This window comes from Giraffa tippelskirchi, chromosome 2, assembly GCF_054371585.1.
Source record: "Giraffa tippelskirchi isolate mGirTip1 chromosome 2, T2T-mGirTip1v1.2.pri, whole genome shotgun sequence".
NCBI classification, from domain to species: domain Eukaryota; kingdom Metazoa; phylum Chordata; class Mammalia; order Artiodactyla; family Giraffidae; genus Giraffa; species Giraffa tippelskirchi.
Window position 1 is genome coordinate 1128281 of NC_137276.1, and position 270597 is coordinate 1398877.

Consider the following 270597-nt stretch of genomic DNA (forward strand, 5'->3'; position numbering starts at 1 on the left):
CCTGGGGGGCCCACGGCCCCTCCCCCAGGCCTGGAGGCCCTCCCGTGGCCGGCAGGGACCCCAGGACCCCAGGGGAGCAACTGCACACCCAGGCCTGTGTCCTGTGCTGCCTACGCCCACCTGGGGAGGCCGTGCGGAGGGGCGGGGCCTGGGCCTCGAATCACAGGCCTGAGTTTCCTCTGGAACAAAATAATTACCACCTTCGCAGACAACCTGGGCTCCCTGAAAGCCAGGCGGAAGTCAGCTGAGAAGTGGAGGCACGTTTTTATTCAGAGCTGGGAGAGAGCCACGCCTCTCCTGGAGTTGGTGAGGGACAGGGAGGCCTGGCGTGCTGCAGGCCGTGGGGTCGCAGAGTCGGACGCGACTGAGTGACTGGACTGAACTGAACTGAAAGCCTGCCTGGGACGCCAGGCCCACGGATACAGCTCTGGAAGGGAGAAGCCCCCGAGGAAGTCGGAGCCTGGGGACAGGATCTGGCCACCTCCGCCCGCGTGACCTGGCACGCGTCACGACTTCCCAGCGGGGCGAGGCGGGGTGGCCGCCAGGAGCCAGGCTGCAGGGTTTCCGGGCTGGCTTCCCGGGTCGCTGTTTTCATTTCCCAGGAGAGTCACCTCGTGAGGCTGAAAGTGCTGCAGGGGCACCGGCCGTGTGCGCAGGCTCCCTGCATGGCAGGGCGCTCTCCTCACCCCGGACCCCCAGCCCAGCCAGATGGCACACGAGCTGCGCCCACACCCACGGGGGCTGCCAAGTGGACAGAGGACGCGGTGGGCGATGGGCCCCCCCTTGGAGTCGTGGGAAAGGCGTGACGGGGGTGATGAGAGGAGGGCTCTGAAAGAGCGGATGAGGCTGGAGAACACCTTCCGGGGCCTCGTGGGGAGAGGCAGACGCGGCTTCCACACGGAGGGGGCCCCAACAACGAGGCTGCTGGCGCGGCCACGAGCCCGGGGCGCCCTAGCCCCCAGCAGCTGGGGGAAGTTGGAGGACCCTCCCCAGAACCCCAGGGAGAGAACCTGGGTCTCGCGCTCTGGCTCCAGAGATTCCTGCATTTCCCGCTGGCCTGAGACAGGTCATCTGGGACAGCAGCCTCGGGAAACCACAGGGGCCCAGGCTTGCCCCAGGGTGCCCTCCGCTCAGTAAAACCAGGAGCTGCCCAGGGAAGCGCAGCTGAGAGACCCCGAAAGCTCCGGCCTGCCGGGAAGTGGGGAGCCTGTGAATTTCCCACTGGGCTGAGAGGCAGGGACCCTCACCCCAGGGAGGCGCACGACTCCCGCGGGGCCTTGGGACAGCGCTGCAGAGCTCCCAGGACACCCAGGCGCCACTCCCACACCCCTGATGGCCTGGCCCCCACAGTGCGCTCTCAGGGACCCCTCATCCAGTAGAGGCTCCATCAGCGCTCGCCCTGGGTGGGGCCTGTGGGCCAGGCGTGGCCCCCATCCCATCTGGGCTTGCCTGCCACCTCCCCGGGGGTCCTAGGTCCACCTGCCTCTCCACTGGCCCCCTTCCTGGGCTCCCAGGGACCTCATGCCTCTGGTCACCACTGTCTGCCTCTCCACCGCTCTGAGCCCCCCCATGCCACGGGGTCCTCTCCCCACACGCCCTGCCCCTGGCAGCCCTGAACCATCACTCGGCCCCAACCCTCCTCTGAGGCTAGACCCCAAGCCGCCTCCGCACTCAGACCCAGGCACGCAGACGACGCCGAGGTGCTGAGGCTGGCGAGAGCGCAGGGGTCCCGGAGCTCTAGGTGTGCCCAGCAGCTCCGGCCCACCCCCTGGGCCTCTGCCCCTGCTCCCCATGGCCCTCTGAGTCCCCCCCCGCTCCCCATGGCCCTCTGAGTCCCCCCCCCGCTCCCCATGGCCCTCTGAGTCCCCGTCCTGGTCTCAGCTGCCGTCCTACGGCACAGCCTTCCTCCCATCACACCGCTGCCCACAGCTGGGGGATCTTTCCAACACAGGACCGTCCTGCCACGGTGCCCCTTCTCTGAGGGCAAGGCCACAGCTGGGGCCTCAGCCCGCCAGGCCCACGCTGGTGGTCTGTCCCTGCCCCCAGGGACAGGCTCCGCTCCCTCCTGCCTCCGATGCCCATCGTCACCATATTAGCTCCCTGTTCTAATCTCGGCTGTACGTCACCTCCTCCAGGAAGCCCCCCCAGAGCCCCAGTCCCAATCAGCTTCCTCACCAGACATTCAGCTGGGAGGCCCTTGTCCCCTTCTCAGCACACTCCTGTGTGTGATCACACACGAATCTGGGGAGGTGAGTCACAGCCCTCCCCCCGCCCACCAGGTGAGGGCCGTGGTGACTGCACACTTCCGTCTGCATCCAGCAGAGCATCTGGTCCTAGGCGAGTTGGTGGGTGTGCGGGTGGGGAGGGAAGATGTGACCACGGGGTCTGAGGGGAAGAGGCAGGGGGGCTCACGCCACGCCTGGCAGGTGGGGGGGCTCACCCTGCCCTTGGGGCACTCCCGCCAGTCACAGCTGGGGGGCCCTCGCCCCTGACCAGTGGGCACGAGGAGCTGCCCGGCCCGTCCGGTGAGGAGCACAGCCGTGCCCCACCGGGGGACGTGGAGGAGCCCCGAGTACAGAGCCAGACAGGTGCCTCTGTCAGACGGGAAGCTGGGGCTCAGACGGGGTGGGGCGGGGCCAGGGGCCGTGTCCACTCCTGCTGGGTGCCCATTCTCCGCCATGGCACACGGGGCTGGGGGCAGGACCTGCCGGCCTCCCCAGTGCCCTGGCCGCCGGGCCCAGGCCAGCTGGGCAGCTCTCGGGATGCTCACTTGGGCGCCCACTTCCCGCGGAGCCTCCAGCAGTCCTGAGGCGCGGGGCGTCTCAGGGTAGAGGTGCTGGGCACGTGTCCCCCTCTCTGCAGGGCTCTCTGAGTCCAAATCCCACGTTCCCAGCATGGCCTCCATCGGCCCCCAGGGACGGCAGGGCCCTGGGCTGGGCTGGGGAGCCGGGGGACTGCCTTTCCTAGCAGGAGGCCGAGCTCCCAGCCCTGGGCCCGCTTCCTGGCACTCAGGCCCTGCCCTCAGCACCGCCGCAGGGCACCCTACCCGCATCTCACACAGGTTCTGCAGGGACCTCCCTGGGCCAGCTCCAGCGCCCTCAGCTCACCCGGGGAGCCCACCTTCCCCAGCGAAGGCTGCTCCCCGTTTCCCCTTCAGACAGCAGGCCGGATAGGCTGCCCTCCAGACACTTGACCCTTGAAAGCAAATGTGTCCACCGGAAGACCACTGATCCCACCCGAGTGTGAGACCTCGTCCGGCTGACGCCAGCAGACCAACCACCTGGTTGGCACAAACCTCAGCGCAGTCTTTAATCCTCAAGAAACAAAACCCAAAAGCCCATCAAGCAAAACCACTTTATGCTTTGGCGCCGAAAGGATTCAGCAGTCCCCCCCGCCCCCCAAGCTCCCAGAGCCCCAGAACCCAGGCCCCCGCAGCAGGCAAACCTGTCTGGTGAGATTCCTCCCTGTCTCTTGATAAACAGAGCGAGCTGTGAACCTGTGCGGCTGCCTTCTCTCTCACAGGGTGTGTGGGCAAGCTGCCCACCGCCCCAGGCCAGAGACAGGGTGGGCCGGGCTGGGAGCAGCAGGGCACCGAGAGACAGGACCCCAGAGTGGTCCCCCAGCCAGCAGGAGGCGGCCGCAACAGAGAGATGCTGGGGCAACAGGATGCCAGGCACCTGGGCCTTCTCTGGGCCCTTGCCCGCGGGGTGCCCTGCACTGGCTTGATGCCCCCCACCCCAGGGCAGTGCCACGCCCACACCCCACACAAAGGCCAGAACCTATGGGAGATGTGCCTGGTTCCTGGAAGGAGTTTGTGCCTGAGTCCTGGGAGCACTCAGGAGGCACAGGGAAGGGGGAGGGGAACGAGGCCTCAAGAATCCCAGCAGGGACCCCAGCCCAGACGCGCCCCTCATCCCTGCTTCTTCAGTCCCGGGAGCCCGCTGCAGCCGGCCCAGCAGAGGCAGCACCAAGCTCTCCACAAACCCCTCCCGGGCCACCGGCCGACCCGCCCTGAAGGCTGGCGTTGCCCGGGGAGTCAGCACAGACAGGTGGACGGGCAGGAGAGCCAGGCCAAACGAGGTCACCTGAAGGTCCGGAGACGAGGGCAGAGGCCCAGACGAAGGACAGACCCCAACTGCTTCAGAGGCGCCGGCCCGAGGCCACGGGGCCAGGAAGGGGCCACGAGCTGCCCCCCACTGGGGACCCTGACATGCCCACCGTGGTCCACCCAGGCGGCCTGGAACCAGCAGAGGAAGGGGCCGGCCCTTGGACTGGCTGACCAGGGCCAGGGCTGGGCAGCATCAGACGCTAGCACAGCCCCACCTCCCTGAGTCTCAGGCCCCGGGAGGGCTCACAGCATATGGCTCGGCCCCTGGCTGTTTCCCGACAGCCCACGAGGGGACCAGACAGGCCACACAGTGACCCACCCCACCTGGTGACACGCAACTGCACCCATGGGGTCACCCCCACTCCACAGAGGCTCAGGTGGGGCCACGGCTGGGGGTCCCACAGAGTCCTCCTGGGGGTGGAGACGGAGGCGCAGCACTGGCCTGGGCAGATCCCAGACGCCCTCTAGGAGCCGAGAGCCCCAAGCCCGGGCACCACACACCGGCCGATGAAGGGGAGCCCTCCTGGCACCAGGAGAGGGGCGCTGGGCCACAGGCACCACCTCTGGGGGAAGGCAGCTGAGCGACCTTCCTCCTTCCTACGAAGTCGGACCCTTGGATGCACCTGCCAGCCTGCCGCAGGGGAAGGGCAGGAGGGAGACCACCCCATTCGTCAGGGAGAGAGGGAGAGACAGCAAGCCCCTCCTGCTCCCACCCATCACCCGCTCCCCTTTCTCCAAAAGGCGAACGGAAGAGCAAGCAGATCGTTCACGGCCTTTGAAAAATGGCCACAAAACATAAACTAGCTCTGTCCTCCGCCAGGTGGCTGACGACTCGCCTGCTCTTAAGGCACCTCTTCCGTGATCCGAAAGGTTGGGGGGACGTTGCCAGTGAGCAGGACGATCTTCCAGACCACCTGTTTCGGAGCGGCGAGCCAGACGGCAAGGGCATCCCTCACCCCCGGCTCACCGAGGCCCAGGCTGGAGGCGCAGCGCAGCCTCGGACTGAGGCTCAGGATGGCTGGAGAGAGGCAGCCCCCCGTGCAGACACTCACCTGGCTGGGAACCCGGGCTATGTTTCGAACTGGGTTAAGAGCTCCCTTATTTCTGGGGCCACGTGCTGGGCGGCATTGGCAGCCTCTGTGATAGCTTTCCGATACATCCCCTTCTTCTTACGGTTAAATCTCAGTTTGAAAAATTCAGAGAAAGGGGAGAGTTTTGAGATAGACAAAAACGACGTAGTTGGAGAACCAAACCACGAGACTTTCGCTTCTTGCCAGGAGGGCTCCCCATCCTCCTTCTGGCTAAGACTAATGTCCAGGACACGTGCCGGCCACCAAGGGAAGCCATGAACCTTACCCCACACGATGTCCCCTACGGCCACGGTCCTCCCGTCCTCTGTAACGCACTTGGAGACGCTCTGTGTGTGCAGCCTGACCGTCAGGGGCGGGACCGTGGGCCTCGCGCCCTTGGAGGAAGAGGGCGTGGACACGCCATCGCCGGGCGAGAGGTCGCAGGCGTCTGGTGACGTCACGTCCGAGCCGGATGACTTGGACTCATCCGGGCTGTCGCTCCACGCCAGCTCGCCGGCACAGCCGCTCCTCCCGGGGCAGGTGGCAAGGAAAGCCAGGCCGTCGGCGTCGGGGCCATGGGCACCCCGGGGACACCCCTTGCAGTCATCGTCCTCACCGGAGCTCGCAGAGGATGAGTCTGCCAGCCTGCTGCGGGCAGCGCCATCGGCTGGGGGCCCTCGGCCCTTGAGTTCCTGCACCAGCTCGGCCCTGTAAACGGGCTCCTGCTCGCCGGCCCCCAGGCGGCGGGGCTTCAGGCGGATCTTAGGGGGCGGCGGGGCGGCCCCAGGGGGCAGGGGCCGCGTCAACTTCAGCTTGGGGATGGAGGCAGGGGCGCCCGCGGCCGGCCGGTCCCTGGGAGCCTCGGGGTCCGGGCCTCCAGGCGAGGCGGGGGGCGGACAGAAGGGCTGCAGGGAGCCGTGCACGCGAGGGGGGATCTCCACCACCTCCCCGGTGCCCTGGGGCGTGCTGTAGGAGATCTTGATGGCGGGGCTCCGAGGGACCCCCGCCCGCGCCTCCTCGCGCCGCGCCCGCCTGCTCCTCTTGGCGGCCGCGGCCCCGTCGCCTCCTCCGTCGGGGTCCTCGGGCTTGCGGGGCTCCCTGCGCGGCCGAGGCGCGGCGGGGGGCCCGGGGCTGGCCTCCGGGGGGCTCTGGGTGCGCTTGCACTTCTCACAGAGCACCTGGCGCGGCCGCAGGCGGATGGGGCTCAGGGCCAGGCGGCCGGGGTCGCGGTTGCGGGACAGGCGCCGGCGGGTCCTCTTGACGCCCCGGGGGGGCGGCTGCGGCACCCACTGCCGGTAGGTGTTCCTCAGCCAGAGCGGGGGCGGGAAGGGTGCGCCTTCGAAGTAGGGCGGGAACGGGGGCAGGCTTCCAGGGGGCAGTGGGGGCAGCGGGGGCGGCTCAGGGCTGGCGGTCTCGGGGGGCCGGTCCCCGCGGGCGGGCGCCGGGGGGCCTGTCCCCAGCGGCATGGTCTCTGCGTCTCCCTCCGCGGGGGACGGGCCGTGGCAGCCGTTGACAGGGGCGTCCTGGGCCTGGGTCAGCGGAGCCAACGGGGGCAGGCCGAAGAGGCCGGACCTGGTCGTGGGGAGACAGAGAGGGGCGGTCAGCACAGGAAGGACCCCGCCGCGCCCCCCCCACGCGGTGGGGAGGCGGCCCCGCAGGATCTCCCGGCTTTAATGGAGGCACGCCCCCCGGCGCACGCCCCGGGGCAGCCCAGGTGCAGGCTGCGTGCTCTAAAATCAGGCGATCACCCTCAAGCCCACGGCCCGACAGGCACTGACATCCACGCCTCCGTTCCTGGAATGAGGGGAACCCACAGCTGCAGACCTGGAGGCCCAGGGAGCCGGCGAATGGGGCCTCCGTGCTGGGACAGGCCTGGCCCAGCCTGTGGGGAACCGGCTGCTGTGTGGTCAGCGGCCCCTGCCCACAGGCCTCATCCGCTCACCCCTCCTCCCTGAGGACAGCACCCCCAGAAGGAAGACCTGACTGTGTCCCTAGGGGGACCTTCAGCCCCAGGGGAGCCCACAGGACCAGGTTCCCAGGTGCTGACGTGTGTCTGGGGGCGGGGGCCACTCACGGCCAGGCCCAGCAAGCCCCCGGCCTGAGAGTCAGCCCGCTCCCCCTTGAATGCTGCTTTCAGACGAGGGCACACCCCCAGGTCGCCCGCGCCCACCATGACCTGGAAGGACCACCCCTCCTGCCTCGCACCCCCGGCCCCTCCCCTCCATCCTGAAGGTCCAGAGGAGGCAGGAGGCCCCCCTCCTGCAGGGACCCACGGCTGAGGCCAAGCATGTGGCCAGCACCCCAGAGCTGCCCAGAATGCCCGCGCTTGCTTCGAATGGCTTCAGGGCAGCACCCTCCCAGAGCGCTGGCCGGCCGGCCTGCGTGCTGGGGACATCTGAAGTCACATCTCATGAGCGAGCCGCTCCGGAAGCAGCAGCTACACCTCCCCCGGCCGTGACACACAACTTGTAAGGCTGCTGAAGCTAAAAGCTGTTAGTTTTCATTTTCAAGCACAGAACAGGCTTTTAGACGAGAGTTCAGACCGACGCACCTCCGTCCCTCCCTCCCTTGTGTTAACTCAATCACAGCAGAAAAGATAAGCGAGCTTTGCTGTTTCACAGTTTCTAAGCGACTTCTGCTTCTACCGCTCCCCAGAAGAACCAAGGCTGCTAAGACCGACCGACTGGGCATGGCAGCTCCGTCCGCAGCCAGGTGGCCCCGGGGAACTGTGGCCGGAAGGCCCCTCCCCTGCCCCTCCAGCGGGACACAGGGAGGCTGGGAGCCGGGCACAGGCTACTTGAGAGGCGTGGACCGCAGAGGCGGGCAAGAGGGCTGCGTGCAACAGGGCTGAGGGCAGCGGCCAAAGGCCCATGTCCTCCCTGACAGCCCATCACAGGAGGGCACGTCTGCCGTGGGAATGCTGTCCAACTTCTGTTTAATTCAAGATCACCGGTAAAAGCCCAGTACTGTGCGCTGTGCTAAGCTGCTTTGGTCATGTTCAACTCTTCGCAACCCTGTGGACCATAACCCACCAGGCTTCTCTGTCCATGGGATTCTCCAGGCTTGATTACTGGAGTGGGTTGCCATTCCCGATGCCAGGGGATCTTCCCCACTCAGGGACTGAACCTGAGTCTCTTACATCTCCTGCATTGGCAGGTGGGTTCTTTACTGCTAGCACCACCCAGGAATTACATCGAACTTTATCAAGTCTGAAAGTGAAGTCGCTCAGTCATGTCTGACTCTTTGTGACCCTAAAGGCTGTAGCCTGACAGGCTTTTCCGTCCATAGGATTCTCCAGGATAGATTACTGGAGTGGGTTGCCATTTCCTCCTCCAGGGGATCTTCCCGACCTGGGGATTGAACTCCGGTCTCCTGTAGTACGGACAGACTCTTTACCGTCTGAGCCACCAGGGAGTCCCAGTTTAAGGCTATTAAGGGAACCCTATGTAAGGCCATCTCCCATGAATCTAGTGTTTGTGGGCGGAGCTGCTGGAGGGGGTAGAAGGTTCACACTTCAATGCTCAGAAGGTCCAGCGAACCAGAGCCATGACCTCCCGTCCTCTGCTTGGCCATGAGGATGCAGCTCATTCAGCTGGCTCATGGGTGGCCTGTGACCTGTGAATGTGACTGAGGGAGGAGGGGGTGAGGGGTACAGAGAGAGAAAGGTGGGGAGACGGGGGCAGCAGGGCTAGCCGGGCACAGCATCCAGCCAGGGGCCAGCAGTGGGGACCTGGCCCCTCTGAGGCGGATTCTGCTCGGGGTGGTGGGCAGCCGTGACAATCTGCAGTCGACTCCCGCCCCTGGCCCCTCAGCCCCAGCAAATCAAACCAGGAGGCAGAGGAGGTCGTGAGCCCCGCCCTGGGGTGCAGGCCTCCCTGAGCACGAGGCTGCGGCCCGAAGGTGGTGCTTCCTTCCAGACGGCGGGTGGCCGGGGACCAAGGCCATGGCCGGCATGGCAGTACCCGTGACTGGGGCACTTCCTTCCTGGAGCGGCCGCCCTGCCCCGGCCACACCCACGCCTGCGGGTGGGTAAACAGGGCCCTGTCTACAGCCCCGTGAGGTGCCCTGGTCACCAGCCCAGCTCTCGGCTGGGACAGGCTGGGGGGGGCGGGGTCTGTGCCCGCCACCCAGCTCAGCTGCCCCAGGGCACAGAGACGGCTCCAGCCCAAGCCGCTCTCTCAGGGAAGGACCTCAGCAGCCTGCCCCCACAGGGCACCGCCTGGACCCCCGGGCACAAGGTGTGGCACCACTGAGGTTTGTGCGTGACCGTGGGGCCGGGCCCCCGGCGAGGCCGGGCTCCACCCACGTGGGCCTGGCGGCAGAAGGTGGGGGGGTCCTGGGGCCAGAGACACGGTCTGCCAGGCCCCATGGCCTGCCATCTGCTGGGCTGAGGGTCGGAGCTGCCCCCAGGTGGAGAAAAGGAGCCGGGACCAGGGCCTGGGGGCTGGGGAGACTCACGGGCGGAGCAGGGCCCGCGTGGCTTTGACCAGGAAGCCCGAGGGGGCCTGGGGGACGCCTGGAGCAAACCGCAGCCCCGTGTCCTCAGGGAGCTGTGGGAGGGACAGGAGGGGTGGGGGAGACAGAGCCAGGATGAGAAAGGGGGAAGTTCGCACAGGCAGCTTCGGCCATGAGGCTGACTGGGGGTCAGATCCCAAAGCAGAATAGTTCTGCCCCCGAGGGGACAGGAGACAAAGCGCCCAGGGTCTCCCGCTGCTCCGTCCAGGTGGGGTCACGGCCACCCGCAGGGACACGGGGGCCTGGCCTGCCGTCCTCGCTGCCACAGCAGTGGCCAGGCCTCCGCTCACCCTCGTCCTGGGGTTCGTGTGTGCCTCTGGCCAAGCACCCCCCAGAGCAGCCCTGCGGGCCCATAGCCAGGAGGAGCTGGCTGGGCCGCCTGCCAGAGTGCGAAACCCCCCACACGCCCACCGCGGCCGCCCCTCTGCAGGCCTGCGGCCCAGCAGCAGCCTCTGAGCCCAGCCTGGTTCCCACATGCCTCGGTCCTTCCTGCCTCGTCCTCCCACGGAGAGAGGCCACCCTGGCGTCCCGTGGAGATGAGAAGACCGGGCTCTTGGAACAGAAGCGCCCCGGGGGCCCACCCCCGGGCCAGGCGTCCAGGGAAGCCTCCTGCAGTGGACACCCTGCAGTGGACGCCCGTGTGGGCAGAGCCCACAGCCCCGCGTCCCTAGGCGAGGCCCACCCTGCGGCCGGCTGAGTGCCCCAGTGCAGGTTTACAAAACACACGGCAGCTTCTCTCTCCCACAGCCCTGCCAGACAGACGGCAGGCCAGACAGATGGCTGGCCACAGGGCGGGAGCCTGGGGCACGGAGGGACGGGCGGGCGGGCGCCAAGCTGCCCTGAGGTCCACCTCTGCTCAGGGAGCGGGGAGACAGGAAGTGCGGCCTGGACTCCAGAGGGGCCCTCCCCAGGGCCACACAGGAGACCCTGTCCCCCTCCCCCAGGGACACACGGGGGACCCTGCCCCCCTCCCCCAGGGTCACACGGGAGACCCGGTCCCCCCTCCCCCAGGGTCACACGGGGAACTCTGCCCCTCTCTGAGGATAGCAACCTAGGATCTCTGCCCCAGCTGCTCCCAAGGTCTTACATCCAGGGTTTTAGAACCATCAGCATCGTCCCAGTGTGACTCAACTGACTGTGTCCCTCTCACCTCTCCGAGGGTGCCCCCAGAAGCCCAAGGCCAACCCACCCCCCCACCCCCCCGCCTTGGAGCGGCTCCAGAGATCAGCCATGCCGGCCTGGTCCCCTGGTGAGGCGTCTGCCCGTGGCCTGCAGGCCAGGCCCTGTGGTGCACTGGGGACCCCCCCCCTCCAGCTCCCCAAGGGTGGGGGGATGAGCCCGTGGGGCCTGGGTGGGTGTGCCCAGGATGGAGCAGGGGCGCCCCCTGCCCAGGGACCAGTCAGGGCTGGGGTTCTTGGCTGGTCTCCAGAGACTGAGTCTCCAGAAGCCTCGGTCGCCACCCCTGAGTGACTGAGTCAGCGAGTGATAGTCGCTCAGTCATGTCCGGCTCTTTGCGACCCCGTGGACTAGAGCCCACCAGGCTCGTCTGTCCATGGAATTCTCCAGACAAAAGTACTGGAGTGGGCTGCCATTTCCTTCTCCACCCCACCCCCCTGGGCAGGTCACAAAGGCCCGAACCCAACCTTTCCAGCAGAGGGGCCCGGCAGTCTGCGTGGGGATGGCCGGGGGATTTACACTGGGAAGTTTAAGAAACCCCAGCTCAGAGGTCAAGGCTGGAGGTGCCGGGTTGGCCAGGCCTGACAGGCAGCTGGCCCTCACGCCCCCTATCTGGGGACCCCCTCTTCATCTTTCGGAGCCTCCGCTGCCTTTGGGCCGCCTACCTGAGGTCCCTGCGCAGAGGCACACCTGCAAGTCGCCCATGAAACAACGCCCACATCCGCTTGGACCCCGGCGGAGACAGGAGCCACGGCGGGCAGCGCGGCAGGCCGGGCCGTCTGCATCACCGTGCGTCAGGACGGCCACTGCCCGGCAGAGATGAGGGGAACAAGCCTGAGACTCAGGCCATCTCTCGCGCGCACCAACTGGGTGTGGACGCGAGAGTCCTCAGAGATCTGGCCTCAGCCCACACGGCAGCCGGGCAGCAGGTTCAGGGCTGGAGGGAGGGGGCACCGGGCAGCAAGGACACACGTGTGTTCGGCTCAAGGCCCGCGACGAGGGGCACTGCCTCCCGGGTGCCCTCACATTAACACTGGCAGCTGGGCCCCCTGTGAGAACTGCCTGTCCCGGAGGACGCCCCCGGCTCTGCCCGCGCTCCAGCAATGCTAACACCCGGTGGTGACGGGCCCGCGCCCCACGGGCGCACTGCGGGCGCAGTGGCCCGCTGCCCCGGCCTGACCCCTCACCAGCCCGCTGTTCGGGGACCCGCAGGCCCGAGAGGGGGGCGGGTGCCTGCAATCCGAGCCTCCAGCTGCTCTCTCTGCCCGTCAGTGCCCACGCCCAGGAAGGGGCCCGGCCGGCTGGCCCTCCCCCCCGTGGGGGTGGGGGAAGGGGGAGTGCTCCAGGGAAAGCAAGTGGGTGCTGGGGACCCTGAGGCCTGAGGCCAGTCCCCCTCTGCCAGGGACACCCAGCCCAGGCCTCTGGACCCTATCTGACAAGCTGGCAGTAAACTTGAGCAACTCATAATATGATGGGAGAAAACTGGGATCAGGGTGAAACTGAAGGTGACTGCAGAGGAGAAGGTGGGTCGGCAGGGGCTTCGGGGCCAGGCTTCAGACAACCGGGGGGCTGGGAGAGGCCAGGTTAAGCCTCGGACTCTGCGGGGACTGGGGGGCCCACTCAAGTCAGAAAGGGGCGCTGCCCAGATGAGCTGTGCCCACGGAGGCCCGGCCCCTGGCTCCGTGGGCGGCTCCGGTTACAGCCTCATGTGGCCGTGGCAGGGCGGACGCCCACACGCCCTACAGCTGCCGGTTCCCATGCTGGGATCCCAGCAGAGCCTGCTTCCTCCACAAGGGGGTGGGGGGCCATGCAGATCTCTGAAGCAGGGCATCCACAGGCCGCAGGGCCCAGAGCCCTGGCTGGAGGCAGAGAGCAAGGGCAGCGAGCCTGCAGCCTCCGCAGACACCCCCAGCCATGAGTCTACCCTGCAGCCTCCTTTGTCCTGAGTCGGGGAGCCCAGAAAATGGGGGTGGGGAGGCGCTCCTGCAAGTGCCCGCTGCCAGAGAGGAAAGGCCCGACAGGGCTGTGCAGAAAGGCTGGAGTGCGGCCTGCCTGACGGGGAAGTGCTGGCCACCGGCGGCAGGGGACCTCGGTCACCCCAGGGCGCGGGCTTGGCCCTCCCGAGGGACTGTGTTGCAGCCTACGGGGGTCACCGGGTCCCACCAAGCGTTCTCTGCAGTAGCTGGCTCCAAGCAGGGCGACAAGTCACCTGGGAGGCCATATGTTAAATCACATGACTTGTACATAAATGGCTCTGGCACATCTAATGGGAAGATAATGCCAGCAGGGTGACTGTTGAGAGGTGACAGTCCTCCCACCACATCCACGCCACGGGCACAAACCCGGCCTGCACCGGGGGGGGGGGGGGGCGCAAAGGTGGGCCTCTGCAGGGAGTAGGTGGTTTAGGATAAGGCCCAGCCTGAGCCTCGAGACATTAGCGCCTGATTAATGCCTAATCATTTATCTGCGCGACAGCTCGCTACCATGTGACACTGTATCCAGGAGACTCTTTCCCGCTGCAGAGCTCCCTGCCGCTGGCGCACAGGTGCCTCTCCGCGTGGACTTGCCCCAGGCCTGCCCAGGGACCCCTCCACCAGGGACGCCCGGCTCCCGCGGGGCGCCCCCGCGCAGCTCCGCAACTTGTCTCTTTTCATCCCTGCTCCGCCTGGGGGCTCCTCAACCCCAAACAGTGTTCTCAAATCCCGCCGCCGGACACAACTGCTTGTCCTCTCTCCTAACCTCAGCCCTGACTGCGCCCAGGAGCCGGAAGAGGGCATTTCAGGGCCGGCGGAACCCCCTCTTGTGAGTAACCCCCAGGCAAGCGCGGCAGCGCACCGGAGCCCACCCCGCCCCCCCCCAACGGATGACAATTCTGAACAGAGCCGAATTCAACAGTGCGTCTGAACAAAGAAAAGTGCGTTAATTATGGCAGACGTGCGGAGTTAGGAGCCCGGCATCGCGGCGGCGGGCGCTGGGGCTCGGGACCCACGCGCCGCGCCCGGGCTCCAGCCCGCCGCCCCCCGCCCAGCCGCGCGATCCCCCGCCCGAAAAGTCGCGACGACTTTGAGAACCACTTTTGCCCCCCGAGCGGCGGCCGCGCTCGCGCACCCCGAAACTGGGCTGGGGAAACCGAAAGCGGCCGCGGGCGCCACGCCGCCCCGCCCCGGAGCGGGTCCCGGCCTCGGGCCAGCGCGGGGGGGAGGGGGGAGGTGTCCCGAGGGGAATCCGGGGGCGTCCCGGGCCCGCGCCCCCGCCCCCGCTCACTTTTTTGTGCAGTCCAGCAAGATCCCGGCGAAGCCGCGCTCGCCGCAGCTCGCGGTGACCAGCAGCGCGCCGTTGACGACCTGCTCCACCCGCACGGGCAGCCGGCAGCCGGCCCGCGGCTCCATGCTCCGCGTCCCGGCCCGGCCCCCGCCCCGCGCCGGGTCAGCCCCGCGCGTGACGCCGCCCGCCGGCCGCCTGACGTCACAAAGCTCCGCTCGGGGCGGCCTCCGCGAGCGGGCCGGGGGCGCGGGGCGGGGCGCGCGGGGCACCGGCGCCCTCAGACGCGCGCCGGGCCGTGCGGCCTCCACACCCGGCGCGGAGACGCAGTGCGGAGCCCCGCCGAGGGGGCAGGATGGGCCGGGATGGGGCAGGGCCGCGCTCCGCCCCCGGCGACGCCGGCCGCGAGCGCCCGCCGAGAGGACCTGAGAGCCGGCGCCGGGAGAACGCCCGGGCCCCGGCCCCAGGGACCCCTCCTCGCCGGCCGGGATCGACCAGGGGCGCCTGCCCCTCTCGGCCCCATGGTGTCTCCCCCTCTCCTCGCCGCGGCCCTCGCTTCTCGAGTCCCCGGGTTCCCCGCCTTCGGGTCTGGCGCTCGGGTAGCCACCCGGGCACTGCGGGGAGGAAGTCCCGGCGGCGCGAGCAGGAAGCCCGGCGGGCCGGCGCGAGGAGGCGCGGGGCACCGAGGGGACACGGCGGGTCGCCGCCGCCGCCGCCAGGGGAGCACTTGACGACCCCCGTGTGCTCGGCGCCTCCCCGGGTGATGGGAGGGCGCGCGCTCGGCCCCGGGTTGCCTGCGGCGGGCTGAGGGAGGGTGATCTGCCCTCAAGTCTAAGTCGCATGGCCTCGGGGAGCGGGTTCTGTGCGACCCCCGGTGCGGCCAGGGCGCCACGCGGCCAGGTCACAATCGGAAGGACTGCCTTCCCGAGCGAGAATGGGGCTCGCCGGCTCGCCAGCTCGGCCGCGGGTGGGGGGAATGGGAGGGGAGGCTCGGAGTGGACACGGGACCCTCGCCCCGGGCCCGCTCCGGCGAGCCTTCAGCCTGGTGCCCGTTCTCTACTTTGCCGAGCACTCGATCGTCCAGCACGCGGCTAGGGCCCCAGGGCCGCCCCCAGGGCCCGGACTGTTGCAGTGACCTTGCCCCGAGCGCGGCCCGGCCCGGTCCCCTAAGCCGGGATCGCGGCGCTCCACTGGGCCCCGAAGACCCGTGGGCGGCCGGTTGTCCTGACGACCCGGACGCCGCCTCTGGCCGGCTCCGCCCCTCCGAGGCGGCCAGGGCCCGCCAGGCTCGGACCTGTGCCGGGGCTGCCACCCCCGGCGCCGCCGCGGACAGTGGGGCCGCCGCGGCGCCGCTCGGCTTCGCCCTCGGGCGGCCTCGCTGCGCGGGGAGCCGGCTGGGAGGAGCTCGACCTCGCAGCGCCACACCACCCTGCGTTGTACGGGCTGGGGATCGAGGCCCGGGAGCTAGAGTCCGGCCCCAAGCTCCCTCGGGGAGGTCTGGGGCTTGGGTTCCCGGAGATGCCCGCCTGCCCCCTCCTCGCCCAGGAGGCCTCGGGCAGCGCCCGCCGCGGCCCCCTCTGCAGGTCGTCCCCCCCCGCCCCCGACTGCTCTCCGCACCCCCGGCTTCTGGAGCCTGCTCTCTTCAGAGCTGGTCATGGCTGCTTTGGAGCAGAAAGGCCAGGGAACAGGGACCCCTGCTGGCCCTGGGAGGGGGCCTGGCCAGAGGCTGCCCGCCGGCTGCTCAGCACAGGCGCCAGAGTGCTGGAGATGCCTGCTGGGCGTTGCCCTTCCCGGGCACTAGGGACACAGCACCAGGAACTGGGCAGCGCTGGTGTGAGTCAGCTCCGAGCTGGCGCGGGCACCCCCGATGGGGGCGTGCCAGTGTGTGCACAGGGGAGTGTGTGCAGATGGGGGTGTCCAGAGATAGTGCGGCCAGCAGGCCTCCCCCGATGGAGAAGGGGCCCCACAAGTCTGTTGCAGGGCTAGAGCGCTGGGTGTGGGGGTGCACAGCCTCTGAAAGGGGCCTGGGGTTGGAGTGAGGAAGGGAGCTTCTGGGGTAACTCCCAGGTGTCAGCACGAGCAGCCGTGTGGGGTGGAGAGGCAGGTACACGCGAGGATGAGCTGGGCTTTGGGGGCAGCGATGGGGCAGTGCTGTGTGTTGGGGGCAGGGGGCACCAGCGGGGGAGGTGGGGGCCCAAGGACCACGCCGGAGCTCCCAGTTTCGAGGGGGCGGTGTCGTGGAGCTGAGAGGGGACACGACCTGTGAGAAGGGTGGTGGCCCGCCCTGCTTCCTCTCGGCCTGGGACCCAACCTGTCCGCATGCCAGATATTTTTCAGTGAGCATGGAAGCCATTTTTAAAAACCCTGTCTCCACAAGGTAGAATAGTGAAAGGAGAGTCAGCTGACTGGCAAATCGATTTGCATTTTAAAAGGTGGCTGTTCAGGACCTCATGGGCAGACCCGCCCCGCCCGCCAGCTCCCTGCAGGCTCCCCGCCTGCTTCCTGGTTTCTGGAAGGCCTGGGGAATTTCCTGACACCCTGGCTAAAATGCAGAGTCCTTCAGAGCGGGCTGATCAACCCCGGGGTCCCCAGGCCACCTCCTCCTCCTCACCCGGCATCCCCTCCTCCAGGCCCCCTCCCGGACTGCCCGGTGCTGAAGGCCTCTTGGGGCTGGGAGGAGCTTCCGAGTGTCTCTGACCGAGGGAAGCTTGGCCAGGAGCCTCTCCCTAGGTCTCCGGACTTTGGCCCTAAAGCTGTCACTCCTTGGTTGTGGGCACACAGCCACTTACAGGCCTGCACGGCACCCGGCCTTTGGCCTGGTCTGCCCGGGCTGCCAAGAGAATGACCCAGCCTGGCCAGATGGGCAGGGAGGCAGCTTGCAGGGGGGCAGGAGACGGTCCGGCGCCCACTGGGGTGGAGTCAGGTGACCACAGGCTGGCAGGAGGCCCGCAGAGGCGCTCCAGGCAGTGGCTGACTCGGTGTCGGCCTTCCCCCAAGGTCCTGTGCTGGTCCTTGGAAGAGCTCAGGACCCAGCGAGTGGCAGCCTGGCCCCTCACTCCCTGACCACCTGCCAGTGACCCCATCTCTCGGGTGACCCTCCAGCCTTCACCCACAGGAGAGCCCCTGTGCCCTGTGGGACATAACTGCGCCTTTGTCGTCCTGTCTCTCCCGTGAGGTGGAAGACTCCCCGAGGCCTCCCTGTGCCAGAAGGGATGGCCTGTTGTGGGTTTGCCGGGCCAGGTGGCTGGTGCCCTGCCCTGCCCCTCCCTACCCCACCTCATGCCCAGGCCTCCTCCCACTTCCTTACTGAAGCTCCCCTGGGCCGCCTGGCAGGCGGGCCTCCTGCAGCCCAGCCCAGTCCTCCCAAAGCCAAGTGCTTCTGAGGCGGAGCCAGGGTGCCTGGTCACAGGAGGGCCTCAGGCCAGAGCCATGGGTCAGCGGTCACGGTTTCTCCAGAGCCAGTGCCCAGAGCACCAGGCTGTGAGAACCGGGAGGGGCCCGGACACTCCCGGTGCGACTCAGTCCTGGCAGTTAGTGGCTGGGAGGAGAAGACTAGGGCCTGAGTGAGGGTGCTGGTTTCACTGAGCGCCCGCTGACCGCCACCTGCCTAGGGCCAGGGCCAGAACACAGCCTCGTGGCTGTCATTGTCATCATCTCCTCCCCTGTAGGTCACAAAACCCGTTGGAAACTTGTCCAGTTCTGTTCCAACCTGGAAGCTCTAGGTCTGTAAGACTGATTTCTTCCCATCTGACCAGCCCGGAGGGTCCGGTCTAGAGACTCCAGCCCACTCTGTGGATGATCAAGGTGATCATCGTCTCACAGGCCTGGCTGCAAACAAAGCTGCCAGAACTCCATTGGAGGTTCTACAGAGTTGGTTAGGAGCATGGACTTGGGCCCGATGGCTGGGATCCTGCTGTGCAACCTTGGGGAGTATGCCTAAACCCGTGTGCCTCAGTGTCTTCATCTGGAATGTGGGAGCCCTACAAGATGGGCTTGCTGTGGAGATTAAATGAGTTATTATTATACATGATGTACTCAGCACAGCACCAGCCCCTAGTAATGAGTCTATAAGAGTTATCTGCTATCATCCTCTTCACCATCACCGCTGTTGTAACCACAGTCACCACCATCATCACCACCATTGCCATCACCATCACCATCGTCATCACCATCGTCATCACCATCACCATCTCCACCATCACTGACACCAGCAGCACGTTCTCCCTATAGCTGGATCGTCTCCTGTGCATCATCCACCCCATCACTGGTACTGAGCCTGGTCCGGTGGAGATGCTGAAGGGCCCTGGCAGGGGGGTCCAGTCCCACCTAGAGGCCTTTCCTGTAACCCACCTGCCCTATGACCTGGCCCCTCTACACCCATGCTCAGGTGCCTGCAGAGGCCTGAGAACCCAGTGCCCCCGGCCCCCTGACCCCAACCCAGCACACGGCTGGGGGCACAGAGGGGCAGGGGAGGGGGCCCAGGATGTGGGGCCCAGGGTGGGGGTGGGGCAGAGTTTGGAAAGACCCAGAGTTGCTTTCCACTGCTGGGCGCTCAGCCCTCCCAGAAAAGGAATGGAGGCTGATGGTTTTGTGCAGGATGGGAAGGGAACACCGCCCTGGGATATGCAGGCAGGAAACAGCAACAGCAGCCCCCCAAGGCCAAGGACTGCTCATCCCTCCAGAGCGGGGCTCCCTGCGCCGCAGGGACGGCCGACACACGAGGCTGGGGGGGCGGGCTGCACCGCTAGGGCCTGAGGACCCTCCGCCTCCGCCCTTAGGCCAGAGGAGGCCCCCAACAGGCACGGCGTCCCGGAGCCACATGTGTGTCCACCTTGGGCCCGCACCCCACCTCGGGACGCCGGTGAGCACCTGGGACTTCCCCTGCGCTCACAGGGCCCAGGAGCGCAGGTCCCGGCCACAGCCGCACACCACGGCCTTCCGAGCGGGGCCGCGGGATGACGCCCCCGGGCCGGCGGGTGGACAGAGCAAGGCGAGCGAAGGGCGCGTCCGCGGGCTTGACCAGGCTCCGGGGGAGAGGAAGGGGCCAGAGCCGCCCCTTTCAGAAAGGCCCTGCACTCAGGCGTCGCAGCTCGTCGACTGTGTACCAGCGGGGATGCGGGGGGTCTCGTGGCGGTGGGAGGCGCCCTGCTCTTGTGGCCCCGCCCCGGCCGGCGGCTGCGTTCTGGGCGAGGCAGGACTCCGCTGGCCTGCGGCTCTGGGGCCGGGCCCGCGTCCTATCCGCGGCGCCACCTGCAGGGGACCTCGCAGTAGGCCGGGGCCAGGCCGCCGCGGCTCGGATCGCCCCCCGGGCGCCCCGAGCGCCCGCGGCGGACACACCCGGCCAGCCCCGCCCCGCCCCCTGCGCCCCGCGTTCCGCTTTCCCCGCGGGACGCTCCTCCCCGCACCTGCCCGGGCCGGCCAGCGCGAGACACGGGCGGTCAGGCCTGCCGGGGGTGCGCTGCGGGCGCCGAATGAGCGGACACAGCCCGGGGCGGGGGGGCAAGGGCGTGGGGACAGAGGGCGTCCCCCACCTGACACCCCGAAGACACGGCGGGTGGGCCCCCCGCAGCCCGGCCCCTTCCGGGCGGTGAGTGCTGCCTACTCTGGTAGAAGCAGGACTGAAGACGGGCCGTGGGGCGCCTGGGGAGGGGGCCTCCCCCCGGCGCCCAGCCTCGTGCCAGGCCAGCCTGCCTGCCTGAGTCAGACGCCGACCGGCTCCCCGCCGCCCTCCTTCGCCACCCCCCTGCCCCCCCACCCCGCGCCTCGAGGGCCACGGTGAGGGGGACACCCGCCAGGGTCTGGGGGCCGCTGCGCATGCCCCGGGGGTGGGCCTGGTCTACCCCTGCCCCCCTCCCACCGAGAGGCCTAGCCGGAACGGAGAAGGCCACCGGAAGTGCCAGGTAATGGGGCGGGGCTGCAGGAGGGGAGGGGGCCAGCCTGGGTCCACAGCGCCGCCCCAAAGTCATCAGGGGCGCCAGACCTGCCACACCTCAGGGAGCAGCTTCTGGCCAACTGACGCAGGAGCCCGTTCCAGGGAGGCCGCCGCAGGAGGAGGTGGCCTAGCACAGTTTCCTCCATCAGTCCTTCAGGGCTGGACAGTGAAGGATGCCCCACGTGGGGAGTATCAGTCAGTGACCAGCAGGGAGGACATGGTGCTGAGATGCAACTTACAAACGTCTCCCTGCAGTGAGCACAGAGTCAGCAACGGAGAGGCCACAGCCGGGGGCAGAATCCACGGGCAGCAAGGGCTGCGGAGACAGACCGGCCAGGGGGAGGGGCAAATGCCAGTGCGGCTCTGGGGAGACTGGCACCCACGGCCCGGGAACCCCCGGCTCCAGGCAGGGCTGGTGATGTAGCCTCCGGAGAAGACAGACCCACGCCGGACCCGGTGGACACAGGCTTTGCTTCTGGAGACGGGGCCAGAGGTCAGCTCAGTGCACCGACATCCAGTGCAGAAGCAGCCCCCACAAGCGGCCATCGCCTGCCCAGGGCGGAGGGCGGGCTCAGAGGGGACGTGCCCACCTGCCCCACAAGAGCAGAGGCGGGAAGAAGGCCACCAACAGGTGCGGGAGGGGCTGGAACTGAGAGCCGGAGGTGAGGCAGACATGACAGGGAGCCCTGGGCCCGTCTGGACTGTGTGTCCACGCAAATGTCTGCCAGCTGGGCTGTGGCCCTGACACGCCAGAGGCCCTCCTGCACTGGCCTTTCCTGGGCGATGCCCAGAGGTGTGCAGAAGGGGAGCGCGGGTACCTGCACAGCAGAGGGCTGGGCAGCCTGCGATGGAGTCTACGCAGGGCACACGAGGACGCGTGCTGTGCTGGTTCGTGGTCCAAGCCTCAGGGACGCCTGGGGGCCTCCGCTCTGCCCCTGCGAGCTCTGGGAAACCTGAAGAGGGCCAGGCACCTGCCACAGAGGCCACGTGGGGGGACCACGAACCGCAGAGCGCACTGGGGAGATGGGCAGTGACGAGAGAACCGGCCCGAGGAGGCCCGGTGACCCAGGAGCGGCCACACACGCTTGCCATTCAGCAGACAGTGAGCTGCCTGCCCCCCGCCACCATCTGTGGCCTCTGTAATCTGCACTGGGGTCTCCCCGCCGCGGCAGCACCAGATCATCTAGTGCCACCTGGAACTCCCCACATCTCAACCTTCGTAAAAAAATCACTCTGCTCTAAGAATGACCTAGAAACAGCGTAAAAGTCAAAGGCTGTCAGAGGGTGGGTTGTTTTTTAAATAACAGAACAACTCAGCGTGAGCAAGTCCAACATAATCATATAGTATTATTTACCTGTGGAATTAGAAAAATAATGCAGATGAACTTATTTGCAAAGCAGAAATAGACACAGACATAGAGAAAAAACATGCAGATGGCAAGGGAGAAGGGGGGTGGCAGGATGGACTGGGAAACTGAGACTGACATACAGACACTACTAAGTATAAAATACATCTGATGCTGAAGCTCTAATACTTCGGTTAGAACCGGACATGGAACAACAGACTGGCTCCAAATAGGGAAAGGAGTATGTCAAGGCTGTATATTGTCACCCTGCTTATTTAACTTATATGCAGAGCACATCATGAGAAACGCTGGGCTGGAAGAAACACAAGCTGGAATCAACATTGCCGGGAGAAATATCAATAACCTCAGATACGCAGATGACACCACCCTTATGGCAGAAAGTGAAGAACTAAAGAGCCTCTTGATGAAAGTGAAAGAGGAGAGTGAAAAAGCTGGCTTAAGGCTTAACATTCAAAAAACTAAGATCATGGCATCTGATCCCATCACTTCATGGCAAATAGATGAGGAAACAATGGAAACAGAGGCTATTTTTTTGGGCTCCAAAATCCCTGCAGATGGTGACTGCAGCCATGAAATTAAAAAACGCTTGCTCCTTGGAAGAAAAACTTGACCAACCTAGACAGCTTATTAAAAAGCAAAGACATTACTTTGCTGACAAAGTCCGTCTAGTCAAAGCTATGGTTTTTCCAGTGGTCATGTATGGATGTGAGAGTTGGTCTATAAAGAAAGCTGAGCGCTGAAGAACTGATGCTTTTGAACTGTGGTGTTGGAGAAGACTCTTGAGAGTCCCTTGGACTGCAAGAAGATCCAACCAGTCCATCCTAAACGAAATCAGCCCTGAATATTCATTGGAAGAACTGATGCTGAAGCTGCAACTCCAATACTTTGACCACGTGATGCAAAGAACTGACTCATCTGAAAAGACCCTGATGCTGGGAAAGATTGAAGGCAGGAGGAGAAGGGGACGACAGATGGTTGGATGGCATCACCGACTCAGTGGACATGAGTTGGAGTAAGCTCCAGGAGATAGTGAAGGACAGGGAAGCCTGGCCTGCTGCAGTCCGTGGGGTTGCAGAGCCGAACACAGCTTAGCAGCTGAACAACAGTGAGAACCTACCGTAGAGCACAGGGAGCTCGACTCAGTGTCCTGGGGTGACCTACATGGGAAGGAAATCCAAAGAAGAGTGGATATATATGCACATATAGCTGATTCACTTTGCCGTACATCAGAAATCAACACAACATTGCAAAACAACTATAGCCCAATAAAATTAATTAAAAAAATAAACTGTGATGCTGATGCCCCCCCAAAAGTTCAGCGTGCTGGCTGATACGCTTCCGGCTTTCCACCTGTCTGTTCTGCTGGTCGGCGATCCCTCCGCCCTTCTCGCTGCTCATCTGAGGCTCCCTGTGCTCTGTGTCCTGTTAAAGAGGTACCGATCCTTCACCTTCTCTCATTTTGGAAAATCAGACGTGTGTTTTCTTCCCTGTGTCGCCCGACCCCACAGTTTCCTTCCCTTCCCTCTCTGCTTCCCCAGATAAAACTTTTAAAACAATTAAACAAACATTGTTTTAGGGATTTCCCTGGTAGTCCAGCGGTTCAGAATTCGCCTTGCAAAGGAGGGGGTGCGGGTTCGATCCCTGGTCAAAGAGCTAAGATCTCACATGCTTCTGGGGCCAAAAAAATCAAAACATAAGTCAGAAGCAACATTGTAACAAACATTCAATAAAGACTAAAAAAATGGTCCACATCAAAAAATATTTTTTTAAAAAATTGGTTTAAAAACTTGTTTTATTGATGCTCTGTTTTCTACTTCATGAAGTTTTGCTTCCTTTTTTGTATGACCTGTACTTTTTATAGTTTTTCTTTAGTTCCTTTTGGCTGTGTGGGTTTTCTCTAGCTGTGAGGCCGGGGCTCCTCGTCCCGGGGCTCAGCTCTGGGGCCACCGGCTCGGCAGTTCAGGCTCCATAGCTGCTGCCCGTGCGGTCAGTTGCTCTGACGCGGAGAGAATCTTCCCGGACCAAGGATGGCACTCATGTCTCCTGCACTGGCAGGCAGATTCTTTCCCACTGAGCCACTAGGGAAGCCCCCAAATAATTTTAAATTAAAAATTTTTTTAACATCAGAGAACAGCAAAGGAAGAATAAAGGAACAAAAACATGAGACTCATAAAACAAATAGTAACATGTTGCTGTTCAGTCGCTCAGTCGTGTCCGACTCTTTGTGACCCCACGGACTGCAGCACGCCAGGCCTCCCTGTCCATCACCAACTCCTGGAGTTTACCCAAACTCACGTCCATTGAGTCGGTGACGCCATCCAACCATCTCATCCTCTGTCATCCCCTTCTCCTCCCCGCTTCAATCTTTCCCAGCATCAGGGTCTTTTCCAATGAGTCAGCTCTTTGCATCAGGTGGCCAAAGTATTAAGAGCTTCAGCTTCAGCATCAGTTCTTCCAATGAATATCAACATGGGAGACTTAAAATCACCTAGATGACCGTTAGGGATCAAACACTCTAATTAGAGGATAGATTGTCAGGCTGGAGAAACAAAGCTTTCTTTGTTTTCTTTTCTTTGTTTTCTTTTCACCCCAACACAAGATATTCACCTGAGACGTTCTCTACATACAAAGACACAGAAAGACTGGGTGAAGGGATATAAACACTAACCAGCACTGTGGTGGTCCCTGCATTAATAACAGGCACAAGGGACCTTAAGGCAGGAAGTGTGAAACAACAAATTAAGACATCTTTCATATTGATGAAAAGTTTAATTCAACAGGAAGACAAAACAATCCTAAATGGGCAGGCATCTAATAGCATAGCTCCAGACTACACACAGCAGCAGCTGACCCAGCTAAAGAGAGATACATACAAGTCCACCGCCGTGGCTGGACGTGGTGCCCAGCAGACAGGGCGAGGTGAACAGAGCCTGAAGATGCAGGGGACGACGTCACACGCACACACCACATCCAACAGCCGCCAAGCGTATTCTTATTGAGTCACACGGAACATTGCCCAACAGAAGTTATGTGGCAGCTGTAAAGCCCATCTTCATACACGTCACGGGACTGGGCTCACAGCAGGCTAGACCCTCCAGCCCAGCCTTCAGACCCCACGGGCCCTCCCAGGGCCTGAGTGAACCAGAAACAGCAGCCCAGCTGCTCCCAACCCCGACCCTCAGAACCTGGGAGAGATAATAGACGTTTATTATCATTACATGACATGAATATAATAATGTGTTACATTTGTGGTTGTTCAGTCTTTGGGACCCTGCAGTATACCAGGCTTCCCTGTCCTTCACTGTCTCCCAGTTTGCTCAAACTCAAGTCCATTGAGTCGGTGATGCCATCCAACCATCTCATCCTCTGTCGTCCCCTTCTCCTCCCTGCTTCAATCTTTCCCAGCATCAGGGTCTTTTCCAATGAGTTGGCTCTTTACATCAGGTGACCAAAGTATTGGAGCTTCAGCATCAGTTCCTCCAATGAATTTCATTCAGGGTTGATTTCCTTTAGGACTGATTGGTTTGATCTCCTTGCAGTCCAAGGGACCTCAGGAGTCTTCTCAGATGTTACAGACTATACACCACACACGATAATTATTTATTAGGATTTACCTACTTTTCCAGCTGCTTTGTCTTGCAGTAGCCTGTTACATAGCAGCAAGTAACTGACACTTCTAGCTTCTTGAGCTGGGCGCCCAGGGTATGGACTTGACATGTTTCTTCCTTTCTGACACATGCATTGAAAGGGGGAAAGTTTCCTCCAAGCACGAAGCAAACCCAAAGAAAGCAGAGGAAAGGAGAACAGGAACCAGTGATACAGAAAACACAGGAGCAGCTCAACAAAGCCAAACAGTGGTTGTTAAAGGACTAGCAGAAGTGACGAATCCCTAGCGAGAGTAAGGAGGACGGAGTCACATCAACAATGAGAGGGGACACATTACAAGGCCTCAGCGACTGAGAAAACGCGGAAAGAGATGACAAAGCATTTTATGCCGATAAGCCAGACAACTTGGATGCAATGAAAAAAGTCACTGAGAAACAGATCTACCAAAATTGACACAAAAAGAAACTGAGAATCTGAGTCATCCTGTATCTGTTAATTCGAATCAAAGGTGTTTTCCAGATCAAGCCCTCATCTCATGTCATCACATGTTCAGCGCAAGAGGCTAAGTCACGTTACTCTGAGTGACCGGCCCCCCCGTGGGTCTGGGACGGGTCTGGGGGGCAGGGGGCAGGGGGCAGCCCCTGGGGGGAGGGGCAACACAGCCAGACAGGAGGGCACTGCAGTCAGTCAGTCATGGAATCTCCAGGCCTGCTGTGAGCAGGGTGCAGGGGCCCCAGAGGAGTGGGGGACCCCGAGGGGAGGGTGGGGGGCTGAAGGGAGGTGGGGTCCCCAGGGGAGGTGGGAGGGGCCCCAGAGGGGAGCAGGCGCAGGTGCCTACACCGCCTTCCGCCCGACCTGCCGCGATGGAAACGGAGCTGCGTGCCTGTGCCTGTCACCACGTTCTCCTTTAATGCAGCTCAGACCCCCTCGGGCTCAGAACGTGCGGATGGAGGGATGGAGACACAGACCAGGCTCTGCGCAAGGGGACGCCCCTGGGAGGGTGCGAGCCACGGGCCGGGCCGTCTTCCAGGTGAGAAGATGCTGTCTGTAGTGTCTGCAAACGTGTTCAGATTCTTAGTACTTTGGGTTAAAAAATATATTCTGAGACTGGGACGCAGCCGGCCCGAGCGACAGGCTCCCGGGCAGAGCAGCACAGCGGTGGTTTCTGTTCAAGGCTGACCTCAGTTTCAGCTTCAGGACTTCATCATGCAGCCTCCGGGCCTGGGGACAGAGCGGGGGTCAGGTCAGCCCGGACGCAGCTCAGCCGGCACCGTGTGGGCGGAGCCTGTGCCCCAGGCCTGGAGCCGCCCCCCCCCAGCGGTGGGCCCCCATGCCCCGGAAGCCTCAGCCCCCTCTGCTGGGGGTCTCCCTTACCCCCTCCCGCCCCCACCCCCACCCCACAAGCCTCAGCCCCCTCTGCTGGGGGTCTCTCTTCCCCCCTCCCGCCCCCACCCCGCAAGCCTCAGCCCCCTCTGCTGGGGGTCTCCCTTCCCCCCTCCCACCCCCACCCCCACCCCCACCCCCACCCCCACCCCCACCCCGCAAGCCTCAGCCCCCTCTGCTGGGGGTCTCCCTTCCCCCCTCCCGCCCCCACCCCGCAAACCTCAGCCCCCTCTGCTGGGGGTCTCCCTTCCCCCATCCCACCCCCACCCCCACCCCTCCGGGTTTCAGTGGAAGCGCTGGTTCCTCTTTGGAGCTGACAGACACTCACCATCTCCACGTCCCGGGCGGCCCTCCGGACGTCCTCGAGGGGCGCCAGCCCCTGGAACCTGCTCCTCCGTGCGCACAGCTGCGGGGCCTGCGGCTTCAGCGTCTCCTCCAGAATTGCCCCTCGGAGGCCGCTGCGGGGACAGGACGCGGGGACACCAAGCTGCCCACCCGCCCACCCCGGAGCGCCTTCTGTTCCCCCGGCCGGGAGGGACAGCGCCCCCGCCTCGGGCGCCCACCCACTGGGAACAGGCTGCCTCCCGCGCCCCCTCCTGCTGGACCTGCTTTGCTTGAAACCCTCAGGTTTACGGGAGACATTTCACACCGAGGACACTGCACTCAGCGCCTCGTGAAGCAGAAGGTGTCTGCTTCCAGCGGGAACACAGCACGGCCTCAGGGGTGACGCTGGACGGGTCTGCTCAGCGGGGCCCGGGGCAGCGTCCCCCACAGGACGTCGGGAGCGTGATGGGGAGGGTGGCCCCTGCCAGGGCTCTGAGACACCCCCCGGCACAGAGGCCGCCTGGGTCCTCTGGGCAGACCCCATGGCGAGGGGCCTGACTGCCCTCATCTCAGACCCCAGCTCCTGGGAAGTCCTGCCCACGGGGCGGGGTGTCTGTGCACAGACGTGGTGGGCCGTGGGCTTGCTAAGGGGCCACGGGGGCGACGTGGGATCCCAGATGTGCGAGCACACCCCACCAACTCCTCAGCTGCAGGTCAGACCCCCACGTGGCTGCCTTAACCCCACCGACAGACCCGTGACACTTTCCCAATTTCCAGGATGGGGGCGGAACAAGCCCTCTGCCACCCACAGGTCACAGCACAACCACCTTCCTGCAGAGCCCTCGGCCCAGCGCCATGGAGGGGGCAGGGCCGGGCCGGCAGCAGGTGCGGCCCCCCAGCCAGGCCGGGGGGGCCCAGGGACCGCGGGGTCAGGGCGGGCGGCGGGGGCGTGTCTAGGGGACGGAGTCACGCCCGGTCACCAACCTCGTTTCCTGACTTGCTTGCGGTGGTTTCTCTTTGCTTTCTTGCACTTTTCCAGGCGAATTCTTCGGTATTTTCTCGTTCTCTCTCGGGTCCAAGGCAAAGGAAATCTTTGCCGCCCCCTGGAAGACGCAGCAAGATCCTTTCAGGAAAACAGCCGCTGATGCCAAGGTAGCCACCGGGCACAGCACGCTCCTGCCCCACACGCTGGGGTCCCAACCCTCGGCGGGGGGGGGGGGGGGCCGAGGCCACAGCGCAGGACACGGGCGAGCAGACGGCTCCTTGGCGGCCCGGCCCAGGCACGGGCCCAACATACCTAACAGTGTTCGATCACTAAAGTGTGGGCTCACGCCTGACGAATAAAGCGGGGAAAGCAGAAGAAGCCTTGCAGTCAGAAAACCTGCATTACAGATTCATCGGCTTGGATCAGTGACGCGACGAACGGGCACAGACGGACTCTGAAGACGTGCCAGAAGCAGCAGAGCCAGCTCTCCCGACACAGACAGACCCTGTGGCTCCACGTGAGCTCACGGCCCCCACGCGTGTGCAGGGGCAGCTGGGGCTTAGGGGTGCCCCGAACTAGCCCCCTGCCGCCCGAGCCACGGCCAGTGAGCCCCGACTGCTCTCAGAGACCCCACAAGCTCCAACGGTGACCATCCAGCGTCTCAGCAGGACATCTCCGCCCTCCCTGGAAGCAGCTGCGACGCGTTCTTCTGGGCGGAGGGGCCCCGTGCGGGGGCCAGGAAGGCAGGATAAAGGCTGCGTGGTTCTGTAAGGATTCACAGACTTCTTAGGCCTTCCCTGGTGGGACAGCGGATAGGCGTTCACCGGCCAGTGCAGGGGACATGGGTTTGATCCCTGGGCCGGGGGGAGTCCACATGCCACGGGGCAGCTTAGCCCATGTGCCACAACTGCTGAGGCCTACATGCTGAAAGGCCGGAGAGCCACCGCTCATGAAGCCTCACAGCCAGAGCCCGGGCTCCACGACAAGAGAAACGGCCGCAGTGAGAAGCCCGTGCGCCGTGGAGTGTGGCCCTGCTCACGGCAACTAGAGAAAGCCTGCACCCAGCAATGGAGATCCAGCGCAGCCGAAAATAAACAAGAAAAGAATTCCCAGAGCACTGAAATTCATCTTGAAAACAACAAATTCCTTAAAACGTCTAGGTTAGAGCATTCCACAAAGCGACTGCTAGAGACTCATCAGCTCTAGGGCCTGAGGACGTCTCCCCTACATTTCTGGTCACGTGGGCCTGGTGTGTTTCACCTGAATTTGCTCCTCCGCCTCCCCACAGGGGCCGTCCCGCATCCTGCCTGATTCCTGTTCCCTGTCTACTGGGTTTGCCGTTTCAGAACTTTGCTTTCCCTCCTCCTCGCGCTGGCCACACCTGGACGCCTGGGTGGAGTCCTCCTGTGCCCTGACCTCGGCTCCCACGCGGACACCCAGTGCTCTGGGCTTTACACAGACCCTGTGCTCCTGGAGGTGCCCGGCCCCTGCTGTTGGGGTGCGTTCTCGCTGCTCTGCTGGGGTGCCCTGGGCTCCCACAGAACCTCTGATCCCGCGCCTCCCACCCCAGCCATTCTGCAGTGGTTTCCTCCTGAAGGGGACCTGAAAGATTTCTGCCGTCAGGGCTACAAGCTGGGGGCCCTGAAGCCCTGTAACCGGGATGCGAGTGGCAACACGGCAGAGCTGTCGCCCGGCGCTGCCTGCAGCTGCCCCCGCCCCTCCTGGACCCCTGGGAACCAGACCGACCCCCCAGCCCAGGGAGCTTAGACTTGTGCTTCTGAAGTATGCGAGTGCGTCTGTATGTGAAGTGTGTGAGTGTGTCTGTGTGTGAAGTGTGTATGTCTATGCATCAGGGTGCACAGCTGCTGCAGAGACTGTGTGTCTGTGTGAAGTGTGCGTGTGTGTCTGTGTGCATCGGGGTGCACAGCTGCTGCAGAGACTGTGGCTTTGTGTGTGTGAAGTGTGCGAGTGTGTCTGTCGGGGTGCACAGCTGCTGCAAGGACTGTGTGAGTGCATCTATGTGAAGTGTGCAAGGGCGTCTGTGTGAAGTGTGAGTTCATGTGTGTGCGTCAGGGTGCACAGCTGCTGCAGGGACTGTGTGTCTCTGTGAAGTGTGCAAGTGTGTGTGTGAAGTGTGTGAGCGCATGTGTGTGAGTTGGTGCACAGCTGCTGCAGAGACTGTGGGTGTGTCTGTGTGTGTGAAGTGTGCGAGTGTCTGTGTGCATGTCGGGGCACACAGCTGCTGCAGGGACTGGGTGAGTGTCAGATGGGAGAAGGCTGGGGCAGTGCCGGGGCGGCAGGGGGGGTCACGGAGGGCTAATCTGCTAGGTCACCTCTAAGTGGGTCACCAGGCCGGCAGGCCACCTGCGTCACCAGCTCCAGCCCAGCAGCACCAGACTGACTTCAGAAGGAGCCTAAGGCCGGGGGAGGCTGGGGGGCGGGGGGAGCAGGAGCCGGCCTGCTTGTCCCCTTTCCCCCTCCCCGCCCCCGCTGGGACAGCTGCCGCGCAGACCAGCGGACTCAGAACCTCCTGCTCCCTCCTGCCCAGGGCACAGGGTGGGGGAGGGAGGCCGTGCTGCACACGTGGGGTTGCGGTCAGGCCCGCCTGCCGCGGCCCCCGAGCAAGCGCTGGGTCCAGTGGGCGTCTCTTAGACGCGCCGGGTCCAGTGGGCGTCTCTTACACGCACCGGGTCCAGTGGGAGTCTCTTACACGCGGACGCCTACTTCTGCCTTTGAGACACGAAGGGTGTGATTCCGGCCGCACCCCTAGCCCCGTGTCACTGTTATCGGAGCCCAGCACATGGACTCCAAGGTCACTGACAAGCCGCTGGGTTCAGAGCATCATGAAAAACAGGACACCACGCTTTCAAAAGAGTGGGTGGTGAGTCACGCGGCTCGGGCCCCTGCCTGGGCCAGAGGAAGCTTCCTGACCGGTGCAGGGGGTGGACAGGACGTCGGCGACTCCTGCAGAGCCCACAGCCAGGCCCTGGGAGGCCTGGCGCCCCTGTGTCCACGTGGGCCAGCCTGGCCCGGCCCTTCCGCCAAGCTCGCGGGACGGGGGATGTGGTGGACGGAGCCCCCCGCCATGCCTGTGTTGTCCCCTGCAGATGACGCTGAGGGCCGCTTACGTGCGTCCCACCTACAGGCCGCCACACGATTGCTTTTCCTTCTCTGAGAGAGGCCCCCAGAAGTATCCCAAGAATTTAGTGACTTTAACTCTCCTGGACATGCTCCTGGAAGCGGACGGCCTGCAGCGGGCCCTCCACGGCCCCGTCGCTTTAGGCTGCCCCGAGTGCCTGCTGGCCGCTGTTCACAGCTGGAGCGCCGAGAACCCTGGCTTCTCCTCTGGATTTCCTGCCACCTGGGCTTCGTCTGCAACCTGCCTGTCCTACCCTTTGCTCGTTTGTCTACTGCACTCTTTAAAAAGCCTATTTGTGGTTTTCCTTTATATATTATATTATTCTTTTGTTACAAATATATGTCACAAATAACCTCCCCATCCTTTGACTTTGATTATAGTATTTTAGACCATGAAAGTACTTCCGCTTTTAGTTCGCTATTTTTAGTTTCAGAATTGTTACATTTAACTTAGGAGGGGAACTGCTACCCCAGGTTTACAGACACTCTTCAGTTCCTATGCTATGAATGCTAGTAACAAAGTGACGAGATGCCCTATTTCTCTGTAACTACAAGATATACAGAACGGCACAAGCTTCTTCTTGCACAGCATCACGGAAGTCACTTCCAGCTGGAGGGCAGCACGCAAAAAGGCGTGCAAATACCGCGCCCTGGGCCACCGCCGCCCCGTGGCAGCAGCGCCTCAGTGCCCGTGGTTGGATGGAGAGAGAAGCAAAGTGCAGTCCACACACGGAACGCCACTCGGCCCCGAAGAGGAAGGGATTTCAACACAGGCCACAATGCCGACGAGCCTTGAGGACGCGATGCTCTGTGACATGACCGTCGTGGCGCACACGCAGGGTGCCCTCACTCACGGGGGTCCCAGGAGTCAGACACAGAGGGTGGGGAGGGGGAGGGGGAGGGGAGCCAGTGCCCCACGGGCACAGAGCTGTAGTTTGGGAAGACAGGAAGGCCCTGCAGATGGATGAGGTGGTGCTTGTAGAGCGCCGGGACTGCGTGAAGTGCCCCTGAACCGCGCGCTTAACCCCGGTCCAGACAGCACGTGGTCTGTTACGGGCACTTAGGCACAAGTGGCTCGTGGAGGCTCCCCGATGGGCACCATGGCCACGATGACGCGTAAACCCAGCCCTGCAGCAGGGCCCTGGCCTCTAGGGGTCACCTTGACGATCCCCTCTGTGCTCCGGGGAGGAGGAGGTGCCCTCATCGCCACGAAGAGGCTGCGGGGGGCGGGGGGTGCAGGTGGAGGGAAAATCGGCCTCTTGGGCACGGGGGGAGGGGAAGAGGTCTGCTGCCCGTCTCGTGGCCTGTGGCCTAGACTGTGGACCAGAGTCCGGTTTGGGGGCCCCGGGGCCGCCATCGTGAGCCCTTCCGCTGCCTGATCAGCACCCAGGTGGGCTGAGTGCCTGCAGAAGGGAGCAGGGGAGCCCAAGGGACTCCAGAGGGACAACAGGCCAGCACATCTCCGCACGGCCGGCCCAGGCTGTCTGCTGGGGCAGGGCACCTTCACAGTCCAGCCAGCGGCTGCCTGGAGCCAGGAGCCAGGAGCCTGTGCAGGTTGAGGTGGACGGTCACCAGCCCCACCCCGGCTGTGCAGACACACTGGGGGGGGCTGGGCCCTGGGCAGAGCGGACGGGCTGCAGGGGTCCCTGGGGCCCTGGGCAGGGGCAGAGTGACTTCATTACTGGGGTCTCCCGAGCAGGGGTGGGGGAATACAGACACAAGGCTGCCCTGAGCAGAGCAGGTGATGAGGCCTGGATGCCAGGACAGAGCCGCTTGGGGAGCACGAGAGAGGACTGGCCGGGCTCGGGATGGCCCTTGGGAGGGATGGGGAGGCCGGGGGGCGAGGACAGCCAGCCTCTCACTGGACCTCAGAATGAGCAGGCCGGTGGGGGGGGGTCCCCAGGACGGCACAGCCCCCCAGAGGAGGGTGCGGGGCAGTGATGCCCGCTCTGGGAGGACCCAGGCCTGAGCTGCAGGTAGGAGTGAGGGGTGAGCTGTGGGGGAAGGGGTCTGAGCGCCCACAGGGAGCTCCTGGGAGGCCAGGCAGCGGGGCTGCAGAGGGGTGGCCGGGGGAGGCCGGGACAGGGTGGACGAGCTGGTGGTCTCTGTTTTCTGCGTGAGGTCACCGCTGGCAGAGGGACAGGACGGCGAGCTGACGGGCTTTGCAAGGCAGGCCGCCTTCGCGCAGGTACCTGAATAGCCCGGCCCCCTCCCCACCGCCTACCCGGCTCCGGGCTCCTCCGCGGACGCCCCCTCCCGCCCCCTCCCGCCCCCTCCCGCCCCCTCCCGCCCCCACAACGTACTGGGTTCCTTCGCGGGGGCGGGGCTGGCAGGCGCCCGGGCTCCTCCTCCGGCCTTCGCCTCGGCACCTGGGCGCGCTCCCTCCACTCCTGCAGCGCTCGCTTGTCTCTGTGGGGGGCGGGGGGGGACAGCAGAACGTGAGAGCTGTGGGTAAAGCGGATCTCAGCTCACCAGAGTTTCTACGGTCACTTCTAGAGCTTCACAGAAAAGCCCGTCAGTCCGGGCCCCCCGCCCAGAGGGCAGACGCAGGCCCGACACCCGGGCCTCCCGGCAGCGCTTGGCGCCTCCGAGTCTGTCTGGACCTCCCGGCAGGGACCAGCCCGGCCCTGGCCAGCCCCTGCCCGCTGAGGCACCAGGGCCCTTGCCAGGAAGGCCCAGCTGGGGCCGCGAGCTCCACAGCCAGGGCCTCAGGCATTCACGGGTCTGCACGCGGCCCGGGGTGGGGAGTGGGGGGCGCACGCCGACCCGCCCGCTCGCTCTCCGCCGACTCTTGAGCCTCATCAGGAGCCTGAGCCCCGCCTCTGCCGCTCGGCGCCTGCGGCTGGGCTGTTGGCAGCGTATCACCCGCTGCACCACAAACCCCGGATGATGCCCGGGGGCTCGCTGCCTCCACGGTGCTGGGCACGACGCCCGGGAGGTCCCCGGCTGAACAGAGCCCAGCCCCGCCTGGGTAGCAGGGCGGCGCTGGGACGGCGGGCCCAGGGCTTCACCCACTGAGCTCCAGGTCTCTCCAGCCCAGGCGGCGGCCACTCGCCTGTTTGAACCAAGTCCTGAATCTTCCCAGTGCCGGTCCTCGGGGCGAACCCTTCCGGCCACCAGTCCTGGCTCTCCGTTTCCTCTCCCGGCAGAGCCTCCCAGACTCACCCGCCCCACCCCACCACCTGGGCCCCCGCCCGGAGGCGCCAGATTCCCTCCGTCCTCAGGGTCACGGGTGCTGGGCCCTCCTGGGCTCCTGGCAGTCGCCCTTCAAGGGCCTCTGTCCTAGGTTCCAGCACAGGCTTTGGTGCTCCAAGCAGAGCACTTCGCCCCCTGCAGCCCCGCTGCGTGGCCTGCCAGGAGTTCCCTGTGGGCGCTCAGACCCCTTTCCTGCAGCTCACCCCTCACTCCTGCAGCTCAGGCCTGGGTCCTCCCGGAGCGGGCGTCACTGCCCCGCACCCTCCTTGGGGGGCTGTGCTGTCCTGGGACCCCCCACTGGCCTGCTCATTACAGGTCCAGTGAGAGGCTGGCTGTCCTCGGCCCCCACCCCCTCTGGCCTCCCGGGAGGGCCAGGCGCCCCCTTTGCACTGGCACAGAGCCCTCCTCACCTGCAGGGCTGCCCACCCCCAGCCCCACGCCGCTGCCCACAGGAAGCTGGGACTCTGCGACCGCAGGCGCCTCTGTCACCTCTGTGTGACACCTCACAGGGGGTCTCGGTCGCCTCTCAGGAAATGGGCTGGAAGGGACCCGCTCCTTAAGAGGCACAGACTGAGGTCCTGGGGAGCCGCAGGAGCACAAACAGCCGGGGGCCGTGCGGAGGCTCGGCTGCTGGACAGCCCCACGCTGGGGCCAGGGGCACCGACTGTGGTCTCAGGCCCAAGGCAGAGAACCAGGAGGGAGCTGCCACCTACCCTCTGACTCCAGAGCTGCTCAGAGAGGGCAGGCAGCACGCTGGGCCTCCCGGAGCCTGACCGGGAGCGGGGGGCTTGTCTGCCCTGCCTCTTGGGTCCCCAGCCCGGCGCCCAGCTGAGCCGGAGAGTGGGAACAGCGGCTGCAGGGCCGTGAATGACAGAGGCAGAGGTGCTCGGGAGGGGCGGTGGGCAGCCACCCCTGCAGACCTGCCTGGATGGGGAGGGGTGGTGGGGACCTTAGGGGGGCACAGTGGGGGCACAGCGGGCTCCATGTGGCATGCAGGGGGACAGACACCCTGGGGGGACGGAAGGGCGGCCAGGGGGAGCCCAGGCCACACAGTTTTGCTCAGCCGCGCCATCAGTCACGGGGTGCAGGGCCCTGGGGTGGGGACACTGTGTTCCCTGCCCCGGTTTGAGCGCCCTGCCCCGCTGACCTCCTGCCGGACCGCCCACCGGCCAAACCCAACCAGAGGGTGGGGGCATCGGGCACGCTGGAGGCAGTCTGTCAGGGCGAAGTGGAGACGGGCAGTTGGAGGGGCTGGAGGGCAGAGGGCGGACAGTGAGACCGGGACCAAGGTGACCCCCCTCGAGGCCGACCCTGGGGTAGGGGCAGGATGAGTCCACGGGCAGCGTGCTACTGTAAGCAGCTTCCCTTCAAAAAGGCCTGTGAGCTCATGATGAACAGGAGAGGACGGACTCGGGGAGGAATGGGGATGATAAGGAAGCAGAGGAGGGCACAGGCCGGCGGTGGACAAGGGGCCCGTGCCCAGCCACGGGGACAGCGCGGCGGCTTCCGGCGTGGCCAAGACCCCTCGGTGCCCCGATCCCGACTCTGGGGCCCCCCGACCCCAGGGCCCCCCAACCCTGACCCCGGGGCAACCCTGACCCTGACCCCAGGGCCCCCCCCGACCCTGACCCCGGGGCAACCCCGACCCCGGGGCCCCCCCGACCCCAGGGCCCCCCCCCGACCCCGACCCCGACCCCAGGGCCCCCCCAACCCCAGGGCCCCCCCGACCCCAGGGCCCCCCCGGCCCTCGGCACGCCCCCCGACCCCGACCCTGGGGCCCCCCCCGACCCCCAGCACCCCCCCCAACCTCACCTCCTGCTCCGCTCCTGAGCCTGCCTCTCCCGCAGCTCCCGGAGGGCTAGGCCCCTGCTCTCCCGCAGCTGGCTGGCACGGACCAAGGCCTGCTTGGCGGACCAGGGCAGGACGCCCTGGAAAGAAGGCATCTTCATCCTACGACGACACGAGGTTGTCAGCTGAGCACGTCATGCAACCCGAGACGGGCCCTGGGGGTGAGCGCGGGGTGCGGGCGGCTGCCTGCAGAAGGGTCATGGTCGGTAGGCAGGGCCTCCACCCCGTCCCCAGGCCAGGTCGCCACTGGATGACATCTGAGACCAGGTGAGACTGGGCCGCTGCGGGAAAAGGTTGGCGTGGACCTAGATGAACGAGGTCATCGGGGCCTCTGCGGGGGAGCCCTGTGCTGTGAGCCCAGGGCCACAGCCAGGTAGTGACCCTCCCCACGGCGATGGCCCTCCAACGATGCTTTCCTTTGAAAAATTCTCAAACCTACAGAATGGGTGAAGCGACGACGCAGTGAACACGTGCACCCTTTTCTTGTGGATCTAAGCTCTTCTGTTTTCCAAGGCTAGCGCCCAGCGTAGCCTTGTCAGCTCGGATGGGCCCGTGCTCAGTGTCACAGGCTTTCACCACAGACTCGCTGGGCACGTGTCCACACAGCCCGCGGGGCTGCAGACGGGTGACCGCTGACCACGTTCTGTGCCCTGGACGTGACGTCACCGCTTGTGCCGACGTATGAGCTGTGTTCGCCAGTGTTACTGGGTCAGGTTCTCTCTGCACACACACACATCCACACACGTGTGCACACCACGCGCACACATACCACGCACACACCACGCACACACAGACACCATGCACACACACACCACACACACACACACCATGTACACACACCACGCACACACACACACCATGCACACACACACACAGCACGCGCACACACACACACCACGCACACACACACACCACGCACACACACCACGCACACACACACACCATGCGCACACACACACACACCATGCACACAGACACCACGCGCACACACACACACCATGCGCGCGCACTCACACACACCATGCACACAGACACCACGCACACACACAGACACCACGCACACACACACACCAAGAACGCACACACACCAAGCACACACACAGACACCACGCACACACACACACCACGCACACACACACACCATGCGCACACACTCACACACACCATGCACACAGACACCACGCACACACACAGACACCACGCACACACACACACCAAGAACGCACACACACCAAGCACACACACACACACACCTCGCGCACAGACACCACGCGCGCACACACCACGCACACACACACACCACGCACACACACAGACACCATGCACATGGCGTCTGCATTTTTCTTTTACGTAACCTCTTGCTCTGAGCCTGTTTCCCCGCCCCGCCCTGGTCTGGGTGACTGGAACCCTAAACCGGGGCTGGCACTTGCCACGTCTTGAGATGGCGATGTGGGCACACATCCACCTGACATTGTAACAGGGCCTCGCAGAACAACGAGACTGCCTGCGGGAACCAAGTCCAGCCTCGCCTTCCGCCATCACCTGAAGAGGGGCCTCGGGTTGGGGAGTAGCTTCCCCTTGGAGCTCAGCGCGGCCCTGAGGTTGGGGGGCAGCTCCGCCGGCAGGAGCTGGTTCCCCAGCGCCCCCGCCTGCTCATTCTCCACGATCTCCTGCCGCAGCTTCCAGAACCGCCGGATCTCCTCCTCGCTCGGCCAGTCCTCCGGGGGCTCGTGCAGGCCTAGTGTTTCAGCAGGCGGCAAACAGTCCACCTTTTCTGTGACCATTCTTCCCTTTGGCTCCTGACAACGAATGGTTTCTTTGTTAGGCACGCGCTCTTCGGGTGAGTCTGACAGGGGCTGTGGCAGATCACTTATGGTCATCTTCTTAACTGGGGAAATGGAGAGTGAACACAAGGACGTTTTAGTAGATTGCACCTCCACCGCCCGAGACGCACCCAGCCTGGAGCCCTCTCCCTGCAGAGAGAGGGCTGGGGGCGGTCCCTGCACAGAGAGGGCTGGGGGGATCCCTGCACAGAGAGGGCTGGGGGCTCCCTGCGTAGAGAGGGCTGGGGGCTCCCTGCGTAGAAAGGGCTGGGGGCTCCCTGCGTAGAGAGGGCTGGGGGCTCCCTGCACAGAGAGGGCTGGGGGGCTCCCTGCACAGAGAGGGCTGGGGGGCTCCCTGTGTAGAGAGGGCTGGGGGGCTCCCTGCATGGAGAGGGCTGGGGGGCTCCCTGCACGGAGAGGGCTGGGGGCTCCCTGTGTAGAGAGGGCTGGGGGGCGGTCCCTGCACGGAGAGGGCTGGGGGCTCCCTGTGTAGAGAGGGCTGGGGGCGGTCCCTGCACAGAGAGGGCTGGGGGCTCCCTGTGTAGAGAGGGTTGGGAGGCTCCCTGCACAGAGAGGGCTGGGGGGCGGTCCCTGCATGGAGAGGGCTGGGGGGCGGTCCCTGCACGGAGAGGGCTGGGGGGCTCCCTGTGTAGAGTGGGCTGGGGGGCTCCCTGTGTAGAGAGGGCTGGGGGGCTCCCTGCACGGAGAGGGCTGGGGGCTCCCTGTGTAGAGAGGGTTGGGAGGCTCCCTGCACGGAGAGGGCTGGGGGGCTCCCTGTGCGCCAGGCCCTCACGCTCCACATAAGTCCGTATAAATGAAGGTATCTTCCCCATCGAGATCTCCTAGTACCTGCTTCTAATTGATGCTCAGCCCCACACACCTGTCATTATTTTATTACCGCGCTTTTGCTGAGTTGAGACACTTTGATCTCTAGGAAAGTCAAGTGAGAAAACTGGCCCCAAACATATCCATCCCGATGTGCACCAGATCCCTCATTGGTCGTTAGGGCCACAGCACCCCGCAGATGGGGTCATCGGCCTCACACGGCCTCTGTTCTGGCAGGACCCGCATGTGCTGACTGACAGACAGACAGGGCCCGGGCCTGCTGCGGACTAGGAGCAGGGGCTCGCCCACCAAGCCTGGCCTCAGCCTGGGCACACGCCCCAGACCCAGTGGCCCCTGGTGTTCTTCAACACATGGAGACAGCTTTGCCCGTCCAAGTCACCTTCTGGTGCAAAGCAAATTCATCTTCAGCTTTTCAGCCTAATTGATTTACTATTTTCTACGCTTTTCCCCGGTTGATCATGTATCTATTATGTTAGAACCAATACAGCCCTCTTTGTAAAAATACAAATAAAAAATACAATGGGACTGAAAGATGATGAGTTTTAACTACACAATAAAATGTTAAATTCTAAACAATATGTTCAGTGTCACTAGTTACAACTTTGTTTCTTGAAGCAGAGGCCGCTCCATGTTCCGGGGAGACCGTGGACTGTGGGCGGGTGAACACCTGGACTCACAGGCTGGCAGGACAGCATCTGCCCTTCGGAGCCCTGGCCTGGGTCTCCTCCCGCGGGAACCCGGGGGCGGCCCAGCGGGGTGCAGCTCATGTGAGCCCAGGTCGGCCTGGTCCTGACCACCACGTGCTGGGGGCCGGTGTTTTTTTTTTTTTTAAAGAAAAATAGTTTTCAAAATGGGCAAAGACATGCTTTAAAAAGTCTTAAGAAGTGACAAGAAACGAGCGTGTGTCCAATTTGCTTGTGGACAATTGACTCAGCGTCAGAGACAGACGGGAACAACAGCGAACGGAGGAGGAGTGATGCCAGCAGAGAGAGTTCTTACAGTCAAGCAAAAGGGCAAAATGCAAACACGGTACACAAATGCTGAGTATCACCCCATGCGCCACGAAAACAACTAATGCCTGAAAATGGAGACCACTGTTTTGACTTGGCATTTGGTGTTTTTCTAGGTGACTCCTGGGGTGGTCACCTCGTGGGGGACTGCAGGTGAGGATGGCTTCGTTTGAACCACCCCCGCGAGCTTTTACCCAAACCCACCCTCGACAAGCTCAGTGACGGGCACCGAGGATGCAAACCCGTGCACACGGAAGCAGGAAGACGCGCGGCTCTGAGTGAGCCCAGTGGGGCCGCGCCGGGCGCCCTTACCCCTCGTGCCTCCCCGGGGCCCCGGTGTTACAGTGCGTCCTAACAAGCGCGCCACCCACCTTGACGGGAGCCGTCTCGGGGGGCCGCGTGCTCGGCCGCGCAGATCTGCAGGAAGGTCAGGATGGCCACCAGCCCCTTCTGGACCACAAGCGGAGGCGGGAACTCCAGGGGGCAGTGGCGCAGGCTCAGGGCCTTCAGGGTGGTCACGCTGCCTGCGGGAGAGCAGACCTGTCAGCGGCGCCGCCTGGCCTGGCAGGAACCGGCCCCCAACACCAGGGACAGAAAGCCGGCCGAGGATCTGGGGCGAAAGGTCACAACAGATGCCTGAGATCTGCCTCCAAAAAAAAAGAAAATCTCTGCAGGGGAGATGGGTTCTGCGGATGAAGATCATGGTGGTTATAAAATTAAATATGTAAACAGAAGCGGCAACCGCAGCCCTCAGGTGAAAACCAAAATACAAAGATGCTGTCATATGCTGTCTCAAAGACCTGTTTAAAACAACAACAGAAAAACTACAGGTCATACAGAAAAGGAGGAGGAGGAGGAGAATGGGATGTATTCTCAGGAAACACACCCTTTGCAGAAACTGTCTCCCAGTTGGTCCAGGTGCTGGATTTAGCACACAGAAGCTTCAAAACAGTCATTTTAAATGTGCTCAAAGAAATGAAAAAAATAAAAAAACCCGTGTTTAAATGATTAAAGGAAAATGTAGTGAAATGACTCAACAAATGTCAATAAAAAAGTAGAAACTACACAAAAGAAGCAAGTGGAAGTTCTGGAGTTAAAATTACGAAGACTGAGATGAAAATTGACCGGAGGGGCTCACAGCAGATGTGAGATGGAGAGGAAACAGCAAGGGAACTTGAAGATGGAGGAGTAGAATATCCATCCGAAGATCACAGAGGAGAAAGGGCTAAAACCAGAGCAGAACCTCCGGAGACGACGGAACAACGGCAGGTGTGTAAACGTGTGTAAGGAGAGCAAAGATGCAGAAAGGCGCAGAAGAGTCACCCGAGGAGACCGCAGCCGAAGAGGCCCCAGAGGCGACGGCAGACACGCAGCTGCGCTCTCAGGATCCTCAGAGGGGTTCACACTGAGAACGTCGTGGCGCAACTGCTAAAAGACCAAGAAAATAACCCTGGAAACAAGTCATTACGTAAAGGGACCAGCCACAAGGTCTAGTTTTCCCAGTGGTCATGTATGGATGTGAGAGTTGGACCATAAAGAGGGCTGAGAACCAAAGAACTGATGCTTTCAAACCGTGGTGCTGAAGAAGACTCTTGAGAGTCCCTTGGACTGCAAGGAAATCCAACCAGTCCATCCTAAAGGAGATCAGTCCTGGGTGTTCATTGGAAGGACTCATGTTGAAGCTGAAACTCCAATACTTTGGCCACCTGATGTGAAGAGCTGACTCATTGGAAAAGACCCTGATTCTGGGAAAGATTGGGGACAGGAGGAGAAGGGGACGACAGAGGATGAGATGGTTGGATGGCCTCACCGACTCGATGGACATGGGTTTGGGTAGACTCCGGGAGTTGGTGATGGACAGGGAGGCCTGGCGTGCTGCAGTCCATGGGGTCGCAAAGAGTCGGACACAACTGAGCGGCTGAACAACAAGACGTCGATGGCTGAGTTCTGTCAAGAGCAATGGTGGCGGAGGACGGTGAGCATCGGGCTCAGGGTGCTGGAGAAAACCTGCCGATCAAGCATCTGAGTCCACCCAAACTGTCCTTCAAGACCCCAGATAAAAGGAAGGCCTTCCGGAATGGACTCACATAGAAACAGAGAATACGAACTGGCCTGTAATCATTTAAAACATGAACTGGTAATTATCGCCCCCCCCAGCCCCACCCCACACACAATCTCAAGTACAGGTGAAAACCACTGAACAAAACGGACGAGCTTAACAGTAAACTGGACACAGCAGAAGACAGAACCGATGATCTCAAAGGCAGGTCAACAGAGAATCCACGACGGTGGGATGCAGAGGGGAGACAGAAGCCGGGAAAAGGAGCACTCAAGGCATCTGAAACAGAACCACACGTACCCGTCAGGAGCGCCAGATGCGAGGAAAAGGCATGTGGGAGACACGACACCCAGAGAATCGACGTCGGCCCCAGGGTTCCCCAAACCCGAGAAAGGCATCAACAAGCACCTTCAAGCAGCTCAGTGAACCCTGAGCAATGAAGCACAAAGAAAACCACGCCCAGGCGCACCGCAGGCAGACGGCTGAAGGTCAAACGAAAAGACGACTTTGAAAGCAGCCAGAGGAAAAAAGACGTTACCTCTATCAAAACTGCTGACTTCTGAACAGATGATGGAATCCACACAACAACACAGACATCTCCAAAGTACTCAGTCCCTACAATCTGGCTTCCCACACACTCAGCTAAAACATCCTTCAACAACAAAGGGAAAATAAAGATGACCTTTAAGAAAACCTGGGGCAGCAGGGGATGAGATGGTTGGATGGCATCACCCACTCACGGACGTGGATCTGAGCAAACTCCAGGAGACAGTGGAGGACAGAGGAGCCTGGCATGCTGCAGCCCACGGGGTTGCAAAGAGCCGGACACGACTTAGCGACTGAGCAGTAACAATAATTCTTTACCGTAAGATTCAGGGTAACACAAAAGAAGATGTTCCCACCAACAAAGTTGTCCCGGATGGAAGACGAAGCTTCAAGAAGGGAAGAGCAGCAGAGGGTGACCACGTGAGACATGCAAACAAGACAGACTGCCCACGGGATCCGGCCCCGCCTGAAAGCAAAATGCGCAAAGACAACAGCACCCAAGGCAGGAACCCGGGCAGGAGGAAGCCAGGAACCCGGGCAGGAGGAAGCCAGGAACCCGGGCAGGAGGAAGAGCCCTTCACAGGGAAAGTGAGCAGAGATGAGCACACTCCAGGCACCCACACCCACGTGGATGAACCTCTGGGGCACCTCGCGGAGCCTGACGCCAGATCACCCAGAGTACCCACGGGACGAGGCAAGTGCAGAAGCTTAGCGGGAGTCAGGAAGGAAGGCCCTTTAAACACATACTGGGCAGGGGTGGCGAGTGGGAACGCTCTCAAGGCAAGCAAAGAAGGGCGAACAAAGACCCTGCTGGCCGAGGGGAGGGGCAGCTGGACTGGGAGGCCGCCTGGGCCCACAGAGCCTCGATGCTGCCCTCCCTGAGCACCGCAGCGCCCCGCGTCCGCACTGCTCACACACGTGTGCGCATGCAGGACCTCAGCGTGACAGTGGCAGCCCTCGCGAGCCCGAAACCCACCTTTCATTTCATTGTTTGTCAACACTTACCTAGCTCCACGGGTAACATCCTGATGGGATTTCTTTCTAAAAGCAAAGTTTTCAAATGCCTTCAAAACAAGACAAAAAATACATAATTTAGCAAGCAGGAAATCAAATGAGCATCACATTTCTTCACCTGTCTTCTCTCTGCGGGGGTGGCTTCCACGCAGACATGCACACGTTCCCCCCACACTCTGCTCCGACAGCCAGCAGCCTTGCCACCTAGCAGCTGGTCGGGCTCGGCCTCAGCGCTGTGGGCGCTGGGACCAGGCAGCTCTTTGGGAGAGCCCGTCCCCTGCCCGGAGGATGTTTAGCAGCATCCCGGTCCCACCCCACTAGACGCCCCCTCCCCAAGAGTGACAACCTCAGGATCTGCAGACGCTGCCAAGCACCTCCTTGGGCACGACTGCCCCGTCACATACGCTGCCGGACACTTTTAACCTTCTCTCCCTGCTAGTGGCTCACACAGCCACGACATGGACAGGGAGAACGTTAACGCTGGTGTTGTTTTGATTAGGCTTTTTCGAAAGTTTAAGGCTTTTAATAAGCCCATAATTACTTAAAATTTCTAATGAACATGTTTTTGGCTCTTCAGCATGCTGATCTAATTTTAATGACATAACGGGTTATAAACCACATGCAAAATTATATCTTAGACAACATTCAGCTGCTGGCTTTCAGTGGCAAAATCAAAGAATTCTCAAGTTTGAGGCCGTGTATTTGTTTCAAAAGGAAGAACAGGGCTTACGAGAAGCAGCGCTGGTTTATTTTTACCCTTGAGGAGCGCTTACTCTCCGGACCGAGTGCCATTGCTAAGTCGGCGGTGGACCAAGAGCGTGACGCAGGTCTCAACAGAGTAGCCGAGGGCCCTGTGATGAGCGGGGCTTCCGAAAGCCCCCCCGACACACACTCGGGGACGCTGGGGCCACCGGCCACACTGGCGGGGACCCTGAGCAGGTGGAGTGGGCAGAGCCGCTTGTCATACCGCTCCAGGCCCTGGGGCACGGCCCCCGGAAGACCCAGGAGCTCGGGGAGACGGCTCCTGGGGTGTCCCTACCCTGGGTGCCCGAGACGCCCACTGCCAACAGAAAGGAGCTGCTTCCTGCAGAGCTGCATCAGGCCCGGCGGCTAGTGGGGGCTTTTCTCCCCTGCTACATGCAACACAACACCCACTTCTGTGAAATACTTTTAAAACCAGTGCACAGCCATCCAGGCGAGTGAAGGGCTTTCTACAGCCCCTTCTCTGTGTTTCACGGGGGCTGCGATGACTCCTCTAGGAAGGGGGCCACCCTCAGACCCCTCTCTCCCTCCCACACCCTCCACCAACCTCAATGCCATTGGCTCTCCCGCGTGGACAGCTGCAGGGCCTCCGGACGGGCCTGCCCCCTCCCTGCAAACCTCTGTGACTTCCTGCCTCTTCCGTGATGAAATTCAAATCAGCAATCGTCCTACAAGCTCGAGACTCCCTTTCCGGGCACTGCCTGCCGCCTCCCCTCCTCTGCTCTGTCCCCAGGGACGGGCCCACCTCAGCGCCCTTGCAGTTGATGTGCCCTCTGCCACGGACATGCTGACACTACAGGAGGGTCTGAAATTCAACTCATGAGGTTTCCTCAAGGTCGACGGGCTGCCAAGAAGGACTGGGCCTGGGGCCAAGGCGCCTGAGAGAAGGGTGGCCTCACGCTGCATGTGGCTCTGGGGGGTGAATACCGGCTGACCTGCGGCTGCTGGGGGGCTGCGGGGGTAGGCAGTTTGGCCTCGGTTCTAGAAGTGGGGTGCTAGGAGACGCCTGGCACCTGGGTGGCAGGAGCTCAGCAGGACAGCGCAGAGCGTGCTCCAGGGTTTCTGGTTTCCCCAGATGGGAAGAGCATCTCACTGTCTGCTGGGAGCCAGTGCGGTCACCATGGGCCCTCAGGAGCGGAGCCGCTGGTCTGCATTCATCAGTACTGCTACTATTTCTGACTCGGGAGTCAGAGATGGAACCTGCTTGTGGGGCGAGGCGCTGGGGTGCCGGCGTGTTCCTAAGTACTAAGTGTCCTAAGTGATAACTATGTATGTGCTTTGGGGCTTCCCTTGTAGCTCAGTCAGTGAAGAATCTGCCTGCAGTGCAGGAGACCCGGGTTCAATCCCTGGGTCAGGAAGATCCCCTGGAGAAAGGAATGGCAACCCACTCCAACATTCTTGCCTGGAGAATCCCATGGACAGAGGAGCCTGGCGGGCTACAGTCCATGGGGTCACAAGAGTCGGGCACAATTTAGCAACTAAACCAACCACACCACACGTGCTTTCAGTACCTGCAGCCACCACACCTCTAAATGGCTTTGAAGACCCCACTACACGCTTCTGTTCCCAAGTCGAAATTCATGGGAGGAGTGGGGGAGAGCGAGGCAGCCAAAGACAGGCACTCGGGCACTTTAAAGAGACGATGACAGACAGACACGCCACTCACTTGTGACAGCCAATCCCAGAGGGCAGCGCGGTGACCCTGTTGAAACGCAGGTCCAGCCACGAGAGGTTGGGCAGCAGCTGGAAGAAGTCTTTAGGAATCGTGCACAGGGCATTTCGCTGAAGGTGCAATTGCTTCCGGGGGGAAAAGAAGAATGTTTCGTCAGCCAACTAAATTCTAAAACATGATGTATCCTCAAAACATTTCCACTATGACTGCAATCACAAATAGCAAGTTGAAAGAAAATGCGAATGTTTCCCCTGAAATAGTTGAAACGGGAAACACAAGCATCAGAAAGTCAAGGCTTGGGGGCTTCCCTGGTGGTACAGTGGTTAAGAATCTGCTCTGAATGCAGGGCATGCGGGTTCAGCCCTGGCGGGCAGTGAAGACCCCACTTGCTGGGGGCTGCTACGCCCATAGGCCGCGGCGAGAGACACCGCAGGTCACAAATCAGACCCGATCCGACCTAATAGTTCTTTTAAAAAAATTAAAAAGTGAGAAAGATGAGGCCAGGCCTCCCGGCCAGGCACTTCCCGCCCGGACGCGGCTTCTCTCCCGGCTGGTGGTCGAGACGCCACTGCTGAGCACACCCACCTTTCCCACCAACTAGAACACCCACCTTCATCCCCGGCGTGTCTGCATCCTGGTCCCCTCCCCAGGCCCACACGCAGTGTCCGCGGCCTGCCGCCCAGAGGATGAGGGCGGGCGCTGTGTCTGGGTCTCGGTTCTTAGGTCAGGAGGCACTTAAAGGGAAACCAAAGGGCACAGGGGCTGAGCTGTCAGCTGTGGAGTCACTGGGGCTGAAAACGGCCACAGCAAGTTAGCCGGTGACTGTCACACTGGACGTCTGACCACCGCCCAGTGGGCCCTTGGGTCGCCAGTCGCCACCGTAGACCAGACAGGGCAGCGCAGAAGGGCAGCGGCCGGGACACACGCACGCTGGCCCTCGCGGCGTGCACAGCTGCGACACCGCCGTCAGAGCAGCCGGGGGGAGGCCGACGCAAACACCTTCTCTGCTGCTGCTGCTGCTACGCGCTGCGTGGATTTGCCTTCGCACACACGTCAGTCTCAGTCGCTCGGTCGTGTCCGACTCTCTGCGACTCCATCCATGGATTCTCCAGGCAAGAATACTGGAGTGGGCTGTCATTCCCGTCTCCAGGGATTTTCCCGAGCCACACACATATGCACCTTTATACTTCTATTTACCAGGGCGGCAGAGTGGAGAACTTAAGGACACTGGCCGGGAAACCAGGCTCCCTGGGTTCAAATCTCGATTTCGGAAAATCCGTGAGCTGTGCGCCCTGGAGCAGGTTCCTGAGCCCCTCTGTGCTCCGGGCCTGGCCTGTGACGGGGCGCACGCCCGGGAGCACGGTCTCCGCCGCGCTGTCACAGCCCTGGGCGCGCGGCAGGCACTCCTCCGGCACCAGGGTCTTGGCTCCCAGCTCTGCCGCCAACACCACCTTCCAAGTCCCTCCCAGCGCATGGCAGATGCTTGAGACACGCTGAAAACACAATCCCGAGTCAGCTAAGACGCCGCCGCGTCGCTCCCCGTAGCCGGGGGACTGCGTGGTGACCGGACTCGGCTTGTGGACGCCGTCGCTCCGGGCCACTCCCGGCCCAGCCCCCGGTCACCTTTAGGCGCTCTGTCTCCCAGGCTCAGCACTGAAGCCGCAGGTCCTCAGAGACAAGTCGGCCCCCGGGCCGGTCTGACTGCATCACACGGGCCCACCCTGCCCCCCACGTTCCGTGAGGCCTCGTGAGGACGGGGAGGGCGTCCGTGTCCCCTGACTGTGAGGGTCTCCGCGGGAGTGACTGGAGGCTCTGGAGGGTGTTGCTATGGCTGCAAAATGCACCCGTAACCCCTGAAGGGCCACAGCTCCGAGTGGTCACCTCTCTCGGGGATTTGTTGCCACAGTAATAAGGTTGACACCTCTGTATTCTGAGAGGCATAAATAAAGTCCCTTCTTTAAGCCTAAAGAAGGCTTCCTCCTCCTTTTACACATGAAGGCACCAGGAGTCTACGCTGCTGGGATCCTTGTTCAGAACTGAGCGCGCTTGCTTCATTAAAAGTGGCGTATTATAAGAAGACACAGTAATTTACTCGTGGAGGGCAGTGTGAAGGAAACAGCAAGACCAGTGGTGGCCTGATAGCAAAAACAGGGTGTGGAACACAACCAGGGTTAGGCAAGTAAGCAGCCACTCAAAGTCTAGGTACACAGCTACATGTATTGGGGTGGCCAAGAAGTTCATTCATTTCTTTCCATGTGATGGTTCTAGTAGCTCTCCTTTAACTTCACTGGAAACAGTTTTGTTATACTGTGACAGCTGTCATGTCCGTGTACATTTTTTTTAAAAAAACTTAACAAAATTGGTGAATCTTTGTGCAGCCATTTAAATACTGAAGATGGAAGAAAAAAAGCAACATTTTCAGCATCTTTTTGACGGAGCGTGCATACACAAAAGCTTTCTTATTTCGAGAAAGGCAAGACTGAGATTGAAATGCAAAATGTGCCGTGTATGGAGTATGTGCTGTGACTGATCAAAGGTGTCAAAAGTGGTTTGTGAAGTTTTATGCTGCAGATTTCTCACTGGACGATGCCCCATGGCTCAGTACACTACTTGAAGCTGACAGCCGTCAAACCGAGACACAGAACAATCAAGGTCACACCACACAACTACACAGGAGACGGTGGACACACTCAAAATGTTCCAAGCAAGCACTGAAAAGCATTTGCACTAGCTTAATTATGTTCATCGCTTTGATATTTGGGTTCCACGTGAGTTAAGTGAAAAAAACCTTCTGTACCTTATTTCCACATGTGATTCTCTACTTAAACATAACAAAAATGTTCCATTTTTAAAACACCAGGCAAGGAAAAATGGATACTGTACAAAAGTGTGGAACAGAAGAGATCATAGGGCAAGCGAAATGAACTACCACCAACCACACCAAAGGCTGGTCTTCATGCAAAGGTGAGGTGATGTATGGGAGGGGGTTGGCAGGGAGTCCTCTGAGCTCCTTCTGGAAAACCACACGATCAGGTCCAATAAGTACTGCTCCCAGTGAGACCAACTGAAAGCAGCATGCCACGAAAAATGTCCAGAATTAGTCAACAGAAAAAAAACAACCTCCCATCAGGATAATGCAAGAGAGAATGATTCTTTGGTGACCAGGCAAACACTGTTACAGCTTAGCCGGGAAGTTCTGATTCATCCTCCGTATCCAGCAGATGCTCCACTTCCGGATGTCCATTCATTTCAGTCTTTACGAAACTCTCTTAATGGAAAAATTTCAATTCCCTGGAAGACTGTAAAAGGCATTTGAAACAGTTCTTGGCTCAAAAAGATAAGCTTTGGGAAGATGGAATTATGAAGTTGCCTGGAAAATGGCAGAAGGTAATGGAACAAAACAATGAATAGGTAGTTCAACGAAGTTCTTGGTGAAAATGAAAACTGTCTTTTATTTTTACCTAAAAATCGAAGAAACTGTTCGGCCAACCTAATAAAAGCACTGAAAACCGTCAATCAGCAGGCTAACAGTGCAACATGTGGGGGTGTGTCCTGTGTGGACACTGTTTTGTATGCTGATCATTTAAACCTCCTGATAAACCATAACAGAAGCAGAAGATGGTAAGAAGAGGTAGCAAGAATATACAGAAGAACTGTACAAAAAAGATCTTCACGACCCAGATAATCACGATGGTGTAATCACTCATCTAGAGCCAGACATCCTGGAATGTAAAGTCAAGTGGGCCTTAGAAAGCATCACTACGAACAAAGCTAGTGGAGGTGATGGAATTCCAGTTGAGCTATTTCAAATCCTAAAAAATGATGCTGTGAAAGTGCTGCACTCAATATGCCAGCAAATATGGAAAACTCAGCAGTGGCCACAGGACTGGAAAAGGTCAGTTTTCATTCCAATCCCAAAGAAAGGCAATGCCAAAGAATGCTCAAACTACCGCACAATTGCACTCATCTCACACGTTAGTAAAGTAATGCTCAAAATTCTCCAAGGCAGGCTTCAGCGATATGTGAACTGTGAACTTAGAGATGTTCAAGCTGGTTTTAGAAAAGGCAGAGGAACCAGAGATCAAATTGCCAACATTCGATGGATCATCGAAAAAGCAAGAGAGTACCAGAAAAACATCTATTTCTGCTTTATTGACCATGCCAAAGCCTTTGACTGTGTGGATCACAATAAACTGGAAAATTCTGAAAGAGATGGGAATACCAGAACACCTGACCTGTCTCTTGAGAAACCTGTATGCAGGTCAGGAAGCAATACTTAGAACTGGACATGGAACAACAGACTGGTTCCAAATAGGAAAAGGAGTACGTCAAGGCTGTATATTGTCACCCTGCTTACTTAACTTATATGCAGAGTACATCATGAGAAATGCTGGGCTGGAGGAAACACAAGCTGGACTCAAGATTGTCAGGAGAAATATCGATAACCTCAGATATGCAGATGACACCACCCTTATGGCAGAAAGCGAAGAAGAACTAAAGAGCCTTTTGATGAAAGTGAAAGAGGAGAGTGAAAAAGCTGGCTTAAGGCTTAACATTCAGAAAACTAAGATCGTGGCATCCCGTCCCATCACTTCATGGCAAATAGAAGGGGAAACAGTGGAAACAGTGGCTGACTTTATTTTTCTGGGCTCCAAAATCACTGCTGATGGTGACTGCAGCCATGAAATTAAAAGACGCTTACTCCTTGGAAGGAAGGTTATGACCAACCTAGACAGCATATTAAAAAGCAGAGACATTACTTTGCCAACAACGGTCCATTTGGTCAAAGTTATGGTTTTTCCAGTGGTCATGTATGGATGTGAGAGTTGGACTATAAAGAAAACTGAGTGCCGAAGAATTGATGCTTTTGAACTGTGGTGTTGGAGAAGACTCTTGAGAGTCCCTTGGACTGCAAGGAGATCCAACCAGTCCATCCTAAAGGAGATCAGTCCTGGGTGTTCATTGGAAGGACTGATGTTGAAGCTGAAACTCCAATACTTTGGCCACCTGATGCGAAGAGCTGACTCATTGGAAAAGACCCTGATGCTGGGAAAGATTGAGGGCAGGGGGAGAAGGGGACGCGACAGAGGATGAGATGGTTGGATGGCATCACCGACTCAATGGACATGGGTTTGGGTGGACTCGGGGAGTTGGTGATGGACAGGGAGGCCTGGTGTGCTGCGGTTCATGGGGTGGCAAAGAGTCAGACACGACTGAGCGACTGAACTGAACTGAACTGATAAACCATGAAAACAAGGTGAGGTTCAAGGAAGTTGCCTGACTCTTGGGCAGTGAGAGAACTGCTGACCCTGGACAGTCTCCGTCAAGCTGTGCAGAGAGAACTTTGTTGTAGAACTCGCTGGAGGAGACAGACCCGCTGGATCTCAAGCAGGCGAGGCCCGATCCCATGAAGGCACCAGGCCCACAACAGAATCAAGCACTGGGCATGGGCAACGCTGTGGGGTGAGAAAGGTTTTACTGAAGTTTTTAAGGGGTATTGTGGTTTTTCTTTTTTAAGATTTTTTTTTTTTTGATATGGACCGTTTTTTAACTCTATTGTTTTTGTTACAATACTGCTTCTGTTTTTTGTTTTGGTTTTTTGCCTGAGAGGCATGTGGGATCGTAGCTCCTGACCAGGGATCAAACCCACACCCCCTGCGCTGAAGGCAAAGGCTTAAGCACTGGACCTCCAGGGAGGTCTCAGGGGTGTTGAGTTTTGAATAAGAGACCAAGTGTGTCTTCAGCAAGTTTCCACCCACCATGGGCTTTTCACTTAAGATGTTTCCGAGGAGAGGACATTAGCGTCTGGCTGTTTCCCTGCTGGAATTTCTCATTTTGCAGTGAGCAGCACATGAAACCCCAAGCTAACCCTCTTCCACCCCATTTTAGAATTTCTCTCTAAAAAGAAATCTACAAGTGAGCAAAGCCTTCATTCACATCTACATGGCATGCGTGTACCAAGACCAGAGGGCACCCCACTTACTCTGAGGTTGGGGACTTTAAAGATCTCCCCAAAATGGTGAAGACCACTTTGACTCAAGTCTAAAATCGCTGAGGAGGAGAAGATGATCCCCTTGTGAACGTCTCTGGAGGCGGATGTGGGCCTGCTCCCAGCCTGGCCAGCACTGCTCTCCGAATCACCAGCCCCGCAGGGAACCAAGGGGGAACCGCTCCCCTCCATCAGTGCGCTGGGAGAAAGCACTCCTCTGGCGACCACCGCGCATCCTCCTGGGTGTGGAGTCACCTGGAGAAAGGGGCGGGGAGGGGAGACACATCAACAATGGGTACGCGGCACAGTCACGCTTTCAGGGCGGCTCGGCAGGCCTGCAACGACTGCACTAGCTTACAAAAACCTGCGCGTCTAATAAACAGCATCATAAACCGGACTTCGGTAAAAACAAAGTGGGCTGCAATAAGGTTCAGATTAAACTGCTCCGCTCCTCTCTCTGCACCTCGGAGTTCCAGACCTAACTTTTAATTCCTGGAAAATGCAAAAGAGGAATGGCTTCTCGAGGGATGAAACCAATCAGAACGGTTCTAAATCCACAAGCTGGCATCTCCCTCCCCTGAGTGCCTAAGGGGCTCTGAGCTCGCCCTTTCTTATTTGCAGGTCTGAGTCCTTCACATCAGCGTTTCGCTCAGCTGGGGTGGTGCTGCCAGCTCGGGTGTCTGCTGTGTGTCCGTCCCCCCAATTCAGGGGCGGGGAGTGCGAGGCCCGCGCCCCCTGGGCCTCCCCCTGCAGCTCCAACCTCCGCAAACCTCTGCACCAAGAGAAAGACTCAGGATCGCGAGCGGGCGGGGCGGGCCGCGCGGGGGCTGGGAGGCAGCGTCCCCACCGAGCGGGCCGCGCCACCCGGCGCCCCCAGCCTCTCCCGATGGGTCCCCGTGCCGGCCCACAGCCCGTCCTCAGCCGCCCGCCCGGGCGTGGAGGGCCCAGCGGAACAATGGAGGCCGCGGGACACGCGGTCGCCATGGAGACGCCCGGCCGTACGGCGGCCCGCGGGCGCCAAACAGCGCGGAGGGCGCGTGAGGACGGTGCTGCGCCTGCGCGCGCGGGTCTGGAGGTAAGGCTTCCGCCGCGCCTGCCGCCCGCGCCCTTCTCTGCTGGGCGGCCGGTGACACGGGCGGAGGTGGATCGTTCCCGACAAAGGGGACAAGGGGCCGAGGCCCAGAGAGTCCTGCTGCGGGAGGGAGGGGGCCGCGGGGAGCGGCCGATCGCACGCACGGGAAGGCTGGCTTTCCAGGTGGAGCCCCCGGCGTCCGGATCCTGGACGCCCTCCCTGCCCTTTACCTCCCTCCCTGCGGCAGGCAGCCGTCCTCCCTCCTGGGGTCACAGGATGGCGGTCCCGGCTGCACTCGTCAGCGCGACACCCAGCGCCCAGGGGGACAAGGGAGCCCCCCCAGGAACTGTCCCTAAGATCCGGCTGGAATGGCTTCGGACACCTAGGCCCGTCACCGGGAGGGAAATGAAGCCCGTCAGGGTTTGTCTCGGGCTGAGCCTCCGCCCCTAGCGCCCAGGTAGAAAGGTTTGCGCGCCGGGCGCAGGGCCACCGGGGGTGACGTCATTAAGGGACCTGACCTCTGCAGTCGCGGGCCTGCTCGGAGGGTCTCTGGAAGCTGCCGCCCCCTGCCCGTCGCAGCCACATCTGGGCCCCTGCCCTGACGCTCCGAGTATCAGAGCAGTGCAGCTGCCGCCTCTGCTCCTGGTTGTTCAGTAGCTGCGTCATGTCTGCTCATGCTCCCTCAGTTCAGCTCAGGTCAGTCGCTCAGTCGTGTCCGACTCCCTGCGACCCCATGAATCGCAGCACGCCAGGCCTCCCTGTCCATCACCAACTCCCGGAGTTTACCCAAACCCATGTCCATCGCGTGGGTGATGCCATCCAACCATCTTATCCTCTGTCGTCCTCTTCTCCTCCTGCCCCCAATCCTTCACAGCATCAGGGTCTTTTCCAATGAGTCAACCCTTCACATGAGGTGGCCAAAGTATTGGAGTTTCAGCTTCAACATCAGTCCTTCCAATGAACACCCAGGACTGATCTCCTTTAGGATGAACTGGTTGGATCTCCTTGCAGTCCAAGGGACTCTCAAGAGTCTTCTCCAACACCACAGTTCAAAAGCATCAATTCTTCAGCGCTCAGCTTTCTTTATAGTCCAACTCTCACATCCATACATGACCACTGGAAAAACCATAGCCTTGACTAGACGGACCTTTGTTGGCAAAGTAATGTCTCTGCTTTTAAATATGCTATCTAGGTTGGTCATAACCTTCCTTCCAAGGAGTAAGCGTCTTTTAATTTCATGGCTGCAGTCACCGTCTGCAGTGATTTTGGAGCCCAAAAAAATAAAGTCTGCCACTGTTTCCACTGTTTCCCCATCTATTTGCCATGAAGTGATGGGACCAGATGCCATGATCTTAGTTTTCTGAACGTTGAGCTTTTAGCCAGCTTTTTCACTCTCTTCTTTCACTTTCATCAAGAGGCTCTTTAGTTCTTCTTCGCTTTCTGCCATAAGGGTGGTGTCATCTGCATATCTGAGGTTATCGATATTTCTCCTGACAATCTTGAGTCCAGCTTGTGTTTCCTCCAGCCCAGCATTTCTCATGATGTACTCTGCATATAAGTTAAGTAAGCAGGGTGACAATATACAGCCTTGATGTACTCCTTTTCCTATTTGGAACCAGTCTGTTGTTCCATGTCCAGTTCTAAGTGTTGCTTCCTGACCTGCACACAGGTTTCTCAAGAGACAGGTCAGATGGTCTGGTATTCCCATCTCTTTCAGAATTTTCCAGTTTATTGTGATCCACACAGTCAAAGGCTTTGGCATGGTCAATAAAGCAGAAATAGTTGTTTTTCTGGAACTCTCTTGCTTTTTCGATGATCCATCGAATGTTGGCAATTTGATCTCTGGTTCCTCTGCCCTACTACCTCCCAAATCTCATGCCAAGAGCCAAGTTAGGAAACCTGCTGCAAAAGGAATTCTGGAGAAGTAGTTCGGCGCAGCCTTGCTACACATCACAGAGCCCGCTCAGCACCTGTCAGACGTGAGGAAAGGGCTGCCTGGCCGATGAGTAGGCGACCAAAAGTGTCAGTACTGGAGCCGTGAAGAGTTTCACACCAGTTTTAACAAATGATGGCTTTGGGTTTCTGCTGTGGTCATAGCAGGCGAGGTCATTCAGACCAACCCGTCCACGAACACTGGAGTGAAGGAAATTTTCCACATGCATGCTGTACGTCAATCCTAGAGTTTATTCTGTGCATTCTTAGAAGAAAATATGGGTGAATTTTGCTCTTAGGCTCAGAAAGGATTTCTTAAACAGGATATAAAAGCAGTAACCATAAAAACAAATTTTGATAAATTCACTACATTAAAAGTACTCTTGTTTTTCTGAAAGACACCATGAAGAAAATTCAAAATTGAGCCCCAAACAAGAGAAGATATTGCCAATTCTTATATCATATAAAAATTAGTTCCACAGTGTATAATCTAATTTACATGCAGAATACATAAAGAAGTATAATTCAAATTTTAAAAGATTAAGATAATAGTTAACATTTAGATTAACAGGCAAAATATATGAACCAACAATTCCCAGTAGAGGGGGAAAAACGGCAAATAAAGGTATAAAAAGAGGACTTCCTTGATGGCGCAGTGGATAAATGTGCAAAGTGCAAGTCGCTCAGTTGTGTCCGACTCTTTGGGACCCCGTGGACTGTACAGTCCGTGGAATTCTCCAGGCCACAATACTGGAGTGGGTAGCCATTCCCTTCTCCAGGGGATCTCCCCAACCCAGGGATCGAACCCAGATCTCCGGCATTGCAGGCGGATTCTTTACCAGCTGAGCCACGAGGGAAGCCCTTGTGGATAATCCACCTGCCAGTGCGAAGGGCACAGGTTCTGTCCCTGGTGGGGGACGATCCCACATGCCTCGGAGCCGCTGAGCCCGGGCGCTGCAAGCCACGGCCGCTGAGCCGTGCACCCAGAGCCTGTGCTCTGCGGCAGAAGGCGCCGCCGCAGTGAGGAGCTCGTGCTGCGCCACTGGAGAGGGGCCCCCACTCTGCACTAGAGAAAGCCCTTGTGCAGCGCGAAGACCCAGGGCTATGCTGTGCTATGTGCTATGTGCTATGCTAAGTCGCTTCAGTCGTGTCCGACTCTGTGCGACCCCATAGACGGCAGCTCACCAGGCTCCGCTGTGCCGTCCCTGGGATTCTCCAGGCAAGAGTACTGGAGTGGGCTGCCATTTCTTTCTCCAGTGCATGAAAGGGAAAAGTGAAAGTGAAGTCGCTCAGTCGTGTCTGACTCTTAGCGACCCCATGGGCTGTAGCCCACCAGGCTCCTCCGTCCATGGGATTTTCCAGGCAAGAGTACTGGAGTGGGGTGCCATTGCCTTCTCCGAGACCCAGGGCAGTCAAAACTAAATAAAATAAATGAGCGAATATAGCGGTGTGTACTTGTCAAAAATTTTCTTTTTTAAGTTATACAAAGATGCTCCACTTCACCAGCGAGCGGGGAAATGCAGTTTTGTCCGAATGAGACACCACTTCACCCTCGCTCAGCTGGCAAAATTGAGGAGACCGGGAAGCCCCCGTGTTCGTGCCTGGGCTCGTTCTGCCGTCAGGGTGCCTGTCAGCCCGTGGGGCGTGTGGGAAGGCGCCGGCTCGCCTGTGTCGGCTGGACCCCCGCCTACAGTGACCCCACGTTCCCCGCCAGAGTCTCACAGAGACGCGTCAGGACACGTGGGCGGGTTATGCACAGCAGCCTCCCCCACTTTAGCAAAACCTGGAAAGGACCCCAAAGGCCACGGCAGGAGAAAGGCATGAAATGAACCAGCACTAGCTGAACACAACGAGAATGGGTCTTAGAAACAGCTTTTGGTGGGAAAACAAGCAAATTCCAGGAGACCATAGAGTATGAAACGTTTTTTTATACAAGCAAAACTAAATAAGTTGTAGATGTGAATGGTAAGATTCTAAAAGGGCAGAAACCAAGAGTCGGGTTGGCCTGTGATCTGAGCTGGGGAAGCAGGAGGCGGGGTGCGCGTGGCTGGTGCTGAGGGTTGGGTTGTGTCCCCCAGTCGGAGCCCTCAGACATGACTTCGTGGAGACAGGGTGCTTAAAGAGGAGATCGGTGTTAAACACGGTCATGGAACGGCCCTTCTCTGGTGTGACCATGTCCTTACAGGAAGAGGAGATCAGGACACAGTCACGCAGACGGACAGCCCGCGAGGACGCGGGAAGAAGTGTGCAAGCCAGGGAGGAACCAGCTCTGCTCTCCCCTTGGTGCTGGACTTCCAGCCTCAGGCCGTGAGAAAATAAATCCCTGTCATTTAGCTGCTGCTCTGTAGTCTTCGTTACCACGGCCCCAGGGACGAACACAGTGGCGGCCAGAGAGCAGGGCTCCCTCCATCCAGGGCGGGGCTGCTGGTGAAGTGGGTGGCCCCCGGGTGCTGGTTCACTGTTACCTGTTTCTGTGCTGTGGGTGCCGCTCTGTCTGCGTCCTCTTCCAGGAGAGAAGGGTTGCCGTGGGGGTGGGGGCGGGGCCGAGCATCTGCAGCTTGTCTACTTGGGGGGGGCGGTCTGTCCTGACACCCATTCCTGCCATCGCCCGGGCCTGGGGGTCGTTCTTGGAGGTCGGCGGGGTCTTTTCCACGCTCTGGCTGAACCTCAGGCAGTTACCTGCCTCCCAGGCCCTCTCTCCTTCACCTGTGGAGTGGGGTGGCCACGAGGGGCTTTGGAGGGCAGCTGTGAGTCCAGACCACGGTGAGAGGCAAAGGTGCTGCCCGAGGGGCCAGAAACGGGCAAGGGCCCCTCTGGTGCTGCGAGGAGGTGGGGTTGTCACCCCAGTGTCAAGAGCAGGGAAGTGGGCTGGGCACGGCGGGCGGGCGGAGGGCCTGGACTCACCCCGGCTTTGCCCCCGCCCTCCGGCCGCCTGCCCCCTCCAGGCAGGTCTAAGGAGACACAAGAAGTTGGGACCCCCCCCAACAATAAGACACGAAAACACAGGTGATTTCTCCCCAGGGGCCTTTCCAGGGCCACAGAATCAGCAGGCTTACAATCTGATCAGAACTCTGCTGTAACCGTGACACCCACTGGTCCCCGGTCTGGGTCTGACACCCGTGAATGCTCTGTGCTGGGCCTAGCAGACCTCCAGCGTCACCGAGGTCTCATCTCCGTGCCTGGCAGGCACCTCTGTCCCAGGTGGGACCTGCCCAGCACCCGCAGTGAGCCACTGTCCGCTCCAGGCCCCGGCCCTCCCCCCAGTGCTGGGTGCCCAGCTGAGGGGTGGCCAAGGCCCTCCGAAGCACATGCTGACTGGTGTCTGCAGAGACCTACCCCAGCCCTGAACTTGGAAGGCAAACACCCAGCTGCCCAGCGGAGATAAACCTCTCGTGTGCGTGCCTGCGGGTGCTCCCCGCCCAGGGCAGGTGGCCTCCCCCCTGCACAAACGATACTTCCCAGGGGTCTGTAAAGGACCGGCCTTGGACTGCAAGGCTTGCCCTAGCATTGGAGCTCCAAAAGGAGTCAGAGATGGGAAGATCCACTTTGAGGAGAGGATTGGGGACAAGTACAGAAACCCAGACAGTGCAGAAAATTGGCTTGGCCCTTTCTTTTAAAGATTTCAGGAGAAATTGTATAGAACGACCTCAGAAGCGAGAGTTCTCCCCCAAAATCCTTCTTCCCCAAGTGGTCCTCACCCTTGACAAGCCAGCTGTGAGTATACATTCTCGTTCAAGGAGAAGGAAGCGTGGCCATGAGGTGGGTGCTGAGGGCAGAGCATCAGGCTGTGGAGAACCTCTCAGGCTCTGAAACTGGGTGGACTGTTCCCTGCTGAACTCTGGACTTATTGGAACAGAGAGCTCTTGATTTGTTCCAGTGTCTGCCTTTAGGAATGGAAACGTCTGTCCTATGCTTGTCCCACCATTGCATTTTGGAAGCAGATAACTTGTTTCTAGAGTCACAAGTCCACCAATGGAGAACTTTGCATCAGGCTAGGTCGAACCTAGAGTCTCACCCAGACCCGAGTTACACGATGGGTCTTGCACTTCTGAGCTGATGACATTTAGACGAGATTTTTGGACTCAGAGTCGAAGCTCTAACGGTGAGACTTTGTGGATGCTGGGATGTGGCGAATGTATTCTGCATGTGGGGTGGGCTTAGATGTGGGGACCAGGCAGTGGACTGTAGTGGGTTTAGTGGTGGCCACCCCCCAAAAGATATGTCCACCGGAAACCTGTGAATATGACCTTATTTGGAAGGAGGGTAATTAAGTTAAAGATCTCAAGATGGTATCATCCTGTATTAATGTGTTCATATGCTCAGTCGTGTCTGACTTTGCGACCCCATGGACTGTGGCCCGCCAGGCTCCTCTGTCCATGGGATTTCCCAGGCAAGAATACTGGAGTGGGTTGCCATGTCCTTTTCCAGGGGATCTTTCCAACCCAGGGATCGAACCAGTGTCTCTTGCATTGGCCGGTGGATTCTTTACCACTAATGCCACACAATCATCCTACATTAAGGTGAGTCCTAAGTCCTATAACAAATGTCCTTTTTTTTAAATATATTTGTTTGGCTGTGCTGGCTCTCTTAGTTGAGGCAGGTGGGATCTAGTTCCACAACCGGGGATCAAACCTGGGCCCTCTGCATTGGGATTGCGGAGACTTAGCCACTGGACCACCAGGGAAGTCCCACAAATGTCCTTGTAAGGGAAGAAAAGGGGAGAAGACACAGATGAAAAGGTGACATGATGACAGAGGCAGAGCTTGGAGCGATGCCTCCGCAGACTGTGAGATGCTAGGAGCCGCCAGGAGCTGGGAGAGATGTCTCAGGACGTCCAGAGGGGACCACCCTGCTGACACCTTGATTTCTGACTTCTGGGCTCCAGAACCGGGAGAAAACACCTTCATGTTGTTTTCACCCACGAGTCTGTGGTCCTTTGTCACAGCAGCCCTGGGAGCTGGTACGCCGGGTGTCTGACGAGGTTAAGCACTGACTGCTGATGCCTGGTACCATGACAACAGTGGGGAGGATCCCTCCCAGTGGCCGTGGGGCTCCTGCTCTCCACGGTGCGTCTTCCTCTCCTGGTTCTTGCTCTCTGGAGTCCCAGAAGCCGGGCGGCACCAGGACCTCGGGAGCCGGTACCGTCACCAGGCAACCCAGCCACCCAGCACCTGGTCCCCACATCCTTGCTTCCACGTGGCCTTTGTCCCGTGTCCCCCCAGGGCTCAGTCTGATGGCCCTGTGGTCAGGGATGACCTGGTTTTCCACTTCCTGCTGGGAAGAAGACTCATGGATTCCCCCACATATGTGAGCAACTCCGATTGGAATCCTATTTGAGCTTGTTTCCTGTTTTCTAGGATCCGTTCTGGTATGTTTCCCAGCAGGAAACAGTGCATTCAAATTGAGCAATCTGAGGGGAGTTTAATAACTGGGACTATTTACAAAGGTGCAGGCAGCGTGTTAATTTCAGAATGAGGCCGTAAGACAAGGTACACATGAGAACTGGAGACTGCTAACAACCACATCCTCTCAGGAAGCACAGCTTCCTGGATGAATTACAGGCTGATGCACACTTATGCTGGGGTTTCAGGAGCTGAGCCGTGAGTATAGATCAGACTCCTGCTGCTCTACACAGGCCCTGTCTAAGCGGGCGCCCGCCGTCCCCTAGAGACACTGCACAGGACCTGTCTAAGCGGGCGCCCGCCGTCCCCCAGAGCACTGCACAGGCCCTGTCTAAGCGGGCGCCCGCCGTCCCCCAGAGACACTGCACAGGCCCTGTCTAAGCGGGCGCCCGCCGTCCCCCAGAGACACTGCCCGCTGTCTGTCCTCACACACTAGCTCATCTCAATCTCAGGGACGGTGTCCTCACAGCTCCTGGGCCCCAGGCCTTCACCAGGTCACCAGCTGGGACCCCTGCAGACCATCCCAGCCACGGTGGTCCCGTGACCACACGCTGCCCAGGATCTGGTGCGGGTGCTCCACGTGCGGGCTGAGGGGCACACGTTTCTCTGGTGACTGCGCCGCTCTGGCACAGCATGGAGAGGGCCCCGTCCTCACCCCACCCACATTCCTGTTCAGCGCGGGCACCCCTGGGCCCAGGGATGCTCTACTGGCCCCCCGCCCCCTCTCCGTTCACAGGCAAGTCCCTCCTAGGCCCCGAGAACGTCACAGGGGCCCCCGTAGGGTGCGGCAGCCTGGTCTGCTCTCTGGTGAGCATCTCGCACCCCCCTTTCTTCTGCACTCTGTGCTCTCAGCCTGCCTGGGTGGCACCCTGCCTCGGTGCCCCCCCTTTCAGAAACATTCCTGCACTCACTGCTGCCCCAGGAGGATGTCTACAGAGCCCTTCCTCTGTGTGGGTGCTGAGCTGGGAGTCTTCGACACGCCCACTGGGAGACAGGGCTTGCCAGAGGGGTTGTGTTCAGAGAGCTGGGGCAGCTCCACGGATGGAGGCTGAGCCCGGAGGCCAGGGAACTCGCCTCCCTGGGGTTGAACTCAAGGTAGGACGCACCGCGACGTTATGCTATGGCAACTGCACCCCCAAACCTCAGTGACTTCCCACAGGGGCCGAGTTCTCCCTTGTTCTGTTCATCCACTGCTGGTTGGAAGGTGGTCCCCCAAGTGATCCTGACTCCTTCTGAGCCAAGGGGGTGGGTGCGGCCAGTCTGGACACTGGCCCTCAAGTGTGGCTCAGAAATGACCCAGATCACCTCTCCTCACCTTGCGTTGGTCAAGCAGCCCACACTAGTCAAGGGGCTCCACTGAATTTCAAAGGTGGAGTCAGGGACAAGCCTAGTCCTAAGGCGGAGGGAGGAACAGCCAAGACTGAGAGACACAACCTGCCGGCCGTGTGGGGGGTGGGGGGTGGGGGGGACGGGGCGGCTCCAGGGCCAGACACGGCCAGGATGGCTGAAGGGTGTTCACGGAGGAACTGGGGGCCCCCGGGGGGAGCGGGGGGAGAGATTCGCAGGTCCCCGTGCCCTGGCTTGCAGGTCGGGTGGGTGGTCCGCCCTCATCCAGGGGCAGTAGAGGCCCTTTCGGGACTTCCTGGGGGAGGAACCTAAGGAAGCGAAGGCTTCCAAAAGTCAAAGTCAGAGAACTTAACAAAAGCAAGCCTTCAGTGACCAAGTGTCAGGCATGCAGGGCTGGGCAGTACCGGGAGCCATCTCGTGGGCCGTCCGCTGTGCTTTACCGGTGAGGTCTCTCCTGGCCCTGCGATGGGGGGGCGGGGGGAGCCGCAAGGAGGTCAAACCGAGCCTCGACGCCCCGACTCCTCGCGCAATACGCCGCACACGGCTCCCGGGCCGGCCCGAGGCGCGGACATGCTCCAGGGCCTTCTCGTCCAGACCCGTGCCCGGCCGGCCGCACTGAGAGCCCGCCTGGAGACCCAACCACAGGGACCCAACAAGGGGACCCGAGGGCGCGGGCGCAGGTGCTCAGCGTCGCCGCGACCCCGAGCGCGCCCGTGCGTGCGTGTACGCGCGAGCTCGCCGCGGGGTCTGGGCAGGACGCGCGGGGAGGGGCTCCCGCCCCGGGCCCGCCCCCGCCGCGCCCCTCTTTCCCTGCAGCCCTGGTGCAGCCGCAGCGCTGAATCGGCGCCGGACGCGGGGCCGCAAGGCGGCGATCTGGCCTTGGCCTCCGCACAGACATTTCCCGTTGCCCCTTCGCGGGTCTCGCGCGCGGCCTCGCCAAGCTCAGAACCGCAGGATGAGGTTTAAGGCGCCCCGGGTCGGGCGGCAGCAGCTCGTGGGCCGCCTTTATCCACCAAGGCCAGAGGGATCCCTTTCTTGTCTCCTGTCCTTGCCGCCGCAGCGCTCTGCGCGGCACCCGCCCCTGCGTGGTGGGCGGCGGGTACCCAGGGCCGCGGTAGGGCTCTCGCTCCGGCCCCGCCCCGGCGCTTGCCCCGCCCTTGCCCCCCGCCCCTGCCCCCCGCCCCGAGCCACTTCGCCCTTGCGCTAGCTCCTCCCCGCCGGCCCCGCCCCTGGCCCTCGCCCCGCCCCGGCTCCTGCCTGCCGGCTCCGCCCCTGGCCCTCGCCCCGCCCCCGGCTCCTGCCTGCCGGCTCCGCCCCGGCTCCTGCTTTCCGGCCCCGCCCCCAGCTAGCTCCGCCCCGGCTCCTGCCTGCCGGCTCCGCCCCTGGCCCTCGCTCCGCCCCGGCTCCTGCTTTCCGGCCCCGCCCCCAGATAGCTCCGCCCCGGCCCCTCCCCGGCCCCGCCCCCGGCCCTCGCAGTCGGCGGAGCTGACCGGGCTGCCGGGACCCGGGAGCGCCGAGCTCGGGGCGCAAAGCGGGCGCTGCCTGCCGTTCCCGCTCCCGCTCCCCGCCTGGCAGGCGGGCCATGCCCCGGACTCCGGCTGCGGTGCGCACTCCGGCCCGGCCATGAGGAGCGGCGCCGAGCGCAGGGGCAGCAGCGCCGCGGCGCCCCCCGGCTCGCCGCCCCTCGGCCGCGCGCGCCCCGCCGGCCCCGACGCGCCCCCGGCCCCGCCGCCGCCCGCAGCCAGCCAGCCCCGAGCCCGGGACGCCAGCGATGCCCGCGCGCAGCCGCGCCCCCTGTTTCAGTGGAGCAAGTGGAAGAAGAGGATGGGGTCCTCCATGTCGGCGGCCGCCGCGCGGAGGCCGGTGTTTGACGACAAGGAGGACGGTGAGAGGGCCGCGCGGCGGGGACCTGGGGAGCGCCCTGGGCCCCGCGCCGCCGGGGAGCCCGCGCGCTCTCGCCCGGGGGCTGCGGCGGGAGGGTTTCCATGCGTCGGGGCACCAAGGTTCCCGGGGCGGGACGGCGTCCCGGGGCGCCTCGGTTTCCGAGGAAACTCGCGGACCGTGCCTGCGGTGCCCACGCGCGTCCCCATTGTCCAGCCGCGGCGCAGCGGGCGGAGCAGGCCCTCCAGCCGCAGGGAGTGAGGGTCGGTGGCCCCCACTGCAGCCAGGGCGCTGTGTCTGCGTTTTCCTTTACTGTGCGATGCGCGCGCTCGGTTGCCCCTCTGCACCTGAGGGGTGCCGAGTTCGCCAAGGGAGATGCCCGACCACAGGTGGCGCGGGGCCCGGCCCTCGGAGTTCTCAGTGCCGGCGACCGCGCCGCGTGGCTCCGGGCGTGCCCACCTTTGCACTCAGATGTGTGATGGAAGCTTGCCTTTGTGCAAAAGGCTTCCCTTTTGGGAACTAGTTTGCCCTCGGGTCCCCCTGCAGATAAGGCTAGTGACCTGGAGTTGGACGCCGGTGGGAAGCAGGAGACCGAGGCAGGCCTGCGGGCACGCCTCCCTGAGTCCTCCTGGGCACAGGGCCTTTCCCTTAGCACCCCCGGGGGAGGTGGCAGTGCCCACCCCTGAGCACCGTGACACTTCCACAGGCAAGCATGCAGCTCTTCTCTCAGATGTCATGCAGATAAGTTAAATGCTATAAGATGACACATTTGATTTTTTTTGACATTTTCTTAAAATAGTCGAAATATGCATTTTTCATTTGTAGGCAGCCTGCAGCGGGTAGGATGGATCTTTTATAATTTTAGAGCACAGCTTAGCCAAGGAGCCCAAGCTATTTATTTCTGATAAATAATTTAAGCATTATAGGAAATTACAATACTATGACCTAAGGCCAGTGTTGGAGAATGTGCAGCCTGGCAGCAGTCCTCACAGAGGGAAGGGGAGCCTGCCGCCCGGCGGTGTGGGGGCGGTTTGGAGGAAGCTGGGTTCCAGTGAGCCGGGTCGTGGTCAGCAGGGAGGGGGCATGGGTGTCTGGACACGGCCACGGGGCGAGGCGTTCAGGACCAACCACACCTGCAGAGTGTTCTGGGGAGACCTGTCTTTGTGTTCCGAACTTCAGGGCGCAACTTACTGCTGGGAATGTTTCATATGTTGCATGTTTTTGAGTGTAAATATTCTAAGTGCAGAAAGCCCACAGTGAATTAGGAAGGAATCAGGAGGCAGATTGCATCTAGCTCTGGCTGCAGGGGCAGGATCCGAAAACGTCTGAGAAATACATCTGATTTCAGGACTTGCCAGTGTCAGCCCAGAGCTGGCCGCTCTCTCACGTCTTTGCATTTTGCTCTCCAAGGCAGAAAATGTGGGCAGAGGGGCACCGATGTAGTCCAGTGGCTGCTTTCAGCTTTGAATGGTAGAATCTTACTACCTGTTCTGAGTATTAGGTTTCAGAATCCAAGGAACATTAAAGAGGCAAAAAGAGCACAGAATCCATCTATGATTCTTGAATCTGATTTGAGAATCGTTTCACACGTTTCCCCCCTCCCCCGTCCCCATTCACCTGAAGCAGGACAGCAGAGGTGCTGGCTATTCTGGGCTTGTGCAAGTGGGAGCTGGCTTCGGCAACAGGTGCGCGCTCTTCAGCACACGTGCCTGTCAGTCACTCGCCCGTCCCTGGGCATGGTGGCTGGGTCTCCAAACTGAACACCTCAGGATGAGGCTTAGCTGCGCTTTGTTTGGTGAGATTAGAGGGCCAGGACTGACCCTGGGTCTGATCGCTGTGGATGCGACCCTGGTGGGCGGCCACTTTGTTCCACTGTCATCGTCAGGGTGCACACGGCTCGGGGATCATAGTACGTGTTTGCAAAGAAAATGTGTGCAGGTTTTGGCCTGAAGGCTGTGGGTTTATTTACGTGGCAAGAGCGGGCTTTGGAAAGGAGGGGGGCCGGTCTTCCAGGAGGGCAAGGCTGCGCCCCACCTTTCTTTCAGGCTGTGCAGCTGTCCTTCCCAGACAAGGTCCCACACTTCCTCGGCCCCGTGCCATGTGAGCCGAAAGAGGCGCCGGTGCTGTGCTGAGGGCTTGCGTTTACTGGGACTGCCCGGTTGCCATGGTGATATGAGACCTTCCGATGAATTTTTTAGATTAAAACACCCAATTAATATATCAAATTTGGTATGCAGAGAAAAAGGAAAAAGAAAATAAGAGTGCAGTTTAACGGCGTGCCAGGTAGATTCCAACTGAAAAGCAGTTGTGACACGTGGGGCCCTGAACGTCCCATGTCCCCGTTAACCCCGAGGTGTCTGAGCCCATGATCAGCAGGTGCTGGGCCCTGTTCAGAGTCCTCTGGGCCTCCTCCTCACACCAGGGCCCCTTTCCCTCTGCCCGCAGCCCCACGCCTCCTCTCGTCCTGCCCTCGTGGCTTCAGGAGCAGTTGATTCAGGGGTGGACCTTGCGGGGGCCTTCAGTCCTGCTGCCCTGCCCAGCCTGTGGTGTGCTGGTCAGACGCCCTCATCCCTCTTGTCTGGATGTCTTCCAGCACCTTCCCCCAAGCAGCTGGGTGACCAGTAGCCCCGGGGCACCTCCCTTCTCAGCAGTCTGGCTGTTCTAAAGCCTAACGTGGGATTAGGTTGCAAGTGGGGAACAACTGGCCATCAGGGAGGTTTGCCTTCACCCAGAGGCCTGGAACTAGCGGTTCCCTGGGGGCGGCCGAGTGCCGGTCCCCGGCACGCGGGGTGGGCTGGGCGGCAAGGCGGGACTTGGGGCTACTGGAGTCTCAAAACCTTTTACAAAACTTATAAAACCTTTTTTAAATTATAGAGGGATTAAAGTGTATAAATTTGTGAAAAGTTTAGACTTTCCCAAAATTGTCCTAAATAGGAAAGCCGAGGCTTCGATAACTTCAGCAGAAAGGCCTCTGAGTGTACGTCTGCCCCAGCCTCTCTCTATGCACTCACACGTCAGTCGTGTAGAGACACACTTTATGGCTTCGGTGCAGAAATGGGATCGTGCTCCATTTATGGGTTTGTCTAAACCTGCTGTTTTTACTTAGCGAGGTGTCGTGACATCTCATCTATCTAAAGGATGCCTTGTTGGCTAAATTTCCAACGGCTGTTCTCAGTCCTGTGAATTAGACTCAAAGGATGCTCTTAAAAACTGTGGGTGCCTCCCTGCCCCGAAATCCAGGTTGGATTTGTTGGGGGGGGGCTGGGGGATGCTGGAGCTCGGGCATCAATACGTAAACGACTCAGCAGCGAGCGTTCTTGTGCGTCCATCGCTGTACACGTGGCATTGTTTCCTTAGGGTACATTCCTGGGCATGACACTGCTGAGTTGGGAGTGCTCACGTAGGGCAGCTTTGTGCATCCGCCAGCTCCCTGGGGACGAGCAGTCCTGGGACAAGCTGCCACTGTCCTGGGTGCTTATTACACGGTGGTGACCCAATGGGTGTGGCTGCTGCGGGTGCTGGGTGCCCGGAGAAAGAAGGAGGTGGGGAGATGGGTGTTGGACAAGGAAACATGAATATAATGAACACGGGGGGCCTGAGGAGAGGGAAGGAGGGAGGGCCTGCCCTCAGAGCCCACGGAGGTCCTCCCGTCTCATCGTCACTGCCTCTGGTTGTTGGTGACGTCTTTACTGTTTGACCACCTGAAAGATTGTATTACTGCTTTGCTTGCTGCTGAGGTTGGTCATCTTTTTCTTTCCACGTTTGTGTTCTGCTTTCCTGAATCTCCAGCTCCTAGCCTTGCCCTGATAAGAGATGCTTGTTTGATCCCTGGGTTGGGAAGCAACCCACTTCAGTGTTCTTGCCTGGAGAATCCCATGCACAGAGGAGCCTGGCAGGCAGCAGTCCGTGGGGTCACCATGGACACGACTGAAGTGACTTAGCACGCACGCACGCCTGCGCCGAGCCTCCCGTTGGGCTGTTTGCTGCCCTGTGTCTTTCCATGGTTCCGAGCGTAGAAGGGCCCTGGGGCGTCGTTCATCTTTCCGTGCTGCTGGGTTTTTCTTCCATGTGCTAATTTCTGTGTGGTCGGATTCATGCAGACCCTCCTTCCTGGTGGTTTTCTGCCTTTGTGTCCAGTTAACACCAGTACGTGATGCTCATTCGGTTTTAAAAACCTGCACTTTCTTCTAGTGCTTCTGTGGTTTCACTTTTTACGTTGTGACTTTTGGTCCTTTTGGATTCACACTGGAGGCAGCGAGAAGGGCTTTTCCTCCCGCGGGCCCTGCTCCTGCTTAGACTGGGTGCATTCATTGCCTGTTTTTGTTGAATTGTGAACAAGGTCTTTGCATCCGTCAGGTTCCGCACTGGTTGGTGCTGGTACGAAGGAAAATTTAACTTTCAAAGATGTCTGTCCTGAGTGTGCTTTTCTGCTGGGGCTCCTTATGGCTCTTGAGTTGATTTTCCCAGACTTCCTGGGTGGTCGGTCAAGTCACTTGCCAAGAATGACTTGGTGACTTGAAGATGTGTGCGCCTGCCCTTCCTTGCTGTGTGCCCAGAGCTGGGGGCAGCGTGATGCGCGGGGCGGGGTGTGCTGGGCTGACGGGCCTGTGGTTCCGAAGCGTCAGTCCGGCCCCATCACTGAGTCCTTGTCCAGTGGTGCGTGAACCTGACTTATAACAGGTGCCTCTCCCTGCCCTCCAACCCTGGGGAGCGGGGCTGGCCGGGGCGGTGGGGGCAGCTCTCTGTGAGGCCCAGGCTCGGGCTGATGGCAGTTCACCCCCCTCCCACACAACTCGGGGGCCTTGGTGGCAGAAGCGCGGTGGCTGCAGACCCTGGGGTCCTCTACCAGCCAGCGGGGGTCCCTGGGCTCCCCCGCGCAGGATCGGGTGTCCTGGGGGGGCCGTGGGGTGGCCCTGAGCTTGCCGTGTCCCCGAGGCCGACGAGGCTGGTCCGGGAGGGACCGGGGACTCGCTGTCGTGCTTTCCTGTAACAGATGTCGGCTCTGCGCGTCTGTCCATCTGGCTGTGTGTTTGAAACGCTAAAAATAAGTTGCTTTTCTTTTAAACATTTAACCACCCGTCTTTCCAGTTGAGGAGTGATGCAAGGATGCGCGGCCGGTGAGCCTTGTCCGGGGCTGCTCTCTGAGGATGAGCCCTCCCGAGGCCCCAGGATGAGGGAGGCAAGGCTGCGGCCCGGTGTTTGTTGGGAGCAGGGCCGGGGCGGCTCAGAGGAGCTTCCCAAAGTCCCTGGGACCTTGTGAAAGTGCAGATTCCTATTTGTCGGGCCTCGGGTAAGGCCTCTGGTGAGGCCTCGGGTTCTGTGTTTCCATCCAGCATCCCACCCACCCCCGGGAGGGCAGCGGTGCTGGACGCAGAGGGCCCACTCTGGGTGGAGGGCTCGGTGAGGATCCAGCAGGCGGGATAGTGGGGTGGGGGTGGGAACCGGGGGTGTGGTCCTGGGGCACGAGCCCCGAGGCACGGCGGGCACTGGGGTGCTGCCCGCCCTGGCGCTCCGCTGGGCGATGCCGCTGGTGATGGGCGGTGCCTCGTCTGGGTGCGGGCTGGCTCTTCCTGCCAACGGAGCCCTTTAGTTTTGCTCTTATTCCTGTGTTGCTCTTTTTCTCTGGTGTCAACCACGTGGACACACGTATCCGGAGCAGCAGTAGCGCTTTGGATCCTGCATTTGCAGCCGATGCCACAGCCTGACCTTCTTCCTCCCATGATGAGCACTCAGGCCCCGCTGACTCCCACCCAGCCTGGGGGAGGGGTGTTGCCAGAGGCGGGTGTCTCAGGGCTGCGTCCCCCGCCCCGCCCCGCTCCGGCCGCTGTGTCCTCTCGTCCAGGCTGCACTGACAGTCCAGCCCTGCCGCGGGGGCTGCCCTGCTCCAGGCCACCGCAAACAGAGCCTTCCTGGGGCCCCAGGCCAGCCCTGCCCGCCTCCCGCCCCCAGCCCAGTGGTTCCCCGTTCAGGGTCTGTGCCCCGTGGCCTTGGGCCAGATTCCCCTTTGGGTGGGACGCTCAGAACCAGATTTGGCGTTTGTCCTTCTGATGTCACGTTTCCTGTCCGAGCAGAGTTCTCCTCCGGGTGTGTTTCCCTGCCTCACTCCGCCGTCTCTTGATAAATCGAGGGAGAGGGGAGACTTCGGTGACCAGCATCTCTACTAGCTGGTGAGACTCCAGTGGCTTTTGGACCTTGCTTCTCCTGACAGCTGTTGGCACGCTTCCTCCAGCCCCGTCCCTGCTTCCCTGAGGGGGGCAGGTGGTCACCCGTCACCCTCTCTAGGCCTCTGTCCCGCCCCTGGGGTTGGACGCACGCTGACTGGAGCCCTGGAGGGCACACTGGGCTCCTCTCTCTTCCCTAAACTCTGGCTGTGGCCAGCATGCAGAATTACCTTAATGCTCAGAATTTGAGACAGTTGGGGAGAAGCTGCAATTAATAACATTATTGTTATTTTTAAAAACCAGGATGCCTGCTTCATCAAACTGTTTTCTCATTGACCTGAAATCTCTTACTTAGAAACCAGGGCACTGGGCAAGATCAGAGTGCCCCACCCAGCCCCCAGGTCACTCCCCCCCGCCCTCCACGCCCCGGGTGTGACTGCGAGTGTGTGGTGGCCTCCAGCACTTGGCCCACGCAGGCCCAGCCGAGTTGACGCCGTGCAAACCCGGCCTAGTGTTATTTATGTCCTGAAGCCAAGGAGATGGTGTGGGTGTGCGTCCGTGTCGCCCCCAATTTGTTAAAAATGGGAGCTGAGCACGCTCGGTTTCTGGGGTGCAGATGCTCTGTGCAGCCCTGTCTGCCAGGCGGGACCTGTCCCTGATGCCGGGGACGTGCCGTGCTGTGCGGGCTGGAGTCGGTTGGGCTTCTCAGGCACAAGTCCCCCCTTCCCGCTCCCGCCCCACGCAGGGTCCGTGGGGCCGGGTGCCGGTTCCCAGCCTCCCGCCTCAGACTCGGGCCCTGGGAGCCAGGAGGGCGACCTTGGCCCTGGCTGCTCACCCCAGGACAGTCTGTTATTCGCGGGTGTGTGCCCAGTCGCTTCAGTCGTGTCTGACTCTGCGGCCCCACGAACTATAGCCCCTCAGGCTCCTTGTCCATGGGACTCTCCAGGCAAGGATACTGGAGCGGGTTGCCATGCCCTCCTCCAGGGGATCTTCCCAGCCCAGGGATCGAACCCAAGTCTCTTACGTCTCCTGCATTGGCAGGCGGGTTCTTTACCACTAACGCCACCTGGGAAGCCTGTTTGTTCTTTATTTCTTATAGTAAACAACCCCCAGACTCAGTGACTTAGCAACAACTACTTATACTGTTTTTCCTGATTCTGTGGCTGGGAATCTGGGCGGGTCACCCGCTCCCCGTGACGCCGGTGGAGCGGCGCCCCCGGGGCTGGCGGCAGGCTCAGCGGGAGTCTTGTCCTGGGGGGGGTGGTCCCTGGGGTCTCAGCTCCTGTGGGGCGGCTGCCCTGTCAGTTATCTGTGACCATGTACTGCGTTGCCCCCAAACGGAAACGGAGTGGCCGGACGCGGCGACCTCAGCGCCTCGTTTTGGGAGCCGGTCGCTCGGGGGTGGCCCGGATCAGTGCCGCGGTGGGCCCTGGGGTCACGCGTGTTCGCATCGTCCCCGCTCCTCCTGTTTCCTTCTTAGCCTTCGTGTCAAGGTCACCTTGTGCTTGCGGAGTCGTCCTCTAACTCCTTAGGCAGACGGCGCGGGGCTGAGAGGAGGGAAGGAGGCAGACGGGAGGGGTGAAGAGTCACGAGCCGAAGGAAGGGTGGACCCAGCACCCTCGTCGGTGCCCGGCTAGTGCCCACTGGCATGGCCCGGCCTGGCGGTGGATCTGCCTGGCTTTGATCCGGAGGGGCAGGTGGGCAGCCGTGGGGCAGTGGCTGCCGTCCGGGACAGGACACTGAGCAGGGGCCCTGGGCGCTCTTCTTGGTGGATCTAGAGTCGGACGGGGGTCCTGGGCCATGTGGGGCCCGCAGCACTCAGAGCTGCAGCCAGGAAGGGGCTTGGTCCACGCAGAGCCCCCGGAGCTGGAGCTGGTGCAGACCCGGGGGCTGAGGGGGGCGTGGGGGAAGGGGGCGAGAATTTGGGGTCAACGCCTGCTGTCCCCCATCCAGCATCTCCGACCTCACCACATCCACTCAGCCGTGGAGCGCCGCGGACCCGCTCCCGCCCGGAGACGCGCTCCAGTTTGGACGATAGGTTATGCGGCTGGCCGTCCCGCTGCCAGACACCGCTGCTCGCTGATCTTTTATTCCTTCTAGCTTTTTATTATATAATGAAGTGACAAGAGAAGGATTAAGAAAGTCAGTGTCTTATGTAATCTCAGCGCTAAGATAACCATTTGTGCTTTTTCACACCCCCTTCCAGTCCATACTTGAATACACACGGAACATGTATGACTTTTAAAGTGAACTTTATTTAGAACATTTTTAGCTTTTCAGAAAATTTACAGAAAAGTTCTGAAGGTGGCACAGAGGGTTCTTATACATCCCACACCTAATTTCCCCTGATGTTAATATAGTACATTTGTCATAACTAGGGAGCCAGTGGTGAGACAATATTGTACTAGTCAGGGTTCTCTAGACAAACACCAGACAAATAGAAAAATAACGTGTGTGTGTGTGTGTGTGTGTGTGTGTGTAAACACACGTTTTTGTTGCTCAGTCCCTCAGTTGCGTCGGATTCTTTGCGACCCCGTGGACTGCAGCACGCCAGGCCTCCCTGCCCCTCACCGTCTCCCAGAGCTTCCTCAAACTCATGTCCATTCCATCACTTGGAATTCCTTGGCACAGAAAATTTGTGTGGTCTTCCCAGTTGCTTTGTTATTCACTCACTCGAGCCCTTACAGACGCGTGGATTTCTGTTCTATGCTTTGCGTCACAATCCAGAACTCCTGTGTTTTGCGTATTTTCTGCTCGGATTGGCCAACTTTGGCTCCTGGCCGCTTGGGCCTGCTGCCCTCACTGTTTTCTGTCTTTGCTTTTTCCTGAGCACTTCCTTACTTTTTTGAGTCTAGAACATGCTCCAGACTCATTGTGTATTTCCCAGCCCAACCCTAGAATCAGCCGGTTCTCCCAGGAGCCCAGGTCCTTCTTCTGGGTGGGGTGTCAGAAACCAAGATCTGGGTGCTGGGGGTGCTCACCCTTCCTGGGAGACAATGACCTTTTAAAGCACAGAGCTGTACCCAGCGCCCTCCTCAGCCTCAGGCCCAGACTCTTGACCTTCAGGAAGTCTGCACAGGCCCCGAGCAAGTCCTTGCCCTGTCCCCTCCTAACCCAGGGCCCCTCCACCCGCACTGGGGCATGGACAGTCTGTCTCCAGGCCTGCAGGGAGGCCTGTCCACAGTCCCAGCTCTGGGTGGGGGACAGTGGCCTGCAGGTCTGGCTCCGGGGAATCCAGGGCTGTGCCTGAGCTGTGGCCTGTGCCCAGATCACGTTTCGTAACTGTTGACACGTGATGGCACAGGCTCCCGGGGATGGATGGGCATCAACCAGTCGTTTTTGTGTCCCCAGGGTGGAGACTGATGCCAGGCATCCAGAAGACACTCGCCGTGTGTCTAGGGGAGAGTAAACAGCCTGCTTCCTGCTCCCGTGTCAAGAGCTTCCCCGATGCCCTGTCCCTGCTCGTTTGCTCCCCGTTTTCACCAGAAGTCCTGAGGGTGCTGGTCCGCGCGGGCGCCTCTCCCCTGGACCTGCGGGCCAGGATTTGTCCCTCGGCCCCAAAGCCCTCGTGAAGCTCCCCTGCACAGGGGGAAGGCTGACGCCCTCCCAGCTTCCCTCTCTCCCAGGACGCCCCTGCCCGCCTCGGCCTCTCCTCCTGGGCTCCTGCCCCCTCCTTTCCTTTCCTGCCTCGCTCACGCGGACGGTCTCGCAGTTTCAAATACCATCCATATGCCATGCCTCCCAAGTTCCTCTCCAGCCAGGACCTTGCCTCCCACATTCCGGGCTTTTCTGCCCAGTCTCTGTCTCGTGTGTCATACGTGTCTCCTTCAGCACGTTCACGCCCGCACCCCTGCAGTCTCCTCCTCACTGACTTCATCCTTCCAGGTGCCCTTTGACCCCTCCGCACTTGACACGCCCCCTCCCCAACCCGGACCTCACATGGCACCTTGGTTCTGCCTTCCAGAGCACCGACTGCCCACATCCCCACCCCCGCCCCACGTGCCCCGAGCTCCCCGCCCTGCCCCTCCATCCCGAGGTAGCAGCCAGGCTCACCAACCCCAACGCCTGCTTCGGGGGCCCCAGGGCTGAGAACTCGAAGGGTACCCGGGCTCGGCCTGGGGTTCTGGGTTAACCTGTGTGTGCATGTGAGCATGAGCGTGTATGGGAATGTGTGTGCCTGGGGTGTGCACACCATGGCCGGGCTCACAGGCGCTGCCCTGGCTGTCCCCCCTGGTAGACCCCTGGCCCCCCTTGTGGACCCCTGAGCCCCCTTGTGGACCCCTGTCCCCCTCTGTGGACCCCTGTCCCCCCTGTGGACCCCTGTCCCGCCTGTGGAACCCTGGCCCCCCTGTGGACCCCTGTCCCCCCTGGTAGACCCCTGGCCCCCCTTGTGGACCCCTGTCCCCCTCTGTGGACCCCTGTCCCCCCTGTGGACCCCTGTCCCGCCTGTGGAACCCTGGCCCCCCTGTGGACCCCTGTCCCCCCTGGTAGACCCCTGGCCCCCCTTGTGGACCCCTGAGCCCCCTTGTGGACCCCTGTCCCCCTCTGTGGACCCCTGTCCCCCCTGTGGACCCCTGGCCCCCCTTGTGGACCCTGGCCCCCCTTATGGACCCCTGAGCCCCCTGTGGAACCCTGGCCCCCCTGTGGACCCCTGTCCCTCCTTGTGGACCCCTTTCCCCCCTGTGGACCCCTGAGCCCCCCTGTGGACCCCTGGCCCCCCCTGTGGACCCCTGGCCCCCCTGTGGACCCTGGCCTCCCTTGTGGACCCCTGGTCCCCTTTGTGGACCCCTGTCCCCCCTGTGGACCCCTGGTCCCCCTTGTGGACCCCTGAGCCCCCTTGTGGAGCCATGGCCCCCCCTGTGGACCCCTGGCCCCCCCTGTGGATCCCTGTCCCCCATGTGGACCCCTGGCCCCCCTTGTGGATCCCTGAGCCCCCTTGTGGAGCCGTGGCCCCCCCCGTGGCTCCCTGGCCCCCTGTGGACCTCTGGCACCCCCTGTGGACCCCTGGCTCCCCCTGTGGACCCCTGGCCCCCCTTGTGGACCCCTGAGCCCCCTTGTGGAGCCGTGGCCCCCCCTGTGGACCCCTGTCCCCTCTGTGGACCCCTGTCCCGCCTGTGGACCCCTGGCCCCCCTGTGGACCCCTGGCCCCTCCTGTGGACCCCTGGCCCCCCCGTGCACCCCTGGCCCCGTGGAGGGGCAGGTGCTGTGGTGCTGGCTCCCTGGGGGTGGGCAGCTCTCCCGGGCGACTGTCTCCCTGCACGTTGAAGAAGCAGCAGCGTGGTCGAGGCCCTGCGAGACTCTCTCTCAGAGGGACCCTACAGTCTGCTGCAGGGGAGCCTGGGGTGTTGAGCGAGGCCCGGGGTTTGTAGGGGAGGCAAGGCCAGCGCCTGACCCGTGTGCAGGCTCTGCCTCTCTGCTCTGCTGGGACGGCAGTGGCCGGCGACCCACGTCCCTCCCACTGCCGGCGTCCGGCTCACGGGGGCTGTAGCCGAGGAGTGGCCATCTCGGGCACACAGGTGGACCTGGAGCCCACGCGGGCTGCACCTGCCAGCTCCGAGACTGGGGGCTCCGTGCAGAGCGGCAGGTGAGGTCAGAGCCGTGGGGCGCTGTGCCGCAGGCTCGGGGGCTGTGTTTGCTCAGCACAGCTTACCTGGGGGTCGATCACTTCCCAGGGCAGGGGCATGTCCTGCCTGCCCTCTCCCTGGGGTGACTCTCATCTTCAGGCCCTGGGGGTGCAGCCTTGGACTGAGCATCGTAGGCTGAGAAGGCGAGGGACCGTGGTCACCTGGAGCCAGGGGGTGGCCCTGGCCTTGGACCCATGTGGATGTGTCCAGGGGAATCTCAAGAAACCTTTACAGAGTGAACTCAAGTCATTTTTAATTTAAAAAAAAAAAAGGAGCAATGCTCCGGAGAGTGTAGGTTCGCTCGTGTGCAGATCGTGTTAATTGAAAGGTTCAGGAGGAGGTTGTTAATTACTCTTTTATCAGCAGCGTCTTCTCTCCCAAGGGCACTCACGTCCCGTCTTGTCTTGTCAGTGCAGAAAGGAAGTGCCCCCGCCCAGGGGACGGACCTCAGAGGGAGTGGGTGCCTCTGCCCCGGGCTCGGGTGCGGCATGTCTGCGTCCCATCCCCGCGTCCTTGGCGGCCAGTCTGGTCCTGTGCTGCGAGGTGGGAGCCTGTCTGCATTTCATGTCGTTCCCTTCGGTCCTCAGTGATCATTCTGGGAAAGGAGACGCTTTTAATCTGGGGGAAGTCCAGTTTTCCACTCATTTCTTCCTTTAGGGTTTGTTCCTTTTGTGTCCTGTCTAGAAAACAGTTACCTAACTCGTGGTCATAAAGACTATTTTTCCTTTCTTCTAGAGCTTTTATGGTTTTACTGTTATTTTTTTTCTTTTGTACAAAAAGCACATATCATTCCCCCATCACAAAATCGGGTGGCCGTATTATAGGAATGAAACCAGATCAAAGACATAAAAAGAAAAACTCGCCATTTATACTGAAACCTACCAGACTCCTGGAGTGGAAATGAGCTTGTCTCTACTAGAGTTTAATTCCGTTGCTTTTGACTCCAGAAAGACCCCGGTGCCTTTCGACAATGGCCAGGGTTTTCCGTATTTTCCCACAGGAAACCCATTCCAGATTCTCACCGTTTCCACTGAGGTCTGAGAAGGGAAACGGAGTTCCGGTTCATCCAGTGGTCACTTGTCACCTCCGGTCTTTAGTGTGGCCACTTTCACGTTTAAAGGGTCGACGTGGAGGTCCTCCTGCCACGCTGTGGTCATTCTGTTGCTGCTGTTCACGCTCCACTGCAGGCTGCTGCTTCTGCTGCTCAGAAGCCAGGCCGGGCCCGGTCTCTCTCTGCTCCCTCTCCTGCGTCCCTTCTGCTGCTCAGAAGCCAGGCCGGGCCCGATCTCTCTCCGCTACCTCTCCTGCGTCCCTTCTGTTGCTCAGAAGCCAGGCCGGGCCCGGTCTCTCTCCGCTCCCTCTCCGGCGTCCCTTCCGCTGCTCAGAAGCCAGGCCGGGCCCGGTCTCTCTCCGCTCCCTCTCCTGCGTCCCTTCCGCTGCTCAGAAGCCAGGCCGGGCCCGGTCTCTCTCCGCTCCCTCTCCTGCGTCCCTTCCGCTGCTCAGAAGCCGGGCCGGGCCCGGTCTCTCTCCGCTCCCTCTCCTGCGTCCCTTCCGCTGCTCAGAAGCCGGGCCGGGCCCGGTCTCTCTCTGCTCCCTCTCCTGCGTCCCTTCTGCTGCTCAGAAGCCAGGCCGGGCCCGGTCTCTCTCCGCTCCCTCTCCTGCGTCCCTTCCGCTGCTCAGAAGCCAGGCCGGGCCCGGTCTCTCTCTGCTCCCTCTCCTGCGTCCCTTCTGCTGCTCAGAAGCCAGGCCGGGCCCGGTCTCTCTCCGCTCCCTCTCCTGCATCCCTTCCGCTGCTCAGAAGCCGGGCCGGGCCCGGTCTCTCTCTGCTCCCTCTCCTGCGTCCCTCCCTGCCCCTTCCTCTCCCTTCTTCTCTCCTCTCCCCCTCCGCGGTCTGATGTCTGTGTGATCCAGCACCGCTTGCTGAGATGATCATCCTCTCCCCAGAAACGCCCTTGGCATCTTTCTGGAAAGTCAGGTGAACCCGTACTCGTGGGCCTGTTCCCGGCTCTGTTCTGCTCCGATGATCTATTTGTCTGTCTTTACACCAATGCCACACCGTACTGACTATTGTAGCTTTACAATGGGGCTGAAAGCAGATGTGTTTGCCCTCCAACTTTGTTCTTTTTCCACTGTGTTTTGACTATTCCAGATTCTTTGCCTTCCTCTGTACATTTTAGAATCAGTGTATCAGTTCCTAAAGTAAGCTGACTAAGATTTTGATTGGGATTCCTTGCAACTTGATCACTTAAAAAAGAACGGACTTCTTAACATTTTGAGTTTACCAGTCCAGGAACATGGTACTTCATGCATTTATTCTGATCTTCACTTTCTGTCAGCATGGCTTCAGAGTTTTCATTGTGCCGGGGTTGCAGGCATATTTTGTGTTTTTTAAAAATAAATTGTTGTATCTTGACTGTATCCCATAACCCTGTGGAACATACCTATGCTAATATCTTGTCCGTAGATTTCACAGGGTTTTTCTATGTTGCTTGTGAATGAAGACAGATTTACCAGCTTTATGCTTTTTCACGCTGTCTAGACGTCCAGCACAGTGCCGATTAGCGGTGCTGGGAGCTGGCTTCCTGGTTGTCTTTGTGGTCGTAGAGGGAAGGTGTCCAGTGTTTCACTGTTAAGTACGGTGTCAGCTGGGCTTTTTCGGAGATTCCCTCATCAGACTGAGGGAGCTTCCTTCTCTTCGTTGTCTGCTGAGTTTTTGTTTTAAAGTCATTAATGGTTGTTGGATTTTGCCAAATGCTTTTTTGTATCTGTGGAGATAACTTCTTTATTCTGCCAATGTGGTAAATTGCACTGATGGACTTTTGAACAGAATAGTCTCACAGTATTAGGTTCATGCTTAGATATTGCTGAATTCAGTTTGCTGATATTTTGAGGCGAGTCCAGTGGCTCAGTGGTTAAAAAAAAAAAAAATCCACCTGCCAATGCAGGAGCCGCAGGAGACTCAGGTTCAATTCATGGGTCGATAAGGTCCCCCGGAGCTGGAAACAGCAACCCACTCCAGTCTTCTTGCCTGGAGAATCCTGTGGACAGAGGAGCCTGGGGCCTGCAGTCCATGGAGCCGCAGAGAGTCGGACACACTGACGGAGCACGTGCAGCGTCTGGTTTTTATGTTTGCCCGCACTGTGGGTGTTGGCCGAGAATTTCCTTGCTGGTGATGTCTTTGGCAGATTTATGCCAGCCTCGTCAAATGGGTTGGAGGTATTCCCGCCTCCTCTGTTTCCCGTAATGTCTTTGTGAGGTTGGTGTCGTTTCTCCGTTAAACCTTTGCTAAATGTCACCAGTGAAGCCACTGGGCCTGGAGCTTTCTTTGTGGGCAAGTTTCAAGGACAAGTTCGATTTCTTTGACAGCAAGGAGGTATTCAGCTCTCCCGCTTCTCCGCGCGTTCGTTTTGGTGTTCTGTCTTCACGGGGTGGGGTTCGTCCCTTGCGGAAAGTGCTTTTTCTCCCCGAGTCCGCAGTGATGCCTCTCCTCCGTCCCTCGTGTCAGCGTTTTATGTTCTCTCTCTTCCTGTCTGTCGGTCACCATGAGGAATGATACAACCTCCGGCCTGCTGGGTGGTCTGTTTCTTCCTGTCCTTCTGCTGGTTTTGCTTCGTGGGTGTGTCTGCTCCGGATGCATGCGCGTTTGGTGCTGCGGTGTCTTTGGACGACTTGAATCTTTATCCTTATGACACGTCTGATGATGTTCCTTGGCTCCAAGTCCACTTTGTTGTTAACGTGGCCGCCTGGTTTCTTTGGTTGCTTTTTCTGTGAGCAGCCGTTTCCTCCCTTAACCTCTTTCCTCTGTACCTTTAAGGAGGAAGCGGTTTCTTTATAAATAGCACTTGGTTGACTCTGGCTTTTTAAATCCAGTCTGGAGATGCCTGCTTTTTAGAAGGAATCTTCATGCATTTACTTGAATGTAATTGTCGATATATTTAAGTCTAAAATCTTGCTATTTTCCCTACTTTTCCATTTACTCTCCCCATCAATTAATTGTTTATCATCACTCTCCTGTGTTATGGGCTTCTCTGGTGGTGCTCCCGCCAATGAAGGAGATGTGGGTTTGACGCCTGGGTCAGAAAGATCCCCTGGAGGAGGACATGGCAACCCATCCAGTCTTCTTGTCCGGAGAATCCCATGGATAGAGGAGCCTGGCGGACTGCAGTCCATAGGGTCGCACGGAGACTGAGCGACTTAGCACAGCACCCCATCTCCTGTTAGAACATAAGCCCCTTGAGGGGAGGGGCACTGGTTCCTGAGACCACTCCCCTGTCCTGGGGAGAGGCGGCCCCAGGGCTGCAGCTCTTGGGCTGTTTGCCTGGATGGGAGAGGCCTGGGTGGTAGCAGGGTCTACATGGGGCGGCAGCGCCCAGCGCCTGCACCTCCAGCCCACCTCCTGGTGTGCCTGTCCCCTGCCTGGTGCAGCGAGTGAGGGGGACCCTGGCCTGTCTGGGTGGTCTCGAGCCTCGTTTGGTCCAGGTCACCTCTTCAACGCTGTATCGCTGGGTTTGTGAGGTGCCTCCCCTCCCGGGGGCAGCAGGGGCTGGAGGCCGCAGGTGCCCCAAAGTCCTCAACAGCAAGTCTCCGAATCTGGAGAATCTGAGGCAGGGAAGGGCCCGCCTGCAGCTGGACGGCCGCTGGTCTATGCCGCTGGCTCCGCGTGGGGAGGGGGCTGCACCCTCGGGTCCTGTGGGGGGCGGGGGGGGGCGGGGCCTGCTGGAGAACCCCTGTCCAGGCTTCTCCGGCTGGGGGGAGAGCTGTGCCCCTGGCCAGGTGGCAGGCTGCTCCCTCTGGACCTGGGCGGTACGGGCACTCCCGCCTCCCAGCCCCTGTGCGCCGGCCCCCTGCCCTTCAGTGAGCATCGCCGCCCATTTCAGGCCATGGGGAAGTGGCCCCCTGTGGGGGGCAGAGGACGTGGGCACCTGGACCCGGGGACCCAGGGCAGGGCCAGCGCCTCAGCCTCAGCCTCGGGGGCGGCTCCGGGCCTGAAAGCGGACCCGCCGCGTGGTCCCTTACTGGTCCCCTGCCCTCTGCGGGGACGCTGCGCCTTCCCCAGTGACGGGCACGAGCAGTCGTGTCCCTTCCGCCGGCTCAGCTCCGTCCAGACTGGCAGCCGGTGGTCAAGGCATTTCACTGGTGGCCTCTGGTCTCATCATGGGTCACCGAGTGGTCACGGTGCCCCTGGCTGCCTCTGCCTGATGGTCACGGACTTTATTTTGTTTCTCTCGAGGGGGGCTTCGGTGTGCCCCCAGGACAGGAACTGTTCTCCCGACCGCGAGCCCGTAGCCCTCCGCTAAATAAGCAGCTCGGGTTCTCAGGCACCTTCGCCCCGGAGCTGGCTCACACGGCGTGGACTCTGCTTGGGGGCGGCGGTTCCTGACGCCTGCAGAAGGTGACACGGGGGCCTCTTTGGTCCCAGCTGGCGCTGGGGCTCCGCTGGGCGGGAACCGCGTGGTGGGGCAGGGGTGGCGCGAGTCTGCTTTTCTCGGCAGCGGGGCGGGTGGTCTGTGGAGCCCTCGTGGTGCAGCAGTCACAGGCGCCTCCAAGGCCGGGCGTACGGGGTGCCTGTGTGCCCAGTGGGCGGCCTGGCCACAGGGCACGGCCCCTCCGCGGCTCGGGGGGCGGGGGCCCTCCCTTTCCTGCACCCCCTCCTCGGCTCGGATGGCCACACGGTGGGGAGCCCCATCTGACGCTCCACTCCTCTCGCTGGGGCCTGGGGATCCCGCGGCCCCTGAGCCCAGCCTGCAGGGCCCCCACCTGTGAGGGTTGCTTTCCTCGTTAGTGGCCTGTGGGAGCTGTGTGACCAGGTGCGGGCTGGAGGCACATCCGTCCACGAGGTCGTGCTGTCCTGGGAGTCATCTTCTCGGAGGAAGATTTTAATTTCCTAAGACGGTGTTTCCAGTACTTTCCAGACCGGGGCCTGGGAGTGTATTCCTGCGCTGCGTGAGACCATTTTTTTCTTTAAAAAGAAAGGCTATTCACCTTGAGCATCAGAATCATGGGTCCAGGCCCCCGAAGACGTGAGCTGGCAGATGGTAGGGTGTCTGGTGAGTAGGGACAGTGGGGTGACTTTTATATCTTATTTAAAAGGCACTTAAAAAATAAACGGAGACGTGTAAGCAGAAAATAGGCCATACTTTCATGTCTAGGTCACCCTGTTGACATAAACAAATAATTCATGTGGGAGGGTCAGACGTTAAAACTGCCCGAGGACAGAAAGTGGAGCGTGAGGGCCTGCATCACACACCCGCGTGCGGGGCTCTACACGTGTGCGGCCGGCGTGGAGGTTCTGGTTTACGTGAACGGATCAGCACGTGCAGGGCATTCATTCCGTGCTTCTCCTGAAGCTTGATGGTGTCCGTCTGGTTTTAATGTCTCCACAACACCCTGTCTTCCCGCTGTGTCCGAGGGGTGTCCCCAGCGCCCCGTCATCCGGGGCTGCTCCGGTTTTGCAGGTGGAGACGCATTTCCGTGACTTCGTCCGTGTGGACGTCACAGCCGCAGCGAGTGCTCCTGACCCTGCTGGGTGTTGCTAACGGTTTCTGGAAGGGCTGGTGCTCACAGGGCCCCCCGTAGGGCTTGCGGTGAACCAGCCTCCCCGCGGTCCCAGCCCTGGGCGCAGGCCCAGCACTTCTCTGTGGAACGTGGGTGGGCGTTGTGACGATGGGACCTGGGGTCCATCCCGTGTCTGCTTCCGCGTCCATGTGGTGCGTTCCCGTTGGGGCCTCTGCGTTCTCTGATTGACTCTCTCAGTCATTTGTACCAGTTTGTTTAAGGAAATTAACCCCTGGTTTGGTCATATTGATCACAAGTGTCTTTCTCCACTTTGTAGTATTTTGGTTTTTAAAAAATTTGTTTTTTTTCCCTCTATAAACAAGTTTCCTGATTTCTATATGATTATTTTTATCCATCTGACAACAAGTCTTTGCTTTGTGGCTTCTGGGGTTTGCTTCCTTTTCGGAAAGACCTCTCTTGCTGATAAATTATGAACAAATTCACCCACTTTGCCCTGGAGCCCTTCCATGGGTTTACTGTGTGTGTGCGTGCGCACGTGCGTGCATGTGAGAGAGTCTCGAGGGTCGCAGGCCAGCAGGTAACCGAGGCTCTCAGCCGCTCGTCCAGCGGAGGGTGCTCTGCAGACCCGAGGTCTCCTCACAAGATGACGCCTGTGAGGGTCGCAGGAGAGGCAGGCCGCCTGCGTTCCTGCAGGTCAGAGGCTCAGGAGCCGCCCCAGCACCCGCAGCCCGCCGCCTCCCTGCCTGGCCTCCAGCTCTGTGGCAGTCACTGTGCCTGCCTCTGGGAGCTGGGTGGGCTCTGGTCCTGGAAACCACAGACCTGAGCGCCCCCGAGGATGTGGACTCCCAGCTTGGCTCCCTTCGCTGACTCTTATTTTTGGAGCATAAAAGAGAACAGAAGTCTCATGTTCTGTCTCGAAATAATATCTTTCCTTAATTCTCTCCAGTTTGGCCAAAAATAGACCCACCCCTTTTCCAGGATGATAATCCAGCCTCTTGAGCTGGGAGGGTGGGAAGGGGCCGGCATCTTGGCCATTCAGGGCGTGGCTGTGGCCCCAGGACCCAAGGGCAGCTGCTCTGTGCCATGGGGGCTCCTGAACCGCACCCCGTCACCCAGGAAGCCAGCCCCGGAGCAGACCGTGTGTGCCTTCCTGTGATTCTTAGACGGCGCACTGGATCCTATTTGAACGCCTGGGCAGCAGCTCAGGGGAGGGCGCTGACCCCAACCCGGGCTGGGCGGGCGGGGGAGGCGCACATCTGCAGGACCCTGGGCTCCAAAGCTGGTCCCAGCCCCTCAGCTCTGGGTGTCTCGTGACTCTGTTTAAAACTCACCTTCCTGCATCTTTCCTCGAACACATTTTCCTACTGAATTTGTACTGTTCTCTAACTGCACCTCCACCTTCTAATTTGCTGTGGATTGGAGAAGTTGGTGACCGAAAATCTGGTGTGCAGAACCTGGGGTGAAGGTCTGGGTGAGACGGGCCGAGGCCTGGGACGGGCACCTGTGTTCGCTCCTGTCGGCTCCTCACGAGTTCCTACCGCACCCCCGGGGTCTGTCTTCACTGACGCCTGTCCACAGAGAGGCCAAAGCCCCGGGGGATCAGGGCCTGGAGTTCCCGGTCAGCTCCCCTCTCCCCGCCAGACTTAGAGCATTTTGTTCCTCGCAGAGCTGCGGGGCAGGAAGGCAGGGACCAGACAGGACCGGGAGATTCTGGCTGGGGGCTGACGCATCTGTGCAGGGGCGGGTGGCCGGAGCGTGTCCTGACCCCAGAGAAGGCACAGGAGGTCCGCCTGACCTGGAGTCCCGGGTGTGGTGAGGTGCTCGTGGCCACGCGGACGCCGGGTGTGCAGTGGCCGGGATGTGACGTTGTGGGCCCAGGAGCCGGGAGTAGAAGGAGTCCAGACTCGGATGCTTCTGGGGGCGCCGGGGCTGTCGACGCCCCTGTGATCAGGTCCCGACAAAGCGGCTGCTTTGCATCGCCTGCTCCTGGCGCCCAGTCTAGACGCTCCAAGACCAGGGCAGGCGGTGACTGCCCCCGAGGTTGGACCTGTCATGGCCCGACACTCGCCCCCCCTTCCCCGTGGGCTCCATGGGGTCTGCCCCGCGTGGTGGGCACGCAGGCCTGAACCTCCCTGCCCCCCGAAGGCTGCTGGGCAGGCACGGGGCAGCACCCAGGACAGCGTCCGCTGGGCCAGGCTCCCCTCGGTGCCCGGGAGCCTTCAAGGTTTGAGCGGCCGTCCTTGGTCCCAGGAGCCGTGACACACCCATCAGGACCCTGCCGTGTGTCCTCAGGGCTGGGGCCCGGGACTGACTCATTTCCAGGGTCTCCTCTGGTTCGCCTCCCTCCCCCCCACCCCTGCTGCAGCTGCCCCTCCTCAGCTGGGATGCCCTTGGAGGAGGGCAGGGCAGGCGACTCAGCCTCGGGCCTGGCCAGCAGCGGCCCTGGGGCTGGAGGACCCGTGTGCCCACCAGGCTCTGCCCTGGGGTGTCTACCGGCCTTCCTGCCTGGCCCAGCACTCGCCCTGCGTTTGCCCAGGTTTATTTTGCAGACAGGCCCGTGCTGGCGGGCTTGAGCGGGCCCGAGGCCTGGGGCACTCATCTGGGCGAGGGGTGGGGGACACTCTGTCGCCAGGCCCCACACGGCCCCCGCCTCAGGTGAGTGTCCCTCGGGTGGGTGCCCCTCGGGTGGGTGTCCCCCGGGTGGGTGCCCCCTGGGTGAGTGTCCCCCAGGTGAGTGTCCCTCGGGTGAGTGTCCCTTGGGCGGGTGAGTGTCCCCTGGGTGAGTGTCCCTTGGGTGAGTGTCCCCCGAGTGAGTGTCCCCCGGGTGAGTGTCCCTTGGGCGGGTGAGTGTCTCCTGGGTGAGTGCCCCTCGGGTGAGTGTCCCTCGGGTGAGTGTCCCTTGGGCGGGTGAGTGTCCCCTGGGTGAGTGTCCCTTGGGTGAGTGTCCCCCGAGTGAGTGTCCCTTGGGCGGGTGTCCCTCGGGCGGGTGAGTGTCCCTCGGGTGAGTGCCCCTTGGGTGGCTGTCCCCCGGGTGAGTGTCCCTCGGGCGGGTGAGTGTCCCCCGGGTGAGTGTCCCTCGGGTGAGTGTCCCCCGGGTGAGTGTCCCTCGGGCGGGTGAGTGTCCCTCGGGTGAGTGCCCCTCGGGTGGCTGTCCCCCGGGTGAGTGTCCCTCGGGCGGGTGAGTGTCCCTTGGGTGAGTGTCCCCCGAGTGAGTGTCCCTTGGGTGGGTGTCCCTCGGGCGGGTGAGTGTCCCTCGGGTGAGTGCCCCTCGGGTGGCTGTCCCCCGGGTGAGTGTCCCTCGGGCGGGTGAGTGTCCCCCGGGTGAGTGTCCCTTGGGTGAGTGTCCCCCGGGTGAGTGTCCCTCGGGCGGGTGAGTGTCCCTCGGGTGAGTGCCCCTCGGGTGGGTGAGTGTCCCTCGGGCGGGTGAGTGTCCCTCGGGTGAGTGCCCCTCGGCTGCCCCCTGGGTGGCTGTCCCCCAGGTGAGTGTCCCCCAGGTGAGTGTCCCTCGGGCGGGTGAGTGTCCCTCGGGTGAGTGTCCCTCGGTTGAGTGTCCCCCGGGTAAGTGTTTCCTGGGTGAGTGTCCCTTGGGTGGGTGAGTGTCCCTTGGGTGAGTGTCCCCCGGGTAAGTGTCCCTTGGGTGAGTGTCCCCCGGGTGAGTGTCCCTTGGGTGAGTGTCCCCCGGGCGAGTGTCCCCTGGGTGAGTGTCCCTTGGGCAGGTGAGTGTCCCCCGGGCGAGTGTCCCCCGGGTGAGTGTCCCTTGGGCGGGTGTCCCTTGGGCGGGTGAGTGTCCCTCGGGTGAGTGTCCCTCGGGTGAGTGCCCCTCGGGTGGATGTCCCCCGGGTGGGTGCCCCCTGGGTGGCTGTCCCCCGGGTGAGTGTCCCCCGGGTGAGTGTCCCTCGGGCGGGTGAGTGTCTCCTGGGTGAGTGTCCCTCGGGCGGGTGAGTGTCTCCTGGGTGAGTGTCCCTCGGGCGGGTGAGTGTCTCCTGGGTGAGTGTCCCTTGGGCGGGTGAGTGTCCCTTGGGTGAGTGTCCCCCGGGTGAGTGTCCCTTGGGCGGGTGAGTGTCCCCCGGGCGAGTGTCCCCTGGGTGAGTGTCCCTTGGGCAGGTGAGTGTCCCCCGGGCGAGTGTCCCCCGGGTGAGTGTCCCTTGGGCGGGTGTCCCTCGGGCGGGTGAGTGTCCCTCGGGTGAGTGCCCCTCGGGTGGATGTCCCCCGGGTGGGTACCCCCTGGGTGGCTGTCCCTCGGGTGAGTGTCCCCCGGGTGAGTGTCCCTCGGGCGGGTGAGTGTCTCCTGGGTGAGTGTGCCTTGGGTGAATGTCCCCCGGGTGAGTGTCCCTCAGCTGAGTGTCCCCCGGGTGAGTGTCCCTTGGGCGGGTGAGTGTCCCTTGGGCGGGTGAGTGTCCCTCGGGTGAGTGTCCCCCGGGCGAGTGTCCCCCGGGCGTTTCTTGGGTGAGTGTCCCTCGGGTGAGTGTCCCTCGGGTGAGTGTCCCTCAGCTGAGTGTCCCCCTTGTGAGTGTCCCTTGGGTGAGTGTCCCTTGGGTGAGTGTCCCTCGGGTGGCCCCACAGGCTGGTAAATGCTTTGTCACCTCTCGTCTGTAAAATAAGCCGCTGTGCGGATTGTTCATGTTAAATATCTGCTTCCGTCCAGAGTGTATGCAAATGTCTTTTTCCAAGAAAAGGACTGAAATAAAACCGTGTGCTTACTGTGAGGTGGGATTTAAAATAGCAACTTGCCTGAACAATGCTGCGAGGCTTCTATCTATCCAAACGCAGCCTGGGGCCGGCGCTTGACGGAGACGCCAGCTGCCCTCTGAGGTGAGCCTGCCTGGGGGTCAGCAGGCCCCAGGCGTGGAGGGCCCCCGCCTGGCGCACCAGGCCCTCTGCCCCTGGGGGCGTCCTGCCACCGAGTCCCAGCCCGGTCAGCGTCACAGCCCCAGGCGGCCACACCCAGCCATGAACCAGCTGTCCTGGGGAACCCAGCTCTGGGCCTGCGGGGCCTTAGCCCACAGGCAGAAGCCGCCTCCCACGTCTGCTCCGGCGGCCGGGGGAGCTCTGCTCTGCCAGTGTGCCCCTTCCACTCTTGCCCCGTCCTGCACAAAGGCCCCTCAGGGTTGCAGACCCGCGCAGCCCTCTCCTGGACGCCAGCCTAAATGCTTCATCTTACGAACGGTGGGATCCCCTACGCAGTCCCAGAATCCCACGGATCTTGAAGAGTAAGCCTCTGAAGCCCAGTGGCTGGTCAGGGAATCCACCTGGGGCAGAGCAGCCCTGCTGGCCGGGGCGGGGGCGGCTTGTGGTTCATCGTTCACTCCCTCACTTGTTCACTGTCTTGCACACTCACTCATTCACTCGCTCACAAGCCTCCCTTCAGTGCAGAGGACCTGGCCTGGTGCAGCGGAGGCTCCTCGCTGAGTCCCCACAGGGGGGACCACCATCACCCCAACCTGGATCCACCAGAAGCTCGGGGACAGACCGCTTCCTCTTGGACGGGAGGCTGCCCTCTGGGTGAGGCCCTTTAGTGAACGCAGAAAGTGGATGTGGAAGTCGCTGAGTCGTGTCCGACTCTTTGCGACCCTGTGGACTGTACAGTCCATGGAATTCTCCAGGCCAGGATGCTGGAGTGGGTAGCCGTTCCCATCTCCAGGGGATCTTCCCAACCCAGGTATCGAACCCAGAAAAGCACCGCCCTTCCACACCAGTGTGTTTGAAAGCTATCGAACTGGTTTGCAGTGAGGCCCAGGTGACTCGTAGGATAATATTAACTGATGATGAGTGGCCCCCGCCCCCGTGTGGCGAAGCCGGCGCCCCCCGGGTGGACAGGCAGCCTCGGGGCTGGCAGCTCCGATCCGTGAGCCGACAGTCAGGAGCCAGAGCCAGACGCGCTGCTGTCAGCTCAGCGAGTGGCCTCTGAGCCTCTGGGGATGAACCAGCCTGTCAGCCAGCCTGGGGCCCGGCAGGCAGGCAGGAGGCGGGTGCAGGTGCGCTCTCAGCGGAGCAGGCAGGTGATAAACAGCCGCGAGGCCCCAAGCTCACCTCCACAGGCTTCTCCCAACACCCCAGCCTCAGGGCTCAGCGGAATCTTCCCATAGCTCAGCCCCTGCGGGATCCCAGTGGAGCGGTTCCATGCAGGACGTGGCTGTCAGCCCTGGGCTGGCGCTCCATCCAGACACTGTGCATGTACACTCACCAGACACACGCGGGCACACACGTGCTCATGCACACCACACACGGGCACACGGGTGCACACATGCTCATGCACACTCACACAGATGGGCTCACAGGCACACGCGTGCTCATGCACACTCACCACACGGGCACACGGGTGCACACGTGCTCATGCACACTCACACGCATGGGCTCACAGGCACACGCATGCTCATGCACACTCACCACACACAGGCTTACAGGCACACACGTGCTCATGCACACTCACCACACACAGGCAGACGGGTGCACACGTGCTCATGCACACTCACACACACACGGCACGTGCACCCACTGACACATACAGACAGCACACACCTGAGTGCATGTCTTCACACAGGGACACACACACAGGTGTGATCTGAGTGCATCCTGGGGTTCCAGAATTAAAGTGCCAACTTCTCCCATTTTATTCAGGTTTCAAGGGATGCCCAAAAGAAGACCAGTGCCCTGCACCCAGCATGCTGCTCCTAAAGGGGGGTTGAGCCCCTGGTTCAGCTGGCTCGCTCTGCCCAGACAGAGCCCAGACACGTGTGTCACTAGCCAGAGAAGCCGCGGAGTGGGGGGGCGTCAGGGGGCCTGGGGCTGGGCTGGAAGGTCCCAACTGTGCAACCTACTGGGGCGCAGGCTCCAGGACGGGGTAAGTGGGGAGGGCGGAGAGTCTGCCCTGAGGGCGGGGCTGGTGCAGAGGCTGAGCACTGCGCTGTGGGATCGCCCAGGTCGCCTTGACGGAACAGGGTCTCAGAGCCAACCCGCTCCTGCATGGGCCGGACGGCCAGCTGAGATGATCCCAAGGCATCAGGCGTGGGAGGCATTTGCCAGCCCCCGCCCTGGCTGCCCTCTGCCAGGGCGCATCGGTGAGTGGCAGACACAGCAGCTGCAGCCGACTCCCTTTCCCCGCCCCGGGCTGGCTGCTCACGGGTCGTGATGCTCCCGTGGTGTCCATGCTCCGGGAGCCCCTTCCTGCCGGCTGAGCCCACCCCAATACCCCTGTCCCCCAAAGCCAACTCCCCAGCCCCACGGTGAACTAGCCCCCCGTCCTGAGGCTCAGGCTCTGACCTGTGACCGTGGGCAAGTTGCTCAGCCTCTCTGATCCTGTCTCCTGCTCTCTGACAGTGAAGGACTCTTCCCTACAATATAGTAGGTTGGGTACCTAAAACTCCCCTCTACAAAATATTCATAGTATGTATTCGTATGTTTTCACTGAGCTCTAATTACAGGAAAGTGCACAGAGCCGAGGGGCTCAGCTGATGGTTTTGACAAGAGTGTCCAAGCCTTGTGTCTGAGTCCGGATTCAACCTTTGCACTGTTCGGGGGCCTTCCCCCACCCCGCTCTGCTCCAGGCGGCTCCCACCACCCCCGAGGCACTCGCTGGCGCTCTTTCTGTCACGACGGATTAGTTTTGCCTGCCCTTGAACTTACATAATCAGAGCCATACCCGATGTGTGCTTCTGAATCTGGCTTCTTTCCTTCAGTGCAGGATTTGAGGGATTCATCCATCTTGTTCCGTATCGGTAGTTTGTTCTTTTTTTAAAAGAAAATTGCTGAGTGCTGTTCTGTATTGTACGAATATAGCTCGATTTCCTTATCCAGTCTTCTGCACATGGGTTCTTGGATCCTTTCCAGGATGTGGCTGTTAGCAATGAGGTTGCAGAGAACGTTCCTGTGTAGACATCTGCTTGGTTTCTCTTGGGTAAATATCTAGGAATGGAATTGCTTGGTGGTACAATCAGCGTACGTTTTACTTTGTGAGGACGTGTGAGGAGTGTTCCACAGTGGCCCGCGGGGCTCCGTTCCCAGCAGAGCGTGTGGGGTCGGCCGTCCACGTCTGGGCGGCCGCTGGCGTGTCGGTCCGTCCTGGTTGCTGCGGCGGAGGCGGTGGTCCGTCCTGGTTGCTGCGGCGGAGGTGGTGGTGCCCTGTGGGGTAGTTTACATCGCCTGGTGGCTGACGGCGTCACCTGTCCTTCCCTGGCTCTTTGACTTCTGTATAGCCTCCCCTGAGAGGACGCGGCAGAGACGTCTGTCCACGTCTTTGCCCACTTTTACGTTGCATGTTTGCCATTTTATTACTGATCTCCTAGTGTTCTTTATATAATCTGGTTACACATCCTTGGTTGGAAATGTGTTGCAAATACACCTCCTAGGTTTGACTTTTCATTTGGTGGTGGTGACTTTTAAAGAGCACACATTTCAAATCTCAACGAAGCCAAAGTTATCCATTTTTTCTTTTATGGTTGGTGTTTTCGGCATTACATCTAAGAAATCTCTGCCTCTCTTTAGGTTGCAAAAATATTATCCTATTTTTTTTCCGAGAAGTTTTGTACTTGCAACATTTGTATCTATGTCTGCAGTCCATCTAGAATTACCTGGGGGTGTTTTACAAGATGCGGTCAAGGTTCACGTTTTCCTTGATGGCTGGTTGGCGGCTCTGGGTCCTTTGTTGAAAGGCAGATGTTGAGCTCAGGCCTACATTAGCACTTCTGGCAAAGACCAGTTGGCATGGGCGGTGCCAGCTGTTTCTGAACAGCCTGTCTGTCCTTTGCCCGTGTGTCTGTCCTCACACCCACTCCACAGTCTTCAAACCAGATCCAGTGAGGCCTCTAAACTTGCTGTTTTTTTAAAGAACTATATTGGCTTTGCTAGATTCTTTCCATTTCCACATAGATTTCAGTACTTGCCTACTAGTTTCTATTTTAAAAGCCTGCTGGGGTTTTGACTGAAATTGCACTGATTCTACGGATAAACCTGGGGAGCAGTGATCTCTTCGCAGTGTTCACCACTCCCACCCAGGGCAAAGGGCATCTGTCCGCTGATTTAGCCTCCTGTGATTTCTCTCAACAGTGATTCGCAGTGTTATATGTGTGAGTGCTGCACACTTGTCTTCAGATATATTCCTATGTATTTGATGCTTTTGGTGCTATTGTTAGTGGAATTAAAAAAATCTCAGTGGTTCGTTACTATGTATTAGGAATCGAATACACTTTGTGTAGACCTTGCATCCTGTGGCCTCTCTTAATTCGCTTACTATTATGGTCCTAGAAAGGGGTTTGTAGATTCTCCAAGACTTTTTCGGTAGACAGCTATGTCGCCTGTGAATCAGCACACCTGACTTCTTCCTTTCCAGTTTTCGTTAAACCCCTCGTGTCGCTGGCTGGGGCAGGGCTGTGTTGAAAGGTGGGGAGAGTGGCCAGCGTGCCTTGATCCCCAGCGGGGGAAGGTTCCCTTTGCCAGCATTCTCCGCGGTTCAGCTGCTGCCCTTCTGCAGACACCCTCTCAGTGGAGAAGTTCTGCTCTGTCCTAGTTTGCAGAGTGTCTTCATCACGACCGGCTGTGGATTTTGTCAAATGCTGTTGTATGAGGTATGTTAACAGCTGTACGGAGCCATGACTGACTCACAGTGAACTGCACTTTCTGCATCTATGGAGGTGATCGTGTGTTCCCTGCTCTCTCTCTGGGTGTAGTGGGACTCAAAGCAATGGATTTTCAAAGTCAAACCAGCCTTGTATTCCTGGCATAAACCTCAGTCGTGATAGGTTCTATTTTTATATATTGCTGCTAACTTGCTGTTGTTTTATTAAGGAATTTTCATCTATGCTCATGAGGAGTATTGGTCTATAATTTTCTTTTCTTGTAATGTCCTTATCAGGTTTTGATATCAGAAAAATACTGGTCTCATGGAAGGAGTTAAGTGCTCATTTTCTCTGTTTTCTGAATTAGGTTGTGTAAGATTGAGGTATGTTATTTCTTCCCCCCAAATTTGGTGGACTTCACTGCTAAAGTCACTGGGCTGGAGTTCTTCTTTTCATTTGATGATTTTCAAATATGAATGCATCATTTTAAAAAACGGATACAAGGCCATTCAGATTGCATATTTGTTTCTGTATGAGTTTGGTAAATTATGTCTTTCTAGAAATTTCCTCATTTCATCTACATAGTGGAATTTGATGACATGAAGTTGTTCATGGTATTTGTACACTATCTTTTAAATGCCTGTAGGGTCTGTAATGACATTCTCTTTCTAAAATCTTTAATATTTGTGTTTTCTCTCTTTTTAAAAGGCTTACTCTCCCAGAGGTCTCATGGATTTGTGAACCTCATAAAAGCAGCGTTTGGCTTTGTTGAAGTTCCTGATTTGCTGGTCTCTATTTAACTAATCTCCATTCTTCACTAGTTTTTTCCTTTTATATTATAACCTTTATTCTTCTTTTGTTGTGTTCTCTTTAGTTTTAAATTTATTTATTTTTAATTGAAGGATAGTTGCTTTTCAGTATTGCATTGGTTTCTGCCATACATCAACATGAATCAGTCATAGATAGATACCTTGTTTTCTGATTTAAGAACTTAGAGCTTCTCCTGGAGGAGGAAATGGCCACCCACCCCAGTATTCTTGCCTGGAGAATCCCATGGACAGAGGATCCTGTGGGCTACAGTCCATGAGGCTGCAGAGTTGGACACGGCTGAGCGACTTATCACACACACACTCAGAGCTATGAATTTCCCTCTTTGCACACTTGGGCTGCCTCCTACACATCTGATATGTTTTGTTTTTAAACTTGTGTGTCCCTAACAAAGTAGCCACAAAATATATGAAGGACCTGCAGAGAAGAATCAATAAGCCCAACATTGTAGTGGGAGATTTCAGTATATTTCTATCATTTTTAGGTCAAGGAAACACAAATTGACAAGAGAATAAAAGATCACAATTAATGGTGAACACAATAGACATTTGTAGATTCTACATCTAATAAGTGGAACATATGTATTCTCCCAAAACAGAAAAGATGGGAGGGACGTTCAAGAAGGGGGGGCATATGTATACCTGTGGCTGATAGGAGCCAACCCAATATTGTAAAACAATTATCCTACAATTAAAAATGAATAAATTAAAGGCTAACAAGCAAGGAGCACCTGTAAGGCCCGGGCTCGGGCATGTCTGGCTGCTTTCTCTCAACAGGCGCACCCGTGAGGCCCGCCCGAGGCGCTGGTTGCTGCTGCAGGCCGGCCCTTCCGTTCTGTCTGGAATTCTTTGTGGGAAAAGATCAGCGTTGCTGATCCGTTCTGCTGACGCTGGGCACCTGGGTGCTCTCCAGTCTGTGACTCTTCCAGATTCCTTGTGCGTGTCTTTTGGTGAACACAGCTGTGCGTTTCTGGGTGACGATTGGCTGGGCCATAGGATCTTTTTATTTAATTTTTAAAGATTTTAATTGGAGGGTAACTGCTTTACAGTGTTGTGTGGTTTCTTTTTTAAAAAAATTCAATTAATTTTGGTTTTGGGGCTGTAGGATCTTATCCGCTCAACTTTACCAGCTACTGACCAGCTGCTTTTGAAGTATTGTCCAGTTTCACTGGTCACACCCTCGCCAGCCTCCTTTTGTCAGCCTCTTAGCGTTTCAGGCTCCGGTGGGTGGGGTGGAGCCCCGCCGTGCCTTGTTTCTGCATCCCTGGTGGCTAAAGCGTGCAGCTCCGCTTCCTGTGGGCGGGCTGGGCATTAAGACATCCTCTTTCATGAGGTGCCTATTCGAGACTTTAGTCAGTTTTCTGTGGTTTTAGTCTTTTTCTTATTGATTTGTGGGAGCTCTTTACATATTCTGAACGTTATGGATATGTGTATGGCAAGTACACTCCCCCCTCGAAGGAGGACCCCTGCCCCCTAACGGTGGCCTGTGACCCGCTGCTCCGCCTGTGGCGACAGCTCCTGGGCGTGTGCACGTGTGTGTTCAGACCGATCAGTCTTGCGCCTCAGGGTTTTGTTTGCTGTGTGTCAGTTATGCCTCAGAAAAGCTTGTAAATGCTTGTACGACAGCCGTGCGCCGTCTGTGTGGAGACACGTGGCCCTAAATAAGTGAAGGGTATGAATATGGGAAGGATGCCAGCTCTCTCCAAACTGGCATATAGACTCGCCGAATTCCAAAGAACTCGACAGACTGAAAATGTTTGAGGAAGAACATGGCCCTGGAGAAGAGGGGGCCTCAGCAAGGTGGGTGTTAGCGGTCACCACCAAGTGGACGCTGAGGGTGTGAGCTGTCCGCTCAGGATGGCCACTGGGCCGGGGGAGGATGCAGAGCCGGCTGTGGCCCCAGGCCCACGTGGCCCTGGCTAAGTTGGCAGCAGGCTGGATGGGGGGGGTCTGACCTCAAGGGCCTTCAGTGAGGAGCGGGCAGCCTGAGAGGTGAGAAAGCCGGGGGTAGGGTCACGTGGCCCTGACCGTCTCCCCCATCTCGGTTCCAACGTCCTCACTCCAGCCCTGGGCTCCAGCGTGTGGGAACCGTCTGCTCCTCCAGCCTTCTGTCCCACCCCCGCTCTGCACCCAGAAGCCCCACTTCTGTCTGATGGGCCAGGCCCAGGCACCTGTGATGGGAGCTGAGTCCCCAGAGAGCTGGACCGAGGAGGGGCCGGCCTGGGTGGCTGGAGGGTCGGCTCCCACATCTGCCCGGTGGCAGCGCCGGGCCAAGAAAATGGGTCACTGCCTCCAATCCTTTTCTGAAACGAGGCTGCATATAAATAAAACGCAGACTTGATGGATGAGGCTGGGGTTTTTATGAATTTAGCATCGTCTAATGTCAGGACAAAGCTGCTCTAGCTATACACGTGACTGACTTACCCTTCCATTGAGAAAGAATGGGGTTGAGGACTGTCCTGCCCCGACACCGCCCCCCCTCCCCGGCCCCGGCGATCGCCCTGAATAGGAAATGCAGGCCTGTCCCATGCAGATCCGATCTTGTCGTGAGTCTCGTGTTCAGTGACACCGATGTGTTAACCGAGGTGAAGTCCACGTAAACTCCGCCGTGTTAAACTGAACGACTCACAGCTTTTGGTGCGTTTCCGCCCGCCCGGAAGCTGCCTTGTCCCCTGCACTGTCCTGACCCCGGCTGGCTGTTGCCTCTCAGGTGGGCCTTCGGGGTGTCTCTCTCCAGCTCCGTGTGTGGGGGCCCGCCGAGGCCGAGGCGCCGGCTCCACGTCTGGTGTGCGGGGTGTGGGGCCCCTTCGTTCTGGGGACAGGGCAGCGCGGACGTGGGAGCCCCTGCTGTGACCTGCAACCTTCTCCTCCTGGCACCAGGGCCCTGCCCGCTCTTCCTCCCTGAATCAGACTCAAAGGTACGGTGATGTGCGTGGCTCTGCGCCTCGTGACCCGTGTGCCCCGACCTCGTCCAGAAACACGGAACCATGGCAACGGCCGAGGCCGCCGTGGGTCGGGGATGATGGTTAACCGGCTGCCAGGTGCTGATGGATCTGGTCAGGCAGGTGTGAGCCTGACCCCTGCACTGAGGGACAGCCTGTGTGCATCCCTGGGAGGTCGGTTACATCCCAGCCCTGACGGGGGGCACGGGCAGGCCGCGCTCCCAGCTGGCCTGGGCATCTGAGGAGCTGCAGGGGAGGCACCCAGGTGGGGTAAGGGTGGCCTCCCACCCGCAGAGATGAAGTTTAGGGCAATGTGAACGGCACAGCCCAGGGTCCTGGGATGGGGGCCTTTGGGGACCTGGACTCGGGTGGTGAGGGGCCGCAGGCCTGGGCACAGGTGGGTTTCTGCATGCACAACCACACATGCATGTGTATGTAAGCATGTAAACACAATGCAGACACACACGTGTGCGCACACACACACCTTCCCAGGCAGGCAGCCTGTGGCACCCCCACCCTGGCACCCTGGGCACCCGATTGCTCATGGATCCTCTGGAGCGCCCCCCTCCGAAAAACCAGAAAAGAGCAAGTGCTGGTGAGGGTGTGGGGGACAGTGTGTGTGTGTGTGTGTGTGTGTGTGTGTGTGTGTGTGTGCGCGCGCGCACGCTCAGTCACTCAGTCATGTCTGACTCTATGAACTGTAGCCCATCAGGCTCCTCTGCCCATGGCATTCTCCAGGCAAGAACACCGGAGTGGGTTGCCATGCCCTCCTCCAGGGGACCTTCCCAACCCAGGGATCAGTCCCGTGACATCTCCTGTGTCTGCTGCATCGCAGTCAGATTCTTTACCGCTGAGCCACCCGGGAAGCCCAGGGGACAGTGTAACGGTTCCTAAAAAAGACTGAATTGCCGTTCGATCCAGCAGTTCCACCTCCGGGTGGTCATCCAAAGGGACTGAGAGCAGGCCGTAAGGAGGACCCTGCAGCCTCGTCCACAGCCGCGGACACGTGGAGGCAGCCTGGTGTCCACCACGCATGGAGAGATAGGCCGTGGACTCTCCATACCCTGCAGTATCCCTCACCCCCAAGAAGGAAGCCCGTTCTGACACGTGGACCAGACCCAGGAGGACAGAGGCTGGGCGGGGAGCCCCGTGGCAGAGCCGTAGGCCTGCGTCCGTGTTCCCGGCCCTGCTGCTCAGAGGCACTCGGGGCCTCGCTGCCCCTCGCTTGAGCTCCATCCCTTGGTACACCCGTCCTCCTTGGGGAAGGCGGCAGGGCTGTGGCCGGGAGCCCGAGGCTACAGATGGAAAGACGGGTGGGCAGACGGGGCGTTTTCCAGCCCCTGAGCCGAGACAGGCATCTCGCTGCATGCGGGCCTCGACCTCTAGCCAGGCCCTCCCTGTGTCCCCAGCGATCGGGACTGTCTCCTTTTCCCTCTAGGAGCCAGCTCCCTGCACGCAGCCCAGGGCCCGCTGCCGCCGCCCGGGGTGCAGGTCCTGCTCTGATCATGAGTCCTGCCAGGCCTGCTCTTGGGGGTCGGGGCTGGGCTGCTGCGGACACAGGCCTGGGGGGCTGCCCACTCCCAGGGTGCCCGGCTCTGACCCTCTCCCGGCAGTCTGCGCCCTGGCCCAGAGTCTCTTCCTGGGGACCCACTGCTGTGCTCCCAGAATTGGCCCCCAGCACGCGGGACGCACGCACCCCAGAATCCAGACTCACGTGTGCTGGGGTCTCCCACTGTGCTGAGGAGGGCGGGGTGCCCAGAAGGCGGGGCGGGGTCGTGTCAGGACTGGGGTCGACAGCCTGCTCTGCTGGGCAGACCTGCCTCGGGGCTCGGGGCTTGGGGCTTCTCCTCCCCTGCCCTGCCCCACCCGCCGGCTAAGCCAGGCACCCCTCCCGGCACCCGGGGCCTTGGTGCCCGCCCGTCTGTCTGCACGTCTGGTCTGGGGGCCCTGGGCAGCTTTCATGGCTGGTGAGGGGCCTGGAGGCCTGTCCTGCTGGTGGTGCCAGTACTGGGTGAAACCCCAGCTGGTGGAGGCAGCCAGCAGTGGGCCTTGGGCGGCAGGACCCCCTGGGCAGTCCGGGGTGTGGCACGGCTGCCCAGTCTCGGCAGGTGGAGAACCTGTCCACCCCAGGCGACCTCCCTGAGGCCCAAGGAGCTGGGCCCAGCGGTGGAGACACTGTATCGATCTGACTGTCGGCTTAATCACTAATTCATGACAGTTCCGGTGCTCTGGAGACGCTGCTGTCAGATGCTGAAATGCGGGTCAGACTCTTTGGAATGGGGCAGGATCCAGGATAAAGAGAGGGGCTCTGCAAGGGTCCTTGAGGCCCCCGGGTGGGCAGGGTGGCCTCGGCTGCCTGCTGGTCCGCAGCCAGCCATGCGGGCCCCCGCCCCTGGGCTCCAGGCGCCAGACTGTTCCGGAACCCGGGGCCCCAAGAGGCCTGCAGTCTGTCTCTTGGTGGCTGCCACATCCTGGCCGTGTCTGTCTCTCAGAAGGGACAGGGTGAGGGCATGCCCCTGCCCTCCGGCTGGGCGCCGTGCTGGGGGGAGGCGCGGCGGGGGAAGACACAGGGCTCTGGGCGCCCCGCCCCCCCAGACGGGCTGCAGGGCACGGATGGGAGAAGGGACTGGAGCGTGCAGGTGGGCAGAGCCCCTTGGGTGCAGGAGTGTCTCAGGTGGAGGGAAGCGCCGGCCCTGGTGGGGGGTTTGCCGGGAAGACGGCCCCCACCCCGATGAGGGGCAGAGCCGGGCCGGGGGGCTCTGGGAGGGGTGCTCGGGCACAGAGGAGGCCTGTCCCCTATCCAGGGACCTGCTGCCCGTGCTGCCTGGGGCAGGACCGTGGAGGGGGTGGGGGTGCCTGACGGGTCCTCCCCCGCTGGAGGGCGGTGCATGCAGTGCTTGGCCATCGCCCGGTGCCCAGGAGCGGCCTGAGGGTGCCCTGCCTGCTTCTTGGGAACCTGGCATGCTGGCCAGAGCACACACACAGTTCCGTTTTCCGCCCTTCACCTTCTTGTCCAGGGGTCTCCAGACGTCCTCGGGGCCCAAGCAAGCCCCTGGTCACAGGGCCTCCCGTGAGGTGGGGCAGGCGGTGGAGAACCCCATCCTTCTCATCCTGGGTCCCTCAGAGACACTCAGGGATGCCCGCCCTGCACGCTGTTGCTCTGAGAAGTAAACACGATGCTGACCGTGGGCCCCCGGGGACGGCCTGCTCCTGGCTGGCTGGGTCTCGGTCCCCACAGACCTTCAGCCTTGGAGGATGAGCGGTAAGGAGCAGGTCAGGGCCTCGGCATGTCCCTGAGGCGCCCGTCTGCTGACCAGCCCTCTGCGTGTGCCCACGTCCGTCACACAGGAGGGCTGGCCGGGCACCCAGGGAGGCGGGGTTGGCCTGGGCCTGGGTGAGCGGCCGCACGGGAACCGCAGTACGGCCGCACGGCTCTGCGGGCCTCGGAAGCGTTGGGTGGTTTTCTCTGATGGGTTTTCTGGGTCAGTTCAGTCACCTTGGGCCTGAATGTCCACAACACATGACATGTGGTTTGTGACCACCCTTTCCATGTGATCCCCACTTTGGGGTGGGTTCTCTCGAGGCCAAGAATGCTCTGGGGGCCCAGGAGCCCAGGGGAGGCGGGCTGGCCTGGATTCCGGCTGCAGCCCCGGCCAGGCCTGCCCCCCGGACGCAGCTGCCACGCTGTCTTGGACCATGGGAGGCCAGGAGGTGGGGGCGGGGGTCACGAGCCGGGCTGCCCCTCCAGGCCTGTGGGGAGCGTCCACCCCCGGGCTCCCGCACTCTTGCTGGTAGCCATGGTGGTGACTCACGACTCAGCCATCTATTTTTACCCTGCTTTGCTTTCCTCGCTGGGGGCAGCTTTGTCTGTTTCAAGAAAAGCCCGGCCTGTGGGAGCAGTGCCGTCTGCACCTGGAATCTCAGGGGACCCTGCGCGCTCCGTCCATGGCTTGTTGGGAGGGGCCTCAGGCCCACGTGGGCGAGCACTGACCTGGGTGCTGAACCCGACAGCGGTCAGTGCCAGGGCGTCTCCCTCTCAGATGGAAAAGAAAGCTGGGCCAGGGGTGCATGAAGCGCTGATGGTTTTATTTTGGGGAAAAGCGTTCAGATGTCACTGGCCTTCTTGCTTCGGGTCCCGTGATTCCTGCACAAATGGCAGCTTTCGACTTTCTCTGCCACTTCTCCGGGCGTTCAGGGGCCGCCCCACTCCTCCCTGCCCTCCTTTGCCCATGGCCACCAGCGGGACCGACGGTGCAGGCTGAGGGCGACAGGGCCAGGCCTCCCGTGTCTGGGTAGCACAGGGAGAGCAAGTAAGCCTCCCTGGACACAGGGCTGTCGGAGCATCGACTCCACTTCCAGAAAGGAGCTCCTTGCATTTTCCTGGGGGTGGTGGTCTCCTGGGGAAGCCCGGCGATCAGACGAGAAACACCCCATCTGGGAACGAGGCTGAGGACCCTGTGGGGAACAGAGCTCTGTCTGGGCCCCTGGGCTTTAGTGCTGAGATGGGTTATAAGGAAAGTGGCCCGTGACCCCTGGGCTCAGGCCGGTGATGCCGGCCCAAAGCAGGGCCCGCAGAGAGGACCCTGTGGGCTCCCGCGAGGCCGTGGGTGCTGCTGGAGCCGGTGTTGGCACCTCGGCCCTTGTGAGATAGAATTAAAATCTGCCCCTGCTCATGCTTAGTTAGCTGGGTCAAAATGACCTATTTTCCTGGCAACCGCTGTGCTTCCGATGGCCAGCTCTGCACACGAAAGCCTGCCTTGAAGAATAAGTGTTCTCAAAACCCTTGTTTTAAAATATTTATCCACCCTGAGAGGAGTCTTTGCCAGTGCCTGTGTGACCATGGGGTCCCCTGGTCCCTTGCGGGCCCGAGCAGACACGCGCAGGACTCAGGCTCCCGGCAGAGATGGGTCAAGGTCAGACAGGACTTCTGGGGCTGAGTTACTGTTTCCTCTTACCTGCGCTGTAACCCGGGAGGTGTCGGACGCACGGCAAAGCATGCTGAGCGTCCCGGTGACCTCCATCCCCCTGGAGCCTGTTCCTCTGTTACTCGGCACTGGGGCCCCCGGCGCCTCCCTGGGCCACAGGGCCCTGCCCAGCAGTGGCTGGAAAGCTGGGAGGAAAGTGGACGCCGTGTGCCCCCACCTCCTCTCTGCCCTGGGACCCCCGCCTCTGCACACACTCTGTCCGCCTCGGGGATCCGGCAGTCCCAGTCCCCTCCTCCTGTTGATTCAATGCTGGGGGACTTGACACGCATTTTCAGCGCGACCTCCGTGACCTGGTGTTTGCAGGGCGGCTCCCACTGCATCCTCCGGATTGCAGCCTCGCTGTCGCAGACCTGCCCCCACTGTTGTGACAGGTCCCCGGCTGTGGTCTCCTTTGTTCCGCTGTCATCGAAGGAAGGCCCAGAGAAGAGCCAGAGGTGGGGCTGAACGCCTCACCCTGGCAGCGGGCCAGGGTGTGGGGAGGCTCACGGGACGTGCCGTCTTGCCCAGAGTGGGTCCAGAGGCTGGTGTGTTGCCAAAGCCGGCCTGGGTGTGGGAGGGGCCCAAAGCAGCCTCTGGGTCTCGGGTTCCTCTCGGGCGGCTGTGGGGCAGGGTCTGGGGATGGGTGGGAGCCGTCCTGTGCGCTGGGCCCCGCCCGGGGTGTCCTGCCCACGTGGGCGGGGAGGGGTAGACTAGGTGTGGGCATCAGGGCGGAGCCATGGTCTACGGGTCCCCGGACCCCCAGTCACTGGAGCACAGAGTGACCTTGGTCAGTGGGTGGGCTTGAGGCTCACCTGGAGGGGTCCAGGTTAGCCCCGCCTGGGAGCTGGGTCACTGGGGTGGGCGCCCCCCTCGGGGATGGTCCTTGCTCCTGGCTTCTGGTTTGATGCCGTGTGTGCCCGCCCGGCCTGGAGACTGCCCCGGAACTCCGCCCCAGCCATGTCCGGGCTCCCGTTCCCCCCGCGTCTAACGGGCAGCTCCCCTCATCACCCACCACGCAGTCTGCGGTCTGGGATCTGCAGCCATCCTGCTGGTGTCTCAGGAAGCGGGGAGAGTTGTGTCAGAACCACAGGCTGGCACTGCGGGCTGCCTGGTGCAGACCACAGGCCAGTGGGGGGAGCCTGGCCAGCTCCCGGAGCACTCAGCCTGCTCCACAGGCTGGCTCGGTGCCTGGGGCCTCTGACATCTCTGCTGACCTGTCCACTCAGCCCCACGAGGAGCCCCCTTACGGGCAGGCACGGGGCTGCCTTGTGCTTCTGGCCTCTTACTTAACGCGGCTTCGTTCCCATTTTCCTCTACTGGAAACACCAAAGTCCAGAATTCGTGCTTTTCTCTAAAAGCGACGATTTGTTTGCTGAGCACCTGCTAGCTCATGGCTCGGAGGCGCCCTTGCTCGGGACTCTGCTGGGGGGTCCCCTGTCGGGGCGGCCTGGCCCGTGCACGGTGGCCGCCCTCCACAGGCTCGGCGGTGGTTCCCGCAGTGGACATGGACGTGGCCCCGTCCTCAGCTCTGCACAGAAGCAGCCAAGCTGCGCTGACCACGGGCACACGGGCGACTGAGGAAGGAGCCGGGGGTCTTCAGGCGGCAACTGGCCAGACCCAGGAGCGGACTGGGCAGGTGGGTGGGGGGCTGGGCCCTGAGCCCCGCAGGCCCACCCCCCCGGGCTGCTTGGTGCCCCGCCCCATGTCCTGACACCCCACTCTCTCCCCACTGCCCACGGGGACCTCCTGAGAGCCTGAGGTCCCATGGGCACCCGGGGCAGAGAGCAGTCCCGAGCTGGCTGAGGGGCACTGTCCCTGTGAGGACCGGGCTGCCCGCGCCCGCCTCTTGGAGCGTGGGAGCCGTGCAGAGTTCCCGGGTCCAGCCGGCGCTGGCCTGCAGATGGACGGGCTGGGAAGGGCTTCTCGCAGACGGGCCTGTGCGCGGGGAGTGTGTCTCAGGAGCTGTGACAGTTACAAACGCTGGGCTCTCCCTGGGGCTTGGGGGCTCGCTGCCAGATTCCATGGAGAAAGTCCACGGAAGTGAGGCCTTGAGTGGTCTCTCTCAGACGGTGGGCAGCCCTGTTACCGCCCCGGGGCCCTCGCAGGCCCCCCTCGAGCTGGTCCGGAGACACCCTCAAGGCACAGTCCCGGAGGCTGCAGGAGGGGTGACTGAGGGGCTTTGTGGGTTTGCGGCGGCTCTCGCTGGGGGCTTCCCTGGGCACCGAGTGCTCTGATCACGCCCTGTCTGTGGGTGGTGTGGCCTGGCCTTCCCCTGCAGTGTGCCCGGGAGGAGGGGCTGCCTGGCCCCGGGGCCCCCTCTCTGCCTCGGCTCAGGCCCTCCCTGCAGCATGGCTGACCTGACCCCTCTCGGGCTCCCTGCAATGTTGGGGGCTCCCTGCAGCATGGGGGCTCCCTGCAACGTGGGGGCCCTGGGCAGACTACTCAGGCCGGGGGCCCTGGTGGGCACCAGCCTTGCTGCCCCCTCACCTGGCACCCCTCTGCTCTCTCTGCAGTGAACCTGGACCACTTCCAGATCTTGCGTGCCATCGGAAAGGGCAGCTTCGGCAAGGTAAGGCCGCGGGCGGGGCTGGGCTGGACGCGTGTGGGCGAGGCCGGCCGCCTGGGTCTGGTGGAGGGCACGGGTGTGCTTCCTGCAGGGCAGGCCAGCAATGCTAGGGGCCTTGGGGTGGGCTGTCCCTGAGCTCACCGCCGCTAGGCTCTCCCGGCCCGGGTCCCTGGGGTCTTATAGCTCAGCCGGGAGCTGGGGGTGCAGATGGCGCATCCCTGGGCTCTTCCAGGGCCGAAACCCTGAGGCCACTCGCCCTTCACACGAGCCCCATTCTACAGCAGCAGACAGCGGCTCAAGGCCCAGGAGGGAAGTGCTTGAGAAGCTGCTCTGTGGGGACCAACCCCCCGCGTCTGGAGCCCAGAGGCCGGGCCTGCGCTGGGCCGTCCCTCCAGGCGGGGCAGGGGCAGGACCCAGGTGGCGGCCACGCGGCCCTGCCCCACACCGGCCCCCTGAGCCTGTTCTCCACTTTCTCTTGGCCGGATCCAAGCTCCTGATTACAGCCTTATCCTGCCCGGAGATCGGGGGTAATTATAACTCCAAGAGGCTGAACAAGCCTCTGCAAAGGTTAGAATTAGCTCCCGGGACTCTGCCTGATGGGCCTGCTGTAAATGAGTCACTTCTGAAAGGACAGTTGCTTTTCGGCTCCGAGGCCGGGGCGGAGGAGGCCTTTGCGCCCCCGCCCCCCGCGCAGCTGCTGCCCCGTGTCTCAGCCCTGGAGGGCTCGTGCGGGCACCGGGACGCCCTTGCCCACCCCCAAGTCCCTGCATCACAGCCAGTGCTTCCTTGGCTTACAGGCCAAGGGAATTATAAGCCAGAGAAATGAGCCCCTTGGCACAGATGCGCCGAAGTGCTTCATGTGTCAGGGGGCGAGGACTGCTACCGTCTCTGGCGTCAGGGCCCAGCTGATGAACCCGGGCCTTTTGTCGGTTGTGCAGAGACAGTTGATCCAAAAGATGAGGTTCTTGGTTGGTGAGTGTGTCAGACTTTGATGGCACCTGGGACAGTCTCTGCCAGCCGGCTTCTCCCAGTGGAGAACCGGGGTGTGGGAGGCGAGTAGCAGCAGGGTGGGTGGGCAGGAGGGGCCTAGAGGAAACCGCCTCCCCGCTGGGGGGGTGCAGGGCGTCAGCCAAGACCGAGTGTGAGGGACGGCTTCAGAGTCGACCAGACGCTCCCAAAGCGGGCCTGAGAAGGGGATTGGAGACCTTCAGGGCAAAGACTGACCGGGAGACGTCAGGCTGGTGAGGCTGGTGGGCCTGGCACTGTGCCGTCCTCAGCCCCTACCCCCCACCCCCCAGGCTGGGCCCTCTGCACCCCTGCCCCGAGATGGTCCGCCCGCCTCATGAGCAGAGCTGGGCCACCCTTCGGCCCGCAGTCTCTGCCAACCCCAGAGTTATGGCTCCTCCAGCCAGGTCTTGGCTTTGAAAAGCCAGCTTTGAAAAGCAGGGTCCCAGAGATGGGGCTTTGATAAGTGGAGAGACAGGAGGGTCCCAGAGTCGGGGCTGGTGGAGTGGGGTGAAGGAGGGTCCCAGAGTCGGGGCTGGAGGAGTGGGGTGAAGGAGGGTCTCAGAGATGGGGCTGGTGGAGTGGGGAGACGGGAGGGTCCCAGAGTCGGGGCTGGAGTGGGGTAACTAGAGGAAGCGTGGGGTCTTGCCAGGGTTTTATCTCAGATGCAAGTCACCGTGTATTTGGAGGGTGGCTTCCTACTTCCTAATTGGGCCCCCAGTTAGGCCTCCAGGGGTCCCTGGGCCGTGGGGCCGTGTGCCAGGGCGTGTCTGGAACGTGGGCTCTGGCTTCTCCACTTCTCCGTGTGGCTGGGGCAGTGACCCCACCAGGAGAGGGGGTCAGGCCTTGGACTTTGCTCCCGTGTGCACCTGTCTGCACGTGGCCTTATTTCAGAGGGTGTGCAAGATCTCAGTCATGCCCGGACGCCCAGTGAAGACTGGCCTTAGGGACTGCTGGGAGCCACCTTCGACCAAGTGGGTGTGAAGTGCAGCCACCCGGACGCTCCCCTCCATCCCCCCAATGGATGCAGGCACAGGGGCTGGTGTGTTGTGTGACCTGTCTGTCCCCAGCGAGGTGGCCGTTCACCCCGTGGCGGCTCCATCTTTGGGGTGAGACTGCCTGGAGATGGATTATCCAAACTTGCTGTATCCGGCCCCGAGGACAAGACTGGACGTCGTGTCTGGTGTGTTTCCAGTCTTTTATGACGGTAAATCACCAGTCAGGTAAAAGGTGCCGTCTGAGCCGCGTCTAAGTGCACAGCTCATTTCATGCCTTCCTTCTGTCGTGTGGCCGTCACCCCGTTACCCCAGGGCTCTCTGCATCCGGTAGAACTGAACCTCCGCACCCTGAGAACAAACCCCGTCCTCCCCCAAGCGCCAAGTTCTCAGAAAAATCGTATCCCAGGATAGAGGGCCTTGTTCTCTGAGGCAGATGGAAGCCGTGAGTGGTGAGACCCAGCCCGCACTGGCGTGGGGGTGGACGGGGCTCTTTCGATGGGTCGTCCGGGTCCTCTTGGCCACCCGGCTGCACAAGGAGGCTGGAGCCTTCCTCAGAGCAGAGAGGCCAGGAGGGGGCGAAGCTGCCCACCAGCCACCTCCCGCCCAGCTCCAGGCCCCCATGCGGCGCTGGGCGGTGCCCTGGCCAGGGCTGCAGATGTGCCAGTGGGGGCCCCCTGCAGTGGGCCTCCGGGGGGGTTGGGTGAGCGCCGCAGCGCAGCTGGGCCTGGGCCTGCGTGGGCCGCCTTGGTGTCTGTGCCGGAAACCTCAGACTGCAGGTGACGCCTCGGTGTAGAGAGCTGAGTGGGGGACAGACACAAGTGAGTGTCCTCAGGGTGGGGCAGGCAGGGCAGGCTGGCCCCCAAGGTGGCTGGGCCCGCTCATGGCTCTGCCATCCCAGGCTGGCTCTCCCCAGCTCAGCTCAGGGTGACCTCCGGGTGGTATGGGGCCCTGGGGGTCAAACCTCTGCCTCTGGGGACCCCGGGGAGTTCGAGCGTGACCAAGCTTAGCCAGCTGACCCCTCGAGCAGGTCGCTGGGAAACCACCATGTTAAAGAAATGGTTGTTATGAGTGGTAAACTATGAGCATATTAATTTTTTGTCTACAAAGATTGGTCCCCCAAAAGCAGAGATGTCCGTAGGGCTGGCCTGTGTGTGGACGCCCCAGCCCAGTCCCTCCCCTTCCTGCCCCTCCTGCTCCCTGCCCTCCTCCCTTCCCAGCCTGCGGCTGCCCTGGGGAACTTCAGACCACCCCTGGCTCAGGGGTGGGGATGCCGGCTGCAGACCCCAGACCGCCGCCCCTGCCCGCCCGCCCGCTGGAGCTGGCGTGTGGGGTCTTCTCCACCTCTGCCCCAGCTTCCGGGTCTGGCTCGGTAAAGACGAAACCCCCAGACACATGTTTCTGTGGGATCGGCTGTGGCTTCGTCTCTGCTGAGTTCATGAACACCTGGGTGGCTCCAGCCACAGGGCTGGGGGGTCCTCTGGGTGAGGGAGGAAGGGCCCCCCATCCTGCGCTGGGGAGCCCCCTGCCCCCCCAAGGCGAATTCTCCTCAGTACGCTGGATACTTCCTCGTGAGGACCCGGCCCTCAGCTTTCTTTCTTCCAAACATGCCCCTCCTCCCCCTTCCAGCGGGGGGTCCACCGGGGTTCAGTCCTTGGCTCTGAGAACCCCCCAGCCCCACCCCGGGCCCTAAGCTGACGCGGGCACAGCTCTCAGGAAGCTCAGCTGCTCTGCCCAGCCCAGCATGTGGACGGTGCCCCAGGGGCCTGCGGGAGAGCCCTGGGCTTTCCAGGGTGCCCGCTGGCCCCCGGGCCCCACGGCAGCTCCGCTTCCCCGGAGAACGGACCGCTTCCCCTCCTTGACCCCTCCGGCTGCCCTGGGCCCGCCTCGGGAGCCGTGGGCTCCATGCTCTGGGCTCCTGGAGCCCCCCCCAGTCCGTGCGGCCCCCGCCTGGACACCTGTCTCCCTGCCTGCGGCCCAGGCGAGCCTGACATGCGGCCGCCCTCCAGGCTGCTCCGTTCCAGGCTGCCCTGTTTTCCTGACCCAGGCCTTACGGGGCTCCCGTGGGGAGGGGCCTGGGAGGAAGGGTCTGCCTGCCCAAGGCCAGGCCTGCCTTCTTCTGGGGCCGTCCGGGGACCTGGAGGGACCCAGTCCATCCTTCAGCCTGCACCCAGGCTCCAGCTGCCCAGAGCAGGGCCTGTACTCAGCACTCCCAGGAAGTAGGGTTCTTTTCAAGTGTGACAGCCGTAGGCTACCTCCACAAGCCTGGGCCTCCCCAGGTCTGTCCAGTTGAACAACCTGGCTGCAGTTTACTCCAAGGCGGATCATTTAAGGTGGACTAATTAAGACTTGGAAAAAATCGGTCTATTTTTCTGTGGGTGTTGGTGATGGCCCAGCCTTCAAATGCGCCCCTGCCACTGCTGTGTGTGTGTGCGCCTCTGTATGTCTGTGTCTGTGTCTGTGTGTGTGTACATGTGTGTCTCTGTGTGTCTGTGTGCCTCTGTGTGTGTGTGCATGTGTGTCTGTGAGTGTCTCTCTGTGTGTGCCTGTGTGTGTACATGTATGTACATGTGTGTCTGTGTGTGTGTCTGTGTCTCTCTGTGTGTACCTGTGTGTGCCTGCATGTGTACGTGTGTGTACATGTGTGTCTCTCTGTGTGTACGTGTGTGTCTCTGTGTGTACGTGTGTGTCTGTATGTGTGTGTACATGTGTGTGTCTCTGTATGTGCCTGTGTGTATACATGTGTGTCTCTCTGTGTGTACATGTGTCTCTGTGTGTATGTGTGTATGTACATGTGTGTCTCTCTGTGTCTCTGTGTGCCTGCGTGTATGTACATGTGTGTGCCTATGTGTATGTGTGTGCCTGTGTGTGTACGTGTGTGTACATATGTGTGTCTCTCTGTGTGTACATGTGTGTCTCTGTGTGTATGTGTGTGTGCCTGTGTGTGTTCATGTGTGTACAGGTGTGTCTCTGTGTGTGTACGTGTGTGTCTTGTTGTCTCTCTGTGTGTACCTGTGTGTGCCTGCATGTGTGTACATGTGTGTGTACTTGTGTGTACGTGTGTGTCTCTGTGTGTATGTGTGTGTACATGTGTGTGCCTGTGTGTCTCTCTGTGTGTCTCTGTGTGTACGTGTGTGTACATGTGTGTCTCTGTGCGTACATGTGTCTCTCTGTGTGTATGTGTGTGTGCCTGTGTGTTCGTGTGTGTACATGCGTGTCTCTGTGTGCCTGCGTGTGTGTACCTGTGTGTACTTGTGTGTACGTATGTGTCTCTGTGTGTATGTGTGTGTACATGTGTGTGCCTGTGTGTCTCTCTATGTGTCTCTGTGTGTACGTGTGTGTCTCTGTGTGTCTCTGTGTGTGTACCTGTGTGTGTCTGTGTGTGTGTACATGTGTGTGTCTGTGGTGTGTGTCTGTGTCTGTGCAGCGGGGCCTCCCCAGCACCGCGGGGAAGGTCTGTTCTGTGTCCAGGCCACACTTCCAGCTCCAGGCCACACCTAGCAGGATTATTGCAGGACCCGCTGATGGGTGCTCGGAGCCCCCTAGCCGCGTGGATCAGTGGTGTTTGCAGCCCAGCGCGGGGCTGCAGCCCCCACCCCCCGCCCCAGGACAGACTCGCTTGAGGGGCACCCTCTGTGCACCTTCCAAGACCACGCTGACCCTCGGGCCGGGGCCACGGGCTGCCATGCAGGTGGGGGCGTCCTTGGCCCTTTTGGCTGCTCCTCCCAAAAGCTTGGACTCTCTCTCTGGGGCTCTGGTTACTGAGGACATGGAAGGTGTGTTTTTACTTTTAGATCAAACGTCTGTCGCTTCCCCACCTTCTTCCTGGCGGTGGGTGGTGGGCGGTGGAGGCAAGAATCAGATACCCGCCTTCCCAGATGGAACCTGCCCAGGAGCCGCTGCCTCCCTGCTCCCCATCACTGCCACCCCCTCACCCCGCCTTCCTCTCCTGCCAGCCTGGCCCCCTCCTCAGGCCTCTAGGCCCCACGCAGCCTCCCTGAGTTCTCAGGGGGCTGTCCTGTCCGCCGGCGTCCACCTGGGGCTTTGTCTCACACTGGCCTTTGTTTACAACCAGTGTTACTACTTTGATACTGGGAACAAGGAAAACATTCTGTTTTGGGAAAGCGCTTCATCCGGAATGGGACATTCCTAATTGGCCAGCTCTGCTGCTCTGTCGTCCGTCCGTCTGTCCTCGGGGCCCAGCGTCCGCCCTCTGCCTCCGGGGCTCCTCCCTGACTCGGGGGCTCCGTTTAATCTAACCCGGGGCCTTGGGCGCGTCTGCAGCCCGGCTCGTGCTCCATCACAGCGTCAGCTGCTGTCACGTGTTCGTATTTCTCATTGAACTTTCAAATACGTTTCGTCAAGCTGAAAAATAAACACATTGAAATTTCGGCAGGACTTGCATTTTAAGATTAAGTGGGAGGGAAGTTGGTATTGTACCCGCCTGGGGGTCCCTCACATTTGTGTCATGTTTGTTATATGTCGCTCTCACGGTTGTTTCATGTTGAGCTCTTATATATTATCTTTTTGTCACTGTGGATGGTTCTCTTTTCCAGCTTTCCTTCCGGTTTATTGGAGATGGTGGCTTCTGTGTCCCTACCCGCTGTCCGGCCCTCTGTCCCCACTGCCCTCTGCCTCCCTGCAGCTGCTGAGGGCAGGGCGTGCCGGGCGGGGGGCGGGGATGGCCCCAGTTGTGGCTCACGCACCCTCCCCAGGTGTGGGCAGGGGGGCCTGGCTTTGCCACCTGTGGGTTACCCATTCTGGGAGCAATAAGACTCCGTCCTGTCTTAACCAGGGGCGCTTAGGGCTAGATATTCTCCACACTGAAGTGTTATGTTCCTGCTGATGCCGTCCGGGGGGCAGGGGTGGGTCTGCACAGCCCCCAGCAGTGGGCAGCTGGCCAGCCGGGCAGAATCAGGAAGCGGATGTCAAGGCTTCTCATGGGCATAGCCCTGTGGGAGGAGACCACCTCCTACGGGCCGGGCTGGGGCGACCCTTCACAAGTCCTAGAGGGCCTGGCCCTGGATGAGGCTCTCTGCACAGCGGGCAGGGCATGGTGTTTGACCAGGAGCACCCTTGCTCTCTCCTGCACCCCGGCCCCTTTGACCCCCAGGCCTGGTCCTGACTTTGGGTGGTTCCTGCCCCCACTGCCCGGGCCTCCTCTCACCCACTGCCCTGTGTACCCCATGCCTCACAGCGCCCTTTTCCTCTGCATCTGCACGAAGGCTGGGATGGGCTGACACAGGGACCTCTGGGCTGTCTGCACCACTGGTGTTTGGGTGGGTGGGCCTGGCCACCCTCTGCCCTCCTGCAGCCCAGGCCCATCGGGAGGCCATAGGGTCCGAGGCAGGACTCTCTCTGTGAAACAGGCAGGGATGGGGGCTCTTCTCTGGTGGGAGACCCGGGGACCCTTCTCTGGCCACTTGGGCCCTGCCCGGGTGAGATGGGCACCCTGGCCTCTCGCTCCTGCAGAAGGGCTGGTGGGAAATTATCTGGGGCCGAAAGGGAAGCGCTGGCCTCAGGGGACACAATGGCTGGCACCCGGGCGATGCCTTCACATCTCTCCGGTTTACGGGGAAAGGACTAAGATGGTCCCAGCCACGTGAGGACTCCCCTGACCCCAATCCTCAGGTGGACCTGGCAGGTGCGGGTGGGAGGGCGGGAGACTGGTTGCAGGCAGGGCAGCCTCTTGGCCACGCCTCTCTCCCTGTTTTCAAGGCCCCCTGGGGAGGCCACCTCGCCCAACCTCCCCCCTGCTGCCATCTGAGCGAGAAGCCTGTGCTCACCGTTGCCGTGGCAACGCCTCGGAGGATGGCGAATGCTCAGCCCTCCGGAGCGCTGCTGTGACATCTCGCTGAGTTAACACAGCAGGAGCCGTTCTGGGTTCAGCGCCTCCCTCACGGTGGAGACGCTTTGGGGGAGAGGGCGGCTGTGGCTGAGGCTCAAACGTGCCGGGTTCTGGAATGGAATGCGAGCCTGGCCGTCTGCAGCCACCCGGGACGGGGGTGCTGCTGGAGGCAGCTTTGCCTGCGGCCCGTGCCCGGCTCTGGCCCTTGCCAACCCCTTCCAGCTCCCTGAGCAGGCTCTTCACTCCTGAGATGTCCAGGCACCAGATCTGGACACTGGCTCTTAGAAGTCAGTGCCTACGGGCCATGCCATGGACCTTCAGCCCAGGCTCCACCTTCCCACCACACCTCGACTGCCACTGCACGGGTGGCAGCATCACTGAAGGAAAGCCAGTGGTGGGCATCAACAGCATCCTCAGGAGCCCTGCAGCCCCCATCCCGGGCCTCTTGTGGTCACCGCATGCACCCAAACCCGGTTTTCTCATCAGGGGCCACCCTCATGGATCCCAGCCCTGGCTGCTCAGCCACCTGCTCCCACCGCTCTGCCCGCCCCAGCTCTCTGCCTGCACAGGGCCGGGCTGACCCATGGCTGCAGCCCAAGAAATGCCATGGAGCTGTCCGCATTGTCACAGACCCATGCCCCCGACCTTTGGGCAGTTTCTTGACTGGATTAGTTGGGATATAAGTTGGCTTGGTACTAACTTTAAAAAGAAGTTAGAGTAAAATACATATAACCTAAGATTTGCCATCTTTTTAAGCAGATAATTCGGCGGCATTAGGTATGTGCCCATTGTTGTACAGCCATCAACGCTTCCTCTCCAGAGCTTCCTCATTTTCCAACTGAAACTCTGTTCCCCATTAACACTAACTCCCAGCCCCCTCCCAGCCCCCTCCCTTAGCCCTTGCTGAACCGCTCAGTCGTGTCCAACTCTTTGTGACCCCATGAGCTGCAGCACACCAGGCTTCCCTGTCCTTCACCATCTCCCAGAGTTTGCTCAAACTCATGTCCATTGAGTTGGTGATGCCATCCAGCCATCTCATCCTCTGTCCTCCCCTTCTCCTCCTGCCCTCAGTCTTCCCCAGCATCAGGGTCTTTTTCCAGTGAGTCATCTCTTCCCATCAGGAGGCCAAAGTATTGGGAGCTTCAGCTTCAGCATCAGTTCTTCCAGTCAATGTTCAGGGTTGATTTCCTTTAGGGCCGACTCAGCGCTGGTAACGTCCACTCTACTCTCTGTCTCTAGAGTCTGGCTCGTCCACGCACCTCCTGAGGTGGGATCACACGGGGTCCCTGGCGGAGCGCGTGCAGCCTGAGGTCCTCAGGGTTCACCTGGGCTGCAGCTCGTGTCAGAACCTCCTTCCCTCGGAGGCTGGGCAGTGTCCTGTGACGTCGTGGATGGATTGCACGCCCTTCTCCGCTCGTCCTCTGACGGGCGCTGGGATTCTTTCCGCCTTTCCCTGGGTGATCAGGCTGCTGTGAACCTGGGAGTGTGAACCTCTGTTTGGGTCTCTGCTGTCAGTTCTGCTGGGCACACACCCAGTGACGGGATTGCTGGGTCACATGGTGCCCTGTGACATTTTAATGGTAGAGCTTTGATTTCTGTTTAGATCTCGTTTACTGGTGGCTCAGTGGTAAAGAATCTGCTTGCAATGCAGGAGACCTGGGTTCAATCCCTGGTCGGGAAGATCCCCTGGAGGAGGAAATGGCAACCCACTCCAGTATTCTTGCCTGGGAAATTCCATGGACAGAGGGGCCTGGCGGGCTACAGCCCATGGGGGTCACAAAGAGTTAGGACATGACTGAGCGACTAACACGTGGGCCTATTCAGGATTTCAACTTCTTTTATGCTCAGTTTGGATCATTTTCTTCACTGGTCCATTTTGTTTGGCTTTTTGTTGGTTTTTCCAGTTGGTTGTGAGATGAGGGTGCCCGGGGTTGGGACAGGCCCTTCACTGCCGAGCTCGCGTGCAGGCGCTGGGTCTGGAGAGCGTTTCCCGAGCGGAGCCGACGACGCGTCCCCGAGGAACCCGGGGCCAAGATCCGCCTGGGAGCCCAGGGGGCCGGAGGCCTGGGGTGCAGCTAGCTTCACGTTTTGCTTTGCTCTCAGTATTTGGAGAGCCTCCTCTGTCAAAAGTAGCGGTTATGTAAGATCCTTGCGTGACTCCAGGTTCAAATCTACGCTCAGGCAAGTCTGGCCTCAACTGCTGCTCCTTCTGTCCTGCGTCCGCCTTCCTCCCACAAATCCTCCCTCTGAGAATGCTTGGTTTATATCCCCACTGGCTTCTCTCTGCCGTATTCACGGGATCTGCTTCGTAGGTTCCCGGCAGCCTGGTGTTCACACTCTTTCCACACTTTGCTTTTGACTTGATGGTGTTTCTGGCCGTCATGCTCATCCGCGAGACCACCCCAGTCCCTGCCCTTCGGGTCACACAGCCGTCCCCGAGGCGGGCGTGCAGACAAGCTTCTGCGGCTGCAGCAGCTCAAACGCCTCACCCGGCAGTCACGGTGCCGGACGTCCAAGCTGGGTCGGCCCTGGGCTACGGTCGCCACGGGGCAGGGCTGGTCCTTCTGCAGCTCTGGGGAGAACCCAAGTCTGCCTCCTCCAGCTTCCAGAGGCCTCTGCTCCCTGATGAGGAAACTGGGGCTCCCGGACCCCTCAGGACAACCCCCGCTCTCAGCATCCTTCATGTCACCCCACAGCAGGGTGCCTTTTGCCACGTGGGGTGGCATGTTCGCAGGGTCCCGGGCTTCGGACGTGGGTGGGGGCCCGTCGGGATGCAGGGCCTGTTGACCCGCGGCCACACGTGTTCCCCATGAGCATTAGGCTGCACCCCAGTTTTGAGGCTGCTGGCAGGGCCGCAGGTACCATGCCTCACGCAGGGGAGCCGGCCCGTCTTCAGACGGGCTCCTAGAGGCGGGTGGCGCGGGTTGCAGTTGGATGCACGTGTGATGCTGCCAGACGTGCCAGCCCTCCAAGGGGCCCGCACTCCCCAGAGCCCCCACCTGGGGTGGCTGCCAAGGCTGGGCCTCTGCCAGCCCGACAGGCGAAGCGGGGGGGGGGGGGGCGGGCGCCTCGCGGAGCTTTACGCTGCATTTCTTCATGAAAAGCTGGGTTGAGCGTTTGCTTTTTCCTCCGTCATGTCTGTATCCTTATTCATGTTAAACCTGTTATACATCTCGAATTGATTCTGACTTATAGTGTCATGAATGGGCCATATTTTACCTCTTTTTATGTAGCTGTTCAGCTACTCCAGCACCATATTTTAATCAAAAGTCTACTCTCCCCATAAATTTGAGAGGCCACCTGTATCACATACTGAACGTCCTTACGCAGGTGGGTCTATTTCTTGGTTTGCTCTCTGTCCCGTGGCCCACCCGTCTGTTCCACGGTTGGACCACACATCACGGAAGGTTTATATAATGTCCTCTGATACCTGACGAGGGCTCACGTCCCTGCCTTCTTCTGCTTTTAAAGTTTTTTTCTTGGCTATTTTTGCTTGACTGTCTTTCCCTATGAATGCTGTGACCAACTTGTCAGCTCCAGGAACAAAAGAAAATCTGCAAAACGTGAACGGCATTCAATTAAAATGGCAAAGGCCCTGCGGTCAGTCACCGACTCTTCTGGGTCATCGGTCATTGGGGTTTTGCAGGGAAAGCCCGGGGCTGCCCGGGTGCCCTAGGATCCCCAGATTTTATTCCTTTTCATGCCTTAGATGTAGTTCCATTTCCTCTTTGTCTGCCTTAAGTTGATTATGGGAGGAAGCGGCTCAGAAGCAAGACCGGTCCCATCAGGAAGTGGGTTCATAGGATCCATGCTCGCAGCCTTGGGGGCTGCTCACGAAGGCAGAGGCTTCCGGCCCTTCTGTGGGTGCTGCCGTGTGACGTGGGGCCAGGCTGCCTCTGCTCAGGGAGGCACCGGACCCCAGGCTCTGACCTTTCACCAGTGGGGCCTCTCCCCCATCGGGGCCTCTTTGGAGGGGCGGGCCCATTCAGCCTCTTCCAGCTAGGTCACTGACCACCTAAAGCCCTTGTCAGCCGCCCCTCCAGACTGCGTTGGGGTGCGCCTGACTCTGCAGGGAACCCCCGGCATCAGGCTCAGACAGCCACGCGTGTGCCCGACGGCCACGGGCCTCCAAGGGCTGGTCTTGGGCCGGCGGGGGCCGTGCCGCCTGCCCCCTGACCCAGGCTGGCCGATGTGCAGGAGGTCAGGGTGTGGGCTGGACTCTGTCCGCTTGGAAGGGGGGAGGGAGCAGGTGACCGGGGGAGGGCAGTGAGAGGTGGGCACCGTCCAGGCCCTCAGGCCTGGTGCGGAGCACTGCGAGGAAGCAGGGTGTTCCCACGGCCGGGCCGGCCTGGAAGACGTGTCCCGGGGCGGCTGTGACAAAGCACACGCCTGGGGGCCTCGGACAGCAGAGGGTACCCTCCCGCGGTCTGGAGGCCGAGTCCGCAGGGGAGGGGAGCACAGGGCTGGAGGCCAGAGCGGGCCAGGCTCTCACCCCTCCTCCCGCAGCGTTTTCAGCCGGACCTGGGAGTTAAAGTGACTTAAGTCAAAGGACATTACTTTGCCAATAAAGGTCCGTCTAGTCAAAGCTATGGTTTTTCCAGTGGTCATGTAAGGATGTGAGAGTTGGACCATAAAGAAAGCTGAGCGCCAAAGAATTGATGCTTTTGAACTGTGGTGTTGGAGAAGACTCTTGAGAGTCCCTTGGACTGCAAGGAGATCCAACCAGTCCATCCTAGAGGAGATCAGTCCTGGGTGTTCATTGGAAGGACTGATGTTGAAGCTGAAACTCCAATACTTTGGCCACCTGGTGCGAAGAACTGACTCATTTGAAAAGACCCTGATGCAGGGAAAGATTGAAGGCAGGAGGAGAAGGGGACGACAGAGGATGAGATGGTTGGGTGGCACCGCCGACTTACTGGACATGAGTTTGGGTGAACTCCGGAAGTTGAGGCCTGGCGTGCTGCAGTCCAAGGGGTCGCAAAGAGTCAGACACGACTGAGCAACTGAACTGAAGTCAAAGGAACAGAGACGCGTACACATTTGTTTAGTGTAAGTTCGGGGTGACACGGGAGCCCTCATAAGGAAATGATGACCTACAGGCCAGGCAAACCCTGAACGTTTTGTGTTGGCTTGGACAAGGTGGCCACGTGGAAAAGTAAGTGGAGTCCGTGGGAGGCTGAAGGGGGAGGAGAGATGCTCTAACGAGGTCCGTCTGCGCCGAGTTCTCCCGGCCTTGATTTCCCATCCTCGCAGTGAGGGTGTCCGCCTGGGGTGATTCCCCAGTTTCAGGAAGGAATGGGAGGGCAGCTGCTATCCCGACCTTGCCGTCCTGTGAGCGTTGTTGGCTGGAGATGATGGTGACCAGAGAGCATATTTCAGGGCGTACCCCAACTCCGTTCACCCCCCAGGAAGAGTCACCGCTGTGACCTCTGCGTCTCAGTGAGCCAACGTGTCAGTCCTGAGAGGTGGTCAGTGTAGTTAAACAGTCGCGTCTCATTTTAGGAGGTGATGTTGGGAGGCTGGGCCCCGGGGTGGGGGGTGGGAGGCTGGGCCCCGGGGTGGGGGGTGGGAGGCTGGGCCCCAGGGTGGGGGGTGGGCCCCCCCCCAAAGTGAGGCTTCGGTGTGGTCTGAGGCATCCGTGTTTAATGAGAGGTGGAAACAGGAAGAGTGAAGATGACAGGTTACAGCTGACTGTTGACCGGGCCAGGCCAGAGGGCGGCCAGCAGGGGCAGCAACCAGGAGGGAGGCCTCGGGCCACCCTGGCTGGGGGGCTGGGGGCAGGCCCCGGCGGTTCCAACGTGTTTCCTGGGCCGCAGTTGGAACGTGTCTGGTGACGGCATCGGGTGAACTCTGAGGGCGCTGCAGCCCCACCATCACGGATGTCCACACGTGACCTGAGTTCTCTGAGGTTTATATGGAGCTGTTCCGCTTCGGCTAATAGGGAAGCTTTCATTTTCACGATTCCACATCAGCAGGGTGGGAGACGAACTGGAAGTGTGACTCACTGACAGAGACGCGCCCGTTTGACCCCACAAGCTGTACTCTCACGGAAACGGTTCTCTCCCTACAGACACGCCCTTTCTTATTGAAGATAATCAAAGATTAATTTGTTTGCAAAACCAGTCTGGTCTCATTAAACATGACCTGATTATTGAGGTCAGTGCAACAAGGGCAGGTGAACACGTAGGTCCTTTGAGGGTCCTTTTAAGTTCCTGGTCTGCTGGAACTTCTGTGAGGAATTCCTGATCAGACTTTTAAAAGCCTCTTGAGGCCAGAAGCTAACTGAGCATCTCATCACCAGCCTGTGCCTTTAATACTCAAATCTGGGTGAGTTCCTCGCTTCTCAATATCCCCAAGGTATCCTGAGATTCCTGGGACCTGCCAAGAAGTGACTGTAGTCATCTGTAACGTTGCAGACCCTGTAAGGCAGGCACCAGGCTGGAACGTCACAGGGTTTTACAAGCATTGCTCCATAAGGTCAGCCTTAGTTTCTGGTCAAGCCTGATTTGAGTTGTCTGCAGTTGTCTCTGTAAACATCTTTGTCCTGAGCAGTTTCCCTACATCTGCTTGGCCATCAAAGATAAAATAATTGGTTGACAGTTTGGTTTGACAGTTGGGTTTCAATGCCGTAAAAGCCAGATTGCAAACTACACTGGAAAATGATAACACATCAGTCAGCAGATCCTTTGTGGGCACAGCAATCCCTCCCACCCGTCAAAACCCAAAGTTTCCAAACTGCAGCTAATATCAAAGAGGTTGCGAGTCGTTCACCACAGTCTCGGAGAGCGCTGATTATCGGTTCTCCAGCTTAGCGTGTCTCATGCGCTCTTTCCCTGATGTATTGCGCAATGCTAGAAGCTGGCAGAAAAATAAGACAGGCTCCTCCTAGTCCCCACAAGGAAGTGGTTATGTGATTCTTGATGAGCATGTATTTCTTGAAACCCTTTTGCTGTTCGATGGTGGAGAACGTGACATAGACAGAATTTTAGTACTTGGCACAGAATCCAGCCAAGTAATACAAGGACTGAGCGTGTGGTGGGTCACGTCCACATAACCCAGACGTGTGCCACAAGTTGTGAATGCTCCCTATATTGATAAGAAACAGCAGCATCCTTTGTCTGATCATTTGAATTCCAGGGAAATCTCAATTTTTAAGACCGTAAATTTACATCCAACATTAAATCCTGAATCTTTAATGGTCAGTTGACTTTAACAAAAGAAGTATCATCACTTTCTCTAAGACACCCAAATACACTGTAATCATGATTCTACACACGTTAAATGAGCTGAGTTTTTTTTGGTCATGCCACAGGCGTATAGGATCTTAGTTCCCTGACTGGAGATCAAACCTGTTCCCCCTGCAGTGGAAGCATGGAGTCCCAACCGCTGGACCACCAGGGAAGTCCCTGTTTTTTGTATTTTTATTTTCACATTAAAATTCATAAAAATTTTTGCTGTTAATTTTCATGTTTTATTAAGTCCCTTTAAATGTCCCTCTTTTTATTATTTTATCTTTTATGGCAAAACTATATTATGGCCAATTGTCTCTGCTTGCAGCAAAAATTCTCATGGTGAAAAAGCCTAGAACCACTACATCGTTTTAAAATACGACATTCCAGCCAAAGTCTGGTGACATAACCAATGTTTTAAATTAAATAGGAGAACATATTCTACTGACCTGATATAAATAGCTGTATTTTCATGAAAACAGGATATTTAATAAGAATTTCTGAATTTTAGAGGGAACAGATTGGGAGAGAAGATAAATGTCTCAGTTCTGTTTACAAAGGTGTAATTTTCCAGATTGCTGAAAGCTAATAGCATACGAGAAAGGAAAATAACAAGCCTGGAAAGCAAACATTAAAGGACCAGCAGTGCTTCAAACAGAAAGTCATGAAAATGAGAATCATCCGCATGGTCCCGTGTGATTAATTCTTGTTTCCCTTAATCTCGGATTAGCGGTTTTAAGAGCCCATCGGGGACTTCCCTGGTGGTCCAGTGGTTAAGAGTCCACCTTCCAGGGCCCGGGACGCTCGTTCCATCCCTGGGCTGGGACCTGAGACCCCACAAGCTGCTGGGCAGCTGAGCCTGCGCCCCGTGGCTCAAGAGCCCCTCACGGCAGCTGCTGAGGCCTGCTCGCCCAGAGCCCGGGGTCTGCAGCTGGAGAGGCCCCTGTGATGGGAAGCCAGGGCGCTGCGGCAAAGACCCGCGGGCCGTGGCTGAAGACCCGACGCAGCCAAAAACAAATTTGAAAAATAAAAAAGAGCTCATCAGTTTTCCCACTAGAGTTTAGACAGGCTCACCAAGTTCAATGGTATAGTCTTACTTACCAGAAACCTGTATTCTAGGGACTTTATCAAAGTCCTTTCCATGAACTTTTTAAATATGAAGGATTTTTGTCTGCAGTTGATTATAAAAGCTTTCAGGAAGATCAGTAAAACAGTAACCATCTGTAAATGGCTAAAGACTGAAAAATAACCATGGTCAAAGATCTGAGGAGTTTATTGCAAGAATTATGCAGTTATGGAAATTTGTTTTTTTCTGTTGCATATAACAATTTGAGATGATAATTGGAATTATGACTGACATACAGTCATTGTGAGGACATTGAAAAATTTCTAGGCATTTTATTTAACTTTGGAAGCTTACATATAAGTAATATATATCCATATAAATATAATTTAGGGAAGAGTTACCACCGGTTTTTATTCGACAAGATTTTCTATGTAACTTATCAAATAAGCCTAGTTAAATATCTCTGTTTTTATAAGGTGAGATAACAAATCTTTTGAGATTCTCTAGGGTTCCTCTTGAAAATCCCAAAGTTAGAGGTCAAAGAGACCCTATTTCATGTTTGACTTTGGAAAGTTTGTAAAAAATGTCAAAGGGTTGAAAATATGATGAAATAATATTGCAGGTCATTGTGAAACAATATTTAGCCATTGAACCAAAGTGATAAAGATTCTAAACACAAATATAGGAAGTCACATATTTGAGGAAAAAGAAAACTTAGTTCTTTCAATATTGAGAAGACTCAGTTTTTCTAAGTAATCAAACACCCGTTAAAGATAGCATGAGGCTCAAGAAGGTGTTTGGACAAGACGCAGAATCTTTGTTTTGTAGGCAGGTTACTTGGAAGGTAGAGAAGAATCTAAGATCTCTTTTTTATTTTTTTATTTTATTTTATTTTTTTTTAGTGCTACCAGTTCATTGCTACCAACCCATCACCCTCCGCCCTCAGGCACGCATGCTCAGTCATGTAACCCCACGGACTGCAGCCCCCCAGGCTCCTCTGTCCACGGACTTTTCCAGGCAAGAATACTGGAGTGGGTTGCCATTTCCTTCTCCATTCTTTTTTATAAACACCCTCTTTGTGTCCTCCTATGAGAAGACTAGATTTAAACGAAGACATGCATTATCACAGCTATGCCTAGGACTAGAAAAAGAAGCACATACTTAAATTATTTCTGAAACTCTCAGAAATATAGAAACTGATCCAAATGTTTTCTGAGCTCATGTGACCTGGGATGATCTTTGGTAAATAAAAGCTAAACCTTTATTAAGTTTATGTATTTATTTTACTTTTGACTGTGCTGGGTCTTCATTGCTGTGTGGGCTTTTCCCTGCTTGTGAGAGCAGGGCTGCTCTAGTTTTGGGGCGTGGGCTCTCGCTGATGCGGCTTCTTGTTACGGAGCACGGGCTTCAGGGCACACGGGCTTCAGGGCACACGGGCGTCGTAGCTGTAGCCCACGGGCTTAGTTGACCTGCAGCACGTGGAATCTTCTGGACCAGGGACTGAACCGGTGTCCGTCTCATCGCAAGGCAGATTCTTAACCAGTGGACCACCAGGGAAGCCCAGTTCAGTTCAGTCGCTCAGTCGTGTCCGACTCTTTGAGGCCCCATGGACTGCAGCACGCCAGGCCTCCCTGTCCATCACCATCTCCCGGAGCTTGCTCAAACTCGTGTCCATCAAGTCGGTGATGCCATCCAGCCATCTCATCCTCTGTCGTCTCCTTCTCCTCCTGCCCTCAATCTTTCCCAACATCATGGTCTTTTCCAATGAGTCAGTTCTTCGCACCAGGTGGCCAAAGTATTGGAGTTTCAGCTTCAGCATCAGTCCTTCCAATGAACACCCAGGACTGATTTCCTTTAGGACGGACTGGTTGGATCTCCTTGCAGTCCAGGGGACTCTCAAGAGTCTTCTCCAATGCCACAGTTCAAAAGCATCAATTCTTCGGGGCTCAACCAAGGAAGCCCAATAAAGGCAAAATCTTTAAATGGATACCTCCTCTAATGTGACTCTAAACCAATGAGCTTAAAACCCACCAGCCTTTTGTGACTTCACCATGGGCCCCAGAGACGGCACAAAAGTTGCAGCCCCCCCGAGATCTCGGGCTTCTCCCAGGTCAGCCCAAGAGAGCAGAGCCCGCCGGGTCACGGGGTCAAACGCATCCCAGTCCGTCCTGAATCTGTGCTGCTGGATGGGCCACTCTGGAGGCTTCCCAGCTCAAGCAAGGCGTGGGGGGACAGCGGGCACAGGCAACCCATGTCACATGAGAGACAGGGTAGCAGGAGCGCTCCGGGCTGGTATGCATCGACGGGTGAGCGACAGGTGAGCAGCGGGCTCCCGGCATCGCACCCAGGGAGAGTCACGCTCGTAGACCCTAACCAGTCCTCCTACCACTAGGCTGCCTGGAGGGGAAGAGCCAGGAAACAGCTCTGCCTTCCCCTCCCGAGGGCTTCCCACAGAGACCCCAGCGCCCCAGGCAGCTCCCGGAAGCCCTCTGCAGGCTCCCCGGCTGGCACGGTCCTTTTGTGCTCTCCAGAAACCGCAGGGGAGGCAAGACCTGACCTCTGCACTCTTGGGGTTTGGCTAGAATTCAAGATGAGCTGAGAACATTCCAGAGCACAGAGCCCAAAGATTCAGGAGGCCTGGGTCCACTCAAGCTCCATCCATCCCGGCTTCCCTCTGGCTCAAGGAGCCCTAAGCCGTGGCACTGAGGCCCCTGGAGCAGACGGTGCTCAGCCCAGCCCCCAGCATCCCTCCTGGGGAGAAGATGGCGCATCACAGCCCTGGCAAGAAGGCCCTCCCCAGAGCTGAGCATCCAGGCCCTGCCGTGGCGGCCTCGGGTGTGCGCGGGGCTGCCAGATGGGAGGAGAGGACGCCTGGCCGAGCACTGGACTCTGTCCTCGGTCTCTGCACTGACGGGAGCGCTGAGGTCCCCACCACAGGCACTGGCTTCTCCTCCTGTGCACGCTGAGAGCGTGGGCTGCTCTGGGGACTCTCGCCTGCACCGCCCGGGGACCACGGACGGTAGCTCTTCCTGAACCTAATGGAGCCTCAGCTGGAGAAGGGCCCCGGAGCTGAAATAGGGGCGGGAGTCAGCTGCTGTTCACGCTTACCCTTATTTTCATTTCGAACATTCCAACTGGCTTTCAAAACAACTGTGTTAAAAGCGATCTGGAAAATGCAGCAACTTAAGGGAAAAAATCACCATCCCGAGACAGTGCCCTTTCTGGGCTTCTCCCTGCCCCTCCCGCGTGGCAGCCCCATGCACCCACCACCGCCTCCTGCTCTCGGGGCAGGCCTGGCACTCAGCACACGGGCCCTTCCGGCCCCGTCGGGCCCAGGTCCCGTCATCGGGCAGGGCCGGTGGTGCTGAGGCCAAGAGCAGCCCAGCAGCGCCCTCTGGGTCCACAGACCTCAGTCCTCAGAGGCCCCCTTCAGTCCCCAGGCCCCCAGTGGGCAGTTGGGGGATCTCTGGTCCCAGAATCTCACTGCACCGGAACGATCAGGCCGAGCCCCGAGCTCCGGGGCTGTGAGCCCCGCTCCGTGATGGCCGCCTGGCCGCACCCGCAGCCCTCGGGCGCGGTGTACACCGAGCAGTGGGTGGCGTGGCTGGCCCGTGTGATCAGGAGCCGGCTGGTGGCCGGAGCAGGGTCTGCTGTTATTCTAGGATGTGGTGTTCCTGCGTCTGTCCTACAGGGAGCCGGGGCCTGGCCTCTAAGCAGTGTCAGGATCTCACATGCGTTTCTGGCTCACGTCTGCACCGCAGGCCCAGTCTCGCGCCCTGGTGGGCGGCCTGCAAAGGCAGCGCCCATTTGCCGGGTCTCCCAGCTCCAGGCCGAGGGTGGGACGGGCTGGTGTTTTGCACTTGAAAGGCCTCGGGGGCCTTTCCCTGCTGCTGGGGAGGGGCAGCTCTTTCGGCTGTCCGGGGAGTCCCCAGGAGCATGGACACCAGCCCCAGGGGTGGCTCTGGCCTTCAGAGCTCCTGGGGGCTCTGCCAGGCTGACGGTCACGGAATGGGCCTTTGTCCGCTGAAGCTCTGGGGCTCCTCTCCCGTGACCTCGGCCAGGAGCCCCCATCAGCCCACCTGCCCCTCTGGTGATCTGGCTTCCAGTTGGTGTGGCTGCACTCAATGCAACAGTCATGGAACCAGAAGGGCCGGGTCCCCGTCTGCTGTCTGTCAGTCTGCGTTCCTGGGTGACCATCTCAGGCCGGGCCAGGAACACGAGACCCGGAGAGGAAAGCGCTTGAAGTTAGGCCCGTGCTGTCCCTGGGCAAGGCCAGGTGGGCGTCCCCACGCCAGGGCAGCCTGCGGGGAGAGCACCCCAGCCCTCCCAAGGGGCCACTTTGCTGAAATGAGAGGGAAGATTCAGAAAGACTCATTGTCCTAAGATGAGGGGCCTCCTGGGGAAGAGGGACCTTTAGGAGCCTTGTGGTGTGGCCATCTGCCCCGGCTTCTCTCCTGGCCTGGGTTCCAGCAGGGCCTGGAAGGCTTGATGACAGGCTGTCCGTCACGGCCCACAGCAGCCTTGGCCCTTGGAAGGCAGTGTTTCGTGGCAGAGTGGACGGCGCTGTCTGGTAACCCGTCCCCGTCTGGGTCCCTCGGGGTGCCTGGAGCACTGGGTGGCCACATTCACTTCCAGCGGCTGCTATAACAAGTGACCACACGCTGAGTGGCTTAAGACAGCACACATTTATTCTTGCATTTCTGAGGGCCAGAGCTCTGGCCCCAGTTTATCTGGGCTGAAATCAAGGTTCCTGGAGGGCTGTGCTCCCTCAGAGGCTGGAGGGGCGAGTCCATCCTTCTGGTCCCCACCCCCGCATCCCCGAGCTGCAACCCCTCCAGGCGTCACGTTTCCTTCTGCCTGGACCGGACAGTGTCCCTGGATCCATGGGCTGCAGCCCAGCCCCCAGGGCGAGGGGCTCTGTGACGGGCCGGGTGCTCAGCTGCAGTCTGCACAGGGACGCGTCCCTCCGAAGACAGAAAGTCCGGTGGTTTCTGTCGCGCCTGCCGAGCTGCCTGTCCCGGCGGTGGGGCTGATGCGGCCTCTGCCCCCAGGTGTGCATTGTGCAGAAGCGGGACACGGAGAAGATGTACGCCATGAAGTACATGAACAAGCAGCAGTGCATCGAGCGGGACGAGGTCCGCAACGTGTTCCGGGAGCTGGAGATCCTGCAGGAGATCGAGCATGTCTTCCTGGTGAACCTCTGGTGAGTGGGCGGGGGGAGCCCTCTCCTGCCCCAGGTGCCCTCCCCCCACCCTTCCCCTTCACAGTGCCCCCGGGGCCAGGAGCCGTCCAAGTGTCCACATGCACGTGCACACACACACACACACATGCACACACTCGCATGGACCACCACCATCACCATCACCACCATCATCACCATCACCACCACCATCACCACCACCACCATCACCAACATCACCATCATCACCATCACCACCATCATCACCATCACCATCATCACCATCACCAACATCACCATCATCACCATCACCACCATCATCACCATCACCATCATCACCACCATCATCACCATCACCATCATCACCACCATCACCACCACCACCATCACCAACATCACCATCATCACCACCACCACCATCATCACCACCACCATCATCACCACCATCATCACCATCACCATCATCACCACCATCACCACCACCACCATCACCAACATCACCATCATCACCATCACCACCACCATCACCACCACCATCATCACCACCATCATCACCATCACCATCATCACCACCATCACCACCACCACCATCACCAACATCACCATCATAACCATCACCACCATCATCACCACCATCAACATCACCACCATCAACATCACATCACCACCGTCACCATCATCATCACCACCATTACCATCACATCACCACCATCACCATCACCACCATCATCACCACCATCACCATCATCACCATCACCACCATCACCATCACCACCATCATCACCATCACCATCACCACCATCATCACCATCACCATCACCACCTCACCATCACCATCACCATCCTCACTATCTCCATCACTGGGAGTGTCCAGTGAGGGACAGCCTCGGGTCCAGGGCCCTTGCGTGGGGCGCTGGTCAGATGTGGCAGGAGCCGCGACTCCAGTCCTCCAGCCGAGCATGTGCCGGGTCCCCCCGGTGCCCGCAGGTACTCCTTCCAGGACGAGGAGGACATGTTCATGGTGGTGGACCTGCTGCTGGGGGGGGATCTGCGCTATCACCTTCAGCAGAACGTCCAGTTCTCAGAGGACACGGTGAGGCTGTACATCTGCGAGATGGCGCTGGCCCTCGACTACCTGCGCAGCCAGCACATCATCCACAGGTGCGTGCACACCTGTCAGGGCGGGGCGGCCGTGCTCACAGGACCTCATGGTCGCCCTTGCCCGACACCTGCCCCAGGTGTGGCACCCGGGCCCCCAAGCGCCGGCTCTCGGCCAGCCCCTCAGCTGCACATAGGAGGCCCCCCGGGGGCGGGTCATGTTGGAGCAGATGAGGCTGGGCCCGGGGGGGCCGGTGCCTTCATTGGTGAGAGGCTGCCTTCACCTGCTCTGATCGGTGCAGGATTCCTGCCCCCGCCCCGCCTGCGCCCTTGTGCCCATCTGCCATGTCCCTGGCACGTTCAAGTTACTTTTAGCTTCTGAAGGCTGATGAAACGAGGAAGGTAAAGCTGCGTCCGCAGGACGAAACACAAAATCCCACGTGGTATAAAGTGTAGCAGACGTGATTTCTGCAGCTGTTCCTGGGGACGCTGATCTGGGCGTGGTTCGGGCACAAACGCTTCCTGACTGCGTGCCAGGAGGTCGGGAGGCCAGGCTTGGCCACGGGCAGACCTGGGGCTCTGAGGGGCCCTCCCCAGGGTCCAGGCGAGGTGGCTCTGCTTCTGTGCTCTGGCCTCTGGCGCCCTCCCCGACCAGTACTGGGCGCTCTCCCACTGTGGCCCCGGCAGAGGAGGGGCTGGGCTCCTGGGGTTCCGCTCATGGGAAGCCTCTGCCCCGCTGTGATTTCTGGCCTCACCTCCCTGCTCCTTCCACAGAGACGTGAAGCCCGACAACATTCTCTTGGATGAGCGAGGTGAGCTGCGGGCGTGAGCGGCCAAAGCCTCGGGGGGGGTGCTCCACCCATAGGACACAGTCCCCCGCAGGACACGGCCCCCCAAGACAGTCGCGCTGTCTTCTTCTTTCCTCACAGGCCACGCACACCTGACCGACTTCAACATCGCCACCATCATAAAGGACGGCGAGAGGGCGACCGCGCTGGCCGGGACCAAGCCGTACATGGGTGAGCTCGCTCCGCCCGGCCCGCTGGCCAGCCTCCCACCCCAACCTGTGGCTGGGGGCCGGGTCCCTTCCCTAAAGCTGCAGCAGCAGGTGACGGGTCAGGCTGCTTGAGCCGTGCAGGGGGCTCTAAGTGACGGACGTGCGCTGTGGGTCTGATCACGAGCGATCGCTCTGCCAGGGGCCTGCCCGGCGGCACTAGTGGTAAAGAACTCGCCTGCCAGTGCAGGAGACGTAAGAGATGCGGGTTCCGTCCCTGGGTCAGGAAGATCCCCTGGGGGAGGGCACAGCAACCCACCCCAGTACTCTTGCCTGGAGAATCCCACGGACAGAGGAGCCTGGCAGGCTATAGTCCATGGGGTCGCAGAGAGTCAGACACGACTGAAGTGACTTAGCACGCACACCCACCTCCCTCATCAGGCTGCGGACCTGGAATTGAACCAAGGAGCCCGTAGAAAAGGACAGGTTGACCACTGAGGCTGCTTCCCAATCCAGCTCTGGCCACAGGCTGGTCTCTGGTCCTGGCCCAAGGCTCCAGCCCTGGGCCTGTGGTCATGGGGGCTGGGGTCACAGGGGGCCGGGGTCACCAGGGGCTGGGGTCACCAGGGGCTGGGGTCACGGGCCCTGTGGTCACTGGGACTGTGGTCCTCGGGGGCTGGGGTCACGGGGGTCGGAGTCACGGGGACTGCCGTTTGGGGATGCTCAGCTGCTCTTGCCTTCCTGGAAAGCTCCGGAGATCTTCCAGTCTTTTGTCAACGGTGGGACTGGCTACTCCTTCGAGGTGGACTGGTGGTCGGTGGGGGTGATGGCCTACGAGCTGCTGCGAGGATGGGTACGGAGCTCCTGTGACCCATGGGCCAGCCCCCAGACCCCCCAGGGTGGCCCAGAGAGCTGAGGCTGCCCCCACCCCCAGGGCTCAGGGATGTCCATGCTCCCCGTTAGTGAGGCGGCACCCTAGAGGGGGCTGGGTGGGCAGAGGACCGTCCCGCAGGGCTGCACCCCGCCCCTGGCCTTCCCTTGAGCTTCCTAGGCGGTGGGTCCCCATGCCCTCCCCGCAGTGGCCGCGGCTCAGCCAGTCCTGGAGCCCAGGAGACCGGAGCCTCATCAGGCCCCCAGCTGCCCTTCCCATCCCCTTGTGGGGGCCCCCGAGGCACGGCACCCTCAGACGGCTGCCCCCTCTGCAGCTGGTCCCCCAGGGGCCAGGCCCTCTGCTGGGGGTGGGGGCAGGGGTGCTGTGCTTCCCTCCTAGCCCGCGGGCGGCCTCTCTGGTCGCTTCCCTGGCCGAGGTGCAGGCTTGGCCTCCCGGGCTCTTCCCTGGGGCCGCCCTGGGATGGGGTTGGGGGTGGGGTGGGGGACCCCCGAGTTACGGGGGAGGCGCCTGCTGCAGCCTCGCCTCCCCTGCCCAGAGGCCCTACGACATCCACTCGAGCAGCGCCGTGGAGTCGCTGGTGCAGTTGTTCAGCACCGTGAGTGTCCAGTACGTGCCTGCCTGGTCCAAGGAGACGGTGGCCTTGCTGCGCAAGGTGAGCGCCCGCCCCGCCCGGAGCGCCGGCCGGACTCGGGCGGGGCGGGCAGCCCGGAGTGCCTGCCAAGGATGGTGTCCGGTTCCTGCATCCTGGGCCGCGTGTCCATCTCTGCTCCGGCTCCCGGCCTGGCCTGGCCCCGGGCTCCTTGTCTCATAGCGGCTCAGCCTGTGTGAGCGCTGGCCGGCTGTCAGTCCTCATGACCTAATGGAAGCCTCGCAGTTGCGTCCGTCACTGACACCCCAGCTCGGGGCAGGTCACCCCAACATGTGTCAGGGAGGGGGCCGGGGCCTGGTACCGCTCAGGCCCGGCTCGTCCTGTCGGAGGTGGGCAGCTACTGTCCGCTGCCAATGGCCTGGCCAGGCCCTCACCAGAAGCAAGCAGCAAGACCCCAAACCCCCCTGCCTGTCCCAGGCCCCGAGCAGATGTCTGCAGCAGCCTCAGGGACTCAGGCTGTAGAGACCTGAGGTGGTGGTGCTGCCGCTGGCTCCTCTCCCAGGGTCCAGGGCTGGGCTGGGGTCACCTCTCGGCCAGCCAGCCAGCTCCCCACTTGGCGCGGTGCGCCTCAAACACACTGTGCCCTGAGGCCTCAGGACAAGGGAGGAGGGGCGTGCTGGACACACGTGGCCCAGGGGGCAGGTCCTGGCCGGTGCCCAGAGACCTCTGGCCCTGGCAGTATACCCAAGCACCTGGAGGCCTCCCCAGACCCCGAGAGGGGCTCTTAACAACTAAACTTCACCCCATGCTGCTGTGTCCACACTGGCCCAGGTGGCTCCCAAGGGGGACCGTGGCCCCCAGAGGCCCAGGTTGGGGTGGGAAGGATCCACACGCCTCGCTGGGGAAGCCTGGGCGGGGTCTCTGGTGCTCCCCCTGGAGGGGGCGGCTGTGATGCTGCCCGGTCCTGCAGTGCCGCCCTGGGCCCATGAGCATTAGTCCTGTCCTGTTGGGGTGCTGAGCCAGTTACCGAGAGCAGTGAGCTGGGCTGCAGCCGCCGCCTGCTGGTGGGTCTGGGAATATGAGACCTGCGTTGGGGCCACTGACCAGGGCCTTTTTCCAGCTGCTCACCGTGAACCCCAAGCACCGCGTGTCCAGCCTGCAGGACGTGCGGGCGGCCCCTGCTCTGGCCGGCGTGCTGTGGGCCGAGCTGAGCGAGAAGAAGGTGGAGCCCGGCTTCGTGCCCAACGTAAGCCCATGGGCCCGGGGTGGCCGGGGCGGGTGAGGGCGGCCAGGCACCGGCTCAGCACCATCCTCCACAGAAAGGCCGCCTGCACTGCGATCCCACCTTTGAGCTGGAGGAGATGATCCTGGAGTCGCGGCCGCTGCACAAGAAGAAAAAGCGTCTGGCCAAGAGCAGGTCCCGGGACAGCAGCAGGGATAGCTGCCCGTCGGTGAGCATGGCCCAGCACCCAGCCGCCTCTGCTCTGGCCCTCACTCCCGCCTCTGTGGTGGGGGGACAGGGGCCCTCCTGCCCGCCCAGCTCTGAAGGGTCACATGGGGCGAGGCTCTGCCTCCGTGGTCTCAGGGTTATTTCCCTGTGTGTGTGTGCACTCGTGTGTGTGTTTGTGTGCATGTGTGTGAGCATGTGTTTGAGTGCACCCGTGTGTGTATGCATGCTTTTGTATGATGTGTGTGCACTCGTGTGTGCATGATTGTATGTGTGTGCACACTTTAGGTGCATGTCTGTGCACCTCTGTGTGTGTGTTTGTGTGCATGAGAGTACACTTGTGTGTACATGTGTTTGTATGCATGCATGCACATGTGTCCATATGTCTTTGCACTTCTCTCTGTGTGTCTATGTGTATGACTGCACGTGTGTGCACATGTGTGTGCATGTGAGTGCAGTCGTGTGTGTATATGCATGTGTGAGAGCCCACATGTGTTTGTATGTGGAGTACACGTGTGTGCATGTTTGTATGTGCACGTGCATATGTGTGCATCTGTGTGGGCATGTCTGTGCACTTCTGTATGTGCGTGTGTGTTTGTGTGCACGTGTCTGCCTCTTCTCATGAGGACACCGCTCACACTGGGTGGGACCCCAAGTCCAGGGTGACTCCCATTCACTTGCCTGGTGGCATCTGTAGAGACTTCGTTTCACATTCCTAGGAATGGGGTCAGGACCCCACCCCGGGGACACAGTGTAATGCGTCACAGCCCCCACAGTCCTGCCCTTGGAAGTAGGGGTTGCCCTGGGGAGCAGGGGATCCAGCCTGGGCCTGTCCCCAGGATCTGGCTGGTGTTCACAACACAACAAGGGCTGCAGGAGTGGATGGCGGGGTCACAGCGGTGGCACTAAGCCTGCCACCGTCCCCCTGCCCCTGGGCCCGGTGGAGCCTGTGAGGACACCCTGGGGAGCAACTCTCACACCTGGGGAGCCCTATGCAGCCCCATGCCCGGGTCCTGGGCAGAGATGGGCGCCAGCTCCTCCTTGGGGCAGGGGCCTCCCTGGAAGCCTTGGCTCCTCAGGGAACAGGTAGGTGGGCCCCATCCCCTCCCCATTCCGCTGGGCTGCTGATGGCGGCCCCTGGTGTCCGGCAGGGGCACTGCAGGCTGGTCCAGCTTGACTTCTTTATCACGGCTCTAGGAAGTGACGTGAAGGCGCTCAGTCGTGTAACTCTTTGAAACCCCGTGGACTGTAGCCCGCCAGGCTCCTCTGTCCAGGAAATTCTCCAGATGAGAATACTGGAGTGGGCTGCCATTTCCTTCTCCAGGGGATCTTCCTGACCCAGGGATCAAACCCAGGTCTCCTACATTACAGGCAGACTCGCTGCCATCTGAGCCACCAGGGAATTCCTATTGAGTCTTAAACTTACTTGGTGCCTCAATGGTACAGAATCTGCCTGCAATGCAGGATACTAGGGTTCAAACCTTGGGTTGGGAAGACCCCCTGGAGGAGGGCATGGCAACCCACTCCAGTATTCTCACCTGGAGAATCCCCTGGACAGAGGAGCCTGGCGGGCTGCAGTCCATGGGGCCGCACAGAGTTGGACACGACTGAGCGACTCACACTTTGTCACTGTGGGGTCTTAGCTGCAACACTCATTTGTTGCAGCATGTGGCATGTGGGATCTTAGTTCCCTGACCAGGATTCCGACCTGCATTCCCTCATCAGAAGGTGGATTCTTAACCACTGGACCATCACAGAAGTCCTTGGTTCAGCTATTTTCTTGCTGTCAGACTGGGAGTGATGGCTTAGAGTTCTTTATGTGAAAGAGCTGAAATCACACTCCTTATTTGAGCTTTTTTACTGTTGACTGATGTGTGATTTATTTACATGTTCTGCACACAAGTGTCTCAGAGAGATGATCTGCAAACATCTTCCGGTCTGTGGGCTTTCTCTCTTCAGGTCGGCACCATCTGCAGCAGAGTCTTCAGTTCTGATGAAGTCCCGTGTCTGTATCTTCTTTCCTCGTGTGCTTCTGGTGTCATTTCTAAGACACCGTTGCCTCACCCGAGGTCACAGAGACATACCCCTGTGTTTTGTTCTCAGTGTCTTGTGGTCTTTTCCCTTACACTTGAGGCTCGGGTCCGTTTTGCATTAGTTTTATGCACAGTGTCAGGAGGGGCCCAGCCTGACTCTTCTGCTGTTTATTGAAAGGGCTGTTTATTGAAAGGGCTCATCTTCCCCCATTGAATTGCTTGGCATCATTTTAAAAAATGGATTGACCGTGAACGGAGGGGCTTGTTTATGGACTTGCACTTCTAGCCCACTGATCCTTGTGTCTATCCTGCCGGGTCCACCCTGCCTTGACAACTGGGGCTCTGGTGAGTTCTTGGGTCAGCAAGTGCGGGTCCTCCAAACTGTTCTAATTTTTCAAGAAATTTCAGCTCCTCTGGGTCCCTTGCATCCCCAGGGCATTCTGAAGGGCATAAGAATTCTGTCTGAGTTGCTCAGCAGGTCATTTGTGACAAAGTTAAGGATTGGCGCTTGGTCTGCATGCCCGGGCCCTGTCACTGCCCACCTTGGGTGACATCTGGGGTCAGGTGCTGTGGGCGCTGGCATTGATAGGGCCCGTGGGTGTCTGCCCCGAGGACTGTGTGCACGGAACGACCACTGGCACAGTGGTCAGGGGATGAGGTGTGGGGGGGAAGTAAGGCTGAGTTTCAGCGGAGTCCAGGGAGAGCGGCCGGACCTGCAGGGACCTGAGTGTGGGTTATGCCCTGTGCCCGGCAGTCATCAGCAAGGAGCCCCAGAGGGTCGTACATTTCTGTGGCCTCCTGAGTCTGCATGGCAAAGGCTCCAAGCGCCCGAGCAGGCCCGGGGCCACACACGCGTGCTGCTAGGAGGAGAGGCGCTCCCGAACTGGACGGGCCAGGCCCCAGAGCCCTGGCTGACAGCGCATGCGCACAGCACGCACCGCCTGAAGGCGGGGCCCTGGCGCGTCGCTGCCCGCCCCGCCCGCCTCTAAAGCGGCTCCTCGGGTCGGTTCGCCTCTCGTCTTGGGAGAACCTGGGTGAGGGGGGGTGCGAGATGGAGCCCAGCTCCTCCCCTCCTGCGACCCCCAGACGGCGCACAGTCCCTCTGCACCGGTCGCCCGCCCACCCTCGCTCCCTTTCACCCTCATCCTGCGCCTCCCTTGGTCTCCGGACATCAGGGGTCACCTCCTGCCGTGACCTCGCCCCTGCCTCTGAGTAGCCCTTGCCTTCAGCCCAGCGCTGACTCAGGCCGAAGTCTGTGCGGCTGTCGCGTCATCATCGGCACTAGCAGGGTTGATGACCCCATTAAAGTTGACAAATCCTAAGTCAGTTTGCCTTTGCTACCCCTAGCCCGGCCTGCCTTATGCGTGCTCAGAGCACTCGGGTCAGCCCCCAGCCGGGCAGAGTCGTCCGACACAGAGCCTCTTCTATAACTCAGCGTTGACCGTCTCGTGTACTTGATCAAATACCGAAAGTGGAAAAGGGCGCGTCTGGGTCCAGGGTGGTTGTCAGTGCGTCAGATGTTCACCCTCGGGGTCGCGGGGCCACCCAGCATCACATCGGAGGATCGGATCCCGTATCGCCAGCCCGGAAAAGGTCCAGATCAAAATCTGAAGTGCGGCCTCGGCTGTCTGCTGGTCACTTTCACACCCCTGTGAAGTCAGAAAAGAGACTCCAGCCGTGGTAACTGGGGGCCGGCTCGATACTCGCCGTCCTCGGTGAATGCAGACTAGCGCCCGCCGTCCGTGCTACGGGCGTCGGGAGCAAGGCCCTGTGAGGTCAGGGCCACGTGCCACAGCCGGCGGCCGTACTGATCAGCTCTGGTAGAGGCTAGGGCCACCACTGGGTTAAGATCTGTCCCTTCTCCCCCTCCTGCCACAAGCCAGCTGGTCTCTGCAGGCCAGGCTCGTGAATTAAATGGAGAAACAGCAGGAGTAGCATCCTCGGATCCACGCTCGGCGGTGCGGTGCTCACTCAGCCATGTCTGACTCTATGCAGCCCCGTGGACTGTAGCACACCAGGCTCCTCTGTCCCTGGATTCTCCAGGCAAGAAGACTGGAGTGGGTTGCCATGCCCTCCTCCAGGGGATCATCTCGACTCAGGGATCGAACCCTTGTCTCTTGTGGCTCCTGCATTGGCAGGTGGGTTCTTTACCACTGCTTGAAGCCCTTGGATCCCCACAGATAAAGGCAAAGACTCAAAACACCACTCAAAGACGATGGCGCTTGGCACTGCCATTCCTCTCTGGATGTGGGTTTGTTTGTTATTTCCTGTTTAGGCTGGTTTTGGTTATTAGTAGCTGCTACTCCACAGGTCAAGGAACTAAGAGAATTCAGTCAGATGCCAAGTTTTAATACATCCATCTTGGTTATGCATACAGCCGCCAAGGGGAGAAGCAGCCCCTGGTGGGCTGTGGGCCCCTTGGGGGGGCCATGGCAAGAGGGACGTGGGCCAAGTATCAGCTCACACCTGTATTCAACAGCTCTCTAAACAGCCGGGCGTTTGCCCTCTCCTGTGTGCGGGTACACAGGGAAGTGGTCGTGGGTACCTTTGGGAAGGACTGGGGGTATCACTGCCATGAACATTTGCTCGGGCCTTCCTGACCAAGAGCCTGCCCCTCCTTCAACCCACAGGTCCAGGTCTGAGAACCGAATTCGATCTGGAAATGAGGAAAAGAATTGTGACTTTCCATCCAGGTGGCTGATGTCAGCCTGGTGCTCACGCACGCTCAATCTGAGTCTGTGTGTGTGTGTGTGTGTGTGTGTGCACGCAGGCACGCGTGTGTGAGCACTGGCCGTCCACCTCTGACCCTGAAAGCACCATGATCAGTCGGACACCCTCAGCATCCCCGGGGTCGGGGTGTCCTGCTTGCCTCTCCAGCCTGGAGGCCTGTTTCCGTGGTTACACCCCCTTAAGTGCGGCTGAGTTAGGTGAGGTCAAGGCTGCCACTGTCGGGACCCCATCGTGGCCTTTGGGGGACTCGGTCCTGGAGCAGATCCTCCTGAACTACACGGGAGCCACAGGGCTTCCCCCGGGCGCCGTGTCCCCACCACCTCGTTCCTTGTCTCCTGGCTGGAAGGCACGTCCCTCAGGCCCGCCAGAAGAATGCGGTCGTCTGAGGGGGTGGTCCGTGGGTCTTTACTCTTGAGTCTGCTGGCCGGTCCAGCTGCCCACGCCTCTGAGACTTTGACCACATCCCAGCATTCTTCCAAGGCCATTCTGAACCTTCTGACAGTTTCACCTGGGCCGTCCTTTCTTCTAGGTTTCCAAATTGCAGCGTATTAGGATGCATTCACGCCAGGGCTCCTGCCAGGGAATTAGCCCCAAGTTGTGCAGGGCAGACTCCCACTTGTCCAGCCCCTCCCAGGCCTGTCCTGCCCTCTGGGCGAGCAGCACCTCCCTCCCCAGCAGGCCCAGCGCCTTCCCGCTGGGGCAACGCGTGGCTGCAGAGCTAGTGGGGCAGGGTGTGGGGGCAAGTGCTGGTTCGTCTGCAGGAATGGGGTGGGGGGTCCCCCTTCTCTGGCAGGGGCAGGGCCCTCCCGCAGGCTCAGGAGAGCGGGGGTATTGGGCTAACCCAGACTAGCGTCCTCTTGGGCCCCTCCTAAGTATGAGGTCCACACCTTCCCTATGAGAGCCTCAGTGGGATGCAGGAAACTTCGTGGCTGTGAGTCCAGCCTCAAGTTCTGCGGCTTAGACATCTCGGCCTGGTCTCCCGCAAGCTGTCCGGGCTGCCAGACAGGGCGTCTCCACGCTGCACCTTGGGCTACCACCTGGCGGCCCTGAGTCTGAGGCTCAGACACCCAGGGGCCAATCACGACCACCCAGACTCACGGTCCCAGGGCAAACCCACCACCCACACCCTCTCCTGACACTCCTGAGGCAAGGGTCTCAGTAACCAGGGTTTCGTGTGCCAGGGACCCACGACAAGCCTGGGATCCGGCCAGAGCGGGACCAACTCCAGTCCCCAGCCTGAGACTCTGCTTCTTGAGACCACCCCTGCTGCCCACCTTCTTAGTCAGGTCCTGGAAGCAGACCCTCAGCTGGGTTTGTGACCAGGATCCAGTGACCAGGAGGACCCAGTGTGGGGCGAGGGTGTGGAGGCAGCCAGCCCGGTGTGGCTCCTGGACGAGTCTGGCTCTGCAGACCCTGCAGCCGCCCCGAGCTGGGAGTCGGGCGTCCCTCCGTCACTGGCTAAGGGGGTCACCAGGAGACCCCCGCTCCCATGTGCTCTGGCTGCCTGGGGCAGAGTGGGCTCCTCAGAGAGCCAAGGCGGGAGAAGGCAGGCACGCGGAAGAAGCAGACTGGGAACGCCCAGGGACCTCCCTGCGGGATGCAAGGGAAGCTGGCAGGCGCTCACTCGTGTGTCTTTCTGACTAACAGGAGAATGACTACCTTCAGGACTGCCTCGATGCCATCCAGCAGGACTTTGTGATTTTTAACAGAGAGAAGTGAGTGGGCATGTTGGGGGCTGATCACGGGGGCAGAGAGGAGTTTGGGGAGCAGGGCCAAGGCTTTCTGGCCACAGCAGGCACATGGCCTCAGTGGGGCTGGGAAGCCTGACCCCCGCCCTCAGGGAGTCCAAGCAGCAGCCCTGGGGGGCGGGGGGAGGTCCCTGTGCAGGCTTGTGGGGGAGGGGCTCCTCAGCACTTTAAGGTCTAAGTGTGGGCGTTTTCCACCAACAGGCAGAGTCTCCAGGCAGGCCCTGGGTGCACCACCCAGGTGAGGGGCCCCAGCTATTACATCAACCTGCCCCCCTCACTCAGCCACTCGGGCCAGGGGCACGAAGGGCAGGGCTCGCTGGCAGGGGGATGCAACCGGCCTCAAAGCACTGAGCCACCTGCCATGGTGGAGCGGGGAGGCCCAGTGCTGTGGGGCCCAGGGGAGAAGGGGTGGGATAAGATGTGGAGGACTTCCTGGAGGAGGTGGCCCTGGTCTAAAAGCTGAATAGGATTCGCTGGTGCTCTGGTGCTCCAGGATGACATGTGGACCCTGGTTTAGGACACTGGCCACCACCCTGGAGGTCAAGGCCTGGGTGGTAACGGGACTCGGCTAAGCACTTTGTTCCAGAATTCCTGACCTGCCTGCTTTTAGTTTCTGGCTGGAAACCAGCCGAGACTCACCAGCCTGCTTCCCCTAGCCCAAGGGCCGTGAAGAGCCCACGGAGGGGCTGGCTGGACGGTCCCGTGTGCCCGCACGCCCTGCTGAGCCAGTGTGACCAGAGGGGCTTCTGCCCAGGCGGGGATGCCCAGGAGTGGTCCGTGTGGAGCCCCAGGCCGTGTTCCCGAGGGGGCACACCCCGGGAGCCCGGGACAGGCCCTGGGCCAGCGAGCCGCATCCTGGGCCGTTGGCGAGGCTACATAAAGCCCCTCTGTGTCTCCCCAGGCTGAAGCGGAGCCAGGACCCCACGCCCGAGCTCTGGGACACAGCGGAGGCCTCGGCGGACAGTGAAGGTGTGCGCCCGGCCCTGCCCGCCTGCGGCGCCATCTGCCCCTCAGCTGGGAGCAGCTAGGCCGCCCCTGCCCGCTGCCCGCGGAGTCAGCTCAGGCCCCACTGGAGACCCGGGGCCTCCAGAGGGATGGAGTGGCCGGAGGCCCAGCGTCGACTTTCCCAGGGAGCTGCGCGGCGCGTCCAGGCCCAGGCCCAGGCCCAGGCCGGCGGCTCCCAGCCGGACGGCACCAGATGGTCTGACCGCCGGGTCTGCCCTCTGGCCCCCGGAGCACGTGGTGTCAAGAGGCCACCAATGTGGCTAAGAGCGGGGGGCACAGGCTCTCCCGGGGGTCCTCTGGGGTCCCGCCCCCGCCCGCTGTACATAGCCCGTCCCCGCCAGCCCCGCCACTGCTGGCCGGGGTCCGCCTGGTTCTTATCCATCACGGGGGGAGGGGCATGGGCCTGAAGAGTGTTTTATAGACACACGTTCTGGTGATTTCTGCCGTGTTTCTGTATAGTTTCCACCTCTGAGAAAAACAACATGAGAACTGCTTGGTGTCAGCTGGTTTGCATGTTTTGTACCTGCCGCGTGCAGAGAACGCTTGTCCGTGACCCGGGGCGTTCCTGCCGGGACAGAGCCTCCCAGAGCTCCGGTCCTCGGCCTGGGGAGGATGCCCGTCTCCTGCCCCAGAAACCCCGAGGCCGTTGTCAGGTTGGGGTGGAGGCGCAGCCTGCTGCGGGGCAGGGGCAGGACCTCGAAAACAGCCGGGACCAGAACGCCCCAGGTTGGAGCAGCTCACGGGCCCCCCTAGCCCAGAGTGGGGGGCCCACATGGGGCCTCGGGGCACTGGGGGGCCTGGGTCTGGAGGCGGGCAGCGCCACGGGATGCCTGGTGCTGGTACCAACCCCCAGAGACCTGGCGATGTTGGAGGCGGGAACTGGCAGGGGAGGGCTGGGGTTGTGTGTAAAGCCCTATTTTGTGTGTGCTTTTGGGTAGATCTCAGGGTGCATTTTGAGGCCCTAAGGGACAGCGTGCCTGTTTCCTGAGTCAGCGGCAGGCCTGCAGGTATGGCCTGGCCCCCTGACCGCCTTGTCTGTCCCTGGGGAAGAGGATGCTGGTGCAGTGAACGCTGGTCTCAGTGCAGCTCCAGGAGTCCAGCTCTGAGGCCACAGTGACCAAACCAACCTGAGCAGAGGGACCACCAGGGTGGACCTTCCCGGGGGCTGAGTCCAGCACAGCACCCAAGAGGCCCGGATTCAAAGTGGGGCAGAGGCTGGGTGTGGAGGCCTGGGCACTCCAGAGGGGCGGGCCACGTGAGGGGGGGGGCTGCCCGCCCTTCCTGGTGCTCTTGGGGTGGAGAGCATCCCACACCTGGTGGACAGTCCTGGCAGGATTTTTATGAGCAAGGCTGAGGCCAGGAGGGCAGCCCAGCAGCTCCATCTTCTGGAAGGTTCTGGGAGCAGCGCCGTCTGCGGGTCTGGATCAGAATCCCCGGCCTGGGCAGGACGCAGGCCACGCCTCCTCTCCCCCAACCTCCGCCCGCTGGAGGTATGAGCTCCTCACTCCTCACGGCAGTACTCCCCAAGCCCTGCTGGGCGGCTTGCACCCACCGACTAGAACATGGGTAGGGTCCTCCTAACGCCCCTCTCCTCTGGGCGTCTGGCTCTCTGTGACCTGCAGGCCTGTGGGAAGCAGAGCCCCTGCCCACAGCTCAGACCCAGCCCTGCCCCTGCCCGGCAGGCCTGGCGGTCCGGCCTCCCAGCGTCTAGAGGCAGGACCAGGGGGCTGCCGGGTGTTCCCGAGGGTCCCACACACGAACCCCTGGGGGATGGCGTAGGGGCAGAGAAGTCGGGGCTCTCCACTCGCCAGTGGCTTCCAGACCAGATGCCTTTAATCAACCCGGTTCCACGGGACTGGGGCCGCTGGGCTGTGGGCGGCATGCAGGTTCCTGGCTACGGTGCCCTCAGCACACAAGACAGCTTCTCTAATCAACTACTGGGAACACATCGTAGGAGAAGGAAGCACTCAGCTCCGGGCCCCTGGGGCCCCTGGAGGAGGAAGGGCTCTATGGACGGACAGCGTGGGGGTCTGGTCCCTGGGAAGTCTGAGAAGTGCAGCTGCCCCGCACGGCATCCCCACGGGCCCCTGAGGTCACAGCAGCTTGGGCGGGGCTGGGACAGCAGCCGAGTTGGGGGCTCCCCGGGGCAGTGACTCGAGTCGTGGACAGGGCACCATGCCCCCCCCGCCTTCCGCGCTGGGCATCCCCAGAGGTCCCCGCCTTCTGAGGCCCTCAGGCTCAGGGCCCCCTGAGCTGCCCCTGCCAGCATGTCCAGCCACTCTGCCCGCGCTGGCAGTGAAACCTCCTCCATTCAGCCTCTCCTGCGGGGGCTCCTCATAACAGGCCATGGGACCCCAAGGGGAGAGGTTCTGGGGAGGGGAAGGGGGGGCCAAGCACCTTTCAGAGTGGGTTCAAGGAAAGGGAGGGAACGTTGCTGGGCTGGCCACTCGCGGCAGCACCTAGGACAGCGACGTGATGTGGGAGCGGCCGCCAGGGGGCGCCATGATCTTCTGGGCCGTGCGCCGGGCGATGTGGTCGTCCGCCTGCGAGCCTGCAGGAGGGCAGAGTGGAGGGGGTGCTGGGGGGGACACAGACCTGCCTGCCACACCCCGGAGGCCAGGGCTGCAGACCCCACGCTCTCTGACAGCCTGATGGCAGGTGCTCCCCCACTGAGGCCTCAGATGAGCAGGCTAGTGAGGCCAGGTGTGCCTGCAGCCGGAGCCTGCAGGTCAAGGCCAGCCGTCCGGGAAGCCTGTCCGGAGGGGCACAGGCCAGGCCAGCCCCAGCATCCCTCCTCTGGGTCTCGCCCTGCACGGGCCCCGGGATGAGAGAGGGCTGGCCCCAGCCTTCAGGACGAGGCTGGGTTCCCGGAGGCCGGCAGGGACTGGACGCCAGGGGCTGGGCCGGTCCCCAGTGGGACAGGGAGGCCTGGCGCTGTCTCTAGGGAGAGCCTGGGCTCAGGGCCTCCCTGCGAACCCACACCCCACAGCCCAAATGCTGAAAGCAGAGGCTCAAGCTGGCGGCTGCAGGTGAACCCCTGAGACCCCCAGCCGCCTTCCTTGTGCACCTCATGTGAGATGCCGGGGCTGGGGGTTGGACCTGGTCCTCGGAGCCCCGAGGAGACCGAGCACCCCAGGCTCCACTCACCGGACAGGCTGAACCCTGACTGGTGCAGATTGCGGAAGGGGGGCACGGAGATCTTCCCGGGGCAGGACGCGCGGGCCTGGGCGCCGCCCCCCGGCTTGGTGGGCGCCATCACCTCGTGGACCGGCCCATCGTAGAGGCCTCGGGGCACGCCGTGGATCTCCGCCAGCTGGAGGCCGAAGGGCTGGGTGTGAGGGGTGCCGAGCCGGCCCCAGGCTCGAGGGCAGGGCCCTCCACCCCTGGGGGTGTCCACCTGCGTGAGTGGATGCACACCTCCCTCCCCCGAGGTGGGGTGCCATGCCCAGGGCAGGTCTGGGGGCACGGCGGTGCGGGCCGGGCAGCCTGAGACAGGAGCACCTGCGGGTCAGGGCGGCCTCCGCTCTCGCCCTGGGGAGGAGCTGGTGCCGGCCCCCAACCCTGCCCGGGAGCTGTCCCTCCAAATACAGCTTCAGATGACGTCGTCCTAGACAAGCAGGAACGGGGCTGCGATAAAGCAAACCCGCGTGTGTGGTGACCACGCATGTGTGTGCAGCTGGGCCTGTGTGCACCCGTGTGCACGCGTGAACCGCCTGCACGTGTGTGCAGGGCCTGGACGAACACCTGCCCACCTGACGGACGCAGCGGGCCGCTGGCCAAGCCCTGGAGAGGGACGAGGGTTCACGGCCGCTGTGTCCGTGTCCCGCTCTCCTTCCTGAGTTTACTGAAGGGCAGGTCTGCTCCAGGGAAGTGCTGGGTGACCTCTGCTAGGCTGGGTGGCCGTGTCCCCGGGGGCGGCCACTCGGGGCTTCCTTGGCCTCACGCCCGCACTCTCTGCAGTGACGTGGGCGGCCTAGTCACAAATGCGGGCGAGGAACCGCCCGGACCGGTGAGGCCACTGCGCCTTCCCGGCAGCAGGGCGGCCAGGGGCAGGCTGACCGAGAGCAGGCCCGAGAGCCCCGCCCGCCCACCCGGCTCAGGCTCACCCTGTTGCGGGCCTTGATCCTCTTGTAGACGAAGTCAGGGAAGGTCTTGCGCGGGACGAAGCGGCCGGTCCCGGGGGTGACGCACAGGGCCCCATCCTCCAGCACAACCCGGCCCTGACTGATGACCACGCTGGGGGCTCCTCGGCACTCCATGCCCTCGAAGATGTTGTACTCCACATTCTGGGGGGACAGCGGCCCTCTGAGCCCTCGGGAGGCCCTGGTGCTGGTCAGAGTCTCCAGAGCCAGGGCCCCGGTGGGGAGTGTCCACTCAGCTGGGTCGGGGTTCAGGGGGAGGCGGCTGCGCCTGCACCCCTGGCCCCTCGGGCACATCTCCCGGGGGCACAGAGCGGGCGAGCTCTCCCCCCAGACAGGGTCCCCCGCCCCCGCTGGCCCTGCCCGTCCCAGGACGTTCAGGATGGCCGCATGGCCCCCAGACCCCTGAGCTGGCCCCCACATGGGACCAGCTTCTCTCACCAGATTGTGGCTCTTGGCAGAGATGATTCTCGTGGCCCGGGGGTTCCATATGACCAGGTCGGCGTCGGAGCCCACGGCCACCCGCCCCTTCCTCGGGTAAAAGTTGAAGATTTTGGCTGCATTCGTACTGGTCACGGCAACGAACTCGTTCTCGTCCATCTGCCCCGAGGCCTGAGAAGCAGGAAGGCGGGGTGAGGGGGCGCCCCTCCCCGGCCACACGCAGCGTCTTGTCTCCGGGCTCCCGTGTGGACGTGGCTGCCTTCCAGGCCGAGGGCAGCATGCCTCAGTCAGGCCTGCAGGTCTGGCCCTCCCCGGGCACCGAGCCCGTCTCCGCGCTTGCTATGTGGACAAATGAACGCTGATGTTTGCACAATGACATCTGTCCCCAGAGAACGTGACTGGCCCCCAGCGGTGGCCAGGAGCCTGGGGTCAGGGCCTTGGCCCAGGGGAGGGCTCTGGGCCAGGGCTGGGGGCACAGGGGTGGAGGCTGCAGGTGAGAGAGATGTCTCAAGCAACCTCAGTCCTCCTGGGGAGACGCTGCAGAGTGTAGGGACCCCTGTGCTCAGGGCCGGTGTATCAGGACCAGGGCAGGGCCTGGCTGCACGGAGTCTCCTCCGGGGTCGGAGCAGAACGTCTGGGGACCCCAGGGTGGCGGGGCTGGGGGGCAGCCCGGGCCCGCCCGTCCCGAGCTCCCCTCCATGCGGTGAATTTGCTCATCAAGGGGCCTCCCTCTGTGGTCCTGCCAGCTCCTCTCGTGGGGAGGGGTCCCCGTGGCCCAGCGTGGGCACCCACCACACACTTCTCCCAGACCACGGACATGCGCTCCTCCACGCCGTTGGTGCCCTCGGGGATGAGCGTGAAGTTGTCCCTGCCGACGGCCTTCTGGGCCGTGGTGAAGGTGCAGTGGGCGCTGCCGGTCACCTGGAGGTCCCCGCTGCGGAGAGCCGGGGTCACAGGGGCCCAGGGGCCGATCTTCCCCGAGCGCCCCCACACCACGCCCGGCCATGGGGCTGAGGGCGCCCACAGGGCGGGGCCAGGAGGTGGGCGCAGGCTCCCTGGACGGGGGGCCCAGGGGCTCCCTGCCTGGACGGCAGGGTGGGAGAGAGCCCCATAGCTGGGGGGCGCGGGGCAGGGGCTCCCTACCTGGACAGCAGGGTGGTAAGGTGGTCCGCGGTGCCGGGGTCTGGGCTGATGGGGGGCGAGGTGACGAAGGCGGCGGCCTTGGCCCAGTTCTTGCTCCAGTAGTGCGAGCCGTCTGCGCCCAGCCCGGCAGCGATGGGCTCCCCGAACACCACCACCCCTGCGGCGAGGCGTGAGCAGGGCGGCCGCGGGACCCCCCCGCCCCGGGCTGGGCCAGGCCTCCCACTGCGCCCCCCTTCGGTTGCCTGACCACGGGGGCTGCTCCCCCATCTGGGGCTCCTGTGGGGCCGGCTCTGCCCCCGCCGGGCACAGGCACACCAGCCACCCCGCCCGCCCGTGGACCTGCCTCCTCCACGGCCCAGAGGGCTTCCGGCCCCAGACCCACACCCATCCCCACCCGGGAGGTGTCCAGGGAGCTGCCGCTCAGCCCACGGGTCAGCTGGGCAAGGCTCCTCACATGACCTGAGAGTGCAGGCTTACATAGCACACCGCACACACACCACACACACACAGACACACATCATGTAAGCGTGCACACACATACACCACACACACACAGACACACATCATGTAAGCACACACACCACACACACACAGACACACATCATGTAAGCGTCCACACACATACACCATACACACACACAGAGACACATATCACGTAAGCACACACACACACACAGAGACGTACAGACACACAGAGACATACAGACACATATCACGTAAGCACACACACACACACACACACACACACCATACACACACACAGAGACACACATCATATAAGCACACACACAGTACGGGGCTGACACCCACTTCTATGGGCCCCGAGGCCCCACGTGTGATTCAAGGCCCCTCGGCAGGTCCCGTTGCTGTCTGGACAAGAGGGAGATGCAGGCCGCCCCCCACAGGCCACACCCACGTCCCTCGCGCGAGAGGCCCCCTGAGGAGGCGGCAGGCCCGCTGCGTCTCCGTGGGGCCAGCTTGCACCACTCCGGGGGGCTGCAGATGGGAGCGAGCCCCCGAGCGCCTCCCTGCCCCGGCTAGCACCTACCTCGCCGCTTGGCCTGGGCGATCACATCGGCCGCGGGCTTGCTCATGACCTTGGTGACGTACAGGGGACAGTTGGCCTGCTTGGCAACGGTGACGGCGCGGTACACGGCCTCGGCCTCCACCTGCAGACGGGCTGCTCAGGCTGCGCGAGGACTGGGGCTCCTGACCGGGTGAGCCCGCGACGCCCCAGCCCACCCATGGACGCCCGGCCCAGAGGGGCAGCCGGGGACCAGGACCCCAGCCTGGGGCTCCAGTCCCGAATCTGCGCTGGCCCGCGCCACCCCTGTCAAAGCAGACCACCCGCCCACTGAGCCTTGCGTGCAGGCCTCAGCGCAGCCCGCAGACAGGGGTCCGGAAGCCTTGACTCACGCCCCCAGGCGAGGACACCAGGGTCACAGTCCCGCCTGCCCCCGGGCCCAGCCCGCCCCCAATGAAGGCCCATGGAGGCGCCCCCCAGGCTTGCACCTACCTCCTCGGGATGGCTGAGCACGTGGCCCTCGGGACCGGTGACACCGAGTTCCAGCAGCCGCTTCTGCTCCTAAACACACACCCTGTTCCAGCCTGGGGGCAGCCGAGGCCCCAGAGGGCCTTGCAAGGGTGTGGTCCACGGCCCAGGACGCCTGACCCTGAGACCCCAGAATCACGCACCCCGAGAACTCGGGGGGAGTAGAGGGGTCCCGAGAACTCGGGTGGAGTAGATGGGTCACGCTCTGAAGGGGGTGACTCCGGCTCCCCGAATTACGGACGAGGGAGCCCCAGGGCTGTGGAGGGCCAGACGTGCCCGGGGTCGCAGGCCTCCTGAGTGAGAAGGACAAGGCCCCCCAGCCTCTTCTACTGCTGCTTCCCCAGCAGGTGTGTGCACGGCGTGCATACACGGGGGTGTTCACGGCCGGGGTGTGTGCGCATGGGGCGGGCTTGGGGGCTGCGCACAGCCAGGGGTGGGGCTGCCGCCGCAGGCTGGCTCACCCTCACCGGTGTGAAGGAACTCTGGGTGGAGAATGGGGGAGGAGCCGACCCCGAACAAGCCCCTCCCCCAGCAGGCCCCACCCCCCCTGTACTCCGGGTGGGTCTCCTCCCTGCCCAGCCCCTGCCCTGGAGACACAGCACTGCCCCGAACCCCACACGCCCCTCCCATGTGTCCTCGCCTCCTGGTGAACTTGGGAGTCAGAGAGGCCAGTGGGTCCCAGGAAGGTTCTCTGCGGGTCTGGAACGTCGGGTCGGGCGGAGGCTGTGTGTGACCCCCTCAGACCCCCAGGCAGCCAGGAAGCTCCCCCGCGCCCCCTTCCACTGCCCTGCCCCTGTGGGCATGGGGACTGGTGGGCAAACAGTGGGGGCAGAGGCTTGGGCTTGCGGGGAAGGTGGGACGTGGGCAGAAGGGCCAGGGCCTCCCCTGGCAGCGGCCTCGACTGAGGACAGGGTCGCGAACCCCACAGGTGCGCCCATGGGCATTAGGAACAGCTCTAGAGGGCCCAGTCCTGGGGCAGAGGGCACGGGAAACCGCCTCTGCACCCCCTCCCACCCCAGGAAGCAACATCTTGGTTTTGGAAAATTTAAGGTCAGACGTGTGAAGATGGGGGAAAACCTGCTGTGGCCAAGAGCCCCAAGGCTCCCAGCACCCCACCTGCCTGACCTTCCTCCTGAGCTAGTTATTGCCCGGGCCAAGTTCCAGGTCCCTTCCCCTGGGTTCGTGGGTCTGCGCTCGGACGGCCAAAGGCAGGGGTCACCCCACCAGCCCCACCTCATCCACGATGTCCCCATTCTCCGCATGCACTTGGGCCACGGCCCCCAGGTCCCGGATGACACTGAAGATCTCATACATCTGCGGAGACGCAGGCGGACCACGTGGGGCTGAGGCCCCGCCCCCCAGAGCGGGCGGAGCCTGCCCCCCACCTCGGCTCCGGCTCCCGAGGAGCCTGCTCCCCCACCCCAGGACCACGTGGGGCTGAAGCCCCGCCCCCAGCACCCTTGGACCCTGCCCCCCACCCCAGGACCACGTGGGGCTGAGGCCCCGCCCCCAGAACCCGCGGAGCCTGCCCGCCCCCCCACCTTGGCTCCTGGCTTTACCTGGCCGTCTGAGCACTGGTACCTGTCCTTGTACGCCATGAAGACCAGGAAGGAGTTCACACCTGGGGCGAAGCAGGAGGGGTCGGATGCCAGGAGCCTCCACTGCCCCTAACACCCCGCCCCCATCACTCCCCCTCACTAATGGCCCCCCATCACTACCCCCTGCCCCAGCAGCTCGGGGGTGGGGTGACGGCTGCAGGTTTCGGGTTTGCATCTTTGCTCTGAGCTGCCAGGCTGCAGGCCCCCAGGCCAGGTGAGGAAGGACCCAGGAGGCAGAGCTGCTGCCTGGTTGAGGCCCCCGCCTGCACCAGGCCTGAGAACCTTTACTATGGAAAATGGCCTGGAGGAAACCTCCCTGCCTCCGTCAGATACGCAGTGGAGCAGGCGCACGGCCTCCCGGCTGAGAGACCAGTAGCCTCTGGTCTGGCCTGGACTCTGACGCCAGCACCCCCACCCCAGGTCCCATCCCTGTCGGCCCCTCTGACCCTGCCCTTCCACTCTCGGCTGTGAGCTGAGACCACACTCAACGCTGATCACCAGAGATCGGTTACAACGTCCACCTGACTTTCCGTCAAATCCGTTATAACCTTTGATGTGGTTTTAGCTTCAGGACTTTTGATTTAAAAAAATATTTAAGCCTGTTTATAAACCATTCTGTTTCTGCTGAGGCAGCAGTAGAGGACTATGGGTTTGAAGGCATCTCCTAGAGGATCTTCAGGGTAAGAAGGCTTATCATGCTTTTCCTTCCCCCAGGCCCAAGACACAAGGGGACCATGTGACAGCTGTGACTCTGTGTCCTCTTGTGAAGAGAACGGCCCCGGGAGGTGACCCCTTGGTGCAGGCACAGCTGACCTCTCAGCCCAGCAGACCTTCGAATGGCTCTGTCCAGCTTACCCCATGCCTGGCCGCCTGCCCTGGAGTCGGACGGCTACAGCGTCCGCCTGAGCCCGGACGCGCAGGCCCCGCAGCTGCCCCTCGCCCACCGGCCTGCTGCTCACCCTTGTCCCTGACCAAGGCCTCCAGTTCCTCCCTGGTGCTCTCGTGCCAGCGGGGGATGTCCACGTGCAGGGAGTAGTCGCAGCAGGCCCCGCCGTCCGCGCGCGCCCGCCACTGCTCGTAGGCCGCCAGCAGGCTCACCCCCGCCTCGGGGAGCACGTGGTCCACTGCGGGGACAGCGTGCTTGGCTAAGTCCCCCACTCTGGCCACCGGAACCGCCTGGGTCTCCAAGGGAGAGTGGCTTCGTGCTCCCAGGAGATCAGGAGGCACGTTTGAGAAAAGCAGAGGAGAGACCTCGAGCCTTATGTGGGGCTGGGGCTGCTGGGAACTGTCCTTCTATCCTGCCCCTTGTCCCCAGCCTCTCCCTGAGCAGAGAGGAGGACCTCGCCCCCCAGTGGACACACCCCAAAGAGCCTGGCCCAAGTGAGGTGCACCTGGCGGGCGGGGGGGCGGGAGGGGGTGTGTGTGGGGTGCTGCGCTGTCCATGGTGCTGAACCTGCAAGCCTGCCCACAGCGGCACGTGGGGCTGGCTTCCCTCATGCCTCTCTGACCACGCACACCATGCATGATCCCCTCCCACCCTGGAGAACCAGGGAGAGCACATGGACACTGCACTGTCCCCCTGGCCCAATCAGCAACCCAGCATCCACAGTCCACACCCCACTCAACCTCTGCCAGGTGCAGGGAGAGAGCTGGGAGGGGTGGCTGGTGGGAAGGCACGCCCACCCGGGGTTACAGGTAGACGTCGTGTCTCCCCGCACATCCCTCACGTGGGCCCCTCCGCCTCCCACGGCTCCATCGCACACCCAGGACGCCATTCCGTAGGCGCTCACGGCGGAGGCCAGCCCATGCCTGCAGCACCTCCGTCCTCACAGCCCGTCTGATGCCTCAGCAGCAGCGGGAGACTCAACCAGGAGGGCATCCCACTCGGCCCAGGCCACCCGTGACCAGCAGGACCAAGGGCCCAGAACGAGAGCGCTCCCTCATCAGACCGGAGGGTGGATCACTGCCAGGTTTGGCCACTTCATAGCTCACTAAGCCACACTGGGCTGGGGTGCCACGGCACCTGCCCGTCACCCGTGAAGTTGCCCCAAGTGCCCAGAGCAGCCCTTCATGGGTGGCAGTGGCAGCGCCCACCATATGCCCGCATGTAGCCTGGCAACCACGGGCCCCCGCTCCCTCCACCCTCCCACCCCCTGCCTCCTGCCCAACAGCGCAGGGAAGCGTGACATCTAACCGTGCGCTGCCTGAGGTCACGGCCAGGACTTGGTGCAGCCAGGGTTGGACCAGGTCCAGCCCAAGCGGAGGCGCCTGCCCTCGGTGCCGTGGAGCTGACGGGTCTCAGGGCCACAGGAAGAGGGGCTAGATGCTGGCTTCCTGTCCGGGCTCCTGAACTGACCACGAGCAAGTTCACGGTGGGAAGTGAACCCCTCACAAGCTGTGAACTGGGCTTCTCTGCCTTGCACGGAGCTGAGGCACATCAGAACAGTGCTTGTGCCTGGCATGGGGCCTCTGGGGTTGTTGATCGGATAACAGCACTTTTATCATCCTTCCTCTAAAACACCGGCTCCACCATCTTTCACTTTTCTGGGCACGAGTTTCTGTAAACCAAGCCTCAGAGGGGGCGAGGCTCAGGGGCAAACGTGTCTGACATTTCATGCAACGCAACCCCTGAACTTGTCCAAGGCACTTGGGTTTTCCAAACCAAGACCTTGGCCAGCTGCTGGCTTCCCAGGAAATAATCAACCACGGGCACGTTCCCATGGAAACCCCAGGAGGGCTCCAGCGCTGGCCAAGGCAGCACACTCAGGCTGAGGAACCGGGCTGGGCACAGCCACTCAGCACTTCTCAGAGTGACTGCAGTAAAGAGGAACTATGGCTGATTCAGGTTGAGGTTTGACAGAAAACAGCAAAGTTATGAAAAGCAATTATCCTTCAATAAAAAATAAACAAATTATTTTAAAAAAAAGAGAAGCAGCCTGAGAAAACTCCACCAGGGAAAGTGTTTCCTGTGATACGCAAACCCGCCAGAGGCCCAGGGTTGGGACGGACCCCCCCACGGATGACACTCACGTATCATGGTAGTCCCCCCTGCCAGGGCGGCCTTGGTCCCCTGGCAGAAGTCATCGGCGGGGGTCATGCCCAGGACGGGCATTAGCAGCCGTGTGTGGACGTCGACTCCGCCTGGCAAGACCAGCAGGCCATGGGCATCAATGGTTCTGATGCCCCCAGGGACGATGAGGTTTTCTCCAATTTGCCTGAAAGCAACAGAGATTCCCTTGGTTAGGAAGAGCCCTGAGCGAAAGTGAACAGTGTCCCTGGCAACGCTGCAGAGCTGGGACGCCTGCCCTTGGCCTTTGGTCCTGGAGGCGAAGGGCAATACTGCCACGGCCTAACTGGACCTGCCCCCGACACTGCTGGGGAACAAGCCAGCCCCAGGGGCTTAGGACAGTCAGCAAACGGAAGATCCCACCCTGAGCTGGTCACTTAGGTGTCCACTCGCGGCCTGGGTGACCAGAGGCTGGAGCTGCCTGACGGACACGAGCAGAAAAACGAAGAGGCGTGGTCAGTAGGCATTTATTAAGCGCCTACTGTGAGCCCACAGGCACTGAGGCTGTGATAACAGAGAAACGGGAAGCCTCACCCTGCTCTCCGAGGCCTTGCTGAAGGCACTGGAGGGGCTGGGGTTGTTTCCAGGGCATGAGGTTGTGGGAAAGAGAGAAACATTCACGCGGACCTCACCCAGAAGTAAGCTTCCGGGCAGCGTGTGAGCAAGGTGTACATGGTGACCATGAAGAGGCAGAAACTCACTTTATCAGGCCGTCCTCCACATACAGGTCAGCGTGAAAGGACTGGTCATCGTTCACGATCTTCCCCCCTCTGATCAGGAGGCGGTCACTCTGTTGGAAACAAACAAATAAATGGGGGCCAGGTTCCTCCAAACAGAGTGACCCAGCGGTACGCTGAGCACCAGCTTCCCTCTGAAGTCGTGATGGAAACCTCCGGACACAGTCTGTGCGTGTGAGACCAGCACAGAGCCTGCAGGGTTGACCACCTCACCCCACGGCGGTGACCCTTGGAGGCAGCTGCCCACGGGCCCCGCACGTGACCCACACCCACAGTCAGGCGGTCTGGCCTCACCGCAGACGCAGGGCGAATGGCCAGCCAGCTTCCCGCGTCCCCATGGTGAAGCCATGTCAGTGCAAGGAGCCGCACGTTTGACCTCGTGCACGCCATCACAAGCATTGTCCAATTTCTAAAGCCCAAGCCAAGGGGGCGGTGGGCCACGTCTCACTTGGCCCTGAGGCCTGGAAGGCCGGCCCTCCCTGTCCACCTGCAGAGGCGGCTCCGCTGACAGTCGGGCCAAGCTCCCTCCAGAATCTCCGTGGCCTGAGACGGTGCTGGGAGACAGGGGTTAGAGCAGGCCCCGGCAGGCAGGGCCCTCCCACATGACAGCCGCATCCCAGTGGGGGGAGACAGACGTCACACACGCGGCCATCACAGGCAGTGACATTTGTAAGCACACAGACAGGGGGACGCGTTGGGGCTGCCGCAGGGACCGAGAAGGGCCTCTTTGAGGAGCTGATGTGGCCATGACTCAGGCCCAGGCCAGGGAGCAGCCCACGCAAAGGCCGGGGCAGAGAAGAGCCTGGCTGACACAGGACAGGGGGTGGGATGTGCTGGGCCTGGGGGTCAGCAGGCCACCACCGGCGCCTCAAGCTATGTCTAAGTGCCTGCAAAGAGATCACAGTGGCCTGGGTAGAAAGTGGCCCTCGTGTTCAAGGACGGACACAGGCCATGGCAGCCGTGGTGTCCGTGTGTCCGGATGAGATGCAGGGGCCCCCTGGCTGGGATCATAGGGTGGATGAGAGATGGACTCCAGAGAGGCTGAGAGTCGGAGGGCAGGAGCTGATGACGGAGAGGCTATGGGGGTGCAAGCCAGGAAGACACCGGGGTGCTCGCGGCTTGGGTGCCGCCTGGAGGCCGCCCCAAGGAGGTGAACAGAGTGTCGGGAAGTGCGGCCAGCTGTTAGGGGCACCCCACGGCACGGAGCTGGGCCACCATCGGTCCACTTCGGACGGTTGGGACAGAGGGGAGATGGGGAGCCGGTCATGGACTGTGTAGGGCACCAGGGGGACGGCCAGGCCTCCGTGGAGCAAAATGGAGAGGAACACAGAAAGGAAGGAGGTGGCCAGGAGCAGGATGACGGGTGAGGACCCAGCCCTGCAGCACTTTCCCCCACGACCTTGAACCTCACACTCCCTGGGACTCAGACAGCCGGAACCACAGCTGTTTTACGGGGCTCTAGCCCTGGCCTGGAGCTCCCGGGAGCCCACCCAGAGGCCAGGCTGGGACTCCAGCTGGGAGCTCTGGTTCTAAATGCGGTGTCAGCCTGAAGCCAGAACGGAAGTGTGCAGGGCACTTAGCAACTCTCTCAGAGGCTGCTGGGGGGATAAATAATTCATGGCCTATGAGCCAGAGCACACACCACTCTCTATTCTTATTAACATCTAACAGTTTGGGATGAATTCTCAGATTTCTATTGACTAAAAGTAGAACCTCCACCCCACAGTCTACAGAAGGGTGGCTGATGAGCCACAAGCCAGACAGGATCCCCAGTTTGTACAGTCTGCCCAGCCCTGCGCCAAGGATGGTTTGCATCTCATGCTGGCTGAAAGACATCAAAAGACTATATTGAGACTCATAAAAATTATATGAAATTCACATTTCAACGCCCATAGCTCAACTTTACTGGAACCGCCGCACCCATTCGTTCCGAGTCACCTAAGAGGGCCCTCCTGCTGGGCTGGGTCGCTGGACCAGAAACAGCATGGCCCTCGAAACTGAGAATTCCTACTGGGTGCCCCGCCGCCAGCTCTGGTCTACCACGCGGCCCTGCCCCAGCTGCCGGGGCCTCTCCCTGCTGGGTCCCCAGGGGCTCACTGCCCAGCCCCCTGGGCCCCAGGCCCGGCCCTGACCGGTCATATCGCAAGACCCACCTTGCCCAGCTCCTGAGCCAGCGTCAGAGCCTGGCTGCCTCCTCCTGCAGGGTCCCCACTCCTACACCCCTCTCCACTCACGACACCCAAGTAGAGGAAGGGGAAGGCTTTGGGCAGGAAGACGGTGGTCTGAGTCCCCACTCAACCCCCAGCTTTCAGACTTTGGGCACCTTCCCAGGCTTGGAGCCAAGAGGGGAATGCAGCAGCCCTCAGGACCAGGGTGATGGTCTGACCTGGCCCCTGGCCTCTGACCTCTGACCCACCCAGAGGTGGGGCCACCCTCCCCACCCTGTCCAGCCCTGGTGGGCTTTCTGCATCAGGTCAGAATCTGGGCCAGTCCTGAGGCAGGACCCCCTTCTTCCTCCCTGAGTGTCTCAGGAAGTAAACTGGCAACCCCACGGCCCTCCCCCCAAGCCAAGCGCAGAGCTGGGGCTGAATCCGCCGGCTCCTAGGGGCAGGCAGTCCTGTGCCCTGGGAGGAGGGGGGGCCCAGGCACCTCCCTCTCGCCCTCCCCCTCTCCCTCCCTCCGCTGGGCTCCCGCCCCCTGGAGGGGGCGGCTTTGTTTCCTGGCTGCCCAGGGTGGACAGTAGGACCTCCCCCACCTGGGGCGTGTGGTGTTAGAGGGTCTTCTCTAGGGAGCCGAGCTGTTTGGGTGTCTGCTCAGTGACGAGGGAGCACTCGCCCCACCATCACCCGGGCCGGGGGCCTCCCAACTCCAGCTCCAAGGAGGGATCTGGGTTGCCAGGGGCTCCGGGGCTCTGGGGCGCTAGGGCTGAGCGCCGGCCTCAGCTGCTTTGTCTGGGACAAAGAGCTCCCGGTGCGGCGGGGGCGGCACAGGGGCGGCCGAGGGGCGGGCTGCGCGGGAATGGCATCTCTGCACCCGGAGGCCGGCGGCTGGACCAGCCGTGTCAACAAAGGGCCGCGCTGCCCGCCAACTCCGAGCGGAGCTTCAAGAGAGGCCCCGCGGGGAGGTGGGGAGGCGCATCTGAGCTTTAGGAAGCGGGCCTCCCCGCCCCCACCCACCCTCAGGCCCGAGCCCTCCCCAGGCGCAGAGGGGGTCTCAGGGGAGCCGGCTCCCTGAGGGTGTCCAGCGCGGCGCTCGCTGGGGCGCCGGGCTGCGCGGGAAGGAGCTGGGCAGGAGTGGGCAGCGCCGGGACAGGGCGCAAGGCGAGGCGGGGGCGGGGGGGCCTGGACGCCGAGGGAAGGGGACCCGGCGCGGGGCGGGGAAGGTCCTCCCGGGGGCCCAGAGGCCAGGCCCCGCCCGGCGCAGGGGGCGGGAGGCGCGGGGTCGGCCGGGAGCGGGCAGCTGGGCTCACCGTGATCCGGGGGATGCTCTTCTTGCCCTGGAAGGACATTCTGCTCCTCCCGACGGCGCCGCCGGCTCGGTTGGCTCGGGCGGGGCGGTGCGAGCCTGGGGGTCCCCAGCGCGGGATGCACCAGCTAGGCCTCGCGGGGGAGCCCACGGGGTCCGGGTGCGTACGTGGGGGCGCCGGGCGTCCAAGTGCGAGCGCGCCGGGCCGCGCAGCTCGGCTGCCGGCCCCGCCCCCGGCCCCGCCCCGCCCCGGCCGGCCCCGCCCCCGGCCCGCAGCTGCTCCCTGGTTCTCAAGCCCCGCCCCGGCCCGGCTCCGAGAGGCTGCCGCCAACTCCGGGCTAGGCCCTCGCAGAGGCCAGTGACCGGCCCGGCGGAGACTGCAGGCAAACTCTTGCAGGCGGGGTGGGGTGCGGGTGGGGGTGGAGGGAACACTGTTGCCACCAGTCCTGGCCAGTGTGTGGCCAGAGTCTCCCCCCACCCCCGGGATGCACAGGGAGAGGGGTCTGGTAATGACCTGCCAGGCCCCGCTTCGCCCCTGGCCAGCGGAAGGCTCGCCACCAGCTCCCTGATGACCTAGGGCACCCAAGGCCACGGAGACTGAGTCTAGTCTCAAGTCCAGGCTGAGAATCTCAGGGAGCTGGACTCCGTCCTGAAAGATGTTTCAGGCCAAAGCTATTTGCCAGGGCAGGTTTGGGAGCGCCAGACTCTGGGTCCGGACAGCGGAGACACCTCACTGTGAGACGGTCCCAGGGCCAGTCCGCGAGGACAGGAGGGAGGCTGCAGGGACACAGAGGGGACAGAAAGAGACCAGGAGACACACGAAGAGCTAGGGGAGCCCAGGCCTCGGGGGGTGCGGGCCGGGAGGGGGCGCAGGAAGGGGAGGTCCAGGCTTAGGCTCGGCCCGTTGGGGAGAAGAGGCCCGCGACCAGCGCTCGCATCCCCGTGGAGGAACTGGAGGCTCTCCGAAGAGGACAGGCCCCTGAACGGCGCCCGGGGGGCCTCTGGGGTGGATGAGCCGCGCCTCAGGGAGCAGAGCCCGCGTCCCCGCTCACCGGCCCCGCCGCCCGCAGCCCCTGCACCGCGGCCACTACCTGCTGTGGGCCGTGGGACGGGGCCGCGCTGGGCCTCTCCGGGAGACTCGCCGCGGCCCCCAGGCCATCTCCACCTGGCTCGCTGGGACTCCCCGGGTAGCCGCTTGGCCCGGTGTAGGGCTCTCGGCCTCTCAGACCCCGGTGGCCGCCTCCCAGCGCGTCCAGCGGCAGTGTCTTGTTGTCAAAGGCGTCCTCCACGCAGCGGAAGACTCCGCCGAGCTTGGGGCGGGCCCGGGGGCTGCCCGTGCCCCGCGCCCCCAGGCAGGCGGGCAGAGTCCCTGAGGGCTCCTGCGGCCGCCTCGCTGCCATTGCCGGAGCTGGCGAGGGGCGGCCGGTCCCGGAGCCTCCAGTGGCGGGGTCTGCGCGCTGCGCGTAGACGGGGCGGACCCGGGCCCGGAGCTCCCCCCGCCCCGTCCCCGCTGCCCGCCCTCTACCCCCCACTCCCCACCCCCCAGCCCCGCCGGCCGTCTGCGTGGGGCCGGCGCTGTCCACGCGGCGGGTGCTGAAAGCGCCGGGGATAGGCTGAGAGCGCGCTTTCTGCCCAAGCGAAGCCGCTTCGCAACTGGGTTCTGACCTCCCTCTCAACCTGCAGAAGGACCGGTGGAGAGCAGGCACGGGAAAAAAAAACAAAAACAAAAACAAACCCACAGTTTTTCGGAACTGCAGCCAAATTTCCAGGCCCTGTGAGTGATCCCAAGTCAGGCAAGGAGGCTCTGACTCAAACATTTGGCGAGTTGGAAGGGCAGAGCAGGAGTGGTGGTGGTGGTGGGGATGATGCGCCCACGGAAGCTGATCCTGACTGCCCATAAATACAGACTCCGGGCATTTCCCTGGTGCTCCAGTGGTTTCGAATCTACCTTGCAAGGCAGGGGACACGGTTCCATTCCTGGTAGGGGAACTGAGACCCCACATGCTGCAGAGCAACCAGGCCCCTGTGACGCAACGAAGACACAATGCAGCCAAATAGATAAACACTTATTTTTTTTATAAAAAGCAAGTTCAGAGTTTGGGTGGGACACGGTAGGAGGACTCCCAGCCCACCCGGCATCCCAGGACAGGGCTGTCACTCCATCAAGCCCCACGGGATTGGTTTTTAAGGAAAAGACATCCCAGTCTGCTTCTGTTAGAGCAGCCACAGCTGGAATTTCAAAGCATAAGCTGGGACAGCAGAGCCCAATCAACACTTCCCGCCCCTTGTCCCAGCCCCACCTGGGGCTCCCACTTTCCCAAAGAGATCAAACAGCCAGTGCTCACCTGTGTGGGGTCATTGCCACTGAAACACGTTCTTATTCATTCACAGAAGTTCACTGTTCTCGAGGACTTGGCTTCTCCCTTGGTTCTCATTGACAGACAGCTGAGGGGCAGGCCTGCCCTGTGGCTGACCTCAGGTGACCTCAGAGCCTGTCCTCCAGGTGACCCCCCCCATGACTTAGGACGAGGCTGTATGTGAGACCCTGGCTCCCCCTCCGCAATGCTCAGAAGGCCCAGCTCTCCTTTCTGCTGTGGGAAGATGCACTGTCATTCAGAGAGTGGGTACAGAACACAGAAGTAGCCACTGTAGCTGGTAAGACCAGCCTTGAATACTTTGTGAGGTGGAGGACTTGGATATTCTAAGATTTAAAACAATCTTTATTAAAAACTGTACAATAATTTACAAATGAGTAAAAATTCTCCGGTATATATCATAGGAATCACGATACAAAAATATGTGTAAAATTCTGTAGTTGATCACCATACAAACCTATTTTAGGCCTCTGAATACTGTTCAGCACTGACCCGAGTATCACGTGTTTAGAGTGTGGTTATTAAGGGATTGCTTCAGGGGACACAAACACTGCCTGGGGCATCGCCATGAGAAAACAAGTCCTCATTCGTGTTTGCGTAAATTTACAACAAAGCTTTTAAAAAATATACAGTAAACAAATATATGATTTGACACCTATATGTACAGCTTGATTTTCCTGAGCCTAAACGTAAATCCATTACTGTGTTAAAACATACAGTCCATCTTAAGGTCAATGACGCAGTGATGGTCAGTGTAGATTAATGTCCAACACCTCCAAACCCACTCCCGGCACGCCCTCCTTCCTGACTGCCGGCCCTGGTGTTCACAGCCGCGTAAGGCACTCAGGGTGTCCTGAAGGCTACAGGCTCCTCAAGGGCTGAGCACTTTAAGGAAAAGCCACGGTCCTTCAGCAACTGGAGCTGGAGACCACGGGAACAAGGACACACACTGTGTCAACAAGGAAGCTGCGGTTTACATGGACTCTGGTTTACACAAACGAAAACACGCATGTGTTCTTCTGGATGCTGTGCGCACTGCGTATGGTGATAACTGTTAGGCTGCACACATCTCAGTTACACAGTAAACATTTCTGTGTTTCAACCGCTTCGTGACACTTCCTCTATTTGAAGAGCTAAATAGTGAGCCCAAATATTCAATTCAATCCAGTCCACTGGTTTTGAATAAAAGGTACATTCTAGTATTTAGAAAATGCATATTATTTTTAAATACTTGAATTCTTCAGGTGCTCAGTGGATTGGCAGGAATTAGTGACAAACACTCATATTTGTCTCCTTCTTCTCTTTCTTTCCTCTTCTCTCTTTTTGTTTTTCAAAAGCCCAACCCTGAAATGCGGGATTTTGTAGTCAGATGAACAGAAGATGCCTATGACACATGAACACAAACAACGGTATCTGAAGAGAAGACTTGGCACTGTAGCGCAGCGTGCGCTTTGGGGAACATGCAGTTTCGAAATGCACTTTGGTACATGGATTACTTAAAACATTCACTGAGCCATTTTCCCTTCCCAATGCACATCCTTTTTACATATAGATAATAATGACTTCACAAGCATTGGTACATATTTACATGCTTCTCTTTCCTGTAGAGTTTGCCTCCTTTTAGAAATTACAAAGCTGTGATTGAGAATCTGGGATGTGTGGGCATATAAAGTGCTCCAGACACATGTACAACGTGGAAATCATGACCCAAATGAACACGAGGGGTGTGAATTTGGGTTTCAAATGCACATTTGGGGATCCCAAACGGCCAGCCTCCATAACTGCTGTTCCTGGGCAGGTACACGCGGGGCTGGGCGGGCCGTCAGGGAGTGGAACTGTGGAGCGTTTCTCGGTGCCTGCATCATGCCCTCCATCAGCCTCCACTCTGGGAGCCCGTCCATAGCTCCACGGTTTGGCTTTATTCGTGCAAGTCCGTTGTTTGCCATTTGATTCTGAGTACAGCAAATGTGCCGAGATGATGCAGTCATTAGAACAAGGCAAAAGAATGCAGGCGGGGTGAAACCAGACTTTGGACTTGAGATACACACCCTGACATCAAGCTCAGATGGAAAAGCAGTGAACTGGCCCCATTCCCTGTCCAAGTGACTATGTAACTGTGGCTTTAATGACAACAGAAAGGATGCTTCCTTCTTGGACAAGTGTTGATTAATCGTGCATTGCCTAGTGGAAAACCTGCACCCACCAAGGAAAAGCACGTCTGTCTGATCCTATAATCTTTCTCTCGGTTCATCCCAGGGAATCAAGTCTGGTCTGGCTGCCTCTGTCATCTGCCCCCGAGTTGAATGTTTCTTCCGACATGAATACAAAGTGAACCTAACACTTGCAGACACACAGGCGGGCCTCCCTCCAGCTCCTGGGCAATGTAGCTTGTGTTTCTTTTATGCTGTGTTGTCTGTTACGCTCTCACCCGGCTGCCCGTCTCATTATCCAGTACGACAACCTATAAGGGCCTCAAAAGAGCTCAACCCTGTGTGCCCTTTTCTGACAGAGCACATGTGTGTGCACACACAGACTCATGCATGCACACACACACACACACATTGCATTACTGACAGCACAACCTTGGATCTCAAGGGTCCAAGGTCAATAGAAGGACCAACTCCAAGCCACAAGTCGGGCTGTGTCCAAGTGCAGGAAGGCTCTCCCAGGCTGTGGACCACGACGCTCACAGGGAGTGGAAGTCACGCTTTAAACTGGCTTCATTGACATGCTGCTTCTCCTCTGAAAGAGAGTGAAGACAGATGCGTTCTGTTAGCGTGAGATATCTGAGCCACTGGCGGGGAATCCGGGCAGGGAAAAGGTCCGGAGAAATGATGGATGCTGGGACAGTCTGGCCCAAACATGGTGCCATGCTGAGCCTCTGCCTGGAGATGCTAAGGGCTCTTTCCAGGAGCTCAGAGGCCACAGAGGTCAAGTGCCTCATGAGGTCACAGGCACACATGGCCTCAGAGCTCCCTCCCACACATGGAAGAGTGCCCACGTTCATGCCGAGGTTTTGTTTTTTCTCAGTACTTCGAAAGTGGGTGTCTTGTGTGCCAATTCTTTCTTTTCACCTTTTACATCGTTAATATTTGGAAGAAGTTAACAAGGTGCTTCCCAGGATCCACATCTAACAAGAAGGGTGGGCCCTGGAGCAGCAGATTGCGAGGGAGAGAGGAGGGAGGAGGGAGAGGGAGAGGGGAGGGAGGAGGGAGGAGGGGGAAGGGAGGAGGGAGAGGGAGAGGGGAGGGAGGAGGGAGAGAGCAGGGGAGGGGAGGGAGGAGGGGGGAAAGGAGGAGGGAGAGGGAGGGGAGGGGAGGGAGGAGGGGGAAGGGAGGAGGGAGAGGGAGAGGGGAGGGAGGAGGGAGAGAGCAGGGGAGGGGAGGGAGGAGGGGGAAAGGAGGAGGGAGAGGGAGGGGAGGGAAGGGAGGAGGGGGAAGGGAGGAGGGGGGAGGGGGAAGGGAGAGGGGAGGGGAGGGGAGGGAGGAGGGGGAAAGGAGGAGGGGGAGGGAGGGGGAGGGAAGAGGGAGAGGGAGAGGGGAGGGAGGAGGGAGAGGGAGGGGGGAGGGAATGGAGGAGGGGGAAGGGAGGAGGGGGGAGGGGGAAGGGAGAGGGGAGGGGAGGGGAGGGAGGAGGGGGAAAGGAGGAGGGGGAGGGAGGGGGAGGGGAAGGGAGAGGGGAGGGGAGGGGAGGGAGGAGGGGAAAGGAGGAGGGGGAGGGAGGGGGAGGGAAGAGGGAGAGGGAGAGGGGAGGGAGGAGGGAGAGGGGAGGGAGGAGAGAGAGGGAGAGGGGAGGGGAGGAGGGAGAGGGGAGGGGAGGGGAGGGAGGAGGGGGAAAGGAGGAGGGAGAGGGAGGGGGAGGGAGAGGGAGGGGAGGGAGGAGGGAGAGGGGAGGGAGGAGGGAGAGGGAGAGGGGAGGGGAGGGAGGAGAGAGAGGGGAGGGAGGAGAGAGAGGGAGAGGGGAGGGGAGGGAGGAGGGAGAGGGAGAGGGGAGGGGAGGGAGGAGAGAGAGGGAGAGGGGAGGGAGGAGGGAGAGGGAGAGGGGAGGGAGGAGGGAGAGGGAGAGGGGAGGGAGGAGGGAGAGGGAGGGGGGAGGGAGAGGGAGAGGGGAGGGAGAGGGGAGGGAGGAGGGAGAGGGAGAGGGGAGGGAGGGGGGAGAGGGAGAGGGGAGGGAGGAGGGAGAGGGAGGGGGAGGGAGAGGGAGAGGGGAGGGAGAGGGGAGGGAGGAGGGAGAGGGAGAGGGGAGGGAGGGGGGAGAGGGAGAGGGGAGGGAGGAGGGAGAGGGAGAGGGGAGGGAGGAGGGAGAGGGAGGGGGGAGGGAGGAGGGAGAGGGAGAGGGGAGGGAGAGGGAGAGGGGAGGGAGAGGGGAGGGAGGAGGGAGAGGGAGAGGGGAGGGAGGGGGGAGAGGGAGAGGGGAGGGAGGAGGGAGAGGGAGAGGGGAGGGAGGAGGGAGAGGGAGGGGGGAGGGAGAGGGAGAGGGGAGGGAGAGGGGAGGGAGGAGGGAGAGGGAGAGGGGAGGGAGGGGGGAGAGGGAGAGGGGAGGGAGGAGGGAGAGGGAGAGGGGAGGGAGGAGGGAGAGGGAGAGGGGAGGGAGGAGGGAGAGGGAGGGGAGGGGAGGGAGGAGGGAGAAGGGAGGGGAGGGGAGGGAGGAGGGGGAAAGGAGGAGGGAGAGGGAGGGGGAGGGAGGGGAGGGAGGGGGAGGGAGGAGGAGAGGGAGAGGGGAGGGAGGAGGGAGAGGGAGGGGGGAGGGAGAGGGAGAGGGGAGGGAGGGGGAGGGAAGAGGGAGGGAGGAGGGAGAGGGAGGGGGGAGGGAGAGGGAGAGGGGAGGGAGGGACGATGAGGGGGAAGGGGAGGGCGGGAGGAGAGGGGAGGGGAGGGGGGTGGGTGGGGGCATCCAGAGGTGGAACCTGGGGTTACAGACATTAGAAACTCCACCGAGTAGTTTTGGTTTTTAATTGTGAAACTAACTTCTCAGTCAGAGGATATTCCACCAAGAGTGAACACTAAACGCAGTGGAATTGCAGTGAGCTCATCTCACTGAGGGTCACGCCTCTCCGTTGACATCTCTGCCGCGTTCAGGTGATACCGCTCCTTCGGCCCACCATCTGATCCGTTCCTAAATAGGTCCCATCAGTCCATCCACTTCGAGCTGTTAGAAAGGACTCTCTCACTTTGTAGATGGAAAGACCGAAGCCCTGAGACGCCAAGGGGTCTCCCGAGGTTGCAGCTCCGGGTTGACCAGAGCCAGGGCCCCGAGCACCTGCTCGAGGGCCTCCACCACATCACTGCCTCCCTGAGTTAAGATGATGACTGTCTTGGGGGTGGGAGCCAGACACAAATAAATGCAGAACAAGAATATTGTGGAAAATACTGTGCAGAATTCAAAAGTCACCCCCAGCTTGAAGGGACAAGGTGACGGGATCCAGTTCCCTGAGGTCATGGGACCGTCCTCCTGAGCCCGTCCTGCCCCGCTGCCCTCAGTCCACAGCACTGTGCCCAGGACGGGCGCCCCTCTGCTCCCATCCAGGACTGTGGCACTGCACATGCACACACGCACACATGTGCACACACATGTTCATGTGCAATACACATGTGCACACACACAGAGGTGTGGTTCTGCTTCCAGGCTTCCAGACTTCCACTCCCTCCTGATACACACACATATACACATGTGCGCACACACACACATACACACACACACACTCACACACACAGAGGTGTGGTTCTGCTTCCAGACCTTCACTCCCTGATACACACACACATACACATGTGCGCACACACACACGTACACACACACACACTCACACACACAGAGGTGTGGTTCTGCTTCCAGACCTCCACTCCCTGATACACACACACATACACATGTGCGCACACACACACTTACACACACACACACTCACACACACAGAGATGTGGTTCTGCTTCCAGACCTCCACTCCCTGATACACACACACATACACATGTGCACACACACACAGAGGCGTGGTTTGCTTCCAGGCTTCCAGACCTCCACTCTCCCCTGACCCCCAGTCCCACGTCCTCTTGGGGACATGGTATCCTCCACCCCTTCTTTCTCTGGCCACTGGCCCAACTTCCTGACTGTGCCCGTCAGCCCAAGATCTCACCAAGATTGAAGCTGTGCCAGGCCCAGGGCAGGCGAGTGTGGGTCCTCTCCGGGGTCTGCCCGGGGTCTCCTAACCTGGGGGCTCCACAGTCAGGAGCACCTCTGTGGGTAGGAACTGAGCCACTGTCAGCACAGGGGACTGCCCGCCAGGTTGGCCCTGGACTGGCCTCTGGGAATCCAGCTTTTGAAACTCTCCCGGAGTGAAGACGTCCCGCTTGTGGGCTGGCTGAGACAGTTTGTACAAACGGTGTGATTTACAGCAAGCACCTGCTTCCTTCTGAGGCTGGCATTTTACGGGCAGGGGGTGCCCACATGAGTAGCCCCAATAAAAGCCCTGAGCTCTGAGCCTTAGATGAACCCCCCTGCAGCTCCCCAGCAGAGACACCACACACACAGCCACGTTTCCACGGCTGGGGGAGCGCACTCCATGTGGCCTGCACAGAAGAGAGAGCGTGCAGGGAGCCTCCTCCTGGGTCTCCCGGCCTTGCAGAGCCAGCCACGTACCTGCACGACATCACTGCACAAGGCCTGAGCTGGGGCTCCACTCGAGGCTGCATCCTAAGACTCCTGGTGGGGCCCTGGGCCTGCGGGGGTTCTTGGGGACCCGGGAGCCCTCCCTTCCACTGTTTTCCAGAAGCCCAGAGGCTGTGCGGATCAGAGGGGCGTGGTCTTTGCCTCCGTGAGCACACCTGTCCACTTATTGGGTCATCATTTATTTGACTGTGTGTTAGGGGCCAGGGTGGTCTGAGTGTGTCTTGAGGTCCACACCAAAGGTTTGTCCACACTGTGAGCAAGCCAGGTACATCCCCACATGCCGCGCTTCACAGAGAGGGGACAGGGCAGTGGCGGACACAGACGAGGATGAACGTCGAGGGGGAGGAGGGACACAGGATGCATCACTCCCAGTCCAGCGCGGCAGTGATGACTCGATCAGGGTGGGCACCCAGAACCACAGCCTCACCCTTCCTTCTGCAGGGAGGGGTTGTGCTGTAATTTTTATCTCGGGCTGCACTGGAGGGCGGGTGATACAGATTCGAGTGTTCATTCAAGTCATCATTCAGGGAGAATGAGAACCAACATCACTAGGTGGGTTTATGTCACAGTCACCAAGACGGATGAAGGAGGGACAAGGGGACAGGAGGGCATGGCTGGACACGACCCAGCTGGCAACTTCGGCGTCTCTACCTTGGCAACTTCGGCGTCTCTACCTTGGCACCCAGTCCAGTGGGCACAGAGATGTCAGTTCAGTTCAGTCGCTCAATCATGTCCGACTCTTTGCGACCCCATGAATTGCAGCACACCAGGCCTCCCTGTCCATCACCAACTCCCGGAGTCTACCCAAACCCATGTCCATCGAGTCGGTGATGCCATCCATCCATCTCATCCTCTGTCGTCCCCTTCTCCTCCTGCCCCCAATCCTTCCCAGCATCAGGGTCTTTTCCAATGAGTCAACTCTTCGCATCAGGTGGCCAAAGTATTGGAGTTTCAGCTTCAGCATCAGTCCTTCCAATGAACACCCAGGACTGATCTCCTTTAGGGTGGACTGCTTGGATCTCCTTGCAGTCCAAGGGACTCTCAAGAGTTTTCTCCAACACCACAGTTCAAAAGCATCAATTCTTCGGCGCTCAGCTTTCTTCACCGTTCAACTCTCACATCCCTACATGACCACTGGAAAAACCATAGCCTTGACTAGACAGACCTTTGTTGGCAGAGTAATGTCTCTGCTTTTTAATATGCTGTCTAGGTTGGTCATAACCTTCCTTCCAAGGAGTAAGCGTCTTTTAATTTCATGGCTGCAGTCACCATCTGCAGTGATTTTGGAGCCCCCAAAAATAAAGTCTGCCACTGTTTCCACTGTTTCTCCATCTATTTCCCAAGAAGTGATGGGACCAGATGCCATGATCTTAGTTTTCTGACATCAGAACCCTGCTCAAAGCTGCAGAAGCAGAAGTCTCATCAGTAACACCCATCGGCAGCACATGCCAGCGCATTCGTACCCACGGGTCAGGAAACAGCACGCCAGCTTCTGTCAAAGTAAAGCCTGAGTCACTGGCCCCGCCATCTCTGTTTGTCCTGGGGATTCCCGCTGCAACCTCAACTGTTGGGAAACATGAAGCTGTTGGCAGGGCAACCAACCTTCCTGGGGTTGGAACCAACTGTGGGTGGTGGGCCTCATGTTGTCCAGAAATGCGCGCAAGGCAAGTGAACCCGGGCCGGAACACGGGGTGGGCCAGGCAGAGGCCCAGAGCCCAATTCGACAGGCACGTGGCAGGGGCGAGGCCCTGCAGCCCAGATCTTTGCTCTCTGCCCCCAAACATCACCCCTACTCCAGGTCCCAGATCCTCAGAAGTAAGCCACGCAAATACATGTACGATCAGCTTATGGGACAGTGGAGGATGGGTTAAAACCAGAAACTCTCCGTGTGAGCGCTACTATTCTGGGAAACCATAGCCTAGCATTTCCAAACACAACAGAAACCAACAGCAACAACAAACGTGTTTGGGCCAAGGGCTTCCTTCCCTGAAGCTCTGACTTGGGGGAAATATGAAGAAACAGATGGTCTCGCCCAGACCCGGCTGAGCTTCCTCCCTGCCGCCCGGGCAGCTCTCTGCAGGGCCTTTCCATCAACTACACAGAGGGGGACGGGGCTTCTGTCAGCGCCCCCGGGCCATCGACGCGGCCCTTCTCCCCAGCACCCCACAGGCAAGAGCCCGCTGCAGGCGGGGCGGTCCACTCTGGCCCAGGATGGTCCATGCTCACACCATGCCTGGCTCATCAACTTGACTGGGCCAATGCCCAGACATTTGACAAACATTATCCTGTGTGTTTGGCGTGCGGGTAGGGGGGTGTTTCTGCTTGAGATTAGCACTTGAACCCACAGGGTCAGGCCCGGCCGGTCCCAAAGGCAAATGTCCCAGGACCTGTGGAGGAGGCGGGCAGCATCCCGAGGGCACGCTGCGGCCCTGGAGTGACCGCACGGCTGAGGTAGGCCTCCAGTCTCTAATCCCCAGACCACTGGGCAGGAGACCCAGCAACAGGCCTGACCCCCAGCCCCGCCCCCTCCCGCACTTGCTATGACTGGGCAGGCTGCCTGTCCAGATCCCACACGGCTGCCCCGTGCACGTGCCCAGCACACACACAGACCCGCACAGACAACCACACACAGGCCTGCACACAACCACACATAGACCCACACACGCAACCACACACAGACCCACACACACAACCACACACAGACCTGCACACAACCACACACAGATCCACACACAACCACACACAGACCCACACACACAACCACACACAGACCTGCACACAACCACACACAGACACACACACAAAACCACACACAGACCTGCACACACACAACCACACACACAACCACACACACAGACCCCCACACACAACCACACACAGATCCACACACAACCACACACAGACCCACACACACAGACCCCCACACACAACCACACACAGACCCACACACACAACCACACACAGACCTGCACAGACAACCACACACAGACCCAAACACACAGATCCCCACACACAGACCCCCACACACAACCACACACAGACCTGCATGCAACCACACACAGACCCACACACACAACCACACACATAGACCTGCACAGACAACCACACACAGATCCGCACACACAACCACACACAGACCCGCACACAACTACACAGAGACCCGCACGCAACCACACACAGACCCACACACACAACCACACACAGACCCACACACAACCACACACACAACCACACACAGACCCACACACAACCACACACGCAACCACACACAACCACACACAGACCCGCACACAACCACACACGCAACCACACACAGACCCGCACACAACCACACACACAACCACACACACACCCACACACAACCACACACACACCCACACACAACCACACACACAACCACACACAGACCCGCACACACAACCACACACAGACCTGCACAGACAACCACACACAGACCCGCACACAACCACACACACAACCACACACACACCCACACACAACCACACACACACCCACACACAACCACACACACAACCACACACAGACCCACACACAACCACACACAGACCCGCACACAACCACACACACAACCACACACACACCCACACACAACCACACACACACCCACACACAACCACACACACAACCACACACAGACCCGCACACACAACCACACACAGACCTGCACAGACAACCACACACAGACCCACACACACAGATTCCCACACACAACCACACACAGACCCACACACACAACCACACACAGACCCACACACACAACCACACACAGACCTGCACAACCACACACAAACCCACACACACAGACCCCCACACACAACCACACACAGACCCACACACACAACCACACACAGACCTGCACAAACAACCACACACAGACCCACACACACAGATCCCCACACACAACCACACACAGACCCCCACACACAACCACACACAGACCTGTACACAACCACACACAGACCTGCATGCAACCACACACAGACCCACACACACAACCACACACAGACCTGCACAGACAACCACACACAGACCCGCACACAACTACACAGAGACCTGCACGCAACCACACACAGACCCACACACAACCACACACACAACCACACACAGACCCACACACAACCACACACACACCCACACACAACCACACACAGACCCGCACACACAACCACACACAGACCCACACAGACAACCACACACACAACCACACACAGACCTGCACACACAACCACACACAGACCTGCACACAACCACACACAGACTCCCACACACAACCACACACACAGACCCACACACACAACCACACTCACGGACCTGCACACACACGACCACACACAGACCCGTAAACACAACGTCACACAAAGACCCACACAGACAACCACACACAGACCTGTACACACACAGACCCGTACACACACACAGACCCGTACACACACAACCACCCGCACACACACCCCCTCGGCTCCTACTCTGCTCTCCGTCTGGGTGACCAGGAGCTGCTCTTGCCCGAGAAGGGGCGTCCGCTCTCCTCCGGCGCCGGCTGCTCTGACAATGGCCTCTCTCCGTAACGGCCTTGTGCTCACGCTCTGAAAGGGCCCACACTGCTTAGGCCAAGACGGCAACATCACAAGCACTAGAGAGCCGGCCGTGGGCCAGGAGCCGCCTCTGCACAGAACAGATCAGGCAGCAGAGCGCAGACCCGGGGAGGGGAGGTGTCGGCCTCCAGTCCCTTCTCCCGCTTCTCCGAGACCGCGTGCAGACATCCCAGCAGCGTGAGAGAACGGCTTTCGCCGTCAGGTAAACACAAAATGCTAAACAGAGAGGAAAAAATGGCTCCAAAGCCCACATGGACTGGAGGGGTTTGTCAGTATCCCCGGATATCGAGGCTTTCTATTTTGGATGACCCCTGATGACCACAGGCGGACCCCCAGAAGAAACTCCTGCACGAGCACATCAACAAACCTCACCGAGTGTTCACAATGGCGAAACCCAGATGCCCATCACTGGGGTGGTGGAGCCCCACGAGGGCCTCCCGGAGCGGGACACGAAGACATGCGGGTCACCGGGCAGGTGAGTCTAAGCACCATGAAAGGAAATGCGCTGTGCGTGCAAAAGCATGACGCCTCTTATGAGGACTTCAAAAGCAATAACAGTTACACCTTTCAGAAACATACGTGTCTGCCACAAAGCTCTGCCCAGGGCACGGCCCCAGGGGTCAGAAGGCAGTTACCTCCGAAGGGAGAGGCAGGCATGGGACGGGGTTGGAGGTCAGACGTCAGTGAAGCCAGAGGTGGTACACAAAACCACCGCCGGGGCCATTCCGAGCCCAGTGGCAGGAGAAAGCCAGTGTCAGGACGAGTGCAAGTCCGTGCACCAAAGAGAGAAGAGAAAGAAAAGTCGGTGACGAGGGCCGCGGTGGGGGGTGCAGGCCTGTGAGTCAGCACGCAGGGCGGCGGTGCCCTATGGGCACCTTGGGCACCATGCTCTGTGCAGGGCTTGTCAGCTGGCATCAGACAAGCCCACGTCTGTCCGCAGCCCCGAGCCTGCTCCCTTCTCCACCCCATCCCCTGCCTTGGGGCTGGGCCCATGCTGACGAAGCCACCCAGCCAGGTCCCCTCTGTGCCGGGTCTGGGGGCTCCATCCCCTGGGAGCTGTCCTTGAGTTCAGCCCCCCGCCCCCAGCACAAATGGCCTGGGAGCTGCTGTTCACACTTGGGTGAACCTTCTGTGAGGCACATAAACAGCTCAGCTTGTCCTTCTTTCCTTCAATATAAAACAATACACACAAATTAAAAAGACGGTTGCGTCAGGGCATGATGGAGACGATCGCAGACGAGGCTTGAATGGAGCCATCCTCTCACGTGTATGCGCAATGCCTGCTGACTGCGGACGTCTCCTGAGCAAGACTGCCTCCTCCCTGAATTTCATCAATGACAACAGCCATCACTTCTGGGCGCTGGGTCTCAGCACAGCGTGAGCAGGCTCACAGGAGCGGGGGCTCATCGGTATTCAGTGCCTGCTCCGGAGAGCTGTACCTCTGCCCTGCTGACAGCTGAGTCTCACATCTCGGGCTTCCAGACCCTGAGCTGGGCAGACAAGGTGCCTGCAGCCCCAGCCCCACCCCCGGGGCCCAGAGGGGACTAGGCATGTGAGCGTGGAGGACGCCGGCAGACAGCAGCTCTGACCCCCTGCCTCCCTGAGTTTGATGACTCAGAGGCGGGAAGGACACTCCAGCCGGGATGGGGCTGACCGCAGAGCAGGCTTGGTCCAGCCAAGCAGAAGGCATTTTCCTCAAAAACAGGAAGAGTTCCTTACAGTGGGGGTGGGAGGAGACGAGAGATGGACAACCACTTGCAAAAAATGTGCTTCGACCAAAACCATACACTAAACGCAAACATAAACTCAAAATGGGTCGTGAATATGAATGTAAGACACAAAGCCACACGATTCCAGGAGGAAACCCTGGAGGGAATCCTGGTGACTCTGAATCAGGCAAGGTTTTCTCAGGCCCGACACCACACAACCTATTTATTTTTAGGTTGACAAATTAGATTTTTACCTAAGAACTTCACTTCAAAAGATACTCTCAAAAGAGTAAAAAGACAAAAAGGAAAATACTTCTGCACTATATATCTGACCAAGGGGCTATATCTGAAACGTATAAAGGCGTCTTGAAACTCAATAATAAGAAAGCAAAGACTGAACTTTTAAAAATGGGCAAATGATTTCAATGGTCAGTTCACTGAAGAAGATGCATGGAAAGAAGCTCAACACGCAGCAAACGCCTGATGTCGTTGGTCACGTGCGGTGCTGGTTCCGTCGCTCAGCCGTGCCTGACTCTCTGCGACCCCATGGACTGTAGCCCACCAGGCTCCACTGTCCAGGGGGTTCTCCAGGCAAGAATCCTGGAGTGAGTAGCCATTTTCTCCTCCAAGGAATCTTCCTGACCCAGGGATCGAACCCGCATCTTGTGCACTGCAGGCAGATTCTTTACCGACTGAGCTACCAGAGAAGCCCTCATTAGTCATTAAATGAATGAAAATTAAATTCAAAATGATGACCACTTTGCCCTCATTAGAATGAACCCCCCACCCCCAAAAGACTGACCACATCAGGTGCTAGAGAAAATGTGGAGTGGAAGGAGCTCACACACGTCACTGGTGGGAACGCAACACGTCAGGCTCCGGTGAGACTCACGTCTCCAGGGAACGGAGTTACAGGTAGGGAAAGGGGCTGGGTCTTGAATGGGTGGCCTGGAATTGGAAGTATCATTGTGAATTTGTGGTTTTATAACAGACACACAGATGTGAGATGGATGCACAGATGACAGATGACAAGTGACAGGTAGGTGGCAAGTGACAGTTGATAGACAATAGATGCCAGACGGAGGATGGGGCAGAAAGATGATGGATAAGAGATAGATTATAGATAGGTGATAGATGCATGGATGACAGTCGACAGATGTTAAGTGATAGATAAACAGATGACAAATGATAGCTGGATAATAGATAATAGATGGTACATAAACACATAGATGAGCCTTTGACTTTGCCTCAAGCTTATAGGAGCCCCTGGTAGCTCAGAAGGTAAAGAATCCGCCTGCAGTGCGGGAGACGTGGGTTTGATCCCTTGGTGGGGAAGATCCCCTGGAGAGGGAAATGGCAACCCACTCCAGTACTCCTGCCTGGAGAATCCCATGGACGGAGGAGCCTAGCAGGCTACAGTCTGTGGGGTCACAAAGAGTTGGACACAAGTGAGCGATTTCACTTTTTCTTCCTTTCTTTAAGTACATAGTTAGATGATCGATAGAAGCAGAAATAAACAAAGAGGCGTGGCTACTCCTGCATTAGTGCACAGAGGTATGTCTCCACGCTCTGCCCGAGAGGGCCTAGCAACACCGTCAGCCCAGGAGCTGCGGGCACACCCAGCCCAGAGAGGCTGGTCCCCAACACCACGCCCGACAGAGGGAACCAGGCTCCTTGAAGAAGTGGATGTTTCAGGCTTGGGGCAGGGAAAACACAAGATAAGCTTCAGCATCCTGCAGGGATGGAAAGTAAGAAAGGGCTCGGGGCACAGAGGGGCTCAAGAGTCAGAGACATCAGCCTGATGGAAACTCAGTCATTTACCCTGCCACGATCCGAGCAAGAACAGAATTAAAGACAGTGTTGGTTATCACCCCCAGAACAAACTAAATACCCACGAGCCCATACTGCTGCATGGAATTGGATAAAGAAAGAAATGAGAGAAGGGGACAGGTCTTCTCCAGAGAAAAATTCTAATAAAATAGAAGGAACGTGGGAATAGAAAGCCATGAGAACCACCATGGCAGGAAAGACCCACTGATGCCGGCCTAGTTATCGGGTCGTCGTCCAAGGAGGATCAGCATGGTTGCTTGGTCTCAAAGTGTCTCTCTCCAACACTATTTATAGTTACAGACGACACCTTTTCAGTGGAGAACCTGGTAGAACCTTGGTCAAGGTTCCACCTGGAGGGACACGGTGTATGGACGTCGCACACCCTGACGGACACACTCAGAGGGCACGTCACCGGGGGCAGTGTTGCCAAGAACACCAACTTCAGTCCCGTCAGAGGGGCACGTCAGACAAGTCACACGGAGAGCGATCCACAGAATAACCAGCCAGCTCCTACCGGAGTGCCAAAGTCAGGACAGTGAGGAAAACTGGGAGGAACCAGGAGACGACTCGACACGGTGGGCGCTCCGGACAGAGTGGGGGGCCCAGCTGAGCTTGGAGAGCGCGCTGCGGCGACATGAGATGGCGACGTCTGGGGAAGCTGGGTGAAGGGCTACAGGAACTTTATACTCTGTGCAACTTTTCTTTAAGTCTGAAACTACTTTAAAATAGAAGACTTTTAAAACAGCTGATGGGAGGAGGGGGCGCTTGCTTAGGAATCTGGTAACTTGGTGTCGCACGTACTGCACCAAATGTGCGTGGAACCAGCCCCTCCCCGTGACGTCTCCAGTGCGGAAAGCCCCGGCCCCCCGTCTGCTCCCGCCTGAGAGGGGCCCTCGCTATCTAGGGGGAGCGTGTCAGTGGTCAGGGCTGGGAAGAGCGATAACGACACAGAACATCCTGGATTTAGACGTCAGCACTCTGCTGACAGCCTCAGACTCACCCTGGAGACTGGCGAGCCAGAAGGTGATGGGGGAACCCCCGCAGGGGTTGACGTTTCCCACGAGCCGCCGTCAGCAGCCACAGATCCGCAGCCCCCCGCTCTGCGCCCACAAAGCATCCCCTCCCCGCTTGACTGAGAAAATGCAAAACAGCATCTTCTGGGTATGGCCGATCCCGCCGCCCCATGAAGGGAAGCCTGGGCTGTGGGACCCCTCTCACTGAACGTCTGCTACTTCTGCCCAGGGTGAGGATGGCTTGGTGCCAACTGCTTCATACATATCCTCCTACTTTGGCTGGCGACCCAGACCTCTTCCCCTGGTCTCTGGAGGGCGGTGCTGAGGGAGGGAAAACGTGCTTGTCTGTGGACCCTTGAGAGTGAGACCCTGGCCCCCACTGCGTGCCACCACCCCGCAGCCCCACATGAGACGTGCAGCCCAATTCCGTTCCCGCATGGTGATGCCCACCACCCCCCACCAAGGCCACCCCAGCACGAGCATCCTGGGAGCAGGACTTGGTCCAAGTCCCGTCCGGGTCTCTCCCCAGACGTCCAAGGGAGCCTCCATCAACACCCAGGTCCTGGAGGCTGCCTGTGGGGATGCTGGAGTGGGGTGTTGATGGAGGCTGCCTGGGCCCCAGGGAGGCCGAGCCTGCTCAGCACCCCCACGTCCGACCCTCACCTCAGGCATCCAGTCATCCATACCCGGCCCTGCTCTCCTCCACAGGTGGGACCTGCTCACGGTTCTGGGGTACCAACTGGCCTTCCAAGCCCTGGTGGGTCCTTTGTGCCCCGCCCACGGTAAGACAGACTGCGGAGCTGCGCTGGCTCTCCGGGGGAGGCCGTGGGGAAGATCCCGAAGGGGCAGAGGCCGCCCCACCACCCGCGGGGCCCTTCCAGGGACTCTGCACTGTCCATTTTGACACAGCATTGCCACGGCCATGTAGTCATCGTCCTTCACTGGCTACGGGTGACCTCTGAAGCCAGGCTGTGACGGCGGGTTGTCCTCGTCCAGTGCTTGCCTTCACACGACACGGCGCAGCCCACGTACCTCAAGGGACCCCGAGCTCCAGGGACCCCGAGCTTCAGGGACTGGGCCTTGAAGGGGTGCTCAGGTTGGAGGGCCCATGTGTGGACCAGGGTGGGGGACCAGCCTCCACTCCAGAACTAGCCTCCAGAGTGGCCTTTCCCACCGGAGGCTGTGCCCACGCGTCCCCAGCCCGGCCCAGGCCCTGCACCAGGCTGACTGCACGTGGTTTTGAGAGACGGGCTTCCTCAGAGGAACCATGTGAAAGAGCCAAGCGTCTTGAGGCCCCACCTAGGGAGCAGGCGGTGGCCCCACTCTGGCCTCTGTCCCCGCAGCCCCACTGTCAGAGGTTCAGGGGGCTCTGTGATGGGGCGGGGTGGGGGAGATGGGGCTCCTTATCACTCCTACACACCCAGAACACAGAACTGCCCCCCGAGCCGCCCCACGTCACCCAGAAACACGTGGAGAGGAAAGCTCACCAGGAGCGCCCGCCCATGCAGATCCTGCCCCTGCCGTGGGGGTGACCCGCCAGCTGGCCCAGGGGGGCCTCCAAGCCCTGGGGTGGGGGAGGTGATACTCTGAGGACAGGGAGGTCTGCGGAGCTGGGAGTCAGGGCCGGAGAGAGAGGCTGCTCCACAAGAAAAGGTTTCAGAGTTTCTGGGCCCAGCCAGATGGGGTGGGCAGGCAGGTTGAAAGACCTGGGGTACGGGGTGGGGCTGCGTTGGCAGGAGGGGCTGGGTGCCCTCTTCTGCCGGGAGCTGAGCCGAGGCCGCCCCTGTGGCTCAGGGACGTGCCCTGTGACCCTGCACAGGCACCTCGGTTGGCCATGTTGGGGGGTGTCCTGGGTCTGGGCAGAGGACACCCACAATACAGTCAGCACCTCTGGGACCACCCCGCGCCCACCTTGCCCTCATAGACACCAGGGCTCCCGCTGCAGGGTCAGCATCCAAGAAAACTGAATCCACACCTCAGAGGGGGCCAACCTCCCCCCACCCCAGGAGGCGGGATCCCGCAGACCCGAAGGAGGTGTCGGCACCCCACAGGCTGGGAGGGAAGGTGTCACGTCCCAGAGATGACGGCTGAGCCTCACCTGCTGCCGCCTAGGCGTCGGGCCCCCTTCTCAACCGCAGACCTATGGGCACTGTCATCCTCGCCGGCACTGCTCCTGGAGTACGAAGGCTGCAGCTCTGGACCTGGCGGCTTCGGCCACACTGGCCCTGCATCTGTGGTGCCCGGGTCTGTGCCGCCCAAGACAGCCTCTGGCCCCTGCGTCTCTAGTGAGGCCCGGTCCTGTCCAGCCACCCTGCCCTTCTCGTCCCAGCCCCCTCCACTGGCTCCTCGGTCCTCGCTCTGGCCAGTCCCTTGGCGCAGCTCAGGGCGGGAGGCGAGTGGCATCGTGGCATCCACGGTTCTGTCCCCACAAGCAACAGCATCTGACACGGCAGGGTGGCCGCATGCGTCGGGCGGCAAGTGCCCAGGATCCCGGCGAGCGAGTTGTAGTGTCTTTGCGGCTGGCCCGGGCGACCCGGGGAACCACACTGGAGATGCTCCATGGGCCGCCCCGAGTGCCCTGGACGAAGGTCCCCGTCGTGGCAACAGCCCCGCCGCGGCGTGCTGCGGGGCGCCCGCGTTGTTTCCGGGAGTCCGGCCTCTCCTCCGATTCATGTTGCAGTCACTGAGGGAACCAGGGGAGGCGGGGGCCGGGGCTCCTGCCCTGAGGCGGCCCTGTGCAGCCGCCAGCAGGGGCCCCGCGTGTCCCCGTAACTGGGGCTGGGGGGCTGTGTCCCAAGCAAGGACCTGGGGTCCGCAGCCAAGACCAGGTCTCTTCAGAGAACCCCAGTCGGAGAACGAGTTCTAATTCTGGCTCATCAAAGTGGACAGTCCCTTCAGAGGTGCTCATAGACTCCCTCTCTCCCTCCTCCTCGACGGCAGGGGGTCTGCAGAGGCCAGCTCCCCCCGAGTCTTCAGGGACGAGACACGGCGCCTCACTCTGCTGCCCGGGCACCCACCGCTCTCCGGTAAAGCTGGAGGAAAGGGGGGCTGGAGGGACAGAGACGCAGGACACAGGTCAGGGGGGTGGCAGGGCGAGAGGGAAGGGGCTGGAGGGACAAGGGCGCCGGGAAGGATGGCTCTGCTCCGGAGGAAAGGTCCTCCGGCGGCAGGGGGTGGGGGTGGGGTCCCACAAACAGACGGACGAGGTCTTGTTTGGGGAGGAGGCAGTGGTCAAGCTTTTGCATGCACCTCAGGCTGAAAGTCGCAGGGTCGATGCCACAGCCTAGGATGACTGTGACGTCCTGAGTGAGCCCAGCTTATGGGGAAAGCGGGGGTCCTGGCCGAATCTCTAGTGTCACCCCAGATTGTACTTGATACACAAATGACAAAAGTCACCAAACCCCCAGCGCTGCCTCCTGCCGAGGTGCCCAGAGCAGAGAACAGGGAGCCTGTGCACACATCTCTCCCCGAGGAGGTCTCTCGGGCAGGCGAGCACCCCTCCCCCTCTGGTGATGGCAGACCCTCCCCTCTAGGACCTGTGCAGGCCCTGGGTGTCGCCTCCAGGAAGCCCCTCCTGCTTACGGAAAGTGGGGGCCCTCCTGGTCCCCGGGACATGGACAAAATACTCACCACGCCAGAGTGCCCAGGCGAGCTATGACCAGAGAATGAAAGCTAAGGAGAAAAATAAGAACAAAAATAGGAACTGAAAAGGACAGGGGAGGGCGGAGACATGGGAGGAGAGAAAGGAAAGAGAGTTTGTAGAGCTTCTGGCAAGAACGCACGTGTGAGCACAGATAGGGCGACACGGAGCAGCCGGCCGGGGGTCAGGAGCGGGTCCTGGCGCGCTGTGTCCAGCGGGTTAAGGGCTGAGCTGCGAGGGGCCGTGAGGACGCCTGGGTCCGAAGTGACCACGCTGTCTGTCCCTGGGGGCCGTGCTCTGGGGCCCCGCACCGTCCAGAGGACGGGCTGCGGGCGACAGTCAGGAGGGAGCCTCTGCCGGTCACTTTGCCTCTGGGTTGGGGGGAGTGGGGACCTGTCGCCGAGCTGATGCTGAGGGCGCTAACTGGCTACAATGATGACGGAAGTCTTATGGATGGAAAGACGTGCCAAGCGCCAGGCAGACACCGGCGCTCCGGGACAGTATTTCGGTCCCCTTATAACTGATAAAGCACACCCAACATGCTGAATAGGTTTCATTCTCAGAAAAACCCTCCTTTTGGGTTTGGGGAGGGGCCCGGCCAATTTAGACACAAGAGAAAATCTGGCTGCCGTACAGCTGCTTGGAAAAGCGAAGCCCCTTCAGCTAGATTAAAAGATAAACACCCAATTAAAAACATTCGAGCATTTAATGCAAACAAATGCTCTCACTTTAAGATGGAAAAGGAGGCAGGGACTGCACCGCAGCGAGGCTGTGCAGCCCCCTCCTCCCCAGCGCCCGCGCGAGCCTGGGGCCTGTCTGCACCCACCCATGGCCCCGCCCCCAGGGCTCCAGGGGGCTGTCACGGGCTCCGGATTTGCAAGTTACCACCCAAGACTGTTCGGCAGATGGCGGTAGAGAGCCCACGGAAGGGGCCGGTTTTGTCCACAGGAGGATGGGCAGGGCAGGGGAGGACCAGCCCTCGGGCTGCCGCGCGGAGGGGCCCTCTGTCCTTGTGCTGATCGCTCAGTCGCGTCCGACCCTCTGCGACCCCCTGGACAGTAGCCCGCCAGGCTCCTCTGTGCACGGGGTTTCCCAGGCCAGAATATGGAGTGGGTTGCCATTTCCTTCTCCAGGGGATCTCCCCAACCTAGGAATTGAACCCACGTCTCCTGCATTGCAGGCAGGTTCTTTACTGCTGAGCCACCAGGAAAGCCCACTAGAAGCCATTGAAACATCCTAAATCACAGAAAAAAAATTTTTTAATTAAAAATAAAATAAAACATCCAACTGTCCTAGAACTCAGGGAACCCCACAGGAAGAGCCAGGCTTGTCTCCACGGGTGCTCCGTCCACCTTGTGGGGATTCACAGAGCCAGGGCTTGGGGGAAGATCTGGATAGTCCTCCCTGACCCCGAGTCACATGGCCCCAAACCAGCTGTACCCAAGCACCCACAGCTTCCCAACTCAGGAGCCACAGTAAAGGACTCTCACAAAAAGGCCCTGGTCGCTGGTCTACAGGTACCCCCGAAGCTGGGACACTGAGGCCGTGAGAGGCATGGTCCTGGGGGTGGCCTGCTGGGTCATCGAGGCCAGGGTGTGCCCAGACCCCGTGCTCCAGCCCCTGGTTCGGAGCCTCTTTCTGCCCAACAGCACCCCAGCTTCAGACCAGTGCTGTGTGGCACCGGCGGCTACCGCCCTTCTCTCTGTGTCAGCCCCAAAGTTCACATTGACCTTCCTTACCTTTTCCTCCAGTTCCTTTATTTGTCTCTTCTGGGCTTCTATTCTTTCTTCTAATTCTTTAATTCTCTGCAATGTCCAAAGGAGGGAAATCCTCAATAATCAGAATATTTGGGAAACCAAGTGGGAAAAGATCTTTCAGTATTTTCATCCAAGCACTTGGTGGGCAAATCCCACAGAGCAGCTGTCACACCATTTGCGGGGAGGGGGCGGGGCCTTGGGATGCCCTACCCACCGACTTCTGGGGCCTCGGCTGAAATGTGCCTGCTTCGGTTTCTCTGACACAGCCTCTCTGAGTCTGCTCTTCCCTCCAACAAAAGAGTGGGCACCCCCCACACCCGCCCTGGCCACACTCCCACCTTCTGCACCTTCAGATCACAGACCACAATGCTAGAGCCCAAGGAAATGGTAAGGGCCCGATTCATGGTCCTTCCCAGATGTCGCTACAGCAGCCCAAGGAGCAGACTGAAGGGTCGCAAAGCCAGTCATGGGGAGGACTTTCCTGGCAAAGTTGACTGCACAGTTGGAAAGCCTAGTCTTCATTGTGCACCATGTCGGTCAGATGGACACGTGTGTCCATGCCCAACCTGGATGCCTGGCCTGGATCCTGGACGAACCTGGGCTCTGACACTGCCCGACTGATGGGAGTGAGGGGTCCTCACACTGACCACCTCGGATCTGACAGCAAGGGTCCTGGTAGCCAACAGTCCTCTGGTGAGACATCAGGCCTGACACTCACAGGACACCTGGGCTCACTAGTTTAGCTGAACCCGGAACACAGCCACGAGGCTCCTTCCAGGCCATACCAGTACATGCAGGGGACTGGAGGCAAGTCTTACACACCAAGGCTGCTAGTCTGCCAAGGTCCCTCATCCCCACTTAGAAATGAACTGGCCAGAAAAATGGACTGGCCAGACTGGCCCAAGGGCCCCAAGTGCCTGAAGGTCAGGAGAAGGTCCCCAAGTCCCAGGCCCAGGAACTGGTCTCTGTCCCCCAGACACCTTCTCCAGATCTTACCATTGAGGGAGGAGCCAGGGAAGAGATCGGTATCAGGGGTCCCAGAAGGGGGATGTACCACCCAGAGGCCTGGGCACGATGGCCCAACAGGCTGGTCTTGAGGGACAGGCAGTCTGGGAGGGGGGCCCCCCGTGGGCAAGGCTAGTGGAGAGGATGGCCACTGGGCGTGTGGTCATTACAAGGGCACGTGGGAGGGCTTGGCCAGTGGAAGGCCCTGGCCAGGAAGGTATGGCCCTTGGAGGCATGGCCACGAGAAGGCCTGCCCCAGCCTGTCACCCCTGGCCCCGTGGCGCCCCTCCCCTCCCGTAGGTCCCGCCCCACGGCGCCCCGCCCCTCCTGTAGGCCCCGCCCCACACTGCCCCGCCCCTCCCATAGGCCCCACCCCGTGGTGCCCAGCACCTCCCATAGGTCCCGCCCCCACGGTGCCCCACCCCTCCCGTAGGCACCACCCCGCGGCGCCCTGCCCCTCCCGTAGACCCACCCCGCGGAGCCCCGCCCCTTCTGTAGGCCCCGCCCCCGAATCGCCCCCTTCCATAGGCCCCTCCTCGCCCCGCCCTCCCATAGGCCCCGCCCCTCCCATAGGCCCCACCCCGCAGCGCCCTGCCCCTCCCGTAGACCCCACCCCACGGAGCCCCACCCCTCCTGTAGGCCCCGCCCCGAACCGCCCCTCCCCTCCCATAGGCCCCGCCCCCGCGGAGCCCCTCCCCTCCTGTAGGCCCCACCCCGCGGCACCCCGCACCTCCCACACCTGCTGGGCCACTTGCAAAAGCTCCATGCGCTCCCGCAGGATCTGGGCGTCCCGCTCGCGCAGCTCGCTCATGACCTGGCGCTTCCACTGCTCCACCGCCACCCTGAGCTTCTCGCGCTCCTCCTCGGATAGCAGCTCAGCCACTTTGGCCCCGGCCTCCTGCTGCAGGGCGTCGTACAGCATGGCTTCCAGCTCTAGGATGTGCTGGGGGCGGAAGGGGACACGTCAGGCCTCGCCTTCTTCCTGCGGACTGCCTGGGGCCGAGGCACCCCGCCTGGGAGCCAGGACACCTCCGGACCAGCCCAAAGAGGGGACTGCTGCCTCCTGGACCAGTTAAATGATGTTCTGGAGGGTGGACCCAGTCCAGGAGAACTTATGTCAAGAGCATCCCTTCCACGCGATATTTAAGGTGCGATGAAACATTAGGGATGTTGAGGTCAGCAGAATTCAAAGCTGGAGTAGGAGGTCGGCCAAACAGGCGGTGTTCTGGGCAGGTGTCCTTTGAGTAAAGACCACAAAGGCTTCTTTCTTTGCTCACAACTTCACCAAACCCTGGGCTTCTGAGTAGCCGAAAAGGAGGAAGGAGGGTCCCCACGGGCTTGTCTGCAGTAACGCAGAGGGGCCAGGCTGTGGCCCTGTGGCCTCAGTGACATCTGTCCGGGTGACTCGTGCCCCTAAAGAAGCATCAAGTCCTAACCCTTGGAATCTGTGAACATGGGTCATTTGGAAATAGGGTCTCAGCAGGTGTCAGCCAGCGCACCTGAGGTCAGACTGGGTTAGGGGCCTCCATCCACTGACTCGTGACCTCAGAAGAGGGGATTGGCGACAGTCATGGAAGATGAGGGGAAGCCAAGTGATAACAGAGGCAGAGACTGGGGTGGCGCAGCCACAAGCCCAGAACTACCGAGGCCCCAGGAACTGGAACAGGCAGGCGGGCCTCCCCTGAGTCCTCTGATGGAGCGTGGCCCGGCCAGCATCTTGGTGTCAGGCTTCGGGTCTCCAGACTATGGTGCATACACCTGCCCCACGTCTCCCTTCTCTCTGTCTATCTGTCTGTCCCCCTCCCTGCTGCCTGCACACAAGGCCTCACTTTCACTTCAAGCCCCCACGTGCCCAGCCTCTGCCCACCTCACAGCTTCCTCTCCTCCTCTGCCCATGGTACACATAACAATGCCTGCAATGCCTGGGTGTGCTGCACTGGCCTAGGCTTCATCGCCATGAAGCCCTCCAGCCCCCACTTCCAGGCAGCAGGCACCCTCGTCAGCCCTGGCTCACGGTGAGGATGCTGAGGCGGGCTGCAGAGACCCCTGGGTGGACCACCTGCCCGGGGCCTGCTGGGGGAGAGCAGCGTTCGGACACTGGGGGTTCAAGCCCCAGCCCTTGCACCCCCCAGGGGGCTCCATTACAGAGAGCCTGAAATGCTGCTGGTCTCCGGTTCAGTCACTAGGTCATGTCCGACTCTTTGTGACCCCATGGACTGCAGCACGCCAGGCTTCCCTGTCCTCCACCATCTCCCAGAGCTTGCTCACACTCCTGCAGTACCATCCCTGTGCTGTCACCAGGTGCCAAACACAGACCTCATTATAAATGACTGAGGACTCGGCAGTTCGATCTGGAGCACTTCCAAAGCTTGTTCCTCAGGAAATTTCACAGATACAATCTTGAAATAGCCATACTCTTCCCATCAGAAATGTACCCTCCCGAGAAACAGAATATTTCCTGTCATATCAGTAAGTAAGGAGGTCACGGTCATCAGTGACTGCAGCCCTCCAGTGTGAGCCGGCGAGCCCGGAGGGAGCTCAGGAAGGAAAGAACGCCTGCCGTCAGGCAGCCATCAGCCTGCAGCCGCTCCCCACGGTGAACCCCAAGGAAGCTCGGGAAGGGAAAAGCACAGGACATCGGCCCGGGACAGCTGAGGTACGTGTGAAAGGGATGGTTTCAGCGAGCCCAGACTCTTGCATTTTCCCATACACAGAAAGGCACTAAATTCCTTAACCTAGGTTATCTTGTTTTCTTTAATTCACAATAATCTTTTGATGTTCAGATTACCTGCTCTTTGTTGCAAAACTGAATCTGCCTGCAATGTGGGAGACCTGGGTTTGATCCCTGGGTTGGGAAGGTCCCCTGGAGAAGGAAAAGGCTACCCACTCCAGTATTCTGGCCTGGAGAATTCCATGGACTGTATAGTCCATGTGGTCGCAAAGAGTCGGACAGACTGAGCGACTTTCACTCGCCTCCTCTGAGCTGTTCTCTCAGGGTCACTTGAGATGCTGCCTCCTGGGCTTAAGTCCTAAAAATTTCCACTGAATAAAACATAACTGTTAACTTTTAGGCTGTGACTGTTTTTCAGGTCGACATTCCTCACAAATAAATGCTTCCTCTTCAGGCAAAATGACTCCTGGACGTCCTTCTGGCTGAGTAGACGTTTTAGGAAATGGGGGGAAAGAGACCATGCTCATGCTATTGTTCTTGACAGCCGCAAAATCAACCATCCCCAGTCAGCTGTCACAGCCAGCTCACACCACACATCAGCTGCCACCTCTTAGAGCAAAAGAGCTTAGTGTGTTTAAGATAAGCTCCGGCTTTCAAATAAAGGCAGCTGAGTGTGGGGCTTAGCACTCACATCACAGTGACTTCACCCCAAGCCTGTGGGCGGAGATGGTCTGACCTTGCTCAGGCGATGCAGCAGCTTGAGCCACGGCCACCCAGATGCCCAGATGCCGGCTCTGTGCCCAGGACCTGCCCCAGAGTGAGGACCATCCTTCCCCCTGAAATCCCAGCTGCGGCTCCAGTGCTCACGGCAGGGAGGATGTGAAAGCTGGCAGGCCCCCCTGCCAAGGCATCCCAAGGTGGGTAGGTGCCCCCTCCTGCACAGGGTTCTGTGAGCGGCAGGTAAAATGGCTAATTGTCCAGCAGGAAGTGCAAGCTTAACTCCGGTGTCAAGAAAACCAGGGTTGGGGACTTCCCTGGTGGTCCAGTGGTTAAGCATCCGCCTTCTAATTCAGAGGATGCCGGTTCGATCCCTGGTCGGGGAACTAAGATCCCACAGGTTGTGGGGTGACGAGAGAAGCCTTCCAGCAGCAACATGGGGAGCCCGTTTGCTGCAGGAGGACCCAGTGAGGCCACGAGAGAAAAGGAAAAGAAAACCAGGGTGGACAACACAGTATGCAGCCTTCCTGCCGACACTGGAGAAGGGAGCCCCCAGACGACGGCACACAGGGGGCTGCCTTGAGAGTCACCGCATGAGGCAGGACCCAGCATCTCCGCGGCCCCACAGTGTCCCTCGGCGCTGTGTGATGGAGCTCCCACCCGCCGTCCCAGGGTGACCCTTTCTGCTCCTCCAGCCACCTCTGGGGGCCACGTGACAGCACCCCACTCAGAACGTACTCTGCAGGCAGGGGACAGAGGCCCACACCGCCTGGAAGGACTGTCCTGCCTGTGGCACTGACCTCCAGGTGTGGCTTACTGCTGGAGAGGAAGCGGGGGCCATGCTCCTGCAGGAAGCACCTCTGTTGAGCCCAGTCTGAGGAGCTGAGTCTGGCATTGATTTGGGGTCACCTTGAAGCAGAAAGGCTGCCCGGGGTGCAAATGCACCTTCTCCCCATGTTCTCCAGCTCACTTCAGTGAGGACTCACTGACAGCGATGGCGAGAAGAGGCTCGGCCCTCGGGGTGGACCCCACAAGGGGCCTCCCTTCAGGTCTGTCTGGGGACAGGTCTCCTGCAGAGCAGGCAGGTGCGCAAAGGGCAGGTGAGCAGCTCTCGATGCAGGTGGGCAGGGAGGGATGACAGACAGACACTCAGCTATTCCTTTCATTCATAAATGCATCGCTTCAATAAATCCTGTTTTCTCAGCTCAATTCAAATACCTGCTTGACCTCTGCTCATTTGCCTGCACTCCTGGGGCCAAGGCTGGCCAAAGGGGCAGTAAGGTGTCCTCGGACCTCCCTGGGCGAGGGGTCTCCAGCAGGAGAAATTCAGAGAGTCACCCCACGCCGGTCACACGGGGCGCAGGCCCTTCCCAGGCAGGCCTGAGTCCACGCGGCCCCTGAGACACATGCCGGCCGTGGACACTGTCCCCGTTTCCACCCAGACCCGCGCGGCCGGGCGGCCCTCACCTTGTGAGCCTGGTCCAAGCACTGCTTCCGGTAGTCCAGCTCCTCGTCCAGGTAGCCCTTCTGCTTACTGAACAGCTCCTGGAACACAAGAGGACCCACGTCTGGGCCTCGTGTGTCGGACGTGCTGACGCGGGGCTGCGGGGCCAGGCGTGCACCCACCTTCTCGCTTTCCAGGTCCACCATCTTCCGCTGCAGGGCCAACTCCGTCTCCTCGATCTGCTGGAGCCACTGGGCACAGAGAGAAGGTCCCGGCGACTGTGAGCCCCCGGATCACCGCTTGGTCAGCAGAGCCCGCCTCCCCAGCCCCCGGAGACAGCCTGGGGGGCGGGGCCGGGGTGCCCCTGTCCTTCCCGCTCTTCGTCATGGGCCCCGTGTGCCCAGCGTGCAGGCCAGGCCTGGGCCCCACCCCACAGCCCTGCCTGGTGTCCAGGGAGTCTGCCCTCACACATCCCGGGAGAGGAGGGGTGTCAGGCGGCCTGTGCTCCCAGGAGCTGGCCTCTGAACTCCTCCTTATGGGCACAGCCCTCCACGCCCTGCTGGAGGCCTGTGGGACAGGGGCGCTCACTGCAGGCTTATCAGCGGGTTCTGGCTACAGGTGGGGTGGGGGTGGGGGGAACTAGGAGCAGGCGGGTGGTCCTGGGAGCAGAGAAGCCAGAGGGTGGGGAGCCCGGGTACCGGCAGGGCAAACAGAGGCTGCAGCTTAACAGACCCACCATGACTCCAGCCTCTGGGGAAATCGGGGCAGAGCTGGCCTTGGGGAGACATGCATGGTGGGTGCGGTCTGACCTGTGTGTGTGCCAGGCCTCCCGAGCAGCCAGGCTTAGTGGAGCCCCCCACCAGCTCCCATCCCACCCCCTGGGGCCCCCCTCCCAAGGAGAGTATCTCCTCTGAACTGAGCCAGAAAGGGACCCGGCTCTGTCCCGAGCACATCCACAGTTACCTTTTCAGCCAAGGTCAGGACTGTCCTGGCTTGTATGACGACCACTTGCTCCTCGTTGGTCAGATTCTGCATTCAAGAGCAGAATTCTCATATGGTCAGGGGGAGTGCCTTCTGGGGTGGCAGGGTTTGGTGACGGGTGCTCAGTGGGGGGGTAAGTGATGGGCACTGGGTGGGCGGGTGATGGGTGATGGGCGCTGGGTGGGGGGTGAAGGCTGACGGGCGCTGGGTGGGTGATGGGCGCTGGGTGGGCAGGTGATGGGTGATGGGGGCTGGGTGGGGGGTGATGGGTGACGGGCGCTGGGTGGGGGGTGCTGGGTGATGTACGCTGGATGGGTGACGGGAGCTGGGTGGGTGGGTGATGGGTGACGGGCGCTGGGTGGGGGGTGATGGGTGACAGGTGCTGGATGGGTGACGGGCACTGGGTGGGTGGGTGATGGGTGATGGGCGCTGGGTGGGTGATGGCTGACGGGCACTGGATGGGTGATGGGTACTGGGTGGGGGGTGATGGGTGCCGGGTGCCGGGTGGGTGACAGGCGCTGGGTGGGTGATGGGCGTTGGGTGGGCGGGTGATGGCTGACGGGCACTGGATGGGTGATGGGCACTGGGTGGGGGGTGATGGGTGATGGGTGCTGGGTGGGTGATGGGTGCTGGGTGGGTGAAGGGTGCTGGGTGGGTGATGGGTGCTGGGTGGGCGGGTGATGGGTGACGGGCGCTGGGTGGGTGACGGGCGCTGGGTGGGTGATGGGTGCTGGGTGGGCGGGTGATGGGTGACAGGTGCTGGGTGGGGGGTGGTGTTCGGTGGGCATGGGGGAGCTGGGGTCACAGCTAAATGTCACTGTCACTAAAAGGCCCTCCCGGAGGCTCTAACCCCCTTCGCTCTCGGCCTTGCTGACTCCCACTGAGCCTCTGTCTTGCCCTCTGGCCCTCTCACTGCAGGTGACCATGCCTAAGTGGCCAGTGAGCAGGATGGGACGGTGGGTGGCAGAAAGAGCAGCCAGGCTTCTGCGCTCTGTGCAGATTCTTACTCAGAGCCAGCTCTCCTCACGTGCGGCCTGAATCATTAAAGCACCGCTTACAGATGTGAAGCAAAGATCAAATATCCCGCTGCTTCGCCTTCTCCCTGCATGTTTTATTCATGCCTCATCCCAACGGGCCCACCGGGGTGGTCCTTCTGGGAGGGTGACCCCGGCCTTGGGCCGGCAGGCCTCCTCAGAGGATGTCCCACCTGCATGAGCCCCAGGGGGGTGGAGGGGGCGAGCTGGGCTGTCCCCAGTGCTGAGCCCAACTGGAGGCCGCCGGGGGTCGTGGAGGGCAGGGACAAGTGGTGAGGAGCCTGCCGGGATCACTGAGTTGAGGGCAGCCCCCACACCCCAGAACCTGCCTGATTCAAGGCCACCTGCCCCGAAAGCCCTCCTGCCTCTCTCCCCCTGCAGCATAGGGTCTCTCACCACCGGGTCAGGGGTCTCTCGCCACCCCCCTACCCTGGCAGCAGTCAGCACGGGTGGGGGCTGGTGGCCAGCTGCTGGGCACAGAGGTAGGCTCTGTGCTCGGGCATGCGGCACCCGACTTGCCACGGTGCTGGAGCCGGGCGTCCCTTCCCTGTGGCTCCAGGGAGACTAGCCAGGCTGTCCCCTCCCCCCAGGGCAGGGCCAGGTCTGAGGGGTGGGACTGGGTGAGGGGGAGCCTGGGTGGGGGGCTGCAGGGTGACTGAGGGAAGCTACCTGGACGTGGTCAGACCAGTGTGAAGGGCTGGCACTGTGCACTTGGTGAGCAGCCTGGCTGGGCTCCTCCTGCTCCCCCCAGAGGTGCCCACGACCTCGGCCACATGTCGTCTCCTCCGCCCTCACCGCCTCCCCTGGGTGACCTGTCCGCCTTGGACGCCAGGGCAGCAGTGGTGAGCCCAGCAGGGAGGGCGGGTCTGTGGTGCCCCTGCCTGCCTCTGCTCCACTCCACAGGCCCCGACTCCTAAGGAGACTGAGGTCAGGGGCTCAGGTGCCCTGTGGCCAGCAGGAGGCCGCAGCCTCGTCAGGAGTGGCCTGGAGAACGGTGGCCACAGCCTCAGCATGCCCTGGCCGAGACGGTGATGGAGGCAGGCTGTCCCTGTCCCTGCTTGAAGTGTGTCCACAGGCACAACGTCAGACATGAAGGGACGCCCCATGGCCCTTCAGGAACCGCTGAGGGTCACTGGCACATGAAACTGGCAGTGTGTCCCCTGTCCCTGTCTCTGAGGCCGCATGAGGGCTCCAGGGCATGTCACCCTGGCGCTCCCGGGAGGGCAGCTGTGCAGCGGGGGGACTAGGCAGTTCTGGGCTTGTCCTCGCTGGCCAACACGGCAGCTCTGTGCCCCTGGGTGGTGCCCTCTGGGGTCTCAGTCTCTCCAGCTGTGAACTGAAAGGCTCCCCGGAGCCCTTGATGGGGCTGGTACCCAGGCTGAGCCTGGAGCACACAGTGACGATGGCCATTGTGCTGTGGCCCACGGCCTCCGCTACCTGCGGCTAAGGTGGAGCGGGGGGTCCGACCCGGGTGGGGGCGCAGCAGGTACAGCCAGGAGGGCCTCCCGGTGGAAGCCGTCCCCCCTTCCTGCTTCCCACCTAAAGGGCGGGGTGGGGGCCGGGAGGAGGGAGTCCTATCAGCACCGGGCCCTGAACGCTCAGAAGCGTCTGGAAGAACTGGTCCTGAGGATGTGCACAGTGCCTGGGTTTAGGGACACATGCATGAGTGTGTGTGTGTGTGTGTGTGTGAGTGTGTGTGTGTGTGTGTGTGTGTGCGTGCGTTTTTTCCTCCATCTCCCACATGCAGTGCACCTATCCTAGGGCTTTGATCTCTCTTGAGAACGGTGACCGGGATGTGGAGCCCAGGGTGCTTCACAAGGAGACTGTGTACTTGTGAGAGGACCTTCTGAGGGGACATTCTGGGGTGTGGACCGGGGCCCCCTGCCAGCACAGTTGGTCCCCCCTCACCATTGGGCAGGGGCTTAACAAGTACAGGAGGGGGCGTGGAGGGTGAACAGAGACTAGATGGAAGGGTGGCGGAGGACGGACGGTGGGAGGACGGAGGGACGATGGGCGGAGGGTTGATGGAGGGGTGGAGTCACTCATTCAGCAACTCGCATTCTTTTGAGGAATTTGCTGTAGAAATCGGGACTCTGCCCTAAGAGATTCGGAGATTATTCGTAGGCTCTGCCCCTCCGCCAAAACTAGGTGGAAGCCCTGAGTTCGAGCAGTCTAAGTTGGACACGACTGAGTGACTGAACAGCTGAACTGAAGGCATCTTAAGGACCCCCAGCCCCCCGCCCCACCAAGGATGTGGAAGAACTTCAGGACCGGGAGGGGTTCAGAAACTGAGAACACGGGGCCAGAAGCATCTCTGCTGGAGGAATCGGGGACACTGCGAGAAAAGAGCGCGATTTCTCATAAACGCCAGAGGGCCGGTCAGCAGCTCCGGAGGCGGGAGCGCGCGGGGCAGGGGCCGGGCACCGCGGGACTCACAGGGGCCCTGGGCCGTGCAGGGCGCCGCACGGGGAGGCATGCACAAGTCAGGAGAGCGACCTACACTTACGGCGTTGTCCCCCAGCAGATCCAGCTTCTTCATCAGCTCCGAGACCAGGATGTCCTAGAAGCAGAGAGACAACCGTGCTGGGCCAGGGGCGGGGCTAGGGGGGCTAGGGGGCGGGGGGGCGAGGCGGGCGGGAGGGCGGGGCCAGGGCGTTACCGTCACGCCTTCCGCCTCGCAGTACGCCTGCAGTGGGCTCTTCCCGTCCACAAAGGGGGTGTGGTGGAAGGTGATGGCCGGCGACTTCCTCTCCCTCTCCTAAGACAGACAGCAGAAGGCTGGGCACACGAGGGTCCCCTCCCTCCTGGGAGGCCAGTGCGGGGCCCCCTGGGGACACCGTGAGAATACGAAGTCCACTGAACACAGTGAACGGGGTCTTTGTGAAAATGAGACCCTGGCTGCCGCAGCACTGGTCACACCCTTCGGACCTGCCCAGAGGACAGCCTGAGTGGACGCTGGTGGGAGCAAGCGGGGACCTCTGAGCCCAGATGGCCCCTGGGGGCTGGCTCCCGCCTGGGGAGCCCCCTCGTCTGACGCCCCGAGGGGCTGGGGCAAAGGGAGGTCCCGGAGCTGCGTGTGCATGCTCGGGTGTGGTTTTCCTCCAGTGACAGGGCGGGACTCAGCCTGGGTGGCACCGGCAAGGGACAGCCCTCTGCCCCCCTGCCCCTGCCCCCCACCCCCACACCTCCAGCTCCAGGATCCGGAACTCCAGCAGCTCGTTTTGGTCCTTTGCATCCTGGACTTCGTGTTTCAACCGAGCCTCTTCTGTCTCCACTTGTTTAATCTGTAAAACAAAAAACAGGAGGCACCGTGGAGGCCACTGGAGGCCGACCCCGGCTTCCCTGACAGCTGCTGGCATTGCAGGGACAGCTGCCTGGCCCAGGCCGGCCGTCCGGAGCCCTCCCTCCAGGGTGAGTCCACAGAGGGCCTTCCGGCAGAGACTGGGTGGGTCCCCAGCCTCGGGCAGTGGGTGGGCAGGCGGGGATTCCTGCCTTTCCCAGGAAGCAGCCGGCCTCTCAGACAGACGGGGTGGGGCAGGTGTACCTTTTCCACGAGCTCCTGATTTCTCCGAAACAGCGCTTGCTTCTCTTCAATCCACTTCATATCCTTGAAAAGGAAATTGAAGCTGAGAAACAAAAGCACTGAAGGATACAGCTGTGATTTACATCACGGTTCAGCAGGACGGAGGATGTGATGCAAGGACTCAACACCCAGCTTCCGAAGTAACCAAGACTGGAGCACCTGTCCCATGGCTGATGGAAAGCCAGGTTCACCCGTTTTCTTGGAGGGTCTCAGATAGAGGTGGATGGCACCCAGGTTCGTGTGAGCCAAGGCCAGGCGCCTGAGTGGATGTCACAGGTCCAGGGGACCCCGACATGTAGTCAGTGGGAGCCAGGGGGTTGAGCTGGCGTGGAGAGGACAGTGCGGTCCTGGGTGACCACAGGGGCCTCTGCACTGGATTCAGGGCCTCAGGTGCTCAAGTGAGGATGTGGCAGCGAGGCGGGGCAGTCACTCGGATTCTTGCCCTGTCTGTCTGTCCAGCTGTGCAGCGAGCAGTTGGCACCCCAGGGCCTTGGTGGGTCTGCACCGCACTCTCACCTGCACCCTCCCAGCCCCCATAGACATCCTCCTGCCTCATCTTGCATCTGGACCATCCCCAGTTCAGGGGCTGCTCAGAGTCTACGGACGGAGGCCCTTCCCTGGGATCTGAGGAGCCCGGAGGGGCTGGCAGTCTCAGGGACTGAGGGGAGTGATGACGGCCCTGGGACCCGGACTCCCGGCTCTGAGCGAGCAGGCGGATGGGACCTCTGGTCAAGCCCAGAGAGGCTGGTCAGGAGAATTCGTGCCTCGTTCTGGGCGTACTATGGAATTCTTCCAAATGCACATTACTTCCGCTTTTATATCTCTTACTGGGGTGTGACATATACACAGCAAAGGGGGCTGGGGAGCCAGTCTTCAGTGCGCAGATGGAGAGTTCTCACCCACGGACACACCCGCAGACCACCGCCCTCATCGGGGGCGCGGCAGCCCAGGGGCCCCGGGACCCAGGCCCACGCGCTCACCTGCCCCTGCTCGGCCAGGGCCTTTTCCAGGTCCTCAATCCGCGCCTGCGCCCTCTGCACGTCCGCCTGCAGCTGCTCACGGGTCTGTAGGATGGGAGGAGACATACATCAAACTTTCCCTAAGAGCCGGGCGGCCCCCTCAGACCTGACTTCCAGGACACTGTCTGCCAGCAAGGAATGCTCTGGAATAAAGGGAGAACTCGGAGTCTTAGCGACTTCCCTTAGATTACAGGGGATGATCCGTGGGTTCATTTGGGGGATTATTTGGGGAAATCCTCATTTACAGGATGAAGGAGGAGCCTTGAGCGGCCGGGTGCTGGCCGGAGGGGGTTGGCTTCGTCCTGGGGATAACAAAGACCAGGATGCATACAGCCGGGTGGCCGAGCGACCTGCCGGGCACAGCCCCAAGGCACCTCCCTTCCCTTCTGGAGCCTCTGGCTGCCCTGGGTTCACCTCCTTTTCTGGACTTTGCTGAGCCCGTCTCCTTTAGAAGCCCTGGGCTCCTGTTGCATGAACGTCCCCTGCCCAGCCCGCCTGTCCTCTACGGGCTCTGCCCTCCCTGGAGTTCACCTGCTGTCATAGGGGCCGGGCTGCAGGGCACTTCATCTCGATGGGTGCCCTGGCTCCCTGCGAATGGCTTTCAGGGCAAATGGACGAGAGGGGTGAGGCTGCCAGGCACAGGATGTGAGATACCTCAACCCAGGAGGGCAGGGCAGCCCTCCCTGGGCCCACTCACTGCCAAGTGACCGCCAGAGCGGCATCCCCGGGGCCTGACCGTGACCATGGGAGAGGAGGGCCTGGCCCGGAAGGCGCACGTGTCCCTGCCGAGGCCGGGGGGCAAGCAGGGAGCCTGGCAGGAACCGGAACGTCGTGGAGTGGAAGTCAGTTAGACCTTAACTTCTCGCTCTGCGTCCAGTGTCCCTCCGACCTGCTCCTGCAGCAACGCGTAGGCCCGCTGCAGGGCCTGGTACTCCATGGTCAGCTGGCGGAACCGCAGCTCTGTCTCCTCCTTGGCCATGCCCTGGAGAGGTGCACGGAGACACTGCATCAGCCACGCCTCCGCCTGGGGACCCGGGAGACAGGCCCTGACCCCTGGGGTGAATGGCTGAGGTGGCTGCTCGGGTGAGCCTCTCGGGCCAGCAGCTGGGGCCAGGGGCTCAGCTGGGGCCCACCTGCCAGCCAGGCGGTCCTGACCCTGCACCCTTGGTGTGGTGCCCACCCGCTGCTGGGTGGTTCAGACCCCCCCATGAGAAGGTGGGGGCGCGCTATACCACTCTGAAGAGGGGACCGAGTACAGTGATGTGAAGCAGACGGGGGTGTGTGTGTGTGAAGGCGGACAGGAACAGCCAGGCAGGCCTGTCCGGAAGCCCCATGAGAAGTTACCTCCTCTAGGTCGTCGTCTGGGGTACACGGGGTCTGGTCTGTTCTGTCTGTTTGGTAAGAGATGGAAGAACCGTCGGACTCCAGAGAAGCCTCTTCATCATATCCAAAGAAGGTCTCCACGACAACCGGCTTCTGACCAAAAGGGACCGTGTTAATCCAAACCCAGACCACTGGCTGGCAGAGCTGCCAGCTCCGTAGGGGCCTCCTCTGCTGCCCAGCTGTGGGGTCAGCTGCTTGGCTGCCCCGCAGTGCACTCGGGTATCTATCCTGAACTGCTCCCGGCGCTGCTCAGGCCGCCAATCTCGACCAAGGCCTCCACTATCTTACCCGGGCTGGTAGAGGGCAGACTGGGACACGGCCTCCTAACGGCCTTCTAGGGGCCAGACAAGCCGGTATTTGTGCCTAGGAGTATGTACCAGCCTGTTTGAGGATCACTGTTGATTGTTCCAAAACCGAACCAAAAAACGTATTTTGTAAAAGGAAGGATACAAGTTAGATCCTTTGGGAATATTCTGGGAATGTTTCCCAAATCTCCTTTAATAAAAATCACAGGTTTATCAAAAAGGACTGTGCCTCAAAGAAACACCCCAGGTCTACAAGTTCCCAAAGGGCGCAGGTCTGCCAGGGAAGGACACAGGGAGGCCGCCTGCAGTCCTGGCTGGATGTGGGCGCCTCTGGTGGGAGGGCCAGGCCCGTGGCTAACTCCTCCTCCTCGTTATTACTGTCCTGAACCCACATTTCCTCTTGGAAATTTAAAGGAAACCAAGTTGGGTTTTTTAATTTAAAGTATAAACAGAGTACTCTCTCTGGGTCCTGTTTTGGTTACTTCATAATAACAATTTTTAGAAGTAAAGAAACCATTTTCTCTTCACCTCTGAAGGAAGAGGTTCTTTCCTGTTAAATGACTTTTTAAAAATACACGTTTCATGTACTCGTTTACCTTGGGGAGTTTCGCCATTTTCTTTCTTTGTTTCCGATATCTTAAAAGCTTATCACGTTCCTGCAAAAACCAGTTGAGGAGATTTTTTGAGTTGTTGATTGGCTCTGCCAGGTTTAAATGCACAGGTTAGTATTTCCGGGCCATCATCGGAGTGGACCGGGTGGTCTCAGGACCAGCCTGTGGTCCGCACTGTTGACCAGCTCAGGGCAGTTTGTTCTGCGCGTTTGGATGTTGCATCTTCCCAGCCTGGGTGGGAACAGGAACGGAGGCCTGCGTGTCTCTAAGCTCCCCGTCTGGGGCTTCCTCCCCATCTGGGGGGGGGGACCCTGCAGGGCAGGGGGCTGAGGGGCACACACTGAAATGCAAATTTGAGAAGGACGGAGGGCCCAGCCCTCTCCACTCTCCCGGCGTGGACCTCTACAGGGTGACGTTGTGGTGGAGACAGGCCTGTTCTCTCCAGAGCGCTAGGCGGCGTTCGTGGGACCATGCAGGAGCCAGCCGGGCAGAGGGGGCTGAGTGCCCTGGGGTGGGAGGGGGCCCAGTTCTGAACCGAAAAAACCACCTGGGACACTGGCCGTTTCCCTGGAGTCTGGACAACCCTGACGGGTGGGCTCTCTCGATTACCACGGCCAAGTTTCTGGGCAGGCAGCACTGGGACCACGGAACCACCCTCGCCCGAGTGTGCCGCGGTTGCTTCCAGCTGCACCAGGAGGGACCATAGGCACAGGGGCCCGGGAAAGTGGGAGGGGCTGTAGGAGGAGACGGCGAGGGAGTGGGAGGGGCTGTAGGAGGGGACGCTGAGGGAGTGGGAGGGGCTGTAGGAGGGGACGCTAAGGGAGTGGGAGGGGCTGTAGGCGGGGACGCTGAGTGAGTGGGAGGGGCTGTAGGAGGGACGCTGAGGGAGTGGAGGGGCTGTAGGCGGGGACGCTGAGTGAGTGGGAGGGGCTGTAGGAGGGGACGGTGAGTGAGTGGGAGGGGCTGTAGGAGGGGACGGTGAGGGAGTGGGAGGGGCTGTAGGAGGGGACTGTGAGGGAGTGGGAGGGGCTGCAGGGGGGACAGAGAGTGGGAGGGGCTGTAGGCGGGGACGGTGAGGGAGTGGGTGGGGCTGTAGGAGGGGACGGTGAGGGAGTGGGAGGGGCTGTAGGAGGGGACGGTGAGGGACTGGGAGGGGCTGTAGGAGGGGACTGTGAGGGAGTGGGAGGGGCTGTAGGAGGGGACTGTGAGGGAGTGGGAGGGGCTGTAGGCGGGGACGGTGAGGGAGTGGGTGGGGCTGTAGGAGGGGACTGTGAGGGAGTGGGAGGGGCTGCAGGGGGGACAGAGAGTGGGAGGGGCTGTAGGGGGGACAGAGAGTGGGAGGGGCTGTAGGAGGGGACGCTGAGGGAGTGGGAGGGGCTGTAGGAGGGACGCTGAGGGAGTGGGAGGGGTGTAGGAGGGACGCTGAGGGAGTGGGGGGGTCTGTAGGAGAGACGCTGAGGGAGTGGGAGGGTCTGTAGGAGGGACGCTGAGGGAGCGGGAGGGGCTGTAGGAGGGGACGGTGAGGAAAGTGGGAGGGGCTGTAGGAGGGGACGGTGAGGGAGTGGGAGGGGCTGTAGGAGGGACGCTGAGTGAGTGGGAGGGGCCACTGAGGGAGTGAGAGGGGCTGTAGGGGGACGGTGAGGGAGTGGGAGGGGCTGTAGGAGGGGGCGGTGAGGGAGTGGGAGGAGCTGTAGGCGGGGACGGTGAGGGAGTGGGAGGGGCTGTAGGCGGGGACGGTGAGGGAGTGGGAGGGGCTGTAGGCGGGGACGGTGAGGGAGTGGGAGGGGCTGTAGGCGCGGAGGCTGAGGGCCCTGGGAGGGATATAGGTGAGATGCTGAGGGCACTTACTAATACGCTCTTCACGTAGCCAGCGGTCTCCAGGGTCTGGAAGAGAGGAGGCACCTTGGTGACCTAGGGGCACAGACCTTGGCCGCGCAAGCCCCAGGGTCCCTACGGCCCCCAGTCCCTCCGCTTCCCTATGCAGATTCCCGTGGCTCTCCTCAGAGCCTTCCCTGAGAGGGCGGGCCTTCCTTGGGCTTGGTCCTTCCTCCCTAGGCTGATGCCGCAAGAGCGAGAGCCTTCAGAGGCAGGTGTGGGGGTGCCTTTGTAACCAGGGTGCTTTCGTTTTCCTCTTCCCCTTGCGCATTCCTATTATTGAGGGGATGGGCGGTCACTGGCCTTTGAAGGAACCAGAGCACTGACCTCAGGCCCCGTCGGAAGGCTGGGTGGCCAGAGCGCATCCTGACCACTCGGTGGGAAGTGACAGACAGCGCTGCTGCTGTCCTCTGCTCAGCCCCCACCACTACCAAGGGCACAGAACGACGCAAGCAGCTGGTTCTGAACTTGTCTGACCTTGGATTTGGTCTGGGTCCCACAAAGACTAGGAGGTGCTTTAATGAGGGTAACTGGACGGGGGTCTGAGGAGGAACTATAGGAAAAGCTGTGCTGGAGGTGGGGGATGCAGGGAGAGGGGGACATAGATGGAGGTTGGGTTCAGAAAGACATGCCCACACCCCATCCCCAGACCCGGGGCTGCGGCCTTGTTTGGAAATGGGGTCTATGCAATGTGGCTAGGTTATGCATCTTGAGAGGAGACCATCCTGGGTGGGGGTGGGCGGCGCCCAGAGAAGGGGGGGCCCAGGAAGACGGCTGAGATCAAAGGGATGTGATTAGCGGCCATCAGAAGCTTCCCGTCCTCCCCAGCACCGCTGGCGGGAGCCCGGCCCTACCCCACCCTGTCTGGATCCCGCCTCCAGCGCTCTGAGGGCCCTGGGGTGGACACAGGCGGTGTTGCTGCTCTGAGAGCCCCAGTCCTGAAGGTGAGGAAGGGGAGGGATTGGAGAGGCAGGAGCCAACCCCTGCGGAGAGACTCGGCCTGTATCCTGGGTGCAGGGTACCCTGTGGGTAGCAGAGCGGGGCGGGTCTGGAAGCAGGGCCAGCGGGCAGGGTGCCACCTAGCGGTCACCTTGGAGAGCTCGTCTATGAGGTGCTGCTGCTCAACAATCTGCAACTTCAGGAAGTCCACTTCCCGCTCGTCCTGACTCTGATCCAGGTCGTTCAAGGAACTGGGTCTCCGTATGATCCCTGCTCTCTGCCTCTGAAAACCAGACAGACCACACAACATGTGGAGTGAGGGGCCCGACTGCTGAAGGGCAGCTGGGGTCTCCTCACCCCACCTGCCTGTACCTCAGAAGCCCTGTCACTGGTCACTCCCAGGCCTCCCTGCCGGGGAGCTCCCAGCCCCACAGACGCCCGTGAGACCAAAGGCTTGATCTTGCTATCAGACCTCGCGTAGGAGAGGCTAGTTACACGAGAGTGGGCTCCTTACCATCTCTATGTTCTCCTGGGTGACAAATTTTAACTTGTTTTCCATCCGACGTAAACTGTGGGACAGATCTTCGTTCTTCCGAGTGAGGCGTTTGTTTTTGTCCAGCAATGGCTTGTACTGACTTTCAGCTTCCCTGACACGCTTTAACTGAAAGATGAGATTAATTATATATTACGATGTTTAAAAGCATCACAGAGAACCAGCAGCCTCCAAACAGAGGTGGTAAAGCAAGCAGAACAAGCTTTGGGTTCCACAGAGGGCAGAGGTCTGGCGCTGCACTCTGTTCTGCTGGAAAGAGCCACGGGGAAACAGCCCAGTTTGTGAGCCTTCCGCCACCTGGGAGAGCTCATGTCCCAGCAGAGAGGTCACTGGGGAATCTCTGTGGCCATAGGACTGACGGTGAGGGCGCCACTAGTGGGCGGGGTCCTCACACGTCTCAGATAACACACAGAACAGGGACATGTACCCCAGTGACACAGGGCAGGGATCAGCCAACCAGTGCCTCAGCCCGTATCTGGTCCCCTACCTGATGTTGTTAATAAAGTTTTATTGGAAACACCCTGTCACCATCACTCTTCTTTCCCACAGGAAATTTTGGAAGTGGATGCCCCAGCTCCCCCTCCACAGCAGACACAGGCCCACAGAATTCAGAGGCCTGAGGCCACCCACCAGCTCATTCCGTTCCTCCGACAGCAGGGCATTGCGGTCCTCGAGTTTCCGGATGATCGCACTCAACTCCGCAATCTTAAGTTGGAAACGCCGAGCATCTTTTTCATCCAACTGCTGTTCCTAAAACAAAAATCAACTGCAAATAACTGTTCATAGACACAGACACAAAAACCATGGCAAGTCCCCACACACCACAGAAACCAAGGCACGTCTGTGTCATGATGGCCCGTGATTCTAATGGCTGGGGGCACTGCAGGCTGCACGCTGGGGACAGAATGAAGGAGCAGAAATGTTCAGAGTACGCAGATGTGGGGGCGAGGGCATGCGGATGCAGATGCCGCAGGTGGGCGTGATGCTGAGAAAACCCCAGAAGCCAGCAGCATGCTTCACGTGGCCACTGCCAGCTGCAGCTTTCAAGGTGGGGGGGGGGGTGCTGCCCTGCACTGTAGTGGGGCGCCTCACTTTCCTCGTATTATAATGTGAGCCCAGGAAATGATGTTCAGCTTAAGACTTTCGAAAGTGGGATTCCCAGGAAGAGTGGTCCCTCAAATTGAGTTTCTAAAAGGTCACTTTGGGAGCCACTGGAACTTACTAAAAAAATCAATGACAACATTTTGATCTGGTTTCAGAATCTCTGGAGTTAATGGGATCTGTCGGGTGCCAGAGCTGGTTTTAACCCAGTTAAGCCATTTATATAACAAGATTGTAAAATGTCGTGCTCCATTCTTGAAAGATCACTGCCCTAGGGCTGGCTCGGCTCAAACGCAGCTCTGTCCTCAAAGCAAACAGACGCAAGTCCAGAAAGGACCGGGGAATGGTTCCTCATTCAGCAGGTGCAGGAGAGGCCGGGGGCAGACCTGGAAGGACCGTGTGGAGGGTCTGTGGAATGTAGACCCCTTCCAGACTCCCGGGACCCCGCAGAGAGCTCTGAATGAGGAGCGGTAAGAGGAGATGTGTGGGGTCACAGCCTCACGCGGTCACGCAGCCCCAGGCGCGGACAGTGGCATGGTCACAAGGAAAGCGGGTGCCGGGCAGCTGGTCACGAGCACAGAAACCACGGCAGGAGGGTCAGCGCCAGTGGAGGGCAAAGCCTGCATGCGGTGATGGAGCTGCTGGGCCATCTCCCCCAGCAGCAAGGGAGGGCCCCTTAGCAACCTGGGGCTGGTGGCAGAGGCGGGCACGACTGGAAGCCTGAAGCTTGAGGCCCATGGGAGGGACCAGGGGAGGGCAAGGCCAGTGCTGTGCCACGACAGCAAGGAGGGAAGAGAGAGAAGTCTCTGAGCCCTTTCAGCCAAGCCAGAGAAGCTGAGGGTCCCTCTGGCCTGTGGGCTGCAGACACGGTCAGAGTCCCCAAGGCTTGGGCTCGGGACGCCCCAAGGAAGGTGCCCATGGCACCACAAGCCACGTGCGGGGCAGTCTGGGCTCTGGGTCAGCCGGGCGAGCGTGGGAGGTGCTTACAGGGCTTCCTGAGTGGTCTGAGGCGTCTCCTGCACCGCTTGCGTGAGGAAGCTCCCGCCTGGGGCTGCCCGGGTGCCGATCGGTCTCTTTGACCTGGGACAGCTGCTCATCTAGAGCCTCTTTTTGGAGCTGGAGTCTCTGAGCATGCCCGGCTTGGACCCCTAACTCTCTCTCCAGCACGAAGACTGCTCTGTCTTTAAATTTTATCTCCTCCATCTACAAGGAGAACAGAACACAATCACACACGCAGGCAGGTAAGATGCAGTTACCGTAGAGACAGGCAGAGTGACCTAAGCACAAGCATCAGGAGGCACCTCCGCTGAGCAGCCCTGCCAGCCTCTTGGGCTCTGAGACCGAAGCAAAGCCTGGACTGAGAGCCGCGTGCCCCCCGCCCAGGCCGCTCACGACTCCCCGGCTCCGACCAGGTGGGGCCAGCTGAAGCCACCTTCCTGGACACCGCACACCCCTGCCCAGTCTCCTGGGCTCCTGGCAGGACTCCCCTCTCCCAGCTGGCCTGCAGGGGCTCATTGGCCATCTACCTCCTGCCTTCTGCTGAGCGGTGGACGGAGCAGAGCCGCCCCGGGTTCCCCATTCCCCGTCAAAAGGATGAGCGAGGTTCGTGTTCAAACAGGCAACTGTAGATGTGGAGGAAAAGGAGCTGTGGGCCCCAAAGCCCTCGTGGCCTCTGTCTCTCTGCTCTGCGGACGCTTGGCCCTGGAAGCCTGGATGGTGCGTGGGGCCAATACACGTGGTCTCCTGCACTGGACTCTCCTGGTTCCGAGGTGTGGACAGAAGGCAGGGTTCTGCCCGACTGCAGGCAGAGCCACATTTTTAATTCAGCTTCCTCTAAGCTAAGTCTTGGGTTGGGAGGTAGTCCCTAAACCAGCAGAATCCAGACTAGCAGGGGACCGGAGTGCCTGCGGCATCGGGTTGGGGGGGGGTCCGCAGCCCCTCCCACTCTCCCTAATGTGCTCAAGCTCCTGACAGCGTCTGGCCCTTCCAGACACAGCTGCCCCTGCCCCCAGGCTCCTCCCGGTGGCCACAGGGGCGTCCCTGAGCGAGGGTCAGGCTGTGCCCTGGAGGAGGAGCAGGCAGAATGACCCCCATGTCACCCATTCTTTAGACAGACAGGCGCTGGTGCTGGGGATGTTCAAACAGCCCCATATTTACAAGAGGACTCGATTTAAGACATATTCCACACGGCAGAGCAGGGCAGACTGCACTACTGCTTTGCTTGCTGTGCAGGGTTTGAATAAGTTCATAAATCAGCCATCTGCTGAAGTCAGCTTGGAACAAAGAGTCGCCATGTCTAATTAGCCCAGATCACAGAATTCATGGCAAGCGACGCCCGGGCGAAGAAAAGAAACCGCCAGCCACTAAACCCCCATTGCCCGGAGCACAGGGCAAAGTGGAGAGGGGAAGCCCGGTCAGTCAGCAGAAACCAACAGGCTGGTGAAAACATGACCCCGTTAATAAGCGGCTGGTCTCACATTTAGCCCCTTGCACAGACACCTTGGAAACATCTCTGTCCCTTCATCAGGAAGCATGAAAACAAGATTCTCCACACACAGTCCCTCTCAAATCAGCGATTTCAGCAGACGGTTTAGACCAGAAAGCTGACTTCCAGGAGAAGTCATCACATGTGCCACATAACGTGGTCAAGTCAGACATGGAGCTCCGTGATCCACCCACAAAGGGAATGTGCGTGGCTTCCCCTGAGGGCGGGGTTAGATCTCTGAGGATGAAAACGCCTCTGAGATCAGTGTCCTCAGGGGCCTCGTGCTCAGCGCCTCATTGCGTCTGAAGGCCGAGTGTCTCAACCAGGGGCACATTCCTGCATCCCCAGGTCCTGCTGTTTGGACTCAGAGGCCTGTCTGTGGAGGAGGCGCGGGTGCACAGCGGGGCCAGCCAGCTGAGGGCGGATGCGCTTTGCCACGTGTGGCCCCCACCTCACTCTGGGGGCTGCTTCCGGCTAGGGGCACAAAATCAAACCCAGGTAACGGGACGGCCAGGGAAGGCTCAGGGAGCAGCCCCGTCTCTGGGGGCTGCAACACTGCATGGGTGACCCCCTTCCTGCAGGTCTTCCTGCTGTGCCCAGTCTGGGCCATGGGGTCCTGGAGGGCAGGGCTGCAGAGAGCCCCCTCCTCACGCCCTGGCCCTGCCCGTGTCACCACCCACACCCACGTCCACACCCAGTGGACCCTGCACTCCCCGGAGCCCAGGATGGGGACTTTCAAAGCTGACACAGAGTCAGCCAGCAGGAGTGAGTCGGCCCCGGCCCCCTTCCCTCAGCTGGACCGCAGCAGTGGCTTCAGCTGGCCTCTCGTGTCCACTTGTGCCCCCACCCCTGGCCCCACAACACAGCCAGAGAATCAGATTTCACCACTCCCATGCATCCGGGGTACCAAGAGCAAGATTCAGAGTCCTTACTGGAGGCTGCCCGCTTCCACAGGGGCTGCCCTGCCCCAGCCCTACTCCCTGTTACGTGGGTATGAAAACCCGGGGGGTCCCTGGGACAATGGGTCCCGAGAGAAGGGGTGCAGGAGTATGCTAGGGCAGGAGCACCGCCCCTGCCGGGGGGAGAGGGTGCCCTTCTCACACCATCACCCCACCCCCAGCACAGAGCAGGCTCAGAGCAGGCTCAGAACAAGCACAGAGCAGCAGACCTGCCGGGGAGCCTGGGACCCACACTTACAGTGCCATGCTGTGAAGCGCTCTGACATGGTCTAACCACCGCCCCCCGAGCTGAGACCCCCTCCAGCTCCTACGCCCCACGACGCCCATCGGGGGTCACCATCAAGCCCAGCACGGCAGCCCCACCTGGGGACCCTCCCTCCCCGGCTCCGTACAGGTGAGCACACACCTGCCCCTTGAGGACCACTCCCCAGAGAGTGAACAAACAGCGGAGTGTGAGGCAGCGCCTGGTTTTGCCCATCCTTCTTGGGTTTATAGGATTTTTAGTAGCCATCTGAGCTGGTATTTTAGTGAGTACCCGACAGACATCCCCTCCTGGTTCCAGAACGGCACAGCTAGAAGGTGCCCGAAGCTGCTCCTGGCTGAGAGTCCACCCCCCCTGCCCGCGGCAGGCAGCCTGGTCCTCAGAGTGTGTCAGCAGCCAGGTGTGGGCGGGGACGCAGAGGACCAGCCTGAGCTCAGCGAGAAAGTCAGAGTGGGCGGCTACTTTGCTTCCACTTTGATAGGAGCCACCCCCACCCCAGACCGAGCTCTCCAGGGATACCGTGCAGCTGCCCAGGACCGCCTAAAGGTCCAGACCCCCCTTTTGTAAAGTCCAGGGAGCTGGGCGGCAGAGTCGTGGGGGCCGCGAGAACAGCGGGCCTGGGCCTCACTTGGGGTGTCACCTCCTAAGGTCCCCCGGGTGTTCTGATGTGAGCCCCCAGGGAGACCCTTCTGCAGGAGGGGCCAGCTTGCAGCCCAACGGGCCTCCCAGGTTCTGTCTGGGTGTGCCAGCTGGCTACCCGACCCCAGCCTCCACGCAGCTTCAGTCTGACACCTCTGTGCCCTCACCTCTGGCCAGCACTCAGCATCCTGGGGTCAAAACAGGGACCTAATTGTCCACAGCTGGGCTGGCTCTGCCCAGTCATCCCACTCCTGCCCACGCATGGCCCTGTGGCTCAGCCTCAACCTCACCAGGGCCAGCCCACTGTCTGCTGGCTCTGTGATGTGGCCACAGATGACCACAGCCTCCCCCTTGGACCCTGTGAGCTGCACCTTGGAAGACCCCAAACAGGCCAGAGCCCCAGGGCGAGGGCCGGAGGGGCTCGGACAAGCAGGCGGGACCCAGCCCGAAACGCCAGCCACGCTGCTGCCCGAGAGCCTCCTGCTTTTGGCCACTTGGGGGTTGTCACGTTCTTTGCAAAGTGGCCGCTGCGTGTTGAGGTCCACTCTCTCTGGCCCCCTCCCTCCTGGGCCAGCTGCCGGCACGGTCGTCCAGGTGGGCTCCCTGACCCTGCGGTGCAGGAATTCGGCCCCGGGTTTGCTACCAGCAGCACGCCGGGCGGAGCCCCTGTGCCTGGGGTGCCGGCCGCAAGTGGACATGGAGCTTCACCTCCTTCACCTCCTCGGCTTTCCGTTCAGGCGGCCCACAGCCACCGCGCTCCGCCCTTCGGCTGGGCCACAGCAGGGCCCCCAGGCCACCCCCAACTCAGCTGCAACCCTGCGTGTGCGCTGGCCACTGCACGGCTGCTTCTGGCCGCAAGCGCCATCACACGCCGCACTCTGAGTCCAGCGCTGGGCGGTGCCAGAGACAGGGAGGAGGGGACCGTGTGTCCCACAGGCCAGTGCTCCACGGAGCACCAGTTGACCCCTGACCTCCCAGAGCCACAGGCCCTCCTCCCAGGCCCAGGGAAATCGTCACCACCCCCTGGGAGGGCCCGTGCCATAGCCCGGGAAATAGCAATTCCTGGCTTGATGGCTGTAAGGAACTGCGGTGATCAAATATCGTCTGAGGTGGTCACAGCCAGGTCTCTGCACAGGGGGGCCCTGAGACCCCCGATGCTGTCAACACGGTCACCCCCAGTGAGGAGTCAGTGGACCTCACCACACAGCCATCGTCCTTGGCTCTGGGCCCACATCCCTCTTCTGGCCCTAAGCCCCTTGACCCCCACTGGCCCCACAGGTGGCTTGGGGCTGGGCCCTGCCCCTGCACAGCCCCCAGCCTGCTCCTCCTCCAGGCCAGGCCTGACCCAGGCTGGCCTCTGGACCACGTCCTCCACCTGCCACTTCTGCTTCCACTCCCCTCCTTTCCAACCCTGCCTTCTCTGAAAATTCCCCGGAGCCCCCATTCCAGCAAGCCTGCCCCACCCCCAGAGTCACTCCAGATGTGTTCGCACAGTGGAGCCGGGTGTCAACCTGAACTCACAGCCAGGGCCAGGGCCAGGTCCACCAGCAGGAGCCCGAATGGGAAGGTTGAGCCGGTGCTGCGCCTCCATTGGCTGAGAGGAGGGGGCCTCGTGGTGGCAGCATTGAAATGAAGAAAGGGCCCCAATAGGGAGGCTCGGGCCAGGCCGCGGGGCTCACGGGAGGCAGGAACTGCTGCTCACTCTGATCTCCGTTCTCCGAGCTCTTCCTGTGTGCTGGGCCTGCAGCTGAGACTTCATGTGTGTTTTTCATTATTTGCTGACATTGCACAAAAACAGAGCATTGATTTATACTGATATATAAGAAAGCTGTTAACAGAGTAGATCCTAAGAGTTCTCATCATAAGGAATTTTTTTTTTTTTAATTTTCTTTTGGTTTTTTTTCTTTTTGTTGTCTCTTCATGAGCTGAAGGAAGCTAACTGGCTGTTGTTCTGTTGCTGTCACTTCCCACTCTTTGCGACCCCATGGGCTGCAGCACCCCAGGCTTCTCTGTTCTCCACTGTCTCCTGGAGTTTGCTCAAACTCATGTCCATCAAGTTGGTGATGCCATCCAGCCATCTCATCCTCTGCCGTCCCCTTCTCCTCCCGCCTTCAATCTTTCCCAGCATCAGTCTTTTCAAATGAGTCAGTTCTTCACAGCAAGTGGCCAACGTATTGGAGTTTCAGCTTCAGCATCAGTCTTTCCAATGAACACTCAGGACTGATCTCCTTTAGGATGGACTGGTTGGATCTCCTTGCAGTCCAAGGGACTCTCAAGAGTCTTCTCCAACACCACAGTTCAAAAGCATCAATTCTTCGGTGCTCAAATTTCTTTATAGTCCAACTCTCACATCCAGACATGACTACTAGAAAAACCACAGCTTTGACTAGACAGATTTTTTGTTGGCAAAGTGATGTCTCTGCTTTTTAATATGCTATGTTTGTCATAGATCTTCTTCCAAGGAGCAAGCGCCTTTTAATTTCATGGCTTCAGTCACCATCTGCAGTGATTTTGGAGCCCAAGAAAACAAGATCAGTTATTTCACTTTTTCCCCATCTATTTGCCATGAAGTGATGGGACCAGAGGCCATAATTTTAGTTTTTTGAATGTTGAGTTTTAAGCCAGCTTTTTCACTCTCCTCTCTTACCCTCATCAAGAGGCTCTTGAGTTCCTCTTCACTTTCTTCCCTTAGACTGGTGTCATCTGCATATCTGAGGTTGTTGATATTTCTCCCAGCAATCTTGATTCCAGCTTGTGATTCAGCCAGCCTGGCATTTCGCATGATGTACTCTGCATAGAAGTTAAATAAATAAGGTAACAATATATCGCTTTGTCATAACTCTTCCCTATTTTGAACCAGTCCATTGTTCCTTGTCCAGTTCTAACTGTTGCTTCTTGATCCACATACAGGTTTCTCAGGAGGCAGGGAAAGTGGTCTGGTATTCCCATCTCTTTAAGAATTTTCCATAGTTTGTAGTGATCCACACAGTCAAAGGCTTTAGTGCAGTCCATGAAGCAGAAGCACATGCTTTTCTGGAATCCCCTTGTTTTCTTTTTGAGTCAATGAAGGTTAGCAATTTGATCTCAGCTTCCTTTGACTTTTTTAAACCCAGCTGGTCCATCTGGAAGTTCTCAGTCATGTACTGCTGAAGCCTAGCTTGGAGGATTTCGAGCATAACCTTGCTAGCATGTGAAATGAGCACAGCTGCGTGGCAGTTTGAACATTCTTTGGCATTGCCCTTCTTTGAGACTGGAAAGAAGACTGACCTTTTCCAGTCCTGTGGCCACAGCGGAGTTTTCCAAATTTGCTGACATTGCACAAAAACACATCATTGATTTATATTGATATATATGAAAGCCGTTAACAGAGTAGATCCTATGAGTTCTTATCACAAGGAAAAAATTTTTTAATTTCCTTTTGGCTTTTCTTCTTGTAGTCTCTACATGAGCTGATGGATACTAACTAAACTCGTGGAGGCAGTCATTTCATACACAGGTGAGTCAGACCACCATGCTCTACAGTTTACGCCTATACAGTGATGTAAGGCAATTGTGTCCATTGTATCCCGGAAAAACTGGAAAAATTACTTTGTGTATTCTGTAACATGACTGGGCTTTGGGAACAGTGGCTGAGATGGACGGAGGTGGGGCTGGGTCCTGATGCCCATCTGGGCAGCGCCTCGTGGTCCGGCCTCCAACAGCGACGCCTGGTGGAAGGGGCGGGAAGTGCAGTGGGTGGACCGTGACCTACAGCCCGTTCCCTGCCCACTGGACTGAGGGACGCAGAGCTGTGGGCCGCTGGGCAGGGGTGGGGGTCTCAGAAAAGAAGCACTAGTCTTGCTATCGAGCATGCATGTCATCAATGATAAACATAAAATATGTGTACGTGTGTGTGTTTGTGTGTGAAATATATACATATATGCATATACACACATATACATGAAACTAAAGGAGATTCCCCAAAAGGATTATGGATTCTAAAGGGAATAACTACAAAAGACTCTAAAATAAGCAAAACACAAAACTGGTTCCTTTTCTAGGGGTGCTGGAGCCTTGGAGAGCTGTCTGATTCCACAGAGCTGCGTGCCTTTGTCTGTGACTAGGCCATCCTGTGACTCTGTGGAGACAGGTGTTTACCTGGAGAAAACTGTTAGCAAACCAAACACTTCCCCCTGTTCAGCTGAGTTCAGCTCAGTTGCTCAGTCGTGTCCGACTCTTTGTGACCCCATAGACTGCAGCACACCAGGCCTCCCTGTCCATCACCAACACCTGGAGTTTACTCAAACTCATGTCCATTGAGTTGGTGATGCCATCCAACCATCTCATCCTCTGTCGTCCCCTTCTCCTCCTGCCTTTAATCTTTCCCAGCATCAGGTCTTTTCCAATGAGTCAGCTCTTCCCATCAGGTGGCCAAAACACTGGAATTTCAGCTTCAGCATCAGTCCTTCCAATGAATATTCAGGACTGATCTCCTTTAGGATGGACTGGTTGGATCTCCTTGCAGTCCAAGGGACTCTCAAGACTCTTCTCCAACGGCACAGTTCAAAAGCATCAGTTCTTCGGCACTCAGCTTTCTTTATAGTCCAACTCTCACATCCATACATGACTACTGGAAAAACCATAGCTTTGACTAGACGGACCTTTGTTGGCAAAGTAATGTCTCTGCTTTTTAACATGACGTCTAGGTTGGTCATAACTTTCCTTCCAAGGAGTAAGTGTCTTTTAATTTCATGGCTGCAGTCACCATCTGCAGTGATTTTGGAGCTCCCCAAAATAAAGTCTGCCACTGTTTCCACTGTTTCCCCATCTATTTGCTATGAAGTGATGGGACCGGATGCCATGATCTTTGTTTTCTAAATGTTGAGGTTTAAGCCAAATTTTTCACTCTCCTCTTTCACTTTCATCAAGAAGTTCTTTAGTTCTTCTTCACTTTCTGCCATAGGGGTGGTGTCATCTGCATATCTGAGGTTGTTGATATTTCTCCCAGCAATCTTGATTCCAGCTTGTGCTTCCTCCAGCCCAGCATGTCTCATGATGTACTCTGCATATAAGTTAAATAAGCAGAGTGACAATATACACCCTTGAAGTACTCCTTTTCCTATTTGGAACCAGTCTATTGTTCCATGTCTAGTTCTAACTGTTGCTTCCTGACCTACATACAGGTTTCTCAAGAGGCAGGGCAGGTGGTCTGGTATTCCCATGTCTTTCAGAATTTTCCACAGTTTATTGTGATCCACACAGTTAAAGGCTTTGGCATAGTCAATAAAGCAGAAATAGATGTTTTTCTGGAACTCTCGTGCTCTTTCAATGATCCAGCGGACGTTTGTGGCCTTGCAAAGGATCTTTGCCAGGTAGGGAACAGAATCAACTCAGATCAAATCCTCGTTCAAATCAGTTGTAACATTTACTTGTTTCTCGTTAGTCACTGATTTAAATAAAAATTTTTACATGTATTCAATACATATTTTTACAATCTTCATGATTACACCCTCTGTTAAAACTTGTCCTCTAACAGTTAGGTACGATCCCAATAAAAATTTCAACATTTTTTTAGGAAAAATGATTCTGAGGTTTCCATGGAAGCCTGAATGGTAAGTCTTCAAGAAGAACACAGTGGGAGGACTTGCTACTCAGAAACTCAGCTGATGATAAGACTGGAGTAATTCCTACAAAATAGGCTTGAAATGGGACAGATGATGAAAAAACACCCTCTCATTTAAGAATACTCAATGCATGTCAGAGGACTGGGGGGCAAATGGTCTTTTTAAGAGTTGTTATATAACTTTCCTGGCTGTCCAGTGGTTAAAACTCAGGGCTTCCACTATAGCGGGCATGCGTCTGATCCTAGATTGGGGGTTAGTGGGTGGGAAGTAAGATTCCGCATGCCATGCTCCATGGCCAAAAAAAATTTAAAAAGAGTTCTAGAACAACTGTATGTCCATATGGAAAAAAATATAAGTGGGCGTCTGCCTTCCATGTCTCACACACACACACACACACACACACACACTCACACTCTTACACAGACACACTCACACTCTTACACACACACTCACGCTCTTACACACACACACTCACACACTCACACTCTTACACACACACTCACACTCTTACACACACTCACACTCTTACACACATACACACTCACATACACACTCACACACACACTCACACTCTTACACACACACACACACACATGCTGCAGCAGGGCAAAGACCTGTGCGTGAACGATGAAACCATAAACTTTTAAAAACATAAATCTTCATGCTTCAGAATAAAAGAAATTCTTAAACAAGACACAGTAAGCACCAACTCTAAAGGAAAAGCCTGATAAATTAGACTCTAGAATCTGCACCTTCAGATCACAAAGGCATCCTCACCGAGGATACAGAAAGGCAGCCCACAGAGCAGGGGAGACACTTCCTTGCATTTCAGTGTGAATTTGAGAATCAGCTTGTCCCTGCCTGCAAAGTAGCCCTCTGGGGTTCTCGGAGGCCCTGGTTCACTCTTCCTGTTAGTGTCGGGAGAAGTGCCCCCCACCCAGCGATCCTGGTTCTCGAGTCCACGGACAGGGAACGCCTCTCCACTCGACTCATCTTCAGTTCCTCTCAGCCGTGTTGTGTGTCCATATTTTCAGTGTTCAAGTCTTGCACGCCTTTTGTTAAACTTATTCCCAAGCCTTTTATTGTATTTTTCACGCCATTATGAGTGGAATGTTTAAAATTTTCATTTTGGACTGTCTGTTACTGGTATATAAAATGCGACTGAGTTTTGCATATTGTTTCTGTATTTTGAAACCTTGCTGAACTCATTCAATAGTTCATTTGGGGGAACTCCTTAGAGTTTTCTACCTACAAAGCCAAGTCACCCACAGAAGACAGTTTTATTTCTTCGTTTCCAATCTGATGTCTTTGATTTCTGTCTTTTGCCTTTAGTGCCCTGACTTGAATTCCTCAGTGGAGAAAGATGAAGGAAAAAACAAAAGGTGAAAGGAAAAAAATCCCCAAGAAAATGGCATAATCTCGTCCAGTTCACCTCAAGGTAAAGCCCTTGTCACGCAAGGAAACCCTTCAACGTGAGAGACAGCAGCTGGGAGGAAATAAGGCAAAAGAGGCTCTGAAGTGACACCGACAGTGAAAGGAACAGAGACAAAATTGTAAAATAAATATAAGTATTATATCTGCTATATAAGAATATAAGTATTATATTATCCTCAGGGAAATAAGGTGATTTTACATCTACGAGTAAGAGGGGAATGACCAAACTTTCAGTGAACAAACATTTGGAGGATTAAATTATGAAGGCAGAAACAAAAGAATTAAGCCAGAAAAGTTAGATGAAAAAGTCAAGGGCATTTCCTAGAAAATAGAACCGAAAGCCAAGGTTGAAGAGAAACATAAGAGAATCAGGGTATCAAGCCCTGCCTGGCTAATGGGGCTTCTAGAAGGAAGAGAGGACGGAAGAGCAAAGCTCTCCAGAGCCAGGGACCTGAGCTTCCAGTTAGAAAGTGTCCTGGCTGCCTGGCAAGGTGGGTGAGCCAACACCCACACTAAAGGCTCAGCAACCTCGACTTTCAGCGGGGCTCCGAGCGCAGGCGCAGCATCCCATAACCTCCGGGGAAGGACGAGGAAGGAGTCAGAATCTCGTCCAGTTCCTTAAGAGCAATACTCAGAGTCAGAAGACGATGCAGGAACACCTTCAAATTCCAATAGATGTTTTCCAACCTCTGACACCACATCGAGTTACAACACCCACTGCGGGCGAGGTTAGAATAAAAATTCCATGCACACAAGGTCTCACAAAATACATTCCCCCCTTCTGTCTCCAGGAAGCGATTAGAGACTGTACTTTCCTCCAGATGAGAAACAGTCATCCGAGAAAGAGGAAGGTGAGGGAGGGGTCTAACCCAGGAGAGAGGGGGGCTTCCTGGGATGGTGACAAAGGGGATTCAGGATTCAGGCCACTTTAGGAAAGCAGTCCATGCAGGGGAGACGTGAAGAGCGAGCGGTCCAGGAAGGATGTCTCAGACAACAAAAGTGGGCAGGATTCCTAATGCTTTTACTGTATTGACAGCGGATTCCTTCCTCCGGAAATTCAGGAGTGTCGCAAAGAGTTGGACTCAACTGAAGCAACTTAGCACCCATTCACTTGAAAATTAAGCAAATGAAAAAAATTAATTTGAAGGAAAATAAAAGTGTGTACAAGAGAGGTAATTCATGTGGGTCACGGTGGGTCTTTTGTGAACGTTCAGGACCACCTATGACACGAGAGTAGATGCCCGTTTCAGTCTGGACGGAGCAGCAAGCGGGGCCCGACACCCTCCTCCCTGGCTCGCGCCCCACCTCCCGGGCCCTGGGAACCAGAGGAGGAGCAGCGGCCGGGGGAGTGGGTGTCTGGGCACCTGCTCCCTCGGCTCCTCGACTGGGCCGAGTGCCCCCAGAGCCACACTCTCGCCCGAGGCCCTCGCCCATAGGGGCAGCCCTTGCCCCGGCCCCTTCCCTGGGCCACAGCCAGGCCCCACCGGGGCCACTGGAGCACCCTGTCTGGGGTGCGCTGTGTGTCCTGCTGAGACCTGGCCCATGGAACTTGGGGGGTGGGGGGCTAACGGGGAAGCAAAGGAAGAGCTAAACCTGAGAAACCAAAAGGAGAGGTGCAGGCACATTTCTGAGGGTTTGGAATAAAACTCGAAAGAATCAACTAGGCGAACTGCAACGGGCCCCTCTGGGGAGCCCAGGCCAAGGTTGAGGACTACGGTTGGTTCTGTCGTGACCCTGTGCTTAAGGAAATTGGTCCACGAGCCTCCGTGATGAACACTGAGGCCAATCAAGGTGATGGAGAGGGTGTGGATTTGGGCAGTGGGTGCTGACCTGGTGCCAACACACGGTCCAGGGATGGATGCAGAGTTCAAAGGGGGAGTGTGGAACAGGGGACATTCCGGAAAAGGGGAGGGGGCCACCCAGGGTGGGGGTGTCTGGGCCCCGCATGCTCAGGATGACAGAGCTGTGCTTGTTCACAGCCCCCAGTTCCCATCTGGGCCCTGTGTCCAGAGCAACTGCAACGTTTCTGAGAAATCAGCATGGTGGTCTTTGGAACCCAGAAGCTCAGGAGGCTGGGAGAGGTGGCCTGGGTGCACAGCTGTGCTGGAGGAAAGCTGGCTGCACCCCCAAGGGGCATCCAGGGATCCCCAGAGTGGCCAGCTGCAAAGCCAGCTTCATCCTGATGAAGTGCCTGGCAGAGAGGAGGGGCTCATTTCCCCCCAGTGACCGAGGAGGTCCAGGCTCCAAGGAATGAGGAGAATCGAGCGGAACCCCCCACAACCTCTAAGCGTTCTCATCAGCCTCTCCTCACAGGGCCTTGGGAGCCATGGGATGCACAGAGTTCCTGACCTGCGAAGAGCCACGCCTTCCCAGACTGCACAGCTCGGGAACGCTGGGATGGCCTGGGGCCAGGACCCTCGCCTGTGGGCCTCTGGTCTCCCCTCTCTGGGCCCAGCGAGCTCACAGACTGCAGACCCTCTTGGTTATGGAGCCGGAGCTCATGTCATCCAACTGGCCCCTGCACGCCTTGAGTTTAACCTGGGGCTGCAAGAGGAGGGGCCTTTCATAAACCCTTTTTGGGGGGCGGGGGAGGCCCCCTCGTGGGCATCTCTTTCTGACCAAGCTGGAAATGGGAAGGAAAGCTGAGTGGGGCGGAGCGGGGAGGGCTGCGGCCTCCTGGGCCCTGGGCCACTGACTGGTGAGTTCTGAACCGCATCCTGCTGTTTTCAGCAGCCTAGCCTCTCTGGAGTCCGCAAACCAAGAGCAGAGGGGCGAAGCGCCCTGTGAGGGGGGGGAACCCAAAGGAGAGCAAAGCCCAAGCGAGGCCTGGCCACGCCCGGCGCCATGCGGCCCTCCCCCAGCCCCGCCCCGCCCCTTCCTGGGCCCGCCCCGCCCCAGCCCCGCCCCGCGCCCCTCCCCGTGCCCGCCCCTCCTCTTCCCCCGCCCCGCCCAGCCCCGCGCCCCGGCCCCACCCAGCCCCGCCCCTCCCCAGCCTCGCCCCTCCTCCAGCTCCGCGCCCCCGCCCCCGCCGCCGCGCGCACGTACCAGCCGGCGGATCTCGCGCTCGCACTCTTTCTTGATGCGGGAGATCTCCTCCTGATGCAGGTGGTACACGCTCCTGATCTCCGCGGCCTTGATCTTGTCGGCGCGGATGATCAGGGTCAGCGCCTCCTCCACCTGCCTCTTGGCGCCCTTCAGCTCCGAGATCTCCTGCTGCATCTTCACCTTCTCCACCTCGAAGCCCTTCTTGGCCTCCTCCTTGGCCTCGGACAGCAGCACGGTGCGCGCCCTGTCCGGGCCGCCTTCGCGCACGGCGTGCAGCAGCGCCTGCAGCCGCTGGTTCTCGCTGTCCTTGGTCCTGATGACGCGGAGCAGCTCGGCCTCGTGCTGCCGCAGCAGCGTCTCCCGCAGCGCCTGCAGCTCCTTCATCTTCTCCTCGTGCAGCTTGGTCCTGAGCTCGGTGAGCAGGACGGCGCTCTTGTGCTGCTCGTGCTCCCGCGCCTGCCGGAGCTCCTGGTTCTTCTCCCTCTCCACCCGGCCGACCTGCGGCACAGCGAGACACGGTCGGCCCGGAGCCAGGCTCTGCGTCGGCGGACACCCGAGCGCAGCGTTCGCAAAGGCTGTGTGTTCTTGCAGAGTTGGGAGCTACCGTCTATTAGGGAAGGTCTCGTTAAAACACGGGTTGAAAACAGAGTCAAGCCTCGTGGGTGGGCAGCGTGACTATGCACCCAGTAGGCGCCAACTCTGGAAGCACGAGGGCAGACGCACGGGTGTCCGGAAACCTGCGTGCTCAGGAGGCTGAAACCAGCACCTCTCAAACGAATCCGCCAAGGAGGGGACACGGCCGTGGGGGGCAGGGGTGGGGGCTCCTGCCCTCCGGACGGCTTCAGCCCAAACGACGGATGTCTCACTTACCTTCTATGACGCTCTCAGCAAGGGGAGAAACCAACGCAGGCGGGGTGGGGGCAGGGTGGGGCGGGGCGGGGGGGTGCAAGGCAGGGGCGCCCACCTTGCTCTTCTCCTGCTGCAGCTCGATCTGAATCTCTGTGAGCTTGGCCCGCAGGTCCTCGTTGGCGGCCTGCAGCGCGGCGAGGCCCTCCGCCTTGTCCCCCTTGCTCCGGCCGCCTGCGCCCTTCTTGGACATGGTGAGGGTGGCCCGAGGGGCAGCCGCGTGTCTGGGCCGATCGCCTGCCTGTGGCCCCGCTACATCTTCTCACTCACCTGAGGGAAAGCACAGTGTAAACAGACTGCACGGGGCCTGGGGGGACCCACAGGCGGGGTGGGCGGGACACAGCTGCTGCGCCGGCGGGAGGGCCCACCGCGTCACAGACCGCAGGGGCCGCCTGCCCTCCACCCGCAGCCCAGATGGGCCCATCGTAGGGGCCGCCTGCCCTCCGCCCGCACCCCCGATGGGCCCCCCTCCATGGAAGCACATTTCCCCTGCCTCGCGGGTAGCCGGCGCTCAGTACATATTTATTCTTTGCCCCTTTGGAATAAGACTCTGGGACCAAAGTTAGGGCCCAGCTGCTCACCGGGTGTGTGGCAGACAGATGGCAGGAGCAGGTGTGAAACACGAGCTTCTCCGACAGGAACGGGGTGGCGGCCAGGACCCCTGGGGCCCATGAACCAGCTTGGAAGGGGCCGCACGCCCAGCCCAGGAGGCCGAGACCACTCGGCGGGCGCGTGCACACCCTGGACCACCCAGGCACCGGACCCCACCCTGGCTTGTTCGCCCATCACCCAGCCTGGACGCCTGAACCCACTGGCCCAGGCCTGGGGCCGCCCCCGCTCCCCCGGGTCCCAGCGCCCAGCACCCGGTGTAGACTGGGAGAGTCCACTAGCTTTGCCTGGATTAAAAGGCAGAGGGGTTCCAGGTCCTGCTCCCCTCGCTGCCTGGGCCCCCCGCGCCTGTCTCCTCACCAGCACAGAGACACAAGAGTGTCCCCAGGTGTCCCCAAGGCCTCCATGCTGTGCTTAGACACCCACTGGTGCACTGCTGAGGCTCTTCCAGGCCAGGTCTGGGAGCCCTGCAGGACCATGGGTTCCTACTGGCCTGGAGCTCTGGATGGGGGGTCTCACGACCCCAGCCCTCAGCCTTCTGTGAGCAGGGGCCTGGCGCCACGGTTGCCCTGCAGTGTACCCAGGTCCAGGGTCTCCCCTGGACCAAGACCCAGCTACCTGGCCACCCTCCCTAGGTTCCCCTGTGACCATCTCTGGTCTGTTCTCTGCAGCTGCTTTGAAGCAACCGTGAGCAGACCACCTCCCCGGCCCCAGAACCCCCCACTGCCGTGTGTCTGCCTCAGATCACAGGGAATTCCGAGCCCCTGTGCAACTCGCTGGCTGCCGTCCACCCCACCAAGCATTTACTCAATGTTTTCTGAAAACAAGTATGTTATGTTTTACTTATTTTAAAATGAAACTCTGCAGGCCTTTCCTGGACAGAGAGGCAGCCTCACCGGCCATCTAAGAGGAGATGAAGGGCAGGGTGCGATGAGGGAGAGGCTGGGGCGGTGCCCATACTGGGTGGCAGCAGAAGAGCCCTCCCCCAGCCCCCAGCCCCCCACCCCCCCACCCCACCCCCACCCCCAGCCAGCTCGGCCCACCCAGCCACTGGCTCGTCCAGAACACAATCCGCCCGCATTTCCTCCCACAGGCTCACACGGACAGCATGGCTTGGGCTGCCTGGGACCCCTGCCTGCCGCCTGGACCCCAGGGCGCTGAGCAGCCTCTACCCAGGCCCTGGCCTCCCGGCACCGAGAGCTTTCTTTCGATGCAATAACAGGCCTCGAGCCTCTGCCCGGCATCTCCCTAAAGGCGAGATCCTGCCTTTCTCCAGCATGCATTTAGGCACAAACAGTAAGTGTGTTGATGTCACTATTTATGGAAACGAGTATGGACAGACTAACTCTCCCCAGAGTCTGCTGGGAGCGTGTGGGGTGTCCCGCCCGCCCACACCCGGGGCAGGGACCCCAGGGCCCCTCCTGGCCCCGGGCTGTGCCCCCAGGGGCGCTTGATGGGTTGATTCCCGGGGAGCAGTGCTGGGGTCTCTCCCTTCCCACGCCCTACTTGCACTGAACGCATGCGCGTTCAGCCTTTGGCTGGAGCACCGCCCCCGGCCCCGCCCACATTCGAGGAGCCGGCGCCCTCAACAGTGACACGGAGGCTGCGTGTGCCCGGGCGCTCTGGGGCCCCTGGCCCACGTCACGTGCTCCTCTGCACCCGCGGCCTGGTGCACACACACCCACACCCGGTGAAGTGCCAGCTGCAGCGGTCACCTCGTCTCCCGGACGCCGTCAAGCTCCCACGTCCTTCCTGTTACCCGGGAGACGGACAGGGCGGCAGAGGGCAGAGGCCTTGCGAGTGCGAGGTCTCAGTGGGCACCGCGGAGCCTCCCCCTCGGGGATGCCAGGGGCTCTGGTCCCCATGTGGCAGCCTGGATGGTGCCCGGGGCTGTGGTGCACTCTCTGAAGAGCTCCGAGCTTGGCCAGTGGGGCGCAGGCCTGAGCAGGACCCCGGGGGGCCCTGCTGGACAGGGCCCTCGGGACTGGTCCTGGGGTGGCCCGGGTCAGCGCGGGGACTGGAGCCAGCAGGGTCGGCCCCTCCACTCTCCCTGAGGGTCTCCTGTGGCCTAGACTTTCCGGCCGCCTCTGAAGTCCAAGCCACCCATCCCAGCCGGCCCCTCATGGCCCCTCACAGATCTTGCAGGGCACAGAGCCTCGGGGCTGACTGGTCAGGGTGGGGGCCGGGGCACAGCAGCAGCTTGAGACGTGCCATTCACAGCACAGGGGCTCCCCGCCCCCTCCTCTCCACCGCCCCGCCACCGGGGCCTCGCTGGGACCACCCTCCCAGCACCCACCCCTTCTCCTGTTCAGCCCTGCACACGCCTCCCTGGCTTGACCCCCTCTGCCTGGCCTCACTAACTTCCAGGAGGCCCCTGTGGCCTCGGGGCCCAGCACATGGCAGGCCCTCGGTCTCTGGAGAAGGCCTGGCCCCCTGGGAACTGGGCTGGGTCGAAGTGGGCAGCGCCAGGTGGACCAAGCCACCTCTCCACGTGGAGCCACCGCCCATGCTGTCTGAACCTCAGTGCAGAACAGCCCCAGAGTCAGAGTCAGGCCTTGGGATGCCTGCTCACGAGGCTCGAGGCTGGGGGCTGAGGTGCTGGTGGGAAGGGGCCGTGGGGCATGACCCGGAGGCAGCCCCCCGATGAGGATGACCTGAGCACCTCTGTGCACGCGGTTCATGCTCAGAGCCTGCCTCGCGGTGCCAGCGCCTTGATCCTGAGGTTGAATCAGACCCTCCGAGGCCGGCGTGTTGTCTGCACCCCCACGGGAAGCCCAGGGCACAGGAGGAGGGTGGGCATCTCGCCGGGTCCTCTCACTCTCGCCACTCCAGCCTGGCACCTACATGAGGCCCCGGCCAACCGTGTGTGCTGCACTTTGATCGGAAGCGTTAAATGATCAGGTTGATAGTGCAGTCTGCCCACCCCCATCTCAAGGTCTCCAAGCAGGTAATAAAGCAAGGAGAAGAGCACCCCTCGGGTCTCTCTGAGTGAGACCTTTTGTGTTTGGAGGGTTTAGAGTGAGACACAGCTCGTGGCCCAGGGCATGTTGGACGGTCACCTTGGAGGCCGGTCTGTACACCTCACCCCACCTCGGTCCTGCCAGCCTCCGTCCAGCTTTCTCCACGTGGAGCCTCCAGGCTGGTGCGCCGCCCCCAGCGTGCAGGTAGAAGGAGACTGCCAACATGCAGGCATCACCAGGGTGACACCCCAGCAAGGGGTGAGCGAGCAGGGTCACAAAGGGGCTTCGACCTTGCAGAGCCGGTCATGTTCACACGGGTTAAGAGGCTGACCCACAGCCAGCAAAGGATGCGTTTGATGCTTCTGGTCTGGTCAGTTCTGTGCAAACCCAAGGCCGTGGGGGGGGGACGCCCCCTGTCACATCCCGCAGCGACCCCCTAAGTACAGGCCATTGGACAAACGCCTGGAGGAGGGGGAAGGTCCAGCCGTGGCGGCGGTGGGAAGTCATGCCGGCTGTAGGCCGCAGGGAGCTCAGCCCGGGTGGGGGTGGTTCCAAGGCACCTCTCTCCCCAGGCAGGACCCTCACCGTGAGCCTGGCGGCAGGGCTGGTGGTGGTCTCAGGCTCAAAGTGGAGATATTTTGCTTCCTGTGACGGGCCAGCTGTGGGCCTTGGGGGAGCCCTGAAGAGACCCCTCTCCCATTACAATTCACTTTTCTTGGAAAACAAACACCTCCTAGAATGGGGAACCACCCGGCCATGCATGGTTAGACGTCATTTGTTTTGGGGGAGCCCGAGTCATGCGGGACTTGGTTCCCAGACCAGGGATTGAACCTGCATCACCTGCGTCGGAAACGCGGTCTTCACCCCTGGACACCAGGGGAGTCGCTGGATGTAAATGTTGGTCGAAGAACCTGACCCACACTTGGAAATCTCCAAAAAGAGAAGATTTGCTCGTGCAGAACAGGGTGAGCATGGGAGTGGGGGGAGCCCCCCTCCGGGGCCGGCTTCAAGGAGCTGGGGCTGGGAGTAGCACAGGTCCTGGGGGCCCAGGGGGTGGTGCAGGGTTGCAGGCGGCGGGGCAGGTCCCCGGGAGCTGGGACACATCGGCCTTAACCTCAAGCGCTCCGAACCCCATGCACGCCCTGTCTCTGGTCGGGACAGCGCTGAGCGTGCAGGGCAGTGGCCCCTCTCCGCTTTGGGCACCGCAGACTCTGCAGTCCTGCTCAGACCCTGGGACCACTGCCCAGCACAGGGCTTCCTCGGGCCAACGGAAGGACAAGAGGTAGCCACACAGCACCCCAATCAAAGTGAAACTTCTTGGTAAGCCTTCAACTCAGGCCATCCAGCTCCCATCCCCTGGGCAGGGGCAGCCCCTCTGGACTCTCAGGGAGAAGGGAACGGCGGAGCCCGCGGTGGACCTGAGGGTGGGCCCAGGGCTGGCCGGAGCTTGTGCCCCTGACCTGGGAGGCTGAGGGCCCCAGCCTATGCAGGTCGCGCCCAGGAGCACCATTCCTTCTTGTACCCCACTTCAGACATGGTAGTTCCGGAGCACGGTCTTTCAGCAAACTCACAACGTGGAGCATCTGCCCGGGGAGACACACGTCCTACTGGACACAGCCTGGAAGCCGTCAGGGCTGGCGCACTCCTGCCGCGAAGCCCTCACTGCTAACGGCAAGACTCTTGCTGCAAATCCAACGAAACGTGTGTGGAACGGGCTGGTCTGCGCTAGGCTGACTCAACCCTTAGAGACACGTGCGGTGTTTTCATGAGTCTCCAGAGAGAGATTAGAATTTTCGAGGTTTTGGGCCGTGACCTCTACTTCTAACCACAGTATTCTCAAAGAAGTCACACGCGTGCTGATCTTGTGCACACCCTGATCGGAAGTAGAGTTTGAAGAAAATGGGGTGGCAGCCTTTGACAGGAAGGGAAGGAAAAGTAACTTTCCAGTTTGCTCCCCGGGTTCTGGCGAGAGCGGCTGTGTAGAGCGTGAGGAGCCGGGCGCTCCTGCCTGGCCGGGAGGGCGGGGCTGCACACGGCCGGGTGGTCCCATTTCCCTGTCTGCCTGCCGGGCACACGACCCCCCAGAGGTTTCTAGAAGATTGTTCTCAAGCCCCCAAAGCATGAGCCTCGCCCAAGAAAGCCTATTAAACAGGTCCAGGCTCTCCAGGAGGAAGAAGGCCAGGGGTCCACCCGGCAGGTGGAGACCCTGCTCCTGGTCATTAACAGGGAGGGAATCTAGCTCCGGGGGAGGAGCTCTGGGGAGAGAGCCCCCTTCACCCCAATTGTCCCTGGTGTGGCCGGAGGTCACGGGAGAGGAAGAGCCAGACGGGGCTCCGGACGGGTGACCACTGGCCTGGTGAGACGGTCAGCCCACCTGAGCCAGAGAGCAGGGACTTCTCCAATGTGGGGCGTCCCCCAATGGTGACCATAACACCGGACAGTGAAGGACCTCTGATGGAGAAGACGCCCGTCCTTCTCATGACGCCTGTGGTTCTCAGCCACAAGACCTCTGCCCTGACTTCAACACACTCATATTTTTATCCATCAAGTTGCCCGTGAGTCATCGCTCCTAGTCTACAGAACTGAATCCACCCCACGGTCCCTTTGTGTTGAAAGGAGATGTGTGTGATTCAGGCTGCGGCTCTGACTCACCTGTCGATGAGTTAAAGGCTGAACTTTCCTAGAGGTACTGTGACTTATTTGTACATACACTTCGAGATGAGTGTCGATTCGGATGCAGCTTCGTGAGCTGATACAGAGAGACACTGCGCACCCCTGTGCAGTTCCCACAGGGGAAGCATCTTGAGACACTAGGAATCTCGGCCAAGATGCTGGCTTCCAGAACGTCAGCTAACAGACCACCCCGTCTCCATCTTCGCCCCCACCTTTATCCCCGCCTCAGCCCCTGGCAACCACAAATCTGCCCTCCATTTCTGTAACCTTGTCATTTCAAGAATGTGATAGAAATGAAGTCATGTAGCACGGGACCTTCTGGAATCAGCGTTCTTCCCTCTGTAATTCTGGGGACCCATCCAAGTTGTGTGCATAGAGTTCACGTTCATTCGGGTTTACTGCTGCGGGTGTGGTACTCACAGGGTGGACACATTATCCGCTCACCCACCGAGGGACAACTGGTTGGTTATTACAGACCATGCTGCTATAAATGTTCATGTCAGGTTGTTGTGTGAACCTAAGTCTTCATTTCTCTGACCCTAGAAGTGCAGTTTCTGGTCAGACCCAGTTGAACGTGTAGTTATTTAAGAAATGGCAAACCGCCTTCCAGAGAGGCTGCACCCTGTGACCCTCCCACCACCAGCGTGTGAGGGATCCAGTTTCTCAGCATCCTTGCCAGCATTTAGTGTTGCTGCTTTTTTTATTTTAGCCATTCTGATAAGTGGTATCTCATTGTGGTTTTCTTTCTTTTAACCTACTTTTTAAACTGAAGTACAGTTGATTTACAATGTTGTGGTAATTTCTGCTGTAAGCAAAGTGACTCAGTTTTATATATATATATATATATTTTAAAATACATGTATGCATCTTTTTCATACTCATTTCCATTACGGTTTATCACGGGATATTGAACGTAGTTCCCTGTGCTCTACAGTAGGACCTCGTCATTCATCCATTCTATGTGTAATAGTTAGTGTTTGCTGATCCCAAACTCCCAGTCTACCCCTCCTCTCCTCCCTCTTGGTAATGACAAGCTTTTTCTTTATGTCTGTGAGTCTGTTCCCGTTTCTTAGGTAAGTTCATTTCTGCCATATTTTATATTCCACATATAAGAGAGATCACATTGTTTTTTGTCTTTTTCTAACTTACCTCATTTACTATAATAATCTCTCAGTCCATCTGTTTGCTGAAAATGGCATGATTTCCTTCTGTTTTGTGGTTGAGTAATATTCCATTGTATATATGTACCACATCTTCTGTATTCATCTGATGGACCCTTAGGTAGATTGCATGTCCTGACTATTGTAAATAGTCCTGCTATGAACACTGAGGTGCATCTATCTTTTGAATTATACTTTTGTCCAGATGTACGCCCAGGAGTAGAGCTGCTGGATCATATGGTAATTCTATTTTTAGCTTTCTGATGAATCTCCACACTGTTTTCCATTGTGCCTGCGCTAATTTACATCCCCCCGACAGTGTAGGAGGGTTGCCTTTTCTCCACATCCTCTTTAGCATTTATTGTTTGTAGATTTTGATGACGGACATTCTGATCAGTGTGAGGTGATACCTCATTGTAGTTCTGACTTGCATTTCTCTAATAGTTAGTGGTATTGAGCATCTTTCCACATCCCTATCGGCCATCTGTATGTCTTAGGAGAAATGTCTATTTAAGTCTTCTGCCCGTAGTCTGATTGGGTTGTTTATTTTTTGCTGTTTTGTTGAGTTGTATGTGCTCTTTGATATTTTGGAAATTAAGCTCTTGTTGGTCTCATTGTTTGCGAATATTTCCTCTGTTTATGGTTTCTTTTGCCGTGCCAAAGTTCGTAAGTTTGATTAGTTCGCACTAGTTTATTTTTGTTTTTATCTCCACTGTCTTGGGAGACTGACCTAAGAAAACATTGGTATGATTTATGTGTCGCTGTGGCTTTAATTTGCATTTCCCTCACCACCACTGGTAACTATTGTCACTGCTCGCCTGCCATCTGTGCGCCCCCAGCGAGCTGCCTGCCGCTGACCCTCCGGCCAGAGGGTGGGCTTTCCTTGGGGCCGCTTCTGTCTATGCCTGTACGTCCATCTGACTTGCTGGCCTCTCCAACTCCAACCCCGGGAGAAAACCCAGGGAGCTCACCGCTGTGCCTTCTTCGGTCTTGAGGTCCCCAGCTGCCCTACATTCTTCACCCCACCTTTCAGTCTCTTTATGCTTGTGTTAGACCAGTGTCCAGAGATTTTCTTGCACTAATGGGAGGAACAGGGAAAAGTATGTCTGCTCTGTCTTCTGGAGGCAGAAGGCCACGAGTTTTTGATCAAAGAAAAAAAATCTTAGACTTGTATTTACTACTATTTCAGTTAGAATTTAAATCATAAGCATGATTTAAAATTCGCTGGCTCGAGTCTCAGGATAGAAGACAGACATTACGCTAAATGATTGTAGGGAACTCCCTGCACGTCCGGCGGTTAGGACTCCACGGTCTCACTGACAGGGGCCCAGGTTCAATCCCTGGCTGGAGGACTAAGATCCTGCAAACCACATACTGCGTGGCCAAATTCAAATGAATAAATAAATGACGGTAGACACCACCCACCTGTTTGAGCAAAGGGTCCCCAGCACTGCCCTTGAGTGAGCGGCTCTGGGAGACGCGTGCTGTGTGAGCCGCTGTGACTCAGTCCCGGGAGGACCCCCTCCTGAGACACAGGGGCTGCAGCCGCTGTGACTGCACAGTGAACCACTGAGCCTCCTCAAGTGCCAGCGCGAGAGTTTTGAAAAGAACAGAACTGGCTTTATGCACAGCTTTGCTTCTGCCAAACCCATCACCTGGCTGGTCAGCGTTTAAAAATGGAGACGTCTAACAACCAGATTTCCAAGAGAGACTCTCAGGATCACCAGCCAAAGCCCTGGTTGTTCAGATGAGGAAACCGGGCCTGGAGGGGAGTGTCCCCCGAGGAGAGCCGGCTCCAGGCCTGCCCACCCCCCACCCCCTGCACGCAGGCGGCACCACGTCGCCTGGTGGCGTCCCCTCGGGGGATTGTGACCGGAGGCAGCAGGAGAGACCCTAGAAGGGCGACCTCTGGAGTGAGCCAAACTGGCCGAGCCTGAAAGTCGTTCTGTGTTTCTGACTGGGGAAGCTCAAAGGGACGCCTCAAAAGCAGCCAACTCCTCCAGAGTGACTCAGCCATACCCAGAACGATCCTCAGATACATTTAAAGGAATACAAACAATTCAGCCCAACAATATAAAACCACAATGTCTGGCATTCAATCAAACATTTGCAGACCTGCAAAGAGGTAGGAAATGGGAGTCCTAATGAGAGGGAAAAACACCCAACAGCAGAAGGAAATGCAGACACGAGGCACACGTGGGAACTAGCAGCCCAGGACGTTAGAACAGCCAGAACTGAGAAAACCACAATTCTCAGAAACTGGGGGAACATCAGCCTGTCAAGAAGAGACAGGGAACAAATTCCAAGGACCCACATCAATAATATAGAGATTGAAATACCATGTCTGAGACAAGAAAATACAGTGTGCAGTATTAACAGCAGAATTATCCATCCCAAAGGAAAGGTTCATAAACTTCAAACAGAAGATAGATAGCAACAAAAGTTACCTAAACTAGAACAGTGATTTGAAGCCCAGTCATTTGTTTCAAAAATATGTCATCTTTAGTAATGCCTCTTCTTTAGTAAAATCTTTACATTATTCCTCTTCCCTTTGAAATTCTACCAACCACACAGAATAAGGTTATATATTACCCCCAATAGGATACTTTTTTTTTTTGATTGAAGGCCTTCTATTGATCACCCTATCACATCTTTACAGGACAAGAAAATGTATGTAAATGGAAAATTTACAGTTTTTACTGTGACCTTCAGTGCCAAGGTTATAAAAATGTCTTCCAGGTTGAGTTATCATTGCAATTATTATTGCTCTATACTGATTCAAATAGTACAAATATGTTACAGATTCTGATAAATTATTAAGAAGTAAAATTGTTTTACGAATACATCTCTGAATAAGCTGAAGGGGGCTGGCAATCTGAGTGCTTTAGTTAAATCTTCCTCTCCTCCCTGGGTTTGGTGCCCCAGAGCTGTCCACCTGAGAAGGTGGGGTCTGCCTTGCTTTGCAGGGGGCCGGGAGGTGAGGAGGGGGCTATGGGCAGCTCCCCACCCCAGAAAGCCTTCTAAGTGTGCACAGTTGGTGCAGTGGTCACTGCTCGAAGAGCACCGTCCCCACGGCTGCACAGCCAAACCAGCAGGCCTGCTGCCGGCCTCCTGTCCTGACCCCTCCCTGGACTCTGATCCTGGATGGTCCCAGGGAGGGCGCCCAGAGTTACCGAAAGCCCAGGACAGGCTGCCCAGGAGGGGAGGGCCCGGGCCCTTGAGGGGAGCGGGTGCGGCAAGGAAGAGGAGGAGGTTCTGGGAGGACCTGCCAGACGAAACCCGGCTCAGGCCCCAGGGCAGCGGGCTGGCCACGTTCCGTGCCCGCCTCCACCGAGGCCCCGCAGAGGCTGCAGGGAGCCTGGAGCGAGGGACGGATCCTGCCACCGCGCGCTGACAGTTCTGACTGATCTGCTCCCGACCAGCTTGAAATGGGCCTGGGAGAGATGAGGCAAATGCTTCTCTAACGGGGAAACAGTCTCTTTAGTCTAAATCATGCAGTTTTACTAAGCAGGAAACACCCAACGTCATGAATGGCCAGATGAGTGAAAAAGATCACACAGCTCAGAAAGAGGCCCCATGTTACATCTAAGGATAGAAAACATCATATTCACCAGCAAGGGGAGAGGACCACTCACAAGCATCAGAGTGATTAGCCGGCCGATCGTGAACGAGAAATAAACCTGTGGAATATTGCCTTTCTGACATGAAATTCTAAATGGATTAAGAGAATTAAGGGCAAAAAATCAAATCATTAAAAGTATCAGGGAGATGCAGAAAGGAGAATTTCTGAAGTCTGTGGACAGAGGATCTTTTAGGCTTAAAGGAGATAAAAGGAACCCACAGGAGGCAAGATCAATAGATTCCACCACACAAAACCCTCACCTCGCTCTATCACCAGTGAGATGCAGTTAAGAAGCTAAAAACACGTGGAAATATCATTTGCAGTAAATACAACAAAGCTAGTGTCTTTACTATATTAGGAGATTGTGAAACTCAACAGTAACACTAAGATCTCACAAGATAAATAGGTAACTATCAAAAGACATAACTGGCAAAAAAGGAAAGAAAAATGATTTTTAAAACATAGGAGAAAACTGCCTCTGCTTAAGATGTGGAAAGTCATGAGAAAATGTCCCTCCTGTTCTGAAAAATGAAAAAGAGCCACATAATCTGCCAAATCATGTGTTTCTTTGGGCCCAGGAAGAGTCAGGTACCGAGAGAACCAAGGCTGACAAGCCGGTCCCAGGGGACCCGGGCACCTGAGCTGGCTCACCGTGGGCAGAGCTCAGGGGAAGAGCTCAGCTCCAGCTGCAGCTCGTCTTTATGGGCTGGATGGGGGCCAGCACACCAGCCCAGAGTCGCTGGACCCAGATGTGAGGCAGGCAGAGGGCAGGACCGAGGCTGGCGAGACCGCCCCACCTCGAGCCCCTTCTCACAGGCACAGCGAACGCCTCGGCCACGGGGAGAGGACCAGCAAACCCTCTTGTCCTCAGGATCATGGGGACAGTAGGAAACCCCTGCCTCCCCCTGCCCGGCAGTAGGAGAAGACCCTGCCCTGGGGAGGGAGTCGGAGGCCCTGGGGGTCAGGATCCTGCAGGAACACAAGCAGAGCTGGGGGCCGGGGAAGGGGCGGGAAGGCTGAGAACTCGCTCGAGTCCAGGGACTCCTAAGCTAGACCAGAAGAATGAGACCCCCTCCCCCAAACAAGGCTGAACGAGTACAAACAACAGCAATCCAGGGCTGGGCAAGGAGCCAGGCTTCAGAGAGAGACCCTTCCAAGATGCCAGTGGGCAGAGCGTCAGACACCGAGGCTGGAGCAGGAACAGACAGTAACTACCCCTCCTGGCCCAAGGCAGCGCGCTGCACACAGCACAGGGCAACCACGGCTGGAGGGTAACACACCCCGACCCACTTCTCTGCTGCCTGGGTTCCTCAAACCCACACACTAACCCACGAAGACAGGTGCCCCTTTCTGGCATATATGTTCCCTCAGTCTCCACTGTTCTTCCACAGACAATGCCTGACATTCAACAAGAAATTATGAGACTCAGAAAAAAACAAAGAAAACAATCCATTGTCAACAAACACAGCAATCAGAACTAGATTCAGAGATGCTACATTGTTGCAACTACCAGACAGAAAATTTAGGAATCAGACGAAATAGTTACAATATTTATACACTTAAAGCCCCAAGATATTCATGAGAGAAAGTTAAAGATCTAAATGGAGAGATACACTCTGTTTGTGGGTCACAAAACTTAATATTGTTATGATGTTAATTTCCCCCAGTTGAAATATACGTCAAATGTAACCTCAAAATTCCAATGGACTTTGTTTTGTAAAAACTGAAAAGCTGTTTCTAAAACAGATATGGAAAAAGCAAATGATCTAAACTTTTAAGTTTGGGAAAATCTAGCAGGCAATTTTGGAAAATAACAAATTTGGAGTTGGGACTTTCAGCTTACAATAAAGCTGCAGTAAACATGTATAACATGATGTCATATATGTGTACATGTTGTATGCTCAGTTTGTGTCCTTTGTGACCTTTTGTACTATAGCCCAAAAGGCTCCACACACAGACCAGTGAAGCAGAACCAAAAAAGAGCCCCATGTATTATCTGAGCAATTAATATTTGACAACAGGTACAAGAAAATTCAGTGGAGAAAAGACAGTCTTTTGAACAAATGGTGCTGTAACACTTACGCATCCGTATGCCAAAACAAAAAAGGGGGGGGAAGCACAACCCCACAGCTCAATTCATGTTTGGAAACCTAGTAGAAATAAATCATGGAACTAATGTGAAACTAAAACTATAGAATTTCCAGATGAAAACAGATGAAAATTTCCATGATCTTGGATTAGAAAAACACATTCTTAGAGAGCAAAAAAAAAGCACAAATATCACATAGGAAAATGCTGGCAAATTAGACTTCATAAATATGTAAAATTTGTCTTTGAAAGGTATGGTTAAGAAAATGAAAAGACAAGCCACAGGCTGGGAGAACACGGTTACAAAGTACACGTCTGACAAAGGTCTTGTTTCCAGAATATAGATACATTTCTACAAGTCAAAATTCATTAATAAGAAGACACATAATCCAATTTAAAACTAGCAAAAGATTTTAAACACCTATCACCAAAGCGCCTCCCTGATAGCTCAGGTAAGAATCTGCCTGCAATGCAGGAGACCCAGAGTCAATTCCTGGATCAGGAAGATCTGCTGGGGAAGGGATAGGCTACCCACTCCAGTATTCTGGCCTGGAGAATCCCATGGGCTTTATAGTCCATGGGGTTGCAAAGAGTTGGACACGACTGAGCAACTTTCACTTTCACCAAAGTGAGTGAACAGACAGCAAATAAGCAAATGAGAAGGCGTGGGCCTCGCCTCCTCAGGGACGCGCAGGTGAGGGCCAGCACTGCACGCCTGCCCCCACGGAGCGGTGGCTGAGGGAGCCGGGGCCTCCCACAGGGGCTGGCAGGCGTGCACAAGGGCTCAGCCGCTCTGGCTCTGCAGCTGGGTCAGCGGGGGGGTGGGGGGTACCGCCCCACCCCGCGTCCCACGGGGCCTGACTCCACAGACATCTGTGTGTGAGGGTCTCAGCAAGCACTTGCTGCATGGAGAAGCGGCAGCAATGGGCTCGGTGGAGCCCCCGGACCCCACCCTGCCCCCCAGCCTCACATCTGCTAACCACCTCGGAAGGTCCTTCCGGCCTTGGGTTTTGGCTCCATCCTGCCCTGAGACCAGAGCAGGGCACGGTCAAGGCTGCTATTTAATAAAACTCTGAGATGCGTGTATCAGCTGCCACGCTGGGGCCTGCCCTCAGACGAACCTCAGATTAAACGTGCGAGGCCCTGACAAACGCCCCTTGGTGCTTTAGGAATAGGGCAACTCTTCCTGTGCACAGTCCATCTCCAAAGGACGAAGCAGCCACAGAAAGGTCCACCTGGGGGACCTCAGTGTGGACGTGGTGGGTTCCGAGGTCCTGCCTGTCCCCACCCGCCCCGTAATCCAAGAGACGTGGGAGCTCGGGCAACCTCCAGCAGCGGATGTTGGGGGCCTGCGGGAAAGTCTTCCTGGGGGCGCTGCCCAGCCTCCTCCAGGCCACATCCCCCCAGCCCCACCACTGCTGGGCTTGCACAGAGCTCTCCACAGGCAGGAAGACCCACGCGGTTCTTCAAAGCCAAAGCTGCAGTGGGGCAACCCAGCCCCTGCCGGCAGAGTCCTGGCAGAGGGCAGAGACACCCGACCCGGGGGAGACTGCGCTCACCCAGCAGGGAGCAGGGGTGCAGCTCCAAAGTCAGAGCCGCCAGCCCATGGAGCACGAGGTCCCTGGGACCCACAGGGCCTCTTGGCCTTGAACCTTCAGGACCGTCCGGTCAAGTCCCAGCCTCCGGGCCGCCTGGGACAGAGCCCCAGCGTGGAATGCCTTCCCTCCCCAGGCATGAGCCCGGCTTCCCTTTGAGGCCAGGCTGCCTTCGACCGCATCCTCGACCCCATGCCCGGTGCCCCTGGTATGGTTCCCCATGACCTTCTCCCCACCTGTCAGCTGTGCCACCCGAGGTGGCCTCTCCTAAGCTGTCAAAGGGATGACAAGCGCCAGCCCAGCACCGCGGGCCTTGGGAGGGTGGTGCAGGGTAGACCTGGGCCTGGGTCTGCAGCTCAGTTCGTCGCGGGCTGGGACCACAGCCAGTGCCTCTGAGCAGGAACCGCGCCCGCCAGCCTCGGGGAGGAGGACGGGGTGACATCCTCTAAACAGCATCCTGCCGCTGTGACTAGAGTCCCAGGCTTTCCAGTCCCTTACTGAAGAGGGCCGCTTCGGTGTCTGAGTGGAGAATTAACATCACCACCTACTCTATGTCCAGCTTGATCGTCTCGGAAGGTCCTCCCGGACTTGGGTTTTGGCTCCGTCCTGCCCTGAGACCAGAGCAGGGCACAGTCAAGGCTGCTATTTAATAAAACTCTGAGATGCATGTATCAGCTGCCACGCTGGGGCCTGCCCTCAGACGAACCTCAGACTGGAAGCTAAGGAGCAGTGCTGTGTGTGCAGTCGCTTCAGTCATGTCTGACTCCTTATGACCCCACGGACTGTAGCCTGCAGGCTCCTCTGTCCATGGGATTCTCCGCACAAGAATACTGGAGTGGGTTGCCATGCCCTCCTCCAGGGGATCTTCCCCACCCAGGAATCAAACCCGTGTCTCTAACGTCTCCTGCATTGGCAGGTGGCGCCTTTACCACCAGCATCACCTGGGAAGACCAAAGAGCAACGAAAACCCGAAAAGGGGTGGGACCACCCTGAATGGTAGCCCACAGTCCGATCAGCAGTGAGGGCACATGTGGGCTCTCTGCTCATCTCAGGGCAGGGTCCCTGGTCTGGGGCCGACGCGGAGCTCTCCCTACCCCCTCCCTCCCGCCCCCACCAACTCCCTGGCCACAAGGCTGCGCCCGGGGGTCCCATGTTGTCAGGTAAGGTCTCCAGGTGATGGGTCTGCCCAGCATCGTCTGCATGGGAACAGGACTCAGTCTGATGTGTGCAGCATTTGGATTTCATAAGCGAGCCCTCAAGTCCTCCCTGAGCCAAGGACGGAAGGCTCGGACACAGCTGCACTGGCCCACGTGGCCCTTGGCCTCTACCAGGTAGGTGCTGCCTACTTTCTGAGACCCCAGGGCAGCTCAGAGGCTGCCCCCAGGTCAGTGGTGCCGTCGAGATGCATTGAAGTCTCGCCGTGGCCGGCTTTACTCTGCTGTGCTGCTCCCCGCCGGAACTCGGGGAGCACTGAGAATAGCTGGGCAGAGGCCCAGAGCCGCTGCGAACATCCTCAAATCTGCAACTCGGACCTGGGCTTTGTACCAATGGCAGAGTTCAAGGCAACAGTGTTTGCAGCTGCAGGCCACGTACACAGCTTCACAGCGAGCCCACTCACAACCCAACATGTGTCAGAATCATTTATGTTTGGCCTGTGATGGTCTTTCCACTGAGCCTGACCAGCTCCACTCAACCGCTGACGTTCTCTGCACTGGAGAGACTGAGGCACGCGCAACAACACTGCTTCTTTCCAGGAAAAGTGCTGGAAATCAGGTAATAAGCTGCTGCTGCCCCCAAACACTCTGAGTCCCTTGCGGGAGAAAGGATGTTGATGGACAGACTGTAATTCTTGATTAAGTTTTAAAGAGAAGACCCCATCCCTCCACAGGGCAGACAGATGGTGAGGAGAGAGCCATAAACGTGCCTGTTATTAAAAAAAACAAAAGCCTGGCCCAGGAGCCCCCCTCAGGCCACTGCACTCCCAGGACGAGGGAGGCGGGGTGCTCACCACACCCATCACGGAGCCGCACATTCAGCCTCCCCCCCACCCCCCATGGCTGCCCTGAGACTGGCTCCGGCTCTGAGCACGGATCCGACCCCCCAGAGTCCAGGAGGAGCAGCTGGCGCCCCAGGCCCAGCCCTCCCCCAGATGCCTCAGGAGCAGGACGCGCAGAGGGCGGGTGGGGCCCTCATCCTCTGTGCCGCCCGGGCGGGTGGGGCCCCGGGCGGGTGGGGCCCTCGTCCTCTGTGCTGCCCTTTGCACAAGTAACACGACTTATCTGGCCCCTGCCCCCCGTGAACTTTCCGGCTACACCCGTGTGCACGCCGCACACAGAAGCCAGCTCCCATGGGAAAACCCGTGCAGAGAGCCCTCGGCCCACCCGATCACTGCAAAGCCCCCAAGGCGCTCAAAGGGCCCCACTTACGCCAGCCCCGGCCCCTCCGTCCGCGCGCCTCTCCTCCGCCTTCCTCTGACCCGGGGACGCTCTCCCCGCCTGTGCAATCAGCTCCCCGGGTTCTGTGACTCAGCAAAGCGCGGCTCCTCTTTTCAGATGGAATTTACCACGCGGTGACTACATCCAGGGGGAGGGACCAGCTCCCGTCGTTTCTAAGCAGGATCGCGAGCTCTCCGAGCGGCTCCGAGATGCTACAGGCAAACGGCCGCTCCATTCAGATGCCACGGGGAGGACCCGTGGGGGAAGTGCTGCCCAGCCCGCCCGGCCAGAGGCTTCTCAGTGTTCACGCAGCAGGAACCCTAGACTCAGCGGGGCAGGTCTGGCCACATCCTCCAGGGAACAGACGGTGACGCTGGACAGCTCCTGCCACAGCGCTCCAGGACAGCGCCCGGCCCCCTTGCCTTCAGAGAAGCCCCCTAGATTCCATGCAGCTGTAAGGTCAGTAATATGAATGGGGAAGAAACGGCGCCCACTCCAGCATTCTTGCTTGGGAAATCCCATGGACAGAGGAGCCTGGAAGACCATAGTCCGGGGGGTCACGAGAGTTGGACACAACTTAGCAACCAAACAACAACGACACGATATGAATGAACTTCCAGTTCGAGGGTGTTCATGGTGAGGCGATAGAGGGGATTAATATCCGTTAAGCCCTGAAGAATGAAACCTGAGACGAATCCAATGCAGCCGGGCCCACCCGTGCAACGGAGAACACACTTGCTCGCCCTCTATCAGCCTGGCCGTGTTCCATCACGACCCTGATGGGAGCAGAGGGCAGTCTCGCCGGTGCTCTAGGACAGGCAGGGTTTCAGGGATGTCCGAGCTTCAGGGCACTCGGAGTCCGGCTGCTCTGACTGATCAAGGGGACAAGACTGGGCTGCCGGGGGCCTCACACGCGCTGCCCTGCAGGACAGACACTGCGGCCACGCTGGGGTCCAGGTGGGAAACCAAGGCACCAAGAGGTCAGTTAATTTGCCCAGGTCACCCCACTGGCAAGTGCTGGAGCCCCGATCCAAGGTGGGTGTGGAGAGAGGAGGGTGGCTCTGGGGCCAAGATCCAAACCCCACGCCCAGCCGAGGGGCACACAGGGCCCGGACACAGGATCGCCCACTCCGAGGGGTCTGCTCAGGCCCAGCTCAGGGCGGCGTCCATCCAGGTGGGAGGCAGACCACACGTGCTTTAACTGGGAAATGCGACTTCGAAGAATGCATTCTGAGGAAATGATAATGGTGCTTATACAGATTTTATGTAACAAATACTTTCACAGCACTTAGCCTGTGCCAGGCACTTTAAATAGAACCCAATTAAGGATGATTATGACAACGTTGCCCATAACACACCAGAGAAACCTCCTCAATGGAAGCTTCCTGTATGTCTGTGCCCAGTCGCTGAGTTGTGTCCGACTGTTTGCGGCCCTATGGACTGTAGCCCGTCAGGCTCCTCTGTCCAAGGAATTCTCTAGGCAAGGATACTGGAGTGGATGCCATTTCCTTCTCCAGGGGATCTTCCAGAAAGTCCAACGACAGATGATTCACATGAATCTCGGATGAACACGGACCGCAATGCAGCGGCACCATTCAACATGGCTTGAGATTCTGTACTGACGTGGAGACATGTAAACAACATACCACTACATTTTTTAAAAGCTGGCTGTGAAAAGTGTGTGCAGTGTGATCACATGTCAATTTCAAACAATAAGCATGGGCATTAAAGACAGACATACAGAGCAATGGGACAGAACCGAGAGGCCAGAAGTAGGACAGAGCGCGCGCAGACATGCTCAGACCATTTTTGACAAGGGTGCCAGGACCATCCATTAGAGAGAGGACAGTCTTTCAACAAATAGTGCCGGGAAAACCAAGTATCCACATGGGAGAGAATGAAGTTGGACCTCACCTCACACCACGCAAAAATCAACTCAAAACGAAGGACGGAGCTAAACATAAGACCTGAAATAATACAGCCTAGAGAAGAAAACACAGGACAAAAAGCTCCACTGCACTGGACTCAAAAGTGGTTTCTTGGCCATGACCGAAGGCACAGGCAGCAAAAGAAACAACAGGCAAACTGGACTTCATGACAATTTTTAAAAATTTTGTGCATCAAATGACACTATCCACAGAGTAAAAAGGAAACCCCCAGAATGGAAGAACATATTTGCAAATCATGTATCTGATAAAAGCTTAGTATCTAGACTATACAGAGAACTCCTAAAACTCAACAACAAAAAACAACCAGATTAAAAAATGAGCAAAGCCTCGTGGTCTGTGGGAACCTGAATAGAATTTGTACCCTGCTGTCGTGTGAAAACTGTACAACTCTTAATATGTTGAATTGGTTCATAGTGGTTGTCAGCTCCACTATGTCTTTCTACCTTTCTGTCTATTCATTCTATTAATTTTTGAGAGTTTGATATTGAAACTCTGACTGAAAATCATAGTTTATCTACTTAAAAAATTGCAATATACAGTGGAACTATATGCAACTTTGTTCTGTATTTTCAAAGTCTCCTGTAAATGTGTTATCATACTTTCATAATTTAAAAGATAAAAAAATTAAAAAATAAAAAATTAAGAAAAAATGGGAAAGGGCTTGCATAGGCATTTCTCTAAAGGTGGACAAATAACAAGTAAGCACAGGAAAAGATGCTCAACATCACTAATTGTCAGGGAAAGTGAAAGTTGCTCAGTCGTGTCGGTCTGTTTGTGACCCCTTGGGCTAATACAGTCCAGGGAATTCTCCAGGCCAGAATACTGGAGTGGGTAGCCTTTCCCTTCTCCAGGGGATCTTCCCAACCCAGGGATTGAACCCAGGTCTCCTGCACTGCAGGCAGATTCTTTACCAGCTGAGCCACAAAGGAAGCCCAAGAATACTGGAGTGGGTAGCCTATCCCTTCTCCAGCAGATCTTCCTGACCCAGGAGTCGAACCGGGGTCTCCTGCTCTGCAGGTGGATTCTTTACCAATTGAGCTATCAGGAAAACCCAAGATATCACCCTACATCCATAAGGATGGATACTATTCTAAAAAATAAAGCAATAAACAACTGCTGCAAGGATGTGGAGAAGCTGGAACTCCTGAGCACTCGTGGCAGGAATGTAAAATGATTCAGCAGCTGGAACACAGTATGATGGTTCCTCAAAGAAATAGAATTACCATGGGATCCAGAAATTCCACTTCTAGATATACACCCAAATGAACTGAACGTGGGGTCTTGAGATATTGTGTCTCTGTGTTAAGAGCAGCACAATTCACAAGAGTGAAAAAGTGGACATGCCCCCAGACGGATGAATGCAGAAGCAAAAGGTGATGTGCACACACTATTGAATATTATTCCACCTTCAAAAGGAAGCAGATTCCTCAGTATGCTACAACGTGGGTGAACCTTGAGGACGTGATACTAAGTGAGACTATCCAAACCCAAAAAGACATATCATGGAATCTCACTCATATGAGGTCCCTAAAAGCAGTCAGAATCAGAGAGCAAGTAGGAGGGGTCTCCAAGGGCTGGAGGAGGCGGGGGGAGGAACTACTGTTTAGTAGGAGTGGCTTTCATTTTGCGAGATGCAAAGAGTCATGGAGATGAGTGGTGCTGACTTGCACAGCAACGTGGGCGTGTTTCACGCCACTGAGCTGTGCGCTTCCTGGCAGTCCAGTGGTTGGGGCGTGGTGCTTTCCTTGCTAGGGTCTGATCCCTGGTCAGGAAACTAAGATCCTGCAAGCCACATGGCATGGCCAAAAAATAAATAAAGTGGCTAAGATGGTTAAGTTTAATATTCTATGCATTTTAACACAATAAAAACATGGGGAAAATAAGTGTGCGTATATATATTTGTGTGTGTTGCAGTCACAGAAAACTAAAAAGTCTGAAAGTGCATATACCAAAGTACGAAATGTCTCTCTAGAGGGTGAGATCTCAGAGGAGCTGACTTTTTGGTTTGTATCTTCCTGAAATGCATGTAACTTTTAACAGTGAATATACGTTTATTTTTGGATTCAGAAAATATTGATTTTCATTTTCAAACACATCTATACACATGCACAAACTCACGCTTTACGTCATGCAGCAAATTCGTCCCCTGCACACAGTTCTTGTCCTGAACTCAGGGGTGGGGGGATCAATGTCTTCTCCAAAGACCCCACCCTGACTGGAGGGGTGAGGAGTGCATTACTGAGAACCAATGAATTTATAAAACTTCAAGAGAACTTTGTTTATTTAAATAGCACCTGTTTTTCTAATCATGAAAGTAAAATGTGGTCATTATGGTGAATTTTGAAAATAAAGGAATACATGAATAAGAAAATGACCATCCTTCCTCGAGGGGCTGAACTTCGGTTGCTGGCTTCAACTCGGGTTCTTGGAGATCCTAGAAACCACGGCTGAGCATTCAGGACAGAACGTGAGGGGAGCACAGCGTCCGGCTCCTCTGTGTGAGACCCGAGGCCATGCAGCATCTCAGCAAACCTGAGGACCGCGGGCCTGACCACCGGCCACCCGGCCCGGCTTCCACATTTCCTCCCCATGGCCTGTGCTGCCTGCCGTCTGTAGGAGCGCTGGGCTGCTTCAAGGTTCTTCCCAATCCAGGCCCTGCCGTCCCCTGTCTGAGCTCCAGAGCCCCTGTCCTCCTGCGGGCACCTCTGTCGCCACTGCCCAGCGCCCTCAGAACCAGCTCGTCTGCCATCAACCCGGCCCCGAGCCCACTCCAGCTGCTGCAGCGCTGGCCCTCCAGCCACCTGGTCCGTGGCCCTGCCTCCTCCCCCCCGACACGAGTGTGCATTCGTCATCACCATCACTGCTGCTTGTGTTTGAAAACAGAAATGGTATCACACTTCATATCCTTTTGCAATTTTCTTCTTTTCAAGCAGCGTTACTTCCTCCAAGCTTATACACATTGGGGCTTGTGGGTCTTCATTTGTTTTCACTGAGTCCCCCATGTAGGGATAAAGCATATCACATACTCATCCCCATTCCACCCCTCAATGTAGAATAAACAGTCTTTCTCCAGAAGCTGCTGGCGTGGACACCCTCATACACATCTGAGGCCCGCCTACTAGGATGTCTTCTAGCAGAGGTGGGAGGGCTGACAGGGGGAGCTGAGGCCCCCGACTCACAACTGAGAGGGTGTGAACCGCTCTTGGAGCAGCTGCCATGTAAGATGACCATCCCCCAGCGCCTCACCGAGCCGACGGCCGCTCTGCGGGGCTGGCAGGAGAGCTTACTGTTGCCCTGCATTTCCCTGATACGTGAGCGGCCCGTCTTTGAGCCGATCGCGGGCCTGGCCTGTGCATCGTGGTCATCTGACCCTTCTTCCACCCTCTGTCTCTCCCACGTCGGTCATCCCTCATTGCTCGGAGGGAGCCCATTACACGCTCCGGACAGTATCCTTTGTTGATGATGTAATGTAACCAACGTATCTCTTTTTTCCCACCCTGTTTTGGCTTCTTACTGAAGAAATGCTTTCCTAGCGCATGAAGATGTCCTCCTGGGTGTCCTTCTGAGCGTGTCACCTACTTGCTTCTCACGTGGAAGCCCGCCGGGTGCGCCCCCCCCCCCCCGCTGCTCCGACAGGTTGGCCGGGTCCACGCTGGCCTCTCGTGTTCGCGGACTCTCAGCTGCCTGTTCCCTTGTGCTGACCTCTTGGTTAATCTCTGCCTCGAAGCCCTTCTCCCCTGCCTTGTTCTTCTTCAAATTTGGCTTTTATTGGCCATTTATCTCTCTTTGTTAACTTGTCCAGAGCAATGAAAACCTGGTTGGACTTTGGTTGAAATTACACTGAACTTGTGGGTTAACCCAGAGAGAATTAACACCTCTTTGACACTGAATCTTCTTCTACATGGACATAGTACAGTTCTCCACTTACTTAGAACTTTCAAAAATGTCTTTGTTGTGTCATTTTCTCCGAAAGGTTTTGCAAACTTTTGACACACTTACTCTTCAGTGCCAAGCATTGACAATGTGTGCTACCGTCGTGAAAGGCATTTGTGTGTCATTGTCCCTGCCCTTGTATTGCCAGCAGAAGGGTGGACAGGAGCACCGTGGATTTCCTTATATCCACCCTGTGCCACCAACTCACTGAAATTTCCTTAGTTTCCACAGGAGGGCAGTTCTGCCTCTTCCTTTCCCATCTTCATGCTTTCACACGACTTCTCCTGTGTTCTTGTGCTGGGGGGGCTTCCACATGCTGTTGAGGAGAAGTAACGACATTAGCATCTTTCTCTTGTGTTCTTTCTTGAAGAGAAATGCTTGGTCTGTCATCGCAAACCACATTGGCTGCAGGATTTGGGGAGGTTCCCATCATCAGGTGAAACAGGGCATCTGTACTTCAGATTTGCTAAGTGGACGGGCTTTTAAATTTGCAGCTGGGTGCTGCAGTTTATTAAGCCCTCCTACTGGATCTGCCAGAGCAATCGCACTGCTTTCTCCCCAGTCTTCCAGCCGGCCTGTGTCTGCTTCTGCCCACCCCCTCCAGGGTCACCTGCCGGGCCCATCTTCCCATTCTTCCTGACCGGAAGCTGGGGTCACATCATTTCAAGCCTCAAACTAGGGCGAGGCATGGACTGGGCTCTTCAGGGTCTCCCGAGATGTTTTCCCGCCAGAGGGAACAAACTCACAAGGTCGGTCACCTCGTGGGGCCACTGGGTCCTTCAGTCCACGCTCAGGAAGGGTCTGAGCACCGTGGGAGGCCCAGTCCATCCAGCTAAGTTTTGCCTGCTCTCTGCTTTCTCATGAAGATGCAGCTCCCTGCCCTGGGAGAGCAGCCCCGGTCCCCACCAGCAGCAGCTGCAGCCCCGAGCTCCCAGTGGGGTGGGGAGGGGGCAGAGGGGGGCAGGAGGAGTTTTCTCTCCTGGCTCCCAGGTCGACTGACTGCTCTCTCCCTCCCTTTCTTGCTCTCCACCCTCCCCTGTAAAATGAGCCGGGAGAATTCCGGTTGCTTCCATCCTGCGTTCAAGGGCGTGGAGGAAGGAGAGTCCCCTCCATCACGGGCCGCCCTGCCAGCAGCTCCATTTTTCTCAAGCAGCAGCCCTGCCCCGACACACAAAGCTTTGAGAATGCCCGCTTCCCCATCCCCTCTGGCTCTGGGGTGAAGTCAGATTTTTCCTGGGAGCTGAGCCCTGTGGGTGACTCCAGAGGGGGGTAGGGGTGGGCAGGAGTGGAGCCTGGGGACCCTAGCCCGGCCCCCTGCTCTGAGCCGCGGCCCCGAGCACCCACCTGCCTCTGCTGGCAGCCACTGTGTCCATCCTGAGGCTGCTGTTGCAGCCCCCTGAAGCCCAGGCAGCTCCAGTGCCATCCCCGAGGTCAGATGGTCTGCGGGGCTGCCCTCCAGGCTGGGGAGGGACAGACACAGAGGCCAGCGCCTCCAGCCCCCCTTCCCAGGACGGCTTGATCGTCTGCGTGTTGCCAGGTACAACGCCGTCTTTATTTAGAAATACACGAACACTGGAGTTTTGAGAGTCCCTCCTGATGTGCACAAGGGATGATTCACACTTTCATCCTCAGTAAACCTCCCCGCCTAGAAGGAGTGAGACTCAGTCAATCTCAGCTCACGCTGGAGATGGGCTCCCGTGGGCCCAGGGTGTCCCCTGGGCCTGGCAGCACCAGACGCTTCCGGAAGAAACTCTCGGGGAGGGAGGGCTCTCCTCACACCCACAAGGAGGTTCGGCAAAACCACAACGTGTTCTGTGCTCTAGCCGGGGCACTGCGGCTGAACCCCACCCGAGACAGAAGCCAAGGCCTTTTCATCGACGGCTGAACAACTCCTCAGGATCAGCCAGGAGACAGCAGTCACCCAGGAGTGTGGACGTGAGCCGTCCCCACCCCAAAAGCCCAGGGGGGCAAGCACCCCGAGACCGAGGACGCCGCCCTGTGAATACGCAGCCGCAGAAGGGGCCCCCGAGCTGGCCGGGCAGCTGGTCATGGCGGAATCCAAGCCAGAGCTCCGCTTCCGAGTGGGCCTCCCGTCAGGACCCACCGCAACCTCCCAGCAGCCCGTGTCCCGCCCACCACTTCTCACCCGATCTTGTTCCTCTTCCCACACTCGCATCCACACAACAGCCCGTGCACACAGCGGGGACGGTGTCGGAGGCACCTCTGTGGCTCTACCTGGTGAGTCCCCTGTCTCCGAGCATCCCCTCCTGGGCGTGTGCCGGGCGCTGCCCCGGGAAACAGAAGGAACTCAGCCTCGCGCCCTCCGCCCTCTCGAGGCTGCACACACCAGACACCCGGGGCCCAGGCACAACTGTGCCCCCCGGCAGGTAACAGCCACGCGCGACAACTAGATCCAGAGTCCCTGTCAACCACATCAGAGGCTGGCCCCTGTTGGTCCGGTGGTCAAGACTCCCGCTCCCCATGCAGGGGCCGCAGGTTCAATCCCTGATTGGGAGCTAAGATCCCACATGCCACGCAGCCAAATAAAAAAAAAAGAGAGAGAGAGGGAGGGAGAGAGAGAGCAGGCGGGAGGGAGGCTCAAAGGGGAGGCGACGTGTGGATACGTGCAGCTGACTCACGTCTCTGTACAGAAATCAACGCAGCATCATAAAGCAATTATCCTCCAATTAAAAACAAAACCAACTTGTAATCTTATAATCTGGAAATAAAACACGATTATATAAAAAATAATAATAAAAGAAAGAGGGTAACTCCTCAGCCCCCCACTTTGCATTTCCACCCACAGCTGCCACGCAGGTCCCTCACCCAGGGGGCAGCCCTGCACCTGAAGTCTTTCCCAGTCCGTTTCCCCGGTCTGCAGCCCGGCCAGGCCCCGCCCCCCGCCTGCGGCTCTCACGCGGGTCCGAAGCCCACCCTCCCCATCAGGCAGCCCGGAGGCCCTGTGATCAGTTTACCCAGGGAAGGGTGGGGTGCGGCTTACACACAGGGGTTTAGCACGCAGCTGGCTGAGCCCCTACCTGGCTTGGGAGTGCCCGGAGCGTGGTCCTCCTGCTGGGGTGTCCCTGGGAGCCCCCCTCTCCCCGCCTGTGTGCCGAGGACACAGTCCACTGTGCCCAGCGCTAATTGGCTTGTTTCATCCGAAGCCACGGTGAAGAATAGGCGCATTCACGCTGGGCCAGTGAGGTGGACATTGTCCCAGGCTGTGACTGGACAGACACCCCTGTCACAGGATTAAAAACACAGGACACAGCAGCCCTTGTTCCCGCCATGGGTGCCGAGCCCCAGGGCCCGCAGCCGGCCACGCAGGGAAGAGGTCAGGTGGCCGTGTGTGAAGACGCAGAGGGTAGGGAGGCCACGCGTGCAAGGGGGGGTGGGGAGAGCGACCCCGGCAAATGCTGCGAAGGCCCCAGGACTCCGCACACACAGGGTGAGGGGCGGGACCCCCACAGCGACGCCGGCTCCCCAGGATGGCTGTTTCCCGCACACCCCTGAACCCCGCTGGCAGTAAAGGGAGTCCCGCTCCACAGACTACATCCCAAATCACGAGCCCCACATTCAGACCCTGAGAAGACGGTCATTAGACCGAAACCTAAGTGCAGAGAAAATACAGGACAGACGGACGCGTGAAACACCTTCTCAGCGCAGCTCCATTCAGCTCAGCCGCTCAGTCGGGTCCGACTCTCTGTGACCCATGAACCGCAGAACGCAGGCCTCCCTGTCCGTCACCAACTCCCGGAGTTTACTCAAACTTATGTCCATTGAGTCGGTGATGCCATCCAACCATCTCATCCTCTGTCATCCCTTTCTCCTCCTGCCCTCCATCTTTCCCAGCATCAGGGTCTTTTCAAATGAGTCAGCTCTTCGCATCCGGTAGCCAAAGTATTGGAGTTTCAGCTTCAGCATCAGTCCTTCCAGTGAACACCCAGGACTGGTTTCCTTTAGGGTGGACTGGTGGCATCTCCTTGCTCTCCCCTCTCTGTAGATTCCAAAGAACACCGCAGAAAACTGTACTGACCATCCCAATGCTAAGATGCGTGTTTATCCCGCTGAACCACCTGGTCACACCTGCGGAGAGGTCCTTGGGTGTGGAAGGGCCTCTGTCCTCTGTCCCATCCCGCCAGGGGACACGGGATCCTCCAGTCTCATCTGTCTCCTCACCCACCCCCACCTCGGCCTGGGAAAACCTGTCTGTGGGCAGCTCTGCTGAAGCCTCAGTTTCACACAAAGTTCAGTGGAAGTGGTGTCCCCGAAGGAGGCGTGGAAATAGGTCAGTGTACAGTGTTCCTGCCTGTGGACCCGCTCCAGCAGCACCCCCCACCCCCCACCTGCCAGGCTCAACTGGTGTCTCCTCTGGGGCGGGAGCTCCGTGAGACCCTGGTGCCCTCTTGGGTCCCCCTCACCTAGCTCCTGGCTGCACATGGCCTGGGGGTCCCGGCTCCGGGGCCGAGGCCCAGGGGAGACATACGCTGCATGGGGGGACTTCCCCCAAATCGGAGCATTTTCACCCACAGGAACCACCATGCGGCTAAACTCGTGAAGTCAGCTGGTTTCGACCTGGAACATCCGCTGTCATGCAGGCGAGTGGCAGCGATCAGGCAGGAGATCCGAGAGTGGGCTCGAGTCCAGCTGCAGGCGTCAGCCACGAGGTCAGTCCTCCAGGAGCCACACGTGGCAGAGGAGGCAGGCGGGTCAGGAGTGGCTTCTGGTGGAAGACCCACCAGCAGACTCTCACTTCTTCTGTTTTAATAGGTATATATAATTGTACTGACTGATTTATTTAGACCATGCTGTGTCTTCCTTGCTGTGCAGGCTTTTCTCTAGTTGGGGTGAGCAGGGGTTACCCGCTAGTTGCGGTGAGCGGGCTTCTCTTGTTGTGGAGCACGGGCCTAGGGCGCTCAGGCTTCAGTGGCTGCAGCTCGTGGGCTCAGCAGTTGCAGTTCCTGGGCTTTAGAGCCCAAGCTCAATAGTTGTGGCGCACGGGCTTAGCTGCCCCATGGCATGTGGGATCTCCCTGGACCAGGGATCAAACCTGTGTCTCCTGCATTGGCAGGCAGATTCTTTATTTCTGACTTTATCTGCTGCTTTTAAAAAAGGGTCCATTTTTTCCTTCCAGGTTTTTTTAAAAGGCCCTCCTCTCCCTTACTACACGGAAAGAGAGCGTGGGCAGACCTTGTGGGCAGAGAACCAGGAAGCAGCTCGTTTCCCCCTGCTGACCAGGGTCCCAAGGTCAGATGGAATTAAAAAAAAAAAGAGAGAGAGAGACAGTGAAGCTGGAGCAGGCATTAATTAAAACTCAGGTGGCCAGTTCACAGGGCTCGGACCCACCAGCAGTGTGCCAGCTTGCTGACGGCAGGCCCGCTGATTCGTCTTTCGGTCTCCTTCCAAACCTGACTTCATCGCGGCCTACGGGCTTCTTGGCAAAGCTTTGCTTTAATCTCCTCCCAAATGTTGCCAGGAAAAAAAAAAAAGATGTTGGATTTTAATTGATTCACGCCATTTCTCAAGCCAACTGCTCTGAGCAGCACTTCTCAGGACCAGTCACCCACATGGGCGGGGCCTGAGCGAGCAGCCGTGTGAGCTCCCCAGGGCGTCCTGGGGACGTGCTCACCGGCACGCACTCCTGCTGGAGCAAGAAGGCGCATCTACCTCCCAGGGAAGAGGCTGCCCTCCCCAACTGCCGCTCTGGCTCCTGGAGAAAGAATGGACGAAGTAGATGGCCGTGGTCCCAAGGAGCCTGTCTCAACGTTCCCCACAGCAGCCAATGCCCTGCAACCCAGGCAGAGGGCTTGCCTGCAGTCCTCAGTGAAGGTGGGGGTGCAGGCCCCTGGAGGGCCTGCTTCAGGAGCGGGGTGCCCCGGGAGTGGGAGGGCGTGGCCCCTCCCTGGCGCTGTCCGTGGTGCTGAGCTCTCCCACCTGTTTCTGACTTCACTCCCCGATCACGCCCAGGGACAAGCTGACCCCACTCAAGTGGATGCTGCAGAAAGTGCTGCTACCTGACTCACACCTGGCTTTGCACGTCGGCTCTGCAGTGGCTCTGTCTGGACTTGTCCACACCCCGCCTGCCCTCCCAGTCAGCCCGACAACTCTCCCACCCTGCGTCCGCCAGCTCCCTAACCTCTGGCCAGGCCTCCAGGTTGGTCTGCACCTGTGGGATGAGAGGCAACAGGAACATTAACTCAGAAGCTACTCGCTGAGCTTGTCCACATGGGAAGTTCCTTGATGGCTCTCACACAACCACCTCCCTTTCTAAAACTCTCGGTGGACGGGAGAGAGAGGTGTCTGGCTTCTCCCAAGCATGCCCCTCACGTGAACTGAACTCTCCCCAGAAGCCCTGCTGGTTTCTACAAGCTGTGGTTGGCACTGGCACTGGAACTGGGATGAGAAGCTGTTTTAGGGCGCAGACACCACATCCTCTTCCAAGCTCACAGGGTAAGGTCTCCCGGTCCACCCAAGGTCATTTCAAGTGTGACCTCGAAGCTGTGACAACGTGGCCTCAAGCTTGAGCCCCACTCCACAGCCAGCTTTGTATCCATGGCTCCACCCTGGATGGAAACCATCATCTCCAAACTCTGCAACACTCCAAAAAAGACCAAAAAAGAGAATGTCAGAACCTTTTCCAGGTAATGGTGGGTGGGTTAGGTGAGAACTCACTCACTTCCCATCTAGAGGCAGCAAAGATCCTGAGAGGCTGAATTCCAGGGCCCATCTGGACAGAGAGACAACACATTATGGAAAGACCAAGGCAGCTTTCAGTCAACAGCTTCTGGGAGGAGAAGGAGAATGGACCTGCTCCAGGTCCAGCGGGGGTGGGGTCTCACTGGATCCACTCCCAGGGCCAAGAGAGGGCCAAAGGGCTAACCACTGGGGGCCACTCAGGAACCGTGCTCACCCCCACTGCACCCCCATCCCACTCCACGGGGCTCAGAGGGTCTGCTGTGGAGGGAGCAGCAGCCGCAGCAGGACACCCAGCCCTGGGGACCCCGGACAGCAGAGGGCCTCACACGACACGTGACCAGTGGGCAGGGGCCTCCAGGCGGGCAAGCAGTCACTCTGAGAAGGGCTCACTCATCTGAGGCCTCAGGGAGACCCACAGACCATCGCTCAGGGACAGTGACTAACGTGCAGCTCGTGGCACCAGGGAAGCCAGGGGCAGATGAGCAAGAACCAAGTTTAAAGAAGACCAAGAGACCCGCACAGCCTCAGACACAGAGTCAACAACACAGCCTCAGACACGGAGTCGACAACACAGCCTCAGACACAGAGTCAACAACACAGCCTCAGACACAGAGTCAACAACACAACCTCAGACACAGAGTCAACAACACAGCCCTCAGACACAGAGTCAACAACACAGCCCTCAGACACAGAGTCAACAACACAGCCTCAGACACAGAGTCAACAACACAGCCTCAGACACGGAGTCGACAACACAGCCTGAGACACGGAGTCAACAACACAGCCTCAGACACAGAGTCAACAACCACTGACCCCAGAACACCACTCTTTCTATGTTTTACACAGATTTCAATGTTTGGAGCAGCTTTGGGTTCACAGCACGGCTGAGCAGAGCAGGGTCCCCAGACACCCCGCCCCCCGCCACAGCCTCACCGTGCAGGATTGCAGTTCCCCGACCGGGGACTGAACCCAGCCGCTGGCAGCGAGAGCACCGAGTCCTAACCACTGGGCTGCCGGGGAATCTCATGGTTCTATTTTGTTTTTTTTAAATAAATAAGTTAGAACCTTGAAAACAACTGTGTGGAGCATAAAACAATGAGACATGATGTCCCAAACCTGAATAAAACAGAGAGCACTTTCAAAAAATAAGTGTAATAACTGATTTTAAACCTAACGGACACCTGATGGCACAGGAATGGACGGGTGATGGAAGATGACCCAGGAATGAGCGCAGAGAAGGCAGGAGGCGAGAGAGGCGGAGACGGAGGAGACGGTCTCTCAGGAGGAAAAGGGAGGGGTAATCTCGGACGCAAAATCTGTGCGGACGTGACTGAGAAGTCTCTGAAACTGATGAAAGACAACAATCCAAAGAGTCAATGTCTGTCAAAATCTAGACACATCACGATGCAACTTGAGGAAAAAAGAAACAAAGAGAAAATAATAAAATCTGCCAGAGGTAAAAAGCTTATGTTCAAAGGAAGGACAGTAGACAATTGACCAACTTCTCAGCAGAACAACAGAAGCCATAAAACAATAAAGGAGTAAATGTGCTTTTAAAAAAAAAACCCTGCCAAACAAGAATTCTATCCCCAGTAAAAATATATTTCACCCTCATTCTTCTTCTTCTTTTTTTTAAATTGTTTTGGCTGTGCTGCACAGCATGTGAATGTCAGTTCCCCAATCAGGGATCAAACCTAGGCCTTGTGCATTGGAATCACAGAGTCTTAAACACTGGACTGCCAGGGAAGCCCTTTCACACTCATTTTTGAAAGAAAAAAAATTTTCAGACCAGAAAAAAGAAAAGAGAAATTGAGAGTGGTTGTCAACACGGAAGAAAATAAAGGATTTGCCTCAGGATGCCTGGTCCCAAATGGACCTTTGAGAGGCCAGGAGAACAGAAAGGCAGCAAAGTACTAACTACCTGAGGAGCAGTAGAAACTAACAATGATTTCCAGCACTGCTACAAAGCAGACAGATAAAAGCTAAATGCCAGACAACAAAACATAAAAGTTGCTGGAGGGAGAAAGTGAGGTGAAGTAAGTATTCCCAGTCCTTGTGTGACCTGGGAGGAGGTTCTGGCTCACTGCAGCCTTGGTAAGGTAATGGTGCTGCTAGACTTCCCGGCGGCTCAGTGGTAAAGAACCTGCCTCCCAATGCAGGAGACCCGGGTTTGATCCCCGGGTTGGGAAGGTCCCTGGGAGAAGGAAATGGCACCCCACTCCAGCATTCTGGCTTGCAGAGTCCCATGGACAGAGGAGCCTGGTGGGCTGCAGTCCAGGGGGTCACAGAGAGTCAGGCACGACTGAGCACACATGCGCATGAAAATAATAGCAAGCAGAGTATGCAGGTTTACAGGGAAGACGGGGAAAAGCAAGCAGAGTGTGCAGGTTTACAGGGAAGACGGGGAAAAGCAAGCAGAGTGTGCAGGTTTACAGGGAAGACGGGGAAAAGCAAGCAGAGTGTGCAGGTTTACAGGGAAGACGGGGAAAAGCAAGCAGAGTGTGCAGGTTTACAGGGAAGACGGGGAAAAGCAAGCAGAGTGTGCAGGTTTACAGGGAAGACGGGGAAAAGCAAGCAGAGTGTGCAGGTTTACAGGGAAGACGGGGAAAAGCAAGCAGAGTGTGCAGGTTTACAGGGAAGACGGGGAAAAGCAAGCAGAGTGTGCAGGTTTACAGGGAAGACGGGGAAAAGCAAGCAGAGTGTGCAGGTTTACAGGGAAGACGGGGAAAAGCAAGCAGAGTATGCAGGTTTACAGGGAAGACGGGGAAAAGCAAGCAGAGTATGCAGGTTTACAGAGAAGACGGGAAAACCCAGTCAGTGCAATGAAGGCAAGAAAGGAGGAAAACGGGTGCAGCAAACAGGACACAGAAAACAAGAGGGGCTTCAATGCAAATCCATCAATAGTGCTATTATGTGGAAATGAAGAAACACACCTCTGAGCTGCAGGCAAAGTGGCAGTGATGGTGTCACCATATTTGAAGCTCCTCAAATCTCCTCTCAACACAAAATGTAGTGACCAGAAAAACAAAACAATAAAACATCTTCCACAAAAAGATGACAAAGAGTTGCCTCCCTTATGATCACTACTTATGATCACTACTGTTGCCTTAACAAGGACTTCCCTGGTAGCTCAGAGGGTAAAGCGTCTGCCTGCCATGCGGGAGATCTGGGTTCAATCCCCGGGTCAGGAAGATGCCCTGGAGAAGGAAAATGGCAACCCACTCCAGTATTCTTGTCTGGAAAATTCTATGGGCAGAAGAGCCTGGCGGACTACACTCCATAGGATCGCAAAGAGCTGGACGTGACTGAGCGACTTCACTTCACATTGCCCGAACGAGGTGCCTGAACACTCCCTGGTTTAGGGCAGCCTTCTTACTTCCCTGGGGCCACTTGGTCAGGAACGTGGACGAAGCTCAGCGGGGGTGGGGGTCATTCCTGTCCCTGGCAGTGTCTGGAGTGGCTGCACCCCCACCAGCCTCCCGCTCCCACTCCCTAGGTTCTGAGCGGTCTGCTTTGGGCAGGGGATGAGAGCACAGGGTCCCTCGCCCCCTACCTGGAGGTGTCTGTGCCCCACAGTGGGCACCCCCAGAGCAAGCCTGCCGAGAGGGCTCTGCAGAGGCTGCTGGCTCCCTGACACCCAGCCCAGGGCCTTGCAGCTTCACCACGACACCCCACAAGGAGCCCAGACTCAGCTTCAATCTGCTGCCCTTATCTCCAAACCACCACCACCAATGCCCTGAAAAACCGTGCAGGAGCCAGTGAGGGTGGGAAAGAGACTGGGGACTCAGAAACCACTATCAAGTGTGAACCTCCAAACGGAGCGGCTGCCCCCAGAGGCGGAGGCTTGGTGGGACAGTCAGCCTGGACCAGAGTATAAACACGTTTGCAGTTTCGCACGAGAAAAACAACAAAAGAAAACTCGGCCATAACCAGAGTTCAGTGATCAATGACAAAATAGAGAAAATACATGCACCTGTGTGCTCAGTTGCTGAGTCGTGTCTGACTCTTCGCGACCCCGTGGACTGTAGCCCGCCAGGCTCCTCTGTCCATGGGATTCCCCAGGCAAGAACACTGGAGTGGGTTGCCATGACCTTCTCCAGGGGATCTTTCCACCCAGGGATCGAACCTGCATTTCCTGCATCCCCTGCATTGGCAGGCAGATTCTTTTACCACTGAGCCACCTGGGAAGCCTGTACATGCACCTTATATCACAGGTCAAAAGCTAATGAATAAGGAACTTCAGAAAATTGAGAAGAAAAATCCAAACAGGCCCAGAGGAAATAAAAGGAAAAAATAGGCGAGAGCTTTGAATAAACTGCTCACATAAAATGAAATGCAAATAGTCTTTAAACGTGTGAAAAGATGCTCAACTCCACTCATGGTAAGAGAAATGCAAATAAAATACACTGACATCACCATTTCTCCCCTACCTGGCAAGCCCCCAGGAGTCTGACAACACTGTCTGTTTCGAGGCTGTGAGAACCGGGCTGGTAGAATGCCACACGACAGAGGGACTCCTGGGGAGGGGGTTTTGGCAACAGATAGCAAAAGTACGTAGTCATTTTACTTTTGGCCTAGAAATTCCACTTCTAAGAATCTAGTTAAGACATACTGAAAAATGTATGAAAACCGTGTGTGCACAAGGATACTCACAGAAGAACTGTTTCTAGCAGCAAAAGACAGGAAACAACCCAAATGTTCAGGGGCTGATTGCTCACTGGCGAGGCTAAGATCCAGCCCCTTGGGGAGTACTACACAGCAGAGAACAAGGGTCAGGCGGTCTCTACACTCAGCGATGCTGAGATCTGGGGAGTGAGCACGACAGTAGTGCAGGAGGGCATCATGGGTCACTCATCCCCTCACACAGGACGGGGGAAGCAGAGATACACACGCATGGCCTGTATGATTGCCAAGCGGAAGCATCAGTTAAAAACTACTCTAAAGGACTCCCCTGGTGGTCTGGTGGTTAAGAATCTGCCTGCCAGTGTAGGGGACACGGGTTTGATCCCTGGTCTGGGAGGATGCCACACGCTCAGGGTCAGTTAAGCCTGCGCATCTCAGTCACGGAGCCCAAGTCCAAGAGCCCGTGCTCCACAACAAGAGGAGGGACCGCGATGAGCAGCCCTGCCCGCAGTAACTAGAGAAAGCCTGCGTGCGATAACAAGACCCAGTGCAGCCTAAAAGAAACAACATTTAAAAACTACCTTAAAGATATCACCAGCAGAGCAGAGAGAAGGGGGCTAAAAAGACCAAGGTGGAGCTGGTCTGCTGGGGACAGACTTCAGCTCATAGCTCTAAGTATTTTAGCACAGAACTAAAACGAAATTGAATCAGCATGAAGGGAAAGCAAAGCCAGTCCTAAAAAAGTGAAAGCAAAGTGAAACAAGTGAACTTGGTGAATTAAAGACAAAAAGAAAAGCAAAGAAATGAAGCCTTTTTTAAACCAACCACAGTGTTTTAACACATTGATTTTATTTTGAAACAAGTGAAGAAGTAATCTTACCCAAGTCATTAGGAGCCAAGAATCTCAGTCGAAGAGAAAGGAGATGGAAAAATGAAGAAATAATTATCTGCAGTTTTAAATTTGAATTAAAAATTTCAGTATAATATCATGATATATTTTATCTTAAAATCATTTCTAGTCTTGTCCTCTGGCAATCTGGGAAGTCGAGACCAACGCAGAAGTCACGAGCTCCCCTGTACCCAACTGCCTGGGGTTTTAGACATTTCGCTGAAAAGACCAGGAGTGCCCAGGGAGAGCGGTGATTCCAGCCTCTGCAGGACACGGGCCAGGTGAGCCCCTCAGACCAGAGCTGGAGGAGATGGTCCAGGACCACAGGGGTCTGGTCAGAAGGGTGCAGGGAGAACACGCAGGAAAAGATGCTTGGATGTGGGGGCCGGCAAGTCTCTTAGAAAAGACACAAAAAGAAACAACCACACACACACACCCAAAACCTGATCAACCTCACTTCATCAAATGTAAAACTTCTGTTCATCAAAGGTCTGCTTAAGAAAACTGGGCATTCCCTGGTTGTCCAGTGGTTAGGACACGGCGCTTTCACTGCTGAGGTGTGGGTTCAAACCCTGGTCAGGGAACTAAGATCCCGCAAGCTGCGTGGCACAGACAAAACAAAACGAAGAAAAAGAAGATGGGGAAAGCAATGGCACAGAGCTAATATTTAAAGCTAAAATCCAGGGAAACTTTCCATGTACAGAAAAAGACCTGAAATCTACTCATCTCAAAGGGGGCAGTGTGTGCCTAGAAAAATCGACTGGACCAGTCAGCTTTGAAACATTTCCAGTAAAACTGCTAGACTTCAAAGCCAAAGACAAAATCCTCAAGGCCTCCAGGCAGAGAGATGGGAGTCGAATGTGACCAGTGTCACGTAAAACCAACACAGAAACAAAGAAACAATGGAAAACATTTTTTTGAAAAAGTAAAACACCACACACACAAAACCTCAATGAAAGAAACCATGAACCAAGACCTTTGGAACTCGCCAAGCCGAGAACATCTTGTCATTCCAGGAAGCAAGAGAGAAATGAGAGAAAAAAAAATATTAACTTTAAAAAAAGGAAAAAAGAAAAAGACGGGGCTGTTGGGAGCCCGGCAGCAGCCCGAGGTTGCCCCTGAAGCCAGGGCTGGACCATCTGGATCCTAAACCACAGAGCAAAGCCGTCTCCGTGTGCCCACGGATGGGGACAGACAACCAGGTAAATGGGCGAGGGGAGGACAAGGCTTCCCCTGAGGAGAATCCCACCGGCAAGAAGAAAGGGAAGCAGGGCCTGGGGGCCCGGCAGCAAACAGCGCGGCCGTAGCACAGACGCAGGATATGAGGTGCTGGGCTGGTGAGTCAGGATCCAGGGACCAGGGTTGGCGTGTCTCAGAGCATCTCCCCAAGGTGCGCACGGGCCAAGAAAGGAAACCGGTATGGCAGCTCGATGGCACTGTCAGCGACAGCGGTGCAGTGGGAGCGTCTGGCCAAAAACGCACATCCTCATCCCCATCGCAAGGAGGAGCAGAGAAACTCACATCGAGGAGCACAGTGGCGCAGACGGTAGAGTCTGCCTGCCATGCAGGAGACCCCGGTTCGATCCCTGGGTTGGGAAGATCCACTGGAGAAGGAAATGGCAACCCACTCCAGTCTTCTTGCCTGGAAAATTCCATGGACAGAGGAGCCCGGCGGTCTACAGTCCACGAGGTTGCAGAGTCAGACACGACTGAGGCACTTTCACTTTACAAAACGACTAGTCGGTACACAGTTCATAAAAGTATCAACCTTCATAAGAGACAAGGCTCTGGAAGGGTCACAGTCTGCAAGGGACCCAGGAGACAGAACGGGTTGGGGGTGGGGGTCAGAACCCGGGACAGAACAGGGGGGTTGGTGGGAGCTGGGGCTGCGTGAGGAGGCCTGTCTCCTGGTGAACGGCGCAGGGCTGCCAGTGGCTGTCCCGGTTCTCACCACGAACTACATGAAGATGTCAACGTCAGGGGAACCTGAAGAGCTTGCTGCTATTATTGCTACTTTTCAGAAAGTCCAAAATTAGTGACATGGAAAACTTCAAAAAAATATATCAGGAACATGTGCTCCAAGGGAGGCTCCTCAGAGAAGGGGTGAGCTCTGCTCAGCTGCGTCTCCGAGCCCCTGCGAGGCAGAGGCAGGCAGAAAGTTCCCTGACCTCACCCACCCCTAGTCACCTCCCGAAGACTCCTTCTCCATGTACCATCGCCTTGGGGGGCAAGGCTTCAAGTGTGAACTCTGGGGGACGTTATTCAGCTCACAGCACTCCTGTGAGCGGGCAGGGGCTACCTGTGCAGCTGGTAACCGGGAGCAGCACTCACTGTCTTGATCACACTTATCTCTGATTTCAGAATTTCCTTTCTAATCGGCGGGGCGGGGAGTCAAGGGGGACCAAGCGCTCAGCCAGTACACCTGTGAAGACGTGGGGGGGCCCATCGCACATGGGGAGCCTTGCACAGAGGGTCCCCGAGATCCTGCAGGAGCTGAGGGCACCCAGCGCTCATCTGAGTCCCGGAGGAGGCCAGTAAGAGAGGCCCTGGCCAGCACAGTCTCTGCTGCACGCTGCTGTAGGGGACCTGGCTGGCCTGACCGTGCAGCGCCACGAAGGGAGCAGGGCCCAGGGCTGCTTGCACAGAGTGCGCCCGTGGGACACGGCCTGAGGATGCCTGTTCCAGGGGCAGGCTGGTCGGGAGGCTTGACTCCTTCACTGAGGTCAGCCACAGGCAGGTCACCCTCAACAGGAAATGCTGGCTGGGTCTTAAGGACAAGCAGTCACACCTTTGCCCCAGACTATGCCTGGCACAGCATGGTACTGGGGCTAGAGTTCAGCTCACAGCCTACCGAGCCCTGATAGGAACGGTCCAGGCCCGGGGCCCTGCCAGGGAGCAGGGGGAGCATGCAGGCCAGGCAGCTCTGCCAGGAGAGGGGTCTTCAGAGCCCCGGGCCGGGCAGGGCAGAGGGGAGGGCCAGGCCCAGGTGGAGGGCCCTTCTCTGGACTGTGTCTGAGAGACGCGGGGCGGCCTGCTCAGCTGTGACTTGGATAAGGCCCTCCCGTGCCCTGGGCCCAGGCCCCTCACTTCAGGAAGGGTCACTGTGAGCCAGTCGTTTCTGCAAGTCCAAGCTCCTGAGGACGTGCTCCGAGTCTGGCTCCTGGCCCCACCTCCACCCTCAGGCCCCTCCTGGACCCTGCCGTGCCCCTCTCCCTCAGGGTGGCACCTGTGCTCAGGAAGAGGAACCGGGACGGTGCCTGGCAGGCAGCAGGGGCTAAGCAATGAGGGACATTCTTATCACGACATCCCTCTTTCTCACTTTTTTCCTTCTTATAACAGTGTCTGTTGTCACGCCGTGTTCACAATTGCCCAGACCTTGCAAGTGTCATGAATGCAAACTTAGGGTTTTGAAATTCCAGACCCTGAGACTTGCCTGTGGTGCTGCTAGCAACTGCCTCCTGAAGGCGCACCAACTTTCTGGGGGCGGGTTCTGGAGACGCTCAGGGGAGACAGCGAAAGTGTCAGTCGCTCAGTCGTGTCTGACTCTTTGCAACCCCATGGACCGTATAGCCCACCAGGCTCCTCCGTCCATGGGATTCTCCAGGCAAGAATACTGGAGTGGGTTGCCATGCCCTTACTCCAGGGGATCTTCCCAACCCAGGGATGGAATCCAGGTCTCCCACATTGTAGGCAGATTCTGCACCGATTGAGCTACTCGGGAAGCACAACTTAATAGAAAGGAGAAACGTTGTTCCTTAATACAAGAAAGTCTATCTGCCATAAATACAGAAATACAGCAGGTATTAATAGTTGCCAAATCGAGTCTTAATTCACAGACACAAATCAGCTTTCAGAGACAGGCAAAGGGCTAGGAGGGCCCCAAGCCCCCGTGTTTACTCCACTCGGAGCCAAACAGACACCCTGCCTGCACCTTTCCCTCCCCCTCCCCAGGTGGGCAGTGGTCCTCCACCCAGGTGGGTGGTGATCCTCCACCCAGATGGGCGGTGGTCCTCCCAGCCCCTGACAGCCCTGCTCCCTGGCGGCTGGAGATCGAGGGGCATTTCCCATTCCCGCTGTCCTGCAGTTCAGAGCGAGGACCTGCGGGCGTCACCCAGGTTCCCGATACCTGCAGATAACAAGCGGTAGAGAAGCTCCCGTGCGCTCTGGCAGCGCAGGAAGAGGAAAATGAATCAGAACCTAAGATGCGCAGCAGGAAGGAGCTGCTGAGAAGCGGATCCGCTTCTCCCAAGACGCAAGGTCAAAGGGAGGGGCAGGTTTTTCTAGGAAAACTGGAGGCCGGCGCCTCCTCTCTGGCTCCTGACAACCAATCAAACCCTTCATTCCGTAGCTTCCGATTCTGTGAGCATCCGACAGCTGCGTTGCCACCCCCGGAAACGGGAACGCAAGAGGTTAAAAACTGGACAGCAAAAAAATAAATAAATAAATCGCCAGGGCCGCGCCTTCCTGAGGTGGGCGACGCATAAATGCCGGAGTCGAGGCCCCCAGCGCCCACCTGCGCGCCCACCCAGGCCCCGAGGCCCGGGCGCAGTGGGGCCTGTGCGCCTGCCGCCGCGCCCCGCCGGGTCCCAGGAAACAAGCACAGCCCAGAGCGGTGGCCCAGGGCCCGCGGGGGCGCCTGGAGACGCAGAAAGGAGCCCTGCCCCCGGCGAGGGCGCCTCAGGGGCGCAGGGCCCCGGATCGCGGGCTGTCACCCCGCCACCCTGCCAACTTCGGGCCACCCCGGGGCCCCCTCCGGGTCACCCCAAGGCCACCCCCGACCAACCCTGGGCCACCTGAGGGCCACCTGCAGACCACTCCCATCCCAGCCCTGGTCCAGCTCCAGCCACCTCCGGGCCGTCTCCCGGCTGCGGGCGGGGACGAGCGTGCGCTGCCCGCCCGCCACCCCGCAGCCACCCTGCCGCTCAAGGCGCGGGGGACGCACGGTGCCAGGCGCGGGCGCTGCGCGGAGGCCCGGCCGGGTCGCGGCGGCGCGCGGGGCCGGGGGCGGCCGGGGCTGCTTACCGAGGCTCCCCGCAGGCGGGCGGCTCCGGGGCTCCGGGCGGCGGCGTCCGACGGCCTGGCTCAGCCATTGCAGTGGCGCTGCGGCGGGCGGGGGGCGCGCGTCACCGCGGGCGGGCGCCCCAAACCCCGGCGCTCCCCGCCCTCCCCGCCCCGGCGCGCGGCCCCGCGACACCCCCGCCCCACCTCCTCGCCTCCTTTTCTGCCCGTCCGAGTCCTTTCAGGAGCAGGTCTGCGGTCTGTTAAAATCGGGAGACCTCGTGGCTGAGAATAACCCGGCTGCGGCGGGGAGGGCTCCGTGCGGCCCGCACGCCGCAGCCGGGCCCGCGGGTTCTTGGGGACGGTCCGGGGGGATCGCCCGTCCGCACTTCAGTGGGACACCAGCCGCACGGGATGGTCGCACAGATGTGTTTAACCGTTAACTCTGGGCAGCCCACCTCCAAATGCTGCCTGTCTCCCTCGGATGAGAAAGAAGTGCTTTTTGGAGCCTCGCGTGGAGTAAATTAGCCCTGGCTCCGGACTCGGATCCCCAAATCCATGGTTAGGCCGCGCCTCCGGGGCCCCCTGGCGCTAGGACCGCCCCGCCGCCGCCGCTCCATCCTCCGGGGGCCCCTCTGCCGAGCGGGGAGCGGCCTCACCCCCACTTCTTGGAGTTGCTGGAGAAGGCACAGTTAACAGACGTGGCAGGAAGGACGAGTGAATCGTGTTTACCGAAGCCTGTGTACAGGGGAAAGCTTCCCGGTGGGACGCCATCCTTTCCCGGCTACCAGGACCGCCCGATGCCAGCGTTCGGGAGCTCAGACAGCAAATGCAGGCCCTAAAGTGTGCCGGTGATGGCGACTCATCCTCGCTCTCTGGGCACAGGACCGCCGGTGCTGGTTATCGGCTGCCAGCTGAGAACACCAATGAGACACAGAAACGGGCCCTCAGGTCGCCGGTCCGAGTGAGGGACGCCGGGGAGGCCCTGGCCGCAGGGGTGTCCGGCCCTTGCTTCCTTAGTGAGCAGAGATCGTGGGGGGGGGCGGGTAGTGTGAACTGAAGAGGGCACTCAGGAAGGCTCCCGCCAGGAGGGGAGACCACGGCCGGGATACGCGTCCCCTCGGGGAAGTCCCTGGAGAAGGAAGTGGCCACCCACTCCAGTCTTCTTGCCTGGAGAATCCCATGGACAGAGGAGCCTGGCAGGCTGCAGTCTGTGGGGTCACAGAGAGTCGGACACGACTGTGTGACTAACACACACGCACGCACGCACACACACACACACACAGGAAGGTCCCATGGGGTGGAGCCCCCGGGTGGGACCCCCCAGGGTGGGACCCCCCCCGGGTGGGACCCCCCCCCCACTGCTCCATGCTGGTCTCACTGCCCACAGACTGTGCGCTGAGTGGCAGCAGTCACCAGACGGGCCTTGGTGGGGAGAGACCCAGGTTGGTAACCCGCAGATGGTCTACATCTGTGCTGCCATTGGCACTTCTGTCATTAGCTTTTTGTGCAAAGAGTGTGCTGGCTGGACAAGGTAGCTGGCCAGAATGGGCAGAAAGGGCCATCTTCTCCACCTGACTGTCCAGCACGTCCTGCGTGGCAGGACATCCAGTGAGATGCGTGTGCGACGCCTGAAGTCCATCCGTTCCTGTACTTCTTCCCCAGACCTCCTTAACCCTAACCCTCCAAACCCACTCCTTCAGTCCCTGACCATCCGTGTAGACAAATATCTCAGTCAGCTCTCCCCCTGCCCTCAAAGAAAAGCAGGTGACAGAAGCAAATCCACTTCTCGAAAGTGGCCCACTGGGTCGAACTCCCGTCCCCACCATCACCGGGGCCAGTTGGGTTGGGCTATGACACCATCAGTCCTCTTCTGGCCCAGCTCCGCGTGATTACAGCAGAGTCTGTTTTTCGTTGATCAGTTGACTGTTTCAGGGAACTCCCCATAAAACCAGGGGCTTCTCTTGTAGCTCAGTTGGTAAAGAATCCTCCCGCAATGCGGGAGACCCAGGTTTGATCCCTGAGTGGGGACTATCCTCTGGAGAAGGGAATGGCAACCCACTCCAGTATTCTTGCCTAGAGAATCCCATGGACAGAGGCCCTAGCATGCTGCCATCCATGGGGTCGCCAGAGTCAGACACGATTTAGTGACTAAACCACCACCATAAAACCAGAGATGCAAGTGGGGGGCGGGGAGAGGGTGCCTCTGGGGGAAGCCGCCTGCTCCTGCAGCTTACTTGGGCATTAGGTGAGCTTGAGGGCAAACTCAGGTTAGTCTGCAGGGGCTGCCGCCCACAGATAGGGGGCTTAAACAACAGAAATGTGTTTTCTCCCTGTGCTGGAGCCTGGAAGCCCAAGGTCAAGATGCCGGCAGGGTTGGTTTCTGGTGGCACCTCTCTGGTGAGGCCCCCATCCTGAGTGTTGGCTCAGGCTCAGTGTCCAGTGACCCCCTGAAGGTCTGACTGTCTTCTTCTCCCCAGGGCTCAGTGTGGGGACGAGGCTGCAGGTCTTTCCAGAAAGGCTGGGAGGAAGGTTGCTGCTGTGTTTTTTAACACCCTGGGGCTAGCACAGGATCCTGGCCTGGGAATGCCCAACTTTTCCTTAACCTGGGTCTGCGAGCTGATTCAGGTCTGACCACTGAGCGAGGGCTGTGACTTCTACCCAGTGACTCAGGGCTGGCTGTGTTCATCAAGATTCCAGTTTGTTGCTCCAGCTAGATGGATCGAGTCGGCCCTTAGGGGGTTTCCCATCGACTTCAGCCCTGGGAACCACGCGTTGGTCACTGCCGCTCAAGGTTCCTGTGGGTCACGTCTCTCTAATGACCACCAGCTCTTCTGCCGGCTGAGGGAACTGCAGCTCATTCTGCCCCTGGCAGTGAAGAGCTGGCGGGGGCCCTCTGCGCCGCAAGGTCCAAACTCTCCCCTGGAGTCAGGAAGCCCCCGCCTTGAAGACCCGCAGAGAACAGCCCCTACCTGCCCCGCCACCCACAGAGTCGGGAGCTTGTCTCACCAATGTCTGCACGTGGTAAGTCCAACACGTCCGGCTCCTAAAGGAACTGCTCTCATCTCAACTTCACTCCACACTGAGTTTGGATTTTGCTTAAACCAAAGGACCAGACACTGAGACCCACTCAGATTGCTCCAGCCAGCCCAGGGAATTCAGAATCTCTGCTTATTCATGAGCAAGCAAATCCATGTTGAGAAAGTAAGCCCAATTTAGCAAATATATTTTTTAAAGGGGCTGGAAGCTGAAAGTCTGCTGAAAAATAGCAGTTGTAGGATAGATAAGTAGTTTCAACGTATCTGCTCGTAGATACTTAGTATCAACAAAGGGGAAAGAGCGAATCTACAGCAGAGAAGCCAGGCAGATACAAATTAACCCGAAAATGGAAGTTACACCTGCAATGGGACACATCAAAATCAAGTGCCTCAAAATGGGAGAACTGAGAAAAACAGTTTCATTTCTGCAGTATGCTTACCCAGATTCACACCTGAAGCTGTGAGTGAACATCTGACAAACCCAAACTGAGGGACATTTTACAAAGGAACTGTTATCCTCTAATTCAAGGTCATGAAAGACAGAGGCTGAGGGACTATGCCAAACAAAGGCGACTAAATAACTGCCACAGGATTTGGGCTTTTTTCACCAAAAAAAGCATTTTTAGGACAGTGAGGAATTGGGTGAGGAAGTAACATTTCCATGTGAAACCCCTGAGTTTGATAGTTACACTGTAGTTATGTGAGAGCCTGTCTTTGTTTTTAGGAAACACATACTGAAGTATTGGGGTGGAGGGTTGATGCTTACAAATTACTCTCAAATGGTTCAGAAATAATTTATATATATATGCACATATGCATGTGCCTACATGGAGAAAGAGATAAGGCAAACATGGTAAAGTATTAACATTTGGGGAATCTAAGTACACAGCAATTTTTTGGTAATATTAGCGCAGTTCTCAGTAAGTCTAAAACTATGTCAAATTTAAAAGATTTATATATATATATATGTTTTATATATGTATGGAAAACTGATTCACTTTTCTGTACAAAGCTGAACTAACACAGCTTTGTAAGTCAACTATACTTCAATAAATTTTTTAAAATAACATAAAGTTTTTTTCTAAGTTATATTGCTCCCACCATGACCCTTAGATTACATTTCCACATATATTACCCACAATTTTGCCAAAATATATTATATTAGAAAATTCTGCCAATTTCTTTAATGTGCAAACCTAACTCTTCTCAGGTTTGACTTGTTTTTCAATTTACTTTATTGAAATGCAGTTGATTTACAATATTGTGTTAGTTTCTGGTGTACAGCAAAGTGATTGAGTAAGACATACTGTGTCTACTAGTTTGAATCTGCTAACTGCAAGCTCCCGATCCATCTCTCCCCAACTCCCTCCTTCTTGGCTACCACAAGTCTGCTCTCAAGTCCTCTATGTCTGTGAGTCTGATTCAGTTTTGTCAATAAGTTCATTTGTGTCGTATTTTAGATTCCACATATAAGTGATATCATATAACATTTGTTTTTCTCTGTGACTTCCTTCACTCAGTATGATCATCTCTAGTTTCATCCACATTGTTGCAAACGGCACTATTTCATTATATTTTTTTGGCTGAGTAGTATTCCATTAGGCCTTCCCAGGGAACGCTAGCGGTAAAGAATCCACCTGTCAACACAGGAGACATAAGAGATGCGGGTTTGATCCCTGGGTTGGGAAGATCCCCTGGAGAAGGGCATGGCACCCACTGCAGTATTCTTGCCTGGAGAACCCCATGGACAGAGGAGCCCAAAGGGGCTTAGCACGCACACACATGCGCATTATTCTGCTGGATGTGTGTACCGCGTCTTTATCCACTCATCTGATGATGGCCATTTAGGTTGTCTCCGTGTCTGGTTACTGTGACTAGTGCTGCTGTGAACGTGAAGACGCACGTGTCTTTTTGAACCGCAGTATTTATTCACTCACTTTGGCTGAACGGGGCCCTTGCTGCTGCACTGCGCTTTCTCTAGCTGCGGTGAGCGGGGGCTGTTCTCTGGGCGCGGTGTGCAGGTTTGTCACTGCCCTGAGAAAACTGACTCAGAAAACAATGAATTTTTTAGAACATTAATGAAAAGAATCTTCCCCCAAATAAAACCCCGAGCTCAGATGGCTTTATTGGCCATTGCCACCTAATGTGACAGGAACAAAAGATGAAACCTTATGCGAGCTCTTTCAGACGATGGAGAAAGGCCACCAATCCCTACTCTGTTCATGAGGGTAGCAAAACCTGGTAAGAGCAGTGCGAGAACTTCCCTGATGGTCCAGTTGTTGGGACTTGGTGCCTTCAGGGCTGTAGGCCTGGGTTCAATCCCAGTTGGGAAACAAAGATGCCACAAGCTGAGATGGGCATCAAAACAACACAGGAACAGTGAGAGGAAGGAAAGTATAAGTCAGTCCTACTCACACTAGTAACTGAGTAAATGTGAGTGGGGAAATGGATGCAGGAAAAGCAATTGGGTAAAATTCAACACTGATTCAGAATTTTAAAAATCTAAGTAAATTTGGCTTTGAAAAGAGTTTTTGAAGCTGGTGAGGACTATATCAAAAAAAAAAAAGAAAGAAAGAAAAGCCACATCAAGGACCATCATGGTGGAATGACCGTCACAGTAAAATAATGGGTGAGAAATAGGCCAGGCAGGCTCACAGCCATCATGTCTAGTCTGCATTCTCTCTGGGCCCTAGAGGTCATGGTCCTGGGTAATGACAGCGGTGCACATGAACTTAAAAAGAAAGCAAAGCCGCTTTCTTTTCTCCAAACCTTGTGTACACTCTGGCTTCTCTTCAGATCATATAAATCCTTCACTGTTTACAGTGTATCACACCAAACTCAAAACTAAGCCAAATCAAACGTTGCTTAGGTGTATAAGGTGACAAAAGTGTAAAGAAAGTGAGGAGGTGCTTGCTCTCAGAATCAGGACAGTGGTTGCCTTTGGGGGAGCGGCCTGCAGAGGGCTTTCGGGGACGCGTGTTCCTTTCCGGACTGGGGTCGTGACCTCATGCGTGTTTATTTTATAATTATTCTTCAAGTTTCACACAGACAACCTATACATTTACCCACTCTGCATGAAATATCCTGGTTTTTGAACATGCCAGTGGAAAACCAGGGATCTCCCACATGAGCAAATACTCACCAGAGTGGAGGGCAGCGTACGAATCGCCCCCTCCCTCACTTTTCCGATGTTGAGCTGAGCCCAGAGAGAGGGGGCGCCCTGCCTCCAGCTGCACCTCTGTGCCTTCCCAAGTCCCAGCCCAGAGTCCTTTGAACATGGTAAGTGCAGATGTGTTATCGTGCAGAATTCCCTGGCTGAAACCCGTTAGTTCAAACGCCAGCATCTTTACACGGAGGACACGCTGCAGGAGCAGCACCTGGGGCAGAGGCCCCCCACCTCCTGGGCGGTCCCGGCGGGGCCGTGGGAGGCGGGCTCTGTGGCCAAGGCCGCTGGAGCGCTTCGTCCCCGCGGGGCCCCGGCTGTGGGCCCTTGGCTTCGACAGCTGGCCTGGGTGGCCGCTGCTGGGTGGGTGGGAAGCTTCAGGTGTGTTCCGATGGGAAAGCTAAGGGGCTGGCTGCGCGGTATCCAGCAAGACAGATCGTGGCTGAATCCAGGCACCCAGGACGCGGCCCCCGGCCCACCCTCAGTGGCTCTACTCCGTCTGGCGTCTGCCCATGTGGGGGCTCTTCCATGTGGCAGGAGGTTGAGCACTGCAGTTCCTGGATGCCCGCCACGCCGGGACCACTCCCCACGGGTCTGGGGCAACACCTGTGAGCTCAGCTGAGCTACTCAGATGGAGAGCAGAGAGCGTTTCCAGAAGAAACCCAGGACCGTCCACCGGGACGACTTGGAAGGCTGCGCACACACCCTGTCTGCTCCAAAACCACACTTCAGCGGCTCTGGGCGATCCATTTTTAAGCGTAACTCACTGAAGGTGACACAGACAAGCCTCAGTGAGTCAGCCCCTTGGGGGCCCTGGTGGCCCCACCGCAGCATCACACACATGAGACCCCCTTTCTGAGCGAAACACACTTGGCTGTCTGGCTGTTCCAACATTCGGCAGGTGCTCGTGGAGGATGGACAAGGTGCCGGACGCCATTCCAGCCTCTGTCCTCAAGGAGCTCGTGTTCCAGGGGGAGGAACGGTGAGATGTGAAGTCATCAGCTGGTAAGGCTTTGGAGAGAGGTTCACACAGGTAAAGCAGGTGAGGAAACCCAGCGATGGCAGTGGGGGGCGGGGGGGTGTTCCTGTTTCACTAAGGAGGTCGGCTGGCCTGACGAGGCCACGTTTGAGTGAGCAGGAAGAAAGAGGGAGCCGTGCAGGGCTCTGGGGGGAGAGCATCCCAGCAGCGGCAGCCAGTGCAGAGGCCTGAGCGCAGGCAGCCGTGCACCAGGACGGCTGGAGTCACCGGAGCTGGCACACATGAGCACCACCGAGGCGCCGTGGGCCTGCTGAGAGCGTGTGGTCAGACCGAACACCCCGGGGACCCCGGACACCCGCCAGGGCCTAGACCAGGTGGGCAGCAGCCTCAGCGGTGTGTGCCCAGGGCCTCACCCGGATGTGGACCTGCTGCCGCTCGCTCCTCCCGGCGGTGGCCGGGGGCTGCCCGCACCTACCATCTGCTGTCTGCGGGCCCCAGGCCACCAGCAGTGGTGCCGTCCCGCCCTACCCAGCACCTGCGGGCTCGTCACTCGGCCTTTAGCCCGCTCCGTCTGTCACCATGTCTCTGTGACCCTTCCCCCACCGCACCATCCGTCCATCCATCCCGGCCTGGACACCCAGGGCTGAGCCGTGCGGACCTCAAACCTGACCAGGCCCACTCCCAGCTCCTCCCAGCCCTTCTTCCGACGGCCTTTCCCATAACAGTAAACTCCCCTTGCCGTGCAGACTGCAAGCTTGTGGTCCTGTCTTTCCTGCCACAGTAAACTCCCCTTGCCGTGCAGACTGCAAGCTTGTGGTCCTGGGAAATTCCCTTCTTTTCTCGTCCCTGCGTCTAATCCATCAAGGAATCCTGTTGGCTCTTAGAACCACTGTGTCTTCAGGTCTGACAGTTTCTACCTTTCCACTCAGCCCAGGGCCAGGCCGCCATCCTGGACTTTTGCTGCCCCCTGAGGAGTGGTCCGCTCCCACCCTTGCCCCTGAAGTGTGTTTACGCCGCGCCTCTGCCCGTGGCTTCCTCTGGCCTCCAAAGTCCCCCTCGCACCCGTTTGGTCTCCACCCGTTTCTGCCCAGCGTGTCCAGGCGGCTCCCCCAGGGCCTCTGCGCCAGCTGTGCCCTTCCCCGACAGCAGCTCACTGACCCCCTCTCTTGCTTCCTTCAAACCTCTATGAACCCCCAGCCACGTCCTTACCCCACTGTGTCTGTCTCCGTTGCACCTGAGACGTGATGTGTTCATGTGAGCGTGTGTCTTTATGTGTCTCTCCCCATGAGGGCACAGGCTGTCTTGGTCCTGCTCCTGCTGTATCCCCAGACCTAGGACAGTGCCCATCACATAGCCGGACAGACCCGTGCGAGGACCAGTACAAACTCTGGCCACACTTTCTCCACGTCCTCTCTGGCCTGTCTTGGTCCTTTAGCACTACGTGCATCTTCTACAAATGCAGATCTGATCACACCCATGCCCTAGGCCAGGCACTATAGGCATCTCCCGGACATCTTATTATGAAAATTTCCAAACACACAGGAAAGTTGAAAGAAGTGTCTGTGAGCCTGCACACGCTCACCGTCAGGAATCTGATTAATACAGAGTGGTCTCTGCCCCCAACCCATCCGTCAGCCCAGCTGCCTGCTGCTGCATCACATGGTGAGTGTCAGGCTTCTGTGCCCGTCACCTCGGACACGGCAGCTTGCTCATCAGTCGCTGGAGTTGGGAGTTCGTTTCGTGCCTATTTTGAGGAGTGATAATGTTCAGATTTGCAGAAAGGCACAGAGCTTGGGTGTCCCGTTGGGTGAGTTGTGCTGCTGGGCTGCCTCTGTCAGTCAAGCCCCTATCGGGACCCAGAGCACCACCACCTACCCAGAGTGCTCCAGGGCCACATCCCAGAGACAGCGTCCTCCGACACTGTTCACCATAGACTAGCTCAGCCTGAAGCGTCACATAGACAATCGTATAAGGCTTCCAAAGGGCTGCACGGATCAACAGTCTGTTCGTAACTAATACTGCATGGGATCCTTGTGTGAATTCACCACAGTTTGTTTCTCTCCTGTGGAGGGCCAGCTGGGCTCCTCCCACCTTGGGTCTATTATGAATAAACCCGCTGTCAACATCCTTGCACCAGCTCCCCATCCGGGCACTTGCCTGATTCTGCATCTTGGACAGCAGGGCGCATCCGTGAGCCGGTGGCTGGAAACCTGATTCTCCCCCAGAGGAGGAAGCACCCTTGGTACTACCATCCCTCAAAGGGAATCGCAGGGGGAAGTCAAACCCTAGACTTGTCAGACCTAAGTCATTAGAAGCCAGTTGTCCAACGGATGTCACGGGTGCCCCACGCGTGGAGGGGTCCTCATGGTCCAGGGAGGGAGGCTGCCTGGGAGGATCGGACCACAGAAGTCGGCACGCCAGGCCTGGGGACGGGCATCCTTCCCACGTGCTCTGTGGCAGGGGTCCTCAGGGATTACCCACGGGGCCCCCAGCGCTCCCGCTGGTGCTCCCGTGACCTCTGCATTTCTGGGTGAGCGCCTGTCTCTCCTGAGGCGTGTCCTGGGCTAGAAGCTCCATCTGGATGAGAAAAGTTAGGCTTGAAGGGGTGTGACACAGAAAGGCTGTTTTATAAAAACTATTTATTTGTTTATTTCTGGCTGCCCTGGATCTTCACGGCTGTTTTTGGGGAAACACGCTGACTGAAACTGCCCACCCTGGCCAAGCACCACGGTGACTATTTGCATGAGTGACTTTATGACAGGAGGCCCTGGTAAGGAACATGGAACTAATAAGCCATCAAAACTGGAAAAGCTTGGGAAAGGTCACAAGGAGATGCCGCGTGTCCTACCACTGCCCAGAACCCTCCTCACTGGCGTCCACCTTGGCTGAGCGATGCGTGTGCCACCAGGAAGGACCCTGCGTCAGGATGACTGGCCAAGGACAGCCCGGAAACTAACCCCACCACTACAAACCCCGAGACTGCAGTCCCCCAGTCACGTGGCAGAGCGGTGCTCCTGGGCTCCTCACCCTGCTGCTCTCCACCTGGCGCCCCTTCCCAGTCAAGTCTCTTGTTTGTCAGCATGTGTGTCTCCTCGGACAACTCATTTCTGAGTGTTAGACAAGAGCCCGCTCTCAGGCCCTGCAAGGGGGCCCCTCCCAGTAACAGCAGGACGTGGCTTCTCTGTAGTTGTGGTGAGCAGGGGCCACCCTCTGACTTCAACAGCACGTGAACCGAGAACTTCCAGAAGGACAAGCTGGATTTAGAAAAGGCAGAGGAACCAGAGGTCAAATTGCCAACATCTGTTGGATCAGAGCAAAAAGCAAGGAAATTCCAGAAAAACATCTTCTGCTTCATTGACTATGTGAAAACCTTTGACTTTGTGGATCACAACAAACTGTGGAAAATTCTGAAAGAGATGGGAATACCAGACCACCTTAACTGCCTCGTGAGAAACCTGTATGCAGGTCAAGAAGCAACAGTTAGAACCGGACATGGAACAACAGACTGGTTCCAAACAGGGAAAGGAGCATGTCAAGGCTGTATATTGTCACCCTACTTATTTAACTTATATGCAGAGTACATCATGAGAAACGCTGGGCTGGATGAAGCACAAGCTGGAATCGAGATTGCCGGGAGAAATATCAATAAACTCAGATATGCAGATGATACCACCCTAAGGGCAGAAAGTAAAGAGGAACTAAAGAGTGTATTGATAAAGATGAAAGTTCAGTTCAGTCGCTCAGTCGTGTCCGACTCTTTGCAACCCCATGAATTGCAGCACGCCAGGCCTCTCTGTCCATCACCAACTCCCGGAGTCTACCCAGACCCATGTCCATTGAGTCGGTGATGCCATCCAACCATCTCATCCTCTGTCATCCCCTTCTCCTCCCGCCCCCAATCCTACCCAGCATTAGGGTCTTTTCCAATGAGTCAACCCTTCGCATGAGGTGCCCAAAGTATTGGAGTTTCAGCTTCAACATCAGACCTTCCAATGCACACCCAGGATTGATCTCTTTTAGGATGGATTGATTGGATCTCCTTGCAGTCCAAGGTACTCTCAAGAGTCTTCTCCAACACCGCAGTTCAAAAGCATCAATTCTTCAGCGCTCAGCTTTCTTCACCGTCCAACTCTCACATCCATACATGACCACTGGAAAAACCATAGCCTTGACTAGACGGACTTTTGTTGGCAAAGTAATGTCTCTGCTTTTAAATATGCTATCTAGGTTGGCCATAACCTTCCTTCCAAGGAGTAAGCGTCTTTTAATTTCATGGCTGCAGTCACCATCAGCAGTGATTTTGGAGCCCAAAAAAATAAAGTCTGACACTGTTTCCACTGTTTCCCCATCTATTTCCCATGAAGTGATGGGACCAGACGCCATGATCTTAGTTTTCTGAACGTTGAGCTTTAAGCCAACTTTTTCACTCTCCTCTTTCACCTTCATCAAGAGGCTCTTTAGTTCTTCTTCACTTTCTGCCATAAGGGTGGTGTCATCCGCATATCTGAGGTTATTGATATTTCTCCCGGCAATCTTGATTCCAGCTTGTGTTTCTTCCAGCCCAGCGTTTCTCATGATGTACTCTGCATAGAAGTTAAATAAGCAGGGTGACAATATACAGCCTTGACGTACTCCTTTTCCGATTTGGAACCAGTCTGTTGTTCCATGTCCAGTTCTAACTGTTGCTTCCTGACCTGCATACAGGTTTCTCAAGAGACAGGTCAGATGGTCTGGTATTCCCATCTCTTTCAGAATTTTGCACAGTTTATTGTGATCCACACAGTCAAAGGCTTTGGCATAGTCAATAAAGCAGAAATAGATGTTTTTCTGGAACTCTCTTGCTTTTTCAATGATCCAGCGGATATTGGCAATTTGATCTCTGGTTCCTCTGCCTTTTCTAAAACCAGCTTGAACATCTGGAAGTTCACGGTTCACGTATTGCTGAAGCCTGGCTTGGAGAATTTTGAGCATTACTTTACTAGCATGTGAGATGAGTGCAATTGTGCAGTAGTTTGAGGATTCTTTGGCATTGCCTTTCTTTGGGATTGGAACGAAGACTGACCTCTTCCAGTCCTGTGGCCACTGCTGAGTTTTCCAAATTTGCTGGCATATCGAGTGCAGCACTTTCACAGCATCACCTTTGAGGATTTGAAACAGCTCAACTGGAATTCCATCACCTCCACTAGCTTTGTTCGTAGTGATGCTTTCTAAGGCCCACTTGACTTCGCATTCCAAGATGTCTGGCTCTAGGTGAGTGATCACACCATCGTGATTATCTGGGTCGTGAAGATCTTTTTTGTACAGTTCTTCTGTGTATTCTTGCCACCTCTTCTTAATATCTTCTGCTTCTGTTAGGTCCATACCATTTCTGTCCTTTATCGAGCCCATCTTTGCATGAAATGTTACTTTGGTATCTCTAATTTTCTTGAAGAGATCTCTAGTCTTTCCCATTCTGTTGTTTTCCTCTATTTCTTTGCATTGATTGCTGAGGAAGGCTTTCTTATCTCTCCTTGCTATTCTTTGGAACTCTGCATTCAGATGGGAATATCTTTCCTTTTCTCCTTTGCTTTTCACTTCTCTTCTCTTCCAAGCTATCTGTAAGGCCTCCTCAGACAGCCATTTTGCTTTTTTGCATTTCTTTTCCATGGGGATTTTCTTGATCCCTGTCTCCTGTACAATGTCATGAACCTCTGTCCATAGTTCATCAGACACTCTGTCTATTAGGTCTAGACCCTTAAATCTATTTGTCACTTCCACGGTATAATCATAAGGGATTTGATCTAGGTCATACCTGAATGGTCTAGTGGTTTTCCCTACTTTCTTCAACTTAACTCTGAATTTGGCAATAAGCAGTTCATGATCCGAGCCACAGTCTGCTCCTGGTCTTGTTTTTGCTGACTGTATAGAGCTTCTCCATCTTTGGCTGCAAAGAATATAATCAGTCTGATTTCGGTGTTGACCATCTGGTGATGTCCACGTGTAGAGTCTTCTCTTGTGTTGTTGGAATAGGGTGTTTGCTATGACTAGTGCGTTCTCGTGGCAAAACTCTATTAGCCTTTGCCCTGCTTCATTCTGTAGTCCAAGGCCAAACTTGCCTGTTACGCCAGGTGTTTCTTGACTTCCTACTTTTGCATTCCAGTCCCCTATAATGAAAAGGACATCTTTTTTGGGTGTTAGTTCTAAAAGGTCTTGTAGGTCTTCATAGAATCGTTCAACTTCAGCTTCTTTGGCATTACTGGTTGGGGCATAGACTTGGATTACTGTGATATTGAATGGTTTGCCTTGGAAACGAACAGAGATCATTCTATCATTTTTGAGATTGCATCCAAGTACTGAATTTCGGACTCTTTTGTTGACCATGATGAAAGAGGAGAGTGAAAAAGCTGGTTTAAAACTCAACATTCAGAAAACCAAGATCTTGGCATCCAGTCCCATCACTTTGTTGACTAAAAATTATACACAACTTGAGAGTTGCGAGTTAAGCTTTATTTGGGGTACAGTGGGACTGCAGCCTGGGAAGCAGCACCTCAGATAGCTCTGAGAGACTGTTCCAAAGAGGCAGTGGGAGGAAGGTCAATATATAAGGTTTTGGTGAAGGTGAAGTTCAATATCATTAAGCACTCATTTTACAGAAGGTTTTCTGCTAGTACCAAGGATCTGATCACCATGAAGGGATTTAGTGCTTTTCTGGGTATGAGGATGTGGTTCCAAATTGGGAAAGGTACGTCGAGGCTGTATATTGTCACTCTGCTTACTTAACTTCTATAGAGAACATCATGCGAAATGCCATGTTGGATGAAGCACAAGCTGGAATCAAGATTGCCAGGGGAAATATCAATAACCTCAGATAAGCAGATGACATCACCCTTATGGCAGAAAGTGAAGAAGAACAAAAGAGCCTCTTGATGAAGGTGAAAGAGGAGAGTGAAAAAGCTAGCTTCAAACTCAACATTCAAAAAATGAAGATCATGGCATCCAGTCCCATCACATGGCAAATAGATGGGGAAACAGTGGGAACAGGGACAAATTTTATTTTCTTGGGCTCCAAAGTCACTGCAGATGGTGACTGCAGCCATGAAATAAAAAGACGCTCACTCCTTAGAAGAAAAGCTATGACCAACCTAGACAGTATATTAAAAAGCAGAGACATTACTTTGCACACAAAGGTCCGTCTAGTCAAAGCTATGGTTTTTACAGCAGTCATGTTTGGATGTGAGAGTTGGACGGTGAAGAAAGCTGAGTGCCGAAGAACTGATGCGTTTGAACTGTGGTGTTGGAGAAGACTCTTGAGATTCCCTTGATCCTAACAAAGGATTGGGATCCTGAAATCAGTTCCTGAACATATTTAGCCATCTAAAGACCTGTTCCCCCAGCTCCCCGGAGCACAGAGCACCCCACCCACCCCCACCCCCCGCCCTGGGCCCCTCACGGGTTGTGAAGTTTGCAGCAGCACACGGTTCAGTCTCTGTGGAGGCAGATGGCAGATGCCCTTGTTGTTCAGTTGCTGGCAATATTCTTGGCAAGTCCAATTTGGGCAAATAGATGGTGAGAAAGTGGAAACCGTGGCTGATTTTATTTTCTTGGGCTCCAAAATCACTGCAGATGCTGACTTCAGCCTATGACAAACCAGAGACATCACTTTGTTGACAAAGGTCTGTCTAGTCAGGGCTTCCCTCACAGCTCAGTTGGTAAAGAAACTGTCTTCAATGTAGGAGACCCCGGTTCAATCCCTGGGTCAGGAAGATGCCCTGGATAAGGCCATAGCAACCCACTGCAGTATCCTTGCCTGGAGAATCCTATGGTCAGAGGAGCCTGGTGGGCTACAGTCCATGGAGTGGCCAAGAGTCGGGCATGACTGAGCGACTGACACACCGTCTAGTCAAGGCTGTGGTTTTCCCAGTGGTCATGCATGGATGTGAGAGCTGGACCATAAAGAAAGCTGAGCACCGGAGAACTGACGCTTTTGAACTGTGGTGTTGGGGAAGACTCTTGAGAGTCCCTTGGACTGCAAGGAGATCAGTCCATCCTAAAGGAAATCCGTCCTGAATACTCATTGGAAGGACTGATGCTGAAGCTGAAACTCCCATACTTTGGCCACCTGATGAGAACTGACTCATTGGAAAAGAGCCTGACGCTGGGAAAGATTGAAGGCGGGAGGAGAGGGGACGAAAGAGGATGAGATGGTTGGATGGCATCACTGACTCTATGGATGGGAGTTTGAGCAAGCTCCGGGAGTTGGTGATGAACAGGGAGGCCTGGCGTCCTGCAGTCCACGGGGTTGCAAAGAATCAGACACGACTGAGTGACTGAACTGAACTGATGTCTTTGGGGCAAACCTGGCAACTTGTCCCAGAGGCCACCAGGGAGGGGCCCGCCCCTAGGGTCAAAGGCAGTTGGGTGGGGCAGCCTGGGAGTCCACTCCATTCCCTGTGGGCAGATGGCACATCTGGGGTGAAACGGGCAAGTTCCAGGCCGTCGGGGTGCTGGAGTGATTCTGCTGGTTGTCCAAGTCCAGCGCTTATTGGTGGTTTCCGTTCCCGGCCTCGGGCTGAGGGACGTGAACCTTGCTGGCGTTCTGGGCCGGCTGTGGGGTGGCTGTGGCCCCGGGCCCGCCCTGCTCTTCCCGCAGGTGCCTGGCTGTGGCTCAGGTCTCTCCCTCTCTTCCGGGTCCTGGCCTCTCATCCACACGGCCGTGGCCGCCCACGTGCCGCCTGGACCAGTCGTGTCAAGGTGCTGTGCCCTCTTCCTGCCGGCCACCTCCCAGTGGTCCCCAAGTGCACCCAGCCTGTACCTGCACGTGTGCGCCGAGCCTCCTCCAGCACCAGCCTCTGCCCACCCCAGAGCGGCTGCCCACCCACCTCCTGCTTAGCGGGCTCCTTAGCTGCACTCCAGACTCAGCAAATAGCATCCCCCACCCGACCCGGGCAGCGAGTCAGCCCTGTCCTCTGCGACTCGGGCTCGACGTCCGTGGCTGAACGGGGTCCTCATGGCCTTCCCCGTGCAGCCCCGCCGGGCCCCTCAGGGTGCCCCACAGATAACCCCAAGCTTCCCCACTTGGGGTGCCCCAGAGACAGCCCCGGGCCTCCCCACCCCCCTGGGGGCAGGGAGCTGGCTGGGCTGAGGAGGGCTCTGTGGCCATGTCTCTGAGCTCTGGCTGAGGGGTCTGCCCTGCTGGTGTGCCCAGGGGCTCCCAAGGAGGGGCTGGGCTTCAGGGGTCCTGCTGCTCCGGGACTGTCCAGCTCTGGCCCCTGGTCTCACTGTTGCGGCTCCACTGCCCTGGGTCGCGGTCCCCAGGCCTTTCAGACTGGTCCCTTTAGTGGCATCGCTGCCCACATAGGCCCTGTCTCTTTAGGGATGACAGTGTGGTTAAGACCAGGACGTGGAGCCAGGAAGGCCTGTTCTCAAACTCCGGCTCATTAATAGGCCTCTCTGGGCCTTAGTCTCCTTCTAACACTGTGTCCCCCTCGGCCAGCGGCCAGCAAAGGGCATTACCCCGCAGACCTCTGCCTTCAAGGGAAGTCTAAGCATTTTTCATGCACACGAAGGCCTGACCCTGGGGCTGCTCCCAGCCCAGCCTTTCGGGCGTTTGAGAGCCATCAGTCCAGTCCCTCACGGGTCCACCCGACCTGCAGCCTCTCCCTCTGGGCCCCTGGCACACTGTGGGCGCGGGAGGGTTTGGGGGCTGAGCTCCTGTTGGAGGCCACCTGCTGGGCCTGCAGTCAGGGTGTGTGTGTGTGTGTGTGTGTGTGTGTGTGTGTGTGCGTGTGTGTGTGCTGAGCCAGTGCTTCAGAAAAGAGGCAAACAAACAGCCCCCCCATGCCCCCGGGACCTCGGTCCAGGCTTGGCAGGGACACGACTCCACTCTGGGCGCCCTTCCCTGTTTTGAATGCTTCACGCCAGGGCAGGCGGGGCTCTTACTCAAGGCACAGCCTCTCCTTGGAAAGGATCCCATTCCTCAACTGCCTGGACGGGAGCTGGGACATGCCGGACCCCGTGAGTGCATGCTGTTTACAGCTCGTAGTGTTTCATCACGCCGGCCGTTCCTAAAAGCAGCCTGGCGCGGTGTGTGGGCATCACTGAGAGCTCGTGGAAGAGCCCAGGTTTTCCTGGAAGAGGATGGGAGACAGAGCAGCGCAATCAGAGCCCAGTTCTGAGCCGCAGGACGGCGTCTCTGTGAGGACGCCGGGCAGGAATCCTGGAAGGTGAAGGACAAGCCCTCCCCAAAGGTTCTGGCCCCCACGGTCAGGGTCAAGCATGTCCATCTGGCCTCCTCCCTTCTGGCAGCACCCAGGGCCCTAGGGGAACCAGTGACCTGCGTCTCCTTCCCTGGGGCAGCTCCTCCCTGCCCTAGTGAAGCCACACCTGAGGCTTCCTCATCATTTCCAGGTTACACAGAATGTCCTCCACTGGCCTTGGCCGGTTCAGTTCAGTCACTCAGCCGTGTCTGATTCTTTGCAACCCCGTGGACTGCAGGACACCAGGCCTCCCTGTCCATCACCAACTCCCGGAGCTTGCTCAAACTCATGTCCATCGAGTCGGTGATGCCATCCAACCACCTCATCCTCTTTCGTCCCCTTCTCCTCCCGCCTTCAATCTTTCCCAGCATCAGGCTCTTTTCCAATGAGTCAGTTCTTCTCATCAGGTGGCCAAAGTATGGGAGTTTCAGCTTCAGCATCAGTCCTTCCAATGAGTATTCAGGACTGATTTCCTTTAGGATGGACTGGTTGGATCTCCTTGCAGTCCAAGGGACTCTCAAGAGTCTTCTCCAAAACCACAGTTCAAAAGCATCAATTCTTCAGAGCTCAGCTTTCTTTATAGTCCAACTCTCACATCCATACATGACCACTGGAAAAACCATAGCCTTGACTAGACGGACCTTTATCGGCAAAGTAATGTCTCTGCTTTTTAATATGCTGTCTAGGCCGATTTTCTTCCAAGGAGCAATTATCTTTTAATTTCATGGCTGCAGTCACCATCTGTAGTGATTTTGGAGCCCCCTAAAATAAAGTCAGCCACTGTTTCCACATCTATTTGCCATGAAGTGATGGGACTGGATGCCATTGTCTTAGTTTTCTGAATGCTGAGCTTTAAGCAGCTTTTTCACTCTCCTTTTTCACTTTCATCAAGAGGTTCTTTAGTTGCTCTACACTTTCTGCCATAAGGGTGGTGTCTTCTGCATATCTGAGGTCGTTGATTTTTACTTAGGTTTTCTCTTTAGGTCTTTTTAAAAATAATAAAGTATCTATTTCTGATTCCATAAACTTTAGACGGCACCTTCTGGTGTCCATGCCCCTAGAAGAGAAAACAGAGCCTCAACACTTCGCATTGCCCTTCCCCCAGACCCCTGGTCTGCCACACTTGTCAGGGTGCCTGAGTGAGGAGGCCTGCCCTGCCCACCTTCCCCCTCCCCTGACGGAGGCCAGCTTGAGAAGGGCTTTTGTTAACATCCTGAGCCCTGTTCTCAAGCTGGGGTGCAGCTGGGTACGTGTGAAGACTTATCAAGGAGCCAGAAGCAGACAGTTTGAAGGAAATCAATTTCTTTCCAAAAATTGATTTGCTTTTGAACAGTTTCTGCCCACCCTCTTTGACCTTCATCTCTTCCCACTAATCCATTAGATGCTGTGGGGAATTGTCCTGAGCTGTGCAGTTTCAGGAGCTCCCAAGGGACAATTTGAAATGTGTTCCTTTTTGCTGACAATGCGAATTTTTGTAGGAACTGAGGACTCCTTCAGCAAGTCAGAGAAATTCTAATTCTTTAAGTTTCAATAGACTTGAAGAGAGCTCAATTTAATTGTCGCCAGTTTAGCATAATTTTCTGGTGAAAGATCGACATGTGACCTTTGGTCTATAACTCACTGGGATCAGAGAGCTGAGCATCAGGACGATGAATACACACAAGCCCACAGTGCTTTCTGTTCTCATCTGTTTACTCACGTGGCTAAGGCTTCTCAGGATTTACAGCTGTAAAAAGGAGAACCCTAAACTGCATGCTGCTGTACCTGTCTCATTCTTAATTACTTACCAAGATTTCAGACTTATTCTTATTTTGAACTGTGAAATGCTGACCATCAGAGTGACAAGCTTATCAAAAAGAAATTTTTAAAGAGCCTTAGGGTCCTAAGAAATATCTTTTTTAATATTTAAATGTACATCCATGGTCGTGTGACAAAAATGATAGGGTGATCAATGAAAGACTTTCAAAAGTAAAAAGGTATTCTGTGTGTGCTCAGCTGTGTCCAACTCTTTTTGACCCCACAGACTGTAGCCCGCCAGGCTCCTCTGTCCATGAGATTTCCCAGGCAAGAATACTGGAGTGGGTTGCCATTCCTTCTCCAGAGGATCTTCCCAACCCAGGGATCAAACCCACGTTTTCTGCATTGGCAGGTGGGTTCTTTACCTCAGAGCCACAAGGGAAGCACTGAAAAGATTACATTATGATAAATTTTTAAGGAGAAAGTGAAATTGATATACAAGTTCAAGAAGGAAAATAAAAGATATAAAATTTCCTGTTAAAGAAGGATAATTATCAATGCATATTTAAATTGGGTAATGAGAAAATCAAACTGTTTTGGTAGTTAGTAGCCACTGTATACCTTTAAAAGTGTGATGAGTAACTTCCCTA

General features: G+C 58.7%; 6 protein-coding genes and 2 long non-coding RNA genes across 37 annotated transcripts in view; 3 read left to right on the plus strand and 5 right to left on the minus strand.

Moving 5' to 3' along the window:
- The window catches only part of PWWP2B (PWWP domain containing 2B), a 20331-nt gene extending 6061 nt beyond the window's left edge, over positions 1-14270 (minus strand). The window contains exons 1-5 of one of the 11 annotated variants that reach the window (XM_081572864.1): positions 14134-14270; positions 11535-11675; positions 9637-9728; positions 5465-6750; positions 5161-5289 (exon numbers count right to left, since the gene is read on the minus strand). In XM_081572864.1, the coding sequence (XP_081428990.1) occupies positions 5207-5289; positions 5465-6750; positions 9637-9728; positions 11535-11654 (1581 nt within the window). In that variant the 5' untranslated portion in view covers positions 11655-11675; positions 14134-14270 and the 3' untranslated portion in view covers positions 5161-5206. Of the gene's footprint in view, positions 1-4948; positions 5023-5160; positions 6751-9636; positions 9830-11534; positions 11676-14133 lie in introns of those variants that run through there. The other 10 variants (XM_081572861.1, XM_081572869.1, XM_081572865.1 and 7 more) reach the window with 10 other exon arrangements.
- A 5167-nt stretch (positions 14271-19437) lies between these two features.
- On the plus strand, positions 19438-23188 carry LOC145539219 (uncharacterized). The gene is made up of 2 exons (XR_014077640.1): positions 19438-19721; positions 19817-23188. It is a non-coding gene; the product is annotated as an uncharacterized LOC145539219 (long non-coding RNA).
- Positions 23189-25921: 2733 nt separating this feature from the next.
- LRRC27 (leucine rich repeat containing 27) lies at positions 25922-53174 on the minus strand. Of its 18 annotated transcripts, none has more exons than XR_014077636.1 (13): positions 52400-52566; positions 51624-51884; positions 45635-45765; positions 43198-43256; positions 39959-40111; positions 37451-37796; positions 35873-36010; positions 33169-33274; positions 28040-28492; positions 27727-27845; positions 26747-26876; positions 26216-26256; positions 25922-26089 (listed from the first exon to the last, which is right to left on the minus strand). XR_014077636.1 is itself a non-coding variant. In XM_081572875.1 (12 exons), exons 2-12 carry the CDS (start codon positions 51819-51821, stop codon positions 25969-25971), a joined length of 1542 nt encoding a protein of 513 aa, XP_081429001.1. In that variant the 5' UTR covers positions 51822-51884; positions 52932-53174; the 3' UTR covers positions 25922-25968. The 18 variants fall into 18 exon arrangements, 16 of the variants coding, with proteins under 16 accessions (XP_081429001.1, XP_081429006.1, XP_081428999.1 ...); XR_014077637.1 differs by having other exon boundaries at positions 52390-52566; XM_081572875.1 differs by lacking the exons at positions 28040-28492; positions 52400-52566 and adding an exon at positions 52932-53174.
- A 9680-nt stretch (positions 53175-62854) lies between these two features.
- On the plus strand, positions 62855-136774 carry STK32C (serine/threonine kinase 32C). Of its 2 annotated transcripts, none has more exons than XM_081572890.1 (12): positions 62855-63267; positions 102362-102417; positions 123609-123760; positions 124724-124897; positions 125609-125646; positions 125764-125853; positions 126578-126681; positions 127256-127372; positions 128430-128555; positions 128629-128760; positions 135167-135234; positions 136169-136774. In XM_081572890.1, the coding sequence occupies exons 1-12, from the start codon at positions 63006-63008 to the stop codon at positions 136293-136295; spliced, it is 1446 nt and encodes a 481-aa protein (XP_081429016.1). In that variant the 5' UTR covers positions 62855-63005; the 3' UTR covers positions 136296-136774. The 2 variants fall into 2 exon arrangements, with proteins under 2 accessions (XP_081429016.1, XP_081429017.1); XM_081572891.1 differs by having other exon boundaries at positions 135170-135234.
- A 1310-nt stretch (positions 136775-138084) lies between these two features.
- DPYSL4 (dihydropyrimidinase like 4) lies at positions 138085-152643 on the minus strand. 2 transcript variants are annotated; one of them, XM_081563533.1, is made up of 14 exons: positions 152419-152643; positions 148914-149002; positions 148176-148360; positions 146105-146269; positions 145107-145168; positions 144781-144861; positions 143512-143580; positions 143044-143164; positions 141996-142152; positions 141645-141786; positions 140853-141023; positions 140379-140558; positions 139420-139585; positions 138085-138823 (listed from the first exon to the last, which is right to left on the minus strand). In XM_081563533.1, the coding sequence occupies exons 1-14, from the start codon at positions 152455-152457 to the stop codon at positions 138732-138734; spliced, it is 1719 nt and encodes a 572-aa protein (XP_081419659.1). In that variant the 5' UTR covers positions 152458-152643; the 3' UTR covers positions 138085-138731. The 2 variants fall into 2 exon arrangements, with proteins under 2 accessions (XP_081419659.1, XP_081419664.1); XM_081563538.1 differs by having other exon boundaries at positions 139420-139600; positions 152419-152457.
- Positions 152644-155116: 2473 nt separating this feature from the next.
- On the minus strand, positions 155117-173738 carry LOC145539216 (uncharacterized). The gene is made up of 2 exons (XM_081572893.1): positions 172713-173738; positions 155117-157531 (listed from the first exon to the last, which is right to left on the minus strand). The coding sequence occupies exons 1-2, from the start codon at positions 173285-173287 to the stop codon at positions 157510-157512; spliced, it is 597 nt and encodes a 198-aa protein (XP_081429019.1). The 5' UTR covers positions 173288-173738; the 3' UTR covers positions 155117-157509.
- Positions 173601-210884, minus strand: JAKMIP3 (Janus kinase and microtubule interacting protein 3). Its single transcript, XM_081572872.1, has 22 exons — positions 210624-210884; positions 209660-210157; positions 196220-196435; positions 194762-194881; positions 194093-194239; positions 193730-193861; positions 192613-192648; positions 190750-190809; positions 189810-189938; positions 189319-189447; positions 188427-188510; positions 187408-187470; positions 187049-187147; positions 186523-186621; positions 186370-186423; positions 182812-182877; positions 182031-182099; positions 181872-181949; positions 177756-177959; positions 175994-176059; positions 174245-174317; positions 173601-173662 (listed from the first exon to the last, which is right to left on the minus strand). The coding sequence occupies exons 1-21, from the start codon at positions 210756-210758 to the stop codon at positions 174267-174269; spliced, it is 2535 nt and encodes an 844-aa protein (XP_081428998.1). The 5' UTR covers positions 210759-210884; the 3' UTR covers positions 173601-173662; positions 174245-174266.
- On the plus strand, positions 210564-216819 carry LOC145539218 (uncharacterized). The gene is made up of 7 exons (XR_014077639.1): positions 210564-210759; positions 212042-212099; positions 212268-212470; positions 214279-214504; positions 214952-215099; positions 215296-215454; positions 215667-216819. It is a non-coding gene; the product is annotated as an uncharacterized LOC145539218 (long non-coding RNA).
- Positions 216820-270597: the final 53778 nt, after the last annotated feature.

What these genes read in the sequence shown, in the direction of transcription:
- LOC145539216 (XM_081572893.1), bottom strand. Translation starts at nt 173,287, where the DNA reads ATGAATCGGAGGAGAGGCCGGACTCCCGGAAACAACGCGGGCGCCCCG. An exon ending in CGACGCCTAGGCGGCAGCAG is followed by an intron (nt 157,532 to 172,712) that starts GTGAGGCTCAGC and finishes ACTCTCTTTCAG; the next exon opens with AGGAGAAGCAGCATGTCAAT.
- LRRC27 (XM_081572875.1), bottom strand. Translation starts at nt 51,821, where the DNA reads ATGGAGGGGAGCGGTTCCCCCTTGGTTCCCTGCGGGGCTGGTGATTCG. An exon ending in TTAAAGTCCCCAACCTCAGA is followed by an intron (nt 45,766 to 51,623) that starts GTAAGTGGGGTG and finishes TCCCCCCGGAAG; the next exon opens with CAATTGCACCTTCAGCGAAA. An exon ending in TCTGGGATTGGCTGTCACAA is followed by an intron (nt 43,257 to 45,634) that starts GTGAGTGGCGTG and finishes CTTGTTTTGAAG; the next exon opens with GCATTTGAAAACTTTGCTTT.
- DPYSL4 (XM_081563538.1), bottom strand. Translation starts at nt 152,457, where the DNA reads ATGTCCTTCCAGGGCAAGAAGAGCATCCCCCGGATCACG. An exon ending in AGAGCATCCCCCGGATCACG is followed by an intron (nt 149,003 to 152,418) that starts GTGAGCCCAGCT and finishes TGTTTCCAACAG; the next exon opens with AGTGACCGCCTCCTGATCAG. An exon ending in AGGGGGGACTACCATGATAC is followed by an intron (nt 146,270 to 148,175) that starts GTGAGTGTCATC and finishes CTGTCCCCGCAG; the next exon opens with TGGACCACGTGCTCCCCGAG.
- JAKMIP3 (XM_081572872.1), bottom strand. Translation starts at nt 210,758, where the DNA reads ATGTCCAAGAAGGGCGCAGGCGGCCGGAGCAAGGGGGACAAGGCGGAG. An exon ending in GCTACGTGAAGAGCGTATTA is followed by an intron (nt 190,810 to 192,612) that starts GTAAGTGCCCTC and finishes TGGTTTTTGCAG; the next exon opens with GAACGTGATAAGCTTTTAAG. An exon ending in ATCTGCTGGGGGACAACGCC is followed by an intron (nt 182,878 to 186,369) that starts GTAAGTGTAGGT and finishes TCTTGAATGCAG; the next exon opens with AATCTGACCAACGAGGAGCA.
- STK32C (XM_081572890.1), top strand. Translation starts at nt 63,006, where the DNA reads ATGAGGAGCGGCGCCGAGCGCAGGGGCAGCAGCGCCGCGGCGCCCCCC. An exon ending in CATTCTCTTGGATGAGCGAG is followed by an intron (nt 125,647 to 125,763) that starts GTGAGCTGCGGG and finishes CTTTCCTCACAG; the next exon opens with GCCACGCACACCTGACCGAC. An exon ending in AGCCCGGCTTCGTGCCCAAC is followed by an intron (nt 128,556 to 128,628) that starts GTAAGCCCATGG and finishes CATCCTCCACAG; the next exon opens with AAAGGCCGCCTGCACTGCGA.